Source organism: Strix aluco, chromosome 4 (genome assembly GCF_031877795.1).
Source record: "Strix aluco isolate bStrAlu1 chromosome 4, bStrAlu1.hap1, whole genome shotgun sequence".
Lineage (NCBI taxonomy): Eukaryota > Metazoa > Chordata > Aves > Strigiformes > Strigidae > Strix > Strix aluco.
Genome location: NC_133934.1, coordinates 91655719 through 91933060, shown reverse-complemented (window position 1 = coordinate 91933060; position 277342 = coordinate 91655719). Strand labels below are relative to the sequence as shown.

General features: G+C 41.2%; 5 protein-coding genes across 24 annotated transcripts; 3 read left to right on the top strand and 2 right to left on the bottom strand.

Annotated features, from left to right (window-relative positions):
* Positions 1-2160: 2160 nt before the first annotated feature.
* ZFYVE1 (zinc finger FYVE-type containing 1) lies at positions 2161-29825 on the bottom strand. 2 transcript variants are annotated; one of them, XM_074824279.1, is made up of 12 exons: positions 29388-29825; positions 27867-28756; positions 13693-14197; positions 11627-11841; positions 9449-9555; positions 8367-8475; positions 7699-7796; positions 7476-7593; positions 6927-7097; positions 5967-6147; positions 5338-5451; positions 2161-4276 (listed from the first exon to the last, which is right to left on the bottom strand). In XM_074824279.1, exons 2-12 carry the CDS (start codon positions 28362-28364, stop codon positions 4044-4046), a joined length of 2349 nt encoding a protein of 782 aa, XP_074680380.1. In that variant the 5' UTR covers positions 28365-28756; positions 29388-29825; the 3' UTR covers positions 2161-4043. The 2 variants fall into 2 exon arrangements, with proteins under 2 accessions (XP_074680380.1, XP_074680381.1); XM_074824280.1 differs by having other exon boundaries at positions 27867-28404.
* Positions 29826-34826: 5001 nt separating this feature from the next.
* On the top strand, positions 34827-69162 carry RBM25 (RNA binding motif protein 25). Of its 2 annotated transcripts, XM_074824277.1 has the most exons (19): positions 34827-35017; positions 42258-42378; positions 46137-46186; positions 47642-47812; positions 48115-48172; positions 49375-49535; positions 51987-52169; positions 54388-54441; positions 54701-54784; positions 58364-58644; positions 59525-59741; positions 60074-60163; positions 61722-61795; positions 62523-62673; positions 63028-63352; positions 64385-64659; positions 65100-65198; positions 66471-66518; positions 67615-69162. In XM_074824277.1, exons 2-19 carry the CDS (start codon positions 42273-42275, stop codon positions 67705-67707), a joined length of 2520 nt encoding a protein of 839 aa, XP_074680378.1. In that variant the 5' UTR covers positions 34827-35017; positions 42258-42272; the 3' UTR covers positions 67708-69162. The 2 variants fall into 2 exon arrangements, with proteins under 2 accessions (XP_074680378.1, XP_074680379.1); XM_074824278.1 differs by lacking the exon at positions 54388-54441.
* Positions 69163-72344: 3182 nt separating this feature from the next.
* Positions 72345-100193, top strand: PSEN1 (presenilin 1). Of its 6 annotated transcripts, XR_012623257.1 has the most exons (12): positions 72345-72441; positions 75282-75425; positions 81265-81521; positions 82797-82938; positions 86694-86761; positions 88501-88721; positions 91028-91126; positions 92410-92496; positions 93350-93523; positions 95594-95712; positions 96019-96456; positions 96537-100193. XR_012623257.1 is itself a non-coding variant. In XM_074824271.1 (11 exons), the coding sequence occupies exons 2-11, from the start codon at positions 75342-75344 to the stop codon at positions 96172-96174; spliced, it is 1407 nt and encodes a 468-aa protein (XP_074680372.1). In that variant the 5' UTR covers positions 72345-72441; positions 75282-75341; the 3' UTR covers positions 96175-100193. The 6 variants fall into 6 exon arrangements, 5 of the variants coding, with proteins under 5 accessions (XP_074680372.1, XP_074680373.1, XP_074680375.1 ...); XM_074824271.1 differs by having other exon boundaries at positions 96019-100193; XM_074824272.1 differs by lacking the exon at positions 72345-72441 and adding an exon at positions 73171-73270 and having other exon boundaries at positions 96019-100193.
* Positions 100194-118676: 18483 nt separating this feature from the next.
* PAPLN (papilin, proteoglycan like sulfated glycoprotein) lies at positions 118677-171407 on the top strand. The gene is made up of 28 exons (XM_074824255.1): positions 118677-118763; positions 119785-119889; positions 131334-131396; positions 142497-142612; positions 143902-143962; positions 144226-144328; positions 145815-145945; positions 146290-146413; positions 147179-147259; positions 148485-148657; positions 149268-149391; positions 150500-150626; positions 153398-153605; positions 155354-155530; positions 156831-156987; positions 157588-157674; positions 158215-158503; positions 158634-158751; positions 159449-159578; positions 160815-161466; positions 162233-162370; positions 163229-163353; positions 164295-164433; positions 165857-165994; positions 166651-166778; positions 167332-167440; positions 168761-168936; positions 169495-171407. The coding sequence occupies exons 3-28, from the start codon at positions 131340-131342 to the stop codon at positions 169668-169670; spliced, it is 4044 nt and encodes a 1347-aa protein (XP_074680356.1). The 5' UTR covers positions 118677-118763; positions 119785-119889; positions 131334-131339; the 3' UTR covers positions 169671-171407.
* A 1927-nt stretch (positions 171408-173334) lies between these two features.
* Positions 173335-271195, bottom strand: NUMB (NUMB endocytic adaptor protein). Of its 13 annotated transcripts, none has more exons than XM_074824259.1 (11): positions 271180-271195; positions 209597-209740; positions 197334-197408; positions 192055-192132; positions 186378-186452; positions 184353-184493; positions 182641-182842; positions 179939-180241; positions 177969-178118; positions 176991-177134; positions 173335-175278 (listed from the first exon to the last, which is right to left on the bottom strand). In XM_074824259.1, the coding sequence occupies exons 2-11, from the start codon at positions 209720-209722 to the stop codon at positions 174575-174577; spliced, it is 1998 nt and encodes a 665-aa protein (XP_074680360.1). In that variant the 5' UTR covers positions 209723-209740; positions 271180-271195; the 3' UTR covers positions 173335-174574. The 13 variants fall into 13 exon arrangements, with proteins under 13 accessions (XP_074680360.1, XP_074680357.1, XP_074680361.1 ...); XM_074824256.1 differs by lacking the exon at positions 271180-271195 and adding an exon at positions 270203-270277; XM_074824260.1 differs by lacking the exon at positions 271180-271195 and adding an exon at positions 270203-270277 and having other exon boundaries at positions 179939-180238.
* Between the last annotated feature and the right edge of the window lie 6147 nt (positions 271196-277342).

The window sequence follows — 277342 nt, the reverse complement described above, 5'->3', positions numbered from 1 at the left end:
AAATGCAAGGACAATGCCACAAGATGTGGAGTTACAGTGACTGACATTAGTTGACAATGAAACATGAAAAGGAAAGGCTGCAAAATAGAGTGGGAGAGTAGTACTTAAACTTCATTGGGCTGGTTATGCTGGAAGCAAAAAAGATGAAGAACAGTCTGTATGACCAGGTGGGAAGCCAGATTCCTGCAGTGTTAAAGTTCAGGCTACCCAAAGCAACAGGGGCATTTGTGAATGTCTCAGCACAGCCACAGCAGACAGACACCTAACATAAATGCAAGGCAGATCTAACATGGTGTTTATTTCAACAAATAAACTGTTGACATCAAAAGCTAGCAAGGGTTGTCATGTCTTCTAGAACACAACTAAGGGTCCAATTCACAAGTGGCACAGACAGGAACATACAGGATACCTTGGCCAACTTCAGTGGGTGCAACTTCACCTGTGAGGAACCGGGCAGGGGAATGAACGAGCAGGAAAACCAATGTGGGGGTAGGCAGGTGAAAGACAAAGCAGTTTTTCTTGTGCAAGTAGATACAAGCCTGCTGCTACCCTGACAATAGCGACACATTACAGCCATGCTGTTCTGACATCTGCTTCCCTCACTGTGAGTCTCAGGTGCAATGTACACCTGGTATAGATTTAAGCCAAGCTTGGCCTAAAGGCTTTGGGTAGGGAGTCCTAACTAAGAGTGTGCACACCTATACAAAGCTCACATATATCTGCTTCACAGAAGCAGAGGAAAACCCACATCACCTATTTGAAGATGAATCTTTATGCTGAATTGGCATAGGTACCCACAAATGTAAATAAATCCATCAGAATAGAGCAATTATATCAGATGTTTTTTCCTCTACAAATCTAGGCTTGTTTTGTGGTGCTTTGGGTGAGGAATTAGTTTTTCACTGGGGCACATCTTTGCACATCAGGTAATTCACATGATTCTTCTTTTACTCAATGTTTTTTACAGCATTTCCTAATCAGAGAGGTGCAGACGCTGCTTGATCTGCCAATAATCAATCTGACATCATTTTCCTGGCATCATTTACATCAGTCCACTTCATTCTGTAACTCAGCACATGCTTTTATCGTGCCACGTCTCAGACCAATTGAATTCATTATCTCACCAAGACAGTGTGCTGATTTTAACTACTGAAATATTAACGTTACAGTGAACTTCAGTTGATCCAAAGGACACATTATCATCTTGACCAACTGCAAGCAATTAATTTGTCTTCAGTAAAACAGACATTGTGAACTTCTGGAAATTTCCTGGAAAACAGTCTCCTCCTCTCCCTGCCCTTGTAAATAAAGAAGACTCTTTCAACACAGGAGTTGCATTAGAGTGTCAGACCTGTCTCATACTACCGTTATGAAAGAGTCACAGCTTGGGCTTTTGCAGAGTCCCATGGAGATTGCCATTAACTGCTGACAGGTTTTGCAAAGACTCATTCTGCTTAAATGCTACCAATACCTCTGCACATGGAGCATCTCTCCTAAGAGTTTAGGAATAAAACTCTCACAAGTTTCTACTGCTAGGATTAATCCTTGTCTTCAGGCTGACAGTCCCACCCCAAGCACAAGATGCTCCCATGTTACTTGCTTTAGTGATTTTTTTTCAGGATTTCTATTTCCTTCATTTAAGTTTCCTGTAGAGCTTTCTGTCCACAGACATCATTTAGAGTCCTTTTGTTCATTGAATCCTAATGTGTTAATTCCAAATAGCATTGGGCTCTGTTGAAAGATGCATCTATTGCCTTTCAATAGCTAATCCATTTAATAACCATATTCTATACGCTGCATACTCACAGCACTCAATACTATCAGGAAAAAAAAAAAAAGCTCTTGTGTACAGAAAACAGCAGTGAACTTAAACCTTACAGATATTTTTTCATTTTGGAACACAGAGAACCCAAATAATCCTCTCAACATTGTCCAGAAAGTAACACCAAGCCTGCTGCAGTTTAAGCATCACGTGAGAATTTGCTTTGTTGAGCAACAGCATAAAAGATTCAGCTCCAGGATATCAATCAAGAATGGACTCTGCATATTGACAGGTTGCTACGTTACTAAGATCGCATATATACTAAAAACATTTAGACAATATTTTCTCTTTGAGTAGTAATTCTGTCTGTGACAAGGGAAAAAAAAAAATCAGACAAATTGTTGAAACAGATGCCAAAGATTTTATACAAGGAATGTCATGGCTGCTTTCTCTTTGTGCATTAACATGGTAGTAAAGCTACATGCGTAAACAGCACACAGGGCACAGCCTACAAACCAAGAACACATTGCTCACCCATTAAAAAAATAAAAATACTTTGAAGCACAGATTATGCTGGATGTGCAAAATGTCTTTTAAGAGAGGATTTTTTACCTACTTGTGCCCTCCCTTGGGCAGCTGTCAGTTTATGGCGGACTTGACCTACAAAAACTTTACACAGTCCCCTATAAACTCAGGCAGTACCGATGATGTCCTGGAACGTCTTCCGAGTCTACTCCCGTGTGTAGGCTGGATGTAGTTGCGAAGGGGCAATCACTTTGTATGTTCTTTCAGAGACAAAGTGAGAACCTCTTGTTACAAGGAAAAAGTCACTACGCTTGTTCAGAAGATAGAGTCTTTTATAGCAGTTAATTTAATTATACAGTCCTAAAACAGGGTGTTGGGCACTCATCTACACAAGAGCACATTTAATAAGCTGAGGAAAAAATACCACAGTTCCAGGACATTGCATGAAACTCCAGCCACTCCAAGAGGAGACAGCTCTCACATGGTGGAAGATTCTTGTCTACGTAAGCCGAGAAGGGAGAATTTTAGGCAGTTTAATCCACAATGGTCTCTTACTTCTTATAACTGGAACCACAAATCCACAGTACAAGACAGTATTAGTTAGGTTAAGTGGTGCTTTTGATAATAAAATCAGTTAATTCATTGCAGTCCTTTAATAAAAGGATGAAGTCCAGTGAGTCCCAGCTGCTAGGAGCAAAGAAGAAAGGTTCCCATTTTCCAGGTGAATTTGTAAGTTCATATTATTAGAAAAAAGGTAAGTCAAATCTGTGCAGTTTCTATGCAACCACATCTGAGAACACAGAAGCTCCAGAGACTCCGGGATCACTTGAAAAGTGGGGGAAAAGAAAAGTCATCACAACCCAAACAATTCAAACTTCATATTTCAGAATTGCCTACATAACTTGTTCTCTTGTTCTGTTCTGGACAAAACTTTTAACTGCAACAAGCTGGCAGAGAAACCTGAAGAAAACCTGAGTACATGAGAACATTGTCAGGGAGAGCAAGACCCTGCTACCTTTTGATCTGGTACTGAAGTTGAAATGGCAAAATCAGAATGCTTTGCCTTGTGCCATATGATTTGCTTTACCTTTCAGAGCTCTACTGGTCTCTACCAGGGGGTCTATCTCAATTTGATACCTCTTGCACTGCAAGACCACTGCTCATATCACAGTTCAAACAAACTTGCTACTGAATCTGGGTTTAATCTTCCATGGCCAGAAGTACGGCACCTCCAGATGTAGGGTTGGTTGAATTACCAGGTGTAACTCATGCATCAACACTGGAGATTTCCTGGCGGCACAGAGTCCAAACCTTCCTCGCAGGACATCGCGATCAGCAAGACGTTCCAAAAGAAAAATCAGAAGGCCGTAAGTCTGATCCAATATAGTAAGGAACAACACCATCCATCATTTGAACTAGGAATACTCAAAGCTTCATTAGCCAACCGTATTCTTAATATACTAAATTATACATAGATATATATTTTTTTTTTTCTTTTTAATTGGAATAAAATACACTGGATTTTGGTTTGCTCCAAGGGAGCTCCCTCCCTTCCCCAGTTAATTTGAAATTAAAACCTAGAGGCTGAACATAAGCTCATTCCCAGCGTTCCAAGATGGATATAACACAAGAGGAGGCCAGAAACTGGAAACATGCACTCTGGCTGCAACAGGTTGAGGTGAAAGGGAGACCAGATATTTTCATTCGTAACCCTGAGAACATAAGGAATTGCAAAGATCTGGAGAAGAGCCTGGGGTTAAAGGTCACCAGGCTTTTTATTGCAGTTAAAGCAAACTCGGACTGGGTGATCCCATCCACGAGAGGGAACCGCTCTGCGGTCGTGTGAGCATTCATCACAGAATCCCTGGCCACAGGCCCGACAGTGGTGTTTGGAGAGTTTGATACTGAATTCCTTCCGGCAGTTGTGGCAGTGCAGGATTTCATGGTCTGGTACCCAGTATGCAGGTCGGGCAGCATCTTTTACCAGACCTATGGAGGAAGTGAGGTGCGGGGGATGAGAAAGAGGGAGAAGAAGAAAATCTGTGAACATAACCATGTCAAGAATGTACTCCAGTGGAAGTACTCACACACTCCAAGTCATACCACTGCCATTAAGGGGAAGACCACCTACTGACAGAATACTTCGGCACAACAGGTAGCCATTTAGGCCATAGTGCCATTCTCCCACATTCTGCCTCTCTCCAAAGGGATAGATTGTTTCTCTTTAAATGGTGGCATCTTCCCTTACTCAAACTCTTCCAGAGGTTGAAACACTTGCTTTTTTCCTACCTTCAGTTTCAGCTGTGGCCAAAAAACCACCACAGTCACCAAACTAAACATTCAGAAATGCATGTACTGTCTGAACTGAGAAAGGGATTTATTCTGCCTTTCATCGAGTCGGACAACAAACACCCACAATGGTGATGGCAGGACATGCTGTAGGCAAAGCAGTGGAACGATGATCTGCACAATGAGTAGAATGTCAGGTCCAACAACAGAAGATTCAAATGCAAAGTGAACTGCTACCCAGCACATGAAAGAGCAGCAAGCATTCACTGTACTAAGCTCACATTACTGATTACTTTCCCACCATCACCAACCTGGGCAGCTTCAGATTCTCAGCCCTCCCTTGCAGAAGTACCAAGTGCCAGCAGTATCCATGAACACACTTAAAAGGCACTCAGCATCTCTGGAAGAAAGCCAAACCTGATAAAATGCTTCCTAATTGGCCAGTCTTTAGGGAACTCCAGCTGGCAGGTCACTGCAGTGATGCATCAGAGGAGCATGAATTACTCACAGCTTGGTGCACACAGATTTACATAACAGGGAGAAAAGACAAGGTACGAACTGCAGAAACAGTGTGCTGAAAACCAAGAGGAAACATCAAGCGAGTGAGGTGCAGGGGGCTGTAGCACTCTCAACCAACAGTGGTATCATAGCAGAGGTGCCAGCCTGTCACACAGACTCTTGAAGTTTAATCAGAAGTTCTGCTCTGTGAAAACAAAAATGCCTCTCCACAAAAAAATTCATCAGAAGAGAACAGAGCTCACCTAAGGGAATGTCCATGGCTGTCACCACTGCTCCAAGAGTGTTCTGCACAGCTTCCCCCACCTTCCTGGCAATAAGTGTCCCCCCTTCCTCATCTGAAGGCAGCTCAGCCACATCTGCATGACACAAGAGTAAAGGGCTCAACACCTAAGTCCAGCACAATTTCTGCCAAGCTTCAGTTAATTTACATTAGTAAAAACCAGCAGCAAATCCAAAAGGCAGCTTGGAGACTCTCCTCAGCCTTTATCCCACATCCCCAATCTTGCATTGCAGAGTTTTCACTTTGATTTCAGCAATAATGGACAAACTACATAGTCAGCTAAAACAGCAGCATCCCTGCTCTCATGCTAGCTCCACACCATCAGCAGGTGCCAGAAAAACGAAGTGAAGATCCAATTAAAAGATAATTTCATCAGGGGGGTCAGATATCTGGTAGGTCATTGCAAGGGTCATCTTCCTGCCAAAAGACATTGAGCTCTTGAGCTTCCTGACTAAAAACTCCGTGCCAAAGCCCAGTTTGAACAACACTGTCTACACCCAATGGGAATGATTGTGATCCAGAAGCCAGAGACAAAGACTTCAGACTAACTATTGCACAGGGATAATTCTGTCACAATTAACTCAAAATTACCTAACTGGATGCCTCTGTTTTCATAGCAGTTGTCACACACGCGCACTGGTGCTGGTCCCCAGCCTCGCTCAGGCACTGGACGGGTCTTGGAAGAACAGCCATCACAGAAGCCCTCTCCACAGGCCCGGCAGTGATGTTTAGTGTCGTTATCTTTAAAAGGCGTGTTGCACTTATTACAACTCTAATCAGAACAACATAGAAAGAAAAACTGTTAGTTTGATCTTCCTTAATAGAAAAATAGAGAGCAGAATCCCAGATGGCAAAACTTAGACTGAAATTGTGAAAAATATAGTTACACCCAAGACTTGGGTGCTATTAGCCCCATAACTTTAGCCTAAGGAAGTGATTCAGACAGGTAGATGTACAGTGGTTAAGCCAACAGATTGCTACAATCCCTTCATTCACAATCATAAATAATTACAGCCACGTCATGCAGGGCAGAGTGGTGAGTATTTGATCTTTGTGGGGCATAAGAATTCAGAAGGCAGTTTTCACTGAAGAACTATCTGTTTCCTGCAATACACAGGGAATCCTTTCCTAGTTGAATTGTTGGGGCCGGCTTTTTGGATGTGGTATGAAACCAGAGTTTAAACTCTGCACCTATAAAAATAGTGCTATCAACTGCAGTAGTCAGATTTAAGATGTTGATTCTTTGCTTTGAAGAGCAAGTTCATGCAAGCCAGGATTTTCTGTGAACCTCTCCCAGGAGAGGAGCTCACAAAAAGTAGGGAGAAACAGTCTCTTTAGCAGGGCTGGGCAGAGTCTCTGTTCATACTTTCTCTGGCTAAGTCAAGAATAGGAAGAGCTGAAAGCATTTCAGTTTTCTCAGAATTGTACGAGAAGGGCTTGCTGCAATAGAACAAGCAGCATTTGGAATCTGAAAAATACTGTATTACTTAAGAGATGAGGAAAAGAGGTTTTAGCTATGCAAAGCTTTTCTCTACAGCAGCTGCTATTTACCAGGATCTGAGAGTTGGGTCTCCAGTAAGCTGGGGCAATCTGGTCTGTCAACCAGGAGGTCACAGCTTTTGTGGGTCCCAGGCTAAGTTCAGATACTGATTGTGCCATGAAATTCATCCCATCCAACAAGCGCTGGGCTGCATTGTTGTTGTCTTTCAGAAATCCATCAGTCTGGAATGAAATGGATATTCATTTGAGAATAAAAATGGGGAAACCTCATTTATTTAGATGCAGATGGCTCTGTGAACCAGTGCTCCTGTTAAACTGGAGGACAAAACAGGAGAAAAAATTCACCAGCCCTGCATTGAAACACAGGAGTAGGTTTTAATGGTGTATTGTTCACACAAGTGTTCATAAACTGGCAACTTAGCCATGTCAAGGTAGCCAAAAGATGACTGAAGGCCTTTGCAAAGGTTCTTCTAAACAGCAGAGACAGGGACCAGCTGTAACAAAAGCAAATCCATTTTCTCCATCAACATCCAGAAGAACCAACATAAACATGTACTTGGCTGCACACATACACAAAGACTATCCAGCAACCAGACTTACCCCTGGCCAGACATGCTCAATTTCTGTCCTCACTACAGTGTTCACAGGATCTTGGTTGCCAAACCAGTACTGCCGGCTGCGGTACACCACCCCACAGTTGGGACACTCAATCACATATCTGCAGAAGAGGAAGACAGGTTACCTCAGTGAGATACTGGAAGTCCAGTGCACCAGGCAGCGTAGAGGCAAGAGACAGCAGAGACATCTTAGCTGCAGTACTCACCCTGACCAGGCGTACTTGGCAAGGCCCAGCCAAGGGGAGTCAGTGGAAGCAGAGGTTTTTGGCACCACGCTGACCTCCATCCCTCGTTCGTAACAGGCCTGTAATACAAAGGCTCAATTAAAACTGCATTCTTGGGAATCCCAGACTCCAGGTCTTGCAGCTGTTTAGGCACATAAAGCATATAATTGGCATACAGTGGTCTCCACAGCAAAGGAGAACACTCATCAAAACTGATTTAAAAACAAAACAAAACCCACTATTAATAATGACATCAGGGAAATATTTCTACAACAATAAGAACTGTGACAGTAGCTGAAAGTTTTCCTGTCTCCTGCACACATCCTTCAGAAAAATTGGGTAATACCAAGCAGTGGGCATAAGCAAATAAGAAGAGTAACCACATCAAGTATGTAGAAGGTCAACATCACCCAGGTTGAGAGCAGCTGGGTTCACAAGTTAGCTAGCAATGACACATAGCATGCAGAGGTAATGACCTCTCCAAGCAAAAATACAAGTTCAGCAGGGATCAATTTTCTTGTCAAGGCTATGAGCACCTCTCCCATTTGAAAAAATGCAAGAAAACAGGCATATGCCTGTGATATTCCTCATTCGTTGGGCCATCCTTCCCTTCTTCATTCTTCAGACCTTGAACTTGTGTCGCTACTCACCTTGCAAGTGTAGACTCTGTTATCATACTGGTGAGAATATCTGCATCGACTTTTGGATTCATGAGGGACTCCTTCCTTTGCATGGTTCATGCTCTTCTTACAGCCACATCTGAGTATACAAAAGCAAACCATGAGCTGATATTGTTAGATACAAGATAGACATTATCAAGAGTTCATTTATGTTACTATCTTGCATTTGTATAGACGTTGTAACCCCAAACAATTTTCACAACTGCACATACAACAATGACATCATTTATCATTGAAAGGCAGGCTCTTTGGAAGGAGGTGTAGCAACTGTTTCACAGTACAAAGCAGCACCACACAACAGTTTGGCGCAGGAAATGATCACTGTAGCCAATTTAAATTTCACAGAGAATTTCAGGAAGGACTAACCAAGTTTGGAAATTGATCTGGACAGAGTTAACACTGCAGCCTTTGCAAGGAGCTGCTAGAAATTCTCTGAGCATAAAAGAGCAGGAACATAGCACTATATCACATTTGAAAGGAAATGTTTCCAGAAGCATAACCAGCCATAACATCATGCTGCTGTAGTACCTCACAGACTTGGAACACTGACTGCCATCTATTGCCCTGCCAGGCTCAATCTTTGGTCTCTTCCCAGAGAGCTACAAGCCAAGCTCTAACCAAACCTGGGGCTCCACTTAGATCTAGTCACAGAACACACCCCAGGTCCATGATGTGTGCTTTAGGATTTTTTTTTTTATTGTTTAGGTAATAAAAATGACAGGAAAAATCATCATAGGAGATTTCAGGGGATTTCTTTAGACACTCCTTTCTTCCTGCCCTGTGTGCACTGGGAAAAAGATATGGACAGAAACAGGTTTGTAGCCATACACAAAAATAGAGTAGGCAAAGACCATGCATCCAGCTGGGATGCAGCAATAAGAGCCATCCAATTCACATAAGAGTTGGATTTCAAGCTAATTCTGCCTGGAAGTACTAGCTGATGACAGGTGATGTCAGGTGTCAAGATGTCACAGCAACTTTATGTTCTATGGCTTCAGACCAGGGCAGGACTATCTTCTAGAAGGATGAGGGTGCATTTCTCATCTACTTACCCACAGCTGAGGCACACAGAGGAGCATGTGAAATACTCGTCTGGAAAGAAAGAGCTGTGAGCCATCTGGTCATCGGGGATCTCCCCACTGAACCGGTCACTTAGAGCCTGTCAAACAGAAAAGAATGAAGTGGTAAGGGACTGAGAGCAATGCAGACATTTTATGAAAGCTTTTGCAAGCAGAAGCATGGGTTCCTCTACTGGAGGGAGAGGCAGAGAGAGAGTACACAGCTAACAAATTATGTCTTACTAACCTGGAAACCAAGACCAGAATTAGAAACCAAGCAAGAAGATGACCTTGCACTTGTATGGAAGTGACCTGAATGCTTGTAAGATACTTACTCTTCTCCTCTCCTTCTGCCCCTACTTTGAATTTTATACTAGAAATGGGTGGTAGAAGATCATATCCACCTCTGTGCAAACAACCCATGCCCAAAATAGCAGCATGCTTGCTAAAAGGGCTTTGCATTCTGGAAATCCCCAGAAGGAAACTTGGAGGGTCATTTCTCACATTACATGAGGACACATTTTTTTGCCCCTCAGCTCAGAAAGTGCCACCCTAAACTTTCCTCTGTCCCCTTGAACAATTGCTCTTCTCTGGTGAAACTGCAGGACTGAGACAAAGGGATTTTCTCCCTTTTTTGGGAGCATCTGTTCTCAGATTAAGTCAGTCCTTAGCCTTGGCACACTTAACTTTTTCAGTTCTTTGGGGTGTTATGTTTAAAAAAAAAAAGCAGGCGCTGGAACAAAGCAGATGGTTAGGGTTTTTCTTGATAGAGATCTCTGAAGGCATAAGGTCTAACTGAAACTCTTCCTACAGCTGAGGTTACTATAGTGGCTGTCTGACTTTCTCTTCCTCCCCCACTCCTCCCAGGGAGTGTGTGGGGGGAGCACCTCTGCTCTCTAGCAAGGGTTGACTGCACAGACACGCAGACACGTGTATATCTCTCACTGCAGCTTCTCTCAGATAAGATATCTACATAGACATCTGATTTCACAGAGTTTCAAGGAAATTAGCTTTAAGATCTCTTTAAAGCTTGACTGATACTGGCCAATGGATTCAAGAGCTAGAGGAGGTGAACACAGATCTCTAGCAAGCCTCAGGAAGTGAAGCAATAAAAGTTAATTTGTAGTCAGTAGTGATCGGAACACAGCAACCCCTTTACTGGACATGAATTTAAGTATACTAGCAGCTATATCTGAAACTGGATTACTTCATTATTGCAATAAAGTCCTAGAAATTAAACTGGAATTAACCACTCCAGCTGTTGTGCCCTTGCTGCCTGTCTGCTCCCTAATGCAAGGAACTGTGTTCACGCCACCCTGATACTTCCCTCTGTACTTCAGCTACCCCAAATACAGAGCGGCTGGATTATCTGTTCCAACAGCTGTGACTAACACCAGAAAAGACTGCTAACACTACCTTTTTCTGCCCCAGTTCTGTCCGCCCCTCCCCGATGACAGCTGTGCTCTTCGGGCCAATGAAAATACAATGCTAATCAGGTAGTGGTAGCAATGTGCAGAAACTTGTAGGACAGACTGCAGATTTGAAGACCCAGAAATCCCTCTGACATCCTAGCAAGGTGAACCTTCTAAGAAAATCACTAGCTGCTCTCCCCAATTCCTTTTCATCAGCCTTCTGATTTGATGCTGCGCCTCTGAAATGATACATCATTTGGCTTGATCCCATCTTGTTTCCTAGCTACCAACATATCTCGCTCCCCCTTTTTGCTTCCTAGCCCTCAGTGCTAGGTTTTGTCAACCATTAACTCCCTCCAAGTCTCTTGCATTCCCTCCCCTTGTCCTGAGGCCATCTTTAAGAATTTCACCAATGACTCCTTTTGGGCCTCCTCTTTGTAAATCACTGTCATCAGTTATTGTTTTCTTTCCCATTCAGTTTCTTACCAGTTCAGTTTTCTGATTTTGCTCTCTTTTGCTCTTCAACATCTTGACCTTTCAGGGACTTTGCTAAGGTGTGTGTTTGTTTTAAAGTAAAAAAACTACCCAGCCTACACAGCTGTTACACAAAAATCATCATTTTCATGGAAGACTTGCTTCATCTCCAGACATCTGCAAGTCTGCGTCACTGGTTCATGTGCTCTACCTTTATTAGCTGCAACTGACAGTTACTAGCAACAGCGATACAAATAAAGATTTTGACGAACTCTTCTCCACTTACTTTTAGTGCTTTGTAGATAACCCCAGGCTGTCTAGGTGACCGAGTGGTATTGTTCTCCAGCTGCTGCTCCACAGCTCGCCTAAGTCCAGAGAAATCTGTTGGAGGATTGTAGGTCCTTGTTCCCTTATAGTGTATTGAGCTGAAAGCCTCAGGAAAACAGCTTAGCTTCCGAAACCGATCCTGAATGAGCTTCTCAGGAACCTCAGAAGGATGATCTATATATAAGAATATCAGCGAGTATATAAACAACTGTTTAAAATAATATTTAAATTGCACAGTGCTTTCATATGCAACACAGTGCTAGTTTTCCTAATTAAACTTTCTAATACATCTGGAATGCAGTTATTATATTTTACAAGAAGGAAAGGAAACAAAGTGTTTCCAAAAGCATTCTCCGTTTTTTGATACATAGCTTTAGATTCTAAGACCAAGTTCCACAGGTAAAATCAGAAACATCTAGGTTTGGAAACACAGATATCAGAATAAGAGGCAATTTATGACAAAATACAAGGAAACTCCATGTCAGCACACTTGTTAGCTCTTCTCACCAGACCATAACCTGGTATAGCTAATCCTAGCACCTGGTAAGTGGAGGACATGAACCTCACATGGGCTGCTTATTCTCCACGCCAACTCTGTTGCAAGGAAGACCAAGCCTCTATCAGCCCTTTGTACACGGTGAAGCACTTCAGAACTGGCCACATCAGGTCAGACTCCACAAAACCGACCACATTCTTCTGCCTGCTTCCAAGTACCAGCTGCACATTTCAGAATAAGGCAGACCTCTTCTTCCCTGCCCTAAAACTACATGAACACACTTATCTCAATTATCCATCAAGACAGGTGGTTACAGCTTGCTGCAAATCCACATGGTAAGAGATTTCTTTCCTATCCCTACCATGATCATAAAAATATAATTTTTTTACTACCCTGACTTTGCACACAGGTGCAACTATCATTATGGGTCACTAAATCTGACCTGCTGAAACAGCAAATTTCAACAACTATATGAAATTCTGCATTGTTAATCAGCAAATTGGTATGTAAGAAAAGGAACTGTCTTGGCAGGTAAGTTAAAAGCAATTAAAAAGCCACTCTAATAATAACCAGAAAGAATGTCAAGTTCTTCTACTAGCTCAAGACCTCACTGGTTAGAAAACCCAAAATGAGAATGTGGGCCAGCAGGGAGCTGCTCTGGTACTACACAAGAGAAGACCTCCATCTGTTTACAGACAGCAGGACTGAGCCTCAGCTCCTGCAGACCAATTCATTAGGGCTCTTCCTCATCCAAGCATCAGAAATGGACAGAATGAAGAAAGATTTCATCATTTCTTTTGAAACATGGGAAAAATCAGGCCAGGAGAAGAAATTTAGATCCCTGCATAGTCAAAACCAAAACATGCCATGAATTCCATAGGACAGTGCATTTCACTCAGACATACGAATAAAATACACAATTTAAATATGCATAGTGCAGTATGACACAAGCCAATTTAAAGTGAAGAACACTGAAAGTGATGGGAATAATAGTGTGCCACGCCTGCTGCTTTGGCCGTATCAGGTACTTGCACAGAGAAAAGTGGTGTCAATCAACCAGGTCTGGACCACCACAACCTCAGAATGACGTTGGTCCACAGAATTTAAAAAAGTAAAGTGAGGGTACTGTATGTATTGAAGTTCATCAGTTTCATTATTCTTGTTCATCCTAGTTTCTACACAGAGTTTTATTTTAGTTTTTTTGCAACAGGATACTCCATCTCCCTGCCAAAATCCCAGGGTGTCTCAGTTTCCACCTTGTTGACCACTCCTACAGCTGGCAGAACTCTTATCATGACTAGTCAGTGCTGATGTCCAGCTGGCTAAGAGGATTATTCTAGCTGATCTGGGGCAGTCAGATCGCCGTCAGGGAGTGCTCTGCTATTTCCATAGCCTGGCTCCCAGACTGGAACAAGTGAGAGCAAAACCCAAACCACATCTTTTACATGGAACACTGAATATTCAATGCAACCTGATAATTTATAGATAGTGTTTAGCACATTGCAATTCAGTTTCTACTGCCTACTCACCAGAGCCCAGTAGCTTGGTGTACACAGTCTCGTGAAAGATGATGACACCTGGACCCAAAGTTGACAGAGGAACATCTAGGCCACAGCGGGCTGTGGTAGCTTTTAGCTCCTTGGTAAAATGTTTTAAATAAGCCTCCGAGGCATCACCAAGGAATTTGAAGAGATCATTGTGGAGCCTGTCAGCACGAGTACGGTAGATGACAAGGTCAGAGATGGCCAGGACCTTCAGCAGCAGCCGTGTTCTCTGGCTCAGGTTCACAGTGGCCCCCAGAAGGCCCTCTGTATCAATTACCACCACTTTGCGGACAGGGTCATAGGCTGCCCAGACTCCAACTGTGCAAGACTCTTGGGCTGGAGACGTCTTGAAGACTTCCCGGCCATAGAAGAAAGTGTGGTTAAGGGTGTGAGACTTGCCATCCCCCGTGTTCCCAAAGATGGACACTACCTTTAGATGCTGGTCAGGACTGCAGTCCAGTTTCTTAATAAAGTCTTCTTCGTTCCTTACCTTAAAAAAAAAAAAAAAAAAGAAAAATATTATATCTATGCAATTGGAGTAGACAACACTGAAAACACAGCTGGTTTCAGGTTTCATAAGATCAACGAGTATAATTACTTTCTGTTCAGAATTCATCATAAGTTTCTGAAGCACCAAGAAGTCCAAAACAAAATACTAGAAAGCAGTTTTGTAACACGTGCACATCAATGGGATTTAGGTTGTTCCATCATGTATTTGTTTTGGAAGCAAGGCCTCACTGTGATTACCTGTCTAGTGAAACCTCTTGTACCTTGCCCCATTCCCTGAGGCAGTCCTTTCAGAGAAGGGAGCACTACCTTACTTCCATGTCTGCCAGAACAGCTGCTTGGAGCGTGGCAGACACTCTCAGCAGCATGGGTCTCCTGGCAAGCATCCAAATTCAGGTGCAAAACAGAGCTCTGCTTTTGTCACCTTAACATGCCACATCCACAGAGGTTGAGCACCCATTTAGGGAGAAAAAGCTCCTCTGTGCAGCATCTGTCCTCAGCTAGAGGCTCTCAGACACAGCCTGTCCCGCTCCCAGGGCTCTCCGGCTGATAGATCCTTCAGCTAGAAGGAGAAGCAGAGAAGAAGAAAGCGAAGTGCACTGGAATCAGGTGGTCGAAGCAGGTCAAACTGGCTTCTACAGAAGTGCCACAACTACCTCAATGATCCATTTCATAATTTGCTGTATGCTGCTTTCATTTAAAAAACAAAACAAAACACACACACAAAACCAAAAGAGAGTAGACAGCCTTCAGCAGGTAACTTCTCTTTGGCTTCACATAGATTAAGTGACAAGCATCATGCTATTTAGGTTAGAGAATAGGGCATTTTCTGCACAGATACTAGAGTCACAGGGGACAGATAAACAAGCCAATGAAACAGGTTAGGAGTCTGTACGAGAGCCTGCCTTGGTTTTGTTGCAGAATATGGCCTTGGCTTTCAAAGGTTTCATGCTTCTGGCTATGGTTGTTTATCACTTGTGGGGTTTTTTTTCTTCTAACAGGTTTTAACCACAGGGAAGAATATGACAGAGGCACTTTTTGAGAAGGATTAAATTCACCTCCTCTGTCACAGGAATCCCTGTTAGCTGAAAGGAGCAGGGCTTCCATCCCCTGTCACCTGCCTCTGAAGTTCTGGAAGCTCCTTGGCTATGTCCCCCCTGCAAGTACAGTTCAAAGGTCTCATGATACACGATACAGAGGCCATGAGGTAATAAATGCTTTCTTTGAACAAGTTTATTCTTAGATCAGCAAATTAGTTTAAGGCTCAGCCAGCCCCATTTGCTCTGGTCAAATCTATCAGCATCATCTAGACTTTGAAGGAAAAGAAAAAGCAGCCAGTGTGCTAAAAAATAAAAAATAACCGGTGTGCCAGATTGTGGTTGGGAACAGCGTTCAGAAAGAAAAACTGTGGACTGTGGGACTGCAGTAGCTTCTCACAGACTCAAAGGATTCAAGGCAGCCTCACAGTGTGGAAGAAAACAGGAAATGGAGAAATCAAAATGCTTTCAACAGAATCTTTTTTGGTGTCTGTGGAAGACCATCGAGATACATTCAAGTTACAGGTGCACAAGAAAGTGTCTGCTTTTTTGGTAGCTGTGATTATTAGCCTGTCATCAGGAAGGTAGTTTAGATGACAAATGCAGTTTCTCTTAGTGTCTCTGGAGATCTCTCTGGATGAAAGGAAGTTCTTGGTTCATGGGATAGCTCCTAAAAACATTCACAGATTTGATAATATAATAATGTTATGTGTATGTAAGCAAAAAGGAATATGATAATTTCTTCTCCAGATTGTTTTGTTTAACTCCTGCTCTCCCAAACTTCTTACCACAAGGGTGGCTGACCCTCTTTTTGCCAGTCAGTAGTTACGCACTCCCTGGACAGCACAAAGAAATATCAGTCTTCAAACAGCTGCTTAAGTATTGGCAGGACAACTAATAACTAAGGACTTTTAGGCAGCACTGGTTATTATTCCGGTATCAGTTTGGGAGAGTTTGTGGTAAGGCCTGAGTCAGTAATGTCAGAAGACACAAAGGACAATAGGGACCACAGGGATAAGGGTAGCTCTGCAATGCATTCCCACCAGTAAGAAACAGGAGTCAACTCACACAAACTCTGCTGCAGCTGAAATTGTCCCAAGCTGAGCTAATGCAAAGGTCCACACCAACAGCCTTCTTTCTATTTCAATGTACTTTAACAACTGCTGATAACAGGACAACTTACTGTGGGAAGCAGAGCTGGATTGCCGAGTCAGACAGAAGAAAAATTAGTTCTAGATCAATAATCCAGATCACTCTAGTAGAAAAGTTATGCTGAATATCAAATCAGCTACCCAAAGCACTGAGCTGTTACCCCCTTCTAAGGCTCTATGCTCTTTCAGACTTCCTTGCAGAACAGAACTCAGAAGTGATTTGGACAAGCAAGTCATCCAGGAGCACAAGAGTGCACTGAAGTCCAGCTGGTCCGATGTTGTGTCTCACAGGACTCGGTAATGGGTGAGAAAGAACTTAGACATGGAAAGAGTAAATGTTTCCTATCATGCTTTACCAGCTCTCAGTAGTCAGATGTCAAAGGACTTCCTGAGCAGTGGTTGCATCTAGACACTCATGTTTGGTAGAGAACCAGTGGACCTATCCTCTAGGAGGTTGTCTAATCCCACTGTGAACCTAGTCACAGTTTTGGATCCTGCAACATCCTGTTATAATAAATTCCATGTGGGGGAGGGAAGAAACAAAACCAACCCCCCCCTTCCTTTTGTTGAATATGCTTGTATGTCATTGGGTGTTCCTTGCTCTTGTGCACTTGTCTTCTTTAACCACTGCTGAGCACAAGGATGATACTCTCAAAGAACCATCCACAACAATCCCCTTATCAGTAGTCAAATTTACTTCCCTTGAGCAAGTTCCTTTAAGACATTTAAAGTCAGACTGGGTGTAATAAGTGTGGAAGTACTAATCCCCATTGGGCTCAGGTCCCACTTCTCCGTTTTGCTTCTCATCTCTAGAGAAATTTGCATGGTACAACCTTCTGCTGCATATGCAAAGGACTCAGGTTTCCATAGCTGTGTCCACTCCCACGTTGCCCAAGAGCTCCACATCCCTGACATGAACAGCAGATGGTAAACATGAAACCTTCCTTAAATTGCACAGCAATGTCAACTAAGAATGAAAACTTTGTATGTTGAACCTAAGAGATGTAACTCTCCAGCTCCCTCTCTATTTTGCCATTTCTAGTATCAGAGACTCATTTACATTTTTGTTATGCTTTGAAGAAGAGCTATAGAGCTCTTAGAAAAGCTATTTATTCTAGAACTATAACTCCATCATGGGTTAGAATCCTGGTTAGCCTTCTTTTACAGTTTTAACTACATTTCTGTTAGCAACTGTCATCCAGCCTCCCATGCAAGTCATTCCACCCAAGTTGAACTGAAGGTGAAGGTCTTCATCAGGAAAACCAGAGAACTTTACATCTAAAGTCCTCTTTAAGGAGAACACAAAACCTCATACCACTCTTCCATGGAACACATTTAGATCTGAAGCCTCCTTGACACCCATACTTGGAAATCTATTATATCTAACATAACAAGTTTCCTAGATCTGAGCCATAATAAAAGTAGAACTGTTTAGGGAGAGACAAGAAAAAAGAACTGCTAAAATGACATTCCTGCCTATGAATTTCTTGGAAACAGTGTTATTAAAACAATAACACGTTAAAAGCTTAGGAACAAAATCCATAAAATAGAACAGAGTTTCCAATGACCTGTACTCATACAGCTTTAAATCTGTCTCCAGGCAAAACAAACACATTGAGAGAATCAGACATTTTTACCACAGTTTTCTCCTTTTAAAACTCTTTATGAACCCTTTAAGGCTTGCTAATACTCATGGAACTGGTGCACAAAGCCAGAGCTGTGCTAACGATACAATAGCTCAAAACAAAAATCAAGAGTGCTTGGCATAGCATTCATCAGAGCGCCTTCATTTGCTAGTCTTACACTGTCATTTTGACTTACATTGGTACTTTTGTTGTTGCGTTTTGAAATCTTACTCTTTGCTTGAGCTGATTTTAACAGATTATTCTTAATAACTAAAACACATTTTCTGCAATCAAGATACCATCGTACAAATAATTAAATTTATGAGTCATTAGATTTGTCTGACAACCAGCACACAACAATATCTTCCGATACACAACCACTAAATCAATAAAGAGGATACAAATTTAACACACTTTTCAATGAATGGAAAAATAAGCTACAAGATTTGTAACAGCACATCCAACTATATACCAGCATAAAATTGCAAACATCTGAAACAAATCAGTCTTCAAGTACAAGTGGTCAAAACAATCAAGCGGGAAAAAAAAACCCAAAACAGTATTTCCCTTAAAGCATTTCTTAACACTGGCAATACAAGCAATTCTGCTCACAGTTAAGAAGAAAAATTTAAAAGCTAAGGCTTACAAGAATTCAAACTAAAATCTCAAATCAGAGGGACAAACTGCAAAGCAAGCTAAAACAAGTTCTGCAACCTTTTAAGCAGCACTGAACTTCTAAAACACAAAACGGAGACAATCTTGGGTAATTGATCTTAAGGACAGAGTATCATATCAATCACTATACCTGGAAACAGAACAGATCTGTCAGATCTGCTCACCTCAACATAGACCACTTCTTTATGACACAGCTTCTAAGTTTTGTCAGTTGTGTTTTAACTCTAAAAATCTGAGCTCCTATCCAGAGGCAGATTAACACAAGACTTACGGGTGCATGCCTAAAGCCCCAGGTCCTACCATTAAGTCATTATATCAGAATTTCAGTGTACACTGAAAACAAACAGGAGAGAAACCTATAAAGCAGATTTCTTCCTTTAACTACAGCCTTTAAGACATATCTGAGACTAACCTGCACCACAGTAGAGTGCTGCCACCTAAATTCACATCTCTCCAGAGCTCCTCACAATCACTCCCAGAGAAGTAGTGCATGAATGCAAAGAAGTGCACCCCAGCAACTCAAGCGCAACAGGCTATTAAAAAAGCAGCTGGAAACTCCCTGCTTTTGTCCCAGGAGAAACTTTTGTTGATATTCCCAAATGTTTCCTGCTACCAAGTGAGAAAAAGGATTGGGTAGATCCCTGTGAGGAGGATAAACTCTCTGCGATGAAACTCCTGCCATCAGTAGAGCTGTGAGAGGGGCCCTAGACTATCATAATTCAAACTCTGTTTCTGCTAAGATCATAGGTTAATTCAGGCTGAAAGGGACCTCAGAAGGTCATTACGCCCTCCCAGCTTTTAGAGGCCTCCAAACAAGAGAGAAGATTTTGATCATAAGCAGGTGCTCAAGAACAATCAGGGCTGACTCATAAGTCCAAGCAGCTCTAGTTTCCTACCTTAGTTTGTCTCCTATACCTTTTCTTCTGCATGACTTCCCATGAAGAATGTCATTTATGCCATTACTCGTCTTCCACATATAACTTAAAATCCATAATCCAATTACATAGACATATTTGATAGAGGAGTAAGTGTCTCTAAGATATAAATTTCCTAAAAGTTTGATGAAAATAAACAGCAGAGTAGAAAAGAAATACTCTAATAACGTTTCTGAGGAAAAAGCCTGTCTCTTGTCCATTCCACACAGCCACCAAGATACAGTAGTAAGCTGAGGAGTCATGCCCATACTTTCTAGCTGGTAAGTGTGCTGGTTGGTACATGATAGCACACATACTGCCTCTTACCCAAAAGACAGATGTGAACAAGCATTGCATAAGGGAGGGCAGACATCTCAGAAAGTAGACTTCATTAATTCTACTGCTCAAAGAGTTATTTGTTACGATGTAAACATTTTATGGTAGCTTGGGAGAGTTTTCCCAAAAGGGCTGTGACAGTGGACTAGTTTATAAAATTGTGTATGTCATAAAAGCAGATACAAACTGGTATTCAGGAGTAAGTTATTAACCATTGACTCAGCAAATACTTAAATATATTTATCATTATTGTCCTCAGTAATCTTCTAGACTTCAGCCAAGCTGACAGTGGACATCAGCATTTTCAGGATCAGAGTCCTACAGAGCCTCAAGCCCAAACTGAGTGACCTGACACCAGATGTGGGGAGGGCAAAATAAAGGAGGGGACAGATACACCCTGAGGATTTGAGATTAGATTCCAACACTCCTCCTCAACTTCAGCTAGTTTTGATCTTATTCCCCATGCCGGGTGCAGGTCTGGCTCGACCAAAGGAAAGCATTTGTATTAGGAGTGTTTTCTAAGCTTTCTAAGTTTTCTGTACCTGCCTTCACTGCAGTACCACCTATGGGTTCTGTTGAGATTTGTTCTATTAGGCTCTGTACACACCCTTGAAAATAGTGTCCCTGAACTGAGTATCTTTTTCAGATCAAAGTTATCCTGTTCCTTCCCCACAGCCCTTGCAAAGGAATTCAGGGACAGTATTTTCATGGGTTTGTACAGAGCTTAACAGAATGAGTCTCAAGAGGACCTACAGGTCCCTGTAATGAAGGTTGGAGGCTGCCCATGTCTGAGGCCCATGTCTACCTATTACAGGACTCTTTCCTGAAAGGGACAAAGAGATAAGAGTTAAATCCAGTTTAACAACCCTACCCAAAGAGAGAGACCCTATTTCAAAGGTTTTAAGACAGTGGTGGAAAAAACATAAGGGGATGGGAGGTAATCTAATCTGATTGGACTCCTCCCTAATGCAAGAGGCAATATTGACTGAAATATTGATATTATGTGAGAAGTTACCCTTGCAGATGACAGCTGAGTTATATGAAACTTCTGAAAGTAGAAGGAAGACTAGACAGTCCACTAACCTGTTTGCTAGCTGAAAAACTATTTTTCAAGAACTCAAACAAATAGACTTCAACATAAATGCAACTGCTGCAGAAATAACACTAATTTAAGAGTGTCATCTAACTCTTAAAGAGAACAGTAAACAATGAAGCAGAAATCATTATTTTGTATTCTAAGTACCTTTCAAGTTTGCCCCCATGTTACTTTGGCCACACATCTACCAATTACCACCCCAATGTCACAGCCATGGCAGCAGAGACCACATCCAGGTGAAGAGACTTGCCCAGAAGACAGCAAGTCAGTGAGTGAGTTCATGCTGTAACTATTAGTCTTCCTCAATACTAAGGGTAACTAGATTACCTGTGTGGACACTACTTTATACCACTGTCCTTGTTAAGAGGGGCATTTACAAACTTACTTGTATTACAGTTCCACTCTTCCTAGAAAATAGTTACTCTATTCTCCCAATTGCAGGGTGTTTTGACAGGCAAGCCAAAGGGCTGTGAAACTTCTGCCTTTATGCGATCCTACAGCAAGGCATTAACAACCCAGGTAAAAAAGTTAACAGGTATACTGCACCAACATCTGCCTCCCCGTTACCCCCGCAGAAGACAGAAAGTGGAGGAGATGGAAAGGACAGAAGGGCTGGAGGGCAGCAAGCTGCCAGTTCCCTTTTCTTTCTTGAACGCACCTCAAAGCACTCACACCCTGCTCCTGCTGGCAGCACCCAGCAGCGCAAAAGGATTCACTGGATACATGCAAGGAGGGGTACAGTAGATGAAGCACTAGAACACACCTTCATCCACGAACCCTATTTAGTTCAGAAAGTTAATTTAAGTTTAGGAACACCTCGAATGAAGCAGTGGATAATTCCAGAGTGGCTTGCTACCAGCTTCTCTCACCTGTGACATGCTCTCCTTAGCTTTCACACCTGCACTCATTTCAGCATATGGACAAGAGACAGGAAACAAGCAAGAGACTTGACTTTAATTATGGCCCAGGAGAACTACATCATGAGGAAGGTGGAAGAGCAGTTCCAGGGAAAAGCAATATTTGTAAGTGGCAATGTTCAAATCAGCTAGGAGTTGGCATGAGATTGTTAAAGGAGCTGTGCATTTGTTGAATGGATGGATCCTCTCCCACCTTCTAAAAATACTCGTCAAAATACTGGTATATATCCAGTGGAAGAAAGAACACTCCTGACCAGCAATTGCTAACTAGTTTTTCTACTAGTTTATTCCAAGGACAGAGAAACAGATCGCTTCAGTGTAGGAGAGGGAACTGCAAAACTGGTAACAGACTGGGATGGGAGGAATACTGAAAAATAAAGAAGTAATAAGAAAATTTCAGAGAGTATAGGACAGCAAACTCCCAAAAATACTTTGGCAAGAAAACCTCTCTGAAGCACAAACAGGAGGAAAACTCATCAATAGTACAGAAACAGCAATGAGGGACAGAAATTACATATTGTGATCCGACAGATCACACTGACCTACAAAACTTGGATCTTTCTACATTTCTTCCTCCTTTACATCCATGGCAAATATACCAGCTCTGACTCTTCAGTTTACAGGATACGGACTAAAATTCCCAGAAACTTACAGCTGACTGTGCTACCCTAAAGCACCAAAAAAACCCCAAAACAAAAACCCAACAAAAAAAACCCAACCCACACATTCCCCCAATAGCAAATCAAACAAAATGTCATAGGAACTAGCACCATTTGCTAGACAAATGCTTTTCTACTACAGAGACAAGTAATAAGACTTTAAAGATTACGATCTTCTCTTAGGAGAGAAGATACACATTAACTTCCATTGACTGACAAAGAATACTTGACTAGTAAAAGCATTCCTAGTGTCTCTCCATTTTCTCATCCCTAGACTTTGGCCAGGCTCAAATCAGCAGGTAGTAAGGAAAAATCACAGTTACTTTCATCAGGCTTACAGTGGGAGTGGGAAAAACAAAGCAGCTAGCATCCCTAAAGAGTTATCACTCTGGATGTGTAACTTTTTAACAAGAGGGGACAGAGGAGGACACATGGACTGTTACCCTGTTAGAGGCTGGCTATTTAATGATTGTATAAATTGGTCTGCATTTAAATAAGGGCTATGGGTCATTCTGCGTCATCTAAACTGACTTCCAAGCATTATATAGATCCTGCTCAGTATTTGCTGAGGGAAAGAGCTTAATCCTTTAGGTGTCTAACTCTGCTAGCAGGAATAAAAGGAACCCAAGGAATGGGGCTGGATTTAGGAAATTGAGACATCTACTGGCAAAACAAGACGACCCTGCTAACTGAAGAAAGGGAGCTCACAGTGGCTATCTCAGGGGAGACCCAGTAATAAGTGTATGCTCCTTTCTCCCACATAAAATTATGCTGCTGGACACATTATTTTTGTGACTGGCTAGAGGAAAAACTTTCTTCCTGTCTCTGTAGTAAGACAGGCTACAAAGTCAGTACCTTTTATTTTTCATTGCAACCCAGAGATTGGGTAATTTCTTGTGACAGAGCTAGTTTCTGGTCAAAGATCAGTGAACTCTTTAAGGCAGACTAATAGTGATCAAGCATGTCCCCTATCTTTGGGGGTCAATGAAAGACTTTCTCTACTTCTGTAAAGTATATGTGCTGAGTCCTTAATTAGGGCTTTGGACAAAGTGTTATCACAGAAGCCACTAGTGACACTACAACCAAGTTCTGATCCTGTGGCAAGAACTCTCAACATCTGTTCCCCAAGATAAAAATACCGAATTCCTGTTATGCGTTGTTAAGCATTTCTTCTCCCCTACCTCAGAAGTAGTAATAGAGTTCACTGTACAACTGATACATAACTCTCTGCTTTATGTTAAAGAGCTCTATTGCAAAGATGCTGTATAAAGACAAAGCAAAAAATGGGTACTCTTCCAAAAACTGCATAAACATAAGCACAAGAGACAAACAAGTGGAAAAGTTCAAGAGACAGTGAGACAGTATCAGGACTTGAAACAACTATTCTAACCCAAGTCATGTTTTTATTGTTGTGTTTTTCCTAATAGATCCACGAGTATAGGAGAGTTTTAAAAAAGATCAATTAATTGACTCTGTAAATTAAGGGCAGTCAGTCCCTCTGGGGTGCAAGGGGCAGCACTAGTGACAGCACAATGAGCTTGTCTGTAAATTCAGAGCAGATCCGGAGATCCAGTTAGGGGATTTACACACAAAAAGGAAGGCACGCAGTTTGAGTCTAACATGGCAAAGAGGATATGTGGAAGATGTAATGAGAGCAGTGACAAGACCAAAGCAACTGACTGAGGAAGTAATCCCCACAGTATCATTCTGAGTGGAGATGAGCAAGGAAGATAGACTATGTCAGAGCCAATAAACAAACAGATGCTGCAGTTATCAAGAACAATTTGATTGAAGTCTCAGCTTTAGATATGCGATAGATAAGGCCAAAGGTTTAATACTGCAGAAAGAGAAACAGCCTGAGAAAAAGGACCTAGAATGGGGTCTAAACTGGAGGTGATGTCAATTTGTAAAATATGGATAAGATTTGTTTTCTGATAGAAGTTGTCAGTAAGGTCTTACGAGGGGCAATAAGTCCTGGAAGAAGGAAAGAAAAATTTATGGTGTAGGTCAAGATGGCTAGGGACAAGAGTCACAAAGCAGCATGCTGTGTGGTGAGAGAGACAGCTGGAGTTGGACTCCATGAGAAACAATCTCTCTCTGGTTCTTCCACAGACTTGCAGAGGGAGCTTGGATTTAACCTTTAATGGCATTTTCTTAAGATGAGATAACCAACCTGCTTCTGAGGCGCTCAGATATAGTGCTGCTATGATGAACATCACAGAGAAGTTTGCATTTCACAGATATGAACTTAAGCTACCATTAGTTTTCTACAAGCAACTGCTTCAAAGCAGTGGTTTAAAATGGGGCCTTTCCTGACTAAGTGGATTTGAAACAAGCACAAGAAGTCCTCAACTTTCTGAGCTTATGGTTATGTCTGCAAAGCGCAAAAAGCTCCAAACTAGCTTTGAGGAGGCCAGCACATCTGTGCAACATGGCACAAAGACAATTATGCAGATCTCAGAATTATCATAGCTGTGTCAGTGCAGCGCTGAGCCCAAGCTGAGAATCTCCACCTCTCAGCTAAACTAATTTGCTCAGGCACACATCCTTACGGATTAATCTGCATTGCTTCTGGATCTGGAACTAGCTCAGTCATTGCTTACATGCTATGAAGGTCCTTCAGTTTCAGAGCTGCCACCTCCAAGAAGCCAACAGGAACAATGAGATGAAATACAACCACTTGAGCTTAACAACTCCAAGTTCCAAAGGAAACTAAAAAAAGAAACTTCTTTACCTTGTGCTCCCATCTCATTGAGTCACTTTCAAGTTAGAGGTTTGTAAACATGTATACATCAGCAAGTATCTTGATCCATCGTGTTTGCTCAGCAGCATAACTAGTTCTGCCTAATTTTGTAGGACTAGCATTTAACATTGCTATGGCAGAATCTACCACTGCTAGCACATCAGTAGTTTCCTCTCTTATTTCCTAACTAATGCAGCAATCTTCAAGTTTCAAAGGTCAGAAAACAGACAGTTAAAGATAGCTAGACTCCGTAATTTTGATAAATCCTTCTCCTGTCTGCTCAAGCATAAAAAGCCATACACTCTCAAACCCTGAATCTCCACATTTCAAGTTATTGCTATTTTGGCATTTTTGGACAAAAAGTTGGTTTAAATAAAAAGCATTCTAAGGATTTCTCCCCAAGTAATCAGCAATAATCTTGCTAAGGACAAGCACAAAAGAAAATACTGAGGATCACTTTCCTATAGATAAATTGGCTGTTCAGTATTATCAAGAGCAAAAGATGCTACAGAAGATGTCTACAGAGCTAGCTAGTCATCTGACAGCCCTCTCTAAATAAAGGTCCTCATGTTCACTAGCAGAAACAGGACTATAATAGCAAGCACTCTAAGTTCCAGCTGCCAGAAAATATTTTAGTTGAAAACTCCCAAACTGCTTTGACACTGGCTGTGAGATGTCACACAAGTATTCAGCTATGAGGAAGAGAGGATCACTCCAGATGGAAGAGCTCTGATTCAACATCTTGATAGTGAAGCAAGATCATTTTTGGAGAGCTCTTTCAACCCTGTTCTGATCAAATTGCTATGATCTGATAAAGGACCATTGCTGTCCCAATAAGGAAGTTGGCTTTACGGCCCATGACATTTAAACAGTAATGCAGTTGCTTGCAAGAGGCAGCGAAAAGTCTACCTCAGTAAGGCTTACAGATTCACAAGTATAAAGATAACTTAAACTGGTATAGCCGCACACAGCCACAGCTTGTGAGCAGCTTTCCAGAACAGCCCTGTTCTAAGGCATTTCAGAGCTTGCTCTAGTGGCTAGATGAAGATTATTGAAAAGTCTGCATCTTAAAGTAATATTTGCATCTGCCATGCATTACCAGGACATGTGTGTGTGCTTAGGGGAGGCATACAAACTTAGGACTGCTACTACACCTGAAACTCAATCATTCAGTTTACAGTCACTGGTGTCCTGCATAGTGTGTTTTCTATGTCAGTGCCTCATAAGGACTGTCATCCTTTCCTCCCTTTCCCTTCCAAAAGCCACAAAAATTTGTCAATCAGTACACGTGAAGTGACCAAAATGTGACCCAAGTATCTTACATCTATACTACAGTATAATTACAGTGCACATATACACACACTCTTCTATAGTACAGAATCGATCTGAGATACTTAAGTCACATCTCCTTGCAATGCATGGCAGATACGCGTGTTACTATGATGGATACAAATTAACTAATCTACCAACAATCAGAATATCATCACAATTCTTCTTACTGCTCGTATCATGAATATGTTAAATTAGAGCAACCAGATACTGAGTCTTCAGGTGACTGCACATTTTCTTTCAGTGTCTCTTGAACAAGGTTTGACATGAAGGATGCAAAGTGGAAGCCAGCAGATGAAGCTGAATTTTTAGTTGTGTAACTAACCTGCTCTGTGACTTTCACATACTGCTGTTTTTACATTTGTAAAGTATTTTTACACTGTAAGGTGCTTACACTCACCAAGTGTAAGGGCCAACAGAAGAGTTCATTAACTGCGTATATTGAATGCTAGACTCTTTAAAACAATACCTCCCAAGAGGCTGTTCCTAGTCAACTAGTATTTCTATCGTTATTACCAGCAGGCCTACCACAAACTGGTGGCCAATTTCCTCCTCTTTCAGCAAGAGGCTAACATGGAATAATATTTGTGACAAGCAATACAGCTTTACCATAATGGCACACTTTGGACCCATATTTCTACTTTATCTGTTCCTAAGAATCAGATGGATGTACTGGTGCTAAAGGTGGCTAGCTGGGGGCTGTAGTCTTGCACTAGCACTGCTTGGTAGAGTGCCCACTCCTAGTCATATGGTAGGAGATTGGCTGCCAGCACTCCCATTTGCAGGATATCTACTGCAATACTCTCAGCTCAATTTTGTTCAGGAATGATCAGCATTCTGCACAGAGAGCTCTTATCTTAGTTGTGTGTGTCTCAGTACAGAGTCAATTCTCTCACCAGCTTCGCTTACCAAACCTCTTCGAGGAGGCTCTTGTCACACATAAGGTTTTAACGAACTTGACCTTTTGAAGAACCCGAGCAAGGCCACTCCAAGGCACTGTGTCTTTGTGGCCCTAGATACTCACTGGGCGCCACTTAACTGGCTGTCCTCATTTTGTTACCATTGCTGCCAGTTACACTTCAAGTATTCATCATGCATCAACAGCAGCCTGTCAGACTAAGACAGAAACTAAAGGATCTCACCCGTTCAAAAAACCACAGCAGTTCTTACCTGAATCTCCTCAGTTTCATCCACCAAGAGAAAACTCACAACTTTCTCTGTCATCTTCCTTCTCCTGGTCTCTTCATCCATCCCCTCATTCTCTTCCGGCTCCTGGGCTTTGCCAGCATGGTACACGGTGACGGGGTGCTTCCGTCTGTTCCCCCCAGCATGTGTTCTCTTCTGACACTCCACGCAGAGGTTGATTTTGCACACCTGGCACCTCACTGCTGCTATCTGCCTCAAGCCCGTCATACTGGCATGCATTATGTTCCCATTGGCACCTTTGCAGGAGTCACAGTACGGGACATGGCCGGGTCTTATACGGGTCCGTTCATGGTTCCGTAACCTTTCCGGCTGATGCAGCTCTTCTTCACAACGCTGGCACTGTAGGCTCCTGCACTCGTCACACTCAAAGATTGCTTCATCTGTCCCACTGCAAACATAGCTTTCCTGGCACAGGAGCGTCGTGTTCTGTCCTTTCTCTGCAGTTTGTGTGTGGGCGCTCATCTTCAGGTTCCTTTAAAGCAATGTTTTTCCCTCCTGTTCTCTTTTGAACAACAGTATGTGTAAAAGTCAGTTGCAAAATTAGTATTTTCACAGGGGAAAAGAAACTCAACAGGAATGCTGTCCGTACTTAATTTCAAATAACTAACAGATGCTTCCGTAAGATTCATATAGTGACCTGCCTCTCAGGAAGAGCCTTGCTAAGCACAGATGAAGTTTTCTTTCTTCAAAATAAATTTAAACAATGTGGCTGGTTTCACGTGTTGTTATACCCAAATGCTGGTATACATTTTTTCTCTGCTTAGTATTTTCAGAGATGAGAAAAAAAACCCAGTCTGGTGTGCTTCAGCAGATAGGGCAAGTATTTTGCTGAAGCAGAGATCGGAGGGAGGCAGCTGGTGACAGAGAGGCAAGAAAGGCGTTAGAAACGCACAAGTGCACATACATGTACACACAACCGAGAGGACTGTGTCAATACTAGAAAATTCTCTGCTTTCACTTCCCAGCTAAGCTCCTCCTTCAGAGTTCACAGTATTTATTTGCTAGGAATTTCCTGATGTGCTTCGCCGGATAAACAAAAATCCGCTCTCTTTGTGCACTCCTTCTAGTAACGCTGGGTAACGACGACCGCTACCGCTGCCAGACGGCGGATCTCGCCCCTGTCCCCCCCCAGCTGCCACAGCAGGCCCCCGCACCCACCGCCCGCTCAGGGCAGGCTGCGCACCCACCCGCCTTTGTCTCGACCTGCTGCCGCCCGGCCGCGGGGCCCCGGGCCCTGCCTCCCCGCACCGGCCCCGGCCCGCCTGCCCCCCCCCTCTCCCCGAGCCGCTGACCCCCGCCGCACCCCCTCTTCCCGGCTCGTTTCGCAAACCCGGCGGGGAGGGAGGGAGCGAGCGGCCGGGCAGCCCCCGGGAGCGGCGCCCCGCGGCGGGCGGCACTTGTGGCTCGGCCGCTCCCGGGCCGGGCGGGCGGGGGCGGCCCCCCGGCCTTACGTAACGCCGGTGCCGGCCGGCGCCCCGCACCTACCTGGGGCTGCGCCCAGCGCGGCGCCGCCTCGTCCTCAGCGGCGGCCGGGGAGGGAGGAAGGGGAGAAGCCCCCCGGTGTCCTCCCGCCGAGCGGCGGCAGCGGGCGGGGAACTGCGGCGGGGGCTGGGAACAAAGGCAGCGCGGCACGGGGCGCTGCGAGCCGGGCTATTGTTTACGAGCCGGCGGCCACCTTTCTTCCCCTTCCTCCCGCCGGCACCCGGTGACTAAGGAGTCGGGTCCCGGCCGCGGCTTCCTCCTTCCCTCCGCGCCCGGGGGGGGAGGGGGGGGTGTCCCGGTTCTCCTCCCCCAGGGGCCGGGGCGGCGACCCGACCATGCAGGCGAGGCGCCCGGGAGGGGAGGGCAGGACCCGCACCCCCTCCGCCCGCTCCCCTCGTTGTCAGCCGGGATCAGCTGATCGCGGGGAACTTCAGGGTTATTTTCTCACCGCGGAGACGGGAAGGCGGCGGGCGGGCGGGAGGCGGGGCGGCGCTGGCACGCCGGGAGCTGTAGTCCGGGGGCCCGGCGCTGCCTCACGGAGAGCTGCCGGCAGAGCGCACGGCGCCGCGGGGCCCCGCCGTGGCGCCCGCTGGGAGGTGTAGTTCCCGGGGCGGCGAGGCCTGACGTGCGGCTCCTGGGACGGAGCAGGGAGATTACCGGGGTGGGGGGGGCGGCGGAGGGCGCTGTCCCGGTGGCCGTGCCGTGAGGCGGCGCTCCCGCCCCTGAGGGCGGCCCTGGGGAGCCGCAGCGCTCCCGGCCCTTCCACTGTCCCCTCAGGTTTTTCTTTTCTCTTTGCTTTATTTCTGCCCCGCGGGCCCGCGCCGGGGGAGCGTAAATAGCCGCCAGCAGGTGTTTGGGGCATGAAATTCGCAGCGAAGCTCTGCCCTTTCACCACCTGGAGAGCGACCAAGCGGCTGCTCCCGGCCTGGCGAGCAAGTGGGTCACGGTGCCCGCCCGAGAGAGAGCTGGGTGCCCAGCTCCCTTCGAAACCCAGCCTCGACAAGGAGTGCCATGGGTCACTGCTACTGCCGCCCTTTTTTCCTTTTAGCGACGGTAGCTCTAGGCAATGGGTGTACTGCTGCCCTTTATTTAGTCCTTCAGAGACTGCAGATCTGAAATAGAGGCCCACACCTGCCAAAAAATGGCAGGTCTGCAGTCAGAAGCTGGAGCTGTGGGAACAGGTAGGGGATGCAGAGAGAGGCGGTCAAAGAATCTGCACGGTGAGGAACCAACCTTGGCCAGCAACAGCTCCAAGGACATTTTGGCTTGTGGTACTGGCTGGAAAGGGCAGGGTACTACAAGGAAAGGACAAGTTATTTTTCATTGGCTGTATGTGTTTCCAAAAGTATGTGATTTAGGTAATGTGCAAAAATATTTTTGTTGTAGTGTAGCCAGTGCACAAGCAATTTTTCTTCTAAAGTAACCAGAGTTTTGGGCTGGATGCTTGGATCAAATGCTAATGGTTACCTCGTTGGAGGAAGGAGATGCACTGGTTCGCTTGAGTGGACTTTGCATGTTGATGACCATAGACAGGCAGCTATAACGTGTCCTGTTGTTTGGTCCCCTGGTTTGGTTGTATACAAAGAATTTTGAGAGGGAGCCAAATTACATAGCTGGATATCCATGTAGACAGCAGTGATCATCAAGTATCATCGTCTCACAAAACTGAGTCAGCAGGACCAATTACCACAGAAATAAGGCATCAGGGAAGTTCCTAACACTAGGAGTGACCGAGGCCCTGTCTGAAATCAGGTGTATTGCTGAAGGACTTTTGTTCTACCATATCTATTTGTGTATATTTTTTGTGTATTTGTGTATGTTTATCTATTTCTCTTCCATGTAGTTTAGTGATGATGAATGACTGAAGATTGGCACAGTAACTGCCTTCCCTGTTCTCTTTCATACTATTACAATAATGTATTTTCATTCAGTATTTTGCAGGAAAGATTAACTAAGTAGACTGACATCTATAGGAATAAACTTTTGCTGAACCAAATACCTTCACAGTGAGAAAAATCCTGGATAGCATATATGTTTAATACATATGAGGTAGAAACTTTTAAATATCACAGTGCTATTCATGGGGAGCCAAGGAATAAATCAATGAGAGTTTGGCATCCAAGGGATCTGCCTCTAAGTGGCTGTATTTAGGCTGGTAATGTGATAGAGGAAGCGATTAAAGGGTATGAGGAAGAAAAGACAAGATGTAATTATTCATTCTGTGGTGTTAAAAAAAAATATACCTGAAGGCTACTTTTATTTAAAATATTACAAAACATACAAAGTTGTGCTAGTTACTACTTTCTGCATAAAGCCTAAACTTTCATCCCCGTTTCCTACTTCTCTTAGAAAAAGTGCAGCACTGTGCTCCTGGAATAGGAAGTGTAAATTTAATTTCTCTTTTAAATGCCCTACTTATAACCATAAATTTGGTTTTATGTAAAAAATCAATTCCAGCTGCTCCTTGAAAACAAGTTTTACTGTTGTCCACGGGAGTAACATAGCATATACTGAAGAGAGAGAGGAACTTGCACTGGTTGGAGCAGATGAGCGATAAGGATCCAGGATCCCAGTGATTAGTCACATTTTTATAAAGACCATACTCTTTCACCACTGTAGTAGATCGTTTTTAGCAAGTGATTCTGGAGCTGTGGACTAGAACTCTGTTCCACCCATAAAACATGTAAAATGTTGCACAGCCTAGAAACAATCTGACCCCCTGTACCCTGAGATGCTGCCTAGCATGTTTGGAAGGATCTCTCACGCTTGAAATGCAAAACTGCAGACATAAAAACCACCTCTTTTAATTTTGGCCTTAATACTAAAATCCATCTTTTGCACTCTTTTTGATTAGCTTGAGCATGAAACTCTGGAGTCTGCAGCAAGGAACTGAATAAAGTGAACTGTGATCAGTATCTGGAAAGTGGGATCTCAGTTTCACAACTGAAGGGTAAAAAGATAACATGGATAGGTTTAGGTGTAGGTAATGCTAAAATTCAATAGCAGAAAGAGTAGAGATGTGAAAGTAGCTATTTTTAATGGATGCTTCTGATGCAATTCTTCCTTGACTAGGAAGGATACTGGAGGCTGAAGTTCATGATTTGTACAAGGAGAGTAAATGCAAAATGGTCTATTTCTTTGGCTAAACAAAACAGATGAACATCTAAATTAGGAAAGCCTTTGCAATGTTTCCTGTAAATAAAACCTTGTTACAGCAGTACAAGTGAGTTTGGATTTCACATTTCTTTTTCAAGCAGGTAACAGTTTCGATCTGAGACAAGAGCATAGAAACAGGAAACTTAGAAGATTCTTTTTACGTCCTTTCTCTTTTCCTTGGTTTTCCTGCAAGCTGTAAAATGAGTACTATTTTTACTTACCTAGTATGTTTATAAATTATTTGAAATATTAACAGTAGTCAGTACTGCAGTTACTAAACTTTTATTAGTTGAAGGGAGATATGCAGGCTGCATGGAATGAGTTGTAATTAACAGAAAGTAAAAATGCTGTTTCTGATGGGGGAAGGAATTGCATTCAATCTCGAACTATTTCCTAAATCTGTTACTGCTAAAATATTTACCCTTGCACATCATCATGTAAAGCAAGGTGATGAACATGACCTTAGTTCCAGCTCAGTTGTTGACTGTTCAGTAGCACATGTGACATCAGCCAGATAGATTTAATCTGCTTTGTACTGAAGAAGTCAACAGTTCCAATGCTTTTCTTGCCATTACAGGTGGAGGGGAGTGTCATTAGACTCTTGTCTTTTGAGCACTTTTCCTTAAACAGTGTATGTGAACTGTGGAAAATGTAATATAAAAACAGTGAGATTTTTTTTCCCTAGCCGATCCAAAATGGTTTAAACAGCTTTGTGCACATATGCTCATGTTGTGGTCTACCTCAGTATTGTCTGTAAGACCACCTTCTTTCCATTCACAGTCACTTCCTCTTTCCATTTGCAATTGCTTGCCATCATTGTGGTAACTACAGCAACTATGGTCTCACATGTAATGTTGGGGGGAACTGTACATTTTAAATTGTCTTTTAAGGTAATCTAAATGCTGGAAGTAGGTCAGGGAAACTACCGGTTGTAGACCGTAGCTAGGCCCAGCTGCTTTATATAGCACAGTGACATCTTTTTGCTGAACATATGGCTGCCTAAGATACTGGTGCCTGCTCTTTTTACTTACAGAGTAAGTCTTTAGTTTTTCCAGCAGAGATACTGCCTTCCATGAAAGCCAACCATATCCTGAGCACCAAAAGCAGCATGGCCAGCAGGTCAAGGGAGGTGGTTCTGCCCCTCTACTCCATGCTGGTGAGACCCCCCCTGCAGTGCTGTGTCCAGCTCTCTGGGGCCCCCAACAGAAGAAGGACATGGACCTCTGGATCAGGTCCAGAGGAGGCCACAAAGATGATCGGGGGGCTGGAGCACCTTCCCTGCAAGCACAGGCTGAGAGAGTTGGGGGTGTTCAGCCTGGAGAAGAGAAGGCTCCGGGGAGAACTTACAGTGGCCTTCCAGTACTTAAAGGGGGCTACAGGAAAGATGAGGAGGGACTTTTGATCAGGGAGTGTAGGGATAGGACGAGGGGTAGTGGTTTTAAACTGAAAGAGGTAGATTCAGATTAGATATAAGGAAGAAATTCTTTACTGTGAGGGTGGTGAGGCACTGGAACAGGTTCCCCAGAGAGGTTGTGGCTGCCCCCTCCCTGGCAGTGTTCAAGGCCAGGTTGGACGGGGCTTTGAGCAACCTGGTCTAGTGGAAGGTGTCCCTGCCCATGGCACGGGGGTTGGAACTAGACGACCTTTAAAGGTCTCTTCCAACCCAAACCATTCTATGATTCTGTATCTTTACACACAATGACCATAAGACTGCTTTTCGTTTTAGCTTTCTAGGCCCTTAGAAATTTGCTAAACACAGCTAAAACACGTGTTCCCTCCTTACTAATAGCCTGTTAAGAGCAATAGGCGCATCTCCCACGCGGCTGTGGCTGCGGGTACAGCCTGCACCTACCCCTGTCACGGCTGGGTCGCAGCTAAGCCTGGCCCGAGAGCGCGGCAGCCGGAAATGGCACCCCGCACTAACCGAGCCGGTGCGGGAGGGTGAGGGGTGCACGCCAGCAGCCGGTGCTAACCCACAGCGGGAAGCTTTCCAGGGCCTCCAACCCCCCCTACGCCGCAGCCGCCGGGAGCCCCGAGCGACGGTGTTTGACCTCAAGATGGCGACGCTCCGAGCAGGGTCAAGGCGCCGCATCACCTGCCCCCAGCAAAGATGGCGGCAGCCCGCACGCCTTTCTTCTCCCTCTGTGCCCTTCTAGCCGCCGCTGCTCTATGGTTGGGAGCCTTATTGTCTGGGTGCGGCGCGGGAGGGCGCTCTGGCACGGCCGCCTCTATGGTCGCGTGGCGCGGTGCAGGTCGGGCCGCCGACGGAAGGGGCGGGTCACATGACCCCACGCAGCGCGGCGGCGGCGGCTCGGCGCGGTGTGTTCGCGGCCTAGTGGCGCCCCGGGGCTTCCCAGCCGGGCCTCAGGCGGCCCAGCGGCGTCCCCCGACCCCATCCCCGGCCCCATCCCCGACTCGCGCGGCGCGGAGGGGCCGCGGCGACGCTCCGGACGCGGCTCCTGCTCCGCAGCGAAGGGGTGAGAAGCGAGGGGCGGCGGGGGACGGGAGGGGGAGGGAAGGCGGAGGCGGCGGCGGCGCTTCGGCCGCCTGCTGAGAGGAGGCGCGGCCGGGGCCGGGCCGAGGCCGCTCTGCCGCGCCCCCGCACCCTGGGCTGTGGCAGACGCCTCGCGGCGGGGAGGCGGCCCGGGCCTAGTGGCGAGGCGGAACGGGCGAGCGGCCTCGGGGAGGTGCTGGCGGGAGGGTGGCGGCGGGCGGCGGGGGCCTTTGGCTTCCTCTCCCGCCCAGGAGGCGGGGGAGTCCCTTCCGCCTCCCGGAGGCGCGGCGGGGAGCCGGCCCCGGCGGGCGGGGCGGCGGGCGGTGCCGCGGAAGGCGAGAGGAGCCCATCGCACGCCCGGGACGAGGCCCAGCGTCTGTCGGGTGCAAGCGGACGAGCCCGTGGCGGAGCTGTGCCGGCGCCCGAAACTGCTCCCTGGCCTGGGCCGGGCCGCCTCCGACTATCGGTGGGGTTTTACTTGTCGATGTCGGGGAAGCGGGTCATGCGAGGAAACGTTTTTCCAGGGGATCGCGGCGGGGAAGTGAATGTCGTTAGTGCGGAGTGGGGTGGTCATCCTAAAACACGTGTTAGTAGCTCGTGCGTGAAAGAATCCGAGTGAATCATCCGTGTCGGTAGCAGTTGTGATGTGTATATTGGCATGTTATTCACATGATGTCTTTCTCCATTATAGAAAAAAGACCTTTGCCTGAAAGAAAAGAAGGGGTTTTGTTTAAATACAGGGAACATCCCGAACACAACTAACTTTTTTTGGTAGTAGGTCTTACATGGGCTTACAGGAAGTGAAATCTTAAAGTTGTAGAGTTCTCAGTCTATTCAGATTAAAAATGCATGCACACGGATTTTTAGTAATTTTTTGTGGGGTGGGAAAGCATTGCTTCAGGTATTGCATCAGCATTTATGGAAGGTGGTCCAGAACAAATTCAAAGAAGGAAGAACAGGACAGTTTCTTAGTTTCCCGGTAAAAGAGTGGCATCGTACACAACGCTTCACGTTTCTTTGCTTCTGTCTTTCGAGTGCCCATAAATGCTGTAATGCCACAGCCACGTTTGTGTTTTGGGAAGAGTTAATAGCAAAGTTAGGGTGAAGAGTCATTTATTTGACTGACTTGGGCTTCATATGGGTGCAGAGGCACAGAATTAGGAACTAAACCAAAGATCTTAAAGTTCTGGTGACATGCTTAATGGAGCCCTAGTTAAAGGGCTTTCGGACTGAGACTTTTGTTTGGATGAGTGTGTTGCTTCTTGGTTGCTTCATAGTAATAGTTTGGGATACAACTTATTCCGTGGTGGCTAGTGAACACTTTCTAGATCACCTCTGAAAAACGGACTTGAGCAAATACTAGTTTTGCTTGTTCAGAAATAAATATACTTAGAAAATCCTAATCTGTTTTATCTCTTCCCGTGTCTGTTTGACATTGATGCCTTGCTTAGCTTGCAGGCAATTTTGGAGAAAACTGCAGGGCTATATAAGAAAGTGGACATTTCACTGAGTTGGCTTGAAATAAAAGATTTTTCTTACACAGAGGGGTTGTTTTTTTTTTTTCTTTGGTGTGAAGCAATAATATAAACAGTATCTCCAATGACTGACAAACTATGAGGTTATTTATTTTTGTCATGGAATGGCTTAAAAATCCTGTAAAAATCATGTAGAGACTGATGTAAAAGCCTATGTGACAGTACTAATTTGAATAGGTTGGTTTACTGCATATGTTTTCTCCAGTTGGTTCTGAAAATGCTTTTGTTGCTCAGCTGCACCCATCATATGACACAAAATGTATACAACACTTTGTCATAAATGAGAGGAAATTATTATTCACTCTCTGTTGCTGCTTAGGTATTGACATTAGAATTAAATGCCAAAACATCGTACCATTCTTATTAGGAATTAGTCTAATTCTTAAAAAACATTAAAAATATTTTTATGTGTGAAAGCTTTTCTATAGGGACATTTCAGTGAAACATAGTAACATGGATATACAAATCAAATGTCTTGGTATAACATCTGTTTAACCAGGGTGTTACTGAATATCATAGTGATACACACTTACCATGCGTGTGGATTTTGTCAGGTGCTCTTGTAGTACTCTAAACCTTAAGATTATAATCAAAGCTGGATTGTAGTTCATTTTAAAAAAAAAAAATTCCAAACAAGTTTTGCGCTTACTGCTCCCTTATTTTGGGGCCTAGCTTGCCAAGCTATTTCGTGCAACTTACTTATTCTAGACTTAAGTGTTCAGATTTTTTGTGGTGCAGAAGGATTGTATTGGGAAAATGTTGAAGAGAAGTTAAAATCAGACAAAATGAAATCAAGCTAGATCAGCCATACTGTCACTGCTGTTATGACACTACATGTACATATTCTGAAAACATTAAGTTTGTTTATGCATTAAGACTTCAGGATTTTTACAGTTAACTTTGTTTAGTATAACAGCAGCTCAACAGTAAGTGTTGTAGCTGTTTCATGGGGAACTTAACTGTTTTGAAAATGGTTAAAATGTTTTGCAGGTTTTTAAATAAAAGTGTGAACACAGAGATACTAAAGAGATTAAATCCTGTGACACTGGTAGAATTATGGTGCTGCCCTGAGTAGGTGATAAAATTGTCAGTTTAAACTATGTTGGATACCATTGATTTTTATGAAACTTACATTCTGTTTATGACATATCTCCTCACCCCTTTATTAAAAAACTCAAGTAAATAAAAAAAGTTTAAAGAATACTATGATTTAAAAAAAATACCATACAGCCAGACCAATACAATCTACTCATACAGTCAGTCTGCTCTTGTGGGGACTTCTGGGATTTGAAGATAATAAAGAAGCATAGGGCAGCAATGTCTGAATGATGGTGACCCTTGTTTCGTAGTAATTCTGCGTGGTCTCAGACACTTGAGTCCAGCATGCCCTCAGGCCAGCCCTGTGCAGTTGCCAGCGTGCTTCTAATGGACAGGGCTGTGTCCCAGCAGGGATAGCACTGAGTCAGAATTAACAAGTCTCAGTGGATTTTGGCAAACCTTAGAGCCGTACGGGTATCCCTGTACCCTCTCAAAGTTTCAGAAGATTGGTGCAGCTGGCTCTGCATGGCATTTGGTTCCACCAGGACTTATTAACTCAGAAGAGCAGCATATGAAAGCAACTGAACTCCTTCTAGGCCAAAGTTGAACCTGGAATGTTATAGCTGTGTTTGTGCAGCACTGGTTTTCGTTAATAGCTCGGGCTGGATTTGAGCTGGGTCTGCTTAGAGTAAGCTTAGACGTATTGCCACCCATGACATCATTAATCTGCAGCTTACGAAAATTGCCTAAGGCCAGTAAAGTGTGCACCTACATTCCTGTGTTAACTTGGATCAGGAGTGTGCTTTTGAAGGAAGCCTCGCAGTTATCCTCACTTGGGAAACTTTTTTTTCATACTGGTTTGCACTATTCCAGTGGAGGAACTGGATTCCTTTTGGATGAAAATATATTGAAAAATGCACTCCTACCTGCAAACAGGCATTCGTTCCAGTGGGGTGGGCCTCCCCAAAATGTGTAGTGTGGACATTAGGGTCTCAGCTCCATCTGTTCTGTTTAACAGACCTGCTCCTGTTGTACTGCCCTGCTTGCTGGCATGGACATGGCCTAAATTGACCACACTTTGAGTCAGAGACCAGACATAAATCCATCATTTTGGGGGCTGAAGATGTCATTATCTCAGTATTTTGAATGGCATCAGGCGAGATGCTCACTGCCTTTCTTACCCCTGTATCTTTGTGATCTCTGTAACATTCACAAAATTAATCTCTCGCTTAAAGAGCTGCTAGTTGAAATGCAGCTATCAAAAATGCTGCTTACATCCAATTTCACTTGAGGTAATGCTTTAATAAGTCAACTGAGGTTTTAAAAACATCTCAGGACTCTTTAGTTCCTTACTTACACATTTGAATATATTGGGGAAATTTGAAGATCACCGTATACAATACAGAGACCACAGCAAATAGTGATCACTGAACTGTACTGGCAGGGTAGTAGGACAGTCTGCAGAGAAGTTCAAGATGCTGTTCCTGAGACTTCTACAAGTGTATTCTACCTAGACCCAGCTTAGCATCTTGTAACTTTCCATACCTAACCCTTGGTTTGTAGTTTCTTATAAATTTGATGTCAGAGGCCCCTGTTGACTGTTGGAAAAGTATGTATGTTTCTTGTGTGTTCTCTAGCTGCTGACAGAAAAAGTGTGCTACGCAGTTCCCTTCACTATAGCATCCTGTCTGCAGCAACGAACTGGATGCATCTTCCTCTCTTGTCCAGATCTCTCACTTCTCCAGCGAGCAGTTTCAATCTTGGTATCTGTTGATCCTCACAGTTTTCATAACAGAAACAGAACTAAGCTGTTCTCTCTGCCAGTTTCACACTGATAGTTACATATAGTAGCAAGAAAGAGACAAATGCTTTCTTTAATTCTAGTGTTGCTCTTCAGTGGCACAGGCAGCAGAGGTGCTAGGATCAGTCCGTGCAAGAATTAAGTCAGTAACAGAGCAGCTTTCTAGCTGCTGTGAAAATAACTGTACAAATATGAAAAAAAATAAGACCAGAGTGCTTCAAGTAAAACGGTTTGTTGAAGCCTTACAGATAACGGTGTGTTTCACATCATCTGACTAGAAGATTGAAAGACTAAATTTGATCCATTCTTACTTAACTGCCTTGTTCCTTTTATGCAGTGACAATTACTTCATTGTCTGCTAAATCTTTGCTTTTTTTATTTAAATGTAAAAAACCCCCAGATTTGCCTGTGTGCATATGTAACATCCATTGAGTACAGCAAGTTTCAGCATCTTTTAATTCAAACAACTGTTTCACCTCTTAGTCCCTAGGTCTTTTTTTTAGCTTCTCCAAAATAGTGTCTCAGATAAAGTGCTTATCAGAGCAAGAGAAGGGACTGCACCTGCAGGCAGCCTGGAAAGTTACTTCCCCAGTTGTTCTTTTTTGTTTAACAGACCATTCCTTAATGTCTTCTGGACCTCATATGGTGTAACACTGTTGTAGCCTGTTTAGAACCATCGCAGACCCCATAGCTTATTGCTCTACCATCCTGCCACAAAACAGCTTTAAATTTTGTCCAGTTGTCTATCAGCTTGCAATATAGATAAGGACTGAGAGCCTCAAAGATCTTAGTTTTCTGACTTTCCTGGGACTGTTGGCTGATTTTTTTGGTGGAGAAAGTTTCAAATAGTGATGCCAAGGCGGATAAGGGAGTTCTGTTCCCTTCCACACCATTTAAGTTTCGCATTCTAGAGGGATGTCAGCTGGTGTGCATGTAGTCTGAAGAGACAATAAACCATGTTCTTCCACCTAAAATGTTTTATCAGTACACTTTTGCTGCTTTTCTTTGCCCGTTCCATTTTAAAAATTGAAGAATGACAGAGAGGAAGTGTGTCTTTAGGCATATGGATTCTAAGGGGGAAGAAAAAAAGGGTTTATGTTTCTTATATTTCATAAAGTAATCTTTATTGAACTGTTGAATGAATGCTTGCATTTGCTTTCTTGTTTCTTCTACCATCTTAGACCTTGTGTCACAGGAGCGTTTTATCTTTTTTCCTGGTGAGATGTTGATGAATGCCCTTTGGGGCCAATTAATGAATGTCATTATCACGAACCTCTTGTAATTGATGTAGCTGTAAATGTGACTTTGAGTGAATTATGCTATAGGGTCATATAAGTGTTCTTAACCAGAATAAATAAGTTCTGATGTTCAAAGGTATTACCAAATACATTTGGGTTTCCCTTTTATCCTCTCCAGTCCACTGTCTATCTCTCATAGTTGTTTCCAGTCTTTGTGGGAATAAAGTTTTGCTACATGATTCTCTTATTATAATTTTTTAGCTCTTCCAAATGTATTATGGGAGAGTATTGATATTAGCTCTTACTTCTAGATTTTCAGACTGTCATTAACTGCCTGCTCTTGTATGGGAGGCACATCTGTCTCCAGCAAAGCTCCTTTCCTCTTTCTTGAGTGTTCAATGCCAGGAAGCTGGGGAAAGCATTTTATAATCTACAGGTCTGTTGTACATATCAGAATTTTGCTTACCAGAACTCTTTTTTTCTCAAGGCTGCCTGCTTCAGTTTTGACTGGTGGTTGCCTGTTTGGAAAACAATTGCAGTGAAGATATGGTACTGTAGGTTGTAAAGCAGGTTGTACGGTCCATTGAGAAACACAGATGTTTGCACAGACAGCTACCTGGGCTCCTGTCGCTTGTGACATTGTGTCTTTGTGATGCCTATCCACACGATCCAGTGTGTTTTAAGTTCCTCTAGCGCTTCCCCACTGCAGTGTGAATGTACCTATATGTTCAGCAGTGATATTGGTGACCAGTTTTGTTTTTACAGGAACTGAGGGCCAACTTTTTTTGAAGACTTGACCGTGTAAGGTTGCTGAGATAACATTGGAAGCAAGAATACATGCCTTGTTAGTTGTGTTAAGAGTGATCTTGAGTTTTTTTATTATTGGGTGGTGTCTGTTACAGGGTCAATAATACACACATAATAATCTGAATAGCACATGATGTTAAAACAATCTTTACTCTTCACGGTAACATACTGACTCTCAGCTTATGGGCTATCGTCCAAGTTGAGCTCTAGAAGATATGTGAACTGGGAAGTTAAAAATAGTTCAGAGAACCCTCTTCCAAGCTTTTAACTGTCTCTGGTGGAATTTGGGGATCTCCCCAGTGTCATCTTAAATACAATTCCAGTTAATGCTGAGCATTGGGATGTTCCAGTTCTTTCTCTCATCTTGTTCCACAGTTGTATTGTGTGTGATCATTTCTTGTACAAGAGAACTATTTGCCTTATAGAAAATATATTACAAGATTACTTCTGTTTTCAGATGCTGCAAAGATAAGTTTATTTTAAAGAAACCGGACAAACTGTTAAATGCTGTTTAAGTCACACTGCTTGTAAACCATTGGTACGAGGAGCCAGATATAGTTTTGTTTTTCACTTCATTCTGAAACACTTTCCCGGAAGAGCGGTTTTTCATTGTGAAAGAAGACTTCTTCTACATTTGTAACTTAATGAGTACCTGCGGAAAAAGAGTTAAAAATAGTTTTAATTTGTAGTTAAATGTCCATATAAAGATCTAAAATCATTTTGGACGCTTATTATTTGCATTGCCTTTGTAATTCATGTTTGAGAACTGATTAGTACAAGCTTCCTTTTCTATCTTTTTGACAGATTGTGACTGGAAGAATGTCTTTTCCACCTCATTTGAATCGCCCTCCTATGGGAATCCCAACGCTTCCCCCTGGGATCCCACCTCCACAGTTTCCTGGCTTTCCTCCACCTGTACCTCCTGGTAAGTTATGCTAGTATATGAAAGTGTTGTAGAAGTAAATTTCGATTTATTGTTCTGAATTGTGTTATTTACAAAAGTTACTGGCTCTTATTTCAGTAACTGATCCATGTACATTGCAGTTGAGTGTCTAGTTTACCCACAGATCATGTCATGTGAGCAAGCTCCTTTTGGTCTTCTGAAAGCTTCTTACTTCTGACCAGAAATCAAACCATTAGAGACAATACCAGACTTTGTCTTGGACCTTTTTTCCAATACTGAAGCTAGGTGGTGATTTTTTTTAATGTTAGGTATTCGAAGAGCCACTGTTTTGACAGCAGACTTATGATTTTCAATTCCTTTCAAATAAGCCATTGTAATAGCCTTTGGATACAGTTGGGTTCACTGAGTACGTGTGGTGTGAAAATATAGGAGTAATTTTCAGAGAAGGTCCAACAGTTTGCATTGTTTTTCTCCACTTTTTTATTAGTCCCACTTTTATTCTGCTTCCTACTTACTTTCCTCCACACATCTTGCAAACTTACTGTTATGTTCCTCTTTCCTTCTGATCTTCCCCAAATGAATCCCATCTTTCTTCCCTTAGTTCATCTGTAAGATCAACCTCTGTTTTTTGAGTTGAGACTTTAATTCATTGGTCTGGAACCACCTTCTTTCTGTACCTTCTTCCTGTACGTTCCCAGCATAGATAACAGTGACTGAAGGCAGGAGACCACAGAGCAAGTGGGAGTGAGAAATACATCAGAGAATTACCCCTCTGAAATTCATGACAAGGGCTGCAGAAAATAACTCCTGTCTATATGGTCTTAAGCTGTGTTGTGCCCAAGTGTTTTGTAGACAATAAAGGTATTCAGAAACCAGATGGCTGAACTTGGGAATGGTTTGTACACATCCATTCATCAGGCTAATCCTTATTTGCATTAATTTTTCTGAACTTTTTTCCTGAGATCCATGAGATGTTACCTATTTTCTGCTAAAGGCAGAGTTCTTGATTAGGTAGCATTCTGCCATCAAAAATTTCAGATTAAATTTTAAAACCATACCTCTTTATCATTACTGACTCCAGTTTATATACACTGGTATGAAAAACACCAGATACTTTTAAAAATAACTTTCTGAAGAATGTTTTAAAATGTCTGGTACAAGTTTCTGCTCTAAACATTTGCTTCTTAACATGTGCGACAAAGACTTTTTTGTTCTCTTGCGTGTTTGACTTTTTATATAACTAGTTTTGTTTCAGTATTAGTAATCCAAACAGTATGTAGAGTGGAGGAGCCTGGTATTAGGCAAGATTTAAATTTTCCTCTGCACACTAGAAACACAATTTGCTTACCTGTGCAGATAACATATTTCGACATGTAGAGGATATGGATCTCTCATTTCTTAGCACAAGTGTATCAGTAGAGTTGAAAGTGCCACAGTGACTTTATGAAAGTCTACTCTGAAGTTACTCCATATGTAAGATAACAATTTTAGTGGCTTATAATAATAATATCTTTAGCTGTTTGGCCAAAATTTCATGTTCTAGTTATCTTACTCAGCCTATAATTTTTTGAAAAGTTTCAGCTAGAGCAGTTTGCGTGTGTAAGAATGAAGTTAGGAAAAGTGTTTTGCTTTGCTTAAAAATATGGCTGTTAAAAAAAAGAAGTTCTAGCATTTCCTTCTCTTAAGTGTGGAAGATTTGATAAGGAGGTGATTCTGATATCTTTTGTCATCTCTGAAGATTATTGGATGCCATTAAGATGTAAAAAATTATGGTTCATGTGTAAGAAATGGTGTAGTGGATCAGACCAGCAGTCCATATAGCTTGATGCGTTGTCTGGGCAGTGGGAATACAAGATGGTATTTAGGGTGGACATGTACACCTATCTGCTTTCTGAGTCTGTTCCTCATGCAGCTGTAGTGTTAGGGATGTTAAGAGTATGATTTTTCATTTTTCCTTTATCTTTTTCTGGACCTGTCATTCATGAACATTTTGATATTTTTTGAACCTGCCGATACTGTCCATCTCCACTGTCACCTCTTGCGCCAAATTTAAGAAGTTCATAAACTACTATGTAAAATGCTACTTTCTTATGTCTGTCTTTAAACTCATTGCCTACTTAGCATTTCCCTACTGCCCTGGTTCTGATGTGGGTGTTGGGCGAGTTGTGTCTTGTGGTTTTATATACCTCAGTCGTGTTCCATGCCTTGCAAACCTCCACACTTGAAGAGTCTCAGAGTGTAGAGTCTTTCCTAGTAAAGCAGCTGCTTCAACACTTAAGTCATGTAGTTGTTCTTCTCCAAGGCTGCGTGTTCTTGGCTTGCAGAGATCAGGTCTGTAGGCAGTAGCCAAGCCACCAGGTTTTTGTACAGCAGCTGAATGATGCCTGTGGTCTTGATCATCAGTATGTTTGCTGATGATGCCCAACGTTTTAGTGGATGGGGTTTTTTTTGGCTTCTGAGCATTGGGCTGGTAGTTTCAGAGAACTGTCAGTGATAACACAAGTATCTTTACTGAGTTGTAACTTTAAAATCCAATTTCAGCATCATGGTAATTACAGTTACAATAGTTATAGGGCTGCACAACCAAAGTCTTGTCTTGGAGTAGTTCCTTCAGTCTGTGAGTTGCCATGGTGTATTAAAACTGAGAGCATGGGTGAGCAATACACCTTCTGATTCTCTGAATGATTTGGAAGGATAGGAGGTAATATGACTTTAATATGAAGGGACTGAGGAAGAGGATTGAGTGTTCGAGAAAATAAATGATGGAATCAAAGCAAAACCAGAGTGGGTGAAGAGAAGGCTGGAGAGGGTGCCTAAGGAGTAGTGTTGTTTCAGGACTAAGCACTGGAGAAAGTGGGAGAACAAGTCCAGGAACAGTAGGTTGCAGAAGCTTGGTAAGGATTTTATGAATACAGCAGAAAGAGAGATGGAGAAGGGAAGGATCAAAAGGGAAGGATTGAGAGTGAAAGATGAAGAAAGTTTTTTGTAGAATGAAAAAAAGAGATCTATAATCCCTAGAGGATATTTCTCTGAAGAATATGAGATTAACTTCATTGTTCTTGAGTCTCAATGTCGTTACTTAATATCTTTAACTTCCTTGAGCAGCTGGCATGGAAAGACAAACAGCTTTTATTATGATCAGATATTTGGTTCACATGATAGTACTTAAAGCTGTCAGTGAATTTGGTAGTGGGAAAGAGGGTATTGCATGGTTTCACCTGATTAAATATTGTAAGTTAAGTTTTAGAGACTGCCAAGTCAAGTATTCAGCAGGTAGGGAGCTTCCGGGTTGAGGTTTTCTATGCCACCTTTATTATGCTATTCCATAAATAGTAGCATGAGGCCTGGTGGCATCCTCCATAGAACCTCATCCCTAATCTGTATGCAGAATCGATTGTGCTATGAGAACTGAGCAAGTCAGGAATTAGATTATCATCAGTAGGACTTCATCTGCTTTTGCTCTGTTTGTGGAATTCCCTGCCTCAATCATCATGCAGCTATCTTCTAGAACAGTGGTTTGAATGTGCTTTGAAAATAGACTTGTTTGTGATGAACAAAGTTGAAATGGTAGTGTGTTAAAAGTGACCAGGATGCACACGGTATATTAGTGTACTTGGGCTGTGCTTGAATGATTAAGAGATTACTGGGAATCAGTACTGTGAAATTCTTATTTGACCAAAATTGCTGTTTGGTTTGGAAGTCGTGTCTGTGATTGGTTCATTTGTATTCATCAGTAATCTCAACAGGGCAGACTAATATTAATGTCTTGTCTGTCTTAGGGACCCCTATGATTCCTGTACCAATGGGCATTATGGCTCCTGCTCCGACCGTAAGTATTACAGTGGGGATCAGATGATAGCAAAATAAAATGGAGAGTAAAATTTAGTAGATGTCAACAGTATTTTTGTTTTGCTCTATTCCATCAGAGTTCATACTATGAAAGGAAATGCTTCACTTTGAATGCAACTGTTAAGCAAATATTATGCTAATTTCTGACCTAGACAAAATTTGAAGTAATGTCTGGAGCTGCTAGCTGCAAAGATGAAGCAATTACTGTTCTTGCAAGAAGATGTACTTCTCTCAAATACAATGATTTAGGCTTTGCCTTTGGGTCACACATGGTCTTCCTATGCAGTACAGTTAGATCAGTTAGGTTCCAGGTCTCTTGCTTTTGAGTTTGGTGACCTAACAAGAGTGCTCTGGAGGCATCACCTCATCCAGGTTTATAAGGCTGTCATGCAGCACTGCTGAGTTAGCCAGAAAGATGTGTGTTGACAAGCTTACAAACGAGCTTTCTTTCCCTGTGTTGCAGGGGAAGGAATAGTTGCATCTAAGATGCATCTGTGGAAGAGCATATGAGAGAAAGGTCTCTTTGTTTGTCTTACTAGTTTCTAGTTGGAAGGAAGGTTTATGATTTATGGGGCAGAAGAAAGTGCTCTTTAAAATATAAAGGTTACTTCTTGGTGTCAAGGTGAATTACGATTCTACAATTTTGCATAAGTGAAATCTCCCCAAAATACTGAATTTCTTGACAGCTTGTGTTATCTGTTACAGAAAGATATGGTCATGGTAACCAGTGTATTTAAGACAAAGATACTTGAACAAATGCATTATTCGGTTCTCTGATTAAAATAATTTTTATTAAGTGACACTTTTAGAAGGGTGTTTTGAGAAGAGGGACTCAGTGCATATATACCATTAAATCTTATGTGGAAGGAGAGGGGTGCAGCAAAATGGAACAGGGGATAGTGCCTATCTCTCTACAGTTTATTTTACAAATGTTTGCTCCTTAACCCAAAGAGGCTTTGGGCTGTGTGTTAATTAAATAAAGCAGTAGTGTTCACTCTGTGAAAGCTCCAAGACCTGCCATGTGTCCATTGAAGCCTTTTGAGTCAGAGTTACTCTTCTATTTGCAGCTTCCTTTTTACACTGTTAGGTAAGGTACTTCAAGTTCCAGTGACTCAAATGTTGCAAATTAGTTATTTGTAGAAGAAATAATACGTAATGTTACTGTGCTCACCTTGAGATCTTCCAGTAGCCATGTTCAGGTACACCTTTTTTTTCTGTCTGTCTTTGCCAGCAAATGGCAGTCTTTTCTGTGTTGTATAAAGTGTTAAAGCCTGAACCCCATATTGGTTTCTTGCTCCATAAGCCTAACTAAGGTTCATATGAAAATTTAATTTTTAAATACATGTGCATCCCCAACTCTTTCATCTTACGGATTTACATTAAAAAAACAAACAACCCAACACCCTTATTTTACACCCTCTCCTCCTCTTTCTAGGTATTAGTTCCTACCACAGTGTCTATGGTTGGAAAACATTTAGGAGCCAGAAAAGAACATCCTGGCTTAAAGAACAAAGAAAATGATGAAAACAGTGGTCCCACTACCACCGTCTTTGTAGGCAACATTTCTGAGAAGGCCTCGGACATGCTCATACGGCAGCTTCTAGCGGTAAGTACAGTGGACTCCTTGTTAAATTTCATCCCTAGCTGATGAATGAAGTTATGACCCACAAGCAGTGGACTGATACCAAAAGCAGAGTTAGTCCCACTCCCTGGAATAGCATTACACTTGAGTTTAAAGTCAGTAAGTGAAGAGTACAGCTTTTTTAAGCTGTAGATGTCAGTGAACATAGATGTATTTTATTTTTAGTAGTGTTTACCTTTCTTACTTGTTATCTTTTGCAAAAAGTGGTTAAGTTTTTGTAATGTTTTGAAATAATATTTAGTTATTAATATTTCTCTTTAATGCAGAAATGTGGCTTGGTTTTGAGTTGGAAGAGAGTACAAGGGGCATCTGGAAAACTTCAAGGTAATTGTTCATACTTTTCAAAATCTGTAGTCAGACTCTTGTATTTGCTACCTGGCAGTTTTTAAAATGTCTGATGCGTTGTTATTCTTGATACTTTCACTTTTTAAGATACTGTATATGATACTTAACTGCTAAATACTTCCTAGTAAATGACTAGTGTTTTCTGTCCTTGGAATCAAGACAGAATGGAAAAAAAAATAAAGTTGAGAAAGGTTAAATGGGAAGATGTCTTGGAGGCCTAATTTTGCTCACTTTTCTGTTCTGAGACTGAATCAGGTGTTTATAGACCATCCTGAGAAAGGTTTGCCAGTTTGGACTTAGCCTCCAAAGGAGCATATTTGCAACACTGTTAATAGTCTCTGCCATTACTGTGTATTATCCTTCTCTCTTAAGGAGGTTTTCCTGATGTAAAATTTATCTTCCTTCCCTATTGTCAAATTGAACTGATTTATTTTTTCTTGTGACCCTTCTCCAGTGGATGCAGGAAACAGTTTTGGTTACTATTTTTTGCTGTTAGTATTTTCATATCTTCCCTGGTTTGGTTTTTTTTTATTATTATTTTTTAAGGTGTAACTCAGTTTCTTCAGCTTTCTTATAGATCAAACTTTGTTTATTTTGCTCTCATAACATGTTTTTCTCATGTACAGCTTTCTGTAACTGTTGTGCAGAACCTAGTTTGAAATACCCCTCCCTTCAGGTTAACAATGAGCTGACGATTGATGTTGATGGTTTTCAGACAATTGCAAATCCACCTGAGATGTGTCTTCATATAGACTGTATTCGGTAGTTAAGACAGACATGTCAAAAGCTTTACAAACACAGTCATAGAATCACGGAACAGTTTGGGTTGGAAGGGACCTTTAAAGGTCATCTAGTCCAACTCCCTGGCAGCGAGCAGGGACATCTTCAATTAGATCAGGTTGCTCAGAGCCCTGTCCAGCCCAACCTTGAATGTTTGCAGGGGTGGGGCATCTACATCAGCGTATGTATTGCTTTCACCTTATTCACTGTGCCATTAGTGATATCAAAGACTAATGCAGTGAGTGATCTTTCTGACTTGTTATGATGTGTACTCCTAGTTTAAAAAAGAATTAAGTGTCTGTGTTCCAAGTTTATTGATTCAAAACACTTTTTTTTTATACAAAGGAAATTACCTGAAGAGCTTTAACACTTTTGCTTTTCATTTCAATTATCCATTTCAGCCTTTGGATTTTGTGAGTACAAAGAACCAGAATCCACACTACGAGCACTGAGACTACTCCATGACCTCCAGATTGGAGAGAAGAAGCTGCTAGTCAAAGTTGATGCAAAGACAAAGGCTCAGCTAGATGAATGGAAAGCAAAGAAAAAGGCTTCTAATGGGGTACGTATATAATGTGCGACTTGTGTTACTTTGGCAGGAGGGCAACGTAATGTACTTGCTAGATCAAATTGTGAGTGTGTCTCTTAGTTTCTATTCTTGGCTCTGCCCTTAATTCAGTTTAGGGTTTTCCAGAATCACATTAACAGTGTGAAGATACGTTGAAAGGCAGTGAAGTGTAAGCTCTGAATTCACCAGCAATCAAACTTAGGTGTCAGCTACAACTGAATCTCTAGAATTTTGTAATTCATTCTAAAGTATAGGAATACGTGCTATACCTTATGATTCTGTTGCTTCGTTTTGTTCAGAAACTCTTGAAAGTATATAAACTCTAGAAGTAATTGTTACTCTGTTGGAATCTGTAAATCATCTGTCTCCGGAGAATTGGAGTTTCTTTCCCCTCCACTGATGATCTTCTAGAACAAACTAATGAAAAGGAAAGAAGTAGATTATTCAATAGATGATGCAGTTATCAGGCAGTGGGTAGCTTACAGACGTTTAGTAGATGGCAAAATTGGTTTTGTACCATTCCTTTCTAGAGCTAAGGATCTGTTCTGTAATAATTGCAGGTATTTGGTATGTTGAATTCTTGTGAGATACAAAGGTACTTCACTTACAAACTTGCGTTAAAGTGAATTTTATCTATTTCTTTGCTAAAATAGTATATTTCACATCACAATCAAGTTGTTGGGCTTGGTCTCTAACTATTTTAAAGTTCTGCATATGCCTTAAGATAGTACTTCAAACTATTTTCTTTTCAATGAAAGAGAAGAGGCTCTTGTTCAGAAAACTAAAAACACTAGTCACACTGTAGCAGGTAAATTTTTAAAATTCCAATTTGGAATTGTTCTTATGGGTATGTAAAATACAGTGGGAACACACGTACTTTTATTTCATGTTATTTAATGAGAACTAGAGGCATAATGATGACTTGACACATTTTTGACTGCGTACCCAGTGTATGGAATTAAATACAATGGCTCAGTAAAGCAGAGTAACTTCATGGGTTTTGAATGGAGTAATGTACTAGCTGTTAACCAAGGCATGGGTTTGATTTGATTGCCCCTTCCAAGCCAACAGGAAACAAGGAAGTATGGAATCACCTGTAATACTGTGGTTCACAGCTGATATTATAAAGAAGCTTAAAATATCAGTGGGGTTCTTGTACCTCTCTCATGAATTTTATTTACTGTGAGCTCCTGTGGGTTACAATCAGTCCTGGGGGATTGATTGTAATAAAGCAGAGGGTACTGTTTGTGACTTTGGCAAAGACAACAGTATGTGCCGATTCCATTGAACTGTAGAGTGTATTGTAATCATACTGCTTGCGAGTCCTTTCATACCATCATTGGAGTGGTGCCACTCAGATCCAAAAGTTGCAACTTTTTTCTTTAATCTGTTTTAATTAAGAAATCAGACATGTACACTACAACACAATTGCTTATAGAGACACACCAAGCAAAGCTTTATCTAATTAGCTCCTCTCCCTGATCACGTCTTCTCCCTGGACCTCTTCAATTCCACTCCCTGTCACTGCCTTCTAGCTCTTTTCAGCCTGCTCCTCCTTGGCCTGGCAGCCTCTTCAGCTCCAACTGAATCCTCCCTTCCCCCTCATTCTTAGCTGCTGCTCCATCAGACCCTTCCCTCCCCCTCACTCCACCCACCACCTATCGCTGGACGGGATACCCAGCTGGATTCTCAGGTGAGATTCCATTTTTCTAAGAGATTCAGGGGATCAAGAGGTGGGCTGCCTTGCTCAGTATGCAGATCTTTGTTCTACCCTTTCATATAACGTTTAGTGAGATGCACTTCTTTGTCTGTGTTCCCTTTCCTCCCTGTAAGGTGGAAGGGGGCAGAAAGGTGAGGAACTACAAAGTAATTGGTCAACAGTAATAAGAAAATGTTTGCTGTGCAAGGAATGTTTTCCCTAACAATGTTTCTTTAATATAGTTGTCCCATTATAAGTTGCAGCTTGAAAGTTGTAGGTAGACATTTGTATTGCATGGCACTTAAGTAGAAGGCTTTGAGGAACTGTTGTTGAAATTACTTGAAGTTCTGGAGGATACAAGGCAGAAACTTTTGACCAAGAGCTGGACTATAGTGATTGCCTTTCTGTGAGCGTGCACGTGCTTTCTCTTTTCCTGTCTACCACCTTAATCTCCATTTATCTGTTCTATTTTATTATGCAATCCCACACTTGCTTTCTGCAGCCATTCCACATGTAAAACTATGTGGTCCCTACGGTATTGCCGGTGTGAAAAGATCTGACTAAAATAATGCAGTTGATAACTACTTGTAGGTGGTTTGGTTTCTGTGTTTTTTGGGTTTGGGCTTTTTCTTGTTTTTAGTAAATGCTGTAGGGGCATGAATGTGATGATCAAAGGTGAACTTCTGAAATAAAACCAATATTATTCTCCATTTGTTGATTCCTGTTACTTTGCCATTTTTCCTTAGAACTCCAGACCAGAGACGACAAATGATGACGATGAAGCACTGGATGAGGAAACGAAGAGAAGAGATCAGATAATTAAAGGGGCCATTGAAGTCTTAATACGAGAATATTCCAGCGAGCTCAATGCCCCCTCCCAGGAATCTGACTCTCACCCCAGGAAGAAGAAAAAGGAAAAGAAGGAGGACGTATGTGTTTTGATTTTGGACAAAACAGATTTTTCTTCAACTCACCTTTATATAATGGCCAAACCTTGTGCAAATACTTTAAACCTAAACTTCTGATGAGAAAACAAATCAACAAGCATTGATGTCAGCAGCAGTTTCATTTTTTTTTTAAGCTGAAAGCTAGTCAGTTACAGACACCATCATTTCAGGATGGTTTAGGCATCTAAGCACCTAGACTTCTTGGCACAACAGGTTTGAATCTGGGCAGGATTGAACCGACCTTTCATCCCTCTGAAGGTGGAAATACTGAATTTAGTGCAGTTTAATCTGTATGTGCATGTAGAGTTTGTCAGATGAGAACTTAAAAAACAACTGTAAAGAGTTCCTGCGTACTGTCTATTTCCATTGAAAGATGCCAGGGCGCTTTTGTAATGGCAGGAATTTGCTCTGGTAGTTTTTGACAAAATTATTCTTCTCTGCTTAAAGTATGCATTCTTGTAGTGCACCTTGATCCAACTGGTTGCAGCTGTCTCCCCAGATGTGGAAGCGCTTCATTAATTGTGTATATGTATACCTCTCAAACCTTGGAGGGATCCTTCAGGGATGAAAGGCATATAGTAATCTTCCTGCCTTACAAAATCACTTTTACACGCATGTGTCAATTTGGCTGGATTTGATCAGCTGTTTTTCATATATTGTGTAATGCAAAAAACCCTGTTAAGCAGGAATGAATGTTCTGGTTTAGGCCTGCTTCTGTGGATGACCTTTTTATGGATTAAAAGAAACTGGAGAAGGGGGAATAAGAATGAGCAAACTCAGACTTGGCTATTCCAGCCAAGTTTCTAACCATGGGAAAACGGGCTTTCACACCTACCATTCTGCACCTAATATGAAAGAGATTGGAAAATTGTTTGACCAAGATTTTTGCCCACTTAAGTCTTCTGCAAAGTACCTATTCCAAGGCAATAATGCAGTTTCAAATGCTTATGGAGTTTAAGTGTGGTGCAAGAAGCAACATCTCCCTCAGGGAGTGAGTATATCTTCCCCGCAACATTGTTAGCCACGGCTGACCTGAGGTATAAGAGTGCTGAGCTGAGAATTTGTTTTTCTTTCCTCTCCCTCCCTTTGGGAGAAGATGCTGTCTTGGATGAGAATTTACAATTGAGTCACTGTCTAATGCTGTCAGCTGTATTTTTTTTGTTACAAGCGTTGTTACAATGTGTATTGTCCTGTGGGTACATACATATATATATATATATATATGGCCGTGAATAATGCCAGGTAGTTAAACATTGTGAGAGACCATTGCAGTCTTGGAAGAGCTGGATGCTGAATATGTCCCTGGGACAGAGGGATATTCTGCTAGCTCTGTATGATGTAGAATTTGACTAATCTGAGCTAGTCAAGTAGACAAATAAGCTCTTTAAATACATAGCACTTGTGGGTTGAAATTAACACCCCATCGTCCCTCCCATAATGGGAAGGAGGAAAAGAAGCTTGAAAGTTGCCATTTTTGGCCTGTGTGAATAGAGGTGGGAGTGAAGAGATGGTCCTAGCTCATTGCTCTCTTGTCCTTAAAGGAGAGGGGAGAGAAGGACTGTGGAGGGTGGGGGGAAAGGGAAGATGAATGCAGATATATGGTTGGCGGGGGGGATGGGTGGGGTGGACTCACTAGCTTTGGGGCTGTTGTCCCCTGAAGAGCTTGGTGTGAAGAAGACTCCCGCTGGTTTTAGCAGCAGAATCTGTTAGTTCTGGATGAAGCATGATTGATGTGGGGGAGTTGAAAATGTGTGCGGGGAACTGAGAGTGAGTGGAATCTGGTTTTCAATTTCAAGCACGGGGGAACCTCGCTAATTCGCACTAACTATTAGTAGGTGCAATCTCCCAAATTTTGCGAATTAGCGAGTAAATAAAATCAAGACATACCCACCGCAAATATACTGATCGTTTATATTGGCAAGCGTAGCTTAGTCTTGTTTATGATGCTACCATAGCATACTAATATCCTGTAGTACACTTGTAATGCAGTGAAGTCTTACTAATATGAGACCTCACTATGTATTTTAAGTAGTTCAGAGAAGGGAGAATTAGCGAGGTTCTTCTGTAATTTTGTTGAATCAAAGAAATGAGATCACAGCAATACAATATTGCTTTATAGTGCAAACATACAAAACATTGTTTTTCAGAGTAGTGTGCAATCTATTTTTAAAAAAAAAAATCTCCGTGGATTTTTCCGCAGATTTTCCGCAGATTTCCAGTGGCCCCACTGATACCTTATCCACTCATCACCAAGGTTCGTTTACATTGTAGGCTTTGACAATGACTATGTTTACTGCTAGTTGCCAGATTTGTGACTCTTGTCCATCTGATTTTTTTTTTTTTTTTTTTTTTCACTCATTAACATCAGACTGTCAGGTTTGGTACTGCAGAAGGACTTTATTTATCTCTTGCAAGACTGGTTGAAAACTTCTAACCTTCAGCTTTTCTCTTGTTCTCCTATGTCTGTACAGATGGCTCTTAATGCTTTTCCTCCTGTCCCCCTTGTTTTTTAGGAGGATATAAATGCTATAGAAATGGAGGAAGACAAAAGAGACCTGATATCAAGAGAGATCAGTAAATTCAGAGACACACACAAGGTAGTATTCTTGTTTTTGCACTTGATACAAATTAGGCTTTTTCAAAATCCAAAAAAAACCACTATTATAAAATTTAGCAGTACATTGCAATATCACTTAAAATGATGTTTATATGAGGTTTAATATACATATAGTTCTTTACAAGTCAAAAAAAGACAACTACCACGTTAAAGTGGCCCTTGACATCTTTATGCTAAGACTTTGATTGCTACTGAGTATTTTGCAGTCTTCTCACTTTAACATGAATAAAGACAACTTAAGTTTCTACACATACATTAAGTCAAGATATTGATAACTAAAGGCTAAACGGGGCTGCAGTATAAGACATACACTTGAGTGTGTTTCTGTAGGTAGATTTGTAACATAATCCAAGATTTTATGAAGAGTTGAAACTTGAATTAAATTTAAGTCTTTTATTTTAATAGTTCTAAGTTAAGAGTGGGGGAAGATTAAAACTAGGTCAGTGGTTACCAGACTTACCAAACTTTAGATGCATGGAAGAACTGTAAATTCCCATAAAGCTAATCTATTCATTGACCCCCACCATTATGATAGAGATCATATGGTGACTAATGCAAGATGAAACTCACAGCTTGGAAAGTAACATGGAATAGGATGTAAGTATGAGCTTCTGTTTTTTATTATACTTATGGATGCCCCCTCAGAAAAATATGCAAAGGGGTAACTGGCTTGGAAATGTTTGTGCACAGTAAGTCCCACCTCAGGGTTCCCACTTACAGAAGTTTCCACTAATGCTAGTGCATCTGTGAATGTCTCTGCTTTGGAAGGTGATACTTGCGGATAGTAAAGCACAGCTATGCATGTGATGTTCTTATTTTAATGTTTAGCTTAAAGTTGGTATTTTTTTCCCCAATAAGACTGGATTGGTCCTTGGCCTAGGGAAGCATCAGCAAGCTCCTCTTTTGAGCACACACTTTTATTTCAAAATACCCCCAAATCAAAGTTAAAGAAAACGTTGAAGATACAGCAAGGTGAAGTATGCCCGTGTTATTCAGCTTTGCCACGTGCAGTCACTGGGGATGGTACCATGTTTTCACGCAACTGTATCAGTGTAAACACAAGTGACTACACATTGTTGTATGTACACATATTTAGTTTTTCTCTTGACTGAAGTTGTTGGAGATAAAAACCTGGGGAAAAATTCTAGAAGAAATCATCTGGAGCAGCTCAGCAATTGAACGTGAAACTGGTCAGTGGTGAAACTTCGGTAGAATTGTGTGTAATTCCAAGCCCCAAGTCGTCACTGGTACTAAGATGCAAACAAGTAATAAGTTTTTTTAAAAAACAACCAACAAAACAACCAAACAAAAAACATGCTTCATTGTTTCAGAAGCTGTTGGGCATTTTACTGCCTTTAATCTGTATTATTGGGGGGGGCTACTTTGGGTTTCGTAACATTAAAAATCAACTGAAAGTACTCATTGTGTATATTGGATATGTTTAAAAGGGGCTGTTGAATCTTTAGCAGCTGGCTAGTGAGCACAGTGAACCTTTGCATGTTTTTGGTATGAGTTTATAAAAAAATAACCACAGACTGTCAGGGTATCAGCATTGCAGGGGGCGTCCATTTACAGCACGGACGAGTCTGAAGAGAGCTCAAGGTAAGATTTATAATTATTCTACCTGTTCATTTCTGTTCATTACTTCAATTTATCTGATAGCGTTCCCATCCCATTACCCTTTCAGATCCTCTTATTTAGGCTGATAGAAGTTGATGAGGTCAGATCTTGATTACAAAATAGACCAATTTATTTTTTCAATTGGATTTTAAGAAATCGGACCTACAAAATGGATTCTAATACACCAAGACTTGTGTGTATGTATATTTACATTTATATGAATATATTAAAAAAAACCCAAACAAACCCACTCTTGAGAAATCTCACCACAAGCAAAATTTTTGAGAGTGGCAAAAAAGCAGGAGTTCAACCAAAGAAATTTCTATTGGAACATCTAAGATAACCTGTAAGTATCAACCACTTCAGTATGTAAACTTTTCTTTAAAAGTATATGAAATTTGAGGTAAGTTGGATTTTTGAAAGTTGACAACCTAGTTTAACATCTGACCGTACTGAGGTTTAACACTGTAAAGCTCCTGTGAAATACAGTCCTTTAGAAATTGGTTTCCAGCCCAGTGTATATTGTAGAATCTAAGTTTTGTTTTTTCATATCAGTTTTCTACCAATTCCTACCATTTTTAGTCCCTTTTTCCTTTTGTGATTTCAATGTATCCAACATTGGTTTGCCTGTATTGTGCTATCAATGCAGCGTAGTTTCACTGGATACATTAATCACTAGTGAATTAGCTTTATTTCTGTAATCCTTTGTCGGTTCTCTGGTCCCTGTGCCTGTGGCAGAACAACATTTATCAGGTAAGATTGCTTTTTACAGTTGTCTTAAATGCTTTGTTTAAAAGAAAAGAAAAAAAAAAAGCAAACCAGAGAAAATGCTGTTTCATTGTTCCAGTTTTTAATTTCATTTCAGTGATGGTAAACATGGAGCCAAAGGGGATAAATCTGTTTATTCTGCTCAATATTTGTTCAAAAAAGTGGTATTTTGGCATCCATCAGGTTGAAATTTGGTGTATTTGGTTGTTATTTGGTATATTTGTGAACCGTGTACTTGCTCTTCCTCCCAGAAACATAGCTTATAGGCAAGGTTAATCCAGTGTTGGCGGTCCATGTCCTAGCACAGCATCTGTAAGTTAACACATAACAATTGCTTCCAAGGATGGATTTATCTATCATTCTGTTGATGTATTTTCTATTGTCTTATAGGAATTCTGGTCATAGGAACTGTTTCTAATTGAAAAAAAAGTGGCAATTTTGTACAATTTTTAGTAAAACTGTAGCAGGTAACCCTTTAGTTTCTGTGTTTCAAAAGAGCTATTTCCAACCTTTTTTTAACTCTCTCCATCTTGCAGTGGTGGAAATTAAGGATTCCATTCTGCAGAGTCCTGTTCTTGCCAATGAATTGTTAGAACTTTTTTAGGGAGGGAAAAGGGGAAAGGGTGCAGCTCTCTTCACTGTTTAACCACATGCACCACGTGTAAGTGGATAAATTTCTTTACCCAAGCTTTCATATAGGACGGTTTTGGTCTGCCAAGACTTTTTGGGAAACAACTCACTGTCCCAGTAAGCATTCCCTTGAAATATATTTTCCTAGTTGAACAGAATTCTATCAGCTAGAAGTTCACTTTGCTTGTACTCAAGCGGTTTAGAGGGTCAATAGAATTTGTGGCCCACCTGAATCATGACTGGCAGTGCACTGTGTATGTGCAGTTTAGTCAGCTTACAATACGAGGCCAGCCCTACTCTGCTAAGGTTGGAGATTGCTGGTCTCTGTAGATCTATGCTTTTGCACGAAACTTAGTCTTGTGATTGCTGCATTTTGATTTCATACTTATGAGTTCCAAAAAATACCCACCAAACCCTATTTAATATTTTAAAATCAGTGGCGGTTTTGGTATTTCCATTACCAGCCTTGTGTGTTGCGCCGGGAATATCCAGTTCCTATAACTACAGAATTAACTATGAAAGTTCTCTTGTTGGTTTTTAGAAACTGGAGGAGGAAAAAGGCAAAAAGGAGAAAGAAAGACAGGAAATTGAAAAAGAACGCAGAGAAAGAGAAAGGGAACGGGAGCGTGAACGAGAAAGGAGGGAGCGTGAAAGAGAGAGGGAGCGTGAACGAGAGAAGGAGAAGGAACGGGAGCGTGAACGAGAGCGAGATAGGGATCGGGACCGAACTAAGGACCGAGACAGAGACCGCGAACGAGACCGAGATCGTGACAGAGATCGTGAAAGGAGTTCAGATCGCAACAAGGATCGGAGCAGATCAAGGTAAATGCACTTGAGTTGCTATTTATTTCATTTTTTCCTAGTGCTGTTTACTAAGTGTGTATAGTTCAGCAGATCAGCTGCCATTCGAAAGAGAATGGTCCTTTTGGAAGATCAGAGTAAAAAGGAAATCAAAATTTTAGAAAATGTTGTATTTGCACAAATTGGAAGAATACTTGATTCCTTCCATAGCACAGGAATATAAGGACTGCAATATGCAGTAAGCAGCCACCCACCCATGACTTAAGAATACTGGTTTTATCTCAGATCTCTCTTACTTTTTCATGGGTAGCTTTATTCCTACTTGAGGTTCTCTTATGTCTATGGTATCCTTTTTGTTGTGGGGTTTTTTTTGTTTGTTTGGGGTTTATGTAAGGAAAAGCAAGGGGATTCCTCTTTCAGTCTTAAACTGTGGCTAACCGTGTCAGGCTCTAGATGCTGCTTTTTCTGTCTTTGCCATAGAAAAAAATAGCTGTTTCACTTTAAATCATCTTGTCAGTAGAGTTCAAGCTGTCTGTAAGCCATGTAAACTTGAAGGATTTATTAAGTATACCCTTTACTTGTGGGCTTTTTAGCTTTCATTTATATATGGAGAGCTCCTAACACAGCCTGATAAGAATTGCCATGTGCTCATGCTTCGTTTCTGTAGATACCACTATATAATGGTTAGTGCTCAAACAACTACTTTTAGGTAAATGGGTTTTTGAATATATTAGATGTATTGATTTATGTCCATTGCTATATCAGCTAATGATCTTGTACCATTGCAGAAGAATAACTTGCAAGATGCTATAAATAGTGCATTATGCATTTGAAGTTAAATCATTTGATTGAGTGGAGAGGAAGGCTCTGTAATTAACTTTGGACTTTTTCCTTCCTTCAGAGAAAAAAGCAGAGACAGGGAACGCGAGCGGGAGAGGGAAAGAGAACGCGAGCGGGAGAGGGAAAGAGAACGCGAGCGGGAGAGGGAAAGAGAACGCGAGCGGGAACGGGAACGGGAGAAGGATAAGAAGAGAGACCGAGAAGAAGATGAAGAAGAAGCCTATGAACGCCGAAAACTAGAGAGGAAACTGCGGGAAAAAGAAGCTGCATATCAAGAGGTGGGTTGGGATTTCTAGTGTTCCTTAAGGAGGAAATTGTTTCTGAGGGGTGATAATAAGTCTTCTACTATAAAATACATCATTCCTTCTCCCTCTCCTTTTTTTAAATACACTTTTAATCCTTTCCCTACATCAGTTGGAGCAGAATATGTAAGTCACTGTCAGAACAACTTTGGACTTCTTATTCCGGTGTTTTAAATTATAAACAAATAATTTTCTTAATTTTAATGCAGTTGATTTTAAACAATAATCCAAACTAACTTCAGAGTAGTACCACTGTCCTTAACGTTCCTGAGATTGGAGTGTGTGTTTTTTTTTTTCTTCTGTTGTAGCGTCTTAAGAACTGGGAAATCAGAGAACGGAAAAAGAGTCGAGAATATGAAAAAGAGGCTGAAAGGGAAGAAGAAAGGAGGAGGGAAATGGTAAGGCTTGTAATTTTTCCTGCTTGTTCTTTGGTTCCCGTTTAGAATGGAACATTCTACTGCTCTCTTTATGGATAGTGGTAGAGCTCTCATTTTGTATAAACACCATGTATGTTTTTATTTAAAAAAAAAAAAAAAAAGATTTAATAGACTTGAAATAAATGATGTCTAATAAGTGGGACTACTATTGAGAGTCTGGAAAACAAAGCCTAGTGTCTTGGTCTTGTGAAGGCAAAAGAGGGAGAAGTAGGCAGTTGCAAAATACTGTGGTTTGGTCATCATGCACTATTATATTTGTTACCTTTATTTGTGTCAGATTTGTAGCAAAACCTATGATGTGTTCCATGTCATGCAGGTGGAACTAGACCAGTCTTTTTACTTCTAACCTGCTCGTGTCTGAACCTCCTATAATATGTAATACAATATTCTATAATATATCTAGCACTTCATAAGTGTGTGTATTTAGTTCATTAGTTGTGAAATTATCACAGTTGTCAATGTAACACTTGGAAGTTTTGTCTGAAAAGACACCTTTGAAAGATAGATTCTTCTGTAATGTCATATTTTTGTGCTGAAGATGGATTAGGAATTGCTTCAAAGCAAAATATGCAAAGAGACACAGGAAAGAAAAAAAATAAATAGAAAATTAGAAAATACATTGTTTTACGTGAAATCTAATTTTCCCCCTAAATGCTTGAGAGGGGAAAAAGATGTTTAACTCAAGGATATTTTCTATTCATGCTCCTGGATGCTGGCTGTGGATGGCAGTTGTAGAGAGCAGTGTTGTTTCATGGTGCATTTACAACCATAATCGTAATTTGTTTCTTGTCATTAGCATAGAAGTATCTTACTGTTGGTTTAAAGATACTGCTTTGATACAGGTTAGAATGTCCTAATTTATATTCTCCTTAAAGAACTGCTTTCTCTTTTTCTTTTTCATTTTATCAGAGGGGGGAAAAAGTATCTCCTCTCTATCACCCTCACCCCCTTCAGTTTTAGACCTGTGCATTAATACGGTGCCACATGGTTTGGATTAGTAACACAGCAGGAGAGTGCTTATCCTGGAAGTATCCAGTAAATTTGTTTCTGTGCATAACTAAATCTTTTTTAAAAAGCACAGCTCTTGAAACAAAACAGTACTGATAAAATACACTTAAGCTGCCGTGTTAAAATATCCAATACCAGACTTATAGATTTGAAGAACAGGAACTTTGGTCCTCTTTTGTGATGTAAGGAAAAAAAAAAAGGCTGTGTGTAACATTTAAAAACACTTTGAAATGCTAATAATGGAACAGTAGGCTGCAAATCAGAGACATGATCCCAGTGGACCTAATGGATGTAGTATCCGGTGTTGAACATGTGATAGCACGTTGACGGATCCCTGGAAGTTGATACAATTCCAAAACTTTCCTACTTTCTGTCTAGAAAACTCCGTATTTTCAGTTTGAAGCATAGTAGATCCGAAATTAACTTACTGATAATATTACTAAATTTTAAACTATTGGAAAGAAAACCAGAAATCATTTTATAACATCACTTATATTTCAATTTCTTGCAGGCAAAAGAAGCCAAACGGTTAAAAGAATTCTTAGAAGATTATGATGATGACAGAGATGATCCAAAATACTATAGGTATGTCTTTGTATTGATTCCTAACAATAAAATCTTCATTGTTCATTCTAACACAATTGTGGGGTTTGTTGGCAGAGGCTTATGGAGTTTATTTGACTGATTATGTATCGATGTGAGGGTTATATAATTATCTAAATTATTTTGGTGTCACTTGATAAGTGCAAGAGGGAAAAGGGAAACTCCTTACTGCTACTTGGTTAATGCTTGGGAGTAGCGGTTCCTTCCTATCACTTATCTTGTGGGTGAGGAGGAGCAGAGGTCAGTGTAATGCCAAAATAAGGTGGTGAGGGCAGGGAGAAGGGATCAAGCATGCCTCTAAACAATTCACTACAAGGAAGCTGTAAATTGTATGAACAACAAGCTTGTTAACTCTGTAAAGGATGGGGAAGATCCTTCAGCATGAGACTAATTAAAATTTGCATCAAACTAGTTTAGCAAAACTGGTTCTTGTCAAGTAAAAATCTCTGAAATAATTTGATTCTTTTTATAAGAAGATTGGCAGTCACGTTGTCTACGTTTTTTTTAATGTCATGGGGAAAATTCTGTATAGTAATGTTGGGAACTGGTATCTTAGATTCTTCTGTTACAAAACTAGAGGACATCAGATGCTCTTACAAATCTTATTTTCATTTAGTGGAAGATACATCTGTATCGGGTATCTCTTGTATTGTGGTACAAGGTTCTCATTGGAACATTCTTTGAAGTACAAAATCCGTATGTTTTATAGGGGTAGTGCTCTTCAGAAGAGGCTACGAGACAGGGAGAAAGAGATGGAAGCAGATGAACGGGATAGGAAAAGGGAGAAGGAAGAATTAGAAGAAATTAGGCAGCGCCTTCTGGCAGAAGGACACCCAGATCCAGACGCAGAACTCCAGAGGGTAAGTAGCTCTTGGTCTGACAGGAAAAAGAGCCTTTGGTATTCTGGTGGTACTGAGCAAAACTGTGTAAGAGATTTGATAGTTAATATTTACTCTGTTGACTTTTTCTTAAAAAGAAGTCCAGATACGCAGTAAGAACACTGGAAACAAAAAGTAACTTTCCAGATCTATGTTTGGATGGAGTTTGAAAATTAATTTGAATTAATCGGTATTTCTGATTATAATGGCAGTAGTTTCATGTATTTATTCTTGACTAACAGAGACTTCTTTAGGAAACAGATGATCTTTATATTCTTTTCAAACAGTGCTGGTTCTGAAAAAGCTTCTTTTTTCCTAATTGCATCTTTCATGTAGATGGAGCAGGAGGCTGAGCGGCGTAGGCAGCCACAAATAAAACAAGAGCCAGAGTCTGAGGAGGAAGAGGAAGAAAAGGCAGAAAAAGAGGAAAAAAGAGAAGAGCCGGAGGAAGAGGAGGAGGAGCCTGAACAGAAGCCCTGCCTTAAACCAACTTTACGACCCATCAGTTCTGCCCCATCTGTTTCTTCTGCTAGTGGAAATGCAACTCCTAACACACCCGGTGATGAATCTCCCTGTGGCATTATTATCCCTCATGAAAATTCACCTGATCAACAGCAGCCGGAGGAGCATCGGCCCAAAATAGGACTTAGCCTCAAATTGGGCAAGTTTACATTTTATTTTAATGTTGCGTATGGGATGAGATAGAAAAATGCCAAGCTGAGTAGCCACGCAGTTTACCAAATATATTGTATGTTTTGACATACTTATGTCAAGCGCTTGTTATCCAGATGCTGTGCTTGATTTCTCCTATCCAGAAGATAAATTTTTTTTGTAGATCTCTATTCTTCCAAAATCTGGAGGGGAGAAAGGGACACAAGGTTTGGCATCCTCAAGGCTTAATTTTTTTAGGAATGCTCTGAGCTGGAATTAGTTATTTCCACATGATTTTTCACCTTAATAGATCTCTAAATATCCCTTTTAAAGCTCATTGCTACTTTTCATTGATGTAAGTATATGTTAGGTTTAAGCCCTAGATAGTTCTTAGATTTATTTACAAAGACTCTTTTAAAAGAGGAACACTGAAAATTAGGTTATTTTTTTCTTCCTCTTAGAATAACACAATGAATTGATGACAATTGTGAATGGAACGTGAGTGTAGAGATCCTTAGTACTTATTTCTTGGTGTTTTTAAAAAAATGTTTTTCTGAGCAGCAGCACTAAGGATATTTGTATTCCAGGAGGTTTGTGTATTTGTTATTTACTATTTTGATTAAATTATACTGGGGCTGCAGTTTGAACTCACACTGTGTTAGATCTTGAATGAAGAGAGGCTGTATGGTGTTAGACTAACTGATTAACGCTTTTTCTACAACTAGATTCATTGCAGCCTTTCACTCCTGTTCTCTGCCTCTGCTAAGGTTTGAACTCATGCTATAGTCCTCCCTCAGCAAGGGTGCTAACTGGTTTCAGGGCAGAGAAAGACGAGCCTATTTTTCAAAAATCTTGAACAAGCTCTGAGATCTTCACCTCTTTAGCCATTTTTATAACAGAGTTTGAGAGACTAAAACACTGATGCTAGGCATTCACAGACACTTATGTAACATACAGACTGGTACTCCTCAAGAAACATGTGAAGAGCAAACTAGTTTCAGTTGCTGTTTATGAATATGTTATTCTGCCTTTTGGGTTGTAGGTGCCTGCAATAGTCCTAATCAGCCCAATGCTGTAAAAAGGAAGAAGCTTGCTGTGGATAGTGTTTTCAATAAATTTGATGACGAAGACAGTGATGATGTGCCCCGGAAAAGGAAACTTGTTCCCCTGGATTATGGAGAAGAAGATAAAAGCAATATCAAAGGCAGTGTCAATACAGAAGAGAAACGTAAACATATTAAGAGCCTCATTGAGAAGATTCCCACAGCAAAACCAGAGCTCTTTGCTTATCCTCTTGATTGGTCAATTGTGGATTCAGTAAGTTGATTTCTTTTAACCATTCACAGAAAAGCATGATTTTTCCAGACAAACCTTGGAATTGAATAGAAAAACAATGTTCCTGGAACCCCAGTGAATTGGAGCATCATCATCAAATGGAATCAAACCTGAGTACTGTATTCCTTGTCCATATATAATGCTTATTCTGAAGTATGCGTGCTTATTTTTGCTCGGTCTCTCCTGAATGTTGCTACAAATTGTTGAGCAGTTCTATGGAAGGGGGAAAAAAGATCCTGTAGAAACACATTTGAATGGCTGTCAGAAATACTTGGGAGTTGGCAAATCGCTAAGGGTTATCTCATTGATAGCAAAATGTATCTTCTGCTAAATAGTCTGGGTCTTCTAGCTGCTTATCTGGCAGTATTGTTTCAAGACAGTAAAATTTATGGAAATTATGGTGGGTTTTTTTCTTTTTCTAGACACTAATGGAACGTCGAATTAGACCATGGATCAACAAGAAAATAATAGAATATATTGGTGAAGAAGAAGCCACGCTAGTTGACTTTGTTTGTTCTAAGGTTAATATCTTCCACTTCCTTTGTGAAGTCTGGGTTTTGCTCCCTATCTAAGCTGCAGCAATGACTACAGTATCTGTATTTGAAGGCAGACTGTTCTTAGCTTCTCTGTAATCTGTTATATTGATCATCAGAGACAGTTGGTGTACTTGGAATCAATATGTATTCTAATGTTTTACAAGTTACCTCCTTTCATGCTTATGCACAATATGTGCATGGTAGATGCTCTCTGTTATCTGTTAGATAAACATGCGGAACTGGATAAAGAAATGAGCAGTTGGCAAGAGCAGCTGTTTTAACTGATAGTTTTATCATTAGATTTCAGAGTTAATATCTCATTGGCCATTAACAATTTTAATTTAAAAATAGGATTTGTGTGAATTCAGGAAAAAAAGCCAGTAGCTTGACTTTTACGTACATCTTTGGATTAACTAGATTAACTTCTTAAGCTTTTTAGATGCTGTTGTTGCTTTAGTGGTAAGCAAATACTAAGGTTTTTAGAGTTTAGCTTTAGAAGTCATTCTGTTCTACCTTTTAGCTGTTGCATGACTTGTTTAAACTAAACTCTGTGTAGCTTCTTCCATCAGATTACAAACTAAATTCTAATAACTTGCCTTTTTAAATCTGTCATGACAACTCTATGGCTTTTCATCACTAGGGAATTTCAAAAACTTTTCAGCTTTTGTGGTACTCGCATTCATAATGGCTGTTGTGGTTTATTTTTTAGGGCTACTGTGGGAGAGGCAAAGCAAGTGATAGTTTTGTGGCACAGGTGGTTAGTAGAAAGTGAAAAACAAAAGTTGAATATTTGTTTAAATTATATATATTTTTTTAAAATATCATTTTCTGGTCCTGAAAAGAATTGGAAACTTAACAGGCACAAAGAAAATTCAGTTATGAAGAGTGATACAGGGAAAATTTTGACTTTGCCTTCCATTAGGAATTCATTGTTGAAGGAAGGGGACCTTATTCCTTAAATTAGGAGAGCTTAATAGGAGATACAAAAATAACCAGCAAATACAGGACCTGTTGAATCTCTGGAGCTTCCTGGAATTTGTTCCTCAGTAACTAGCTGTAAACCAGTGCTCACTATGATGGAATCTCATGTAGTTTAATACTAATTTTTGCCCTGGTTAATACTGGGAACTAATGAACTGCAAATATTTTTTGCATGTGCAAAGCATTCCAAATCCTTGAGAAGTAACTGGTTTTTGTCCAAAGATGTTTATATGGTTTACTTCAAGTTTTCAGTCTAAAAACATTTGTTTCTTTCAGGTTATGGCTCACAGCTCACCACAGAGCATACTGGATGATGTTGCCATGGTAAGCAGAAATTGTGTAACTGATACACCTTCTACGTTATACTCAAGCTAATAATCAATTCTGAGAAATAGTAGGAGTCCATAACAGAAATATTTGGCATTCATAGAACATACGTAGAAAACATGCATTAGGTATGAAAGCTGTTTTGATTAAACAGATCATGCTAGCACAGGCATGATGTTGCAGTTACAGCATCTAGGTAGAAATTACTGATCCCTGTTCAGAATTTCTCAGTATTCAGAAATATGGAACAAAGATTCTGTCCCTCACAGTAGAGGTAAGAATCAACAATAACAGAACTTCATCAGAAATATAAACTTTTATCCCTTCTTATTCTTGTAACTAGATTTTTATAATTAGTGGTTTAGTGGGTCTATTTAATTAATGAGCAAAACATAATTTTCTCTAGAAGAGTAAAAGCTCTTTTTTGCCTGGTGTTGGAAGAGAGAAATTTTATGAAATAATGTTTCACTATGTTTTCATACACTGAAAGGTGAATAAAAACTGATTGTTGACTCTCTTCTAATAAGGAAACTTGGAGGCAAAGTTGAGAGGAGCCAGATTTGTAGCGGAAGTTAGTAGGTTGTTCTTGGTGTGACTCATAGGTGACCTGGGGAACTTCCTAAGAGATGTTGTGCATGCTAAAAGTTTACATGGATTCAATAAAAGCCTGGATAATAAATTCAAGGAAGAGAAATGCACTGAGAGATTATTTAGTAAATATCCAAGGAAGTTCCAAGCTGAAAATGAGCAGAGACTAGGAGAGAACTAAGGGAAAATACCACATGTGTATGTTCTTACATTCTTCCCAAGCCTGCCATTTCTCTGCCTCTTCCCGAGCCACTTTTGGAGACTAGGGTATTGATACCCTTAGTGCTCAACAGCTGCATTATACAAGTATATAATCAGAGCCTAGTCAAGTCAGGTGATAAATGCAGAATGGACAAATTCACTGAAGTTTTATCCAGTGCCTCCCTCAAAGGCTTAACTTGGATTACACTACCTCCACTTTGTGGTTCTGATGTGTCTAGAATTAGTCTTTATAACTGAAATGCCTAACCTAAAAAATAATCTATAAAATGTGTATTTCCTACAGGTACTAGATGAAGAAGCTGAAGTTTTCATAGTCAAAATGTGGAGGTTGTTGATATACGAGACAGAAGCGAAGAAGATTGGTCTAGTGAAATAAAGCACTCTCCTTGCTTCTAGGGTTCCATTTCAATTTTGGGCTTTTTTTTTCCCCATCATTCAAAGACTTCGAATTTTCTCTGTTCTCAGAGACTTGAGACCTGTATTTTTTTATGTAGAAAATGTGAATTTTTTTGTCCTCTGCTCTGAGGCCCCCTTTACCCTTCTCAGTTAGTTATCTGAATCCTGCATTGGTTCTCTTTATAATTCACAAGGTACAACTACCGGTATGTTTTATAAGCTGCAGCTACTGTACACACTCTCTGGTAACTTTGTTATGTTACTCTGATTCTTGTAAATACTAAGGAAAAAAAAAAAAGCCCCTGTTTTGCAAAACATTTGCACTTAATGTGGAACTATATCAATTACAGATGAAGACTAATTGTTTTACTGCAGATTTATCAGCGCTTTTTGTTTTTTGCATACTCTCCCTCCTTTTTATTTAAGGAATGATCAGAATACAATTTAAAAACAAGTGGCTTGAGCTGCTTTCATAGAACAGCTTTGTGTTATTTCGTGCCCTCATCTGACTCTGGAAAGGGAGTTCCCTCAGACTTTCCATTCTGATGTGAACCAGCAGTAGTCTTGGTACTTTGTTGCCCATTTAGAATTACTAATGAAGCTGGGAACTTCTCTTGCAGATGCTCTGCTTCTTTCCTAGAAAGTGCAGATTGCAGGAAGTTTTTTATTCTTTGCTCAGTTAAAACAAGAGCAGGACTTCAATTCAGTAATTTTTTTTTTTTTTTTAAAACCTAGGGTATCTTCTGCTCAATTTCATTTTAGCCCTTCCCTATTATCCCTTCTGTCTTCAAAATAATCAGATGCATTTTTTTTAAAAGAAATTATTTTTAAAAACATTTTTTTAGTATTTAGAAAAAAAATACCTGTTTGGATGTAACTGACCATAGCAGTTGACAAAAACTAAACTGTAAGTTTTCAAACAAAGCAGAAGTCTTGTTTTTATCCATATTGTTAAACTAGCCCCTACTTTTGTTTTCTACTGTAAGCAGTTTATTGTCCACAAAAAGAGGGTGATATTTTCCTGCCTTGTTTGTATGGGTTTTTATAAATAGGCTGATATGGTATAAATGATGAGATGTACTGTAAACTGCATTTTTTATCTCATACCTGGGTAAGAAGACAAATCGATAATGTGCTATGAACTGTTTTGACTGCAGGAGGACTGTGTTCCAGGGAGCAAACTGTCTCAAAAACATTTTTAATTTTTAAACACAATTCTTAATAGCAAACAATTTAAGTAAAGGTGTTCCAGTATCTCTATATTATATTTAACTGAAGGATACAGGTTGACCTGTTCAGAAAACATAACTGTGACCTTGAGTTACTAGTTCTTTGTATCTGGAGAGGACACTTGAAAACACTGTTCTTAACAAACGGGATCGTGTAAAGGTTCCACCATGTAAATATTTCAGATATTAAAAATGTATATATTTGATTTAAGGGCTGACATTCTTTTGGAGTCTTGTGCAGCATGCTAATTAACACTGCTTTCTGAATCAACAAGTGTTCCCAAATTAGGGATTGTTTTTTTAAAACTACCTCCTGCTTTGTCAGGTGACTAGAAGCCTGCAAATGCAGATGTGATCCCAGTATGTTCTTTCTCATCCCTGTAATACTACACACCACAAAACATTATTTTTCTAACTTGAAGTGTAACGCTCAGATGTTATTTTTGTTATGCTTGAGTTGCATGACAGTGTTTTGTTTTACATACTTCTATGCTACAACCTTCCTCTTTCTTCTGCAACTTGATGTTACCCTAAGAAATTACTTCCCCATTCTTCCCCTACGATTTTGCATCAGCATTTACCAAAAATTCTCCAAATCCTAAATAAATCCACAACTTGCTGTGTTTGTAGTAAATACAGAGAAGAGGGAGAGTGAACTTTGAGTGCTTTTTGTCCTGCTAATATGGCATTCTCTTTCTGTCAGTAGTAGTAGTAGTAATGCAACAAATGCATTGTAATGCCACTATGTGACAGATTGCCTAACGTCCTTGTTGAGATTCTTCAGTGAAAGCTCAAGTTGTGAAACTTCATGTTATTTTCTTCTGCCTTAAACTAAAGCTGTACGTTCATTTATTTTATTATTTATACATTGGACATAAGCTTGTACTCCTCCTTTACTAAGGAGACTGAAGGCATCTGGGTGAGGAAGACAATTAAAATTTAAGCTGGAGTGTTAAATATCCAGGTAAATAAGTATTTAGAAGCAGCTGTGACATATTAAAAAAAAGAATTTTGTGGAAATTGACGTTTTCTTCAGTAGTGGAAGGAGGAAGGAATGTTCATTGTAGCATCTCTGGCTTGGCTTATGCAAGTTCTTCAGCAATTTTTCCTCTTTCGGAATGCAAAACGTTGCTTCATAAAGTCACTTCTAGTGTTTACCTCTTGCTCAGATTAGTGTTACTAATTCTCAGTGATAACAATATGTTTTGTGTCTGTGATGCTGGGGGGTAGAACACAAATTACGTGCTGCTGAGGGGTTCTTAATATAAAAAGTAACTTTCCTTCGTTAACTTTTTCTTTCAACATGCAGAACGATTTCAAGATAAACTTGGAAAATCTGGGGCAGAAAAAGCCTTTTTTTGCCAACGTTACAACACTTTACTGTCTGAATATGCGATTTAATACACACTGTGAGTTACATTAGTGAACGCACAGATTCAGAGTATACTGAGGAGATCCATTAGCAAAGTATGTACGTTGCCACTGGGTATTCAGTGCAGCATACCATAGTATGATCCATTCTGTGATGGAAAGGTACTTCAAAAGTTACACATAGTGCATAGAGGGGAAAAAATACTAATATTTATACAACAGAACTGGATATACTAGTCAGTGATCTGGACTTTACTGTGTCATGAGGCTTTACACATTAACCTAACTCGCCCTTAGTCTCCTGGTAATCATTCTGTGTAACTGCCATTCAGTGTTATTTGGAATATGTGAGTACAAAATACATAGTATTGTTTTCATTAGTATGCACTGAAAAGAAATGGGAAACCATGTACAAGTAAGATCCATTACCAAGAATGATATATTTTCTTCTATTCCCATTAGTTTGATAAAAGACTTTTTTTGTTCTTAGAATATTTAACCTGTTCACATACTGATTTGATCTTTCTAATTCTGGGTGTTTTCTTCCTCCCTTCTCTTTAAGCAGGAGCCTGCACTAAAAATAACCATCTAGCTAGATCACTGTGGCCCTAAATGTGGGCAGGGGGAAGGCCCCAAACAGTAAGTTTAGTTTCTTACTGAATTCCTATTTCTTACTAGTAATGCTTTCCTATTACTGAGAGGGAAGTATTAGACCTTTCATGCTTTTACTAAATGGAGTTGCTAGATAGCTGCCTGCAGGAGTGGTAGTTTAGAAAGTGGATACGCTGAAAACTGGAAGCTGTTGGCTTTTATATGACAAGAGGGTCACACTTTTTCATGTTCTGTACATTTTCCTGTGTAGTAGCATTGGATGTGGTACATGCAGACTTGTAAATTAGTACATAGCCATGCAGTGTGAGCAGTGTAAGCTATTGTTAATAGGCATTTCATAATAGATCAACCTGACATCAGTAATATAAATAGAGAATAGTCTGCTACAGCTGTATGTCCATGTTTGGTTTTTTTGGTTTGGGTTTTTTTTTTCCCCTCTTAAAATAACAAATAGTTTTATTTGGTTAATGGTTAGGCATCACTTTCAGTCTAAAAATGGCTTCTTTTAAAATGCACTTCATATGCATACGACCTACTGAAACTCAGTATTTGTGTCAAAATGCTTATGTAAAACCTAACTTCTACGTGCGATACTTTTGTGCTGCTTCATTTTCCCATAGATCTTCCTGTAGTGTAGTTGAATAGTGAAATACAACATCTGTTTTAAACATATAGAATGACATGGTCCCTCAGATTATACTGTCTTAATACTTAGAATGATTACATGTATCATCATTTCCTATACATTAGTAGCCCAGTTAGGTTATGCACTTTTAAAAAGGCATTGTGGATTATTCTTCAAATATCATGGATAGCAAGGTAAGTTTCAAGTTTGAAATTGCTGTTGTTTCTTCTGCAAATGAGCTGCAGATCCACTTGAAGCTTCTTGAAAAGATGCCACTTAAGTTTTAATATTTTTATTTTTAAATGCAAAGATCCCTTCAAGTTGTCTTCATAACGCTTTTTTGTGGGGCCATTTTAAAACAGGGTTGCTAGTTTATATGTAATTTGAATTCAAAACAACCACGAAGTGTATTTTCTCCTACTCCCCCTCTTTACTTGGTAACACCCCTTGCCAGGTTCAGCTTTCCCTTGCAAGACTAGTCCTTGCTGATGTTTCAGGGAGACCCAGCCCCCCTGGCCCTAACCTGGCACTTCTTGTCCTTAACTTGGCGCTTTCGTTAAGGGCCGCCTCTCGGCCTGCTCCTCCAGAAGCTCCTCGGGCCTGGCGCCGGGGCCTGGGCTGGCCCCAGGGCCCTCCCTGAGCCGAGGGGCCCCACAGCCGCCGCTGTGGCCGTTTGTTCGGGGGCCCGAGGAGGCCGGCGGCCCGCCGGTCACCCCGCTGCCCCTCGGCCTGCTGCCCCTCGGGCTGGCGGCTCGCGGCCGCCGCCGTCGGAAGTGAGGTCGCGGCGGCAGGCGGGGCCCGGGCCGGAAGCGAGCGGGGCCGGGCTGCGGGGCGGCGAGGAGCCGGGGCCGGAGCCCGCGGGAGGGGCGCCGTGCAGGTCCGTTTGTCAGCGGCCGCGCCTGGGGGGTCGGGGCAGCCCCGGGCACGCCGCCGCCGCCATTTTGGGGCGAGCGCGGGGGCCCGCCGGGCCGGGCAGCGTGTGGGGGGCGGTAGGGCGGGTGCGCTGCGCCACCCGGAGCCGGGCCGGGGGCGCCCCGCAGGCGGGTGGCGGGGCCGCCAGGAGCCGGCCGGGCCGGCGGCTTCGGGGCCGGCCGGGGGCCGCGTTTGTGCGAGCCCTGCGCCGCGGGCCGGGGCGGGGTCCCGGGCTGCGGCCAGTTGGGCTGCGCTGGGCCCGGGGAGCTGGGGACGCCGAGCGGGCTGGGGCTGCGGAGGGGGCCCGACCCTCACCCCTACCCTGCCGCCGCGGCGGCCCCCTCGTCCTCGCGGCCTTTGGGGGAGCCGCTCGGCTCGCCGGGGACCCCGTGCGGGCTGGCCGGCGGCCGAGGGAGCCGGGGCCCCGGGCTGCGGCGAGCTGCTGCGGCCGGGGCAGGGCTGAGGGCGAGCTCCGGCGGGCGTTTGGTGCTCCCCAGGGGGGCAGGGGCTGCTGCTTGTGGCTTGTTTGAGAGAAAACACAGGTTAACCGGGCCGCCCCGCGTCTGCTGCGGCTGGGCGGTACTCGCTTTACTTTCTCATCCGAGTAGAGAGGACACTATAGAGCTTACCTGCGTGGTACCTCTACTTACAGGCTAAATGTAAGTGCATGAACGCTACAGTTGTAACTCCCGTCGTTCTGGCGAAGGAAAGCCAAAGGAAGCAAGGAAGAACTGTTTCAAACAGGCTATTTTAATATTAACAGTTTCATTAGAAAAAAATCAGTCCCTTTTCAGGTAAAACAAGTAAAAACTAAGTTTGTGTGTGTTTATGCACCGTTCATTTCTAGATTTCATTCATTCATAGCTAAATTTCAAACTTGGGAGTGTTCTTTTATTTAAAAATAGAAAATAAAGTTGTTTGGGAAGATGTCCTGAGTGCATTTTCTGAGCTCTTGAGTTTTCAAAAGGGGTTGTTTTAAAAGACCGTAAGTTTTGAGGCCTTTTTAAGACACTGTCATTCAAGCTTTGGTGCAACTCTTCTTTCAGTTACTCCTCCCTGTCTTCCGTTTCTCTCTGCTCCTCAGTAGCTGTTTTTTTGTTTGGTGAGTTTGTGGTCGTTTTCTTTACCAGTCTTTAAATAGGATTTTGTGGGTTGATGTTTTGGTTTTGTGGGGTTTTTTTTCCCTTCTGTATTTTAATTACAATTTTGATATGCTGCTATGTGAAAAATCTCATTCTGATACTCCACATTTGGATAAAAATACTCCTCCTTTTTCCTTTGTGGTGGCCCTGTCACTGGAAATTTTTATCAATAGCAGCCTTAAAACAACATTGTTTATATTCTCTAGCCCAACGAAAAATTAGAGCAAAAGCTTTAAAGCTAAAAGCAATGTAATGCCTATTTATTTTCATCTAATCTTACATCTCATTATATTTTAAATTAGACACGCTTTATTTTTAATTACAAACATAGAAGAGAGCCATTCTAGTGAATACTACGTTGCCTTTCTTTTTCCAAACAGTTTGCATGCTCCCACTAGACGTGTTAAGTAGGTTCCTAATGGCTCTTTAGTGTAAGCTACATCCGTGCTGAAGTTCATAAGCACTATGTACTAGTCTTGTAAGATGTGTATTTATTTATAAGTAAAAAACCGGCTTCTGTACCTTAGCATGTATGAAAACAGGCTTAGTTATCTAAGTAAGATGCTGTCTTTCAGCACTTGTGGCTTGCTGCTGCCAGAAGTGAGAGGCCTTGCTTTGTGATGTCCTCCCTTGTATGAGTTTTTTGAGATCCCTCCGTACATTAGCTGAGTATATAAACCAGCAGAAAAATATTATTGCTTTCTTTTCCTGGATTTGTTTTCTTCCATTTTAGTGAGTAAGATCCACTGTAAAGAGGGCTGATGAGTGCTGGAGTTGGCACAAGGTAGGAGCAGGAGCCACTTGGGATGGAAGTGGGGACTGGCACTCCACCCTTGAGGCAGTGGTTTATTCACTTCCCTGTGTTTTGTGTAAGCAAGCCAGTGATTCATTTAGGCTTACTCATTGTTTTGTAAAATTATATTTTTTCTGAAACTTACGTAGTTACGTCACCCTTCTTCCTCTTTCCCCTATATCGCTTTATTCTTCTTTGTTATGGAGCACATGTTTTATTCATGTTTGCATAGGAAAATGTTAGCATGTAACTTTTCTATGGAAGAATGTATAAAGCTGTTACAAGCACGTGGCATGTTTATGTACATTTAGCTGATACAGAAAACCTACCACTAGGGGAAAGGAATACACATTAGTTCTTGAGGCTCGGCTGAAATACCATTTTGTGTAGCTCTAGGTCTCTCTTAGGGCATTACGGTGTTAAAGATATAGCCACATTTTAAATGATCAAGTGTAACTCAGTCATCCTTGCTTGAAGATTCCCCTTGGGCTTATCAGCAATCCAAAACCGAACAACTTGGAGCAATTGTACTCTGCTGATATAAAAATATACAAGTTGTGCTCTGAGCAAGCGTGCAGTGCTTCTCATCTGTTGCACAAGAGAGAATGGAGAACTGTTTTAAATGATTAGTTTGTTGCTGGCTTACTTCCGTGGCTGATGAACTAATTTGATAACGCCTAGACGTTCTTATTTTTATGCTGGAAAATCCCTATTATGATCTCTTAGTAGATGTGGTACAGTTGGGTATCATAGAGTAGAGAGAAAATGGTTGTCTTTGGTCTGTGTGAACTCTAAAAAGTGGGGTAGGGAGGGGATGGAGAACCTGGTCATGTAAGAACAAAAGCTTTTTACACGTGTTTTTCCTTTCAGCATCTCAGGAGGAAAGATCCGTTTTGTGTAGAAATAAGTGATTTCCAGAGGACAGCCCCAATGACAGAACTGTCTGCACATTTACCCCAGTTTCAGCATGGGCAGCTGACAGAAAACTTCCCTGATAACCACCTCAGCAACACCGTATGTAACAAACGATTTTATTACCTGGTAGCAGTTAAATCAGGATGAATAATGAGTGTGGATGAAAATACAGTTCAGAACTCTAGAAATCTATTTGTTGGGAGTAATTTTCTTTATCTGGACTGTGATAAGCAGTGCTGAAAGAAATATTCTGTAAAATATCTGATGTTCTAAACACATTTTTACATGCAAATAAGAGTTCCCCCAGTATAAAGTGGTGTTGGAGTGACCAAGCCCTCCAGAAAAATAAGAAAATGGGAAGGGACGCTCCTGTGTCAAACACTGACCTTTAGAGGATTAAGTGAGCTCTCTTTATCTAGCCTGGCTGTGGTCTGCTTGATTCACACGTGTCTCAGTCATAGAGTTAATTTTAGTCTAGGTAGAGCTTGAAGCCTGGGTTTTGTTGTTGCTGTTGCTGGAGGACTATTCCTATGCAGAAAGAGCAACACTGCCTTGTCTTACTTGTGAATAATTGATAGGGTGCTCTCAGAGTCCTTGAAGTTTTGGGGGGGTGGGGTGGAGGGGGAACTCAAACCATAAAGTTTTATATGATTGCTTTGAAAAACCTCAGCACATAGTTGTTACAAAAACTGTACTCATACTGCATATGCTTGGGTAAAACCGAGTTTAGGTGATCTGCTTGGGTGTGGTGCTCATGCTCTTGGGTTTGTCATGCTCAGTTCTTTGTTCCTGCTATAGCTCTTGAATATCAGGTTTCAATGTGACACAGAAATACTCTTGTGAGCTGGGCTACTTGTAGCGATGTTTATGGCAGTGATTCAAGAGAATATGTTGATCCCTGCTCTAGCTCTTCTATACAATCCAGTTTAAGTAGAATTTTGAAAAATCCTTGTCTTTATCTCAGATCAGCATCCTGCTGTAGCAGTAAAAATATAAACCATGAAAATTTATTTTTAAATTAAGAAGTCAGTCGGACTTAAAACCTTACTGATTATGGAAGCTGTTAATAAAAATAGGAAAGTGGAACCTTTCCTACTGTATCCTTTGTGCTTTTTCAGCGGGTGTGAAAAAGGTTGTTTTCATCTTGGACAGGTGAGAGATTAACTTTTATTGAACACTTCTGGCACATTAAAAAGGCAGAGCTCAGCAATAAACTTGTGGGCTCACCATCCTTACAGAAAGCTTGGTGATGTTCCTGTGGAATAATTACTGGAGGTGACTTAGAAATCAAACCTGTATTAAAGGCATGGCATTGTTCACACATTGAGGAAAGATATGACATCGAAGAAGCTTCCAGGGTGGAGCACAACTGGTATGCGAGGAATCTGTTCCACGGTGGTTCCCTGGACAACGCTGCCAGCAAAATAGTATGAAGGGTGAAGCAGACTGAAGGCTCCGTGGCCAGGCTCTGTGAATCACAGCAGAGATGGGAACTTCACTGTACTGTGGTACTGATAAGCTGCATATTTGCCACCCCAGGCCAGTAGTCTGTCATATTCTGACAAAATGCCGTCCTTTGTGTGAACTTTGTTCATTATAATCTCATTATAATACCAAAACACACCTCCATCCCAAAGGCTACCTGCCTCCAAAGTGTGACCACCCCTCACGGAGCTTGCGCCCTGAATTTTTGTTAATCTATACCTTTAAAAACGAAGCAAGAGAATCTTACACCAATCATATTAAAGGTATGTATGACTAGAATCACTTAAGCTTCACCTTGAAGATAAAAAATTGCATTAAAATAGCCTGAGAAAGGGGGAATGTTGGGGGAAGATATCATCGTGAACAAGTCAGGAAGGATACTGCCTCTGACTCCTGGGGTCAGTCGACGGGCTGAACCTCTCTTTCTCCCCCCCATAGGGACGTCTTTGGGTAAGATCTGGACTATCCCGAGTGCTTGCTCAGAAAACTTGGAAATCTCTATATATAGAGTCATTTTTTAATTTCACATATTGTATTATTTATAATCTCAATATTTGCACGTGCTTTTGCAGACAGTATATTTATCACTGGCAATCCATAAGAACCTGTACTTTTGTTGCTTTAATAAACTGCACTGTTTGTTAAGCTAGCTGTAAAAGTTTCTCATTGACTGCTGCCAAACTCTCTGTCTGGCCGTGTGAGTCCATGGAGCGTGACGGAGGTGAAAGTGGAGTGCGCTGTTAGTGCATCCCTAGTCGTGATAGTTCGATAAGTTGAACGTGACCGGACTAATAGTGACAAACTGGATATTGCTCAGAATCTAAACCTAGCTGCCCCCAGCCCCTCTGACATCTGAGGATAAGCTGGGATGCAAGGGGGTTTATTTTCTGCCAAATTACCCTTTAACACAACAGCTCTTTCCCAGCAATTGGAGACGGATGGTTCTATTTACTTCTCTCTAACAAACTGTACTGATGAATAACTACTATTTGCGCTTTTTTCTTTCCATGTTTAAGTGTGACTCTAGGTGTAGTTTCAGCAGTTGCAACGATTCTTCTCCCCTACACATCCGCTTTGGTTTTGTACATACGTACAAAAATCCTTTCCTGCTTCAGCATATCTAGCTTCTGTGGCTAACAGTCAGCATGTGAAATCACTAAGTGCTAAATTTGCCGTCTCTTCTTCCAGTCACTCACCATGAGTTCAGCCCAGTCTTCAATATCTGTCACTGTATAATGACCTTTAAACATAAATGATGGATGTGAGAACTAGTAAAGCCTGTGCCCACCATCAGGCATGGCGTTCTGCTCCTGATGTATAAATCTGGATCTAATAAATAAAAACTTTTTATCAAATATGCTAATTTTTTTATCTCTTGGTTCCGGGACATTGCTCTGGGTTTGCTATTAACTATTTTCCTGATAGGAAAAAAAAATACCTATCATTTGCTTTTGATACTGTTTATTCACCTGAAAGCGCGTAGTTCATAACTTACGTTTGCTTATGGTGTCACAACAGGTATTACTGACTTTTTAGCTTCAGAATTTTCACTTTTAACTATGTCTGAGGAAAGTGAAGAGTCTGTTCCTTTGCTTCCACTTCATCAAGAGTCCCTGGCCTCTGCTCTGTTTAATACTGATCAGGTAGGATATGAGTGCACTTTGTTCTTTTAATCAGTGGGACACGTGCATGTCACATTTAGCAGCACACTTGCCTGAAAAGACAACTTTTTTCTAGTTTTGACAGTGAATGAGAGAATAGCTCTTATAACTCTGGTTATCTGATTATAAGTCTTAAAACTGCTGGTCTGGTTTTCATGCACTGTGTTTTAGTATGTAAAGGGATTTTGTGATTGTGTCTTTGTTCCTAGCTAATGAAGGGAATAAAATGGCACAGATTGGTCTAATTTCTTCATTTTTTCTCTTTATGTTTGATTTTGCATTTTTCTGTAGTGATGTGCTAGTTATTCAGGCTTTTCCTTTGACTGTTTTTATGTTTGCTTTGCAAAGCTGTGGATTTTATTTTCTTTTTTTATACTTCTGTGCCTAAGATAGGGGTAAGTGCTCCCACATGCAAGACTGCTACTACAGCAGAGAATGAGCAACGTATTCTGCAAGTGTGCACAAACCTAGGTCTGCTTTACTTGTGAAGTGTTCCAGGGCTCTGATCTTCTCCAATGTAGTGTTACTTATGATCGTCTTAGGCAGTTTTAGACAGGTGAGCTTATTGTTGTCTTGTGGTAGACTGAGAGAAATGAAATATTTTAGTATCAAAGTGAAAAATAATTACATTTGAACTATAATCTGCACAGGAAGAGGTTCAGTTGCAGCCAGCATTTCAGAATAATTAAACATGATCTCTTTATTGGCATTCTCCCATATTCCTTTTCTATCTGACTTTCAATAATTGTATGTGAGAACTTTATGCAAAATGCCAAGTGATTTATAATGCATCTTTCATTTAGTAAGAAATAATATTGAACCCATAATCTTTTTCAGGACATACCTTAATATACTAAATTCAAATTAAGGTTAAAACTTTAATTTTAAAAGTCTGGTTGCCTGCTAGTTTTAATTGTTTAATTAAGACAATTTTTTTTTCTTCCCTTATATTGTTTCCTTTTTGAAAAATAAAGCCATTTTTCTTAGAGGACAGTTCTTGAAACCCTGCTGAGCTTGATCCTGAGGATACTACAAAAAAGGAGTAAATAGGCAAAGTGTTTGGTGTGTATTGTGACTTTGTAATGTTTTGTAAAAGCAAATTTTTCATGAGTTGGGGAAGTTGTAAAGTTTCAACCAAGGTTTTAGCAATGTCAGTGTTTGCAGTTCAAAGTCCAGGGAGTTGTGCTCCTTAATCACTTAAGTGCTTTTAAAAACCCCACTATGAGTTCCTGAGTGTATACTTAACATCTTACCTTTTCTGAGGGTGAGGCTGGGAAAATTCTGTATAAAGAATCTGCAAAATTACTATTGATTTATCGAAAAACTCCAGTGACTTAATGAGATAAAAGTCAGCAGTTATGTTTGGAAACACTATTAAGAACAGGTAATGAGACTTTAACATTGCATGATGAAGGAAGAAATTACCTGCACAAGAGTACTTAAGCAGAAATTCATTAGGTTATTTTCAATGCCCTATCTTATGTCTAAAGCAATTTTACTAAAACTGAGTGATATTTTAAAGGTATTGCAAAAGGTATCTTCCTTCAGTCTATTGTATGTTTTAATCTGAGGCTGTCTTAGTGCACTTACTCAAACTGAACTGTGTAAATGAAGTAGTTCTGAAGAAATTAAATTAATTTTGCAAGGAATCAAAAATCTTTGTGTTACATCTTTTATGTTAAACCTCTTGAGAGGGGAGAATGGGAACAGTACAGCATTGACTTTGGACATGGTAATACAGAAAAAAAAAAAAAGTAGTCTGTGTAAACTGTTGCATTTTAGGGCTTGTTTAGAGTGGCTGGTAAACATAAATGGTTTTGTTTCTTTATAGTCCAGAACAGGTGAAACATAGCTCACTCTCCTCATGTGTTCTCTGTATGTGCACACAACATATAGAAGGCTGAATGCCCCCTGCTGACAGGGCTTCTTGGAGAGGGACCAAAGTCTGTGACACCAGGAGTGCAGGCCTGATCATTTACTTGTGGGTGGTGTTCCCAGTTTGTGTTTTTGCTTGTGGTTAATCTTAATTCCGTTGAAAATTTACCTCTGTCCCTGTGTTTGAATTACACCCTTGGTGTTTCATGTAGCAGTATCAGGAAGGATAAGAGGCTCTTTCATATTTGTTGACTAGAGTGGTGGAATTTCTTCAATGTCAGTGAAAGGATGTGGAGTAGTAGCTCATCATGCTAAAACTTTGGGATCAGACCTCACTATGAAGACTGAGAATTACCAGAGTCTGATCTGTGTCATTTTTCTCACTAAAAATGTGGAAACACAATACCTCATGAAACTCCAGTTTAATATATATTCTAATTAGTGCACTGTAGTAAGAGTAACATGGTAAGGAAAGTAGACATTTTCTTGGGATTTTCATGGAGTTAGGGTCATAAATGTCTGTTTGGCATTACTTCTAGGAACAGATATAGTTAATTCTTGTCAAGCTATGAGCAATCTACTGTCATGCCTCCTTGTGTCAGATGTAGCTTGAACCAAGGGTAAAAGCTGTCTTAATTCAGCTTTTTTAATTCTGTTTAAAGGAAGGGTGACATAGGCTGTTAGATACAACCAGTCTACTTTCAGCTGCTGCTGTTTTTAATATAAATGCTTCTAACATAATCCTGTGCTCCTATTCTTTTGATAACTACATGATGCAATTAATTACTACTGTTTAAGTCCTTGCTGCAGCAAGTGTTTTTGACAGTAAATATTACCTTACATGTTTCCCTTTAGCTTAGTGTACGAGAATATGATTGTGGATGGTTGCTGAGGAAACTGGTTTTTGTGTTTTGCAGAATGACAACAGTGAAAGACGTCGCCATGATAATAGTGAGCGCAGAAGAAATGACAATCCTGAGTCTGAGACCAATGGGCAGCCACAAAACAACGTTCAGCAAGTGGTGGAACAAGACGAAGAAGAAGATGAGGAGCTGACACTGAAATATGGAGCAAAACATGTGATTATGTTGTTTGTACCTGTCACACTTTGCATGGTGGTCGTTGTTGCAACCATCAAGTCTGTCAGCTTTTATACACGCAAGGATGGACAGCTGTATGTATCAATTTTTTTCCCTTATCTTTTCGGTGGACTTACTTAGATAGTTTCCTTTAATCTCCATTTCTTCAGGAGTCTAATTCAAGCAGTGAACGCTCTCTTGCCTCCCTTCTCCCTGCCATCAACCCGCAGATAGTTTTGTTTTATTCCTTTCAGAAACCAGACTCTATATTCGTGATACTATTGACATTTGTTGCCTGTCTGGTGACCAGTTGGGATAACATCTTGGCTGTTACTGTTTGGTTCAGATCCTAGTCCTCATTTTAATACTTCATTGTGCTCTGTGGTATTTATAAAATAAACTCAATCCTGAGCCAAAGCCATTTCAATTGTACTCTGCTAGAATACAGAGATTTTGGAAAATGAAAAAAGCTACTCATTTAAATGAAGCAGCATATATGCCAAGTTCTGGTTTGCCTGTGCTGTTTCATGAAGAAATTCAAGTGCAAGAGAAAGGTAGCTTTATGAGGTTCACCTCTGTTGCAGTTACAGAAACTTTCCAGGCAGGTTTCCTGTATGGATATTATTTTCTTTATTTTTTGCAAAATATTAATATTGCCCAAAAAAGCAATTTCAGTGAAAGCTGATTTGAGAGAAAGGAGACAAAGGAAGAACACTGAGCCAGTCAGAACCTGCAGCAAATCAGTCTAAATGTTCCACTGTGAAAACGTTTAGACAAAATGACTCAAAGTGTGTTTGGCTTTGGAATGTTTGTATAATATAAGAATGTCAAAATTATTTTTCACTGTCAAAGTTGTTGATCAAAACATTATTTTTCTTGAGATTTTATTTATGGTGAGTGTTTTCTCCCCCACCACTCCCCCCCCACCCCCACCCCAAATTAAGCATTTTTTTCCCCAGGATGAGCCCATCATTGTTTTTTTGAAATCACTGGGGAACCTTTCATTGTATATCCACTAGATGGTGTGCTTAGAGAGGTCTAGCTGCAGTAGTAGTCTAACAATTCATAGCGTGTCAGTAATCGTATGAAACAGTGTGAAGTTCAGTTTTTTGTTTTTGTTTGACAAAGTAGAAAATAGTAATAATCCAAGAACGTAGGAAAGGCAAGTCTTCTAATGAACTTATTTTTTTAAGTTAAAGTTTGCCTAATATGATACTATGCCACCTTTCAAATTTTGCCTAAGTAGAAAACAGCTGTTGCTTTTACAGCTCTGAATTGAAAGATTACTGCAATTTCATTTGATGTTGGCTTCACATGTCACTGAATGCACAGATGTTTCTGATATTTCAGTTGACTCTTTGTTGTTGTAGCATCTACACTCCTTTCACAGAAGAGACAGAGACAGTAGGACAGAGAGCCCTGAATTCAATTCTCAACGCAGCTATCATGATCAGCGTTATCATTGTCATGACCATACTCCTGGTTGTGCTTTACAAATACAGGTGCTACAAGGTGAGTATAAATATAATTGACTTGAGTAATTGTTCTAGTTTTATTTATTAGTACAGATTATAGAGGATGGAACAAAATGAAGGGTTATCAAGGATGAATGAGCAAAAGTAGCAGAATTGGTGATTCAATTCACTGTTTCAATTTTGAGGCAGAGGCCCAGTGCTGACACTGCTGGCTGTGTTGTCAGTCAGAATTAGGGTGGCATTGCTTCCTGTTCTGTGAAATGTATCATGTACTGAAGTCTTCCAGTGGTCAAGAACTACAGAGTACAGACCTGGTCCTACAATTTGAAATCTATTCAGGACTTCAGGGGCTTTTCAAGGGCTCCCCTCTCCCCACGCTGCCCCCAGTATAAAAGTCTTCCAACAGTGTGATGTGTGTGTGGCTGTACATGCCAGGCAATATCCTTATAGCAAACACAGAGACTCTAAGGCTCTTTTGTGAAAGACTTCAGTTGTATAATGATGTAATCTAGGCAAGTCCAGGCTTAGCATAAATAATTGCAATGTCACCTGTCTGGGAGGAGTTATTCATGAAAATTCCTGGTTGTCTTTTGGTCTTAATGACCCATTTAGCAAGGCTTGACCTAATAAAACTTCCCAGTGTGCAGCCAGAACCTTGAATCTGTTTCATAGTTGTAGAACAGGCAGAAGGATCCATGCACTGGCACAAAGCTTTGCTCTACTTTATTTTGTTTTTAAGAGGGAAAAATGGTTTTGGTCTTCACGGCTGTGGGTGAAACCCCTTTACAAAAGTATCTGTGGAGCGACTGGGGAGATGATTTTTTGCTTGGATCTGCATACAGCTTGGAATACTGTTTTATAAAGTATGGACCTTCTCTTTTATCACAGTGTGGTGTTAAATCTGAACCGCCGAAGTTATCTTTTTAAGCTGTCAATTCTGTTTATTCTAATGAAGTCAAATAACTGATGTACTTCAGCTAGGTTCCTTGGCAGCCAATAGGTTCTCCTCAGGTGCTGAAGGCACCAACTAGTTTTTACTAAGCTTTTCACATTTTTGGCTTCCCTGTTGACCTTACAAAGCACTGCACACTCTTCTTACAAAAATAATTGTTATACTGAAAAATTAGAATGATTAGACCTGTCGTTACATTTTATGCTAATTAAAAGAAATACCTTTTTTTAGATTTATTAAGAGAGTATTTCTGTGCCGCTATACCAGAATGCTGTACTTACCTGTCCACTGAATTCTATTTTATATGCAGTTCTATATGTAGAATGTACATGTAGATTATAAGGGATGGAACTTAGAATGAAAGAATGTTAGGCCTCCAGCTGGTAGTGATAATTTGCTTATCTTCACAAGATTTTTATCTGAAAACTCTTTTGAAGAAAGGAAACACTATTTCAGCTTAACTGCTATTAGTTTCATGTGTTTCTCCCATATGTGGTAAGTTAAGCATGGTCCTGATTCTAGCTCCTAAATCTAAACAGAAACAGCATCTTTGAGGGTGATTGTATTTGACTATCTTTTATTTTTAACGTATTTCATTATTCTTTATCTTCTTTATTGTTTTAGTCTGCCAACCCAAAATCTGGCTGATGTAGCGCATTTTAATTCTCTGTGTTCTGCAATCCTTAGTTTTTGTTCAAGTTGTAGCAGGCAAAGCCAACTCTGTACCGCAATCAATTAGCGTTGAAGCTGTTGTCAAATGAAGAATGAAAATTCTTTAATTAGAAGGCAACAAACCTGTCATGGTATTCTGCTAGGAAAACACTAGCCAGAATTTACAAGAAATACTTTGGAAAAATTACTTGTGTGAAAAGAGGCTGGTGATTTGGAAAATGCTATAGCAAATGAGATACATACTGAGAATAAAACAAACATCTGTGTGTAAAATGCCTATTTATGTCAACTCTTGAAACTACCTCCTTTAGTACTGTTGACGGTAGTTATGCAGAGTGTGTGTAAACATTTACTGGACTGTGGCCTTGGTGTTTGACATTGTTAGCATTTTACTCTTTACTGGAAGGAAACATTACTATTCTCATTATTTTCTTAAGTGGTAAGAAAGTTTAAGAACTTATACTGCAAATAGAAGAACTAGAGATAGAAGTCATGTTATTACTAAAAGAAATGACACCGCTTTCTTTGCCATTTTCTTAAAATGGTTTCAAATAGTTTTACAGAGAAATAAAATTACTCTTGTTAGGTCACTACTTATAAAACTACTTGTATATCTAAGTTGTTTGAAATTTGGTTTCTGTTTCAGGTACCTATCAGTCTTCAGCTTTAGTATATTTTTTTTTTTTTTCCCCACTTGCAGTGAGTGGTGACAGTTTGATGGGCTGAGACACATACTTTGGCAGTTTTCCTGCAGCATCTTTACAGGCACCATGCTTATTACATGTGGGAAATTCTTACGTCTTTTTGAGACTACACTAACGAATATGGAAAGCCAATCTGTTAGATTAGCAAGTTAAATGACAGGTTTTATTAGGTTGAAGGTTAAATTTGAACCTGTTTTGAAAGACAGGGAGTGTGAATGAGAAAAAAGAATGTTTCAAAAATTGCTGAGCATTCTAAAAATGCTTATGAACAATTTAGTATTAGACTAAATGCACTAAATTACTAATTGTAATAGCTAGATTCTTAATTTGCTGTGAAGTCCTGTTTGCTTCACATAAATGTTGATTCCTTTAGTCTGTGTGCATATGGGCTTTACTTTTAAATTAACTTTTGCAAAATATTTCAAAAACTATAACATAAGATGCATTCTACTATACATCTTTCAGAAGAAGAGAAATAGATAACACAATTTCTAAACAGTTTCTGAATACTTTGGTGTACATATATAGCTAATTTAACCAGTTGATTTTCCACTGAGCATGTCTGTTTGAAGCAGGATTTCTTATGCAGCTTGAATTTCTAGATTATTGCTTCTGACTGGTTACCTGCTTGCAATGTTGGGTCTGGTTTTATGTAAAAGATTCTGTGCTGGGAATCTGACAAATGACAAATATGTTTCATTCTCAGTTATGGGGCTCTTCAATCTTAATTTTTAATTTTTCACAGTAATATACAAGAATGGTATGCACTTTCGTCAGTGCAAAGTCTGAGCACCTGTCATTTCCAAGTTTAAATCTATGCGTGTCTCTGCTGAGTACAACCCTGAACTGTTTTTTGTTAAATTGTTGGGCATGTGTATCTGCTCTCTTATCAAAATGAGGGATTACATCTATAGATGATTGATACAGAATACGGGAATCCTTATATAGCCATTCACTGATGACATGCTAATTCTGAATTTCAACAGATAAGCTCTGAAGGTTTTTCAGTGTTCCGGCATTTAATTCTGTAACTGTATTACAAAAAAGATCTGGAATCAGAGCAGGCTTCTTAATTGCGCAAAAATGAATCATGTTTTCCATCTGTGTTAATGCTGGATACTTCTGCTATGTTATAATGCCACTGTTATCAAAATGGTCTAAAAATATATAAACAGTAGTTTTCATTGTAGAGAACCTCTCTTGAAAGACCACAAAACACTTAAAATTCCTAAGTGTAAATTGAAATTCAATAATGTCTATAGCCTAAATATGAATTTAGCAACAACCAAGAGAGAGATATCTGAATATAATTTTCTTTGCACAAAAGGGGAAATAACCTTAAAATCATTTTTAAGTAGATATTAACTTTATATATATATATCTATATATATATATCTATATATATATTTATATATATAAAAACAACAAATCTTAAAAAAATCTGTATTATCTTTTTTTTTCTAGGTGATCCATGGCTGGCTTATCATTTCTTCTCTTTTGCTGCTTTTCTTTTTCTCATTCATCTACCTGGGGTAAGTGAACTAAAGCATGAATATGCTATTTTTCATGTATATATTTATTTTGAAACTAGCTCTCGAATCTTGAGAAGAATGGTAGTGAATAAGCTATTGCAATAAAATTTTTAGGTTCATGTAGGTTCATAGAGTACACATAAAAGAGATATTTATGGGTTTATAGCGCATCGCATATTGTACAGAAGCTGTCCATCACATGCATCACCATAATAAGCTATCTTTCACAGGGTAGCTTATTCTGATAGCATACCTTCTATAACTGAATTTTTCATAGCTATATGACTCAAGGGAAGTTGTTTACATCATGGCTTTGGTGGTGGGATGTATATGCAAAAGCTGTTTGCATGGTAGTGGCAGAAAAAAATCAGCTGAAAAGAATCTACTCTCTCACCAGAATATATTCAATGTTTTTCTTTTCGAATTTGGAAACATGCCTTTATCCAGACATCAAGAAAAGTTGTACATAATACTCGGTATTCTCGACAATGAGTGACCTGATCAGAGTTTGTAATTAGAGTTATACCATGAAATTACTATACTGTGTATATTTTTGTACCGCTTAATGACAGATAACTTCTATTTGAAGAAGCTTACTTAATTTGGTCTCTAGGGGAAGAAAATAGTGTTCCTTCACTGTTTTTGCCAAAAGTGATCTGTGATGCCTTTTTTGGTCAGTATTTTCTCTAACTTTAATAACGATTTTTGAAATACAGGGCAATGTGTGCTGCACAAGTGCCATGCAGGCTGTGTGGAGACAATTTGCCAGGCTCACTTCTCTGGGTTTGGGTTGAAGCTGGCAATCTTCCATGAGCATGTGTGGGTAGAAAGACTGAAGGCTTTCCTGACACTCTGCTTTCCTTCAGCTGGCCCTGCTGCCTCACGCAGTGCTGGTTTCCTTTTGTGGAGGTCCAATGAGTGAGGAGGGAGTTTGTAGACCAATTATACACAATGGTGGTAAGGGGCATCCTGTTAACACTGTACATCTCAGGCCAGATAGCAACTATGGAAGACAAATTTCCTGGAGGAACATATCATGCAGATTATAACGTTCTTAGTGGCTTGATGAGTTGGTAGCAGCAGAATCTGCAAAAAGCCATCATAACCGTATCTCCCCTGGGTCAGTGGAAATCATCTGTGACTTGGTGACAATGTATTTGTCTATTTTGGTTTTACTTATTGAGGGTCTTAATTAGTTTATAGTATTTGGTGTGACAGAGTAACACTGTACATCCAAAAAGAAAGCTTTTTACTTTAGTGTTTGTGGTGAAGAATGAAATAGAATAGCCATGTATATCTTTCTTTGGAGTTAGTAAAGTGTTTCCGTTCCACAGGTGACAGGTAAGTAGGAGGAGATCCGTTTGCCTGCCTTTAGAGATCCATTATAACCTCACAAGTTCTTACTCTTCTGATTTTTAAAAATCATGAACATAATCAAAATGACTGTTTTGCAGTAATGTCCTTTTCTGTCAACTTCTGCTTTGATTGAGAAAGAAATAGAAAATTAAGGAAAATTTTCAGAAAAGTGACAGAGTTGGTGTGAAGAAAACAGTGGTAAAATTATCCCTTTTGTGAAGAATAGTTTAATACTAATTGGAGATAGAATTTTACATTTGTGCCACTACATTGAATAAGAATTTTTTTTAAAAAAATAATATTCTGAAGCTTGCATCTGTAACTTGTTTCCATTGTTTTAAGTAAATGCAGTCTATATTCTCTCTTTTTTTTTTTTTTTTTAGTGAGGTTTTTAAGACGTATAACGTTGCCATGGACTACATTACGGTGGCACTCATGATCTGGAACTTCGGTGTTGTGGGAATGATTTGTATTCATTGGAAGGGTCCGCTTCGGCTCCAGCAGGCATATCTCATTATGATAAGTGCTCTCATGGCCTTGGTGTTCATTAAGTACCTTCCTGAATGGACTGCGTGGCTTATCCTGGCTGTCATTTCAGTGTATGGTAAGGTCTGGGGCAAGGCATAGTAACAGGTATTATGGTGGCAATTTCTTCTATTCCCTGACTCTTCCGTGTGTCTGACTAGACCTTAAAAAAAGAAAAAGTGTGAGTGTGGCTGGGTATCATCCAAAGGTGATTACAGACTTCAGAAATAAGATCATGATCTAAACTGAGATTGGTCCCCTGCAGCTAAGGGCTTTGTGTGACTCTGTGATGCCATCTTCCTTTGTGTTTTCTGGACTTTCTAAGTCTTTGGGGAGGAGAATTGAAGTAATTCAAGAGAGGAGGAGATAAGAGATCTATGTTGCCATTTTGATCTCATCTATGGAGGTGGAGGCTTCTCATTTTCCCCAAGAACTCTTGGAAAACTATTGTGTGTTCAGAATTTAGGAGCTTATTGTTTGGGTACAGTCCCATAAAGGTATAGATCTGCCCAACCTATGAATTGCTCAGATTTGTGGACATAGAAACAACACCCTAATCCATGCTTAATATAATGAGAAAGAAGCAAGGAAGGATTAAAGGCAGTTTTCATTGCTCAAAGTCATTTTATATTTAGAAGGATATACTTGTGAGGTCTGTTTCCTTGATTTTTTTTTTTTTTAAATAAAAAGAAAATTCATTTGAATTATCACATATTATGCTTTTTCAGAATGATGACTGAGAGATACCCAGATGTAGTTTTTTCATAAGGCTTTAGAGGGCACTGGACACTTGGTAAGAAGATCACTGTATATCTCAGATACTATGGTAGGCAAGACTAAAATCCTGTTACTTAGACATAATTAAAACATTACAGCTAAGTGTATCCATGAAGATGTGCTCATAACTTGAATTTTTTTGGAGGCATGTAAGTGTGATGGATGTGTACTCTGAAAGTCACTGATAATGATCAAGAGTGAGAATCTGTCCAGTTATAGAAGTGCAAGGGTTAATAAGATTTGATTAGCTCTGGTAGGTCAGTGTACTCCTTAGGTGTCCTCTTTCTTCAGCGGGAGGAAAAATGTCCTTTGTGTGTACGCTCATGGATCATAAAGCACATTAAGAAAACCTTCCCATCCCGCCTCCCCACTGCCACCCTTCGTATGACTGGAACAAATCTGAGTATTCCAAGCATTCAGCCTTCATTCAGTGATTGCAAAATGAAATTACTCTTCAGATCACATTCCAAGACCATAACGTGGTGGTTTTGAGTAAAGGGGAGGTAAGTTTCAAAGCCTGTGACAGCATACTAAGAGTTCTTCACTTGAGCGGGACCAGCAGTGGTGCTAGGGCAGTTAGCTCAGGTGCAGAAGGCCTGCTCTGTGCAGCATACAGCTCCTGACAAGGAAGCTGTTCCTTTTGGTGTCAAATTTTTTCAAATGAATTGAAAGACATACAGTGAGTGGACAACTGCAAAAGGTAGTAGCAAGGTTAATATGTAAATATTACAGCTTTCTGTCCAAATACGCAAGACAAGGGAAAAGTAGCTGAGGTCTTGTCTGTGAAGTAGCAGATTTCATTAACAAACCATCAACATTCAGGTGAGAAAGCAGATGGAGCATCTGATAGAACAGATTTCCTTAATACTCTTCTTCGATCTGTGAGTAACTTGTGCAGTCATCCTATTTTGTAAATGATGGCTTTTCCGTTAATTTTTACCTGTTCACCAGGTTTCATACAGTGTCCCATGAACAAGAATTGAGAGAAGCAACTTAAAGCTGTTGTTACTTTCTTCTGCTAAATATGCTTTGAACACCTCTCAAATCTATGCAAACACAGCATTTTTCCACAATGTTTAGTAAATCTGTTTCTTTTTACATCTTTACATGCACATTCACTTTTTTCCTCTTTAAGTGGGAATAAATTGGCAGTCATGCCTACTTCATAGAACTTACATAAGCCTCACCTGTTGTCTTAAAAATTTGTTTCAGCATTAAACTTTGGTTAAGAAAAACTTTGATAATAGAAAGCAAGATTGGGTATTTCCAAGATGCTAGTTCAGTAGTAGCTTTTGTGAATTAATGTGCTTTCAACTTGTAAGTCAACATACAGACACAGGTGCATTTGCAGTTGCATAATATCTTAAGTGAGGAACATCACATTTTTTTAATTTGTATACATTATTACAGTAATATGTAAAATAGGTTGTATAACTGAGAAATTAAAAAGTGTTCCTGTAGGATACTGACTTGTGGCCAATGGCGCTTTTATAAGTCTTTGTTCAGGGTAGCTTTTTATCTCGTTACCAGTCTCTGCAGGTGTTACAGAAAAACCTTCTTGTAAGTATGTCTGCAGTGATAATAAGATCTGTTCGCTCTTCCTTTCAGATTTGGTTGCTGTCCTATGTCCTAAAGGTCCTCTTCGTATGCTGGTTGAAACGGCTCAAGAGAGAAATGAAACTCTCTTCCCAGCACTTATTTACTCCTGTAAGTAAATTCCATTAAATATTTTAAACTTACAATCATTCACTCAGCTGCAGTGATTTTCTCATTTTTCTGTGTTTTAACACGTCAGCGGGAATTCTTAGTCTGTTCACTTGGGCCTCAGTTTTCCTTTCACTGTTGACTCAAAAATGTGGACATCTTCTGGCCAAGATCTTTCAAGATAAAAACCAGCATGTTTCAATACGAACAGGAAAAATGGTAATACACTTTGGTTTGGCCAGAGTAGTATGTCATTAGGCTGTGAATTAAGCCTATTCAAAGGGAGTACTTGTTTTCAGAAAATATTTATCAGCTTTCAGTGCTTAAATAACCTGTGTGTTACTGGAAGGAAAGGGAGAAATTGCCAGGAAGAGATTCGTTTACAGAACTATTTTCTCCAGGGCTTGTCTTTTTTGATGCGTTGTTTCTCCCTGCAGCTGCAAATTGCTGTTATGACCTGTGTGTCAATTAGTACATAGTTCCACTGTTTCTGAAGTTCGTGTTGCTAGTCATAATCATATGGCTAAACAGTAAAATAGGTTAATCATAAATCATTATGCTACTGGTGCTCAGGAAAGGCCTGTGTTTGGAAGCTGGAAGTGTGCTGTAGACAGACTGGCTACTTCAGGGGCAAGTTTACAGTGGAGAAGGAGGAGGGGGTTTTTTTAGCTGTCACTCTTGCTGTGTTTTACTGACACTACTCATAGCTGACCCTTGTTCTGTTTTGTGGGAGGAGAGGTTAACACTGAGAAACCACAAACTTGAATTAAAATACACCATTTTAAGTGTGACAATATTTCATTACCTCCAGATTGGAGAATTCTTTGTGATGGTGGGGCCAGAGAACAATGAACTTTGATGCAGATACTGCCTCTGAATTGAGGTACCTCAGTACCAGTCTTAATAGACCTTTATACTTGCAGATAAAAGAACTGATTAATGGAAAAAAGTAAAGAATTCATTGATTCAGATTTTCAAAGTGTGCCCCATCTATAGAAGTAATTTCTGTGGCAACAGCTGTTGCCATTTTTTTCAACATCTAGTAAGAATAAAACTTTTATTCACCAATTCTGTAAATGCATGTTGTAGCTGGTACTGGCTGTGTTCCAGCTATTACTGTGCTTTAATGAGAGTAAAATTGCCTGTTGCAAAAGATACTTGTATCCAAAAAAAAAAAAAAAAGGAAAAAGAAGGATTGATGCCAATGCTATCTCAGAATTGCATGCATCTGAAGATATGATTAGCTATGTGGAGGGGTTTTTGTTGTGGTTTTTTTTTTTTAATAGCGACAATGATATGGCTAGTGAACATGGCTGAGGAAGATCCAGAAGCCCAACGGAAAGCTTCCAAAAACTCCTCTTACGATAAACAAGGTGAGTTTTTCTTTGACAAGCCTTTATAGTTGTCATTTTATTGGAATACATGTTTATGGGGACTTGTTTTTCAGCTTTTTAAGTGGCCTGGTTGCTGTAGAAGAGTGAAAGCATGGAGGCCTTATTAGGAATCATGAATCTGTCAAGACTTCAGAAATTGTTTACTTATTTTGCAGTTAATGTTCTTGCATTTATTTTTCTGGGATCGAGAATGTTGGTGGTGAAATGACTCTCAATAGACAGCTATTGACTGAGCTCAATTGCTCGTCAAATTGGGATGATACAGTATAATGCTAACTCATTTATATTTGTATTAAACAGAAGTGTGTCTAGACCTCTTGGCTATACAGCTAGTGTTTAAAAACATGGGGTTTGTTTGTTTACACGTGTTACTAAAGCAGAGCAGAGTTTCTGAATTTAACATGCTTAAAGGGGTGTACGTATATGTAACTTTCAGTTAAGTTTTCTAATTTACTGGAAAATTAAGCTGTCAGTGTTGACTAAAGAAGCTAATGAAATATTAGATGAGAGTTTATTCCTTAAAATGTGATCTTTAAATTAAGTCACCTCAGAAATTCCCCTCTGTTATGTTGAAGTACTCCCGAATACTAGGACTTGAGTGCGACATGTAGATGCTGTGACTGCAGTGCACCTTGACTCCTAATTGTTTAAATAAGTATTAAAATTCTAAGTGAGAATGTCTTGTAATGGTGTGTGCCAGTGTTAAATGTTACTAAATATTATGGAATACCTCCTTTTTTCCTCATTTTTCTATGATCTTACATGTGGGGAGATTGTCGTGTTTTAGAAGGCACATTTTTGAAGGAGATCTAAATGCCTTTCTTCCTTTGAGCTCCGGCAAACCAGACTCAGAATGAAGATGCTGAAGCAGATGATGGTGGCTTTAGTCAGGAATGGCAGCAACAAAGGGACAATAGAATAGGACCCATTGAATCAACGCCTGAATCGCGTGCTGCTGTTCAGGCTCTACCCAGTAACTCTCAAACAAGCGAAGACCCCGAAGAACGTGAGTATGGTGTACTGTGTCTGAAAGACTTAGTAAATCTGAAGCTAGTTACTCTCAGTCATCCTGACTGCACAGATACAGTATGCTGTGAGCTAACAGCAAGCTGAAGAGCTGCTCTTGCTCATGATCAATACTGACATGCCTCATAGAAATAGATGGAGTTGCTTTTTGGTGGCTTTTGGTTTTGCTGCACAAGTGAGTAATACTGGCCAAATTGGTCTTCAGTTTGATAAACAGAATCAAAACTTCAATAGCACAAGCTGCTTTCAGACCATTATACAGTCAGTTGCATTAACTTCTGTCTTTTTCACACAGTGTTTTGCTGTGTATCACCTCTTTCAGATTTTAGGCCCAGTAAATGCAGTCATTAATGTTTTTTTGCCTCAAGATTAAACTACTGTAGTCCACTCTGTAGAAAGCAGTGTTTAAAACCTAATTGGAGACTGAAATGAATGCAGAATGCCATGGGCTTGCATGCTCTCCAGCATCTTGCTGAGGTGCAGTAGCTTTGGAGAGCATATGACATCAATATTCAGGTATCTGTTTTAACAGACTCATGATTTCCAGTCAGAGTTTAAGCTGCTATTAGATTTGCAAAGCTCTAAATAAATTAGGGTCTGCCTGTCTAATAAACTGCTCTCCCCATGTGATGCTGTCATATTTAGCAGGTGCAGCTGCTTCCTCTGATTCTCAGGTGCTCCTCTGTTTAAAAATACAGAGAATTCTACTTTAAGAACAATTTTAGAGTTTACTTTGTCCCAAAACCTCCAAATTCAGAGTGTGTTGCAAATCCATTTTCATTTATAGAGCTTAGAAAAATAACATTAAGATGCAAAAATTTTCGCAATTGGGCTATTTTGGTTAGTTAACTGTAAAACAGACTATTAAATTTCTCCTTCCTGTATTCCTGTAACAAATAGCAATGACAGGTATGCAGTGATCCAGTCAGACTTGTCAGCCAGCATTAGTTTACTAGAAGTTTGGAGTGGCTTATTAGAAATTTGGAGAGTTTGCTTGTGTGGAAGGAGTTATCTAGCAGTTGCCTTTGCTTATTGTCTTGTCGTGCTGAAAACAAGCATACAAGCATCCAACTTTGAGCAGTTAAAGGGTGTGTTTTAGTGCTCAGGAGCTTTTCATTAATGCACTGTTCTAGACCATATATTGGAGGCCTGCTGAAAGAGGCCTCTTTTTTTTTTCTTTTTTCCTTTATTTTTTTCCCCAGTGATCAACCAGGCATACACCTCTGTTTTGATGCTCTGAGTTCCTCTGAGAACTCTAAAGTGGGTTTTGGGCCAGACTATAATCAGGTGACAAAGGAAACAGTAGGCCAGATGAAAACAGCTGGTGACCTGATGTTGGCTCTCTTGACTTAGTATCTTGGACTAAAAGCTCAGAAAGTGAACTGGCTTTCAGGAAATCTTAATTATTTTGTTTGCAGAAGTAATTGAGTATTGTGCTCCCAGAGTTATTGCTAAGGTGGTAATTACTATTTAAAAGAATAAGACATTAACTCATGAGTTTTCCTAAACTTCACGTCTTGGACTAAGTATGTTGGGTTTTTGCCTCTGTAATATGCTCTGTGATTACATGCAAGTGCTTTTTAGAACTACCTCAGTAAGAATTCTGTAGGAAAATTGGAAGTGCAGTGGAATATTTTGCTGGGTATAGGTTTCTAACTGGCAAATAAAATATCATCTGCAAGGGACTTACTTGTTTTCCCCCTCCCTCAGCTATCTTAAAGGAATTGTACTTCAGTATTCTGTTGAATATGACATGAGAACCAAAAGTGGACACCCCCAACAAATACAATTACAAGTATCTGAGTTTGTATATATTGCATTTGTATGTACAGGAGGCTAGGAATATAGAAAAAATCTAATTTTAGGATGAATGAATCGAGTGGTATAATGTTCCTAAGCCATCTTGTTTCACAAGAGTTTATCACTTGATTTGAGATTGGTACTAGTCTTGTTGATACTTAATGTAAATCTGTATTATTCTCTGACAATTATATATGTAATATTAGTAGACGGTCTGATACTTAATGCTGCCATATATTCACTTTTGCAGGAGGAGTGAAGCTAGGTTTAGGAGACTTCATTTTCTACAGTGTCCTTGTTGGCAAAGCCTCTGCAACAGCAAGCGGGGACTGGAATACAACTTTAGCATGTTTTGTAGCCATATTAATTGTGAGTATAATGTAATATTGTAACAGGGATATTTTCTATTGTTCATCAGGAACAAAGTCATAACTGCTACATTTTTTTCTTTGGAATTTGTTTACTTGGTGGCCAGACTGAAAACTGATGAGGGCTTTAGCTGTGCTCTTCATTGGCTGTACATCTGTCACTTAAGCCTTTCGTTTAGGAAGGCATGAACTGTATCTTGTATTTTTGTGGAATCTTTTTTTTTTAATATATATATAAAAAAATCTTTTCCTTGTCAGAGTTCCCTAATTTCTCCCTATGTTTGTTTGTTTGTTTTCTTCCCCTTAGGGTCTGTGCCTTACACTTCTGCTTCTTGCCATCTTTAAGAAGGCCTTACCAGCTCTTCCAATCTCCATAACCTTTGGGCTAGTTTTTTACTTTGCTACAGATAACTTGGTGCAACCCTTTATGGACCAGCTAGCGTTCCATCAGTTTTATATCTAGCACACTTGATGCTGATACTCTATGGATATTTGTAGCAAATCTGGGAGGAGGAAAAATGTTTTCCCCTCAGTTCTCAAGTGAGACTGAAGTTTAATACTCAAGATTCCAAGCCTGAATCATTACAACTTCCTCCGATGGTGGTTTGTTTTGTTTTGTTTTTTCCTGAGACAACTGCTGCACTGGGCACCATATGAATTTTCCTGTGTGAAAGTGACTTCTTCCTGATGGCCGGTCTAAACCGGGTGCTATTATATCAGAGGTAATCTGATATACATATCTCTGGTAAGGACCACCTTGTGTGAAAATTGCTAATGCTTCCACCAGCAATGTGATCTCTTACCACAGGTTGATTATTTTCACAGCATTAAGGGTGCTCAGGACTTCCTTGATGTTAACAGAGGAAGCTGACAAATCACACGGAACTTGTCCCTGTAACCGCTTGAAGAGAGAACCCAATTCGGACTTCTTCAGCAGTGATTTTTTGACAGTGGAGTCCTGACTCTACTTTGTGTAATGAGAAAGGACTTTGTAGCAATTCAACAAAGGGAGAAAGTACTGTCACTCTAAGAGTGCTCCACCACTTCATAGCCTCTGTGCCTGAGCGTGCTTGGTTTAGTAAATTTAAAAGCTTTTTTTTTTCCACACTGGAACTAGAGTCTCTTCTCAGTTTTAATACTTTGTATCCTCAAGCATGGAGTGCACCTTCTGTACACGTGCTCCGGTTTATGTAGCTGTTTAGACTTGAACTGAATTATTTGGCATTAGTGGATCATCATAAGGTCCTAATTTGGATCTTAGATTCTGAAAGGTTAATAAACTACATTAAAAAGCTATTTCAGGACTTACTCTTTGTGCTCTTGCAAACCATTTTGCTAGAACACCATTTCAAACCCTGTGTTTGAGAATAGTCACTGACAGCACGGACTGCATTGCTGGTGTATGTTCCTTCTATTGAAATTCTTACGAAATAAGTAGACATTTGCAGCAATCCCAGATGGAGTTTAGTTTGCCAGATCTAGAGGCCAAAGTGCTATTAGTAGCACTTCTAATGCATCACTAAAATTTTTCCTCTTCAGAAATGTGGTTTACAGTTCTGTTAACCTGAAGAATTGGTCATTCAACCATCCAACGCCTCAGATTGGGCCAGGATTTTTTTTTTTGTAAAGTATCTTTACTGGTGAGGATACTTATGTTAGGTGAGACATACTTATTGCTACCAAGGAGCAAAATTTGTGGGCCTCTTCACTTTAATTACCTCTCCCATGACGAACCGAAGACTGGAGAAATGAAACTCAAAATCACTGAAAAGAAGATACGAGATTTTGAACTTCTTACAAGAAAAAGATTCGATTCAAACCTTAAAACTGCTAAACTCTGCTTTCTTCATTTGAAAGAACTCGTTTATGAATAATTGCTTGGAAATGAGACTTGTGTGAGATGAAGTCGTTTTTGCCGTAGGCTCTTACTCTGTACAAGTAATTTTTTTCTGAGGGAAGTGTAGGGAGTGGAACTATTGATGGGCATTCCTTTTTACTTGCATCTTGATACTGAAGTCCTTGCCAAGTAGAACAACTGTCAAAATTCTGACGCAAGCTCCTTTTACCTTTTTTCTGGGGCTTTGTTTCAGTGCCTATAGATTCAGAGGACTGAGACATCACAGATGCTCACCAACCATTGCCCAAATAAGGGAAAGAACGGCTGTGATGTATAAATCTGCTTTAAAACCAAGAAAGGCTTACTTTGATTGTCCTTGGAAATGTCTGTCTTTTTTCGAGTATGACTTGCTAACTGCAGTGTTAGCATTTACATTTTCATAAAATATATTGTCTTGTCTCCTCTAAAATACTTTTAGTCATCTCATTTGTGTGCTGATTCGTCGTGGATAGCATTAATAAACTAACCATATCAAAATTGCTTACACTGACTTTTCAAGTCAAACTTGCTTGTGTTTTCTAGCTTAAATCACTATTCCATATTTTGCTGCAATGACGCCTGACTTAAAACAGGTTTTTTTGGGGCTTTTTTGTTTGTTTGGAGTTTTTTTTTTATACTATTGTAACTTGTCCCTTTCCTGAGCATTGTATCTAAGAAAATTCCCTTGTGTGTTTTATTGGGCATCCTAACTATTGTTTCGTTGTGTAGAACAGGTTTGCTAAGAGTTGGCATTACTAGCGTCTCTTTGCATATCTGAGCTGACTCTTGGTTAAGAATTGTTACTTAAATGCAGCAGTCATCTTTATTGTTTGTTTTTTGGCTTAAATATGCACCATGGGAGCACTAGCTCCATTAAGAGTTGCTTTAGAATCTATAGAAATGCACAAAAGCCTTTCCACATACTTGAATGGGTGTTAGATGTGCAACCCAAGGAAGAGCTCAGAATTTTCAAACACTAAATTGCCAGTCTTCCACTCCCCAGAGCTGCTTCTGCTATCCTGAAGTTTTAATTTGTAAGCTAGTGTGGAGTACAGTGGTGGAGACTATAAAATTTATATTCACAGAAACTGTTCAAGTTTGTGTATTTGAATGTCAAAATAAATTTGGAGGGGAAATTACTTTTCAAGTCCAGACCAATATATGTTAAAGTACAGTGCTTATTACCAAGTCTTACCTACACCTTCAAAAACCAGATTAAATTTTCTAGATTTGCCCTCTTGTGCCAAGTCATGGTAGCTTATGTTCCAAACGAGATCTTACAACTAAAGATCATCTCAGTACTTGGGTCCATAAGGTTCAGTTCACAATAGTTTTTGTTTGCATCTGGGTTGTTACTGCATAAGCGTGAAGGTTGTGTCAATTTTCTCTCCTTTGTCTTGAAACACCAATCTAATTTGAGATCGTGAACCATTTCAACTTGGTTAGCTTGGTATAACTGAAAGACTTCTGGTATGTAGTCTGCATTTTTGAGAGAGTTTTTGTTATCATTATATTAATACGTTAATGACGGCATATTAGACTGTAGCTCTGAAAGAACTATTTTGTAACCCTAGTAGCTAGATTAATCTCTTTTGTGCCCCGGCAGACTGACTGGTAACTGTTGTGTGACTGTTTCGGTGTTCATACTTTGAAACTGGGTGTTAGGAGATGTTCTCTCCCCTTTCAGCTTACATCAATGATTAGTTTCCTTGTTTGGCTAAGCTTCACATAAATAAATGAGAAAACATAATTCCGAGTTACAGATTTGCCTAAAAACCAGTCACTTTCATTTCTCTTTTTTTATTTTTTCTTTTTTTCTGTTGGGGGATTTAATCCAGAGCAAAAAAGAGAGGCCTGGAAGCCGGTCTTATAGCAGAGGTGTATGATGCTGTCATATCTATGTATGGCTGTTATGGTGGCACTCAAATTCAAATGTCATCTTTGTGAGGTGAGTCTTGAAGGTACACATGTGATATTGCAACACATTCAGAACAGTTCTGACTGGGCAGATGATGACTTCTTTGAGCCAAATAATCAAGGGCTGTGCTCCACTAAAAATGGCTAATCTCCTCAATGTACAAAGCAGAACCCGACTATTTCAGGCATAGAAGACTGGTGTTTCTTGGATTTCTAGATATATATCTGTACCTATAGAGATGTAGATATATATTATATGTACTCTGGGCCTGTAGATGACAACTGTTCTGCCACTAGTGCAGACAAGAATTAAATATGCAGAAGTACATTTTCGGTGGACGGTACTGTATGAGGAAACTTCTCAAAATGCTTTATAAAAAAAAATTACTTTTGGCAATGATGCTGTTGAAACGAGTTTAATAGACTGTGGAACATGTCTGCACTGTGATTGCATCTCAGTGGTAACTTGGTCATTGGGAACACCTAAACATGAAGTAGAACAGAATTCTTTTACACTCAAAGCATTTGCTGTTTTCTTTTTTACAAACACTGGTTTGTACATAACCTGAATTGAATGTGAATGTTTTTTAAACACCTTTCTGGTTCTTGATAAGATACGTTTTTGATAGATTATTGCAAATTTTCCTGTATTTGTCTAATTATTAAAATAAAAGTTGCATGGATCCTGACTTATCTTGCCTTTACTATGTTATTTTATACTTAAAGCTGTTGGAGGCCTAAACACTGTAGCTATTTTTATTCAACATTTAATGGGTAAGATTCTTGTCTTAAGTAGCTGCTTTATTTCCCAGCATAAGAGCTTCAGACTGATTTCTGTAGAAGTACTTTCTTCTAAAAGGTACTTTCTGTGCTCATTTTAAAGAGTTGGTCAAAGCCTGTTGCAAAAGCACACGTAAAGTATAATTAACACATGAAAAAATGATATGAGATTGTATTGAAACACCAGCTGGCACAACAAAGATCACTGTTACCCAGGAAAAATACACAGATGCTCAGAAAGAAAACACTTCATGAACAGCACTGTATATTGTTATGTTGGTGTTGATTTCGTATCGGTATGATTGCAAAAGAGCTTTTCCCTGGCAGCATTTTTTTTTGTTGTTTTGGAGTATTTACTGCAAAGTTCAAATTTGTCTGAGTTGACTGACTGCTATTGAAGATGTTTCTTTGGGGCATTGCCTTGTCTCTGCATGGAAGACCTGAAGAAAGGTCCGTCCTGACAAGCAGAAAGTGAAGCACAGGTGGTAAGAGGCCTGCATGGATGGGCAAGGAGCTCCTGGCTGAACCCAGACAGGAAGTGTAGGAGAGGTGGAAGCGGGGGCAAATGACCCAAAAGGAGCTCAGTTGCTTTCTGAACTTTCAGGGATAGAGTTAGGAAAGCCAAGGCAAGGGATTTCAAGGGCAAGAAGAAAGGATTCTGCAACTATGTAAGAGCAAAAGGAAGACAGGGAAAAAAGGTGTGCCTGCCAGTGCTGAATGGAGCAGGGGAACTTGTCACAAGTGGTGTGGAGAAGGCTGAGATACTTGTTGCCTTTCTTGTCTCAGTCTTTATTGGTAAGACTAGCCTTAAGGAATCCCATACCCACAAGACCAGAGGGAAAGTCTGAAACAAGGTAGGCTTTACCTGTGGAAGAAGCCAGGTTAGGGAGCATGGAAACAAACTGAATGTGCTTAAGTCTCTGAGGCCTGACAAGTTGCACCCATGAGTGCTGAAGGAGCTGGCTCATGTCATTGTCTTTGAATGGTCGTAGCAGTTGGGAGAGGTTCCTGCAGACTGGAAGAGAGCAAATTTCACTCTTATCTTCAAAAAGAGCAGGAAAGAAGAATTGGGGAGCTACAGGCCAGTCAGCCACACCTCAGTCCCTGGGAAGTCGACAAAGAGAATCATCCTAGAAAGCACTTCCAAATACATAAAGCTCAAGAGGATGACTGGGAGTAATTACCATGGATTTATGAAGGGGAAATCATGCTTGACCAATCTCATTGCCTTCTACAATGAGGTGACTGGCTTGCTGGATGAGGGGAGAGCAGTCGGTATTGTTTACTTTGACTTTTGTAAAGCTTTTCACACTGTCTCCCGTAACATCGTCATAGACAAGCAGACAAAGTACGGGTTAGACAAGTGGATAGTGAGATGGACTGGAAACTGCCACAGTGCTTGGGACCAGCAGCACAAAGTCCAGCTGGAGGCAAGTCACTAGTGGTTTACCACTGGGGTCAGCACTGTGCTACTTCTTCATTAATGATCTGGATGATGGAGTGCAGTGGACTCTCAGCAACTTTGCAGATGACACAAAAATGGAAGGAGTGGCTGATAGAGCAGATGGCTATGCAGCCATTTAGAGGAACCTCGGCAGGCTGGAGAACTGGGCAGAAAGGAATCTCATGAAATTTAACAAGGGAAAACACAAAGCCCTGTGCCAGGGTAGGAGTAACCTCAGGTACCAGTACATGCTGGGGTCTGACCAGCTGGAAAGCAGCTCTGCAGAGAAGGACCTTGGGGTCCTGATGGACACCAACCTGACCATAAGCCAGCAGTGCAACCTTACAGCAAAGAAGGTCAGCAGCATCCTGGGCTGCATCAGGAGGAGTGTTGCCAGCAGGCCAAGGGAGCTGATCATTCCTCTGCTCAGCACCAGTTTAGGCCACATCTGGAGTGTTGTCTCCAATTCTGGGCTCCCCAGTACAAGGAAGATGGAACTTAGTGGAGCAAGTCCAGTGCAGGGCCATAAAACTGTGCCAGAATATGTGGATTTCTTAATTTTGATCTAGTTCTGAGGTGTGATATGATGAAGTGTTTTAGAAATAGAAATAGTTTTTGGAACTAGGAGCTAATACCTCCTCTAAAATTGAGACTTGTGACCTAATGAGACATCGATCTTAGTAGTATTTTAACCTCCTGAGGTTAAATACTGAACATGGAGATAGGATTCTAATATGCTAATTTAATTACATGTTTGTTTTCTTACTTCATTCTGGTTTTATTGTCATCATTTGGGGGTAGGTAAATGTTGCTTTTATTGACAGCATCAGCTCTCGTGGAGAATTCAGCGTGGTCTGTATTAAATTACCGAGAAATCTCAATTAAAGGTATGTTTAAGGCAAAATTCTGGTCTGTAAATGTCAGGAATATGTGAACTATAGAGAAAAGAACCAGCCTTCACTAATGGGAGCTAGCAGAACTGGGGTTTGGATAAGGAAACAATCGCTTCCTGAGTTTTACAACCTGAATTTGGTTCTCTTCTCTTTAAAGACTGATTTGCTGCATGAAGGTGATTTCAGCTTGGCATCAAGAGATGCTGATGGGTAGTACCAATGTAATTGGATTAGATTTGGTTTTTCTTTGTTTTGAAATATGCTTTTAATCTAAACCGACTGGAGTAATGAATAGATTTCTGTGTTCATAATTTTCTGATTTCAGTAGTTTTAGATAAGGATTACCCACTTTGATCTGGGTAGTGCTGTGTCAGAATCAGGCATTGTACTTCTTACTGGTTTTGTTGTATAAGTCAGCATGAACGGACTTGGAGAATGCCTCAGAGCACAGCTGGATGTTCATCAAATGTGTTGGCTGCATATTCGATTGAATCAATGGTTTATTTAGCCATCCTCAACACTAAAATCCTAATCACTGATAGAATAGCATACTCAAATGAAGAATGTCATGCTACCATTTAGTTATTGGCAGACTTAGCCCTGGGCACAAACCTAACTGATACTATTTGGTATCAACTGTTTGGTAATGAACTGTGTGACAAATTCTACTTCCAGTTGTTACCTATGAGGAAGGAATTAATTCAGCAACAGAATACCTGTGGGTGTCAAGGGGGAGACTTGTAAGAAGATCAAAAATGGCTGGTGTCTGGCAGCACGGAGCATCTAGAGGGCTGGTTATTCCCTGGCGTGCTCCGTTTCAGCAAGGGGGCTGGTTTCTGTCTGGGGAAACAAGTGCTGCCTTGGAGCAGAAGTGAGAGAGCAGTGCCTGTCCTGGTGTCTGCAGCCAGCTCCCAGCAATAATCACTTCTAAAGCTGTAATCACAGCCACGTGGCAGCACTGTGCCTTTTCTACTGCTTTCTATTCTTAGTGCTTGTAACAAGGGATTAAAGAGCACGATAAAAATATAGGCTTAAAAAAAGTAGACTGTTACAAAATATGATTTCCTTTTGAAGGACTGTATTTAGTACATGATGAATCCTGTAGGGGAGGCATGTATGCATTTCCAGTCACTGCTAAGGTTTCAAAACTATTTTAAGAACAGCAGAACCTGGCTGTTGTCATAGTAGCAATAAACCTTTTAATCCCACTTCCTGTGAGGATGAAGCTGTTGTGTACTTAATCTGTTTAAAGATTGTCAAGGCTGTTTATGTTACAGGGAACTAGGGATACAGCACCAAGAAGGTGCTACTTGTTGCCCTGGGCAAGTTTAGTGCTCTTGTCTATTTTGATGGTGTTTGATTAGGATTGGCTGGGGGACAGATCTCATGACAAGCTAGTAGGAGGATAGTCACCTGGGAAGCTGGTCTTCATTTATACCATGATTTGTTGTCACAGTTAAATGAAACTGTTTTAGATAGTTCTGGGCAGGAGCTTGCCACTGTTGTGAATCTCCCATAGTTTAAAAGCATCCTTTTTGAGGAAGTCCTTTCATCCTCAGTGCTTCCATTCCTTAGAGTCTCTGAGGCTTCCCAAACAGCATTGGGTCATATTTATATATTGCTGTAAAGTCTGTAGTCCCTGAAAAAGTTAACACAATGAACAATTCCAAATTCCTTGGAGTATTTGGATAATGCAGGGTGACTTATTCTTAAATGTACAATAGGTGGTCAAGAGAAATCCGCAGAAAACTGACAGATTCTTCAACTTTTTTTCGGAGATCAGTTTAGCTAGATAGGGAGAATTTTAAATGTCATGTCAAAATAATCATTATAATAGAATTTGACATCCTGAACCAAAAATAAGGTGAACATTTGTTCATGTGTATCTAGAACTAAGAGTGACCTTCCTTCTCACCAGATCAAATTTCTCAGTACTTGCTGACATCTGTGCCATTGCCAGTTGATTTGTTGTAGACTGGTTACTGTGCTGGATTACATAACCTCACGTCCTGCAAATAAGCAATATGCATCTTTTGTTTGAACCAATTTTTTGATTGATATGTACTGAATAACAGCAACAGTTTGGGCATTTTTATTTGTTTTCCTGAAGCCTGCATGTTCTGGCTGGATGGACACTCAGTCTTTAGGACAAATCACATGACAGTAAATGAAAGAATGTTTCAAAGGTTAGCTATTATTTGCCCCTCTGAGAAGTTTTGATCATGGGTAATTGATTTTTGCTCCTTCCCCTCCTTTCCAGCAGCCCTTAGTTCAACATGACATGGAAAGATGCGTCAGACAAACCATTGACTATTATTCCCATCCCTCTGTCTGTGGATGAGTTCCTGGTATTAGAGGGAAGATACTGCAAAAGTTCTTCAACACTCTCTTGACTGAAATGTCATAGCAGTTTTAGCAGTTTTGAATAACTGCCTACCTCTGTGGTGACTTTGTTTGATGTCTGGTGCTACCACTACACCTTTTCATCAGATCTAATTATACCTCAGGGTGCCTTGCGCACTGACTTACCGGCACCATCATTTGACTCCTGTGCATTTGATCTGCCCTTGCAGGCTTTGAAGGTGCTGGTTGGCTCCCATCGGCACTAAGGGATGGGGAAGGTGTTTCCTTCCTCTTTCCCCTTCCTCTTCAGAGTGTTGGCTTCAGGCGCCGTGGGGAGAGAGCAGTGAACACCCCCCAGATGGGACACAGGCCAGAGACCCTGGTGTGGGGAGAAAATCCCCTCAGCCTGTCCCATGTGGTCCCCAGGAGGTGTCCTGTATAGTGTCCCTACCAGAAGACTGGTTAGGTGGGGCAGAAGATGTCTTCCCAGCAGAACTGTTTGTGTTACTGTTCGGAGGGGCTTTGGAAACTTTTCAATTTGACACTGTGAACAAAACGGAGTTCTTATTTTAAAACAGCTTCTGTTCTGAAACATTCTTAACATTTAAAAATAGTAATTCAGATCTTTCAGTGTTTTATTTAATCTGAAGGATTCAAAGCTTTGTCCCACTTTGGAATTTTTTTTCACCACAAATATTAAATAATTTTATGGCATGAGGGAACTGTTTCATCCTCTTATTAGATGGTAAAAATGATAGTAGAGGGGTTTTTTTTCAGTTTATATAAGCAACACTGTTTGGTATTTATGCTACCCAGTTGATTTCTTAAGGGAAAATCAATCCAGTTTGGGGATAACTCTGTTAAAGTTATCAATTTTCTTTACTGAGCTGTATTATGCTAAACTAATTCTTAAGTGTTTTGATCTGGCTGGTGAGTAGATGGAGGCAGAATGGAAAAAGGTACCTCTGTATTCATTAATACCTCTGTAGACCCTTAAAATATTGAGGCATATTATTCTAATTTGTGTCAAAGATTTTGATCATAATTTTGGGTGGGTGTCCTTTTGGTGCAGTATTTTAGATCAAAACCTGTAAATCCTGTAGTTTTATGTCCATCTCAACTCAAGTTCTGCCAGATTGCATGAGATATGATTAATACTTACAATAGTAGCTAAAATTAAATCTCATGTTTTAATAAGAAAGCAGATTTTATCAATAGTCTCTAAACTCTGCAGGATGAGATCATCATTATGTCAATGTCTTACACAGTGCTGAGTATTTTGACACACGTAGCAATGGAGTTTGTCTTTTATTAGAAACAAATTGAAAAGCTGGATACAAATGTCTTCCACTCTCTGTTACAGGAATGGTCAGTGCCTCCAGGTGCTGCTTGGTCTTTAGTGTTTTTTTTTCAAATGGTTTTACTGTAATTATAGAGATGAGAGCTCTTTATGCTTAATCTTGTAATGAGTTTGTTTGCGTAATGCATTTACCCAGGTGGACTTTGTAGATGATGAAGCATAGAGCCTGCATGTGCTGCACTGCTGGACATGCCGCTGGGGATAAACCAGGGATAAGTGAAAAGGCTGCAAGAGAAAACAATGTAGAGAGCTCTAACACGATCACTGGAGTTAGTGACACACTGTATGTATTAAAAAAAAAATCAAATGTTAAAACAGTGACCATTGCTAGCTGGGGATGATAACCTTGAACTAGCAACTGTGAGAGAGTGAACTGCTGTCTCCCACTACAGTTCTGTGAATGTTGCCTTGGACATTCACGTCTGTGGCTGATAAAGCTAGAAATAGATACAGCAACATAAGTATGTGCCTGAGAAGATGAGGTATGTGGTTTGTAGCTTTACTTCTTATTCCACAGGGTTTATACCAAGTGGTTTGCTTTGTCAGACTGAGCAGTTATTTAAAAGCAATTCTTGTTGGGGTTCGCAGTTTTTTCTTCCCATTTAAAAATCTAGACCTGTGAATTGTCCCCCTTGTGTTGCTGAGTTAAACCCCAGAGAGAGAGTGAAGAAGCTCACTGATTTATTCCACAAATGTTTCCAGGACCCCTTTGAAATAAGCTAGAAACTGGAATGCCTGTGGTCTGCTTTCAGATGGATATTTAAAGGATATGATTTTTGCATGAGGTACGCACATGATAGGAAACCTGCATTTCTGGCTTGTGTGTGCCTCTGGGTGAGAGGAACGGTTGATTCTCTTTGGCTCGGAGACCTGTGAAGAAGACAGAAGAATGTCTCACATGAACCATCCTCAGCTTGGCAGCTTCGTACTGTCATTTGCTTCTAGTGCTAAAACCAGCATAGCTGAGTACGGTATTGCAGTCAGATGTGGTAGCTCCCAGCCATTATGGAAAAGCACCAGAAGTTTCACTTCCACCTGTGCCACTTTCTACAATTTTCCTGGCATCCACAAAAGCAGGAGTGGGTGTTTCTAGTGGCTGCTCCCCTGTTTTGTTCTCGATTAGCTCTGCCTTTCCTGCTTTCATATATCTGAAATCCATGTGCATGAAGGAAAGGTGGAATAGAGGAAGAACACACAGGAGAAGGCTGATAGATTTAGCAACGGTGTCTCTCGATGTGGTGTATACTGTAGTGAGAGGTTTAACACCAAGTTTTCCTGATTTAATATGGCTATGAAATGACCTGACAGGCACCATTTGCTGAGTGCATAGAAGTCACTGGTGTTTTCAAAATGACGACTGCACAGTCAGGCCCTTAATAGTTAGATAAGATTCTTCCAGCTGAGCTGTTTTCCCAAGAATGTGCAGAGGACCTGGGCATGACTGCAAAACAGTCCTAGAAATATCTTGCCGTGCAGTTTTCAATCTTTCCTAAACCCGGTCCCTAGAATCCGTGTTTTTTGCAAGCATCTTCTCTGGATGCTTGTCTAAGCTTCAAACTTTTTTGACCCCTTTATAACAGGATGTCCAGAACGAAACATTACATTTCCCCTGCAGCGGAGTGAAGGGAGGGAGGGAGAAGCTGAAGGTATTTCATCTGCTATAGTGCAATGCCTCCATGTAATACAGCCTAGCAGCACTTTCTTATTTTCCCCTGCTATGTTGTGTCACAAATTTCTAACATGCTCTTTCCCCAACACCCCTAACTGCTGTTTGCTAGGTGTCCTTGTGCACTGAATTCTTGTGGTTTGAATTGTTTTTCTCAGGTATGCTGTTCTGCATTTTTCCCAGATGAATTCACTGTCAGTGTTTGCCTCTGCCTCAGGTTCTTCTGCAGCAGTAGAATCCAGCATTGACTAAAGGTAAGAAACTATAGTTCGAGTCTCATTGCTGTATTTCTTTACTTCTAGTGATTTTTGCATCATTCTCCCACTGCAGTTTTCATGAGCATGTTTTTAATTCCTACTTCTTACTTCATCAAAGAATATTTTGAATCAAACCAAGCCTAGTAATGATTCCCATCTTTCTTTGTTAGAAACTCCTCTCATGCTACTCTTTGTTTTCATTTTACATTGTTATTTCAGTGGTGTCTCTTACCCAGTTTCTGTTGCCAAGATTCTGTCTGTATCCAAGGCAACTTAAATAATTTTGAGAGTAAGATAGTGAGAGGTGATGTATCAATTACTAATATCCAAGTGAATGACCTCTGTGGTGCTCCCTTTATACATCATTGTAATTCCGCTTGATTTAAAATGTTTGGGTGCAGTGCGTACAGTTGTGGAGACAGGGAAGATTCCTCACTAATGAAGACCTGCTGTTTTGTAATGCTGCAACGTGTTCCAGCCTATTCGAGTGCCATGTACATCACGTGGGATCTGGGCTGACAGCCAGTGCAAATGTTTCTTCAAGGACTTTAGGACATATTCTAATTATGTTTAGATTCTCCCACTCTCTTTTCATCTGAAGGATGTCACTCTTTCTGCTCATTTCAAAGTGCGGTGCAAAGTGCTCCATCTGCCAGCATGAGAGGGGTCCACTGGTGCACTTGTGTGAGAGGCAGTAGGATGGCTGGCTTTGTGAGAGACTCTTTAACCTCCAGCTGTGAGAAGTCCCAGGCCTTTGAACACTGTCAGAACTTGGCCAATGTCCAGCAGTGTTTTCATCCAGTGCTGGAGGAAATGTAAAATTCCCTGGAAGAAAGAGCTTCATTTCTCTGAGCCTAGCAGGGGAAAAGGGGGAATGAGTTGTGGGATGAAGCGTCTGAAACTCTCCATAGCCCAAAAAAGCAGCGTTTTGTGGAGGAAAACAGAGGAAAAATGTATTTGTGGGAGATATACGTGTGAACACGTGTGTTCTCTCCCAACCTGGTATTGAATATGTGTGACAGAACTACAGGATCTTACCTAGGGGTCTTTTTTAAGGGAAATGGAATTGCAAAACAGCATGCAAGAATAAAGGCCATTATGCAATACTGTGCACTGGAATATAATTCTGTGAGGTGAATACAGTGAGGACAGATCCATGTCTGTGTGTTATATGGCAAATGAGACTGTGCATTTCTGTGGGTGTGTACAACAGGCTCAGGGGTTTTGAAAAGGCCAAAACTCAGCCTGGAGGAGATGTTCCTGATGTGAGGAGGAAGGAGAGACACTCTTCTGTCCTTACTTTGCAAGTTATCCAAATGCAAGCCTGTATTCTTGTCTCTGCTGTGGTCTATGCCCTCTGACCAGACAATCAGTGCTAAATTGCATGGGTTCTTTCCTGGAGAGTCATGTGCAGCAGCACCTTCTTTTCAGCCAAATTGATTTCTCAAGGGTCATATTATTACATCAGATCCCTGGCTAATTAATGATTCTTATTGCCTAGGCAAGTGCATTAATTAACTGGATACATAAGAAAGTCTGGGTCAAACTTCAGAAAGTCAGCCAGACTCTCTCAATCCCTTGTGGTTGCTGGGATCATCCTGCTGCCTGGTGTGACCTGAGTAATCAGTGTATTGTCAGACCAGCCTGTCTCAGTCCTGATTCTCACAGGTTCACGCTGGTGTTTAGCAGAAGTTCAAGACTGTTGTGGGTGGCATGTGTGTCCAGGAAGTTTTTGTACAACTTTTGGGGCCAATGTTACTGATAGAGCTGAAGTGACTTCAGGAGGCAAATGGGACCAGGGTTTACAATCTCTAGCCTGCACATTCCTACAGAACAAAAGCCACCTTCAAGTGGTACATGACCCAGTAACTGTGGTTGCTACTGATTGTGATAACCATTGTGAACTCCTTCAACAGAAGATGGGGTGCAGGCTGTTGTGGAGTTAGTAGATGGATAGAACTTCTCCTGAAAAGGAAATTTATGTTTTGTTCCTTTCATCTTGCCCAAACATATGATTTGGAGAGAGGAAGAGAAACTGAGGCTAATTCTCTTCTTTGCCTATACTTGGCTTATGTTGCTGTAAGCTTGCTTATCTCACTATATGTAAGATGAAAGTCAGGCTGTGCTCTTGGGACTGGGTGTGCAAGACTGGAGTAGGCGTCTGGCTTGAAGAGGTTTCTTTGTACTTTAATGGGCACTGCAAGGGGTTCCCAAGAGAATTCTTTGGATGAAAGCTGTTTTTCTATGGGCAGGCTGCATAGAGTCTCATTATTGCTCTGGTTTTTGCTGCACAGCACATATGTTACTGCAGGGTTGTCAGCCCTTCAGTAGATTTCTGCAGCGCAATAAAAATAAGTAGATTAACCAAGCAAAGAAGATTAGAGACACTTTGGGGAAGGAAAGGGAAGGGAGGAGGATGAGCAGGAGGGAGTATAAAAAGAGACCACAAGACTGTGAATGCCAGGCTTCCTGGTGCATGTTACACAGGGTGGCTTTCTTTGTCCCTTTCTGGTTTGGGTTAGGCAGGCTGAATAGAACCAATCCTGACGCTATGTCCAGAGAGAAACTGGAGTCACTGGTCAAGAACATGGAGATCATGCTCTCTGAGGTAGAGCAGCTGAAGATCCACTGTACCAAGCAGACGGAGGAGGTAAACCAGGTGGTACAGGAACTGCGCCGAGAGAACAGGGAGCTGACAGAGAAGTACGAGCACATCTGTCAGGACCTGAAGGAGGCCAAGGAGGCCATTGCCCAGCTGCAGGACACCAAGTTTGCCTTTGAGGCAAAGGAGCGGCAAGCACAGAAGCTCAACCGGCAGCTCTGAAGTGGCAAGAAAGACAAGCAAGAGATTTCTTAACCTGATCTAAGAGTAAACAGAAACCTTCAACCGCTGCAACTGAAAATCCCTGGATCGGTATTTTAAAGCAACCCTTTCCCTTCTTCCTCAGACTAAACCTCTGTTCTGGAAAAAAACATGTCTTTTTGGAGGCAAGATCTCAGGTGCAGCTGGAATTCTGCCCCAGAAGGCTCCTTTGTTAATGACTAAATACCTCATTATGCTGGAAGGGAAGTCTCATTCTAGAATCCCCTGTCAGATCTGAGCCATAGGCTTGCAGCAACTGCTGCCAGGATCTAGGCACCTTCTCATGCCCCGTGGGGGTTGCACAAGGACAGAGCCTGGGGAAAGAGCTGTCTCTGCCTTGAGCCACTGGAGAGAGCTGTGCTGCGAGAGTCTGCTGAGATGGAGAAGAAGGATCATCGTTTTGACAGCCCCTGTTCCTCTGTTTCGTTGCTGACTTTTCTCTGTTGCACAGCAGGGCTGTGATGCTGTCCTTAGTAGGGTGTCAGCTTCCTTGTTACCTGAAGCTGGAAGACATCAGGAAGAGCTTACATTGTGCCTCATGCTTCCAAGTACTTACTGTCAAGGGCATGTTGGTCCAGAGGATCTTTTAATGCCATTACAGTTGGTGTTTTCCAATTCTAAAGTGAAGTATGAGAACTGGAAAGGTTTCTGTCTCAATTTCCATTTCAATAGTGTTAAATCCTAATGACTGCATGTTTAGTATGTTAGAGTTAAACCTCTGCTGAATATAACACTTTTTTTAAAAAAAAACGCTATGTTTTGGCACTGGATTTACTTTTCTTAAGGAGAAGTAATGTGTATAAATGGGCAGGGAATTAGGAGAGATAAATGTATGTGGGGCGTGGGGGTGAGAATTGCTTGTCAGAAGTTTTGCTTTCAACTTTCTTCTCTTCTCCTGTCTCTCCTAATCAGCATTTGGGGTAGTCAGTGCCAAGCCCAGCTAAGAGCAGGTGACTTCTGACTCCACAGTGAATAGCGGGAGATCTCTGGGGGGAGTGTGGAGAGAGTACTGAGAGAAAAATCCTGAATGTTTAAACAGAGAAAAAGCCTGAATGTTTAAATGGAGAATAGCTGGAATAGTTCCAGGCGGATCTTTCTTCATGTTGGCTGTGATGTAGCCAGCTTACTTCTTCTCTCTGAAGCTTTGCTGTATTGTTATCTCTGCCCAGTGAGCTCCCCCTTCCCAGTGAGGGCTGATGTTTGGGAGAAGCAGAGAAGCTCTTTCCATCCCTGAGGGGCTCAGGGTCTGTGTGGCATCAGGAGCCCAGGCGCACTGTGCTGGGGGAAGGGGACTAGCCACACAGAGAGCAGGGAATCAGCCCAGGGGGAAAGGGAGGCCTGGCTGCTTTGGTTTCCCCATAGAGTTTCAGGCAGGGGCAGAACTTTCTCTTAGAACTCAGTCCAGCACTGATGAAAATTATTGTAGTTTTGTCATTGATTATAAAAACACTGAGATCAAGACTAGAATTAGCTAGTTATTGTTCCTTCTCTGCCCTCCCCTCTGCCACATCAGTCTAGGTCTGATCCAAAGCCTTTGGAAATGAAAGCACTGGGCCACACCTTCTGAGCAGAGGGCTGCTGTTTGCCTGTCAAACAAAGCAGTGGGACATCCATAGGGAACAGCTTTCTCTGTGAATCGCTGTAAGTGGGAGCCATGACAACATGTTTTGTTAAATTTGTGTGATCTAGACTTTTATTTTTTGCTATTTTGAGTGGAGCAGATTGGAATATCTGGAAAACATTTGGGAGATCAGAGACCATCCTTTATGTTTTCAAATGTAATCTGAATACAAATGACCAGCCTTGACCCTTTGCTCCTTGCTCACCAGTGACAGCTTGGGGAGCACAAGAGATCAACATTAATCACTATATTTGTTTGTATAAGAACTAAAAATATTTTCTGTTGAAATTAATTCTCTAGCTCAAATCTGCTTACCACCTGTGACTTCTTCTACTTTTTATATATCATTAAAATGTAAAACCAACAATAAAAGGAAAACAAACAGCTGAGGGAGCGTCTGTTCTGGATAAGGCATTGCCTCGTTTAATGCATGTATATGTTATTTTTTGAGTGAGTGTGTGTGTGTATGCTTGCTGAATAAAATTATTCCTGTTTAAATCCTGGACTAATGGAGACCCTCCAGATCTCTCTGTGTTCCCAGGTTAATCTCTCTAAATGAGATTCTCCATGTGGTTGCCAAGTTCACCCTACGCAATATTTAAATCCATGATACAGAAAAAGAAAATTGGATTGCAGTGTCCTTATGATCAATTTCTTAATAATTAGCAGGATTCAAAATTTCTAATTTTAAGGAAAGCTGTGAGAATGATTTCATGTAAATACCCCAAGAATTGGGGTAGGACATTCAAAAAACTGGATGCGTTATCCAATGCTAGAAAATATTAATATAACAACCCTTCCCTTCCAGTAGACTCAGTTGTGTCCTGGTTTTGCTTACACAGGTTAAACTTGGGAATAGTTGGGCTGGTTTAAAATTGGTGTATGTTCCATTACATGTAGGTCCTCTGGTTTTTATATGCAAATCTTCGTGTATCCAAGTATAGGTTTAGCAATGGATTAGTACCTTCACTTGGATCCTGAGGTGCAGTGTATTGGAGTGCCTTTCACAACAAAGTTTGCATGGAATTAGTCACAGCACTTTGAAGTTGTTTTTGCTTTTTGAACACCACCATTATCAGTGCGTGCTCTTTTCTTCTTTAAATGGCCTAAGGATGAAGAGATGAAACTTGTGTAGTATCATCAGCTTGTTCAGAAAGTTGGCCTGAATAAAAGTCTTGCCTGATTTGCTTGAGAATCAAAATAAATATGAAGTGACAGGCTTACCACTTCCCTCATCTTAGAAAGGGATGAAGAGAGGCAGAGGTATCTAATTCTCTGAATACAGAAAGCCAATTTATTTGAAGGTTCTCTTGGAGAGCACAGCACAGGAATTGGCTCAGTTGTCAAGGGACTAAGAGAAGAGGACCCAGTCAGACCAAGTGCCTGTGAATTGTCTGTTCCTGGAGCAGATTATAGCAAAATACTGATGATTGCATTGGTTTTCACTGTTGCATTTCACTGATTGCACTGGTTTTCGCTGCATTATTTGGAAGTGTGCAAGAAGGGAGACTGGATAGGAATGAAGCTGATACCTCTCTTTCTCTGACATTCAGTCAGAATGTGCTTGGGTGATGGGGAGGGAGTTTGATGATGCACATGGGCGTATGAGCTGATGGATGGGAACCCTGGGCTAGTAGCTCGCAGTGGACAAGAAACCATATTGGTGAATCAAAAGTAAAAGCTAGAGTTGTCTTGGGATTTGTAAGGAGTGTAAGTGAAGAGAACCACAAATTTGCTGGGGTGTACTCACTTATTGAACAAGCAGAAGTGGGCTGCTTCTGTGCAGCCAGGAAAACATGAGGAAAACCTCCCAAAAGTGGACTAAAAGTCCCCAAAACTTCATGAAAGCACAGCTCTAAGGACCCTGTATGAAAGAGGGGTATGAAAGAGCCCTATGTGATACTTATTACCTATCACTGCTCATGCGAATCTGCCTTTGGAAAGATCTCCAGATTTTAGAAATACGATGTCTCTGGGAGAACTTATGAAAGTCAGCAGATGGAGTTTGATCCTCTAGACTAAAAATCATGTGGAAATGTGAATACAGTGTAGAAGGTGATTGTTTCAGAAGTCCATTTGGTCTAGGTCTCTATGTGTCTAGTTCTCTGTGGTGGTAGTTCTGCAGTCCTCAAAGCCCTGGCTTAGGGCATCTTGAGTTAGGTACTGGTAACCCTATCAGTACTGGAGTCTATTCTCCATATATCTTACTCCAGTTTCTGATTTCAGTGGTTGCATGCTGGCAAACACAATACAATTGTCTCTGCTAGTAGCAGGATCTGTACAAAAGTTGTACAGGGTCAAGTCCTCTGCAACAGTCCTCAGCACTTGAAAGAGTTCATGGGTGTCCAGGTCTCTGGAGCAGATATAGACCAGTGCAAGAGTTACTGCATGAGGATAACAGGCTTTGATACAGTTAGGTTGTACAGCAGAGCTCATTGGTGTGTAATATGGTTTCCCCCTTTCCTCTAAGGACTTTGCAGTGTCTCCTGGACATGAAATTGAGCTGGTTTTCCTGAAGGATTGGCAAGGGTTCATTCTATATACTGAGAGGCTGTGATTCAGAGGGCTAAACAACATGCCTACCCTGCAGTAGTGAGTGGGAGTGTGGGAAGAATGGCGTTATTGGTATGCTATTCAAGTCTGAAAAAAGCTCAGTTCAGATTGAATCAAATTTTACTTTTCTGCCTTTTCTTTAAAAAATAATAAGTAAAAATTCAGTATGTCAAAAGATGCATTCTTTTCAGAGTGAGCTGAAGCCTCCTGTTTTCCAGACCCTTGTACAGCTTATGGAAGGATTGATATGCTGTAGTGTCCCCAGTAGCAATGGACTTGGTTTGACATCCCAGAGACCCGTATTTCTTTACCTTGTCATTCAGTCATCAGCACACTTACCTGGCATGTCAGATTACTGTTCAGTGTTATCCCATGCTCAGAAGAATTTGAGCTTATCCCCTGAATAAAACACCCCACGTAGTAGGCTAAAGTATGTGAATGGCTGTCCATTTCCCTTGATTAGGCTACTGCACTTATCTAAGAAACTGGATATTAATCTGAAAGCAAAGCAAGGCAAATATCCCATTTTTAAGCATGTGATCCAACCATAATATCACAGATCCTTGCTCTTTTGCTAAATGACTACGGGAGTGATCAAGAACACCAATTTGTAATGTGTCTCTATACCATGGTTTCCTGGTCACAATAGTCTCCTGGGAGGTTCAGATCTCCTAAACAGACTGAACACAGATCCTTCACTTCCTTGGGTGAATGCTCAAGCCACTGAGACCAGCTTCTCTTCTGGAGGCTTTGTGACTCTTACCTGAATTTCTTGGAGGCTGCTTGGGGGTGGGGAGAGGAGGTAGTAGAGTTAGGATGAAGGTCCCCCCTGGGAAGAAGGAGGGGTGGGGAGAAGGTGGTTTTAGTTTTGTTCTTATTTCTCACTAATTAATTTCTGTGAAGCCAAGTCTGTTTTGCACGTGACAGTAACTGATGAGTGATCTCCCTGTCTTTATCATGATTGATGAGCTTTTCCATCATATTTTCTTCCCCTGTCCTGTTGAGGATGAGGAGTGATAGAGCAGCTTGGTGTGCATCTGGCAACCAGCCAAGGTCAACCCACCACACTGTTTGTGTTTTAGCCAGCCATAACTAGTTAGGCTGGAGCTGTGTCCAGTAAAGCATGCTGTCCTGGTTTAGCCAGGATAGGGTTAAGTTTCCCCAGCAGTTGTGGGGGAGCTCTAGCCGGGTTATTCAGATACCATGCGGACGTCACATCCTGGCACGGAAGCCAGATGGCCAGTTAACACGTGTGTTATGCCATCGCTCGGTTCTCACTGCTGTATTGGTAGATATCTTGCTCTGTCCATTGTTATTACTGTTACTGTTATTGTTGTTGTTTGTTGTGTTGCTGTCGCACTGTTGTATTAAACCTTTCCTTATTTCAGTCTTGGGGCTTTGTATTTCACTCCCTTTGTGGGGGAGGGGCAGCGGCCGCGTGGTCTCAGACCCTGGCAGCGACTAAACCACCACACATGCAAATCTTTAGTCTTTGAAAATAGCCTCTGACAGTAAGAAATCCTGATGGTTTGTTTCCACGAAAGGTACTTCTGGGGTATAAAAAAAAAGAAAGCAGAAGTCTTACTACTGATCTCTGGCCATGTAACTGTTGAAGTCCCCATATCACAGCTCCTGTAGGGGTTGCTTCTTCCTAAAAGCACTTCACTGATGGGATTAGAAGGGTTATCTTCTTCAGCAGTATCCATTTACTAGGCATTCACCTCAACTCTTTCTTCTTGGTGATCACATCTGTGACACCCAGATGCTGTTGCATCCAGGTTAGCCACTGGATAGAGCTAGTGGCAAGAGGCAGATGTCTGTGGTCCTGACTGTATTCACTCCATAGTGAACTGTGAGTATCTTACGAAGAAATGAGAATGGTCTTGAGGCAGTGGATTATCTTACTTTCACTAAATGATAGGTGTCGAAAACAATTTCGACACAGGGATTATGTCCTTTCTCCCAGAAAAAAGGTACACATGCAAAACTTTCTGTGGAACTACAGGGCAAAGGTTCACTTCATATTTGCATTGTCTTCCTGGTAAGGACTGGTCTCAAGTTTAAATCCCACAGTAATAGCTTCTGATTTTGTCGTGTCTCAACTGGAACCAGGAAGTATGAGCAGATTTTTCTTTCCTTTTGTTAATAAAGGAGTTTCATCGATGTTTCATGTTGCTTAGTTGTGGTAAAAGTCTGGTCACTTCTTGCTTTATTTCATCATCTCAGGAGGTTATCTATTAAGTCTTTATGGGGTTAAAAATGAATCCAGATGTGTTTATGCAGTATCTGCTTTAATGCAGTAGAGACAGCTGTTTTTTGGATGTATCCTGGCTAGATTCCAACATGAGCAGTCACATTTTCCTCATCTCTGAACTTCCTTGTAGTTTTAACTATCAACAAGAACACAAGAACAACAAGAACATTACAAAGCTTGGTATTTCCAGAAAACATTCATTGAGAGTCCCACTGCTGTGAGAAGAAATTTTAAGAATCAGGCATTATAAATTCATCTGGAGTTGTGGGTTTTTTCCCTACTAGCTTTTGAACCTTTGGGATTGGGTTTCGAGCCTTTTCTTGCCAATGATACAGGCTAAAAACTTTAAACTGATCTGAAAGCGTGCCTTATTCATATAAGGCCGAGGGTTCAGGTTTTGGTTTCATCAAATATCATGAAGCTTAGGATATAACTGTGACAGCTGGCAGGATGGCAGTAGCCAATGGCCAGTTGAGAATATGGGTGGATAAAAAAAAAGCACGCACTGATGTAACTTCTTTCTGATGGAAAAGGAGGGCTCACAGCTTGGCCCAAGGCCTAAATTTATTTTCTTAAAGGAAAATTTGAATCTAAAGGGCCAAGACAATAATTTCTATATTCTTAATTAGGCATTAGCAATGTCTAATTGTCTCTCCTGGCAAGGGGAACATAGGTAGCCATGTGTCGGGACCACCATTAGGCATTCTTCTGGGGTGTGTTGTGTCTTTCAACCTTTTGCGGTTTCCCTGCTTCTTGGTGGAGGTGTGGCCATTTTGTGTTGGTTTTCCTGTTAGGGTTTATGCTTGTTTACTGTGACAGAGTTAGTTTGGATGGAAAAGTACAGGATTGCATTTGCATGTGGAAAAGATGTGACTTTTATTTGAACTCTGTCCCTGTGGGATGTGTAATGGTAGAATTTGAGTGCTGTGTACCTTTTGTGGCTGGTTGCCAGACAAGGATTGACCAGCAAGGATGAAAAGAGCTGTAGCCCTAGTGTAAAATTGTTTCAGTGTCACCTGGTGCATTTATGAGGCTGCTAGAAACTTTCTTTTCTGTTTGGAGCTGTGTGTGTCTGGGCTTGTCAACAGTTTCCAAGGATATTGTCTCTTTCTATCATCTAAAACAGTAGTGTGGCCAAGAAGAGAGTTGCGATACCAGTTCTGGAGATTTCATTGCACATCTTGATGTCTTCCTTGGAAGATCCAGCACGTGGAATTACCTGAAGGTAGACGCTTCATGTTTCCTTTTGAAAGCAAGGTTCTGTTTCTCATGTTTTCAGATGAACTACTGGTGAAAAAGGACTCTGAAACTGGAAGGCAAACAAAAAGACCAACCCAAACTTAAGACTTTAAAGCTATTCTCATAATGTTGGATACCTCAGTCATAATATTAAGTAGGGTTGAAATGCTGGTAGCTGTTGGATCAGAATCTATTTTTATAGATCAGTGGTCTCTCTGTTTCAATATTTATTTGTTTTATACTAAGCAGAGAACAAAATCAATGGGGGGAGGGGGAATTATCTGTTTTCAAGATAAAACAATAATAGCAACATGTAGGTTGTTATGCAATGATTTCTCTAGTGATCCACATGATTAACAGCACAAGTTTTTCCTTGTAATGCATCCAACTAGATTCCTTTTCCCTTAACAGTTTTTCTATTGCTAAATTGTTCCTTCATGGGATTTTTCAGAGCGTTTCTGAATTGTATGACATTTGTTAGAGGGAAAAAAGAGAAACCTGAGCTGCCATTGTCTTTGGTTAAATTCAGATCTGTGTCCAAAGTGCTGGTATTTTCAGACCTTAGGGATCTGCTTAACTCTACCTAGAGCCAGATCTGGCTGTAAATTGTATTTAAGTTCAGACTTTCTTTAGTCAAAAGCATGTCTGTGAACTGTGATTCAGGCTTTAGTTTTAAAGTAAATGTTAAGTTAAATAATTTTTTTTTTTAGAGTTAGGAACTTTTTGAAGATGAATACTGAAGGGATCTGCGGATAACTCTCTCTTTTGATACGCTGCCTACAGCTAAAACTAGTTACAAAGGGCTCCACCCCTGCAATAACTTAAGGCATGGTTTAGAGCTAATGTGTGTAACACGCAGACTACAGGAGCTAGAAACAATTCCAAAGCATGCGTGTGTGCATGCATGCTTACGACTCTGGCTTTCTCAAGCAAAAGCAAAAACTCCTGTGAAGAAACTTAGAGGTTGAAGGGGTTAAATGAAATACAACTCTCCTTTTCCTGTGCAGTAAGGATTAGTAACCAAACAGAAGCTGGAGAGAAGAGCACTTAAGAGCCACTGTTTGAACCAGAACTATAGGAAACTGATTTTTGGAGTTTGGCTGCAGAGTGGTGTAAGTGTCTCCAACTTTTATACTCACCTTTCACAGGTACATGCAGAAGGTAAGAGTTGATTTTGTGTTCTGAGCTGTCTCCTGATCCCTCTACCTGGATATCTGTTTTCTATTAGTCTTTTCAGTGCTGTTTGTGCTTTTAAAACTATTTTTTATTTCCCACCATTTTTTTCTTCCAGTTAAAAGAGGACAGGGGAGAGGAGAGACCAGAGTCATTAATACTGCAAAATTTTATTTCCTAGAAGGGAGGGAAGAAGACCTATGTATGTGGTGAACATTAATCCCTTTCACTTGTTGTTTACACTGCGATTTAATATAATCAGAACTGCTGTTCCTGACATTGTGGTTGGGGGGAGCAGGGGAGTGGGAGAGGAAGGTACCAGTTTGATAGGATGTTGGATGAGCCCTCTGGGGTCAGGCATAAGAACTCTACCAGAAAGAATGCAGAAAGCAAGACAAATGTAGCAGGGGTATTGACTGGAGAAATGTAATTTTTGCTGGTAGGAATAAAAGCCTGCCTAGGTTCTCTTATATCCCCTAACTATCACCCCTGGAGTGTTCAAATGCTTCTGTTCATGTGCTAGCAGGTGCTGAGGGGAGGGAGTGTCTCCTAATCAGTCCTGCATTGCTTTCAGCTGTGAGAGACAGGAGCCATTTGGGAGGCCCAGCCAAATGATGCTGTCAGAGTCAACAGACCTGTTTGTGAAAGGGGAGGTTTGCAGGACTGGATCTCTTACCCTGAGGAAGTCTGATGTGTGAGGCAGGCCAAGAAGGCAGCTTCAGGGACCTGTCCTGGCACGGAGATGGTAATGGACCAGTAGCAATGTGGAAGGGTGGTAGATTTGTGTGAGGCCCTGGTGTTCCTTATGGGTGGTCAGGTGGAGGTAGAGGAGCTGTTGATTTAAAAACTGAGTTTCAAAGCTTTGATGAAGGTAATGTTAGTTTTGAATGAAGTTTCTAGGACTAGGAATATAACTGGTGTCAGTACAGGAGCTTAGGGACATGGTACGTTTCTTTAGGTCTGTCTGTAGAAATCCTAAAGAGCAGTTGTAAATACCTTTGATTATGTCAAAAATGTGTTGGAGTTTGTTTTATCCCTTCTGCACTGTACTTATGAGGGCCCTTCACCAGCTTCTCTGTAAGCTGGTTTGCAGCTTATATGTTTTTTTTCCTGGCTTCTTAGAGATGTACCACCCTCTGTAATGCCAGAGCATTTCCTAGTGTCTGTGGATAGAGTAACCATGAAAAACCATTCTTTCTGAGGTGCAGTGTTGATGAGCCAACGTGCTACACAGCCACGTGTGTGTTGGACAACCTCATCTGGACTTTCAGGACAATGTTCTGCTATTACAGGGAGCAAAGGGAGGTGTTTGTGATAAGCAACAAAGGTAGATAGGACCATGTATCTTTGGCATGGCACTAGCTTAAACTAATATTTGTTCACATTAGTAAATGGAATTATTTATATAATGAAAAAAAAAAAAACTGAACAAATTTGCTGTCTCTGCAAGTTACGCTTTTAGCATGCTTTCCTGTCCAGTGTGAGATAGTTGAGACTTCTTTTTCAAGCATATTCTCAGGTTCTCACACACTGTGGAGCATCCTGACATCTCAGAGGTGTTTGTTTTTAAAATATTTTGCTTCATGAATGTAAATGCTTGATGGCTTCACAGAAATGCTGGGGTTGGGATAGTTTCTTTGTAGCTTTTGCATATTCCAAATCTGTTTGCTAGTGAACAGTCCACTCTGTAGCATTTGAGAAAAGGTGTGTGATGAATGATTTGGGGTGATTTTCAAGCAAGGATGTAGGTTTTTGTTTGCTGGTGTCTCTATATTAAAAAGAATATTAAGTATAAAACTAAATTGTCTTAATTTTAAGGGAAAATAGCAATCATTATGCTATAGAGCAGTTAGGGCATGGATGATCTCAAATGTTGCTGTTCAATATGTGTACTAACTTCTGATGCAGCTAATATATCTTTGGTTTTGGGCTGGGCCCTCTCAGACCCAGCTACTTACCAACTTGGTAACAGGGAATGCTGGTAGAGTTCATCTAATCTAGTTGTCTCTCAAATTAGGCACCAAGATTCAGTTGGAGCCTGTGTGAATGGCTGTGCCCTGACTTGCTGAAAGGATTTAGGAAACAAGAAAGGAGTTATATTGTTGCCACTGGTTTTCTTGGTAGTACTTCAGCTAAAAGAGCAAATTTTTTTCTAAAGTAACATGGGTGCTCTGTTAAAATAGGGAAACTGGGGAAAAAACCCTCTGATCTTGATTGAGGGCCCCTTCTTCTGAATGCAGTGTAAATAAGGTAAAATATTGTTCTGTGCCTCAGAACAGGTAGGGCTTAGGCTGCCAGAAAGCTTTCTCTTTGTTCAGAGGGGGGCTTTAAATGTTAACCATTTTATTAGTTCATGTATGTACCTTATGACTCATCAATAAACAGCAACCATGGCTCTCATCCTCTTATGAAAAAGCTTCTGTTTTGCATAAGAACAGCACCTAGAATGCATAGGATGCAGTTACAATAGTTGCTTTGCTCTTATGTCTGTGGGAAGGATTATACAAAACTGATGATAAACCCCTCACTGTACCTAGCATAGCTACTGAGCCTAGACAGTGGTGGATGATTGCTCTGATCCAGTATAGTCATTTGCAGTTATGCCCATGGTATGATGGGCTTGTCAAAATAACTTATTTTGCTGGAAATGATACTCTGCTGCATACAGCTTCCCTGTCTCACTTTTTAACACTCTTGTATCTGATATGTGATTTGTTGTGGTCCAGTCTTGTCTTGGATAATGAATAATAATGGTTACTAGATGTTTGAGAAGGGACTTTAATATAAAGGGATTTGAGTGGATACTTACTCATATGCATAGTCTGTGTACAAACCGCTTGTTTATGCTTTCTCACACGGTAACAAGCTCGCCTTCTCGACATGCAGACATGATGTATAGGAAACAAGTAACATCCACGGATTATTTCTCTGCCTAGCCCTTAAAGCAGTAATTGGAGGCTCTGGTTGGGGCATCTGTGGGAGAAACCAGCTTCAGAGCAAAAAACCAATTTATTTTTAGATTTCACTGTTGTCGTTTTGCTGTGATCACACAGTCGAGCATGTGCTTCCTTTGAGATCTCTCCTGGCACTGCAGTGCGATCGCACCCTCCTAAGATCATTTTTTATGAAGTTAATTTTTAGTGACAGATGAAAGATGGTAGGGCCGGTATCCTTAGAGACTGCAGCCCTAATTCCGCTAGCACACGTTCTGCCTCCTAAGTTTGTTATTCAAAACTTCTGGGTTTTTTTTTTTCTTTTTCATTTCTTTTAGTTCTCTTCATGATAGTCATCTCTCCCTTGCAGAGTAATGTAGGTAAGCCCACTGACTTCTCTGGGGGAATTCCTGCTTCATACCACTGAAGGTATGTCTGCATCACAGTCAGTAAGGGTGATTCCTTAGGGAAGAGATGTACCCATACAAGTGTGGCATGCTTTGGCTTTAGAAAAAATAAAAAGTAACTTAGGTTCCAGAAACAATGTAGAGGCAGCAGCAATCAAAACCCACATGAGGTTCAGGGTAAATATTCTCATGTTTTCCTGTCTATGTTATTAGTCCCCAAGCAAATTTATTTTATATTTATTTTATATAAAGGTAACACAGGTGTTCCCTATGTATACTACAAACACACTGTTGAATGTAGTGCCAACATCCTCTCAGTGAACAGAGATGTAGATCTTGCAGAGAGGCAGAAAACAATTTGCATTGTTTTAAAGTTTCCTTTTGAGATAACACTCATTTTTATTTTTTTAACCCCTTGCACAGCACAGAAGATTGCCATATTTGTATTTAGATGGAATTAAATAAAATTGGAAATAATTTTCCAGCATTGAAATCCTTTGTTTGCCTAAAGAATTCTCCAAAATTTGCATTGGAAGGGATTGGTCTCAGCTGGCTAACGTGTTTGTAAACAGCAGCAGTGCTTAGCATTGAGTAATACTTCAGATCAGGCTAAATAACTCATGTAAGTGAAGCTTAAGCTGTGACAGAACAGTACCAAATGTAAAAGGCTCTTAGCCATTGCTCTTCAATCATGTTAGTGTTTGGGATATTTTATCCTTGTCATGTATTTTCCGTAGGCAGTGTGTGGCTTCTTGTTGCAATATTAACTGTCTAAATTAGACTGGGTGCACTTGTCTTTATCCCGATGTGCTCCCAGATTTAATTAACAGCTAAGCACAGTGAGACTACCAAAATAGAAGGCAGAATCCTATCTTTACTCCTTCTAATAAATCTCTAGCTGCAAACCTAATAGTGGAAGGCTAGTTGCAGAAGATTGAATCTCAGCTGATATTAGTAGGTAGACAGAAAATTGTCCTCATGAAATACTGTATTAGCTCCTGTAAAGGGCTGGGCCTAGTGACCACGTGTACTTGGAAGATGCTGCTTCACCAACCTAAACCTTAGATACTTCATTGTGGGTTTTGGAGAGTAGGGAAGAAGCAGGTCTGCCTCTTCCCCACCCCTGATAGGGTATGGCATGAGGCCTTACTAGAACTTCTGTGTGTTTCACAGTCTGAGCTTGCTCTTGCACCTGATGATTTTTCAGCTACAGTTTTGTGTGATTTTGGTATTCAGATTAAAGCTGTATGACAGAGCCTGCTGTAGCTTCCCCAGGTGTTGCTGAGCTTGGCATTGCTGTAGAAGTCCTCTGTAAAAACATTGTCAGTCTGAGTCAGCTACATTAAGCAATGGCCTGGTACAGATTTATGTGCCTGTTATGAATCAAGCTGAAGGCTGAGATGAAAACCTATTGACAGAGCAGTCTAGAACAGGGGTTCTCAACCTATCCTTCACCATGGACCCCCTTTAAATACCTGTTGTGGCTGCAAACCACCAAGACTTAATTCAAGATTTAAAGCACTAGACTGCATCAAATATTTATTTCAATTTTCTCATGAAGGGTGTTAAAATTTGGAGAGAAGAGGAAATAAATTAATCTGTTAATGCACACACACCTATTATAATATCTTTATTGCAGTGATTCCATATGAATTTAAAATAATAGCATCAACACTCTTCTTGCTCAAATGGACAATTTTATGGTCTTTTAATGGGCTAATTCCGAATTTGATGCCCATTTTTACATTAAAATTTGATGATAAGTTTTTACAATTCTTCTCACTTCCCCCCTTGTTTGCCTGTGTTCAGTCACCATATATTTTGGTTTGTGAGTCCAAGGTCACCACTTGAAGGAACAGACTTCAGTCCTGTCATGGCCCTAAAGAGGACCGTTGGGTTAAGAAAATGTCTTTAAGAGAAAAACTGCCTAGTTAAAGTGGGTCCCACCAACCATACTAGCACCAAATATAGTAGTACATCAGAGCAGGCGTGGGGGGGCAGAGAGGGGCGTGAGTATGAGAGGAGCATTGAGGGGAGGGGGCTGTGGGAAAAAGAGGTGCAGCGCTTGCTGCAGGCCAGACCAAATGTTTCTGGGCTGGATGTTCCCCACCCCTGCTTTAAGCCTTCGCGAACCTCATGTGACAACATTGTGGCCCCCCCAGGGTTCCACAGGCCACAGGTTGAGAACCACTGGTCTAGAGGATGCTTGTATGTTATCACTACTCAGTTCTCCAGCCAGCTGGTGCTCTGCTGCTGTGTTCATTAGTAAGTTCTTGTAATTTTTTTTCTCATTTACCAAGGTGAATTTTAAAGTAATTCTAGCTGAAATTTTATCTTTCATAATATGGCTGAAAGTATATCTCCGCAGGATTACTTTCTTGATAAGGATCCTTCAACTCCTAGCATGTATTTAGAGTGAATTAATAAATCTGGATACCAATGGTAAAGATATCTCTGTAAAACTTTTACTCAGACAACTTGTGTCTGTTTTTCTTTATTCTCTCCTTTCCCACTAAGCCCTTTCAACCAGTCTTGTATTTAAGCACATGTTTATAAACATTTCTCTTGCTTTGTATATAAACAGCTCTTTATGAATGTGGTTCGTCATGTGGTCAAGGCAAAGGAAATTCAGCATCCTCCCACTGTAACGGCCACATGCACACTAATTGGCTTATCCAATTTAGCCCAAAGGACATCAGTCCCAGGATTTTCTTTGGAAAATGTCAAACAAAAGATGGTTTACTATAGTCAGGGAAGAAAACAGACATATTAAGAAGTATCTTGAATGTGATATCCTCTGCCTAAAACTGTGGTTGGTTTCTTGGTTCCTCTGTGCTGTGTGATGTGGTCTTCATGCTCTACCAACTTGGCTCACAGCCTAAATAAACGGAGGTTTTTCACTACCCTTGATCCCTGCTCCATGACGCCCCTTTCTCTCCCTGTCTTCGTTGCATCTTTTTGCTGTATGTATATATATTCCCTTTCTGACTCTTCCACCAAAAACTTAAGAGGCACTTCTTAGTAGGCAAGGCAAAAAAAAAAAGCAAGCTGGAACCAAGATATGCTGGATGTTTCGAGGGCAAAACAAAAATCATCATGTCTTTAGAAAATGTAATGAGTCTAAAAGCTAAAGACTTTGCTCTGAGTCAATAGCTAAAAAAAAAATTATGTCAGTGGATTATCGGGAACCATGTCATCATTCTTTCTGACTTCCCACCTCATTCAACCAAACTTCTAAAAATACAACAACTGAGTGAGATATGATGTGTTAAAGGGGGATGGAGTTGGGAGTGGAGGAAAGGAAATGAAATTCTGAAAAGGTGTGAGTAGTGGGATCACCGTGGCAACTTCTGCTTTAGTGCTGGATGTGCTAAACTTCACAAGAAGCAATTTCCATCTATATTGCAAGAGGCAAAAGTTTATTGCTGGCGTGGCCAACCCTGTGGCTCGCAAGCCCTGCAAAGGCAGCTTCTGTGTCAGGGCTGCCTCAGGTGGGGATAACAGAGCCATACTGGGTAATTCAAATCCCCAGCTGGGAGACAAAGCAAGCTGTAAAGACCTGCTGAAGCTAGTATTGCTGGGTGGCTTTGCCCCTTACCTGCGTGCCCAGGCAAATCTTGTCTGGCAATAGAAAAGTGGGAACCCTGAAGGGGTCTTTTTATCTTCTGCCTATGAACCACTCCCAGAACAGTCCCTGACCCACATATGTGGTACGTGTATTTGGCCAAAGGATCATTTAGAAATATGGCTCACAGCCAAAAGACTGATCTGTCTTACATGCTAAACAGAGAAGAACCATGTAACACTGGCAGTCCAATTATTTTCAAAAAGAACAGAGAAAAACCCAGACGAATATATCTGTGAGCAATGGAACTCATGAAACCTCTTTTATTCTGACTTTGTGATCTGATTCTGTAGTGTCTAAACAGCTTAAGCTCTTGTTTAAGCTTGTAACATCTCTCTCAAGTTTGGATTCCCTCCTGTTTCATCATCTAAATGGGTTATAAGTCCAATATGTCTCTTGATCCTGGTCCAGCCTATTTTCCCTCAAATAAAAGTGAACCTTGTGCTTTTGAAACCCCGAAATTAGCCAGCTGATTCAAAATTGGTTTTAGTCATATATACAGGTGATGTAGGTCTTGTTTCCCTAGGAACACGGATGTTGAGAGGTTATTTGGAAAAGAGGCCAAGTTTAAGTAAGCAATCTTGAACTTTGTGTGTTGGAAGGCAGGATTTGCACATATAAAGTAAATATAGGAGTCATTAAAACTGTCCTTGATTCTGAAACATACTTCTGGTCTTAACGAGGATTTGACTGATCTTGCTAAGCCTGCCTGGCCTTGGATAAGAGTTTGTAACTAAATAAAATATTTTTACAGCAGTTCACTGCTGGCTCCACTGTAGAGAAATCTCTTAAGACTGCCCATCTCTCTTTTCTAGACCTTCTATTTTTTAAGGCAAAAGCTTCTTTCCTGAGTGGGTTCAGTGTTAAGCCCTGAAATAAGGGTGCTTATCCTAGTTTCCAGTTGTACTGGAGTTGTGTTCTGTCTAGAGTTACAAAATTCCAGCCATCTCCTTTGTGGCCCTCTCACCCTCTTGTCCACAGTGCCAGGGAGAAGTAGGTGCTGTGGAGGCAGTTCAGAAAGGGTGCCAGAACATCCTTACAGAAGTTTCTGAATTTTCCACAAAGTATGATTTGAACCATGCTGTTCTGGGATAGGGGTCCTGGGCTGCTAAAGTCAGATTCAAGTTTGAACTTCTCCAGTGTTCAGAGGAGCTTGAGTCAGTGTCTCTTAGAGAAAACAGGTTCATATTTCAGTTCTGGACTGACTCTTTTTGACCAAGCTTACAAATGGCTGGGACCAGTTACCACTTCAACCCTTTCATTCATCTAACCTGAGCAGTTAATGCCATATGTGGTTGCCTAGACAATTTGAATCTCTTCTGGTGTATGGAATGGAGGTTTCAGCTGGGCACACCTCAAGTTCTGCTTGAAGATTCTGGTTGTTCCTTACTTATTGTGAACTAATTCTCATAATCTCTTTTGCTGAGAACTTCACATTATAGCACTATGGCAGGAATTCCTCCATGTGAGCTTTCCAGCAGCTGTTCCATATCTTGAGCATAAAGTCACCATTTCCCCTCAGGCCCTGCTGCTGTTTCTGGGTGGAGGGGGTGGAGATGCTGTTCTAGCACACAGTGGGAAAAGGGAGCTGGGGAGCTCTGAAGAGAATTGAAGAAGGGCAGGAGGCACAGGGATCAGCAGCTGCTGTTGTTGCAAATGAAAGCACTGCAAAACACTGTCCTTTTCATTCCTTCCCCCGCATACCCAGCCTTCAGTGAGAAGAATGGCAAACAAGCAGAATAAACATATGCTGCCGTATCCCAGGTCCTGCAAGGAGTGAAAGAGCCGTTAAATCCGGAAACAGAACTTGACGTTTTTTCAAAGGTTTCAGTCAGATTCCACAGTCCCATCTGTGTTGTTTGAGGTTGAAAGTAAGGCAAAAGGGATCAATGCTGAATACTACATCTGAGGAAGCTTTTAAAACAACAAGTTTGTTGAAGCTCGGAGAATCAGACACAGGATTTGTTTTGCAGTGGGGAATTTAATAGGATACAGAAGGCCCTGTTCTTTCTTCTGACCATCCTTCTTGGAATCTGTTGACTAGTTTAATAGGGCTGGATGGTCTAAACTTCTTAATGCTAAATTTGGGACATATGACAGCAATTCCCATGCAAGTGCAATGGCACAAAAATACAAGAAAGCACCAGAGCTGTAACCTCTTGCTGCTTTGATGCAGGGGATTGTCCCAAACATTGAGTGCTGTCTTTAGTTGTCTCCTCAGAGAATCTTTTTATCTTCTCTGGCTAAAAACCTCTAAGTTACTAACTACTTCGAGAGTAGGAGCACTGCTAGCCCTGGTGAGCTTCTTCTCTAGCTTCTTCTCCAGGAGCCTCACATGGTTTGGGCCCAGCTTCCTGTCTTCCTCTTGGCTCAGATGCCAGAAGGAGCTGAGGGGGCAGTCCATTAGCAGCAGAGCTAGGGATGCAATTTCCACAGCCATCTCCATGAACCTGAGAGGTGCCTGGAATGGAAGATGTGAGAGAGGAATTCTGGGAAAGAGCTATTATTTCCTCTGAGCAGTAGGAAGAGCTCATCAATCTCAAAGATTTACCTCTATTTAACACCAGCACCATTCAAGGAAAATGCTGTTCTCACAGTGCCCTTTGCTAGTGGTGTGTGGATATTATAAGCTGCTTCAGGAAAGCTTTGCTGTTTGCGTGCATGGAACTTGTAGGAAAAGGGTCTCTCCTGGGTGTCCTTCCCCCCTGAAAGGATTTAGCAGTTGGATAGGGTTGTGACACAGATCTAGCCTATGTTTTGGCTATTGGCCTCTACAGTGTAGAAAGTGTACTTGACCTCTTGTGGAGGGCATCTCCAGGTTGTTTCTTCCTTGACTTGAATGGGAAGAGAAGTAGTAGCATGTGTGGGTGATAAAGGGTACATAGTCTTCCCTCAGTTTCTTAAGGACTAATCCAAAATTAATGAAAGTCTATTCATATACAAAGCTCCTATAGTTTCATTTTCTCATGAATCATATGATTGGCATTCAGTATATAGGGAGGGAGGCTTATCAGTGCTTGTTTTCCCAGTTACATTTTCCCTGTTCATTGCTATTTTGCACACAGAATTTGGTGCAACTGGATTTTCAGCACTTACTAGTTTTTACATCCAAAAGGAAAAACATTAAAGAACAAACTTTTTATCCCCAGCACTGTGAATGTTGAGAGGGTCAAAATCCATGGTACATATGGACTTTGTAAAGAGCTGTGATTCAGTGAGGCCTAGCACTATGAGAAAAATTGTTGCCCATCATGAAGTAACGTGAAATATGCAAATGCTAGATCAAGCAGGTTTCATTTTGGGAATGTTTTGGTTTTGATTTGATATTCTCATATAACAATAATTTTATATCAATATTATCATGGTTAATGGTGATATACATTCTGTATTTTATCTGGACTTAATAGGCCAGGCTGAAGAAGCTATGTATGAAATTTTAATATTAAAACAGATGTTGTTACAATGACTGATGAGATAAACATTTCTTCCTTGATGCTTTTACACACTGTGAAAGAAAGATTTCTCCATCTTTCCTTTTCTATTTCCCAAGTTAGAAAGAAGCTTAGACTAGATAAAACTATGCTAGGAATATCTAGTCCATCTCTTCTGTCTGGGCTCGATCAACTGGTCATGAGAAAATGATCATGAGATATAGGCAGTCTCTAGTGGCTGAAGTGTTCGTGATCACAGCTGTAAACATTGGTGAGTGGTGATTGGTGTGGACTTGGTTGCTGCAACTCAAAAGAGGAAGGATAAAGTAGCAACAGGCAATGCACCAATGAAGTATTGTGGTCCCAAATGTGCATAATGCCCTGATTTTTAGGAACTGTTGTATCTTCCTGTATGCTGCCATACCAGTCTGTGTGGTCTGATCTCCTTTCTAGCTCTGCAAAAGTGATATAACTACTGATGGTTGCATCTAGCTATAGCTGTCCACGATGAACTGTAGAATTTTAAACAAGCAAGATCACACCAAGACAAACATGAAGCTTCACCAAGCCACACAGAATGAATATAGGGTACAGAAATGTTAACTGTAGAATTTCTTAACACTGGGTTGGTTCAAGTCATTGCAATCTTCAAGTACTTTATCATGTGTATATGTAAAGGGGTGGGAGGGCAGACATGCAACAGCATGCATCTTCCGCTGTGCCCGGGGATGGTGTTCTCATAATACCAGAGGAAAGTTCAGGGAAATATTTGCACTCCGTAATTATATTCTGGCATCCTGTGCAGGGTAATTTCAGTCTTTGCTGTTGCCTTCATCTCTCCAGGGAGTGGAGTGATAAAACTGTTTTTCTTCTATCACCTTGATTTTAGTTTCACCTCCATTTTTACTGTATGGTATCTTAGCTTTCCCACCATACAAGCAGCAAAGAAGCAAGAAATTCTGATCAATAATCTTTTTGTTCCCACAGGCAGACATGAAGAACTTGTTCCTTCTGCTCATACTAGCAATGATGCCACCTTCTACGTTTTCAGTAAGTAAAAGCTCTTCTGAATATTGTTACGAGAAATGAAAGATACTTCTGTTAAGGACTGTCAACATCTGTAACTCAAGTATTTTGTAGAAGGTATTCCTGAAAGTCCTAATGGGTTCAGGTCATCAGGCCTACTGTGGTACATGTTATGAAACATGGCAATTAAGTAACAAAATTCTTGTAGTGCCTTTGGCTCCAGGGGTGTTATCTGCAAAGCAGTAATTGTTGTCTCCTGCTTCAAAGCTACAGAGATTTGTCTCTTGAAGTAAAAAGGATGAATCTTTCCTTTTTTCTCTTTTCTTTGGTCTTGGTGGTCTAAGCCATATGGTTTAGCTTTACCAGGGGAGGTAATCTTTATGTTAAGCCAACCTGATATTGTCAGAAAAGTACAGCTGTTGGGAACTGAAATTCCTCTTCCTTTTTGAGAGGAAAGTAGGATCTTTCTGAAGTAAATGCAGCTTGAGAACAGTTTCTCTGAATTTAACTTCAATTTTATTAATGAGTTGGACATCTGAGGTAAAAGGTGACCTGCTGAGTAGAGTGGAAGTGTTAGCAAAGGAAGATGTGATATGTTTGTTAGGTGTAAAGGAACAGAAAGGGGGGGGGGGGGGGAAAGCAAGTAATTATCACCTGGAGTAAGTGTTTTATGGGAGTAGTGAGGAATTGTAAATATGCCATTAAAATTAATGAGTCCATAACTTTTAATCTCTAGTAAGATTATGAATTTCTGTTCCCAGATTCAGCATTTGCAAATGCTTTCTAGGCCTTCTTTGAAGATCACGGATGAGAGGCAAGAAATCAAGCAGAGTTTGTTAGTTGTCATAGATTTCCTACCTTACAGATAGAAATATGCTTAAATGAGATCTTGCTATCTCACACCTAATAGAAGATGGTACTGTATGTTAAAAGAACCAGAAACAGAATATACTAAATTCAGTTCATGTGTTCACCTGCCTATCTCCAACCTGGTGATTTTTTGGAAAGGAAATGACTGAAACATCCTGCAACTGTGAAGGCTGACATTTTTCTGTAGCATTAGACTCCCCTGCGTGCAATCAGTAGCTCCTCTTGAAGCCACACTGAATCAAGGGAGAAGGTTTTGCCTGGCCACCACTTAATTTCAGTTTCCCTGACATGCTGGATCTGTCCAAGCCATGAAGAACTAGGAAGATCCAGCAGCACTGAGGCACACAATCTGTTGTGGTAATTCTCCATTTTTTTTTTTCTGGGAAGGAAGAGAGGAATGGTGTTGGTTTCATATGAGCTATTTCTCACCAGATGCTAATGCAAGTAGGCTGAACCGTAGTGAGAGACAGTCAGCTTGTGGGAGCTGGAGGGACTGATTGTAGCAATGGCAACTCAAGTCTGTGCTAGATCAGGCTATGCACCAAAAGGGTAGTGAAGCTGCCTGAACTCCCACAGGTGGGACAGCTCTGGAAAAGCAGTGCCTGCATACCTCTGTTTCACTGTCGCAGAAGAGGAGCGGTAGCTCTCCTGCTATAAATGCAAATTTTGTACTTATGTCATGAGAGAAAGGAAGGGAAGGAGAGGGTGAGAGTGAAAACTGAGGCAGGGAATACTGCAACTGTGGGAAAATAAGTTGGAGAATTGCTTACTGTGCTACACCATTGTCCACTCCTTTAGGGCTTCACCTGTGATGGCAGGCTTATTGAAAAATAACTTTAGTCCATGTCACATAGAATTGAAAAGATCCCTTCCCTGTGCTGTTCTTTTGTAATTCCCAGTGTCAGAGGTACAAGAGATTGTCAGGTGGCATGGTGCATTTCCCCACACTGACAGAGAAACACTTCCTTTAATGTAGAGTAGCATATCTCTAAGAAGTTGTGGCTCTGTCACTTTAACTGTGCTAAATATTAAATCCAGAGCAGCCTTGCAGCTGAGACAGCAGCAATTGTTTCAATTTTGGTATCAAATGAGCTGCCAGCGTAGCAGCACATGGGTAGAAAGGTGGGTCACCTCCAGCTGTACAGTGAATAGTGTACACCCCAGGAAGAAGAGGGTGGTGGTGACAGAACTGAAAAAAAGCAGAAAAGGCACGGACTAGCATGCGTAGGTTTTATTCCAGAATGAACTGCTTACCTCTTAGATCCATCCTGTCTACTGATGCAAACAATGATTTCTTCTTGGACACCTTTTGTCCCAGAATCAGGAAAGCATGAACTTGCAAACACACAGACTGGTAGTGCTAATGGGAGTACAGCTATAAATGTGTGAACTGCAGGCTTACACAAGGATGGAGAAGATGGATCTGCAGGGATTCATGTCTGCTTGAGATTAAAGGGTGTAGATTGATGCCTGCCATTTTTCATCTCTCCTACTTTTGCAGTGGAGTAGCTAAACTTGTTTTTACTTCATTGCTTGTTAGGCTAGGGAAAGCAGTGAGCAGAATAAGGGCAGAAATGTCGACAGGGCTGAGACTTTAAGAGCAGCTGAGGCTATTGCCTACATCTTCTCTCTGCTTGCAGTCTGAGAGTGGCTGGTTTATCTGCCAGACATGGCAGGCAGCATTAAGGAGCAAGAAGGACTCCTGCTTGTCAAAACCACTGGCTACTGAGAATTTGCTGCCCAGTGCTCCATCCTTGGTGGGACCTGCTAACTCTTCTTCCCTTCTTTCCTGCTAGAATATGCAGGGGGTATTACCATACAGCACCTGTGGTGTCTATCCATTTTCATCAGGTTTTGAAGGATTTGGAAAAGGAAGTCACCCATTACTTGGATCTCCTTTATTCTTTGCACTGTGGTAGAACTGGAAACGACAGCTGGGATGGGCAGGAGGAGTTGTGTTTAGGGGCTATATAAACTGAAAACAAAGATGTCTCTCCATCTTATATAAGGATGTCTCTCCATCTTATACCCTAGCTATTAACGCAGAACTGAAACAGAAGAGTCTAGTGAAATTTCAGGCCATCCTATCATTGCTTCTAGGAAGGCTGTGAACAGTGGCAATAATGGAAAATGCCAGGTTCAAGTGTTTTTGTTGTGATTTCTCCTGTGCTTTCAGGGAAGGATGAGATGATGTAAAACTGCCTGAGCTCTGCCCATTAGTGCTACTGCTGATAAAACGGTGCTTCTGGTGATTTAGAGAAAATCAATTCTGAAAGTTTTTCATGTGAATATTATTGTTGCATGCATGTATCTGGCATGATTATGTGTGTGTATTGTATGCTTTGGGGTTTCTTTATGTTTAGTAAACATGATATTCATCAGATTTCTGTCTGCCTCAATTTCTTTTTTACAAGTGTGATTCCATGTTGGCAAGTTTTTGCATCTGGAATTCCTTCTTTCCACATTGGAAATGTCTTATCTGCCCATACCATGAGACTATTTCAAGAAAAAGGTGCTCATCAGGGAGTTTTATTTAATTTTTTATGATCTATAGGCATTATCTGATAGTTAGATCAGGTCCAATACTTATATTTTTTCCTAGGTTGTACTGCAAATGTACTTAAAGTGAAGGCTGGTCTGAGGCTTGGCTGAAAATAATATTCAAACACATTTCATCTGGATATATTGCTTTCCATGGGTCCGCATTTCTAGGCTAAAATAATGGTTTTAATTTCTTCTAAAGAAATGAACATTGTTATTGTTCAAACACTGTTAATCTATTGACTAAACTTCTAAACCCCTTAATCAGATCTGACAGAAAGGGCAGAAGGTGCAGAAGGACCTCAAAGTTAAGGTCATACAGAAACAATGAATTTTACTGGGAGGACGGAGATAGGAACATTAACAAAATCTCCTTCTCTGTTGAGGGAAAGGTAGAAAAAGTGCACAAGAATAATTGGCTGGGTAGGACCAGTTCATTTCTCCCTATATCCTATCTCCAGCTATGTCACAAACACATGTCTAGAAAAAACTGTAAAAAGATTGGTAAGTACAACTTCCCCCCAATATGTTTCCAGTCTCCAGTTATTTGTAGTTTATGAACGCTCTGAGCTGGAGATGTCTCTATTTCTTTTCTCTGAATTTGGTCAGCATCTTCTTGAAGCCATATAGACTTCTAGCATCACATAATTTCTATCGTAACACCAAGATCCTGCTCTTGAGTGGTAAAGATCAGCTCATATGTAGTAATTCTATTTGTTAGGATAGGATTTGTGTTTTCTCCTGCGCATCACGTAAGTTACCTGCATGAAATCTCAACTGTCATTTTAGTGACAAGTCACTTATAATGTTCTTCCATGGTTCTTTGCAGTCTGTCTCTGGTTCTCTATTGTCCTTTATTACCCTGAATTACCCTTATCAGATGCCTTCATTACTTCTGTGGTTTTGGCGTGACATAAATGTGTTGAACAGTTCAGGTTCCTTGTGGAATTCTGCTGCTAATGTCAGTTCTTGAAGTGGGTGGGGATTTCACTCCTACCTTTGTTTTTGTCTTTGAGCCACCTGCTCATCATCCATGCAAGAACTTTCCTTCTGGCTGCTTAACTTCCTTCAAAGCTTTAGGTGAAGGATTTTTTTGAAAGCTTTTTGGAAATCTGAGTGTATCTGACAGGTTACCCTTGTTGACATGTTTGTGAATCTCTCAGAGAACTGCAATAGACTTAGAAGAATTTGCCTGTAAAAAAGCCTTATTGACTTTTTCCCAAATATACTGTATTTATGCAGGTGCCTGCTAATTCTGTTCTTTGTTATCATTTCTGTTAATTTATCAATAGACGTCAGTTTTACGCTACGTGGGTGTACAGTTCCTTGGGCTCCCTGGGATCCTTTTGTAAACTGGTGTCAGATTTTCCACTTTCCACTAATCAGATGCCAAAGTGGTTTTAGCTGAGAGGGTTATCTGCTAGTATGTAACAGATCATCCATTTCAAACTTGAGTTCCTGTTAGGCCCCTTGGATAAACAACTTCTGGTGACTTCATACTGTGGGTTTTGTCCACTTTTCCAAATAAGTTTGGGGTCATAAAGTTTTCTCACAATCCCCCTCTTTGTGGAATTTTCTGAATGTCACCAGTTCCTTCCACGAGGATTCCAAGAATTAATTTGACTTCTCTGCAATGGCTGTATCTTTTTAGAGAGCTCTTTTTATACCCTAGTCAGCTCCAGGCCACCCAGAGTTTCCGCAAGGCTTTCCATTTCTGAAAAGCAACTATTATCTGCTCTGCCTGCTAGCCAGCAAGCCGGCACAGTCCCATGGGGCAGCGCGTACCCAGTTCTGCAGTGGGTGAGGCATGCACCGCATCCTGCCCGGCTGACAGGAAAGCAGGGGACATGGAAAGAGCTAGGTGTATGGTGGGACAGGCCATAAAGAGGTAGAAGAGTGAGGAGTGTTGGGGAGGTGAACACAGGGAACATGGAAGAGAGTTGAGAACAGTGAAAGAGCGGGTTAAATGATGTAGGGAGAACCTGAAGTGTTTTGAGGAGATGATGGTGTAGGGGAACTGAAGGATTTTAGTGGATTTGTTAGAGAGGATATGCTAACAAGTCATGACTAGGGTGGTAGAAGGGGATGAAAGGAGATACACACACTGAGTGTAAACCACAAACTAACGAAGCCTTGGATTTTTTTCTCCTCTTTGTGAAGCAGTTTGTCTTATTAAGATACTCTCCTGTACCGTTTTGTATTTCGCTTCCTGCTGTCACCATCTTGTTCACTTTCATTGTTGTTTTTCTAGTAGTGCTCAAATGCAATTCTTTGCTTATTCATTATTCATAAAAATGGTATTTGGCATTCTTCACCTTCAAAGCTCTTTGCAAGCCTGCTGTGTCTGAGCCAAGATCAATGGTTAAGACAGAATCATAAAAAATGGTTTGCGGATGTGGTTCTAATTAATTCACTTATTTTTTTGTTGCATTTTTGGCTAATAGCATAGCCAGTCACAGATGGATTTATCTTAAAAATGCATCTATTGGAATAGTAGCATGTATCTACATTATAAACATGTGAGATGTACTGAATGTTTTCAGCTCCCTTTCAATTAGGTGTGAGTGTTGAACACCACATATCTCACAGGGCTTAGCTACATGGAAACATTGTAGGTGGTCATCACTGTAGTACTGGTTAGGTCTTCTAGATATAGAAAGGAGAAGGAGATGGTTCACATCCTGAAAAGCAGATGGTCTAAGGATACACTCTATGTGGGTTGTTTTTGTCAGGACCCTGAGGGCACTACTAGGCTTTATTGGCCCTAACTGAGCTCCCCCCACCCTGCCTGCAGCCCAGGACCCCACTGCAGCCTCCCAGGGACATCAGCTCCTGCCCCAGTGATGCTGCAGCGAGGCTCTGCACAGCCCTGCCCTTCCTGACCGTGGGCCCTGACAACCCAGCCCACCTGCAGTCCTACATCCCAGCCTGGCTTTGGATGGAGGTGCCCAGTTCTGAGGGCTGGGGCTCTGTCTGGCTTGTGCTGCTCCCTGGCTTGCCCTGCCACCCTGGGAGAGCCCCCTGCTACTGGTCCCCAACCCTTGGGCACCTCAACAGTTTTCTTTTTTTTCTCCCCTTCCCTTATTAACTTTTCTCTAAACAATTATTGTTCAAACTTAGCAAAGCTGCATTTTTCACTGGAGACTTCTTATTTGCCAAGACTTTGGCAATGAAACCATTATGGAATAAATGACTGTGGTGATAACATTCTTTTGTAAAGTGTTTGGTTTTCACCCTTCTTTCATACATGTTTCGGCAATGGGGCTATAGTTCAGGGGTGTGTCTAAATAAACATTAGCCTTATTTCAGAAACTATAAACCCCAGAAAGTAGATATTTATCAAATAAAAGGATGTAGTGTTATTTCAGAAATACTAAGAAAGGTTAAAGAGAAAGAATCTGATTTTGACTGTAGTTTTAAGGCATGGAAACACTGCATAAAATGAGAGTAACACCACATCACTCATTTTATCATTGATAGCAATATCTGTTTTCAGTGGGTAACAATAGTACAGGACCTTGTAGTCGACTTCTAATGTCAAGGATTTCCCACCATGTTTTCAGTGTTGGCACTGAGATTTATATCAGATCTGAATGGAGTCTAGTAACTGTGATGCAGCTCAAGAAGTCACAGTAACAATTTTTCAGTGTCCAAAAAGATTATTCTGTCTCAGCTCAGTGGACCAAAGCTATGTGACCTGCTGGGCTAAAAGCAACCACTAGCCTTGTTCAAAACCTCTCAGGTATAGCATGGATATCGGTAATCATGTGCTTTGAGCAGTGACCATTGGAGTGGTGTAATGTGATGTTTTGTTGCTGCTTGTCAGTCTGGAAAGACAGCACAAAGAATCACAGAATAATTCAAGTTGACTTGAATCTCTAGGTCCTCAAAGGTGCCCAAGGACTAAGGGAAACACTAGGGGTAAGAACTTTGCTGGGATTTAGGTTGTTTGGACCTGTGACTGAAGACCTTCAATGATCACTTTGGACTGTAAATTGATGTTTGCTTTGATAGCTTGCTAGTATTTGAGTTGCAACAAGGCCCAAGGAAATTATTCATGCTGAATCACTAGTCCACATCTGGTTATATGAACTCTGTGGCTCGCTGCATGCCTGCAGTGCAGCTGTCTGGGAAGCACAGTCCTCTTCCCATGCACAGTGTGCTATCCATCTCATCAGACTGGATGAGAAGTCTTTCAAGGTACTTTTTTAAAGTGTTCCTACATACTGCCAACATTTTCTATCGTTCTGAGTTGAGTCCCGTTCATAACTTCTCTTCCCGTGCATGTTTCATCTATAAAAATAAATATTACATGGTATATATTATGCTGTCTAGGACCCTTTTCCAGAATTCTTTTGTTTGTGTCTGATACATATTGGAATTGTCTTTAAAGACAAAGTCTGGAGCTTTAGTGACTCAGAGGCATAACTTTTTTTACTTGCTGGTTATATCAGATACAGTTGGCCTGATAACAACAGATGCTGCAACTACGACAGCAATGCATCTATCTAGGAACTCAGGAAAGCAATGCAGTGTTCATAGAAATGAAACTACTGGCCTTCTAAACTTATATACCCCAGCAGTAAAAGTATGAGAGTATGTGATGCCAGGGTCGTGTGCATCAGCAGTATCCCCAGCAGGTATGCATTTCTGTTGTCTTAACAGGCAATAAAACTAGACAGAGAGATTGGGCGTTAACTGACTGTCCTTTCTGGATTTGTTAGAAGGTGGTTGTATGCTTTCTCTCACTTTTCCTGAAATGTTAAAATATATACTTAATGAAGATAGAGGAACTGCATTCTTGTGTGTGTGTTAGACTGAAGCAAGACGGGAGTGAGACCAAATGAATTTGTAACAGTTATGAAGTTTGTAGATTTTTAGTTCTGGGGTCCAGAAGGGGACTGGGTTTTCATTGTCCTGGCTGACAACAGATAAAAGCATTCCAGAGTCTGAAGAGAGCAGGAAGAGGCTTTTGGAACAGAAACTGACAGCTGACAGCATATGAAAACATCTTGTTTTCAGATTATGTAATAATAGATTTCTTCTGTATTATAAATATGCAGGTTTATATTTGCCTGTAAACATGTACATGCAGTTACTGAAGTAATGAGCACCGTCCATAGATTTCTGAATGTGGGAGCTGGGCCCCTATTAAAATGTTTCTCTAACACTATACAGCTTTGGGAGGATTCTTCTGGCTGATGGCCCTTAAATGGTACATAAATGGAGTGATACTGAGAAAATTATTGTTCCTGTATTCTGCAGACGCATAAGCTTTACAGCAAAGAGTCCCTGCAGATTTTACTCTCTATAGATGGAATAAAAAATGCTCCTACTTCTGTAGGAGGGATATTGGAATATTTATCAGGTTGGTGTGTGTGTCAGGGAAGGGCTTTCTATCCTAATTGCCTTCCACTAATCTGACTTTCAAATGCTCTTCCTTTGGATTTTTATCTACACGTTTTCTTCTCCCTTATGCTGACTGTGAAAGGTCCCTTGTTTCCAGGGTGAGCTAATACTGCTCCTAAATCAGTCAGTTTATATAGAGGAATAAGACTACAGAGAAACAGAGTGGTAGTATGTTTCATTCTTTTGAGAATAAGGGAGGAGGGATTACAGGGGGAGGAATTAGGTATCTGAAAGAAAAACTTGGGAAAATAAGATGCCTTGCTGAAAGCTAAAACTCTGTTGGTGGGATTACTCCCAGAAAGGCAAATGAGAATGCAGAAGAAAAACACTGAGCTCAGTATCTGAAATGGAAGAATGGGAGAAGGGTTTGGCAAGGTGTCAGGGAGATGTTGACTTGGTAGAGAGAAGGTATGTAGAAGTGGCTGTAACCTGGGTAGTGCCATTGAGTGAGCAGGGCGAAGGCAAACAGAGTTAGTCTGAACCAGGAAACTTGTCCTGAAGGATTTTGATTGCAGAGGTATTTACAAGAATTGCACAAAACTTGTGTGAGGAAATCAAATAGCATGGGCTAGGAAGAAGGTATTTCATATTAGAGCAATATAAGTAATAGGCATGAAGAATTTGGGGTGACTCTGCGGCTAGTGGGATGATTTGATAGCAAGTGCATAAATATGATCAGCTAATATGTCTGACTGTTGCTTTACCAGCACCAGGGAATTATTCCTTGAAAGATGGTGAAAGAGAGAAACAAGACTAACTCAGGGACATATGGTCAGGCAGGGAGTATGTGTAGAAAATTACAAAAACTGTTTAAATTATAAGGGAGGATTAACCCATGCATCTTGCCTGAGTTGGATTCACTGGGTATTTTATTAGGCTAGCTCCTATTTCTAGCAGAGACCTGGATGTCTTATGTAAAAGCAGTTATCCATTAACTGAAGTGAAAACTGTGCTCTTAAAGTGAGGAGCTTGTGCCTTCTCTGTAGGCCTTAGAAAGCCACCTGGATGAGTGGAAAGTGTTTGCTGAATAGAGTTAATATAGAATGTTCCTCCACTCCAGCAGAAAACCCTTACAATGGCACTTACTGGCTGGGTGATCATCAGGGAGTAGCTTACCTGAGGATGCAGGAGGGACAACAGAAAGAAATGGAAACAGAGCACGAGCAGGAAAGAGGATGGGAACGTGGGATGCTGTGGGAAAGCAGAGGATGGATTGGGACCCAGACCTAGGGGTTATGTAGATCTGGTGGGGTACTCTGTGTGTGGAAGGAAATTAGACTACAGGTCATTAATTTTTTACCTTTTGTTTCCCTGCCTGCCCACTCTTCACTACACCAAATGTCTAAGTGCCCAAACGGTATGCATTACCTTCTTTCTCAGTTGTATAATAGATACATAAACTGCCCTACAGGTGCAGCTGCACAGCAAACCCTGTTTTTACAGAATCACTCCCTGTGTAACCCTGCATTTACCTTGTTTTCCCAAGTGGAATTAATCCTGTTGCAGCTTGCAATTATTCTTTTTTCTCAGGATATTGCTATTCATCCCACTAACCCCCAATGTCCTGCTGTATGTGGATCCCATCAGCTGCAGTAGGCCCTTTTTTCCTGAAAATAAGATATTTCATGTGCTTCTAAGACAACGTATTTCGGTTGATTCCATTGCACTTGTAACTTCTTGTCTATCTTATCATGCTTATTTCTCTTAATGTCAGTATCCATTCAGACTTTCTAAACACAAAATTAATTAAGGCTATAGCTAACAATGGCCCAGATGTTGACCTCATCATTGGACATAGTTGGGTGGAAGGACAAAAGGTCCATGCATGGAATTTTGTTGCGGTAAAACTGGGGGTTTCCGTACTGCTGCTTTTATTTCTCTTAAGTATCTGGCTTGGAGCCAAGGATTTGGGATTAAGCGTCTCTGTTGATCTGGTGTTGGAGTGACAGTGCTCATAGTCCCCAAAGTAATGATTTGCCTTTGCTGCCTTGCTGAGAGGGAGATGTTATCCTCTTTCAGATGGTTATTCAAAAGTGCTGAGATTCTATGAATAGACAAACAGTAACAGTTTAAGGGAGATTATAAAACTGGATGTGCTATGTGGCTTCAGGAAGCTAATGTGCCTAGATATTAGAGGCTTGACATTTCTGATGTATTATTCTCTGCTGCTTTCATACTAGGAATACAGCCCAGCAAGACAGTCTCTTTTGCAAGAGAACACATAGGAGCTCTGCTTCATATTCATTGGTTTTTTCCTGTGTTGCCATGTCTGTTTGATATGTCCATGGGTTTTTTTATTTACAGGGCCACCGGATGAAACGGCAGATTGATGTCTGGGGGAGCTGGGGTGAATGGGGCAAGTGCAGTCGGAGCTGTGGCGGTGGAGTCAGCTTTCGGCAACGGCGCTGCTATTCCCAAAGGTGAGGGCTAAACCTCCTTTTTCTTTCTTTAAATGTGTTTTTCTGTTACTGAGCTCCTGCACTTATGTTCCAATATACATCCAGAATAAAAGTGACAGGTTTTGATACCAGAGGGATAAGTCACCTGAGCCCACTTTGAGATGATCCTCAGCTTCAGTCTTGTCACTGCTGTTTTGAATACTGCTCTCTTCAAAACATCCTTGCTTTGGCTCCTTCACTAGACCACAGTGGTTTCTCTGTGAGATCTGAGGCTGTGCAATCAGGCAATTGGTGTGGCAGCAGCTGTTCAATTGGGTCTAGTGTGGCAAGCCTGGGGGAGAGGGAGAACAGTCCAAAGCAGTAGCTTTCTCTCCCAAGAGCTGGTGACTGTGCCAAGATTTTCTCAGGCTTATGATTCCCAGGAAGGTAAATTGCCCCAGAAGAAATGAAAGAGTGTGAGTTGACTCAAGCAGCGTTAATGCTGTGCCATCTCATTTGCAGCTGGGTTAGATGCAGTGAGGATGATGATGGGACTGCACCTGTTGGGAATGATGGATCTGAGAGATCCTGTTGTGGATAAACACAAAGAAAAGGGGGAAAAAAAATCCAGACTCTCAATAATATCCTGGCAAAAAAACCAGCCTCTTTATGTTTAGAGAAATGAGAGGAGTTTTTTTTTTAATAGAAGAATCCAGAGTTATAGAGCACTGCTTCTTCCCACCCAGAGTAAAGAAGGGTCTCTTTTGAGCCCATTATGGTATACACCTGCCAGAATCCCTGGAGGCTTGTCTCTCTGTTTTAGGAATGCTGAAATATTAGACATTGTTTGGCTTTTCAGATCAATTTCCTTCATAACTGTTACTCTCTGTAATTCTCAGCTGGAGTCATTTGCCTGGAATGAGGGTCTTCCATAGGCATGTTTAGCTCTTGCTACTAATGGGTCTAGTGTGCACATAAACAGCATGATAGATACGCTGCTCATAACATGTTTCTGGTTCAGGTATGGACACCTCGACTATTTGCTGGTGGACAGAGGACTAGAAGTTCTACTTCTGTTATTTAGTTGAAACATGGCCCTGCAGAGCTATAGTGCAGTTGTTCATGGTGTGTGTCTCGTCCATGCCAGAATACAAACCATCTCAGAAAATGGCACTAGAAGATGCCAGTTCACTTTAGTGGAAAAGTGCTGTTTCAGGAAACTGTGAGGGTGATATGCTCAATGTGAAGGTGATTTTTAATGTCTGCCGTGAGGCGATTTTTTCTGTGTGTGTATTCTTCAGAGAACTTCATGTTGTTTTTCTGGTTTTCAGGACAGAAAGTGCTTCCAGTTGTGTTGGACCAACTCGAAGCTATCGGTCATGCAATGTTCAGGTACAGTGCTCTGTTTTTTGTTTTTGCTTGCCTGTTGCTCCTTTTCCCCAGACAAACATCATTCTTGTTCAGAAGTAATATGTCATCATTAGTTTCTCTGGCATCACTGATGAATGTGGTTCATCAATACTATCCCTTCAAAAACATGTGAAATTTATGACCCTGATTTAGAGCAATAACAAATAAAAAACAATTTTTTGTTGTGCACTTAATTTTCCTCCTTTTTACAAAGGCCCAAAACAAACATTTTCTCTTCTAAACAGAGTTGCCCGGAAGGCTCCCAGGATTTCCGGGCAGAGCAATGTGCAGAGTTTGATGGGACAGAATTCCAAGGAAAGAAATACAAGTGGCTTCCATACTATGGAGGTAATGACAAGTTGGGTGGGACTGTTGATCTGCTTGAGGGTAGGGAGGCTCTGCAGAGGGATCTGGACATGCTGGAGCGATGGGCTAAGGCCAACTGTAGGAGTTTCAATAAGGCCAAATGCCGGGTGCTGCACTTGGGCCACAACAACCCCCAGCAGCGCTACAGGCTTGGGGAGGAGTGGCTGGAGAGCTGCCAGTCAGAGAGGGACCTGGGGGGGTTGATTGACAGCCGGCTGAACATGAGCCAGCAGTGTGCCCAGGTGGCCAAGAAGGCCAATGGCATCCTGGCTTGTATCAGAAATAGTGTGGCCAGCAGGGACAGGGAAGGGATCTTACCCCTGTACTCGGCACTGGTGAGGCTGCACCTTGATTACTGTGTTCAGTTTTGGGCCCCTCACTACAAAAAGGACATTGAATGACTCGAGCGTGTCCAGAGAAGGGCAACGAAGCTGGTGAAGGGTCTGGAGCACAGGTCGTACGAGGAGCGGCTGAGGGAACTGGGGATGTTTAGTCTGGAGAAGAGGAGGCTGAGGGGAGACCTCATCGCCCTCTACAACTACCCGAAAGGAGGTTGCAGAGAGCTGGGGATGAGCCTCTTTAACCAAGTAACAAGTGATAAGACAAGAGGGAATGGCCTCAAGTTGCGCCAGGGAAGGTTTAGACTGGATATTAGGAAGCATTTCTTTACAGAACGGGTTGTTGGGCTTTGGAATGGGCTGCCCAAGGAGGTGGTGGAGTCCCCATCCCTGGAGGTGTTTAAGAGTAGGGTTGACATAGTGCTTAGGGATATGGTGTAGTTGGGAACTGTCAGTGTTAGGTCAACGGTTGGACTGGATGATCTTCAAGGTCTTTTCCAACCTAGATGATTCTGTGCTAAACATGTAGGGTTACACTTCATCCCTAACTGTTTTGAAGTGACTGTAATATTTTTGACTCTAGTATCCTCTTAGGGTACCTGCTTAGTTGGAGTGGGGGGGACAGGGGGTGGCATGGAAAAAATCTTTTTGCCAGCAGCAAAGCATTGCTCTCATGAAGATAGTGGATGCACGGTCCAAGAGGCAGCAATACATAGTTATCCCTTGTAACAGCCATTCCTTCAGAAACATTGCTTAAGAAAGCTGGAACTGGTTGCAGATAGGTCCTTAAGTATTAAAGAAGCAAAAGCTCTGCTGTATTTTTCAATATTGGCAAAAGAATACTAGCAGGGCACAGGAGAAACAAATGCGTATAATTAATGAGATCTTCACCTGGCACAACGTTCCCCCCTCCACCACTGGCCAGCGAAGGTTCCATGGTTCCATACAGTGAGTCTTTATCAGGATATTTTTCCAGATCCCAGCAGTTTGACCCATAAATTTGTTCAATATCTGCCACTTAATATCAGTTCACCCCTCTGTTTCTGCTCCTGTGATCTAAAGCCAGGTTCCTGATGCATTATCAAGCTATTAGCCATACTATATAATGTTTGTTTTTTCTCTCCTACCAGCGCCTAATAAGTGTGAGTTAAACTGTATTCCCAAGGGAGAAAACTTCTACTACAGGCACAAGGAAGCAGTGGTAGATGGGACTACCTGTGAACCTGGCAAGCGGGACATCTGTGTAGAGGGAGTTTGTCAGGTTAGTCATCTTTCTGCTTCCTTCCTTTACCATTGGGTCTGTCAGTCTTTCTGTCGCTTCCCTTTGTTCTGTTTGGCTATCTTTTATTAATAGCATCAGAAAAGGAGAATCATTCCATTTCCAAGGTGTTGAGGAGGATGTGGACAGCATTTATCTATCTCTGAATGTGAAATAGAAGATGCCAACTCTGTCCTTTCTCTGACAAATCCTTCCTTGCCCTATCCTGCTTCCCAGACTCCCTAGATTCAGGCTTTCTCATTAGATCAGTCCAGCATCTGGCCATTTTTTCTTTCTTTCCTCTGTCATTATGGTTTATTCATATCAATGCTCCTGTGCTCTGACAGGCCGTTGGCTGTGATAACATGCTGGAATCTGCCAAGAAGGAGGACAAGTGCCTGAAGTGTGGAGGAGATGGCAGCACCTGCTATGGTGTGAAGGGTACTTTTGATGTGCCCAGCCTCCCTAAAGGTACAGATGATCTAGGTAGTTTGAACAGATGAGAAGGAGAGAGTTACACCTAAAGTCAAGCTGCTACAAGGGCTGGTGGGGGCACCTGCTCACGTGATCGTGATCATTGTAGGAAGGCTTGGATGTTCAGCGGAAATGTCTGTATGGCGTGTGGCTCTTCAGCATCTTTATCATCAAAAAATGTGTTGATGGCCTTATCCTGGGAATAACTTCCTTAGTCTCTGTACAGAGTAAAGGACTTGCCATGCTCAGTCTCCAGCAGGTGCTATAAATGTACCATATGAACATAGCTATATACCTCCTTCATCAGACTGTCCCCCTTTCCAGTGTCCCGGTAGCCTCACCAGGATTAGTGCAAGGCTGCAAATGGGATTGCAGCTTCTGCATTTAGCCAGTTTTGAAAAATTTCAAGATAACTACTCTTGTGGTCAAATCCCTCTGTGTTGATCTCCAATATGATGCTTACTGAAATTCTGAAGATTATCTAAATCTAAAAAATGGACTTTGCACTGACCGCTGTGCTTACTTTTCTGAGGCGTAATTGGAACTTTTTACACATGGACTGACCTGTGGATAGCGCAGGGTGAAGCTATTCAGAATGCAGATATAGTGACAGCTGAAATACTCCAAGGCACCGTCATAAAGCTCATACGGTTGTTCAGGCACCAATGAAACCATGAGCATCTTTGGCACAGAAGAGTGACTGTGTGGCATCCATGAACAGATACTGAATAATCCCCCCCCCCCTTTTTTTTTTTTTTTAAGGTTACAATCAAATCTTCATCATTCCTGTGGGAGCCACAAGCATTCAAATTAAGGAGGTTATGCCCAGCAGGAACTTCCTGGGTAAGACTGGGTCAGAACCTGTGTTTCAGTCCATTTGGATTCCAGCCATTGCATTAAAATTTGGTTTTCAGGTATACTGGGCTTTGGAATGTTTACCTTGAGGCCTTGATATGGCAGAGGGAAAAACTCTCTGAAAATCAGGATCTGATTTTCATTGCGTATCCTTGCAGTGTTAGTGATGCTCAACTCTGGGCTTCAGGTTTACCTCATTTTCTGTCCTGTGGTGATCTTGTTCTTGGATGGGGAATAAAAGTACCCACGCCACATTCAGACTCTGGGCCTGGAACTTACAAGTAGTCTAGTTGATAGAGCAAAATTTGGCTATGAGTTCTGCTGTTTGTTTGGTGAATGTAAATCCTAACTACTCTTGCCATGGAAAAGTTTGGGATGGGCTTCTTTTCCTGAGATATCTTTTGGGTATTTCTCTGTACCACTTCAAATTCTGGTCATGCTGTAGAGGGCAAAAAGGAGGGAGAAATGTCCTCACCTAGCTTTCTGGGCAGGGCTGAGGAAATTCCAGCGGAGAAAGCACTGCTTTCTGACACTTCCATCACACTGTACTTTGGACAAATCTGTCAGGTGATGTTTTGCTTTGTAGAAAACGGGATGCAGCACCAAAGTTTTTGTTTTCTGCATAGAATGTCTGATGAACAGGACAACGGTGTAGAGGCAGTGGGGGGTGAATCCCACATCTTAACAGCAAGTGGGACAAAGTCTGACTTAGGCTGTGCCTCAGTGAGTACCTGTGGGGAATGCAGAGACTGGAATATGCTGGAGGCATTTAGCTGTGCAGCTAAGAAGTACTTGGTCTGCAGCAAAGCTGGCAAGAACCACTGTCTGAATGTGGAGCAGCTTCTGGAAAGAGTGCCTTATGGGGGGACAGCATTGTTGGACAGTGATGGTCACCTTTATTTGCCACACCTGTGATACAGTGTTGAGTGGAAATGGAAGCATCCCTGTGGAGTTCTTATGGTCCTCTCTTGACGTGTGAATTTTTGATGTGTTGGAAGATGCTGCCTTATTAGATAGTTGCCACACTTAAAGGGTTGTGGTAATGATGTAAAGGAGCTGGGGTTCAAATGGCAGAGCTGAGAGCTCTGTGGATTGATTGCCAGTACCCTGAAAGTCTAGAGCAGACTCTGTCTTGTGCTATCTGGAGCCAATTGTCAGGTTATAGGTATGTTAACTTGCTGCCTTTTCTTCTCTGGCTTCTGGGTTTGTCCAGCTGTCAAGAACGTGCGAGGGGAATATTATCTGAACGGACATTGGACAATCGACTTCAGCCGAGCGCTGCAGGTAGCTAGCACGGTTATGCACTATGACCGTGGCTCGGAGGGTGATCTGGCTCCAGAGCTCCTCCATGCTCAGGGTCCCACCACAGAACCCCTCGTCATTGAGGTAAGCAGCTGTGCCTGTCTCTGGCTGATACCCCTGCTCCCTTGCTTTGAGTAGCAGCCCCTGCTTTGTGCCATGGGAGTGCGTTGGTGGGGACCACATGGGAAAGACTGGCGGGGCCCCCAGGAATCTTATGAGGCTGTAGGCCCCCAGGCTAGACCAAGGTGGTCTTGCAGAAATCGGAAATAGCACTACTTTCTGCTCTGGTTCTGTTGCCCAGAAAGGAGCAGGGCAAGGCTTGATGTTGGCTTCCTGCCTATTCCCTTGGGCTCTGACTTTGAGGTAGGGGGGAGTCAGCACCAAATGGTGCTGGGGCAGAGATGGGCTCTAGGGCACTGCCTGTTATAGTGTGCTGTAGGCCAGGAGAGGTACTTACTGTTACAGGAGCACCTGAATCTGCTGATGCTGAGGAGGATGAATGCACCCTTCTCTGAAAGCTAATGCTCTCTAGAGTGTTGTAGAAGGCAAGGAGATAACACAGCATAGAGAATAAGTGCTCCTCGAACAGCAAAGGCCCAAGGCAGCTCGAACGCTCAAACATGGTGGGGAAATGCTGTGAAGAGGAAAAGTGCTGCTGCTGTGATTTCCCTGACTTTCTCCCATGCTTTCACAGCTCATCAGCCAGGAACCAAACCCAGGGGTACAGTATGAGTACTACCTGCCCGTGCAGGGACAGGCCTCGGGTTACAGCTGGAGCTATGGTTCCTGGAGTGAGTGCAGCTCCGAATGCGGAGGAGGTAAGGGAACAGGACCTGGTCTCTGGCCGTTGGTGTGGGGTTTATATCCACACCCTGAAGACTCTGTGACTGTGTGCTGCCCTCTGCAGCTGCTTCCCAGCAGTCTCTGGATGGAAGACAGAACAGGTATCTGCAAGGTGCACCTAAGGTTTTGTCAAGGGAGAGTCACAGATGGAGTCACAAAAGGACTTTGCCCTGTGCCTTGTCCTATCTTATTTTCCATGCCCTAGTCCTCAGACTTGTTAGTAGGATCTGTTAAGAATCTTCATAGATAGCCATTGTTTTGTTTTGCTCCAGTTCTTTATGGCCTTTTCAGGCCTCTTCAACCACTTGAGAGGTCCTCTTCAAACTGACGTAGCCTACATAACTGAATCACATCATTCCTCTCTACCATAGCCTGAAAGATTCCCTCTTTCCAGGGGGGCTGTTAGATCTCCTGGGGTGTCATGTCATGTTCAGTTTACAGATTCTTCCATGAGCAAAGTTAGGGAATTTAAGCTTAAAAAAACAAACCAAAACAAAACACTCCAATCAAACAAATAAACTCTCCAGCTGATTGATTGGTATAGAGAGTTCCTATCAGCCTCTTCTGGTGGTCTGTGCTGATGGCCATCTTGATAGCTTTTGCCATGTTGTGGTTGTAGGTGCTGATATTGTCTTTGCCTGGGCACTCTTATCCTGTAGGAAGCATAAAGAGTTGCAAGTTTTCCTCCCATATCCAGTCTTCACAAGACTGACCTGAGTCTAACAGGAGGCCCCCAGCTCTGCTGCTGTATACTACACACATCGTGCAACATTCCTTGATGAACGATATATAGATATGGCACTTCCCTTATGAGTCTCAATCCATAAAATAATAGGAAAATGCCCCTCAACTACACAGAACTTCTGCCTCTCTTGCCCTTCCAGTGGACTCCTATACTGTGGGGAGGCATCATTTGTATGTTTAGTGACAGACCAAGAACTGCATCTGACTTTTTTCCAGATTGGCTGGGACGGGTGTTGATTCTGCACTAATTTAGAAACTTGTCTTGTCACCACTAGCACATTGCAAAGCTAGTCCTGGGTGGTTTGTACTGATCAGGATACTCTCTTGCTTCTCCTTTAGGTTTCCAAACCCGCTTGGTGTTTTGTACCATAGACAATGAAATTTATCCAGACTATATGTGCAGGAATAAACCACAGCCAGACAATAACCGGACATGTGGCCGTCAAACTTGTCCTCAGACAAAACGGTAAGATTTCCTTCCTTCTTCTGGACTCTGACATCTTTCTGAGGTGCTTTTTGAACCAAGAAAAGGAATGACCCTCTCACTTCTCCTGCCCTCCAGCATGTTTCCCTCCAGGGAAGTATTTCACTTCTTAGAGAAAGCCCGAGACAAGGAAAGGGCTTAATACATCCTATGTTTATTTTATAGACCAATTAAATTCACTTTCCAGAGTGTGATTGTGGAGGATAGTCTTCTAGCCCATCTAGGAGATAGGAAACAGATTCTCTGGTTTTTGTTCTCTTCAACTGGAGCCTGCAAAAACAGCATAGGAGGTCAGAGCTGGTGTGGTTTCTGCGTTCCCTGTGTCCTCGCTCTTCGAAATGGATGAGTCCTGGAATCTTTTCATTCTCCGTCATTTTCAAACTGCTTTACCCAGCCATTTCCACCTTGTCCCTTGCTGGCATAGACTTACAGTTGGCTTCACTTGGCTGTTACATGAGCATCCAGAGCTGTAACCAGAGCCTTAACTGTGTGTCTCACTGTGTGTCTGAGTGCAGTGAAGGCCTGTGAGGGTGCTTTTGGGGGTGAGAGGACACTTGGAAACCTGGAAGCATTTCTGAATACACGGTAGCCTGTAGCTACTTGTTTTAAGTTCCTTAAATCCTTTGTTCTGTGTATAAAGGACTTCCTACATCTATCTGCCGCAAGCCTGGAGTCACAGTGGAGCATGGAGCTCTCAAATGAAGAGGTAACAAGGAGAAGGAGGTTACAAAAAGCACAGGAAGACAGCTGCTTTCTTCTGCTCTTCACCTTGTTGCCCACTGAAGTCTGTGGGGGCTTTGCTCTTTGGCACTGGTGGTAGCAGTGGTGCTTTGCTTTTGATTCTTGTCAATGAAAATGATGGTGGAGGGTGCAGCTTTGCTTAGGTGGTTGTGCGTGCCCCTGGTAACTTGATTCTTAGGGGACTGAGAAGGGGACAGTTTCTTCATAGCTTTTGGCTGCTTATCCTGATAACTGTTGCTTTTTCTCTGGAATCAGGGTAAAGAGGTGAAGGGATGTTCTGGAAGATTTTTGTTTGATTTATCAAGATAGAGAAGAGAACAGAAAGGAGAAGAGAGCATGATGGATTGGGCAATTGAAACATTGGCCAGGATGCCAGCATGTCATAGCAAAAGCCTGTTTCTTAAAAGTGCTTCTTTCTTTGGTGTGGGCCTTATAGCAGGCAGAAAAGTGCTTATAAACTGTGATGAGTACAAGGATGTGACACACATGATTCTTCTAATGTACACTGAGGTATGAGAAATAAAAAAGATCAAAAGCAAAACAGTTGTCCCCCATCAAGCTGCTAATAGCTTAGGACTTGCAATTCTTTGTCCTCTGATGAGGGATCCTCATATAGGTCTTGTGGTTGACCTCGTCTTACAGAGGAAATGAAACAAGTGTCAGAGAAGATGTCTTGACTCACAATTGAAGGAAGCTGTAGGTGAGCCCATCCAGTTGATATAGCCCTTCTAAAACTGTACATTTGCTTTACAGGAGGAAGAATACTGTTTGGGGAGGGGTTATCCCCACTGGAGCTTCCGAAAAATCTTGATCAATGAATTTGTTTTGAGCCCTGCAACCACAGCACTCTAAGTGGCTTCTATTTGCTGCAGTTGTTCCCTTTGAAAAGGGAACATCATATTTTATAGCAAAGGCCATCCTGTTTCAGACTGATACTTGCATCTTTAGCAATAAAGAAGGGTATCTTAAGATGAACATGACCGAGTCTGCTGTGGAGTTTCTGGTAGGGCGTGAGTGCAAATTGGCTGGCTGAAACTCTGTTTAGGTGTCATGAGGGCAGACCAGGGAAGCAGTTGGAAGACTAGGGGAGAAAACATGAACTGCCTTTACTCCCTGGCTGCAGCTTACCTGGCTGCAAGTGGAGGCAGCAGCTGACAAGCACATTACTGTGATGCTCCCCCTCCACCACCAGTGTCTTTTGACTGTGCAGCACACTGGAGTTGGGAATGAAATGTTATGTTGTCTCTGAAGCCAGGCCATGTAAGCTGTGGTCCCAGCTACCTGGGCAGCTCTGAGATGCAGGAATAGACAAGGGCCAGGATTTTAGCATCCAAACAGTCAGATTGTTTTGTGGTCATTCCCCCTCCTGTTAGCAAGGGTGTATCATTTCTGTAACAGCTTCAGCAACCAAACACAGGACAAAATCTATTTAAAGTTTCTGAGGCTTTTTTGTGTGTGCTGCTGTTAGAGAATTTGACCAATGGGAGGAATAAACCAGCTTTCTACTGGCTGTCAGTGAGAAAGAAGTTCACAAACACTTCTGAGAGTGTCTGGCATGGTTTGCAGGCAGAGTGAGATCTTGGCTTGGTTTTACTGTTTCTGATAATGGCTGGAGTGTAATGGGTGGTTAGGCTGGTCTGGGTTGCTTTTCTTTTAAATGATCTGGCTTGTTTTCTTTGGTTTTTTTCTTTCTTTTTCTTTGATGTTCCATTCCAGACATGACATTTTTGCAGACACCAGGAGACCAAAACCTTCCCCTTCTGGGAGAGCTCTGCACTTCCAGAGAAACAAGTGTTTTGTAGCTGGGGATTTGTCTCTGGAGTGGGACTCATGCTCTGCATTGCCAATTAAGCTGGGCAGCGCTTGGTCAAATGGGAACTTGCCTCTGACTCTCTTCTGCAAAGGGATGTTTTCCCTGTCTGATTACAACAGGGGCGTGGCACTGACCTCCCCTGTGCCTCTGGGCGGTTTAGCTGGGCTTACATTTGTTTCCTTGATTCTGTGACCTGCAGGTGGAAAACAGGGGAGTGGGGATCCTGCTCAGCTACCTGTGGTGGGGGCACCCAGACTCGCTCCGTTTACTGTGTGGCATTTGATGGTCAGAGCTCGCAAGGGGTGGTGGATAATGCTGAGTGCATGGCCTTCGCACAGCAGCCTCGCAGCAGTCAGCCCTGCAACATGAGACAGTGTGCGACCTGGAGCACGGGGCCCTGGTCTGAGGTGAGTTTGTGCATGGGAAGTAACTGCCTCTTGGCTCCTACTGAAGGAGGATCTGCCAAAGCTTGGGGATTAAGAGCCAGGCTCCTTTTCTGGGACTGTAAAAAGTGTGTGTCCCTGGATAGGTGGTGTGCAGAGGTGAAGGACTTGTCCCTGTAGCCCTCCAAACAAGTTCTCCACCTACCTAGCAGCTATGCCCTCCTATAAACACATCCCTGTTCCTCAAAACTCTGCATGCCCCTGCACCTCTGCTGCTCTCATTGCATGTTCTCTCTCTTCTCTGGTCTGCCAGTCCTTTCTCTGCTCCTGTATTTTTATCAGATCCACCAGACATGGCCCTGGCTGAGTTTCTGAGTCTGGTGAAGGCAGAGCGTGGGCATGAGAGCTGCTGTCCATCAGCTGATGATGTGGACTAACACTCCCTCCTCTGTAAAACAGGAGTTCATGGCTCCTGCCTGTGCTGTTTACTTCCATGCATATTGCTGCCTCAGCATTGCTAGCCCTGGACAGCAGTACTACCACTACAACAGCCAGTAAGAAAGATACTCTTGAACCACTGGTGACCTGTTTGCTGTGTGTCAGTGCAGGACTTCTCCAAACACAGCTGCGTGGTGCATTTTTTATGCCTGTGCGCATTTATATCTCCAGGAGAGGAAACCATTCAAACTGTATGTGCTCAGTCCTGCCAGCCAGGCATTTAGAGGGCATTTTACATTCCAAGGGCTTAGAAAGTAAAGGTAGTGTCTACTCAGTCCCTAAAGCGCAAGTGAATTTTCCTCTTTTAAAAGTACATGCATGCTTACAACATTTGACTTGCGGTCTTGTGGTGGTACTTTGTCTGAGTGGTGCAGCAGCATAAAATGTTACTTTGAGGCATGATAACCTAGACTATAAAGTCTTTTTTTTTTTTTTTTTATGTGAGATGTGAATACTGCGATAACTTCAGGGTTGCGGAGTAAGAGCTCTATTTGGGGAAGGCACCAAGTGTCATGTTCTTACAAACTCATTCCTAAATGATTCATTCCAGGGTTGTCAAAAGTGACTGTGTTTCATGTACTTTCAGAGATAAAAGGTCACTCTAGTAAATGAGTGGCTGAAACTCAGCTGGGAAGCTCATCTAAAGTAATTCAGACTGTCCCCAAGTTAATACTCTTTGTAAGAGACCTTGGTGACTCATGGAGAAGTAGGATGGATTCCAGGAAACACCACTGTGAATTTCAGGGCATTGAGAATGTCACAAACCAGTTACTAGTATAGAAGTTTTCACAGCTCCATACCATACAAATGGAGCATAAGGTTCTTCAGGCAGAAGACATGAGTAATACAAGAACCTAATCTTTTCACCTTCCCTTGACTTCTTTACCTTGAACTGATTTTAATCTGGAGTAAGTAACATGAGTTTCCAGGTATTTCCTGCCATTTATTGTTCTCAATGTATTCTGCAGTATGGATATTTTTTCAAAACCATTCTCCATGTCTTCTTCGATAGAGATCAAGAGAAATTATATGACTAGGCCAAAATCATCCAGTGAGCTCCAGATCTCCCAGACTCTATCCACCATGCTTTATTGTCCCTTTTACAGCATAAACAACCTCTTCTAACTCCCATCCCAGAAGATGATTTTAATGATGGTTGATTGTTTTAGGTGATCTCAAAATGGTGCTCTGCCCTAATGTTAGGGATCACAGCCTGGAAATGCAAGTGGAAACCAGATACTTCCTTGTAATTGCAATTGGGCCCCTTTCTGCAGTGCTCGGCCAGCTGTGGGGAAGGGGTCCAGACCCGGACTGTCACCTGCAGAACGCAGCAGGGCTCTCAGGCTCAGGACTTCGCTTGCCTAATGGAGCCAAAGCCATCGGCCACCCAACCCTGCCTTAAGGAGAACTGCGTCCAGGAAATTGGCTGGCACGTTGGAGACTGGGGCCTGGTGAGCATTGCACTTTCATGGTTCGGAAATAACTGATTATATTGCTGTGCTCCTCACAAACAAGCTTTGATCCGTGCAGTCTGCACGTTGGCTGGGGCTGGGAGCATGTACTGCTTCATTACCGGTCTCTTGGCTCACAGTTGCATTGTAACTGGCACTAGTAATGCTCCAGTTAATCTGCTGCCTGCTTTGTATGCAGCTGCTACAAAAATAAATCCTTCTGAGGGAGGGATTATAGTTTCAGTGACAGTGGCAAAATGCAGCCAATAAAGTGAAACAATCTACTCTTGCTGCTTATTCCCAGTTCTTCACTCCATTGCTGTGAATAGCAGAACAGCTCTCTGGCTGAGTATGGCCTAGAGTTCCAGGCTTCAGGACTGGTCATTGTGTTTGGTGATACAGTTTAAAGTACACTTTTGTAATTGTTCAGATGAATTGTGCTTCAGCTGGATTAGTCTTGTGTTTGTAGAGAGAGCCAGACTGTGTTCAACCTGGAAAAAGTGCTGGGGGGGAGGAAATAGGGGTAGATCCAATGCATCAGGTGACTTCCAAGCACACTTTTTCCCTCCCGTGCTAACCAGACCAGCTTGTTCTGAGTTAAAACATGTTAATTCTGGTTCTTCATGAGATGTGGGCCAAGTTTTAATAACAGCTAAAGAAGTTGCATACCTTAACCTGATCTTTCCTGGCCCCTGGATTTCCAATATCAGAAGGGTTCCCACCTGCATCTGCGTAAGAGAGGAATACTCTACCAGTGTTTGTAGACCTTACCATGAGTAGGTGGGTTACACAGATACCTCATTCTCTCCCCTCCCCTGAGCTCATTGCTCCCTCTTCATCCACAGCTTCCAGTGAGAACTCCAGTCAGCTGCTTACAAGAAAGCCACCAGTTTGCTTTCCTGTTGTAAACCCTTGTTCTTGAATGCATAGTTCAAAACTGACCCTCTCACAGCTGGTGGATCCCCATAGTACTGAGATGCCTTCAGGCCCAGCTGAAACAATTCGTTCTAGCTCCCTGCTGCATTCACTCTGAGTACCAGCAGCTCATCTGGATATTACAGGCTGAGCTTGGCTCAGAGCCTAATGCTTCAGGGCTGGGTGAAACGTTTGGTAAAATGGTTTAAAGTATGGTTTTCTAATTGTTCAGATGAATCCAGCTGAAATATTGTTTGCTTTGTCTTGGTGGAGGAAGCTGTGCTAAGCCTGCAGCTAATCATGCAGCTGTTCCACACTTCTGGTCCATGGGGTTTCTGTATTCGGCCTCTGCTGCCTGCTCACTTGCCTTGTCTCTGTCATCAAGTGTTCGAAGAGCTGCAGTTCAGGCATCCGGACACGCCAGGTCATCTGCGCTGACGGCGACTCCAAATTCTACAGTCCTGAGACATGCAAAGCCATCCAGCCACAGAAACCAGCCACCCTGGGCAGCTGCAACACGCAGCCCTGCTACCTGCCACAGCGTGAGTGGTATTGCTGCACACCTAGCTTTTCCTAAGAAGCTTTTGTTTAGGAGTAGAAGTTTCCAGCTCTCTGTCTCCATTCTGTGAGTTTGTTTTATGCATGTAACTGTGGCATCTTCAGAGTCCCGGTACCTGTGCTGTTTGAAATGTGTGTAACAGGCTTGGGAACAACATCGGTATGTGCTATTTTGAATTCAGTATTCTGTGATGGCTCTGTCCCACTGTGTGCTGCAGACTGACCCCAGGACTCCCACTCAAGAAAGATGGCAACCTGGGCAGGCTCAGCAGCTAAAAGCTATAGCCAACTGTCATCCATCTGTGCACCAGCTATAAAAGAGGCACAACTGCTCAGAAGATTTTGCTTGCTGTCTGTGCCTAGTCTTCGTGCCAGAGCTGAAATGCTGACTTGTGTCTGCCTGCCCATTGCAGGTTGCTGTCCCGAGAATCCAGATGAATCCAATTGCTGCTCAGCAGCTGTTCCAGGAGAAAAGAAACATCTTCATCAACTTTAGTTTCCTGTTGACTCCTGGATGCATTTGCAATTATTAGAACATAGGTCTGGACTAACTGCACTCATTTTGTGTATGTCTCTCCTTGCAGAGGTCCCCAGTATGCAGGACACTATGGGATACGATGTCACTCGCCAGTCCTTGCTGACACGTTACAACCCAAACAGCCCTGCCACAGGTTTGGAAGAATTTTATTAGTTTGGGTTTTTGATGATCGTGGACTTGAAATAGGGTGTGGTAGAGGGAAGGTTCCTCCTTTTTGTCATTTCTCTCATTCTTTTGATGGGCTCCTAGACATTCATGGAGCTAGGGACAAAGTGTAGATTCTTTTACACCAATAGTGAGCGGTAATTGAATCTGTCCATGTAGAAGACTCTGTAGCAGTATATAGATCCCAGGTTCTGACAGAATGACTTAAGTGCTGGCTGAGAGAAGTGCTACTCAAAGCAGATCATAAGAAGAAGGGATGATGCGAGGGGACCACAGTAATGTGGCAGGTGGTTTCTCATGGGACAGTAGAAAGAATGGTCAGGGCAGTGAGCAAAGAACCTTAGGACAGCCAAATCCAGAAGGGTGGGCCAGAAGACACACATTCAGGTGAAACCCCAATGCAGAAAAGCCTGCCCTGTAGCCTTGGGCAGGTAAAAGAGAGCAGAGATGAGGAAAACTGACCAGATTTTGATGCTCACTGGCATGCTTTAAGGAGTTCTCTCCCCAGATTCTGGTGATGAACGGATGCTCTCTGGGAGCTCCACGATCCGTAGTACCTCTGGGAATCACCACATCCCATCCACCAAAGACCATGGCATCAACTTGTTGCCTGTTCGCTGGGAATCTCGGTCACGCTCATCGGGTTCCCATCAGCTCAGCTTCTCTCAGGACCCCACTGCAGGGACTGACTCTCAGGACTGTCACCGGAGCCCACACGGCTGCTGTCCAGATGGGCACACTCCGGCTTCAGGCCCTTTGGGGAAAGGTTGCCCCTTCAGCACCTGTCACCGAAACAGGTAGCTGGAAGTAGATAGGCCTGAGCAGGGAGGCATTGCCTTTCCTGGGGGCTTACTGAAATTTACAGCCTGTGCCTGTTGAGCTGGGCAGGTCAGGTATTGCTGCAGCCCCTCTGCCTTCTGCCCGTAGGTATGGATGCTGTCCTGATGGAGTATCAGCTGCCCAGGGTCCAAACAACATGGGATGCCCACGATATTACCGTGATGTTCAAGTGAGCAGAAATCAACCCACTGCGGCCACTCCAACAGTGAGTACAAAAACCTCTTCCATTTTAGGAGTCCATCAGGTATGAAGATTCAGATTTGACCCCAGTGACTCACATGGTGGGTTTCTGTTGTGATTCATCTCTGCCAGTAATGCTGGGGAACCAATACTCCAGGCATGGCATCAAGCCCTTTCGCCCACTCCGCTCCAGTTCAGTCTATCCGCCTGTGATCCACTGTAAGCAGGGGACAGAGTGGGTGGTTGGGAGATGTCTGAGAAGTAGAAGACCATCCTGTGTAGAACTGATTGAATAATTCTGAGTAATCAAATTTCTGTCAGTCAGAAACTTGCCATCCAATTTCTAGGAGGAAAAAGATGGGAAAAACATGGCCACTATTAATTGTCTTTGTTTGTCAACTCTTCAGATTAATTGAGGCCAAAATAGCCAGGGAGGTAATTCCTCTCATAGCTTGGGGTGCTTGGTGGGGCCAGCTGAAAAAACTGGCCTGCTGCTGGGCTGGTTAGGTCTGTCTTGCAGAGAAGTGCAGCCCTGGCTCCGTGGCTGACAACCAAGTTTTCCCACTCCTTCCCAGCATGAAAGACTCTAGGAGGCAAATGAACAATAGTGGTTCCTCTAACAGCTGGCCTTCTGCAGCCGACAGCTTGGACATGGTGCCTTGCATGTGCTACTGTCCTCATGCATGCATGATAACTTTTGGCTTTCCATTCCTGTCTCTAAGGCAAGCCAAGCCTTGTCCCAGCAGCACCCCTCGGGCGAGTGCCGCAGTTCTGTGTACGGCTGCTGTTTTGACAATGTCGCTTCAGCTTCAGGCCCTCAAGGGGAAGGATGTCTCAATAGGCCCAACTACCGTAAGTGATGCTTTGGCTTCTTGGTTTAGAAACGTAGGAAGAGTTCTGCAGAATCCAGTAGCATATGGAAGCTTCCTGTGTAGAGGCTCTGCTCTCTGTAAAATGTAGTAAATTAACTCTTTGAAAAGAAATTCCGCCTGGTGGCTGGGGCAGGGGAAGCTTGGAGGGAGTGTAGAAAAACAGCCAGATGGTTCAGTTCTGTCAGCTACGGCAGAAATTGTTGTCTTCTGCCGATAGTTGGACAGAAGTGTGTGTGTGTGATCTCTGTCAGTCTGTAGGACTTCTGGGGAGCTGTTTGCCCCTGAGAAGACACCCTGATGCAGTCTGGAGTGCTCCACATTACTTACCTGGGTTTAGGAGATGTAGGGCCTCTCTGAGGAATCAGGGCTGTGCTCAGCCTTCAGACAGCCCATGCACAGGGGTGGAATGAGAGCTACAGCAAAGGATGGAGGTGTTGCTCAGGGCTACATGGATGCTTTCAGTCAGCAGAGTTCAATACAGTGCCTGCTCTGCGATGAGGGCACTAGAGCTGCTGGGCAGAAGCATCTCTGCTCCTGTAGTTTCCAGCTGTATCCTCTGCAGGCACATTGCTGCTGCATTGCCTTGCCCTTTTGCCACAGCACAGAGATTACTTGGTGACCAGCCCTGGGGGGCTGCCTTGGGGAAGGGGAAAGCTCTCTGGGTCCTCTCTGCTCAACCACAGCTTGGCAAAGGACCCCTCCCTCAGGCAGAGCCCTGTATCCAGTGTGTTTCAGCATGTGGCTGTGACACCTATGACTCGGAGCACAGGGCTCGGTTTGTAGACACATTGGGCTGCTCTTTATATCAACATGTGGAGGGGTATTTTGTAGTGCACGAAGCTTCACAACTGGGTCTAATCCACTTGCTTTGTGGGCTGGAAATTTGCAAATGGCAGCCACGTGCCCCTTGCAGGAGAGGAAGCCCGGGAGCCAAACCTGTAACTGCACAGTTCCCCGAGAAAGACCATAAAGCATCTGTCTAGTATCTAGATTCAGAAAAGTCTCTGAGGTTGGTTTTCCTTTCACCAGTGGCAAACTGGGGCAGAAAGAAACATGTGAGCAGCTGCCCAATTTCAAAGCAGAGCTGGGTGCAAAACTCAAGTGTCCTGTGCCCACAAGGCCCACCAGATCATCTAGGCAGGTGGCTTGAAGCACCTGGACCTTTGTGCTTCGTGACCCTCACATCTTCCTTCCTCTGTTCTGCTGTTTTTGGTAGCGTATCCTGTCGTATGCCTGCTGCCCAGTGCCCACGGCCCCTGCACAAACTGGACCACTCGCTGGTACTTTGTGACTGTCGTTGGCAAGTGCAACCGGTTTTGGTACGGTGGCTGTCACGGCAATAAAAACAGCTTTGCCTCGGAGGAAGAGTGCATGAGAGTGTGCCGCAATTCTGTGGGGGTCAGTCCTCTGGAGCACCAGCCCTCTTCTAGCACAGGAGCCCTGCAACGCCAGCACACTGGCTCCCACTCTCGTACAGGGGATGCTCGGGGTCAGCAGCAGCCACCCCCAAGAGAGTCTGCAAGTCACAGCCAAGAAGGAGGAGTCTATGGGGCTTCACACCCCACGCAAGACAGCCACAGACAGGACAGCTGGAGAGGCAAGGTGCTGCCAGAGTCTTTGCCAAGGACTGGTGTGCTGGAGAGCCAGCGCTGGGGCACCCAGCAAAGTGGATTGCACAGCCCGAGCCAGCTGCGCCTGTGGGACACGGCAGTGCCTGGGCCTGCGGAGAGGCAGCGCAGCAGTGCCCAGCAGGCACGACCCCAGGAAGGCGAGCAGTGGCATAAGGCTTCTGGAGCAGATGTTTCCATGACAGAGGGATTTGGGCACCAGGCTCCTGCAGACTTGTTCCCAATGTGGGCTCTGCACAGGTGACGATTCCACCCCCACCCCCACCCCCCCCACCCCCCCGTTCTGCCAGCTCATTGTGAAGCATCAGTGCAGCTTCCTCTGCAGTGAAAGTGTTACCCCAGCTGGGACCAGCTGACTGGGAATACCATGCAATGGATTGGCTATACATATGACCCTTTGGTAAATCAAGTTATTCGGGCCCTGGAGTTATCTGCTGTCTCTTTTTCCTTGCGCTCTTCCTGCTCTCTGACAGCACTGGAAGTATGGTGTGTGAAAAGACTACAAGATCCTGGGGTCTCTGTCAGGGAGGCATTCTTACACTGTAAATGAAAATCCATAGGTGTTTTTCGTGTTCTGACCAACAAATTTAGCTGGCTCTCTGACTTCAGAGTGTGCAGTGGGTTGTTCTAGGGAAGACTTTTAAGATGCAGAGCTTGGTTCAGAATCCAGACAGCATTGCCCTGAAAATCAGGAGTTCGTAGAGCTAGATCTAAATGTGTCTGCACTGGATCTCTGTCTGTCTGCTGAGCTGAACCTAGTTTCTTCAGAGGAGAGGGGTTGTAGGACTCTTTCTCTTCCTGGAGATACTGTAGCATTCAGTCTGTCCAGAGCAACCCTTGCCATGTAGGAGAGGGCTCCCCACATGTTGCCTGGTGCATCTGCTCAGAGCCAAATGGGCAGCTGGTCCTGCTTTGCCCTGTGGTTGTGACTCATCCAGAGTCACATTAGAGGACCCAGAGGAGAGGAGGGCAGCAGAGGTGCCAATGGAATCGCCTTCTCTTTCAGAGCCATCCTGGAGGAAGCCAAGCCTTCTCTTGTGACAGCAGTGGTGGGACAAAACATCCAGCTGGTCTGCAAGACAGGCATGTCCCCCTTCTCCAGAGTGGAGTGGATGAAGGATGGCAGACCAGTCTCCTCTGACAGGTGAGCTCACCTACCTTCATTTTTAGAGCAGATGGGCTCCTTGCTGGGCAGAGTGCCAACTGTGCTCACCTGCTCTCTTTATAATCTTACTGTTAACAATCTTAAAAGATAAAAATTAAAAATAAACAAGTCCTGTGTTGACCTAAGAGCATGAACTGTCCACCTGCTCTGCGCACAGCAGAAACAGATACAGTCTGCAGTAGTATTGAGGCACTGGCTAGTGTTATGGGGCAGAACAGGTGCTGTCCCATAACAAGGCACTGGTGGAAGCTGACATGTGGATAGTGATACAAAAAAAATATTGTTTCTCTTGGATTCATCTTGGAGAAGCACTGAGTCAGTAGTCCAGGGTGAAGCTTGTAGCCAAATAACTCGGAGTTCCTCTGGCTGGAAGTTTCTGGCACTCTCATCTAAGATATAATTTTTGTTTAAAAACTGCTTTTAAAGACTTTTTTCCTGATAAGTCTGTTTTCAGCAACAGTTTGGAGCTGGACAGTCACTTTGTGTTATGAAAATCACAGTTAAGAAAAGCCCAGTTATGCTTTTCTGTTTGCAGATAACTGCTGGGGCTCAAGCTCCTGCCTGGAAGGGCAGTTTGCCTCCTCATGGGAGAGGGTTGCTGAAAGCAGTTGCCTGTTTTCCCATCTCAGTTTCCTCTCTGTTCCTGACCTCCTTTCTGCTGCAGTTATTTCCCCTGCCTGTGACCTCTCTGTCGTCAACAGGGTTTTGTTTTCTTCTAAGCCGGGGAGGGCACTACATGGTGATGGTTTATGTAACAACAGCACGAAGGGCTGGTCTGCCTTGGCCAGTTGCTGTCCGTGGGCAGGCAGAGGCAGTTAATCCTTGCTCCTGTTGCAGGCACACCTACCAGTCCGACAGCTCCTTAGTGATCAGCCACGTCAAGCTGGAGGACACCGGGACTTACACATGCCTCATTTCTGATGGGAGGACGGAGAGCCGACAGATTCAATTACAGATCATAGGTGACTTATCTTCCTCTTAAGACCAAAGAGATACCTCGGGGATCCTTGTTAACAGTTTTTGACCAGAGGAGCAATAAAGCCAGCTGCAGGAGCAAACTTCCTCTGCTGCCACACTGTGCTAACAGCGTTGCCTTCACTCCGTGGCAGTGGTGTCCCAAGTGCTAGTCAAAGCAGTCTGTCTCCTCTGCTGTAAGGGTGCTAAGGGGGGAGTGTGGAGGCAGCAGGGCTTCTTTTGGTGTTGCCTCATGATAAAGCCTTATCCCTAAAGCACTTCCTCCCCTGCAAGTGCCACCTCAGAGCCGGAGTTGTGGCTTGCCTGTAACCTGCCCTGTTTCCAGCACAGCGAACATGTCTTCCTCCCTGAGAGCTGTCAGCTGCCTCCTGATCACAGAAAGGAGACTTCAGAAGAAGGGTTTTCTGCAGTTTCCTGGGTTTCCATCTCACACTATAATGTGACCAGTCTGCCATAGCTGTCTATGCTGGTGCGTTTGTGTTTTGTGTTTTGCCCAAACAGGTCCTGCTGGGTAACAAACAATTCTCTATTCTGAAAAACGTGCTTTATTTAAGAAAAAAACCCCAAACAAACAAAAAGAAAGACTAGTCTCAAAAGATGGGCCAGCAAGGCACCCTGTAGCCTTCAATCTCTGAAGTCTGCTTTGTCACAGCAATGGCACATGGGGCAGAAGGCATTGTGGCCTAAGGGAGGCTGCAACATGTTCACTGACAGAGGAGAGAAAGGAGGCTAAAATTGCTTGCCTGCAGGTCTGTGACTCTCATTAGTAGACAGCGCAGGCTTACTGCACTAGTCAGCCAGAAAACAGATGGCTGAAGGGCTCTTTGGCTCCAGTTCAGCGAGCTCTCCCAAGCTCATAGAAACCCTACGCAAGAGGTCACAGTAAGAAGTGTCCTTTTATTCACATATGGCATTTTATTTTGAATAGAGTACCAGAGCGCTGTTCTGGCAGAGGGTGAGAGAGGTCGGGTCCTTCACAAGGAAAATCAGCAGCATCGAGAGCTATCCAGAGGCAGGAAGGTTGTACAGGCAGCCGGTTCCTCTGTGCATCAGCGATTCACATACAGGTAGGTTCACATACAGCAACAGTTTGTCCACCGTGCCCAGCTGATGAACCATATGGCATCTCTTCATGTAGAAAAGCTGAAGATTGGAAAGGTCCTGGGTCAGCTGTTCTGGGGCACGGTTGGGAAACAAGCAGTACTGAACGGCTGACAACAGGAATGGGAGAAGATCCCAGTCACAAGCTGTCTTCTGTCCTCCCCGAGGGTCTCTTGAAAGAAGCCTATTCTGAGCAAAGATGTGCAGGGAGGCTGACAGCAAAGGAGCTAGGTTCAAATGAAAGTAGAAATATCAAGGGGCACAGTCATTAGCTGTTCAAATTAGAGTAGGCAGAAAGAGAAACCTGTCCTGGAAAAAAGCAAAGCAAATAGGAACTGCTTAACTAGCACAAAATAGACATAGGTATATTTAAAAAAGCTCTGGTTACTTTAGTCTCCACCCATCTATTTTAAATATTTTGTGAACAAACCAGTTTGACTCAAAACTATCTCCTCACGTACTGGGTGGCATATTTCGTAGCTGCTTGCATGGTTTTTTGGTGCTTCTAGGCTCCACAGAAATAAAAGGGTACAAATTATTTTTGCCTTAAATGCAGCATGTTGGGGCTCCAGGTTAAATGGGACCATGATCTGATCCCTCCCTTCTTTTGAGTTTACAACCTTAGACCCAGCCAATTTGCTGAACTCCCCAGCAACCTCCTTAGCTGCTTCTGCCTAAAAGCAGAAAGAAGTGATTCATTGAATTAAGAGCATTGAATTAAGGCTCTTTGGTTTTGTTTTTTGAGATCAAGAATTCAGGTCGGAGAGTGGGGGTGGGGAAGATGATGTTTTATCTGACTCTGGGAACATCATGGTTTACCTCCCTTCTAAAATGGTGTTTAGCTGTAGTTATGAGTGCAAAGAGCATGAGGAGATGGGTGGTATGAGCGCCTGACCCCAACCTTTCTGCTGCATGGAGTGAATGGCCAGCTCCTGGGCCTTGCACGCAGTCAGGTGATTGCAATGGGCTCTTCACACCCCAAAAAAGTTATCTGCTCTTTTTTGTGTGCCAGATAAGCAGCTTGGGGGAAGGTTTCTTGGTGGCCCATTCAGGACTTTGTACCATTTGCCATGTGCTCATGCTGTTAACACTTCCGAGGCTGTTATCCAGAGGGATGCTGTAAGAAACAGGGTTGCTGTCTCTAAAGGGTTAAGCTGGCTGGCAGGAGTGCAGCACCAAGCTGTGCTGAACTGGAGCATGATTTGATGCAGACTGCTCTTTTCCGAACGTTGGTAGTGGCAAGTATCGGAACTCTAACGGGAGTGCAGAGACCGCCCTTTCCCGTTGGAGGAAAAAAGTAAGGCTTGTGATTAAGAGAGCCTTGTGCTGAAGGTCAGATGCTGAATGAGGACTTTTCTGTATCTTTTGCTGTGCTTGTGGACTTTGCAGATTGAGAATGGATAAGAGCGAGCCCTCAGTGGTGGAGGCCAACGTCGGAGAGAGAGTCAGACTGCCCTGCACAGTGGAAGCATCGCCGGCTCTCACCATCAAGTGGCAGAAAGACGGGCAGCCCCTCTCCTCTCCCAGGTGAGCTCCCAGGCGGCTCCACCGTACCCATAGGCAGGTTCATGTGGAGGAGAGCCAAGCCTTGCCTTGCCTTCCCTGTCCCCTCGCTGAGAGAAGGGAGCTGCTGGCCGTGCAGCCAGGGCCCGTCCTGCTTTGTGCTGACCAGCTTCCTCTGTTGGGGCCAGACTGTACTGCTTGTCTGCCCTGGCCTCACTCACCTGTCAAAGTCTGAACATTGAACTCCCGAGAGAACAGCTGTGACACAGGGTCTGCCAGTGAGCCAAAGCTGAAATTTGTTCATCTGCAAGATTAGCAGGAAGAGAACACATGGCAAGCAAATTTGCCAAAAAACAGCTGCTCTGTGAGCCAGAACAGAGGGTCACAGCAAAGAGAGAGGTCAGGGTGCCTGCAGTGAACTTCCACAGATACTGGTGCTGCTTTCCCCTCACTCTCTGCTCCCAGAAACCTGCCCTAGCAGCAAGCTTTTCCAGAGTCTACAGCACTAGTGCTGGGATTTGAGGACTAGGGGTTGCATTACAGGTTAAACTGAGCTGCTGCTAAACCTTTGCTCAGTGCTACTACAAAGTTGTGCAGGAGGCTCGGCTTCAGCTCTGGTGGCTGGAGTCCCATCCTGAGCCAAGCCCAGGCTGAGGGGCTTTCTGTTTTTTTTTCCCCAGGCACAGGCAGCAGTCAGATGGGGCACTGGTGATCAGCCGGGTCAGCTCTGAAGACGTTGGCTTCTTTACCTGCATTGCCTCAAATGGACGTGACCAGGACCAGCGCCAGGTCCTGTTCCGACCTCTGGGTACTGGATGGGTGGAGGCACGCATGGCACAAGCGGGAAATGGGGAGGGCTGGGCAGTCTCTGGGTTTCTTGTCTGGCCATGCCTCTCGGCTTCACACCTGATGTTTAACAGGCAGCTTGAGGGCAAGGGAAGAGTGAATTGTTTTACCCAGTGTGTGTCTAGTAGATCGTGGTGCTCCAGGCAGCTGGGAAGAGGGACCAGTAGCGCAGTAAGAGTGACTCTTAGGATCTTGTTTCTGGAACACTGGTGTGGAATGGGCATAGGAGCAAGAGGAACTAAGGAGGTGGTTCTGTGCATATGATGTGCTTGTGTCCAGCTGGAGGAAAAAGCTCTTTGAGGCCTCTGCTACTTGCCCTTGCTTGGGCCGAAGCCCTTAGAAAATCTGCATTCCCCATAGCAACAGCATCATAGCTCCAAACATGCTGTTTCAAGGCCTAGGGGCTCATAGCTCATCATAGCATATGTTGGACTTTTCCCATGAGGGAGTGTTCCTACTACAGTGGGCAGCATGGCATTGTCTTCCTGCTAGTGATGATTTCTATTCTGGTCTAGGAGAGCTGAGGATCACTGGTCTCCTGCCAAGCATCACAGTACCAGAGGGAGGGACTGCTCAGCTTCACTGTACAGTGACTGGCAACAACGTGAACATAAGGTGGTCAAGGTGAGCAAAAATGAGACAGAACTTGCCTTCTCTTCTCAAACCGCATCACTTACCCTCCAAATAATTATGCAGGAAGCCTCCCAGGTAAGGAAGAGACCCATGGTTCTCAGCCCCAGCTAGCACCACCTACCCTTTCCTAAACAACTTGGCTGTTACCCAGATATCCTGGGCAAGATCCCTGTGGGGTGTAGGGATCAGTAAGTTCATGTTCCAGCCAAATAAGGAGGAAAGCAGATGTTAAGCCAAGATTTCATGGAGTTCAAAAGGGCTCCATGCTGGACAGCTAGTGACATTACAATAGCAAAACCTAAAATGAGTAATCAGAAGACCTTTAGTTGGTCTTTATAAAACTCTCTACCTAAACTTTGCAAATATTTTAGCCCCTACAATAACAGTGACTCTTCTCCCGGCTTCCTGCTGCAATAGTTCTCTCTCTCTACTGTCAAGCTGGGAGCAAAGGAGATTATAAAGTGTTATAATAAGGTAAAGGAAAAGCTGTGTCCTCTTCTCTTGATGGTTTATGGGGAAACTCTGCATTTGTGCAAGTGTTTGGTGTGGGTTTTGTTCCCTATTTGAAAATAATCAGTTCTGTTTTGGAGCCTTGCAAAGGATACAAAGATGGATTGGTAATTGTTTAAATTCCTCTACTCCAAGGGGTAGGACTGAAGTGGACCATCTCACAGAGAGCTTTTCTTCCATACCTAAGTTTGGTATTTGAGTTAACAAAATGATGTAAGTTTCAGAGTCTGAATGAAACCCTTTTCAGTGAAACAAATTGCATTTCCTTGGTAATTCATAATTCAGGCAGTTTTCCTGCTGGGCACAGAGTATTCCAGGAGGAAAAGAACAGACACAATCTTGCTGGTATTTTAAACATTTTTTTTTAAACAAACTTTTAAGAGAGAGGAAAGAGGGCGCATTGCTCACTACCCCATATGTTCCTCAAGCAATATGCGCTGCTATCGGTGCCAGCCAAACAAGCACTGCCAGACCACAACCTGGAGAGAGGGAAAGGCACCCTGGATTTTCTCTTAGTTCCTCAAACCTCAAAAATGTGTAATAGCGGAAAGGACAATGTCTTTATAGAGAGCACACAGCTAGCTACCTCCCACGCAGACAGTGGGCTAACGGATGCAGACTCGCTCAGGCTCGTGTTACTAGCCAGTTGTAGAGCCAGGCTGTGGTAAAAGATTTCTTCTTCCTTCCTGCTGAATTTGTAAAAATTCACCCCTTTCACAGAGCATCAGTTTCCAAAGAGCACAGAGAGCTCCTTTAGCCCCCATGGGTGGGAATAGTGATACAAAATGGTTTTTGCCACAGGAATGGAGTCCCCATGCGGGCAGATGGCCACCACATCCACCTGTCCCAGGATGGAAGCCTGGTCATAAGCAACGTTCAAGAGGCTGACGAGGGATCCTACACATGCAGTGCCTACAGCAGCAGCAACTCTGTCAGTGCCAGCACGGAGGTGAAAGTGCTGAGGAGCAGGCCTAGCAGTGAGTACAACCTGGCCTCCCTGCTTCTCCTGGCACAGGGCCTGCCTCTTGGTCACTATTATAGCCCTGCCCATTGCATGTGGCCATCCACTGCCAACCTCGGGCTTTGGGGAGCAGCAGGAGTCCCTGGGTTGCGCTACCCAAGGAGCCCAGCTTTCCCTGGGCAGAGAAGCAGGATGGTGGAAACACACGCACCCACCACCCAAGACACTGGGAGTCTAATTAACTTCCTGAGGCCAAAATGCCATAGTTGGTTGACCAAATAGTTGGCTGCAAGATTTGTATTTGGACTCTGGGCACCATCCAACTGGCTTTACACAGGGTGTAGAGTGGTCTTTCCTCAGAAGATTGGCCCCAGAAACCATGTTCTCCTCCTGTTGCACCAGAGGTATCACTTTCCCTCTCATCCTTGATGTTGGACTAAATTTAAAACAATCCCCTTAGAACTGGCAGGGTGGAGAAAGCAGGAACATGCTGTGTCTTTTGGGAGGGAAAGGAAACCTGAGGATAAGCCCTGGCAGTGTACTTACAGCTGCTTCACCTTTTGCTTGGCTGCAGCTACTGTGAATCATGTTGTGGACCTGAGCAGAGAGTGCGTGGACCAGCCACACCTCGCCAACTGTGACCTGATCCTGCAGGCCCAGCTCTGCAGTAACGAATACTACTCCAGCTTCTGCTGCGCCAGCTGCTCTCGCTACCAACCCCAGGCCAGCCCTCCCCGGCACCGCGGCTGACAGACACCTCCACGGCCACGTGAAACTACAGGTGACCCATTACAAGACTGGAAGTCTGAACTCTGTCCTTTTACTGCATGAAACTGTTCTGGGAGCTGTGCCCTGCTGGAAAGCTCGAGAGGGTGAATTGAACACAGTGTGGTGGGTGTAACTGTTCAAAGGTGGGAGACTCACCACCCTCAGGTTTATTGCAAACTCTGTTTTTCCCTCCTGTATGCCCTGCTATAGCTAATCCATCTCTTCACATAAGGGTAGTTGCTGTTATTCACAGACCAAGATGATACTGGGAATGTAACATGCTGTGACTTTACAGAAGGCAGATAACCAGCATGAAAGAGGGAGAGACCAGTTCTTCATACAAGCAAGAGAGAGAAGTGCTCTTAAAAAAAATGGTCCTCCGAAGTGTTTGAAGATGGGCCCGAATTGTCTTAACTAAAGCACTAATGAGCAATGAACATTTGTAATCCTGGGGAGCACTTTCCATCTAAATGCAAAAGACTCTGGCCATGAGAAAGAGTTTGATGCACATAAAGTTACTGCTCAGGTCCTATGAGACTACTAGCTCTAGGGATGCAGCTGTAATGCCACGTTACTGTAGCTGTTTTATTCCAGTAGACCTTAGAGAAATTTCTAGTTGGGTCAGTTTGGTTTCTACTTGACTATAATCAGCTTTGGATTAAAATGCAGAAGCAATGCTTCACAGAACACTTAAAATAGAAGAATACTTTTAGCCCTTTCTGAATGTTAGGGATAATTTAGATAAACATACCAATACTGTTACCTGTTCTGAGCTGCAGTTTAAATATCACTTGCTCTAGAAAGGCTCAGCAGATAATATTTTTTTTCTTCTGAGCCAGAACTGTGCTGTTGGATTTATTGCAAAGCTGGGCTCAGTGGTAACAGTGTGCTGAGTTTCAGCTTGGGGAGGTGAATAATATACACATAGAAATACATGTTGGGGCATTTGACTTGCCAGAATAAACCTCCCAATGATATGCTTAGTCTCAGTTAAGTCCAGGAAAGCCTGGCTCTGCATGTGGCCTGGGCTGATTCCTGCTGCTGTGAGCTAACAAGCAAGGACTTCCAGATGCAGAGCAGCTAGAGCTGACAAGCATCCTTCATTTCAAGACTAACTCGGAGTGGCAGCCAGCATGCATATGGGGCTCTGAAAGAGAAAGTCTCAGGCAATAAGGGGGGGGTGTGGAGATGTGAGGTGATATCATGATCTGTTAAACCAGGAAAGGCTCTTGGGTGTCTTCAGTATCTCAAAATGGCATTATTTCTCAGCAAAAGCATTTTTATACAGCCTCCATGGTATTGTTTTACCCTCGAATCAGCCCTACCAGTCCCCCTCTTCCTCATTCCAGACTCCCTGCTGAGACTTGGATGGGTTAATCATATTAATCAGCACCATCAGCCATTTATTATTTGCATAGATGTAGCCATAAACTAGTAGACTGGTGTGTAGTGTTGATCTTGATGTTTTGGTTGGAGGGAGTGGAGGATTTTTATTTTTTTTTCCTTCTCCTACTTCTGTTACTTTAATTTAAGGCAGGCAGCTAATTCAGGACTGACTCTGCTCACACCACTCTCCTTCAGCCCAGACTCAGTAGTCAAGGCAGCAGTAACACATAGGTGTAAATCTCCAGGCTTGACAGCCTAAAGCTGGTTTGGACTCTAAATCCAGTAAATCATCAGTTCAGATGCGCCACCTAAAAATAAAAGTTATTAACCTAATGATTGCACTCTCTTCAGCACAGGTATGGCTTCAGGATTGGACACACTGCTTTAAGATGTGAACAAACTGAAAAGTCTAGAAGCAATCCAGTAAAGGAGTGAGAGGTCACAGTCACGCAGCTATATGTGGGGGTGGGTCTTTCTGGGGTCTGATAGATTCTGCTTGCTAAAAAACATAGAAACACTTATTTTTGCGGTTAAGACCCTTCAATTTGATTAGGGAGAATGTCCTCTGCTGTGTAATTCATGGTAGGTGTTACAGTGTGAGGTTTGAAGTTGACATCATTGGATATTTAAGAACAATGAGATGGTTCTGAGAACTTCTAATTGTGTTTGTATATAATTTTGCATTTAACACCTCAGACCAGCACCTAGTATAGGATATTTTAGTATGACTTTGCCTTTTGAGACCAGGGACTAGTCCCAGACTGTGTAAATTCCAGCCCTAGTGAAGCCCTCCTGGTTCACAGGTGGCAGGCAGAGAGGGGAGTCAAGGCCTGTGGAGCACACTTAGAAGTCGACTGTGGTTATATCAGACCCTTTTGTCCCAGAATAAGCCGTCAGTTCCATAATATCCCTTGCTACTCTGTCAGAGGCTCTATGGTTAGAATATTTAAATATTCTGTGTAGTCAGCTTTCATTTAAGCTGTATGGTTGGTTATAGAAGCTGTGGCCAGGGAGTGCCTTCTCCAAACTCGTGAGGGCTGTAACAGGCACCTGTATTCTGAGGGGCAGGATGTTACTGAAGGTGCTTCGGGTGGGTGTTTATTCTGACCTCCTTTCAGCTGTGTGACTGTGGTAGTAAGGATGGCAGTGGAAGACATGCAGTTCACTGCTTTAAACACATGTCCTCACTGTAATAGTACCTGAAGCGTCTTTTTATATTTCTGCTCTTATTTGATAAGCTGAGCTTTTCCCTCTTTGTAGTACCACTTAACTGCCTAACTGAATGTTTACTTCTTTGATTTGAGAATCAAGATGTTTGTTTTCCTCCTTAAACAATGGATTGTAGGAAGGTCATAGCTCCTTTACTGTTCTCTCCAGGGCAGGGGAAGGGTGTAGCTATACTGGGTTATTTTCAGCTGATCTTGGGGCACTACTGTCAAAGATATGGAACTGATAGAGTAAGCAATACGTGCTTTCCTTCCTATTATAAATGTCTACAAATATTTGCTTGCTTTGTGAAAGCTGAAAAAAACATTGGTACCAACTCAACTACCATAGAGAGTGTTGGTCATTACTATTCATATCATACTGAAAACAGGTAAGAATCTGTAAGGAAAAGTTTCCCCAGTTTTCTAGACCATGTCACTGAGACTCACTGTACTTGCCTGAAAATGGAAACTGCTGGCAAGCTCAAATGCTAGGGCCAAACAAAGGGAGCATTTCTTCCCCTTCAGGTTACAAAGTCTGACTTTTCCTTGTGTCTAAACTGACATAGTGCACATAAGAATGCAGTAAGAGCCAGTCGTACTAACAGGGCAGATAGATGTCAGCTCACCGGACAAACAGGAAAGGAGTGAAAATACACTCTCAGATGGCTCCTAGGATCTTCTCTCCTTTTAGTAGTACAGGAAAGACAAACCAAAATGAGTTTTCCTTTTTTCCCTTTTTGAATGCTAGTGTCTTCATATCTGTCTCCATAAATATTCACTGTTAGAAAACAGCCATGCAAACCCACAATCTGATGGTTTTTGTAAAGCCCTCTCTTTCAGAGCTTTAAATAGTTATGGGTCACAGGGCTATCTGCACATTTGGTCTTAAAGTTCAAGGTAACCTAACATGGTGTACAAAATGAGAGGTGTTAAGATACCGTTATTAAACTTCTAGGGCTCATCTACACTCACCTGATAACACAGAAGATACCCAGAAGGGCAAATGCTGAAAACTGAATGGGGGTGGGAAATAAAGCTTTCACAGACAGCACTTCTACCACCAACATTTATTTCTGTTAAAGCAGATTATAAATCATCAGTACAAATATATATAACTTACATTTGCTTGTAAGGCCAAAGTTTAAAAGTAAAGTTAAAATGAGATGGTTTTCACAAGTCACCAGAGGCAGAACCTGGACCAGCTGCAGCCTTAACCACAAGGTTTCACAAATCAGTGGAAAAAAAACCAAAAACAAAAACAAAAAACAGAACTTAAAAAACCTCTAAGATCTATTGACAGACAAACATAAAATGGCTTCCCAGGTAGCCCCAGGATGTAGATATGATTACAGTAAGTTGTCACAGTAGTGTTAGAACCAATAGATTAAGACAAAGAAACTGCAGCAATACATGAAAGGAAAAAACCATACTATATATAATATGTAGTTTGATTCCAATAAAAAACAGTAAATTTTCCCCATGGTTTTCAAACCATGACAATACTGTTCGTTCTTTAAAACTACAATATAATGACTTATTGGTTGTGATTGTTGTTGCAATATGCTACTTACAATGAACAGATACAAGAACAAGCTAGAGCCCCTTTTTCCACCCCCCAATATTACTTACAGTAAGAATCAGAGATAAATCAATCTTATGTACAATTTCTTACATCCAACCCCCTTTTTTTTAACCTTTGGCAAGATTACTTACAACTCATACAGCTTTTAATATCCAACTATTTAAAATATTCTAAATGCATAAAAATAAAGATTTTGGCTTTACTTTATTCTTTACATATAATATTCACTTTGTTACTCAAAATGGAAGCTCAACTTTTCCCACAAACCTAGCTTTTGCTAAGCAGGTGACAATCTCCCACCCATATCCACCCCCCCCACCCCACCCCATTTTTCCCTGAGGGGGAACGTCCAGGACTCGCAGGGCATCAGAAGGACACAAGTACAAAATCTGCCTTCCTCTCTGTGAGATAAGTGATGTTTCTGCAGAACAGGCTTTGGGACTGGGTGCCTGCCTTTGCTCTGTTTGACTTCCAGCTTTCCAAAGTGAGGCAGGAATGTAGAGTGGGGGTGGCTCCAAGATTCCTTTTAAGAACTGCACATTAAATTCTCTGTATGTTTATATCCTCCCCATAATTGCTCCCTCTTTCTGACCCATTTTTGTTTGAAGGGACCTTTGGGATTATCAAAGCAAACTGATCAGAAACAGTTCCCTCTGCTCCCTTTATCCCTCTATCCTAACATACAATTTATCCGCCCCCCACAGGACTGCTTAAAGTTCGATCTCAAATGTCTTCTGTAAATCACTTGAGAAGGGGTTAGTTGGAGAGGGATTAGTGCGCTGCTTTGCCTTGCTCTCTAGTGCTGCCCACTGTGCTTCAAATGGGTCTACCTGCGGAGCAGCCGCAGGAGGCTGCGAGTGCTTGTCCTCTGTAGCCCATTTGCCACCATCGACCCCGTTGAAAGCCGCAGAGCCGTTGTGCTGCGCAGGCGGGCTGAAGAAGGGGCTGGTCGTAGCGCTGTTGCTTTCATACTGAGGGAACGTCTGCTGTTTGACAAGACTGGGTGACTGATGGGGATGGGCTGCTGGAGTGTGGCTTGCAGTACCAAAGACGTTGGCTACCATCTGGGAAGGCGTGATTCCAACCACAGGTACGCTCGGGGCTGCATAGGTCATCCCATTTGCTACAGCATAGGGCTGAGCCGGCAGAAATGCTGGCTGCATGGGTGGCACCACACCCACCGGCACAGGCTGCGGCGCAATGAAGGTGCTGACGGGGAAGGCTGCTGCGGGCTGGGAAGCGGCTGGAGGAGGCTGGAGCAGCGGCTGTGGGGCTGGGGCTGGCTGCTGCTGGGCTCTGACAGTCTTTGAGACCTCTTCCAACCAGCGGTCCGCCTCTGAGGGGGTGCGTCTGTGATTTCCTTGGAAGAGACTTGGTGAGGCTGCACCTGAGGAGGTGCTGCTCCATTCAGCACCTGGGAAGGAAAGCACGGGGAAGTCACTAGGATTTCCACACCTCACCCTTTTATCAGTTAGAGAGGCTGGAGGAAGTACACATGGACAGACAGGCCTCCTCCCTCCGGGGCTGAAAAACTGCTACCACCAGGGGAAGCATCTTTATGCATCCACTGTACGGTTCTGTTACAGGAAGACATTGGTCAAGAGGGGGTAGAGAAGAGCCTCTTCACTAAAATACAGGCGTGCTTTTTTTTTTTTTTTTCTTCAGGGCAGACATCTGAGATTTAGGGCATGCAGGAAAGCTGCCACCTACACTCATAACTTAGTGGCAGTGATCTAGTTCATAACCACTAACCCCACTAGCTGCAGTTAGTATCACTTTCTGAATGTACAGCTCAGGACTGATGGATTGTTAGTACACAAAGCTGTAAGAAACAGGTTTTAAGACTCTTGCTCTGTTTCCTAAATTAAGGCTTTACCCTCTAAGGGATAGTAGTGTAATGGTACTGGGAGTTCAAGACAACATTTGTTTTTCTCTCTCATACACATTGAAGTGAAGTGTGAGCACTCACTACAATATAAATGAACATTTAAGGCAATACATCTAATCAAATTACTATATTATATGTAAACTGTACTTACTATGACTCCTCTGTCTCCACTCACTCTTCTCTTATATATGAAAAGAGTAATTCAGGCTGTTAACCTCTCCAACTCTTTTGCAATGTTCAACACAGCATTTTAGACTTCTATAAAACCAGCTGATTTTAATTAACTCATCTATTTTCAATGATTAAAAAAAAAAAAATCACCATCATTTCCATTCCTCCCAGTTTCAAAACTATCTCCCACCAGCTGAATTCTGGTTTTCCTTCTCTCTTCAGTTTCAAATTCTCTTTCTCTCCCACAGGGCCTTGCCAGGTTTCCAACATGATGAGAAAAGCAACCACGAATGCTAGAGATGGCTCTGCAATTCATGTGTTATTTGGTGTTTTGGAGAAGTGGAAACCATTACTGCTCAGTAGTCCTTAGTGAGCCTGATCCAGTTAAACACCACCTAAAGATCAGTTTACTGTTGTTTTTATGGTGGGAGCTGTTGGCAGCAGAGCTTAGGGCCTCTCTCTTATGGGGGAATGGGTCTGGTACTCTTACAAGGCCAAGCAGAAGCTACTCTTTCACTAGCAAAGTTTCTCTTTTTGAGTTGAGTTTACACCAGGAAACAATGTTAGTTTGACTGTAGCCTTCTAGCACATGTGCCTATGTGGGTACCAGCCATTTAAAGTACCACCTTACATTGTATATAACTGCAGACGAGGACTAGAGGGACAGAGTAAACTTGCTAAACAGAAGAAATGAGCCTCTAAAGCCTTTAAGCGACCAACTTAATCTCTCCTTACACACATTAGTGGAAAGAATGCACAAAAGTTATTTTGGGTACGCACAGATTCTTTTCCCTTCATCCCCAAACATACACTATTTCATTACTTCCTTTTTAAGGACTGGATTTTTCTAAAATGCTGCCAAAATAAGAATCAGTCCAGCTTATAGACCCCGAACCAGTGAGTTCATCGCTTCCCTCCATCCACTCGTGCAAAAGGCTACTACTTCCGGCTTTTGTTCCTGTTCCTTCCACTTGCCATTAAGTGGCACTGACAATCGTCTCGGGGGCTCAATCATGCTTTTGATCCAAGTTCTCATAGCAATGCACCGGATCTACTTCCAGTCTTACCAGCGACCACGGCTGCAGCTCCAGTACTAGCAGCAGGAGCATGAGCCCAAGGATTGGTTTCACGAACTGGCATAGCTGTGGACAGTACAGCAGCCTGGGATGGTTTAGCAGCAAGCACACAGAAGGCAGAGGCAGTGCCATTAACTAAAATGGGAGCAGACAACATCAGTGCAATTAATTCATGCAAGGCATGCACATGACTGGAATATTAGTGGGCCATGTCATACCTATCAACATACAACAATTTTAGACACTTCCACATGACAGCAGTTTGTGTAAATTAGCCAAACTAGACTGACAGTCAATAAAGCTAGTAAATTCCATTTCACCAAGCCAATGCTTGTTAAAAGAATTGTGGGATGGTGGATTTTTATGTATTTGATGAGACCTCGAGTTCTGATGACTGAAGTTAAGATAGAGAAGAGATATGGCTCACCAGAAGTTACTGTATGATTAATTTTAGATTCAAAAGAAGAACAGATTTTACATGCAAAGTAACAATAACTACATTTAACAAGGAGAGGTTCTTTTTTCACACAACTTGTATAAAAGCATATCAGTGAAATGAAGATTAGAGGCTGCTATGAGTTCTATAGTTGGCATCTCTCCACCACTTATCTAAGAGTTTGTGTGAAAAGCAGTAATCATGTGGCAGCACAAAAATCTCTTCCCTTGTGGGATATGGTTCCTGTGACACACAGTTGGTAAGGTTTTTGCAGTTCAGGAGGCAGAATGTTAAAATAGTCAAGGCCAGTCCCTTTTAGAGGTAACTATCATGTGGTAGGTACACAAACTTTTTGTTAAAAACAAAACCACAGAAAAACTAAACAGACAAGATGAATAAAGCAGGCTGCATTCCCCCAAAATATGATAACAGGACTTGCACAAAGAAATTAAGACCATGTGTTACTGGAAAGCAACATTATGTGCATTCAAGCCTCAACCAGCATGACCACGGCACGCAAAGAACTCACAAACCTTGAAAGGCAGGAGACTGTGGTGCGACTACTGTCACTGGTTTTGTCATGGGGGCCGAAGAGAAAGGATCTTCTGATGGTGTGCTGAAAGCACTGGTGATCTGAGAGCACAGAGCACTAATGCTGTCCGTTTCCCCTTCTACCTCGGGGACTAAAATGTAAATAAAATTCATTAAATTGGAAGTTTAAAGGATAAAGAAACAATTTACAAATACCAATGTGAAACTGAAATATAATTAGTTCCTCTCTTATGTCCTAGATGTTCCTGCTACTGATTTGCATGACAGCTTTTTTTTTTTAAATTACTGTTGAAGACCTGACCTGAAGTAGAACACCACACTAGTGTATTTTGTGACCAAGTCAAGAGGGTAAGGAGATCAGCGATCCAGATTTCAAGTCGGTTATTACTGCTTCTCTGTGTTAATGCAAGAGGATGTTCACTTCAGAAAATAAAAGGGATTTCTATAGCTTTAGCAGAGATCTAAATCTTTCAGTATTAAAGTGCTAAACATATCAAGGATTTGGCACTAAGATTTGGCACTCTACAAAACGAACATACTTATGATAGATTTAAGTGTTCCAACAACATGCTTCCACAGTAAGTAAGTAGATGATGAAGTTTAAACGTGCTGACAGCAATGCACAGTGGCAAGTTAAGTCTAGAGTTAGAACGTTGATTGCTCCAGTTCAGTGGGAGCTGAAATCCTTCGCTCCTGTGGTGGAATTATCAGAAGCAAAAGCTGAATGCTCAAATAAAATGGACACTCAGTTTTAAACCAGGTATCAGCATAACACGGATAAAGTAACATCTGGTGTAAAACTGCCGACTTACCAGATGTTCTCATTATTACTAACTGCACTGCTTTCCAAAAGTACTGATCATCAGTTCTTTATTGCACAGAACTGACGTGAGCAGGCATAATTAAGCACAAGTAGTATAAAAACCAGAAGATATCTGGACACAACATGCACCATACCTAAAATTCAGGGGGAGGCATGCCCTAAAATTGATTCTTTGAGGGATATTCCAATACAGCGCATGTGGCGTGACAGTAAGCAGCACTGGCAGCGGCATAAACGGGAACATGCATCAGAAATGTTCTGAATCATTAAAAACTCAGCTTGCAGTGTGCTCAGGGAGTATCACTAGTGAGCAATGCACTATTACAGTAAAACTGACAAACTCAGTGCTGGTCTTAAAGCACAGGTCACCAAACAAGGATTATAAATCAGACTAAGTATTTCTGTTGGTTTTTGCCTTTGCCACAGTAATTTTTACTTTAAAGCTTAGAACCCTAAAACCAGCTCTGTTGCCAAGTACAGCTGGCCTGCAGGATAACCTAGCTAAGGGGATTCTAGGACATTATGCAAGTACTGAGCACCCCAGGTTTTTATGTTGGGATGACTCTAGAAAACCCCACTACCATCCTGTGAAAACTGTACCACACATTACTGATTCAGCCGGCTGTACCACCTAAACAGTAAAGTTTCTTTTAATGCAAGGTGAAAAGCCATTTCATTGCTCTCAGAAAAGAGGAATTCAGATAGGTGGAAAGACAGACTGTGGAAAAGCATCACATCATCCCATGACAAGTGGTTAAGGCCTTGAAGGGATGTGTCTCTCCAGATGCCCTGGCATTAAGTGGAGGAACTGGTTCAGTGACTCAGAGGGAAGAGCCAGCATCTACTAATTCACCAACACCCATTCCTGGAGCACTTTAAGCTGTGCTCCAATATTTCAGATAGTGATTAGAACTGTTTGTCTTCTGCATGTGAATACTGCATTTGAAATTCTTGCCTATTTCCCAAAGCAGAAGTTCTCTAACGTGGTGGTTTTTGTTCATGAGAAATGATCCACATGAGGCAGGAAGAAAGATTTACTAGAAAATAAGGAGTTATTTGAAGCCACAGAGAAGGAAAGGAGGAAGAGACAATTTAAGGTAATGTTTCACTGAAACCATTTGGTTTTACCTGAGTTTTTCATGGGGAAATCGGTCTTCCTTTGCACTGTTGAAGGCAGCTCATTTATTCGCAAAGACAACTGGCGTTTAAAAGGAGACATCTTTTGGCTAAGGGCAGGGAAGCCCCTGAAAGACCCTTGCCTGGCAAGCTGTTCTATAGGGGCATGCCTCCGTGGAATAGCATGGGGATTGCTCATTTCTTTATCCAGAGAGGCAGCAACTTCAGCAGTAGGAGAGGTTGGTGAGCCAGAAGAGGGGGCAGTATTGTTTGGTGCAGCACTTGGTGCTACTGTTTTCACTTCTGTTTCAACTGCTGGAGGAAATAGGGTGAGGTTAGAAGAGTAAAGCAAAGTAGTGTTCAACTGCCTGCCCCTACTCCCATTTGTTTTGAAAAGAGAAACTGCAGGAATTTCCATCACTAGTACTCTTCCAAACGAGTTTCTAATACCACAGCAGAAAAATCATTTCTGTATACTTTCGTCTTCACCATGTCACTTCACATGCATCCAGTCTCCAAAGCAAAGCTTACTAAGGCTAGCCACTTCATAGAAATGATGGCCTCATGTATGTACTCTAGCTATTCCTGAGACTCCAGCTCTAGAAATACCTGCAATTCCTTTATAGTTAAGACTGAAAAGTGCATTGCATGTTTGAGACCTTTACTTTGCCTCACACAGAACTATGGCCAAAATATTACTTACAAACTGTATGAAGAGACTTAGGGTGGCATAGCTCAGAAGCAGCAGGGAACAGAACCCAGCTCTAGGACCTTCTTTTAAAAGCCACCCTCCTAGCTCTGCAGAATCAGCAGCAGCAGCCAAACACACTGCACAAGCTTCAGCAGGCCGAAGGCAGCAGCAGCACTTCCCAGGTCAGGCCGCATTCAGTGCTCGAGATGCAGCTCCCCAGCTCCTCCAGGAAATACAGACAGATGGAACCGTGCTGCAAGGTAGATCCAGCCTCCGAGCTGACAGGCCTTGCTAACACCAGGCACATTTACAGGGCATTCCTGTGTTACTTCTTTAATTGAATTTAGCTGTAATGTTACCACCCAATCACTAGTTAGCTGCACTGGAAGCTCCTCCAACTTAAAGTCAGGTGCTTCATTCTGCAGAGTTTTGCATAGCACCACAATGTAGGATTAAGCCTAGTTTAAATGATGACACTTATGATTAGAATAGCACAGGGATTTTTCCATCTCCAGGAAAACTTGCTCTCAGTCATGTCCTAATTGGCTTTGGGGGCAATAAACAAAAAAAGTTTCCTTACAAGTGGCAAATGTTTCACTATGAGAACAATGAGCCACTGGAATAATCTCCCCAGGGAAGTGGTGCATTCCCAACACTGGACACTTCTAAGACTCAGCTGGACAGGGTGCTGGGCCATCTTGTCTAGACCATGCTTTTGCCAAGAAAGGTTGGACCACATGATCCTTGAGGTCCCTTCCAAGCTGGTATTCCATGATTCTATGAAACACAGCTCATCAACGCAGCAGAAGGGGAAATCTCATGATTCTGGTGTGAACTCTTATTTTACCTATATTGCTTTTCAAACGTTTTAGGAAAAACAGTGACTTTTTTTGTTGACACATCAACAGAATAACTAAAAGTCTGGTAAAGAGAGGAGTCACACTAGAGATTTCTGAGGAGCTGGAATGGTAGGAGGAACTAATTATGTTGTCTTGCAAGCTTCAGTACCCATGAGTTGCAGCTGCTCGTTCAAGTGAAACTTTTCCAATCAGTCTTTCTTGGAAAGTATTTCACACACCTTCATTGAGTCAAGACTTTGACTCATGCCCTCAAGTAACAAAGGCCTTGTGTTTAAGCTTCATTTAGCACATTCTAAAACTAAACGTATGGGAACAAGCAGATGGATGATGAAAACGAAGATTAAAGTTTTGCAATCGAGTGGCAGCATACAACTTGCTGTGGAACCCTCTGAAACAAAAGTTCAACTCCACTCTAAAGAGGGCTATGAACAATATTTATAATACTTATTTTTTGTTAGCTGTAGAACTCTACTACTTGTAATAAAACTTGGAGTAAGAAGTTCCACTTTCACTTGCATTTCAGAACATTTTGAAATGGTGTTTTAAATGGTTAAGAAGTAAAAAACTAAATCAGTTACTAGTTTTGAATGTAATTAACAGCACAACAGTTATGTGTTTTATGGGGAGGGGGTGGTTGGTTTGGGTTTTTTTTGGAAAGCACACCGTGATTGATCTGTTCTTTCCTCATGCAATATAACTCTACATGTACACTTTGTAACCTGACTTAAAAATCAAAATAAAAATGAATTATTTCCTAAGAAAAATGCATATCATTTTCTGTTCATTTACCATAAGCTTTAGACTACTAAAAGGATTACTTCATGTCTGGCAAACTTGTTATATTTTTATAATATTTCTAATAAGGCCTTTTAGTATGGTACCTACGGTGTTCTCTGTCACAAAGCAGGCTGCCAAAACAAAGCAGGAGCAGGTTTCACATATGAAGCCACTTGTACTTTTTCTAGAGATGTGGGAAAACATGCTACGAGTGAATCTGGGAGCGTTTTTCATCTTGTGAAGCGACGAGCGTCTGGGAGTAGGATTTGTACATAATGAGGGTTCAAGAGAGGGAATGCTGCAAGGACATTAAGCCTCAGCCCTTGCACAGGCCCCAATTCACCTCAGTGCTCGCTATGGATGATTGTTTAAGTCGCACCCCGTACCTTTAGCATCCGGCATCTGTCTCATAATTTCCTCTCTCTCTGCTTGTTCAGTAGCTGTAGTGACCCTGAATGACCCCTCTCTAGTGAATGTGGTTCTGCTGGCATCAAAGGTGGCAGTCACTCCACACTCCTTCTCTCGCTTCTGCTTTCGCTCCAGGCATGCTGCAAATGCACAGCCCACGGCATGACTCAACCTTTCCCCCTGTACAAGACAACATTGCATCATACAGTGGCTGGAACAGAAACATACGTGTGCTTCAAGCATTGCGAAGTGATAACCTGCCTTTACAAGAGGAATCTAATTAAGGCATTAAAGAGAACAACTGTAATTGGCCACCTTTTGTACGGCTCTAAAATTAAACCTGGTATATAAAGACTCCCAACTACTAATGCTCAAGCAGTGTTCAAGAAGGCCACCCAGAAATGAAAGAGATTGTCGGATAATCTGTTTAGTTCAACTGCTACTGAGATGCTAGTGCGATAACGTGTCTGCACTGATCCCTTGCCTCTGGATACATTTGTGCACAAAGAAACTCTTGTGAAGCCATCTTAAGCAGGTGTAAGACCTGAAGGACAGATAAGTGCTATTTTCAGATGGAGAAAGTTTACAGAGGGTTCAGAGAGAAGCTACCCTTGTGTGCAAGTGTGAAAATTAAAAGTACAATGGTGACTACTTACACCTCTTAACAGCCCTGACCAAATGCAGGAGTTAGCATGAAGAGTGCCTTCTGAAAAGCACTTCCATTATTAACCAGTGAGGTCAAAAGGACCCACTATCCAATAACTGCACTAAGAAAAGGAAGTTCAAGTTGGAGGAAGCCCAGCAATCCAGCTGATACAGTGGCTACAGCTGAGTCAGAGGCACTATTACTACCAGTAGCTCATCTCATCTTATGATCAGTAAGTGAATTGACCTGTTATTCACAGAGGAAAATAGAAATGCTCCAGCTCTAACATAAGTTTATCTGGGAATTTCTAACTTCATTGTTTCACTTTAAAGAAAAATGACAAATTGTCAAGTACAATTGCTCTGAACATGCAGCTATGTGGAGTTCACACAATGAATTTGCATGAGATTTCAAGCACTTTGTATAATATAAGCCGGATTCAACAAAAAGCAGAAAGAAGAAAAGGCCAGATCAGGGAGTTAAATACCTAAGTCTAAACAGCAAGAGACTGATAGAGGTAACTTACTTTCAAACCTTCTACTAGGAAAATCTCTATCACTTTGAAGCAAACAGGATGCTAATTTAATTCAGTTTAGCTCCATCCCTTAACATTCAGATGACTTTTCATTCAAGATAACATTCGCATACAAGAGGCTGCATTCATAACCAGTTTGTATTTACTCACTATGACTGCAACCTGGAAAAAACTGTCATTGCTGTTTCAGTTTTTGGCTGTATACATTTTCAGATGAGAATATCTTCTGTCTATTTTTAGAAGAGTAGCTCCCTTCTGCTAGAGATATCTGAGGCTGACTGCATTCCTTTTATACACATGCTGGGCACCGTTTCTCTCCACAAGACAACATCACAGAGGGATGGCAAATAATTCAGATAAAAAGATTTAGAACTGAAATAGTTTTCAAGGACTAAGTAATATTTTAGCTGAAGTCAAAACATAGTGCAGTATTCTAGGTAGCTAATTTTTCAAAGCATAACTTCCAGCTAGGAGCCAGAAGAGTTGGACACACACCATATTAAACTTACCGTGTCCTTTACAGCCATAAAGCAGTGGCATATCCAGCGTCTCGTTGTGCCATCTCGACAGATGTATGAGAATGCCCGGTCAAAGTTCCTGTCTGGTGCGCAGAAAGAAACCTTCTCTATTGTCTGATCAACTATAAGATCCTAGAAGGAAAAAATCCCCCCCCACAAGACAAGAAATGTGAGGAAATATGGCGAAACACTTGAACAAGCCATTTTCAGTGTTAACTGCAAGCAGACAGTTATACTAAAAAGAGGATAACCCGATGCGGCTATAATTACCTGTCAATGAATTCACCATTCGGAATCTCTTCCCAATGTGAAACAAGAAGGACAGATGACATTTTCCACCAGCCACCTTTGGTAGAATTGTGCTAAGGCACCACTCAAGAATTTAGGCACCCAAACAATTCCTGAGATCTCTCCTTTAGACCATGGAGCCCACATTTTTGTTTTATTTTATTTTTATAGCAGCTCCAGTAGTCTTGCGATCAAAAAAAAAAATCTTTACTGGGGTTAAAATGGAATGCTGAATCTTATGGGAGAGGTCTGCAAGTGTGAAGAGGTCTAGCAGCTGCTACACAAAAAGCAAAAGCTGATCTGCCAATTAGCTAAGCAGGGATGCAGTGGAAAAGCACCAGCAGCACTGGTAGTGTCAAACACCCCTGATTTGTTCCCATAGACTGGTGGGAGAAGTGTTTCTAAAAAGGAGATAGTATAGTTTAAGAACTATGCCACCTTCATTTCCACACACACACCCCCCCCCCAACTTTTTTTTCAAAATGGTGTCTTTTGGTTGGTGGTTAGTACTTGGCACCTGTGCTAATATATTCAGCCACCAGGAGGCAATAGTATATTCTCTTTTTAAGTCTCATACTTTTAATTACCTCCAGGGTCTGCACAACTTGTTAAAATTCAATTTTGAAAGATTAGATATATGCAGTAACATTTCTAAAAATAATACACGTATTGTTTTTAAATGAGGCAATCAGTAGACTGAATTCACCTACGTCAGTATGTATTAGAAACCGAATTCTTAAGACACAGTAACTTTAGCACTGATGAACCATACCCTAACAGCAGCCCTGGAGAAGTCTAGACACAGAGCAGGTATTTGACAGTCATACTGCAGAGGGAATTATCTCTACCTGCCTCACAGTGTTGGCTTGCAGAAATCTTTTAGGTTGACAAAGTAAGGGTTAAATGACATGAATACAAACCAAATTAATTTCAGACTAATGAGAGTAAAAATTGTTCTGACAGTCATGCCATCTTTTAAAATACTAGTATGCTTATAGAGGCAAGCCTAAAGCTCTTATTTCTAATTGCTTACATCTAGATCAAAACCAAGAATCATTTGCACACAGGCGCCTTGGTGGTACATACTGTGCTATTTTTCACAATAAAAAATTTGTTTGACAATCTAGAACGATGCCACGAATACATTAGTCTTCTACTTCAGACCACCAGCTTAGGTATTTGAATTAATTAGGTAATCGAATTTGATACTCAGTAACTATTTAGCTTGAGTCTGAAGGTACAAACCCCCTATTTCATTTATTCTCTTCATCACATTTTTTGGAAGCTAACTCCTGTTCATTCAGGCCCATTCTAGGATTTGGATGCACTGAAAATTATTTTGATTAACATGAGTTTGCTCATGTATTACTACTGCAGCCTTCTGCAGTGGTGCAGAACAAAGTCAAGGGACTCTCCAACTTCAATGTCAACAAAACTTATCAGGAAAAAAATGGTGCTTCCAGTAAATGCAACAAAAAATATTCCAAGCTTGTGCTATCTACCACGTTTTATGAAAGGTGTCTTGAGAGTAGTGTGGAATTAATTGGGAAAAAAAAATAGCAGGCATACATATGTTTATAAAGCAAGAAATGAATAAACTAATTACACACTTCAGTTTTCCTTTCAAATTCCAACATTTGCATTAACATAAAGAGTGGCATCCATTTAAAGTTATAGCACATACATTATTATAGAGAGATTTAAAACTTTTGTCCATGGAAATCTAACCTTTGTTTTCTCATCTACAACTCTGAGTCCATCCGCCGAAACCCACAGGACTGCTTTAACGGCTTTCTTCCCAGACTTTCAAAAAAATAAAAGAAAGAAAGAAAAAAACCAAACAGTTTTACACCAACAGCATCCGACAGCCACCCGCTTCCCCTTTCCAAGAACCATAACATTAAGTGTAGATGAAGTCCATGGTCAGTAGGGTGCCCAAAGCCAGATACTCAATCCAAGTTGCAAAACAGTCAGAGAACCAAGCCAAAGCCAGTATTTCAGAAACAGCACGTCGTGGGGAGGGGAGAAGGCACAGGACAGGTGGAGGCAAAAATAAGGTGTACATCCACTGACAGTAAAGAATTCAAGACTGACCAAGTGGGTGAAGAATTCCACTAAAGAGTCAGAAGACACTAATTCATAAGGAGTTACACCACAGGTAGCTTCTTTAGCATCAGTTAAACATGGGAAAATTCTTACCTGATATTTCCACCAGCCCTACCCTCTGCCCCAATAGTTGCATGGCAGAATCATGGCATCACCTTAAACCAGTGTTAAAAGCACCCAAAAATCATCAGTGTTATGAGCTTAATACTAAGATCAATCATCCAAACATTTCACTAATTTATTAAGAGATAAATGTCACATCTTGGAAGAGAGGTAGAAAAATTATGATTTCTTAACCATTTGGTGCGTATCTTGAAAAAGCAATGGTGTGTGGCAGGCTGACACAGCAGAGGAGCTGTCTGGCTTTTATCCAAGATCTGACTGTGGGAAACTTTCAGCTGCCGAGAGCTGAGGGTAAGTAAAAGTGGGAAACACAGGAAGGCTTCAGGAGCCATTTAAACTACAGATTCTTTCTACTGTTTACTTTTTAAGGGAAAGTTACAGAAAACAGTATAAACACTTGACACAATATTCTTCTGAACCTAATGCATCGAACAGAAAATAGGTACAAGATGTCAACATAATTTTACTGGTTGTTACAAAGAACTACTACAAAAAAAATCATCTTTTTTTTTTTAACCTGTTAGTTTAATTCACAGGCCCTATACTTTAAGCCAGCTAATAAAATATTCTCCCCATAATGTTTTTTGAAGCACTGGGTATACACAGTTTGTGGCTGCTAATGGCACCCACCACAGACCACTGCAGGGAGTGAAGAGAGCAACAACGACAAAAAAAAAGATGACGGGGTATCAGCTAGTGGCTTCGTGCAAGAACTGCAATTAATTTTTTTTTAATGGGTCATTGCATATGTATGTAATTTATATTCATACAGCAAGTAATGGAGCAAGGACACATTCTGGCATAAGCTACCAGAAGCTCCAGGTTTGTAACACTGATTTTAACACTGTAGGGATGAAATATCTTGGGGTGAAAAGTCTCTTGTTGTATTACATTGGTTTCATTTTCAGAGAAAGCAGCAAGTATGAAGAAAATGGGCCTGGCAGAATTTGGGGAGGAACTATCTGTCCCAATTTTGTAAGCAGCAATGACACTCTGAGCATTTTCAAAAAGCTTGGTGAGAACAGAGAATGGCACTGACTTGTATGGAAGAGTGATTAAAAGAGAAAAGAGAGAAAATAAGCACAGCATGAAAGAAAGCTATGGAGAAGTGCTTGCAGAATCAAGTTTCTAAACGTTCATCCAGCCTCTGGATACCCCAGAGAAGGTTTAAAGTAAAACTGTCAGATTCTCGAATGCCTAATGGAAAGAGTATAATTCACAAAGGAAGATGTACTTAAATTTACCATCATATGTGTTAAAAAAATATTTCAGCATTTAGAAGTAATTTCTCATTTTTGGTTTTAAAAGGCAGTAAATATCAATAGCCACAAAATATGGTCTATATTTTCCACTCTCAGCAGCTGATTAATGGTCCCTATTAATCCCCAAAACAAATGGTTTGTAGATGTCTGTCTCTGTGAACTGTTCTAAAAAGGAGTACCAGTTTCTTATAAGCCATTAATAGTCTTAAAATTTTTGTTTCAAGCAATTACAAACAATCCAGAGGAGACAATGCCTGCAGGTAACTGTTTGGTTTAAATTACAGTCATTAGAAACAGAGATACATGTCTTTCTCCAGCAAACAATAAAAACCTTGTTTCTGCAGAAATAGTAAACAGTTCCTGAAGTTTGTATTGAAGTCAAGTTTAACTGAGCTGGTTACTTCATAAAGCAGCACTGATCTTCAGCAGAGCTACTTCTCACCTGCTATTTTACCAAATGAAGATTTAAAAATAGCTAAGGTATGAACTTCATGTTTCTCAGAATAAAATTAAAAGGCTAAATGGCTGTCTAAATCCTCCTCTCCAACTGGAAACATAAGGTTCCTCATGCAAGATAGCATAACAAACCCATGTTTGGTTAAGAGAAAAACAAAACACACTTATCTCCCAATTCCTTCTTCTAGATTTATGGTGGATTCAGCACTTAGAAGGGGTAAATCCTTACAGTCTATATCCCAAACCCACAGCTACTACTGTTGGGCAACATATGATTTTCCCATCTACTGAATCCTCAGCTGATCTGCGCCTACAATTGAGGTATAAAGGAACATACTTCTCTAAATTGGTTTATACTAGATATACAAATCAAAGTACTACTCCATTATGGGTGGGATATTGTCAAGTATGTCATGATTACAAAGACGATATAAGCATTTGCACTCCTGGCAAACGCTGGACAAAGATCAGACCGGATGCAAGATACTGCATGGGAAATGAACTCCAACGCAGGGTTGCAGCTTGTGTAATAAACACTGGAAGGTATAGGTGACTCCAAACAAAAGTATTTAAAGCAAACAGCCAATATCCACTGGAACAGTGTGATCTTAAATGTTGCTACCAAGGGACTCATCTAGACATCCATATCAGTATCTTGCCTTCATGTTCAAGAGCTTTTGGATGACAGCGCTGCTGGAGGAGAGCCACATGTGGCACCGACTCCCGGAAGCCTGATCTGTCAGTGCTGAATCAGCCCTGATAGAAACCTTGCTGCTCAGCACTTCCTAGGAGGTCAGCAATCTGCTCCAGTGTGAGGTTCATTATCTGGACTAATTTCGGAGTCCTCAGAGGTCTCCAGGAGGGCGGGTGAGGCACCCATACTAACAGACAGTGAGGCCCCCACACAAAGCAGGACCACTGCGGGCTGGGCAGGAGGGAAACCTCTCCGATGAGCTAGCAACGCCCTAGAGATGGGCATCCACCAAGAACAGGGAAAAAAAAAAAAAAAAGAATTGGACTAAATCTGAAATGTACATTTCCTAATCAACAGTGCGGTTCATGACAATTTAACTGTTAGAAGTGATAGGAATGTGGAGATAAGTAGCAGCTATATCGTAAGGTGGAAAATAAAGTTTTAAGGATGCCAGAGCAGAATTAAGTTGCCCAATAATACATTTTCTAATACTTCTAAATTGTTTCTAGTCTTTCTGCCTATTTTATTCTGGACTTACAAACAGTTGTAAAATGTTATCTAGAGTCTGAGGTATATATAAAGAAAATTTTTCATTTCAGACTCTGTATAAAATACTGTGTGATGAGAAATACTCAATGGAAGTAAAACATGAGGAAGATCACCAAGTCTGTACTACTATTCATTACAACAGAAAAGCTTTAGTTTTCAAAATATGAAGAGCTGTCTAAAAAGGCAGTTGATTTGGTTACATTGCATATGCTACACAAAATAAAACTGCAGAAACCTAACCTGGAGCTATCAACAGACATCTCATTTTTATTTAAAGTTGAAAAGAAAGTATTTTCAATACTTCAACACTTGAACATTTATAGACAAAAATCTGTCAGATTTACCTTTTGGGGGAGAAAATTATGGACAGGGAAAGCAGAAAACGTGCCTAGACTGACTTTCTGAAAGCTGCTAGCATGTTTTAAGCAGATCTGCAATTTGGAGTATTATATTAATCCCAATGCAAGGCATCTGTGGAGAAATTATAGATGAGACAGCCAAAAGATTTGGAGCTATTAGTATTTCTCAATTATTAATAATGAGAACAGCTGTCGCTTTTCTTGCGGTTTCCCCGTAGATTTGGGCTACCATTGTAGGCCAAAGCTGTAATAATGGCACTGCCATACTGATGCTGTGGGGATATCTATAAACACTATGGATTTAAGTGGTTTCAGTGCTAGTTAATGAAACTTCACGTGCTGAAGTAGAAGTAGGTCCCTCTTCGGCAAAGTATTATAATAAAAGACAAGGCAAATCTACAAGGCTGCGGTAAAGTACCAGACTTCATAAAAAAGCAACTAAGATGTAATGGGGAAGCTGGCATATTTACTAGATAAAAAACTGTCTTTGACTTTAATTAATTGCTATGCAAATATCTGTCTTCTACATCTTTGCTTTCTTATGTACCTTAACATAAGTTAATAGCAACAAGCAACTAACATATCTGATCAGGTTGAAGCGGGGGTTTTTCTGTTTGTTTTAAACAAATTGTAAGTACTATTTAGCATTTTCAGTTGTAAAGCAAACAGCATGTTTTGACTCCAGTCTTTGTAGATTCCACCTCTTAAATTTCATTTGCACATAGGAATGATCTGATTAATCTGACATATCTCCCACCTATGGTATTTTGTCCCTAAAAAAATTAAAAAATAAAGCGCCTCTTACTTCACCATCACTACATTTTAGATGTGTGCTTTCCCAGATCATAGGAAGAAACCTGAATTGGGGAAACAGCTGGCCCTGTGTGACATGCATCACTATCTGAGTGAAAGGTCAAAAAGGAGCAGCTGAAAAAACTTTATTTACTCCCCAAGCAAAGCTAAAACAAATTTGTGACCAGAGAATAATCTGCTCCAAAAGACTTTTGTATGTATGGAAGTTATAAACTTGTTAGTTTCTACTTAAGCCAAGATTCATTTTATAACAAGATACTTCAGAAACCATATCTTAGATTAACTCCATGTGAAAAGTAAGTTAAGATGTTTTACAGGAATTTTAAATGCAGAGGTAGGGAACAGATGAGAGGTAAAAGAGCGAGCTCTTTCAGAGGTCTACATGCACTGCCTTGTGGAGGTGTAGACAGCAGGAACAAAACCACCCAGCTGTCAGTACAGAACATTCTTAATAAGGACAAAGAATTGCTTCCCTTCACAGCTAAGACACTGTCCTCATGAATACAAGAGCAACAATAAAAACAGTAAATTTTTCAGTTATACCACTGAGTTACAATTAGAAAAACATAGCAGGTAAACACTGGGTTTCATCTTGTCTTTGAACTAGGACTGTGCTCAGAAAAAGAAAGGTTTAAGAGACAGTATGTATAGGCACACTGCTTTCTCCCAACACCAACACTTGGGGGGGTCAACTCATGGTGCCAGGCAGCTGATCATGAAGCACTTAGAAGGCACAGACCCCAACTGCTCTGTAGATATTTCCCTAGGTGATGTAGGCTGACACAAGTTTAAGGGTTTACAAGGAAAATTCACATTTTTTTCAGGAAGACCAAATCACTTCAGAACACTGGATTTCCGATACAGTCCATACAGATTTATGTTTCTGTTTCAGGTTGCTTTTTTAACAATATTCTTTGATCAACATTTTTAAAAGCAAATATTCTGAAATGGATTAGGGACTCTCAACACCCTGATTTTATGGCAGTGCTATACCAGGGATGTAACTCCTTATAGTGCAAGCACAAACGAGGCGTTAAACTTACTTTTCCAAAGAAGCCTTTGAAGAACTTCCTTTCCTGGAGGAACAGGGGGGACAAGTCGAGCGCTATTACTGTAGGTAGCTAAAATGTCCCAGGGTTTCAAACCAACAAGCACACACAAGAATAGGGTTTGGAGGGAAAGGAAGGGGTTTTTAGAGTTATCCATGAGAAGGTGCGACAGGCAAATGTGAAAATAAACCCATGAAAATGCAGATCAAAGGGCACGCACACAATTCTAACAAGCTACTGCCCTGAAATTGGTGGAAAGAAGAGAACCTCAGCCCCAATTTCATGCAAAGTGGTTACTTTATTTTCACTCCCCCTTGTTTAGTCCCTTTTAGTTAGGTTATAAACCAAACTTGGCAGCAGACATGATGGTTAAACAATTAAAATACTGTATGGGCTCTTGTGAAATGCAAAGTTCTAGCTCCAGAATTACAGTCAAGTTTGCTCTGTATTGATCACTCTTTCCCAAAGCAAACGCTTTGTAAGCTGGAGAAGCACATATGGCTGGTATAAAGCAGGGTTAAACACTGCTTCATTTTATTTTGTTTATTTGTTGCTTTGGTTTACATGCTACTCTTATACTTCACACCTTATGCAGTCTTCTCTGAGCAGTGAGGAATTTCATCTTACCTTGTGGTATAACCAAAACACAAGTGAGATCCCTTCTTCTTTCACTCTCTCTAAAGCCTTCCAGTATTTATACAAATACTAGATATTCATTCTACAGCTCTGAATTGATAGGCTGAACAAAACCCCTTTAAAGTCATCTTTTGCAAGTGCAAAGATACCAAGAGCTGAACTACAAGTTCCTAAATTTCTTCAGTCTGGAAGTGATTATACCAATTGCCCAATTCACATTAAGAAAAAGACAGAGCACAGTTTTAAGCGTATTTGCACGCAGCTTAGTTTACTGGCTTTATTTTGTTACCAGACTGTGAAAAGAAAACTGCAAGATCTGAACCAATCTCCTCAGAGAACACTTCAGCAGGCCTGGTGCTCTGCAAGCAGAGCCACAGACTGCTCTGCATTTGAGGGAAGCTGGCATGAAGCATATCGCTGTTCATGCTGTCCTTCCAAATTGTTTCACTTCCAAGCTATGATATAGGAGTAACAGGGAGGAGGTGGAGAATTGCAGATGAGACAGAGAGTGTCTTTGTGACAGCCCCTGACCCCAAATTAACACTGTGCAATTCCAACCTGTTGATCACTGACAACAATACTACATTAAAAATATTATTACAAATATCCTGAGGCAGTGTCTCGAGAATTGATTGATAAACAAGGTTATATTTAAAACAAAGCTATGGTTCTGACGCATGCCAACAAAAGCCAGGAAACACAAAGTTAAGAAGGGAGGGTCGATCTTGGCTTTGCATTTCCTGACTTCTGTTGCTGTATGCCCCTCTGCCCCACGTGCTTCCACAGAGCTTTTTACTGAGTATCTGTAACATTTATGTCAACTCAGACACCGTATAAAGAACATCTCTAAGTTCAGTCAGCTGAAAAGCTTAACAATTTTTAGAGGCAGGAAGGGTTATGTATTTGGACAGGATATGCTGAATACTAGGAGGGGAACTAATGGATTAATCACCATGTTGTGTACATAATGAGAAGGAGTTGGATGCTGCTGCCAAGTTGAGCAATGACTATTGCATTACACTAAATAACAGCTTTTTAAAGATAGCAAAAGCTAAAGATATTCACCAGAAGCTACCTCATTTTTAGGCAATGGTTAATTTTGCTCTCAGCAAAATGCTTGTTAAACAAGATTTTTTTTTTAATAAACTAGGCAAGGTTAATGGAAAAGGCATCATGCAAAATGGGTTTTAAACAACACTGAGTTAATGTAGTTTAGAGATAACTAATGCATGTTTTAAAATATTAAATTATGTCTCTTTACCTGCTAAAACAAGAACATATATTAAAACAAATGCATCATTTAAAACAAAAAGTGGCAAGTTAGAAACCAATACTACACGCTAAAGCTGATTTAAATCAAAACATGACATGAGAGAGTATACTTTTGTCTTTATACGCTGTTCCCGTACTTGAGTCAAAGACACTTACAGGGCCCTTACAAAGTTATTCTCCAGTTTTGTGCTAAATACTTTAAATTCAGTAAAATGGTTCTGAAGAAACCATTCAGAGCTTAATGTCCAAACACAAGGATCCTACCAGATATGAAATGTATACACAGTTAGTAATATATCCCTACACTAAGGGAAAATTGCAAGGTCCATTGGTAATATAAATCCATGTTAATAATAGAATGATAGCTGAATACATGGGTTTCTGATCTATTAATGAGACTGTGGTGCCATTTCATCAGACAGGAAGTAGGGACATAACTCAAGTTTGTCTTCATTTTAAACAATATTATAAACTGCACATTAGAGTATTGTTGGTGTGCAATTTCAGAGCTATAAAACTATATCAACAGAATACAGTATGGATGAGGGATTATCTAGCTAGAAGTGGCTGTTTCTACTCAGTTGTCAATTAAATAATGCCCGAATAAAATGCTCACCATCATCTGGATAAAGTTCTGCAAGATGCAATACTCAAAAACAATTACATCACATTAAACAAGCTGGTAATAAAAAAACCCTGAAAGGTTATTTCCCGCAATAAAGAGACAGAAAGATTTGTTTGCATCTTTTCTTTCAGAAAGCAGAGAAGAAATTAAGCTATTCCTGAAATGAAGATTAACACTGTTCTATATGCTTCTTGACAGATCCCATGAAATGTTTTAAAATGCATTAGTCAATCCTAAAAAAGAACAGACTTCACTGCCCCAAATGAATTGCCAACTGTTGGGAGAACAAGAATTAAGAGGGAAAAAAAAATCTATTAAAAAAATTAAAGACAGAACTTCACTTTCAGAAGTTACAAGATACACATATTTCAACAATTATGTTTAATTTTTATTGCCTGGATTTATAAAACCTACATGCTACCTGCAGAGAAAACAATAAAGATTAAAACAGGCCACGTACATTTTGATGCAGTTTAGCCATATGAAAAGTGAAATCCAATTTCCCTAAAGCTTGCCCTTCAGTTTTAGCACTGCACCTGTAATTCTTTCAAGACCAAGAGAAAGCCCATCAAAATAACCAAGTACTGTAAAAGCAAGAGACCACCAAATGAACAAACTGTTTTCTTATCACATTCCTTGCTTGCTGAAACATCATCCAGTAGTTTGACTTTTGCTAATTAAGAGAGCATATTGTACAGAAAAGGCCCTTTAGTAACAGTAGAGCCCTAAAGAAATGCCCCCAGTTTAAAACCTACATATACTGGGGGTTGGGGGCAGGGGTTGATTTGCAGCGAGCAGCTCCAAATGAACCTTGGATCTGATAGAGTCTAGCAACTAAAGCGCACAAAGTAGTTTCAGTAATCTGAATCTTCCTCTTGGGGCCCAAGGAGAATTTCACCTCTGCTTCTCAACTTGCAACACTGACAAAGGAGACAATGCAAAGTGCAATCATAAGAGATGTGCACTTGTGTCCAGTTTATATATAGACATCAAAAACTTCAAACAATAGAAGAAATCAAAATTATCTGAAGAAAAACGTTGAATATATGAGAATGGGTAAATTGATGCCATCCACAATTCGGAATAATGACATAGCACAGAATAGGGAAATGAAATTGTTTACTTCCAGAGAACGCACTGTAAAAGATGGATATCCAAGTCTGACATCTGAATCAATAATTCAGGTGATCAAGAATCACAATCCTGGAATTATCTGGATTCCAGAAGAAACTGGGCACTATGCTTTTACTGTGTCTCATTATTTATAATCGTAACTACACTTAACTGGCCTGCGAGCTTAAAAGTTTATAAAAAAATCCTTCACACCATAGCTCCCCAGGGAAAAGAAAGAGAGAAGTTGCATAAAGTAGATACTGCAGTGTTACTGGGTGTGCTAACAGAAAGTATTCTGATAGAACAAAAACCAGAAAGGGGCAAAAACGGATGAAGCTCATTATGTGGTCAGTCCTTGCACTTTTAGCTACATAAACTAAATCCATAGAATAAAGAAACTCGGTTATATTTTGTGTGGTCCTTTTTAATAAAAATCAATCACCAACCACTGTTGGACTGAATGGGAACAGATGGGATGCGGCTTTAACAGGTTGCTATACATTAGCTGAGAAAGAGAAGAATGAAAAGACTTGATTTTAATCAGAGCACTAAACCAATTCAGAAAACTTTACAGCACAACAGAAGGAAGAAAAGATAACCTATAATCCTCTGTTGTGTGTTAGAAAGAAGGGAGAACAGGTTTAGTTGGAAGCCATTTGAGCTTTCACATTTGGTGATGATACAAAGTGATGTCCAGTAGCAGATATCTCAAGTTAACAAAGGTGCAGTAGAAGTGTTTGATGTACCTTCAGTAATTTTGTTGAGCTGCAAAGACTTTCTTCCACTAAAGGCATTACTGAAGAATGTATATAGCTAACAACATAAGAGAAGTGATGAAAAGGATTGCAGTTCTCTATCCCCTTTCAAACTTCAAATTTTAATGTCCTTTCTCCTTCTATACTCTTCAATGCTGTTTTAGCCTCTGTTCCTCGATAGACTGATCACTGCCTTTCTGGAGTTTGCTAATTCCACAGGATTTTGTGATATTACTACCACAGGAAAGAGATGACAAGACCTATTCAAATGAGCCAGAGACATACAAAGAGCTTTGAACGAGTGCCATTTACAGGAGCAAACGTTCACAGAAGCCAAACTAAGAGCAGCCCACTTCATGACACATCAGAATTAGGCAGCCTTCAGGCCACTTAGAGCAGATGCAAGCCAGATTATTTCATGCATGACTACAATGTTGCAGTGCATTAGAAAAAAGCAGCCTAAATCGAGTAAGATTTTGTATAATAACGGTGAATTAAGTCGCTATCAAAGTGGCAGGCAACAGAGGGAGAGAGAGCAGGAGAGGAAGAGAGAGAGAGGGAGAAAGAACTGTTAAAAAACAATGGTTGAAGTCCCATGTGGGTACCAACTTAGTCTGAAAGGTCACAGAGGATTTTTACACATTTGTTTTACAAATAGTTTCTGCAAGCAGAAAGAACAGTTGTAACTCTCTCCCTCTCATCATCAGATTAGCACGTCCCCCTAACTGCAGCAGTGCTCTCAAACCGGCCAACTGTTCTCCTAACATGGGTCAAAAGTTCACTCTTTAGCTGGGGCACTGCTGCTGAATGGACCTTTACCAGTAACGCTCACAGCCCCAAAGCCAACTTTTTCATGAAACAAATATACATACAGATTTCAGTCTCTTCACAGCATCTTCACAGATATGCATTCCTCTGGATTCATCCACTTCAACATGTCCCAGGTACTGCAGGAGAGAGAGTAGAGAGAAAAAAAAGCTTAATAGTAGCTCCTTAAACTCCCTGGGTTTAAAAATCCAAACTCCGAATTCATCTCAGTACAGCTGAATTGACAGACATTAATAGCACTTTGCTAGCCTTCTTTGGAGACCTGTATTTGGAGGTTTGACTTGTATTTATACAGGGCACCAGCATCAGTAAAAAAGCAAAATACATGTAGAAATTTTGAGGGAAAGACAGATTTTCCTTAATCAGGGGAAAAAAATAAATTGAAAAGTAGAACTGTGGTTTCCTGTTTATTCAGCATGAGTTTTAATTACTTTTTTTACTAGCACAGCATGAAAACCTTAAGTCTATATAGAGGTTACTGTAAATAAATTATTTTTGAATAATGATAAATATATTTAGTATTGAAAACTGAATTATACTACATAGTAAGATAATAAAATATATTTGAATGTTCATGTCCAAATACAAGAAACTTCAGTGTTGCAAACTGAAAACATCCTTCTTTTTTTCCTCCCCTTTTTTAATAATTGCAAACCAAAATTGTTTATCTTCATTACAATACCAGGCTCTTATGTGGACACTGAAACATTCATCATTCTCACAAAGTTTTTAAAAATATCCATTTTCTGTACATTCATCTAATCAAGCACTACTTAAAAAAAGCCCAGCAAAACAACAGTGAATAGAAACTGCAAGTTTCAAAGCTTTTAAATTAATAACCCATAATAATAATAGCCTATAGAAAAAGCAATTTCAAGAAACGCATCGGAGTGTAGTGCTCAGGGTACTGTGGATGGTTTCATTTTGCATTCTGAGGTGGGAAAAAAAAGTTCCAAATTTTCCAATTTCTCCCTACCTTTTCCAATTGTAGTTCTTTTCGATAGGGGAAGGAAATGTTCTCTCAGAAACATTCATATCCTTATTCAAAGTACTCAACTCTTGAAGAAAACCATAGAAACTATTAAATAAAAGCTTTTTGAAGTTTCATAGTAAGAGAAATAGGTCAAAGAAACTTACCCCAATTTACATGGCATTGTAAGAATTCAGCAATTCAGCATTTATATTCTAGACTAGCTTAGAGAGTGCAGAAATGGTTTTAAAATATCAGAATCAATACTCATGTCACTTAATACAGTGGTAAACCTAGGTTTAATAATCTATGGAGAAGTCCCACTCCATCACAGAATATTCTGTCATGAGTTCCCTGAAATCTCCCAGGTTTTGTTTCATTAATTAGGATACCATACTTAACTAGATGGACAAAGAAGATTTCACTCTTTAGCACCATATTGAAGCACTCTCTCAGAATAACATAATAGATTCAACTAAATGGACAAACTCAGACTGTTTTAAAGATTTAACAGAAATCTGAAAGTTGAGGTTTTTTTCATGCAAGGCAAGATGCTCCAAAAGAGGAAACTCTACACATCACCCTTCATATCATTAAACTGCTGAAAGATTTAAAAGATCTTAAGTGACAGAGGGCTTTAACATTAAATCTCACTATGTGGCATTTTTAAAATGGAATAAATCTGGATGGAACAATTCTGCAAGAATTTCATTTAAACCAGCCCTCACAGCTGGAGAACAGCTTAAAAAATAAGTTGCATAGAAACTACAAGGTAAATAAAAGAGATCTGACACTTAGAGCTTTTTCAAAACAAGTTCTGTGAGGCTGAAGCCTTATAATTGAATGCTGGAGCTGCCAAAACAGCAACTGTACTCCCTCAGCTGAGCTTGCTTAACACTTGCACAAGATCTTCATTTCTCCAGAACACACACTAACTAGAAAATTTTAATCCTAAAAATAGACCAATAGTAACAACTAAAGATGCATTTCCTATGTGTCTGGAAGTACATATTTATATCAACAGCTATCACAGATGGATCTTCAGTTCTGCCATGATTCTTCTGGAAGTTCCAGAGAGGCAGAAATTCCGTGGTTGTACATATTTGTCATGGAAAAGTTTTGGGTTTAGTAACTTAAGAAAGTTTGTCAACTTCTCTTTTAAAAAGGGAGTGATATAGACAGGAACAACGCTGAGGTTTATAGAGGACAGGGAAAAAAAAAATATATGCATGAGATGAGCCATCCAGTTTGCATTAACTATCATACAAAGAGAGGACAACTTTTGGATTTCCTGAGCTATCTGCACATCTCATTTACCCCAGCGTAGGCAAAATGTTTCCAACGGAAGATCCAAGTCCCTGTACTTGGCAACCTGCCTTTTGCTTGGAAAAGGGAGAAATAGAGCCGGGTAAATATTGCCTCATGTCACACTTCAAAACAGACAACCGTTTTCCCCTGTGTTGCCAAACCTCTATTCAAGTCCCATGCTCCAACTTTCAGCAATCAGTCATGCCACCGCTGCTAGAGACAGCAAGTTTAGCTGCAGTTTTCAATACTGCTTCCACTCCAGTGAATGGGGACATTATTGCACATATCAAGTGCATCTACCCACACCAAAAGGGTACAATCCACAGACCTCATTGAGCATCAATCAATTCGGAATTATAAAAGAAATTACACTGCCACACAATACTTCTTTATGATATAGAGGACAAAAGGTGCTTTGTTTGCACTTACACTTTACACTTTAAGCCCTTCATCAAAAAAACTTGTTCTTCCCATTGCACCATTTTTGCAGAAGCCAGAAGCTCATCGCTACCAGTATCAGTGGCCTTGTACATTTTACAGGCAGTTTCAAAATTCTTCCCATTTTTTTTTTCCCCTGGGATTGGGTGGTAGTATGTTAATTCCTTATAGATACCAATATATTTTTAAGTTTCTTTCTTGTAAAATTAACTTTCAACTGTATAATCAGAATGCTGTGGTCCTCCTCTTGTCTTAGTCAAGTGTCCCTTAAGCAGCAGGTCCTCTTCCAAGTCTTCAGGCCTATTTCTTAAAAGTTTTTTCCCCCACTAGGCTGAGAGCTCTGGATATACATTGTTCCTGTATTTAACCAGTGCTACAATAGTTATCTGATTTTTAATGGGCAGTAATCAAAGACATATGTATTTCTTCAAGAAACATGGCAAACAGTTCTGCTACAGACTGAGACCTTTTCTAGTACCCCTACATTTTAATCAGAAGTGTTAAATTGCAATTATATCACAACCTAACCTTAAATTTGAAATATTAGCTCAACTTATTAGTGCAACAGCACTTTATGAATGACACTTCAAAATTTAATAAAGAAAATACAGCTGCTAGTTAGATTAAGACAGAAGTGGAAGTTAAACACCAGAATTCAGGGCTTAAAAATAAACCATCACCAAACTCTGTTGCCCCACCACAGGAAAGAGATTGCACAGAAACCACTTTAAAAAGCAGATACACAAATCCCACACTTCTATACACAACCTTTTAGGATCTCTGAAAGGAACTTTCCTTTCAAACTAAAGGAGAAGGAACATACTGTGAAGTGCCTGGGCAGCATCTTGTCTATATAAGTAAAGTCTCATACAAATCCATCACACCACATTATCACAAACACACTCAAGGACTGGGACATGTAATTACTGGGTGCACAAAATCGATGTGAAGTGCATAAGCCATACCGTGGTGACTGATGACTCTGGAGAACAGTAAGGAAGGGGTACCCCAAACATATTTGCAAAGAAGCACTCCTTGTAACAAGGATCACCGCAGCTAGTATTCATGAAGAAGGCAAGTACTTTTCCATCACGAAAGTGCACATAGTAGGAATGCAGTATTAATATTGAATGCATTCCTACTTAATTTCCATAGCAACCAATGAATGATAATCATGCCATCAGCAATTCTCAGCCATAAGATGTTCTGTAAGAGATCTAATCGTTATACCAGAAATTAACCACCAATGCTTTTACAGAAAGCTAAAATCCTTGTGGGCAGAGTCCACATACAAAGTAACGTAAAATAAAAACTCTAATCCAAATATACGACTTTCAGGGGCTGCTGGAGAACCCCTTAACACAAACATTTTTAAATATAAGTATTGCTTATATTAACATTTTCAGAAAAAAAAAAAAGATGAGATGATGGTACAGCAAATAATAAAAAACTCCACTTTCCCTCTTCACCTCTGGGCTTTATGTTCACTTTCACTGATGGTTTTCAGCATCAGTCTCGAGTCAAACAGAAAGCAATCAACACAGAAACAAGTTAAACTGGCACACAGCAAAACGCCATGAGAACTTGAAAAGTGCTTGAGAAACTTTATTTTTTCAACATTTTAAACTTTTTTCAACTTCATCTAAAAATGAACAACTTAAGTTACCATATCAAGTGGTTTTGGTGAAGCCGTCTTACTCTCCTTCCCCAAATATACACTGTTGAAATTGGTCCTAAGAAAACATCAAGTGCTGATGTATCAGGTCAGAAACAAAACAGATCTACCATCCATGTTCTAGTACAAGAAATACTGCCCTGATCATTTCTTTCTTTCTTTTCATTTCTTTCACAGACACTTGGCTGACTCAGTTTTCAAAATTTCAAAGTTCAACAATAGTAGCTGGCAAAAAGAAAGATCTTTCACCAGAACAACTCACTCAAGCCAGGTTTCTTTGTTCAAACCTGGTAATATGCTATTACAGTCTCTCTTCCAAACAGATGACGCTACACAAATCACTGAAGTACCCTCTGTATCAGCAGATGTTCACATTCGCTGTTTTATTTGCAATAACAGATTAGGTTCCTCAGGTTACACTTGAAACTAAATGGACACAGGAAATGAGTTTACTGTAAGTCTTGGCCAAGGTGTCCCATGCTAGGGAACTAGCTGCCATAGAGAGAGAAACACACCATGATTTCCTTAGTATTTTTCCTAGAGGCAGTGACATTCCTCTTTCTTCCTCTGTGTAAGTACCATTCTCTCTACAACTGGGGTATTACATGTAACAGTAGGACTGACTGCTTGGCATGCATGTGCAGATATGCTTCTGGAATTGGTATTGCTCAAGAATTAAAGCTTGAGCTCCACAGTCTCACAGTGAAATGCTGTCTTGCAACTAGACATAAGCTTAAATCCAGAAAGCCTAGATACATCCTAAAGCTGAGCTACTTTTCCACTAACTTCTGTAAGCTTTACATTCCAATGTTCAATACTGCTCTCATACCCATGCTCCTGCTTTTTTCAGTTTGAAACAGGTGTTTGCTGAGACAGAGCTGTAGAAGTACAGACAACAGAAACTCCGTGATTAAGCATCAACAAACAAAGCTTAATTTCTGCTTAGTCAAATCTACAGTTTAGTTACAATGCTACACATGTCCTTAGGGTCCAACTTTCTCCACTTGCCTAAGTCACCAGAAATGAAAATGACTCATCAACCTGTTAAATCCCCCCAAACAGGAGCTTTAACACCCTGACTTCTAAATGTCTCTGAATAGTGTGCGTCAAAAGAATCTAACTCTAAAAAAACAGTATCTATACCAGTAGCTCTCCATGTCTCTTTACATCACACCCACCTGAGAGCCACGCTGTGCATTTCACTTATTGGTTCTCATATCATATTTATCAGTGTGAACGGAAACAACACTGTGAGGAAATAACACACATTTCCAGTTAGGACTATTGAAGTAGCAAAGCTCAACAGGGTACAAAAATACTATGTTCTTCATATTCTCACAAATCCCTAAAACAAGGCAGAGAAGGAGCTCAGGAGGTTATGTAGGACAGCACTTGCCTGAAGGCAGGATCCACTTCCACATCTACATCAGAGAAGCCAGCCTTGAAGTACTATGACATTTCTGTAACTGGAGATCAATAGGGTAGACCTTCTACACTGTAACTCACATACCTCACTGTCAGAAAGGGAGGTCGGTTTGCTGAGTTGTTGTTGTTAATGCCTATCCTAAATTTCCCTTAGTAAGGCTTAAACCCACTGTTCCCCTAGCCCCATTACAGCTTCACATATGTACTGTTAGACTTAGATTTTCGACTGTTTGCTCTGATGTGTCATTCCTACTTTTCCAGGAGTTCAGCATGAGTAAATAAATACAAAATTTTCTTTAAAAAAAAATAAGAAAATCAAGTGTTGATGGCACAAAGTTTTATAAACACACTGCGCAGGTGCACATTGTACCTTTTCTTCAAGTCCTGCAAAAAATTCAGTTCCCATTTATGACACTGGAAATCCCCTAATTTTAAAAACCAACACACCCAGAATTAAAAAGTATAACCCAATGAAAACTTTTTGATTTCCAACACCTAAATTGCATTTAAAAAAAAAATATTTCTGCAAGGACATCCAAATCATTTTTATGGCTCTAAACATTAATAGTGACATCTTTAAAACAATTTGAAGTTTACTAAACAATTTAAGAATTTGACCTTGGCCAAAGACAGGAGGGTTTTAAAACTGAGTAAGAAGCTTCATTTAAAACTTCTTGTTTGCAAGGCTATTCAAACAAAACTAAGGGTTGGACACAAACATGAGAAGTTTAAAGATTAGGGATTGCATTACACTCCTTTTAATCATGACAAAAATGCACAGGAATATATTAGAGGCAAGTCTCATACCTTCTTTTATAATCACCATTCATTTAAAATTAGCTGTCTTCAAGCTTTCTTCCTGTGATGTTAAATGCTGCAGGATTTTAAAAATGTACCTTTGCTTGCTGCTGGGTTAGCATTCAATAGAAATAGTTATTGTTCATTGCTTACACCAGTTCATGCCTTAAGAGGTAGGGATTTGTAGCATTTAACGTGTAGGGCTGTGCAACATTTCAGAAATCAGCAGATTTGTCACATTAACTTCTTAAAAATACTTAACATAGTTTCCAAAGACTATTCAAGCATCTCAAGTTTTCAGTCAAAAATATCACATGCCTAACTTAAAGGCACTTAGCATCAACATGCTAGTAAACTCTAACACAGCTACTATTATTTCAATCTAGAAGTACATTTAAGACATAAAATAAAAGCCATCATTACCTGTGCTCAGTACCAGTCTTTCTGATCTGGAGGGACAGAATGGCATGCAAGCTGTATTTATAAACTGATTAAAAATAGGAAGTTATTTTAAATATGAGATTTATAAATTTGACATTAAGCAATAAAGCTCAATATATAAATTCCAAAACTAAAGAGGACAACTGGACAGCTACAAGTGGTGCAAGAGCACACAGCAAAGTGACAGAAATGGCCTACATCCTACTGATAGTAGTTTCAGCAGGGCCACGTATGGCCTAATGGCATAACATGCTGCTGGGTCACAGGGACCCCAGGGATAAGAACTAACACTCACAGGTCCCAGTGAGGATATTCTACAGGGCTCAGTGGACATTGTTCCCTTTTTTTCTGTCTCTGCTTGAATACAGAGCACTACACTGTACTCCAAACATCTCCCAAAGCAAGGGCTAGACAGGAAACAGTTGAAGAGTATTTACTCTGAAAAGTCAATTCTCGTATGTGTGAATGTACAACTGTATCCATACAATTTTTATTTGTCAACACTAACACAGAAATCAAGATTCAGTGGAAAGGCTAACTCACATGATACCAGGCATTCAGCAGCAAATCTTGGACTTCAAATTCAAAAATGCAAATGTGGTTTGTTACTCTTCCACATGGACTTTTTTCACTAATATCTTTAGTCTTCCAGTTGGAATAAATGGAATAAAAAAAAAATGCAAGTAAACTTGCAGGCTACAGGCAAGAGTAGCCTTAGATGCATTAAGCTCAAGAGACTGACCACCAAAAACATGAAAGTGGCAGAATAAAACTAATTGAATTAATCCAAGATATATGTGACTGTTGTGTCTTCTAGAACCACAGGTAGAAATCAGCTGTTAATATTCTGTTTAACATGTCCAGTTGGTCAGAACCACCAAAAACTTACAAATGTTTGGTTTGCTTAGTTCTGTTAAGTAGAGGGAAATGACCTAATTTTTCTGATATAAATTTCACAGGCCAGTTACTCTAAAGTGCATTTGTATGAATAAAAACTTCTTACCCAGAGGGACATTCGAAAAGGCATTTCAGACAAAAGAAGCCCTAGTGTCAAATATTTTAGTCATTAAAACATAGAACAGCTGCATGTTCTCAGTGAGGTAGCGTCTGGAGCAAGAAAGCAAGTTTGAAAATGTGTATGACAATTAATTTCATTTTTTGCAATTATGATGTATAAAGATTGTAAAAAATATAGCACTGATAAACACAGCTGTAATGTATGTTAGAATAAACTACTTCTGAATACAATGCTCCATCTGAGTCCCTTATATATTACATATATCTGGCACAGTTTTTCCTCTCAGAGGGAAGATTCACTACTGAAACATGGTAGTTACTTCTTAGTTTGTTAGGACAGTGGAAGAGGAATCGCCCCTGAAAATATATTTCTGCACAGATTTTCCAGCAGCTTTAACAGTGCCACATTTGATAACGGGGCAGCTCTGAGTACATCTATAAAACCTGCAATGTATCATGCCTCCACACCACAGAAGTTAGGAGAGCAATACCTTTACCTTCCCAATGGAACAGCAAAAGTGTGCAAGTCACACTTGCCTAAACACAAATTTAACATTCTTTTCATACCTTTGCTGACACACAGGCACCAGCCTCTCAGCTGATGCAGTAGAGTGCAAAAAACCCATTCAGTCATATGCTCTAGCATCCTGGCTCTTCAACATAACTTTCGTGGATTCAAAGCTGTTTATACACAGAAGAACACTACAGGAAAGCCAGTAGCCATTCCAAGACCCTATTCTGAATGTGTCAGATTACCACCTCAAGTGTGGTTAGATTTCCAATGCAGCAAAGAGCAATCTGTAAATACATCCTACACACAAAGATGACTGAGAAAATATAAGTAGCTGGTTACATACAAACACAGCCACTCCAACTAGTGGAAAAACACACACTGTTAAACAAAACAAAGTGTTATTGCCCAGGATTATCACAACCTTCAAGTTTATGAGCACAGCACTGGAGAGAAACAACTGTGCATCAACTCCAATTCCCTGAATTTTAAACCAATCATGTAATAGGAATTTTGCCAATACTTTCCACAGAGCATCTTCCCTACCAAAATGAAGATGATCCATAGATCAATCAGATTTGCTCAAAATTCAACAGCACACTTATGGACTTTAAGTAACAATAAGGATCAGCTGGGGATGTAGCACAGGAAGAGCTTCAAGAACTGTGCCAACGTCAAAAACCTTTCAATAACATTAAATCTGTTTGCAGTACAGCATCCTCAAAGCACAATGAATGAGAAGCTACTAAAGTCCCTGTCCAACACTAACAGATGAAGCCTGGAGGCAGGATGAAATCCTATTAGCAACATGACTTTCAAAGTGCTTCCGCATGTTCTGTAATATCTAAAAAAGAATAAATCTGTACTAGCACTCTACAAACACCCCAACTCTGGGCAAGATATAAATGCCCAAAGGCAAGAAGTTAAAAAACAAACCAACTTAACACTACTTTAAGAGAGTGACATATCTTTCACCCATCAAACTTTCATGATCTTTCTCCTTGACAAGAGAAATCGAGAGCAAACGCTCCCTATTCTGCATTTGCACTTTTCTCTTCTCTCCAAAAAAATAATGTTAGTCTCATCTAAATAAAATAGCAAGCATTAGAAGAAACAAAGCCCTCAACATGGCTGCTACTACATTAGTTCCATGATTTCATTTTCATACAGAAAAACTTAAAGACAGCTGTAGAGACATTTGTTAACAATTCTCAGGTCTTCACCAGCTAAAATCTTCCTCACCCCTGCAAAAGCCAGACTCTAGTCTTGCCACTCAGCTATGCTCTGAGCTACAAAGAACTAAAGTTGATGGTTTTTAGAGAGCGGGCAAGGCAAACCATAAAGAATAAGGACAGACTAACTGCCCCAGAAGCATATTAAACTGTGGTTGAGCAGCTATACTACAGGCAACAGACCACTCTGGAACTCCTATTTAGGAACTTTGAGAAAATGAAGATATTTTCACCACGTTTCAGATTTGAACGCATTCCTACTCATTAACCATTTTTCCCAAAATATCTCAGTTTATTCTGCTCCATTGAGGAGCATCAGGAAGAGAAGTCACTCGTCAGATATTTAAGGACATAGGAGACAGCAAACTTTTCCTGGAATGTATGAGTTTCCAAATAATACCCTAGAACAGGGTGACAGGATACTCTCCTTCAATAGCACAAAGTCCTATTCTTTTTGCAAGCAAAATATAGTACCACCCACTAAAACGATGACTCTACATCTGGTTTAATCTTATTCACTCACAATGGCATACTTCCTGTCTGTATCTATTAAACACCAGTTAACACCCACTTTACATCCCAAGCCTAACAAAAATTTCCACTACTGCCTATCTCAAGGCACAGTATTTTGGAAGATAAATTCTAATCGGGTAAGCTAAAACGCCTCTGATTGTTCTGATTTTAAGTTTCCATCTAACTGCAAATTCTTTAAATATTGTCTAACATTCTGACCAAACCAAGAAACATATGCAAAGATGCGTTTACTTCAGAGTATTTTTTTCCAAAGAACAAATTAAATTAATTCAGTGAGTTCCAATATAAAGTAGGCAAATAAGGGTAAATAAGTCCCATTGTGATGACAGGATGATGCAAAGACTCATCCATTTCTAATGCCTCTTCAGCACAGAATAGCCCAAAACCTTTTTTGACTTTGGATACATGTGCCTAGAATAGATGAATGCTTCATTTAAATACAGGAAGCATTTGTCATTATAAGTGCAAGTCCTGGCTGAGAGTTAAAAAAAAAAGTCAGTCTTTAAACAGCACAAAGTGGTTCACACCCCTTGTGTTCAGTAAAGGACTGAAAAAGTTTTACTCAAACTAAATGGCTAGAAATTCAACATTTTGCTTTTCAACCTGAATAACGGGTAAATTATCAAAAAATAATGATCCTCAAGATAACAGCTGTGTTCTCTCCTAGACAGTGTTAAATCTTAATCAAAGTTCGAGCTTCCACAGAGCAGCCACTCACTTTCAAAGCTCTGGCAAAACACCATCTCTGTTTAATACTGGATTACAGTTCTTTGCTTCTAGCAAAAAACTAACATAAAACAAAGACAAATAAGCAAGCAACCATAACAAACTAGAAATGTTATATACACTTAGATATATGTAAAAGCACACATAAACAACTATAGTAGGGTAAAGTAGGACATGAACCTAGTCTGAAAGTTCTCAGATTTACTGTATATCTGCACATACCCACAGCTTTACAAAAATACATTACAGCCAGTTTCAAGAGTTCCACCTAGCAACATCACCTGTTTAACTAACAGACAGAATTACTTTAAGCACAATACAGACAAAAACTAATAAAAGCTCTTCAGTACCAGAACCATAGACTGTTTTCCTTGTGCACAGATACTTAATCTGTTAGCCTTCCGTAACTGTCATCTGCTGACAAGCTATTGTAGTTAGCACTAGTGTGCCCTGAGGAAGAAAGCTTTTGATTACAAGGGGAGCATATGCAACAAGACATCTTAAATTTCATATTTATTTTTATTATTGCATTTCTTAAGTATTAATATTATTCTAAAATTTTTAAAATATTGTTTCTTTAAAAAAGGGGACGTAGAAACGGTGACAAAAGAAAATACCTACGTATAATACTCTGATAATCTAGAATGAGTTCTCAGAATTCAAAAAGTAATTTCAGTTTGACATGCATTAATAGTCTGTAATATGCACACACACAAAATTATAGCACAGAAGACACTCAGAAATTAGCAAGTGCTTATAACCTCAAGCACTGGAAGGAAACCCAGGTATTACTTGGCAATGTGTTGAATTTTCAAAAGGGAGGAAGGATTCCTTTCCAAGCACAACCCACGCTTACCTTACAAGTCAACTTTAACCAAGGCAGACTTTTAACAGAGAACTGAGTATCTTTCCATGCAATCCAAGAGGTCTATCATTTCTGCTCTTCCAGAAAAATGAAGACAAATTTTATATTACTCCTCTGCCTAGCTACATGATTTATTTCAACTAGATAATAATGTAGGATATCTCAGACAGCGATTTTCCAAGGCATTCGTTACATGAGTCATCTGGCTTTAAAAAAAGCGCCACATCCCTTGCAATGAGAGCTGACTGTAAAATAGGTCAGTGTGTAATGAAGCATGCCACTGACTTATGCTTGCCAAAACACCCCAAATAATAATTCATGGCAAGAGTACCTCATGGATGTCCGAGAGAAAGGCAGAAACTCTTACCTTAACAGGAAAGCTACACTTGCCAGTACGAACGCCTTCTTCATCAGTCTGCCACTGATGAGGCCTACTGGCCTCTGGGACATAGACATCTTTCTTTCTCCTAAAGCTTTGCCGTAATTTGTTCATTTCTCAGATTTTCACGTCCTAGAAGAAGAAAAAAAGAATACTGCCAATAGGCACCAAAACACACGTTTAGCCACTTTGGGTCAACCACTATCATGACAAACGTCCCTGTGAAAAATCTGAGCTTCTGCAAATATGAATGAGGGTACCTGTGAAAGGAAGATATTTTGGGCATAGATCCAGAAAGAGATAGATACTCACTTCAAAGTGGAAAACACAAATCCACATTACTTAGTATCTTTCCACAGGAACTGAAGCATTAGACCCAGGGATAACTATTACTCTGAGCATAAGGTTACCTAAAATAGCTGACAGAGCAGCTCTGAAGAGTGATGCACATGAAATTCTGCCTCCCCGAATTTAAACACCTACCTACAGCAACCAAGCAGGACACCAGCAGCACAAGCTTCCAAGGCACCCATGCAAGGCAAGGATTCACAGCCCTAAGATTGATCCTAAAATCAGGTGCTTGTGCTGTTCTTTAAGTTAAAGTGGTAGGTTCATGCTTTTACTGAGGGGCACAGCCCTGCCTTTGCTTAGTCTACCAGTAAAAGTTCTTATGTTTAAATGACAAATGCACTTAATTGACTACCACATCCTGGGTAAATCTCTAAACAATTACATAGTCTTATCTCTTCAAAGGGAGAAGACCATTCTGTAATTACACTTCCAAAGCCCAGAATTAGATGCTTTTTTATACACTATTCTCTTACGTATCAGTTTCTATATATGCAAGCCAACCTATACTTTAGACATGTGCACCTTTACTAGATTCAAACTACAACTAGCCAAGAAGTTATTAGAGAAAGTGCTACTAATGAAAAGACTCAATATTCAGCTACAGAACTAAAATCATATGGGATCAATACAGGGAATATAGAAAACATGCTGAAAGGCTTCTTGAGATATTGCTCTTCTATCCTGGAAAAGACGCCATCTTAAAACCATGACATATCATTTGGATAGGAAAAATGCAGAATGCAAGGCAACAAAATCTAACTGGATTATATATACTTATTTCCCATTAGATTAACTAAACTACAGAATATAGATGTTTATGGGTGTCAATAGGTAGCCTTTGAATGAAAGCAGCTTTAAACGCAGTTTGAACACTATTTTAAACTCTGAAAAGAACTAGTGTCTTCCAGTTAAAACTATTCAACATAGGTGAGAAAAATCAACACATTCATGTTTGTGGTATCTGACATTTAAGAAGCTTAAATTCAAATGCAACATTTTCAAAGCTTAACAAAAGTCAGAAATTAAAAGCATAACAAAATCCCTGCCCACCACTACTAATTCTGATCAGCAAAATTAAAAATATTAAATTGTTTTATATCTCATGACATACCTTTTTGTTATTTGGAATGGCTAAAGTGTGAGTTATGTCACTGACTCCCCAAATCCTCCTTCAGCAACTGTTACTTTCCTCGTCAAGCTCGAAGTCATTAAGCAAGTCAGTTCTCACTGTATCTTACGGGCATGGCATTGGCTCATTTCTCTAGAATCTTATGTCTTTCCCTAAGCCATTTAAAAGCAATATTGTAAAATAAGTAATAATTTAAAGATATACCCACGGACAAAGAAAACACCACTATATCACTAAAGCTGGGAAGTTTACATGTGGTGATGTTAATACCTGAAGTGCAAATAATCATGCTACTCACATGCACAAATTCAGTGATGAATGCAATGCTGCCTGGTCTTGTAGCATTGCGGGGCATTCTTTCAGAATAAAGGATAATTCCTGAAGTATTTTTACATTAGCAGAAAGCCAGACCAAACTCTGCTTTTGCAGCAAACACCTGCACTCAAAGCTGCTTGATGAGCACTCCTAGCAATTCAAATCTCTCTTGCAAATGAAGCGAAGGGTTGAGATGTATGGCAAAGGCTAGACGACTGTCCCTGGAAGGAGCATGTACCTAGAATAGCCATGAACTCTAACAAACAGTGTAAAAGCAGGGATAGGAAGTTGCTCAGGGACTCTCAGTCACAATTATCTAGTTATACAGCAGTGTTAGCTTCAATCCTCCATAGCTGCAAAATGCCTGACATAACTAGCAACATAAAATATTTTCTCGAATTTACTTGGTAGGATTTATAGATTAGAATGTGTGTAAAATAAAAAACATACACATTTCTTACTGCCATTTAAAAAAAAAAATCTTTGAATGAGCAAAGGCAATTTTGGAAGTCTTAAGAGGAGGTGCAAGGCTTCTATTCTCCATTAAGGCTTAGAGAGGCATTAGGGCAGTATTAGTTATGTATTTTGCTTTACAAACTGCAGACAGAGAAGTCTACGCATCACTCAGTCTGAAGTGAGCAGAATTTCGAGGGGGGGCATTCAATCACCTGGAACAGGTGGCACGTACTACGGCAAATCACCACACAGCACCTCAGCTCACAAGGACAGACACCCATTCTTGTCCTCGCTGAAGGCTGGCAGTGCCACAGCACGATGAGCAAAACCACGGCTCCAGCTGCTTCGGTGCAAAGCTCATCGCATTCAGCACATAGCTTAAAGCCCAGCTGCCCAACCTTGCACTCCAGTGACTGAGAAACAGGCATAGATACTCCGTTCTGCCAAAAGGGCAGCAGACTCTTTAAACTGATACAAATAGATGCAATAAGGCTCATCTACCAGTATTCTGAGTATGATCAACTAAAAAGTGCTTCGTAGAAATTTCAAAACCTACAAACGTGAAAAACAACCTGCAGAAAAGTTTTCAAGGTAACTCTGAATCTCAAAAGCTTCAGTGAGTAACAAAACAAGGACAGAGAGCAGCACACAGCCACTGTACCACTTGTGAAATGGCAGCCTAATTGCCTTACCATAGCATTTACTTATGTGAGCATTTCCTTGGACCCCTCCCAGGAATCATTGTTTTTGCCCATGAAACTGGTTACCTTATTGGAGATTTATTCTGACCAGGAATCTCAATCCACAGGGGAGGATGAGAATAAGAGTTCCTCAACTACACTTCCTATGAGAAACTGAAGTGGCATTTTGCCCAAAAGTATTTCCTTCTCACTGAAAACCAAACCCATTTTCCTACATGTTCTAATTTTGAGGTCATGTTGGCAACAAATGGTTTAAAAATAGCTTATTCTATTTAATAGAAATGCTGACAAATAGCAAAATTAATTTCTGGTCAGACAACCAGGGTGCTTTCTCCAAATGCCACACTCGGATGTTCTGAGATGTCAGACTATTTCAAGTAGGTTGCAAAACAGTTTGCCCTATAAACACCTAATTTGCTCGTAAAGTGCCTGTCAGCCCAATATAACTAGAAATGCCATCTGATGGGAAAGCATTAAGTAAAACAGTTCACACAGGCTGCATATTTGAGGATTCAGGAGAGAAGCACATGAACTGCTACAGAATCACAGAATCATCTAGGTTGGAAAAGACCTTGAAGATCATCCAGTCCAACCATTGACCTAACACTGACAGTTCCCAACTACATCATATCCCTAAGCACTATGTCAACCCTACTCTTAAATACCTCCAGGGATTGGGACCCCACCACCTCCCTGGGCAGCCCATTCCAACGCCTAACCACCCGTTCCGTAAAGAAACACTTCCTAATATCCAGTCTAAACCTTCCCTGGCGAAACTTGAGGACATTACCTCTTGTCCTATCACTTATTACTTGGTTAAAGAGGCTCATCCCCAGCTCTCTGCAACCTCCTTTCAGGTAGCTGTAGAGGGCGATGAGGTCTCCCCTCAGCCTCCTCTTCTCCAGACTAAACATCCCCAGTTCCCTCAGCCGCTCCTCATACGACATGTGCTCCAGACCCTGCACCAGCTTCGTTGCCCTTCTCTGGACACGCTCGAGTCATTCAATGTCCTTTTTGTAGTGAGGGGCCCAAAACTGAACACAGTAATCGAGGTGCGGCCTCACCAGTGCCGAGTACAAGGGCAAGATCACTTCCCTGTCCCTGCTGGCCACGCTATTTCTGATACAGGCCAGGATGCCATTGGCCTTCTTGGCCACCTGGGCACACTGCTGGCTCATGTTCAGCTGGCTGTCAATCAACCCCCCCAGGTCCCTCTCTGACTGGCAGCTCTCCAGCCACTCCTCCCCAAGCCTGTAGCGCTGATGGGGGTTGTTGTGGCCCAAGTGCTGGAACAATTAAGTGCTGAAATTTCTACTAATTTTGTCTGGAGCTCAAAATCCCTGCACAGGAGTTCTAGAGAAAAATGAGCAAGCATTTGCTGCTTGAATTCTTTGCAGTGCACTTCGCATTCCCATACAAGCATAGCATACATGCCGACTCAACAAGAGACATCAACCCAGGCTGTAACAAGCTAGCAGGGTATTTTCTACTAAATTGGCAGCATCACCGATACTGTAAAAAGTTTTATACTCCCGTTTTGGGATTATGTAGGCTGAAAGTTATCCATCCCTGATTTTTTTATATCTAGCAAATGATTTTTGTCCTGTAATTAAAAGTATTTCAAAAACCCCTAAGAACAAACCAAACCACCAAAGACACTATTTCCTTTTCACTTTTACAACCCTAAATCCAGCTTGGGTGCAGAGAGAGGACAATCAAGAAACAGTATTTGAAGATAAACATGGTGAAAAGTCAAGATGGGAAAGTCAAAATCTAGTTAAATTGCAAAACATAGCATTATATCAGAGAAACTGGTGACAAAGGCTGAAAGCACCGAGATCTGGAGAAAAAAGGAAACAGAGCCACTTTGGGTTGTTACATTTCAAGGTTATTTCTACCAGGCCACTAACTGCAGACAGATCAACATCTGAATGGTCATGCTGGTTGGAAGCAAAATGAAAATACAAACCAAACCAAAAAAAAAAAATCACCCACCAAAAAACCCCACAAAACAAGAAAACCTCCACCATTTTTGCAGTCCAAGAGATTAAATGAGACTAAACATTAGACCAGTTCCCAAAGCACCATACAAGCATCTACAAAAGACAGAAGTTATTCACATAGTGATTTTATAAATTTATGTTGCCATTTATTTTTATGCAACTTGAAACATTTTGGATACTTTGAAAACACAGCTCTAAAGCCAATTTAAGGAGAGCTTTGGCACTGTTATTTTTCTGACCACCTGAAATGGTATCATTTTAACCCATATCAGTTCACTGACAACTCAGAGGCAGCACAAAGACAGAAACAACACTGGATAAAAGTGGATGGTTGAAGCACTCTTGACTTCATTGCTTTGTGCATCATCAGGTTATGGCTGCAGAACAAATTACTGCAAGATAAACTAGCATGCTAATTCATGTCTTGTTAGCTGCTCTGCTGTATGAATGTGTTCACTTCTACCCTTCAGTGAGCACAAGCCAGCAATTTACCCTTCAGAGAGAGATGGGTAAGCTTTCACATTAACTGAAGTTAGATCAGGTGGGAGCTCCAGGTGATGCAAATTTGGAGCTTAGCTTGCCTTGCAGGAGTTTACATACATACATTTTGAATAAATGTTTCTTGCGTACCAGTTGCTGCTACAGGGTGATCCAAATTAAAGAACCTGCGGGGCAGAAGGACAGTATTGGTACCTGAAGTGCTTTCACAAATTTAAGTGGTTAGATTTTAGGCTGGGGTACTACAAATTTCACACTAAACAACCACTTAAAGTTTCAACACTAGACAAAAAAACAGCACAAACATTTTTATCTTTCTTCTGAACTCTAGCCTTCACAATGGTTATTTAATCTGCATTCAATTATGTGGTATCTTTTTTGCTTGCAATGGAAAAGGATAAAAGCTGATTTTAAGTCTTTGGTTCAGCTACTTTTTCAGTATACACACACATACCCCCCACTCCCATCCCCCCCCCCCCCCCCTCCTCCTGCTTTACAGTACAAGAGTCCTCCTGCAAGCCTGAACCACCAGGAGTAGACCAAATTGACACATCAATAAAATTCCTAGAAGTATGCATTTCAAACAGCAGGGAAATCCAGGTTTAAGAACAGTGTATTATAGGGATCATTCTAAAATTTACAAGCCTCCACATAAAACTAATTCAATTAACATGTTACAATCAGACTAAGTCATTTTAAAAAAAAGTCTCATTCATACCTCTACTGCCTGCTGGCCACACACAGGTGAGGTAAGAACAGCTGCACAACTATCAGCTCCTACATGCTCTCTCCCAGTGAAATGAATCTAATATTGCTAACAAAAATTGGACCAAGCCAAACAGACTGAAACCCAGAGCAACAAGTTCATCCATCGCCAATGTGTTTTTCGCCTAAGAAACACCACGCATTTCTTGACATCAAAGCTTTCTCAATAAGGATACGTTTTTCCTGCCAAAGTTACCTGATACTTCAGGCCTAAGAGGACATGCAAATTATCTAAATCTCATTGAAAAAAATGTGTTTCCCTAGCCTACTTAGAAAAACACTCCAGAAGCATTCCCCAGCATGGCTGTGAAGATCTGTATCCTCAGAAAACTCTGTGGCTTTGAGTTCTTGTGCAAGTACAACCTGGCCACATCCATCCAAAGACTCAAGTCTAACAGCTTTTTAGCATTATCAAAATTTGAATTTTATTACAAAATCCACAAGGTTCCGCACCAGGAAACACAAACAGCCTGCACTTCCATATTTCAGAAGAGTATTCCACATTGCTTTTTCCTTTAAAACTCAATTCAGTGTTGACACTTCAACATTATTGTAAATCTTGGCTATAACCAGGACACTAGGACATCAGAGAGGAAATAGGCTTGTTTTGAGCCATTTTCTTGGGAAAAGATTTGGTTTTGTCTGGCTTACCTGCAGTACAAGCACACATATAAAGAAGTGGTTCAAACCATTTAGATCTATTTTCCTTTCTAATGCACAGTTTGAATATCTAAATTTAAGACAACAAGGTAAGAATGTTTCATTTATAGGAAAGAGGCAAGCTAGGAAAGCAAGTTGATTGCCACCAAGGTAAATACTCTGCCCCTGTCTGTTAGGAAGCTGCCAGAATGGAGTTTTGCTTCTCTGAAAAATCCTTATTAAGCATTGCTGCTAAACAAACGGTCTCCCCTCCTCTCCCACTTACACAGTACAAAAACATGTAATGCCCTATCTCTCCAGTCCTACTGTAAAGGTTAGCCAAAACTTGCTGCAGTTGCCCTGCAACAGCTTCTCTGCAATTATTCACCAGCACAAGAACACAGAGTACTCTTATCTTCTAAGGAAGAAAAGGTCATCCCACGTGTCAGATTTTGACTGCAGAACTTTGAGCCTTTTTGTAAGTTTAGATCCCATAAAATCTAATTAAATCCAGCACTGTCACACTGAAGCAAAGGAAGGCACATAACCATATGAGCATGCTCACTAAAACATTAACAGTCCCGCTTGCGCAATCCGATGACTAACCACATTATTCACCACACGGCTTTCCAACCCATTTACCCTTTCATTACCCAATTAAGAACTAGTAATACAATACTACAAGTAAGCATTCTAAGACGTCAAAATACACATAAAGGTGAAGCATGAGCTCGTTTGTTGAGCCAGTAAATGAATTTTGTTGTTGTTATTGTTATTTAGAATTCAATTAAGGGGATTTTCCTTGTCGCAGAAAAATAAGTGTTGGATACATAATAAAAAGACTACTGAAACAAGCATATCAGCTGTAGAAAACTCACCTTCCAGTGGTAAAAGTAATATGTTGCAGAAACAGCAACATTAAACTCTTTATATAAGACCAAAGAGGTCAGGCCTGTAACGATAATATAAATATCTCTGCCAATGTTCTTGGAAATTGTGATGCACTATCATCATAAAATGTGAGGTACTAGCCATCCTCTCAAATCCATCAGATTTCTTGCTGTCTTGTACCTGAGCTAAGATATCATGTGAGCACTCCACAGCTGTTTCCAGAGCACTTGACAACTCTTTGCACCACAGATGATGGTGGAAGAAGGGGAAAAAAATTGTCATGACAGCAATATTGTAGTGGCAAAAACAAGAGTTAAACAAAAATTGCAGATAGCTTGTGAAATATCAGGAAATGAAATCCATGAACTGTACTCCAATACACAGTTAACAACTGCATGGCTAAAACATTCAGCTACCAGAAGCCCTGTCCTAAAGCTTAGAATTTTGTAAAATAAGCCAGACTCTTCAAACAAATATCCCCAGACTGCAGCAATTAAATACTGTATTCAGTATTCCACAACAGTGTGTAACAGAAGTACTAGCACAGCAGCCACAGTCAGACTCTCAAACTGTCAGAAAGATACAAGTTTGATTATTGCAAGGCAGCAGTTATACCTAAAGATAGTCAATGCTCTTTCTAACAGTCATAAGAGAAATCACTTGTCTCTCCCAAACCTGTGAAGTTCTGCAAATAAAAGAAAGCAAGTCTTGTTTTCTCCATCAACAACTATTCTAAAGGAAATGTCCCAATTCAGACTCCACAGTGACTGCAAACTCTGACTACAGTCCTATACAATACGCTAAAATGTTGAAGTGCAGAGATACGAGGCAGTAATCCCCTTGTTTCATAGGCTCACTCTAAAAATACTCTGCAACGATTGTCAGTCACTAGTGAAAAGCAGGTTTTTATGCGATGAGTTGAATTATACTAACTATAATAACTGAAAACAAGCAAAAGTTTTCTAAAGAAACACGAGCTGTGCCTTGTGGAAAGCAGTTCAAGCAATTCTGCTTTGCAGCTCATCTGCACGCATGTGAAGAATTTTAACTAACCAAGTCACACCATTTCCAAATGAATCATTTACATTTAGGGCAGTTAAATCTGAGACAATGAAACCGTTTTCAAACATGAACATCTCGGGTTTAAAAGGTATCTTTACAAATACATGCTGAATTTAGAAAAGAAATTAAAGTACAAAAAGGGTTGAAAGAGTGGAAATAGATTTCCTTTAATCACCCAAATCCAAGAACCCAAGCTTAACTTAAATATATCACATCTCATAAAAAGAAATGCATTTTCAAAATCAAAATAGAGTAACTTTTACAAGTAAAATAAGCATATTTTATTGGTAAACCAGTCACAAATCTGATGTATTTACACTGGAGTCACTTCAGTACGATCTATGAGTGTTTTATAACCAAATTTTTGAATATGTTTGAGTAGACACGGAATTGTATCCAGTACAGCAAACACCTGCTGCTTAGGAGTACAAAAGGTCAAATATAAACCAAGCAATCATACCTTTGTGCTACTGACCTGATCATTACCTACTTACTGTGAGTTCAGAAACATATGAATACACCCTGTATTTTTAGTTCTAGATCTTAAGTACTTGAGAGCAGAAACAGCAGACAAACAAGCTACAGATCCAGAGCATGTGTTTCAGGAACCAACATGCAGTCTAAACAAGATTACCCGGAGGATCCATTTTAGCAAGATTAAAAAAATGTATTCATACTGAAGCTTTATGCAGTGTTTCCTATACAATGATCATGCTCAAGACAAAAGGGAAAGCCACAGCATTTTGGACAACTGATCCAGCAGCAGTGCTCTGCACTGGCACACAGCAGCCTTGAAGTCCAGTCCATATCATCCACATACCAGAAGCATTTAGAACAACAAACTATATATTTGTATTTGTAGGTTCATGAAAAGTCTTCATTGGGAATGGATAGTAGTGCTGCCAAGTCTGTCAGCAAGTAGAGAAACTAGGTAAACCACACTAGGTAAATCCACAAGAATAATACATGCTCAGACACAGAATGGGGAGTTACACAGGGCTCTCCACTGGAAACAGTAATTTTTATTTTATTTATATAGGATCTCAAATGCAAATAGTTAAGTGACTGTTTACAGCTAATGCAAAGTGTTCTGGACTGGATTAAACTGATTTTAGAGATACAAGAGGATCTCACAAGAAGAAACTATTCTGTAATAAAAACAGCAGAGAAAAGCACATGGAAGAAGGGTAAGAGAATGACTAAACTATAAATAATGATGAACATGAATACAGCTATTATCTAGGAAAGACCATAAAGCACATATTTAGTCCTCTAAAAATGTAACTGTTGAATAAGCAAACTAGTAAAAATTATTATGAAAGGAGCAGAGCAAAACCAGTAAGATGCCACAGCATAAGACCAGACTGCACTCAGCTTCAATACCACATAGTTCTTGTAGTTAATATACCCTTTCTGAAATAAAATGAAAAGGTGCAGGAAGGTAACAAAGATAATTAGGACTACATGAACAGCTTCTGTTCAAGGACAGATTAGATACATCAAAGGTCTTCACCTCAGAAAAGCAATTTGCTGGTGGCGAGAGCTACAAAAACAGTATCTCAAGCGTTAGAAAATGCACAGCGAATGATGATTTTCCAGTTCTTACTGTAGAAATTGTGTAGAAGCAATGGAATTCTCTAGCAGTCCAGGTTTCAAAATAAAATATTTCTCTCCTGATACAGAATTAACTTGCACAGTTCCTTGCCCTGGGATGTTTTACAAATTTAAAATCTAAAAGGATAAAAAAAAGTTTAATTATTTGATCAAAACTTCCAAAGGCTATTAGAAACTAGTGGAGGTGCAGCCTCCCTCTCAGGAGATTACCCAGTCCAATCTGACCAGCTGGGAAGGCTTATTTAATCTCTGCTTTAACCTTCTATTCTTCCTCACGATCCAACACTGACTGTATCAGAGAGAATTACTGTGCTATGGAGCCCTTGTTGTGAACCAGCATAACTCACAAGCTGGTCTCCCTTCACCACCAGTTCAGCTGGCCAAACACCTGTGTTAACAGCTGTCACAGCATCACAGCAGAGTTGTCAGCACCCAGCTACACCAGGACCACCAAGAGCTGGCTCACTACATGTAGTGAGGATCTCCTTCTCCCAAACCCACAGAAGCAGAAGTTTCTATAGCTCAAGACATTTAAATTGAAACCAGCGCATGAATTTGTATGTTCCAGATAGCTCACAAAATTTGAATTACTGTGGCAACAAGCCATGTATGCACTAGTCAATCTCAATTAGAAAATGAAAGTTAGCTTAAACTGCCATGAAGTATGTGAAATTAGCTCATACATTCACAGAACGACAGATGATTCCTTGTTACACCATTACTGCAGTGGGCCCAAGCACTTCAGTCAGTCACTGCTTGACAGCTGTTATATGGCAATTCAAGACATTTTACTCGCTCCCATCCTCCAACAGTTAGATAAATATTATTAAGATCCTTTTATCTGTGCATTTTCTTGACCTTGTTCATAGTAAATCAGCCACACTTTTGACTGCAGCCAATGCAGGAGGAGGAGGGTGAGTGCCACAAAAGGCATTTTTAATATTAATTTATAACTCATGAAGTGAAATTGTGAAGGCTTTGCCTCAAGCTTTTGTGAAAATGGCAGGTTCTGATAATAAAAATGAGCCTAGAGAAAAGATACAGTAACTATTTCTGGCTGTCAGAATATCGGAAAATCATTTGATCATCCCTCAATAAGTCTAGCAACATAGAAAAGTTCACTTCCACATAAAGGATGTGCAGAATCTTAAAGAACTCGCTCTGGTGTCCAGCATAGCCACTGTGGTTGACTTGGAAGAACAAATTTTTCTTCACAGAAATTTTCTTATCATTATATTAGGAATTAATATTAACATTTGTACACCTGTCTAGTGCAAGTTTTGAGTTCCATAACTCTCTTCTCCTAATAGCTCTTTGCAAAACATTACCGGGAACTAACAGGATTATTTCCCGAATCTGTTTGCTTTACACAAATATAATCAAATCAGAAGCTAGCTTAAAGTCAGATACAAGCTATAAATTCTTTTAAGCACACAGGATGCAATGTTTTCTGAATTCCCCCATCAGTTAAATACCTTTAAAAATATTTTGCATCTTCCCTAGAGTCTAATACAAGCCCCATGTTTCATCACCCACAGAAGAATTCACAACATGTTTAGGGAATCTGTCACCATAGTCCCTACGAGAAGTGTCTAAACAGGGTACCCCAACAGAATTCCAGCTTTCTGGTACAATTTTGTACATACACAACTTGTATTCCTTATGATCAAACAGCATGCAAAACTTCATTTTGTGCCTAACATTTCCCATATCTGCTTACTATGAAGCCTTAAGAAGATCCAAGCAAAACTTCAGTGGCACGCTTACTCAGTGATTTTGAAAATTACATATAGCAATATAACTAAAGAGGTATCTTTTAAAAGTATTTAACTTCATAAAATCCTGATCTACGTAATTTGCAGCAAAAAATTCCCAACACCAAGTGTCATAGAATCAGTTACCAGAACATAACGTTCACACGATAGTAACAAGAATATGTTGATTTGGTGACTGACTTACCTTTTTTTTCTCAGGTTCTGCAATAGTACTTTTCTTAAAAATCCCTCTCAAAAATCCCTCTCTCTTGAATCTATAACCTTGACTACATGGTTATATAAAAAAATATGAACCCATGGGCTGAAACAAAAAAAAAAAAAGAGATGATAAAGTCAAGTCCAATTTGGACTAAAAAAGGTTTTAACTGAGAACTTATGTCCTTTCCTCCCTGCACCTCAAAAGCCCATCGATTTTTTGATTATTTCAAGTGCTTCTTTTAAAGAACCACCCCACAATGTGAAATTGTTACACTATTAGATCAACTAGCCGCAACTCCAGCCAAGGCTAGATTTTCCCTTGTTCGTGGCAACAGACCTGAAGCTTTTCAGACCTATGTGCAAACCTTTTACCTTCTAATTTCAGTGTTTGCATATTATCGGGGTGTGTGTGTGCGTGTGTCTAAATGGAATTGGGGAGGATTTGGGTGGAGGATTTTTCTGTTCCAAAAAAATGAAGGGATAAAAAGACTAATCAATCAGACTGCATTTTAAGGTTTGGGTTTTTTTCGGAAGAACTCCAAGCCAAGTTTTTTAGATTGGCTCTTATAAACAGATGCATACTTCCCTCCCTACACCCTCTTCCTATCGCTTGGCATTTAAAGTCTTTGCTTATATGGATAGTAACATTTGTCTTTATGGAGGCAGTAGATAGGAATTTAACTGCTATTGCTACAAAATCTCACAGGAACTATTTTTTTGAAATTGCCTTTCACAGAAGTTACCAGGTTTCATTATGATCATTAAAATTAGTAACACATTATTGCTGATTAGCAGTAATATATTATGAATCCACATACTCAGTGAGAGTTATCACATACAGCTTGAGATGTCTGTAAATCCAGGGGTCCACATTCAGACTGATTATTTACACTCCCATTAGACCCAGCTGAGAGAAAAAACAGTTCAGTTACACAAACCTACTTTAAGTATACCTGACAATGAAAACATATTTCTCTAAATAACTCAGTAGACATCCAAACAGATGGTTTCCACCCTTTTTGCCTAATATCAAATTAATAATTAGAAAATTCTCCATGATAATGAAGATTTTAAGAAAACATTAAATGGAAGCAATATGTTCAATTCTGTAACAACCTAGTCAAAATACTTGGTCTTTCCAGCACCACAGTGAGATCTTAATTTCAGCCTGTAGACAATATTTAAACCAGTTAGTCCAATATAACATCCTCTAGTACAGAGGGAAAAAAAAAAGTCTCATTTCATCATCTGAGACAGACTGTTCCAAACTATTAAGACTGCTTTACCTACTAACTGCACTGCAAGCATTCACATCAGCATTTCAGCTTCTAGTCAAAATTAAATCTATGGTAATTTAGCACACAAGCCAAGTCTCTGGCTTAGAATATAATGGATTCAGCCTTACTGTACCACACCTTGCTGGTCACAAAATATTGGGATCTTAATTCAGCTTTTTTCTGTTAGCTTTCTCTTCCCTATATTAATTCCAGCTGTTAGCATACAGGTTTTATTATCTCTTTCAAGATCAGCAAGGACTTTCTGTTACAATACAGACAAGAACTACAAACAAACATGGAATAAAAGCCAGAACAAGCCTTTGCATGTATGTTTTCCTTACAAGCTGTACTCACATCTCAAAATGGATTTTAAGAAAAGACCACAATGTGCATCCTAATACCAACAGTTTAAAATAACCTTCACATCATAATAAACAACCTCCACTGAAATTGTCTGTAGGATCTAGAAATTAAGAACAAAGAAGTATTCCCATACTCTTAATGCAGGAAGATACAGAACACTTATTAGTGAGACAAAGTTTAACCAACAGTACTTTAACAGTTAACAGTGCTGCCTTTCAGGGTCCCAGTTTATCTATACAAGGAGCTAAGACTATCGCCTTCTTTCACAAATACCAAAATCCCGTAAAAAGTCACAAAACTCCTGTTTTGCCATTAGCCATGAACAGTTCTCCCACCTAAGAGATTCTAAACTACTGTGTTTATTTTAGCCCTGATCTGCAAATAAATGGTCAGTTTAAGAAAAACAGCAGAAGAGCATGAAGAAGTGCCTTTTATTTCAGCAAAAGCTTCAAATGAAAGGATAGTTACAAGCAATATCTGCTGAATTAAGTCAGAAATGTCTCAAGCCACCAGTAAAGAAAATTTTGTCAGCTAGGGCCAGGTAAGAGTTATAGAAAGACTGCATATTGTACTGCAACTGAGCACCTATTAACCTTATTTAAAATAAGCTGCCAGCTGAGATATGGACAAAAACACAAAGATGTTAATTATTCGAACAAATTGAGCTCTTGGCTTTCTTGTTTCTGTTGTTCAAATCCATGAAGAAAGTCCAATATTAACATTGCATTGAACTACAGAAGTACAGAGAATACAGATCCCTGAAGCTGTCCTCACATTAGTTACGTTACTGGTATAGAAATTACCTCTCTCCTGCCATGATCTTAAGTAAGACAGGATCCTGTTTATCACACACAGGATCACACTTCCATCTCTTTCAGATGGTTAAACATGTCCCACAGCCACGTAGCAGGTCATGTTCTCCCAGGGGGAATGAGTCTGCCCATGAGTCAGTACTGGAGCGCAGGCAAGGCTGCCGAGAAGTAGCAATTCAGCAGCTCTGCTGATGCCAACAGTCCTCAGCAAGCACACCAGGCTGTCCAGGCTGGAACTGTGAAATCCACAGATGTCTCACCTTTTTAAATCAGCTGTTGTTCACCACAGTAAAGCAGCTACAACCATCTACTGCAACACACAGAGTTTGGCAGCAGAAAGAGAGAGTGCCAAGAAGTGCACTGCCCAGAAGTAATGTGTGCTGGAGAACCACATGGCTGCAGTAGCCTCCTGAATCATACACTAGCTGTCATCTTCCCAACTTTAAACTGCCTGGCAAAGGAACAGAAAAGTCAAACCGGAAACAACCAGAAAAATTGTCTTCATTCTCACTGAGCCTCGTGTTCATCAGAGCAATCAATGAAGCTTCAAGTTCAGCACAGACAGAAATACCACCCGATGACCCTGAAATCCTGCACCCATCAGCAGCCTTTCACATCTGCAGCACTGCACGCTGCTACCAGTCACTCCTCAAAACCAGACACAGCACAGGGCAAGCGGCAGATCAAAGGAACCAAGTCCTCACCAGCAGGAGCTTCCTCTGAATAACATATTCAGATTCTACCATTGCCATACTGTGCATTGCCTGCCGATGGATGGACGGATGGATGACTGCAGTGGCAAGAAACAAGTTTCACTCCTGGTATGAATGGGGTTGACATAGAAGCAGTATGAGCTCTACAGCCTGGGCAAGTAGAAAATCATGCTGCTGCTGCCCAGGCTGGTAGATGAAATGATGCGCCTTGTTCTCCATACCAAGATGGCAACACATCACTTTACTTTCACAAAAGACAGCTGCTTCCTGGGATGCCAACTGAGCTTGGAAGCAAAAGACAGGATGAAGAGGAAAGCAGTCTAAAAATGCCTGCAATGTAACAGCTGACACCCAGCAGCAGGGCAGGCATGATAAGGACTCGGTGCAAAGGACACTGGATATTGTGCTGCCAGATTCACACAACCATAAAAAAGTCACAACTGTGTTATCTTCACCAGTGACTAGTCACAGGGTCCACTGATTTGAGAAGCACCTTGAATAAACTCTATTATTCTGGCAGGTGACTGTAGCATAACTACTCCATTCATAGATCACCACTCTTAACAGTGCCCTCTGCCTTCCCTTCCTAAGTCCAGAAACCACTAAAAAAAGTATATTCCTTACAGAACGTGCAGTTGTCCCTTATACAATAGGGAGCATATAGGACACTGATAATATGGATCCCCATTTAGAATGTCACTGAAATTATGTGGGAGACATCACCTACCTTCACAGGGCATCAATTATACGTTCCTCAATCATCCTACAATTCCTCTATGTACATTAAACTTCACCTTACTTACTACATTCACAGGAAAAGAACTTATGAGTAGGGGATGCAAATAGCAAGCTGGTGACATAGGTAGTGAATAAAGATAGAAAGTCAGCTTATTCCACTCTAGGAAAATCAGATCTCCTAAGAAGCTGGCATAATCCCTTCTTGCTGGGAAGCTCGCCAAGAATGGATCTTTACCACAACCCCTGGGGGACCAAGCATCATCTTATGTCCCTTTGAGATTACCAAAGCCACGTGTTTCACTTGGCCAGAAAACATTAGGGCAGCACATGGCAGAACTTAGAAAGTCCACTCAAACTGCACTGTTGTTCCAGCAGCTTTAGGAATCTTCACCCCTGGTTAACAGACGGCAACTACTGTCTTGCAAACATACATCAACAAAGCACTAACAAACCAAAGGCTGTCTACATCAGAATGGGTAGGGTCTCCCTATGTGTATTTTCTAGCACTTGCTGGGTGCAAATACCTCACTTCTTAATGAACACATTTCATTTCAAAGCCTGATTGTCCATCAGGTGCCACTTATCTATAATACAGTGCCATCCTTCTACTCTGCTTATGGTTTGTTCTGTACCTTCCCAGCTCAAACTTCACCTTCTGAGATAATCTACACAACAGTATCTTGCCAGCAGCTTTCTGGAGCTGCACACATCGCAACAAATAAACAGCTACCTCTATTAAAGGCAGCGGTCTCCTCCACTAGTATTATTATCTGGAAAGGGACAGGGTTCTCAGACAAGAACTGCAGAACTCCTCACCTCTCTAAAAGGTATCTTTTGCCATTTGTAGCAGCCTAGCTTACCACTGTAGATAGAGATGATGAAAGAATTTATATAAAGCTTTCCCTTCTAAACACAAACATTTTATCACACAGTTTTCCCAGCACTGAGACTCAAGAAGCTGGATTCCTACTCAGAAAGAACAGCATCGCAGAACTCTTATAAATACAGAGGAGAAAAAGCCAAGTACTTATTACATATGTTTCTCTGGCCAATTTAGCCTCATGACAGTAAAATTATGCAAGTGTCTACAGGCATTTTAATTGCATGCCTCAAAAAGTACGCAAAGCCACAAACCACCTTTCCTCAAATTTCACACCAAGTGTATTTGAGTTATGCCAAATTGATTTTTTCCAGTGGTTACACAAAGTTGATAAACTTACAAATATTACCGGAAAAGATCAATCATCCATGCAATAACATATTCTTCACTTATTTACACTCAATATTTTACATAAATAAGGTTTCTTCAATGAAATTTATCAAGCTGCAAAAGCAGTAGCATAAGAATTTGCAAGGGCAGCCTAGTTTAGACATTCCATCTTTCCTGTTAAGGACAGGTTTAGTATCTGAACAAGTTCAGAGTTCTTAATGAGTTCTATATCCTTATCATTCCCTCACTGCCTATGAGAAAAATACTCCATAAAGAAAGAGGCCACATTTGCAAAAATCAGGTTATCCTTTTCCACCTCTCTCTATTGTGAAATACAGTTTGACCTCCAGCACTGTTTATACTGGGATTATATAGAAACATTTCCATAAAGTACACAGTCTCTGACTGTACAAACCAACAGAACTTTTAGCCTTTCCAAGCCTTGAGTCTGAGCGACACCAACACTATTAAGTGACAACAGTTTCCAGTACACTGATATTCACGTTGCCTGTTGAGAATTCCTTGTCACAAGAATGGGTTGCAGTCCATGCATCATGTCTTGACAGCTACTGTGGCTTTTCTTTTTCCGTGCTCAGTCCTTCTACATTCAACCTTAATTCATGGCCGAGTCCTGTCTTGGTCAGTCAACTTGCATTTTTAGAAGCTTCTCAAGATTAAACATTACAGTCATGCTAGTGTTAGAAGATGAAACCTCCTTAACCCTGAATCTACAGCAGAAAGAATAGGATGAAATTCAGCATACCCAGGATTCCAAACCCCAAAGATGAAAAGCAAACACAACTACGGAAATTTTTATTCCCATGACTCACAATATTTTTAAAATATATTGAGTTTGTGAAGTACACCAGGCCTTTCTTACTACTCATGTAACCTCTCTCTCCCTCAAATCTTACAAAAAAAGAACTAAAGATGAAGATGACAAAATAATTTCAATCTGGAATGAAATGCTTTTCATAGCCTCTAACGTGAACCTCCAAACTGCGACAGGCTGCTGTAACAAAGCCAAGATAACCGAGGCTATGTTGGATTGTCCTACAACCACACCCAGGAATGCAACTTGTGCCAAAACTCAACAGTTGGTCACTGACGTAGCCGCAGGAGGAATCACAATGCACACTGAATCAGTTTCTCATCACTGCAATAATAAATTTAGGGGGGTTTGCTATAAATATCTAGTTCTGTAGATATAGGAGGAGATTGGACCCATATGTAGGAGACCCAAATAGTAATTACACACTGAGTAAAGTTTCAGCACTACAAAATTAAGGAAGAGGAGGAGATTCAGGAACTGGCCTACTTTAAGGCATGCTGCCTGTGCACTCTGAACTCTCATGAAAATAGAGCAACCAAGAGACAAGACTGCAGAAGAAATCAGGGGTTTGGGCTACAGACAAATTCCCCCATACATTGCATACTGATGCATACAACTCTGTTACTGATTTTTATCTTTTCTAGATAAAACAAGTAAGATTTGTGTGAAAAAATACATTAACTGGTAGCAGACTGGCCCGTAACACAAGACATGAGGATGAAGAGAAAACACAAGTGTGTTTGACATACAGCTAGGCTAAGGAGCATCAGCAGCCTCCAGTCCAAGTTTTATACTGCAAAACCACCTCTGCAGCAAAGGCATTTCCATGTTTTCTGTCTCAGAGAGAGGCTGTAAGACTTGCAGTTGCTCCGCCTCATTCCTATCCTGCTTCTGCAGTGAAAAATCATAATATAGGTTACTAACTTGACAATGCACTCAGACCAAATACGTTTTATTAAAATCAACTTCTATAATTCCTGATCTAGTGGCAATTTCCAGAATAATTTAGATTGATCTTTAAAAGTTTCAGTATTTCAAACAGCATGGGTTAAGACTTGGACACAAGTGCTGAGCAGATAAGCCAATTGCATCCTTCCTCATTATCTAATAAGGCAAAAGATCCAAAAATATTTGAATGACCAGCTAAATTAACTTCAAAGAACATGCCTAAAATCTGCCATGCTTAAGATCATATTCATAGATGAGCACACATAAGATCTGCTCCAGTTTTTGCAGTTTAACTGTTTTACTCCAGGTTTGGGGGTTTTTTCTTTATTGGTTTTTGGAGAGGATGTTGTTCTACTAAGAATATTTTTACTTTTCAAAATATTCTCCATAATTAAGTGACTTTTCTACTAAGAAGGATTTTTGTAAATTTTGTTACTGTTAAGGCCCTCTTGTGGAAGCCACCCCAGACTTATGAAACAATTAAAATATTAATAGATTAAAAAAAAAAAAAAATCTTACACTTCACAAGAGTCAGACATCTGAAGCAAGCTTGTAAGTTTTTTCCTAAAGTGGTAGGGGGTGGGAATTGTGCAGGACAGGGATATTTGACATACTGATTTCCCTGATGCTGGAAAGAAGGTTAGAAAGCATTCCTAAAATATTGGATAGTCTTGAGGTTCACAGTAGGAGGCTATATTTCCTACTGGATAATAATATTACATTACACAAAAACAGGTTGGTAAAATTAAAATACCTACAAAATGTGAAGCTCTCAGCAGACTCCCCTTCTCTCTGAAGGGGGACTCTGGAAGGGACCAAGGGAACTGCAATACACCAGCAAGGGAGATGACTGAGCACCTCTGTAAAACCTAAGCATCCCAGGTTGACGCACATTATGTAAAGTTAAGCCGTGCTCATCCCAATACAAAATTACAACCAAGTCCTCTGACTCTAATTCTCCTTCATACAATTAGTTTGGTAATGGGAAAGAAAAGAAACAATGTGCTTTTTGAAAATAAAGTTACCCACAGATTTTGGGAGCAGGCAATGTGTGTCAGTATTACTGACTATGCAATAAATCCTAGGTCGGAGGAGGAAAAAATTAAGGAAATAAGGACTAAAACATGAGTAAAAAGAAATTACTTCATCATTAGCACAGCTATTGCTGAGTGGCACCTTATCCAGCTTTTAAGGTGGCTAATTATTGATAGGCATCACAGAAGAAAGATTTTGAGTAGAAATCTGAGTATTACTAGCATTATGGATCAGCTTATCAAGTATGATGTTTAAAAGCAAATCCAATCAAGGCTCAAGTCTTCAAACTAAAGAAACATTCAGATGTATCTACTAAGTACAATGTAAAAAACCCAGTGTTTATTTAATACATTTCAAAGGTTCAAACTGTTTCAACATACCAGTAACAAGTAACTAATTGTCTGAATCTATTTTAAGTGGTTAAAGATGTCCACTATAAGTACAATCATAAACACTATTTAAAGATCTCACTAAATATAAAGGTTTTGGTAGAGATGAGTTCAGAGAACTTGAAAAGCACTTCTACACAATGTTCTCAGCTACATTACAATGCACATTTAAAAAAGGAATAAACTTACCAAAGGTGCCTCGCAATTCGTTTACAATCTTTCATAGAATCTCTCAAGTTTTAAAACTCACAAAATCTTAAGGTAAATAGATGTGGTATTCAGTTTTTAAGAAATGAAGGGGAAGTTCACAAGCTTAGTTCAGGGAATAAACATATTATTCAACCGGTCAAAGAAAGCAAAACTGACTGAGAGTACATTGTTGTACCTAATTCAATCAGAAGTGTTAACAAATACCTCCTTTAATAATTTGAGTCCAGTCCACCCAGGATTTGAAAAGAAAAGCCCCCTATGAAACATTCACTTTTACCTACAGAATTAAGTTGTTGGTTTCCATAGTATTTAACTTACCATTTGAAAAAAAATGTCTGTTGTTTTAAGAAGTCCACCAATTACCACCCACACAGGCTTGGCCAGTTACACTACCACACAAATCCAGATTATATAGTTCTCCAAAATTCAGAGCATGAAAAGGAAAGCCTCTGCAAGAGAGAGCGTGTAAGGTGAGAATGCAGCTGTGACACAGGCTTCATTGGACAGACTGCCCCGAGACACTCCCTGCAAATTCTCTTCCACCACCCACATCTCCTCGCATGAGGTACACAGATGTGACACATAACAGGAAGGGCCTGGACAGCCTTCATTCTGGGTCAGGTACACCGAAATGCTCCTGGAAAACCTAAACAAACTGGACTTGGCCTTGGGTCAAAATAAAGGCTACGTCCGAGGTATACCTAATTCGGATCTGTTAGATACTGCAGTGCACACAAACCAAAGCCATCTTCAGCTGTCTGGTTTTGCACAGGTTTTGGCACCACCTGCATCACTTCTGAGACACTTGACTCCCAAGCAAGCATTTTGTAAGAGACTGTTCCAATCATAATATGTTAGGACATCTATTAGAAGCAGTAGCTATATCCTGCTATAGAAGCTAGCACAGCTTACTGTGACTGCCATTTATTATATTCCACCAAAAGCAGCACAATCTACATAAAATTAAAAATATAACCTACGGAACTCCTTTTTTTTTTTTGTTCTGCAGTTAATCTGCTCAGAGTCCATCCTTCCATGACACAAAACCCAGTGTTTTTTAGCAGGCAATGACAGTCCTCTTCTTGGGTACAACTGAAGCAAGACCTTCAGTGACACCATGCCTTTTCTGCAAAGCCTGAGCAATCACATCAGTGGGACAGGCCACCACAGGTTCCTTGCTCTCTACAGGAGATGCCTCATTTCCTTCTGCATCTTCAAGGCACATGCAAGGCTTAGCCAGCTCCAGCTGTGCTCTCTGATAACCTAAGAAAACTTGCAGAAACAAATGGCAAGGAGTAGGGTAATGTCTAGAGTGAAAGATTTTAAAATCAACTCTTGGGTATGTAAACCACGTAGTATTTTTAGTTCTATAAATTGAATCAAATGTTATTCATGAATTCTGCTTTCACCCATGGTGTCCAAGTTTGTCGTATGACTGATAGAGCTACTTTACTCTTCAGCACGCACCTATAAAAATAACTGTGTAGAAGAAAGGATCTCTAGGTGTACTAATAATACAGTTACAAGCCTAGACAGCAGGAAGTTTCAGCCTATTCCAAAGGAACGTAATACTTAATGGAAGCAGAGAGACCTACAATTACACAGTTAAGTCTCAATATACATTTTTACAAGATTACAGCTGGAAAAATTCACCTGGCCTGAGAAGGAAAGAAGCCAAAAGGCAGAAGACAGATTGAGACTGTCAGGAAGACATTCCCAGAATTTCTCACTTCAGCTTTGAATTACAAAAAGTCACTGGTGGTTTTTATCCCCCTCAACTCCCCACAAATATTCAGTCAACATGGTTTACCTAGACAGTAAAGACTGGAACAAATATCTGGACTAAGTATCTCTGGAAGAGGGCTCTGCAAATACTTACAAATACTGTTTTCTTTTTTAATGTCAGAAAACAAAAACCAATTTGGTTATAACTACCAGCGTTGTTTGGTATTGGTATATGCCAGTCTCTGCATTTTTGTCCAGTTTTCTTTCATAAACTTACTTATTCTATCATGCCAAGTACACTGCAATGCTTGTACACTGGACTAAAAGCACAGGAGTAGAACCCTGTATGACTGTATGAACCCTGTATGAGCTGTTACTTGGTTTATAGAGATCAAGTAATAAGATGCACATGTCCTAGAAGAGTGCAGACTAATGATCCATCTGAAAATTAGAGAGCATCCAGCTGTAAAGAGCCTGCTTCAGCAAAGACAGCAGAAGAGAGAAGATTTCCAGACAGCAGCTCTGTTACTGCAGGAAGTAACATACTCCTGCCATTCACTAAGATGCACCACCGTTACTAAACACATTGTTGCATGACAAAAAAGTTCACTAGAATGTACATACCTCTTTTTCTAGATATTTTCTGTAAAATTTCCCATCCGTTTTCAATTGTACATGCAATTATTTGGTAAGAGCACTTCTCTGGATTAATATTTCTCTTCTCACATTAGGGCATTAAGCAGCCCCAAATCAGCTGAACAGTACAGCTATAACTGGAGAAGTGATTTTGCCTTGTAACTGTATCTGTTACAAGTTACTGCCTGTAACTGTTTGTAAGAAGCTTTAAATTCAATACCTCAACCTTATTTTAAGATAAAGATTCAGGTCCAATCTTAACATCAAACTATGAATTTTTGCCAACATATGCTTTTTTCCCTAAACTAGAAAAGATTTTACAGGTTCCAAATTCTGTCTACCTAACCACAGAAGAGTAACATCATCATGAATTTATACCCACAGTCAAAAAATTGGGAAAGTGCTTTGAAAGAGCATTACGTGAAGTGATAAATTACACCTGGAATTTCAGGCCCTTGAGAGAGTTCTCAATATTGGAAAAACAGCATAGAAAAAATACACAAGCTATACAGTAACAAGATACACTTATTATGTACAAGATCATCAGCAGTGGTTTTGTTTTATTTTTACATAACCAAAGCTATTAAGGTCATTATGCACTATCTACTGTATAGTCCACATCTAGTTTATTTGACCAGTTCAGTTTACTGGCTGGCAGAAAAGGCTTTATCATATCTGCACCCTTTCCTGCAAGGAGGAGGCACATCTTTATCTATACTGAGCTAAGCAGGATGAATGGGATTAAAAAGGAAACATTACTCAGCCTTACTGGTATTTTATCTCTCAAGATCTCTTAAAGAGTGATCTGAAGTTTATCATGGCATCTGCTTAACTATCAAAAGACTGGCAATTCACCTTGAAAAAAGTTTGATGAGCTTCTGTGAAAATCCAATGCATTAAAATGCTTTTTGCTATGGTAGGAAAGAACATAATAGGCAAAACAAGTCCCTCCTTCAGTTTGTATAAAGGTTGTGGAGGGCGGAAGAGAAGAGAATAAACCACCATTTTTCTCTAATATCAGTGCTTTAACTTTCTGTCAGTCACATGGGAATGTCACCACCACACGTCTAGTGGCGTTCTGTTGGTCCGGTCCTGGTGCAGGCGACGAAGATAGAGCTTCGGTGGGCGAGAGCTTCGGCAGGCGATAAAAAGAAGGCAAGCAAAAAACTGCTGCAGGTGAGAAGCTTAGCCAGAGAGAAGCACGCAGCCCCTTTTATCCAGTCCCCACCACTAGTTCACTCCTTGCCGCAGAGCTCCTTTGCATATTCGCCGCCATGTTCCCCCATGTGCTCATGCCCAGACGTCCACAGTGGTCGTACCGAGGGGGGGTCGGCCACTGACGCCTCCAGCTTCTGCACGTCCCCCTCGTCCCCAGCCCTGCGCCCACACACAGCTTTCCTAGCTCTGGGCAGATGTTGTCCTCCTGGCAACTGGACGTGGAGGCCTGGCCTAGGAAATAGCGTGTGCTGAAACAGACAGCTGCCATCTTACACCACCCTGCGGCTTGGGGGGGGGGGCGGGTAATGGCATAACAGCAATGCCAAGACAAAATGTCTGACACAGTCCCTTACAGCTATTATGAACACAATGTCTCTGACAACGTACCACATTCTGATGGACATTGAAATATCTTTTAGATAAGTCAACTCTATCTAATCTGGAGTTGGTATTTCCTGGCCAATTATGACTACATCTTCTAAACCATTATTAAGTATCAGGAAATGCCCACCCCCAACATTAATTACCATTTAAGCATATACCAAAGTGTTATGTTTTGAACACATTCACTCATAGCAAAATATCCTATAGGCAAATGTGAGGGGGGGAAAAAACCCACCAAACTTTCTACGAGACTTCATATAACCAAAGTAATCAAGTCCTAATATTAACAGCAAAACATAAATTAGGGCCAGACATCCAGCTTGCTTAACTTGTAAAGTTTCATTGCAGAGCAACGCTAGGCTCTTAAGTCTTATCTCACTTGTTCATCCACACACCAAAATGCTTCCTGAATTAAATTGATCCAAATCACTACTATGCTTGGGATTATGGGTTAAAGAGCTTGGACTAGTACTGTATGTACTTTGTACAGAGAGGACAAAGGTTTTCAGAGAGCCCAGTGCCGCTCCGCTGTGCCCTTCCATCACAGCTTCCCAGGTGGACTGCCCTGCTGCCCTGACTGATTTCAATCCTCAGCAACCCACGCAAAGGAGACAGACAAAAGTGCCTCTCTGCAAACTCCAGCCTCCAGAAGAATTCATGCCTTTTCATCTCCATTTTCCATTCCATTAAAAACAGCAGAGGAAAGAAAGCACTTCTCAGCTGAAAAAAAAAAAAAAAACCAACAAAAAACCACAAACCAACCCACAGTATCAATCCAGTAAGTGAAAGGCAAGATCACATTTATATTCAGGAAGGCTCGGGAGTGGACAATTGTCCTCTTCATTTCTGTAGAAACCAAAATTAAAGACTCTCAGTAGGAAAGTCACAGCTATAATCCCCTCTTCCCCATCTCCCTGAAGGTACTAATAGAAAGTTTTCATCACAGTAGTCAACACACCACTATGTTGTGAATATTAAATCTAACCCAAATAGCCTACCCACCCTGCCTCCCATGATTTCCTCTCCTTTTCCCATCTTTTTTTTTCCCCTTTGAAGGGAAAAGATTTGCTTTACAGCTGCCACAAGTGCACCAAGATTATGTATAGTTTACTCAGAATTACAAAATAATGTTAATCCCTGATGAAATTGCTAGGTGCTATTAATTACTGTATCATTTTTCTATTAGAATTCTATATATTTAGCTTAAATTGGCACGTGGCTTTCTGCAAGTCAGCCGCTTCCTCATTAAATCCTAAATTCCTAACAAGTATCAGTACTTAAAACTTTTACCTTGAAGCAAGTCTACAGCTTTGTAACAACAATGATTTTGTTTCAAAGGACATTCTGGTCAGTAGAGTCTACTACCTGAATAGAGCAGGGGGGGTTTGTTGTTTTTTGTTGCGGGTTTTTTTTTTTTTTTTAACATGAAAAATCAAACCTCTTATGAAAATTGATATTCATTCCCAACCCTCCTTCCAAAAGAGCTAACCACTCACCAAACGATTGCATTTTATCTTCTGTCAGCTCTTTTAGTTGCAATCAGAGATTAGATTTACATCCAGATCTTAGGGAAAAAAAACAACACAGCACAACACACACACACCCCCCTTTAAAATTTCATTTTAATTTACAAAGACAGCTCCTTTGCACTCATCTGAAAGCACGTTATACATCATCAGTAAAATGGGATTTACCTTTTCTGGAGAACATTTTCAGGACAGATTTTCTAAACCAGCACCCCCATAAACAGAGTGCTACACCTGGGAAAATACATTAAACTGCTGGTTCAGAATTTAGTGTGCAGGCCAGTGAGCAAATAAGCCTGATCTTCATTAGCTGTCATGGTACCTCCTGCATTCCTTGCGTCAAGTAGTTCCTGAAATGTCACATCCATGCCATTGAAATTAAACTAGTGACACTCCTTCAAATTGGGAAACACAATGAAGAGCAGTAATCTAGATAATCCAGGAGCAGCACCCACCTAATACCAACTCACAGCTCCATAAAGACAGAAGGGAGTTACTCCATAGAAGGAAGTTCACAAGGAGACTTCCAGCAGAAGACACAGCTTTAAAAACAAACAAAATCCCCACCAACCCAGCCCTCTAATTCTACTATAAAGTTTTTTATGAGTCAGTCTATAAGGATGTGAAGGATGTAAATTAAAAGTCATGATTGGGGGGAAAAAAAAGGAAAAAAACCCAACGAAACAAAAAACACCCCCAAAATCCCTTTCAACATTTATCTTTCTACACTTGAAACAGCTGTGTCACATGGAGTAAAGCAACCTGTTAAACTATATCCTCAAAGCAGGGGTAGAGTTTTAAACTGATTAGTACAAAGGTCTTCAAGAAACTGAGCTTTCATAAATTACAGCTTTGCACACACTCCAGTTTACAACATGGACTTTGTAAAGATTTGAGACTTCCACAGTGACGTGTTTCGGAGTACACAACAATATGAGGAAGTGTTGTAGCCGATACCCCTCTTCTCTGCAGACAATCACATATCAAAGGTGCATCATTGTTTAAAATGGCTCCAGTTCTTAAGGATGAAGATCTATTCCCTGTCCTGCCTTGACCTCAAGGGAGGGACACACTGTCCTCCAAAACATCCTGTCAGGAAAGCGGTAACAAGCGTGCAAATTTGGAGATCAGAACAATAAATACAGTTTTGCTAGTTACTTATTTCAGCTTCCAAAAAAATTATTGTCTAAGAACATCGAGGCTTTTCTAACCAAGTCTTGTCCACTTCAGAAATCCTGGTGAGCATGTCCACTTCTGCAGCTGCAGGGAACTAGGAATAATATATTTGTTAAGCTCTGTATGTGGTAGTCTTGTGTGAAAGCTTTAATTTGTTACATCCATTCTGTTTTGAAGTTACATGTTTCCTGAAATTGGTTTAGCAGAACAAAATATTTATTTGCTATTTCTTCCAACATAGAGATTTGGAATTTATCTGGTCACTAAGGAAACTGTATTCATCTGTCTAGGAAAGATTGTTTTGGTGTCTTTTTCTGTCCTTCCTTTTTTAGGACTACATCCCCAAACCTGCGGGGAGATGCACATGACATAAGGAACAAGCTCAACAAGTATTTTAGCAGACTCATTTTCCCTGTTCCTTAGTACTGGCACCAAGTCCTTATAGAACGAGCTGTTTAGGTCAATAATAAACTGCAAGGCTCCTAAATGAACGGGTAATATTTTACTGATCTCCCTCCTAAGTAAAATTACTGCCTTATTGGTCAAAAAGTCTTATCTTCTCAAGTACACAATTAACAAAAAGATTGGCCGAGACTACTTGAATGACTACTTCAAATGTGTTTTTACTGTGTTTTTGTTATTAGACCTTTATATTTAGTTACCATTTCTGCCCAAAATGGAGCACTAATCTGCATTTTTCTTGAAGTTTAGGCAAATGGAGAGCATTGAGCAAATAAGCAACATTATTTCAATCTTTTTTAGTAAAATGTCTACTGAAAACTACATAAAAGCTTAATTCAGTGAGATTTGGTGCTATATATATTATGTAGTGCTATAAACCCTTAAAAGTGTTTACTGGAATGAGACAGTTGAATAAGCTTACTCTCATATTTAGTTCAATTACGAAGTGTCAGCAATCATTTTGCATTTCTAGATATTTGCATTTGAAACTGAGATAGGGAATAAAAAAAGATGGCAGGTGAAATCTCAAACAGTTAATACTTTTTCCAGTTCAAGGTCTTAATACACTAGGTAAAATGCATTACCTCAGTTTTTAACATCAGATTAAAATAGCAGCTAAGAATTTTTGAGGGACAGAATATCATTTTATCCAACAGCAGAGAGAACAGCAAAACACAGAGCCAAGTAAGAGTCAAATCTGAGCTTGTGTATATTAAAATCCCAGTTCAAACAGTGAAGCAGATGTACATACAGTACTTTTTACACAATGACAAAGCAAATCACATAATCCAGACTGAATAAACCAGATATCAAGATTTACAGATTCCGGTTACATTCCTTATAACATATACACACCCCTTCCTATAAAGCAAGGCAAGATGTAGATCTCTATTTTTCAGGAACTAAAAGTATTGCTAAATTCACAAATGCTATTCTAAATACTGATAAAATATGTTAGTAAATGGAAAAGATTCATAAACATAAATTTTTAGAAAGCACAGCTGTATTATGAGCTGCTACTTGGGCTTTGTACAAACTTGCAGCAAAACAAAAATTCACTTCAAAGAGCTGTTACAGAACTGTTTTGCTTTCACTGTATTTTTAGGGTTCAGTTTAAACTACACTGAGCAAGATCTAAATGCAAAGGTTAGCTCTTGAGCTCCAGTTTCAGATTGAGCAAAGTTTATCAAAAAACCTCGGCTGAATTTTTATAACCTTCTGGACTGCTTACCTGCTTGTAACACTGTGGTTCACATATTATATTGTCCCATAATTATCCCTATTTAAGATGAGAAACCACCTCTGTTAAAACACTTCTTAGTCATATTGGCATTTCAGATTCTTCAACAATCTACACAGCAGTCACTTTACTGCACATATAATGGACTGACTACCATCTCTTTAAAAAAAAAGATCAACCTCATTTAATTCCTGCTTGGATCTAGACATCTGGAATCAAGTATATAGGTGAGGAAGAACCACCCAGCTGCAACCATATAAATATTTTTCTTATCAATTCCCTGCCAAGAGCATTTCAAAATTCTAAGATCAATTTCATAGACAAGAAATAAAAGTCACACAGGCAAACAGGCTTCTAGAATTTGTGTACCCACATATGGGGTAAGTGTTCCAGGGCCAATATACAGCCTCATCTTGGACCAAATGTTCCAGGTTTTGTTACCTATGAACTTCTGGGGTGGAGCTGGTGTCTCCTTAAATTGGCATAATGATTATCACTGATTTTATCATAAGAATTTCTGGCATCCACTTCAAATAACAATCCAGCAGACAACACACATTCCAGCTTGCATTATTAGGATTAAAACAGGAACCTCTTTCCATTGACATATTCCTTCCAACAAGAATTATCTAAGCAATTGCTGAACTGATTGCAATTGATTGCAGTATGATGATGCATAGGCACTTACATATATTTGTCAACAGAAAATGCTGCAGCAAATTTAAGTCTTCGGAAGTTTGATTTATAAATAAGCTTGAGAATGCCCCTTTAAAAGTGGTTATAAAACAGTACCTTGGAATCCATAGAGCATATGGAACAATATTTCCAGATTTAGTACACTAAGAGAAATTTATTTTTTTTATTAAACCTCCAGCCAACCAGTCTGCCTTCTGCCTTCTCATACAAACTTGTGATACTTGTGCAGCTTCGCTATCTAAATGAATACATGTGGACATCTATCACTGATGCGCTAATAAAATCCACTCTTAGCTGTGCCAAATCTACCAAGCCAACGTAGGCAAAAAGATAACCACAGAAGCCCATGAAGGTGTTGGGTGTATAGATCACCATCTGCGTCAAGTATTAGTGACACCAAGTTAAAATTTTTCTTTGCATAATCACATTAATCAAGCTGTATTTTTTTTTATTTTGGCTTAACTATGCTGAGTTTCTCCATTCTGGAGACTACCTATAATTTAGAAGCTTGCGATGGGTTTTTCAGTCATACACCACCACTTATGAAAGAACAAAGCCACGGAAGGATATCACAGTCTAAGACCATGATAAAGATGTACTACAACAGGCCAGCACAAAACCCTAAATAACAGAAATTTCTGCGAAAAAGCGCAATGTATCAAAAAGCAATGTTTGTAGCATATAGCTATTCCAAGTTTTTCTCCTGCAGCCTGTGAACTATTACTTGCTTCTAAGATCGGATGCAGCACTGCTGCTACAAAACTGTTGCTTTTTGCTCCTTCAAGCAAGTGTAGTCACATTAGAATTTTGCTTTATAAGGTTTATGAAAACCTTCCAGAGTTCACACAACGCCTACTTACTGTGCAAGTTTGGGCGTGACAATCAATCCACGTCACCATCTTCCAAGTCCTTCTTTTGGACTCCAGTTTCTTGTATCAAATGCTTTATATGGCTACATACAAGATGCTCAACATACACCCCAACAGCTCTATTAAAGCTATTTTGGTTACCCATAAACACAGGCAACTTGAGGAGTCTGTTCCTAGCACTCCTCTTAGCCTTCATACTCAAAGGCTTTGTCTCTTCACAATCCACTTTTTGTGCAACCATTAACTCCAGCTAAAACATTTCTAGAGATGAGAATGGCAAATCAGGACTATATGAATATCTGGAATGTTGAAAAAGATGTGCTTAAGCAAACAGTAATATAAAGTGGCAACACTAGTTCTGAAGACTTAAAGACAGCTGGACAAGAGGTTGCATTTTCACGAAAAAATAACTTACAAACCGCATGCAAGCTTGTGGCAGCAGGGTTGACTGTACCAAGCATAACAGACCTTGGGTTCAGCAACACAGGGCTAGACAGTAGTGACCCTGTAAGTTTTCAAGGGGCAAATCATTACATAAGCTGTAATTAAAACCACTTTCACATTCCTTGCTTCATTGAACTCTGACATCAAGTAACATTTAAATAATGGTCCAGAGCTGTGAAAATCGCCTCCTCGACACTTCAAGTACCCTTAAAATAAATGTTTTAGTTTTGTTATCACATTCTTCTCTAGGACTTTGATAGCTCCCTCCAAACAGTTTTGCATATTTTTAGTCTAATCACCACGCTTAAATGGCAGTATGCTGTCCAAGCCCAAGTAATCTGCCAACAGCCGACAACAGTACAAACAGTGAAGTACAGGAATGATGGTGCTGGAATGCAGGCACCCTTCTAGCAGATTTGCTTGTTGAACCTTTTTGAACACATGATTCCTGTCAGTCCATTTCTTCAGCCTGTCAAGGTCCCTCTGAATGGCAGTACAACCGTCGTTGCATCACCTGCTCCTCCCAATTTTGTATCATCTGCAAACTTGCTGAGGGCACACTCTGTCCCATCATTCAGGTCATTAATGACGATGTTAAACAGCACAGGCCCTACTATCAATTCCTAGGATACACCACTAGTAATTGGCCTCCAGCTGGACTTTGAGCCCAGCATTTCAGCCAGTTTGCAATCCACCTCCCCGTCTACTTCTCCAGCGTGTACATCATCAGCTAGATTGTCAGTGAGGATATTGTGAGAAAATGTCAAAAGCACTGTTAAAGTCAAACAATATCAACTGCTCTTCCCTAATCCACCAACCTAGTCGTTTCATCAGAGAAGGCTCACAGATTGGTCAAGCACGATTTCCCCTTCATAAATCCATAATGACTACTGCAAATCACCTTCTTGTCCTTCATATGTTTGGAAATGGCTTCACAGGAGAATTTGCTCCTTCATCTTCCCAGGGATCAAGGTGAGGTTGATCAGTCTGTACATCTCCAGACCCTCTTGCCCTTCTTGGAGGCAAGAGTGACATCTGCTTTCCTACAGTCCTCAGGAATTGTCTTCTATTGTCACAATCTTTCAAAAATAATTGAGAGTAGTTTTGCTGCAACATCAGCTCCCTCAACACTCATAGGTGCATTTTGTCAGGTCCTATGGACTTTCTTACAGCAAATTCATTTAAATGTTCCCTTACTTGGTCCTTCTCTACCAAGGCTAACTCTTCATTGTTCCAGACTTTCCCACTAGTCTGAGGCCTGAGACTCCAGAAGGCAAATCTTACCAATAAAGATCAAGGCAAAAAAGGCATCAAGTACCTCAGCTTTTTCCAGGTTTTCCTTAATCCTCCTTTGGCTGCTGACAGATTTGCAGAAGCCCTTCTTGTTGCCCTTCATGTCCCTGAACACTTACCTGAAAACTGAGGCCCAAAGCCACTCCCAGTCATATCTTTTCTACATTCCATTACTGTCATTCGTCACACACACACAAGCAGGAGGCACAGTTAAGTTCAGACTCAAAAAAGTACAAAATAAGGGAAAAGCCACTTTTGAAAAACTTCTTACTGGGTGTATTCTAACAACCATTTTAACACAATACAAACACACCAAGGAAACCTTAACCAACTGGCTACAATTAGGTCCAAATTGTGTCTCTACCCTGCTTAACCTTATAACGCAAATATTATGTTAATGATGGCTAAGTTTGCTCCTGCAGTCAAAAAAGAGAGCCTGATTGACAGATGTGATATGCACTGGAATGAAGATGATTAGGTAGCGAGACAGCTGTCTCCTCAACAGTAGCACAAGTCCCTGTTTATAGCTACAATGAAAGTGAATTGTTACTTTCAGGAAACTGAAACGATGCATCCCCATGGTTATGTATTCTGGTGGTTTAGAACATACAGCTCTTTCATCTTATGTATCAACCCATACCTTACAGCCTGCTCTGCATTTCTAGGGCACAGCACTGTCATACATATGTCAAGAGGTGAAATGTTAGAACAAATAATTTTAACAACTCACTAGGTCCAGATAGTATGAATTAAAGAGCTCTGGCTGTACACAGCAAATGGTTGAGCTACCAGTGTGCACATACTGAAGCCAGCTTTCATGCCACAGGATAGTAAATGTTGCACTCAAATTTAAAGGGTGCTGGGAGCAGTTCTGAGAATTTGTTACGAACTGTACTTCAGCGTGATAAGCTGATTTAAACAGAGCGTCGCAAACAAACAGCAGCAGTGAAAGCTCCAGAGAAGCATAGAATAGCTGATATTAACAGCTTGACATCTGTCAAGACAGATGAAAATGAGATCATCTTTACACTTATTAAAAACAATGTATTCCCAAACTTTACCCTGTCTCAAAATAATAAATTATTTCAAGCCTCGTAAGTGGGACAAACAAAACCCAATTTTGTAGAAATCCAGATTACTTTAGCTGTCCATCAGAATTCTTGTCAACTATATTTAGCTGAGTTGTTTAAAGATGAAAAACATATTTGGATTTTCAGAAAGCATCTAACAGAGGCTGGTAAGAGATGTCATGTATCAGAAACTAATTCTCAGGGTAACAAAAAGAGGTAACAGGACTCCACACCAGCATCTTCCCTCCCTCAAGCTCACAAGTGATCAGTCTACGAATGTGTACACGTGGCTTTCACCATGGAACTTGAATGTTCCTTTCCTACCACTCCTCTTCCTCCTATACGTAGGTATACATTGTGCCACGCTGTTGCTGTTCTCTCAGACAATCCTCTCCAGCTAGAGGCATCCCAGCCACTCTGCCACTATGTGACATAAGGCAACTGTTAAAGGCACAAAGAGTCTGAACAACTGCAGAAACAGCAACAAGAGAGTATATCCTTAACCAGTTCCCTACAAATCAGTGGCTCATAAACTGATTTAACACATTTACCAAAAAAGCCTTTGAACAAAACTTTAATTAAGTCTGTTCCAAAACAAGCACCCATTTTGGCTCAGTGCTCTAGGTAAAACTCCACTGCATTTACAAGTATAATCAGTTCGGCACAGTCCTCCCTCTTTCCAACGTAAGTACTGCTATTTTTGTTTGACCCCAAACCACACTAAAACTGAAACAGCCAGCATGCAGCTGTTTTATCTACTTCTACTAATTTCCACAACCAGATCAACAAAAGTAGAATGACAGATGAAGAAATGTTGGGAGTGGTACCTTCAGAAACAAGTCGGTGAGGTTTTTTCACGTCTGTTTAAGTGTGGCAGTGAATACAAAGATCTGCCCAAGCAAGTATTTTTTCTAGTGAAAATACATCATACCTGTACAAATCAATATTTTTTTAACCCATCAGATTCAAAACTCCATGGAACAGGTACCAAAACAAATTAGCACAGAAGAAAAATAAGGTTCTATGAAGATTAGTATTGTTTATTTAAACTGTATTCAGGTACCAGTTACCATTAACTTCCACGCATTCAGAAAGCAAAACTGTATTACTTCTCAACACAAGAAGCAAAACCCCACATATTTAGCATGAGATCCATGACATCTCAAGCCTCCCTAAATGCCAGCACAACCAAAGCTGTGTCTGTATCAACACAATTCTGACCAAGTATTTGAAAGCCTGACTTGAAACACCACTATGGGTCACACCACTCAGCATTTATGTCTGAAGTGGCATTTGAGCATGGAAAGCAGAGACTGCTTTGTACCTCTAAGTTCTTTCTCTACACATCCAAGGAAAAAGTGTGACTGACAAGATTATTAAAAGATTTTAAAATAATTTTTTTTTTGTCCAGAAACTGGTAGCATTCAGTAACTAGCAGATACGCAGCTCTATTACAGTTGCAATATTTAGTTTCTTAGCAAAATGTGTGTTCAGAAAAAGCTTCAGCACAGCAAAACAGAAAGTTCTTGCCGGTGATCCACAGGTCAGACATGGCTCAGACAACTCTACCTGGTCCATAGCTACCTTGACTTCCAAAGAAATGGAATTTACTTTACAAAACTGAGAAACTTAGATTAACTAGTATAAATTATCATTTCCATGTTGTGCACCATTTCATAATATTACTTTTCTTTCCCAAAGAAAATTCCTGTGTTTACCATATCTCACCCTATTTGGCCACTGCTAACAATCATCAACAAAAACATAAAATCTGTTGTACAACATAGCTGTTTATGCTACATGAATCTGGAAGAAAAAAAAAATTATGAAAAAACCTAAGTACATTTAGTATGGGGAATGGTTTTCCTGCTACTTTTTTTAATTACAGTATGCCCAAAACCCAAAATTAAACTCAATAGCTGAAGGCCCTAGCAACAGTTTCTTATTCTATCTTATAGATTTCACTATATATAAGGAGAGGAAACATATCCTAGCATGATAGAATTGTTTAGGTTGGAAAAGACCTTTAAGGTCATTGAGTCCATCCGCTAAGCTAACACTGCCTAGTCCACCACTAAACCATGTCCCTAAGCACCACATCTACACATCTTTCAAATACCTCCAGGGATGGTGACTTAACCACTTCCCTGGGCAGCCTGGTCCAATGCCTGACAACCCTTTCAGTGAAGAAATTTTTCCTAATATCCAATTTAAACCTCCCCTCATGCAACTTGAGGCCATTTCCTCTTGTCCTATCACTTGTTACTTGGGAGAAGAGACTGACCCCCTCTCACTACAACCTCCTCTCAGGTAGTTGTAGAGAGTGATAAGGTCTCCCCTGGGCCTCCTTTTCTCCAGGCTAAACATCCCCAGTGCCCTCAGCCACTCCACATAAGACTTGTGCTCCAGACCTTTCACCAGCTTTGTTGCCCTTCTTTGGACACGCTCCAGCACCTCAATGTCTTTCTTGTAGTGAAGGGCCCAAAACTGAACACAGTATTCAAGGTGCAGCCTCACCAGTGCTGAGTAGGGCTACAAAATTGTCCTTAATAATGAGTTTCTCTCCAGGTCTAGAAATATCACAGGTCAGCCTTCAATATGAAAGCAGCAACAAGCTCATCACAGCCTTCCTGAGCACTAACTGGGAGCACTAATAGTGAGCTCTGCTAGGGCAAATTTCTCAAAGGACTTGCTTAAGGACATTCTGTTTTCAGAAACACTGATATGACCAGGACAATGCTACTAAATATTACAATTTAAGTCCCCACCAGTTCACCTGCCTGCATTAAATTGCAAAAAAACAGCAATAGACATTCTTAAAGAGGAAAAACCAAAATAAAAGGTCTTCAGGTGCTGAATAACTGGATTTTCTGCTAGCTTTCCCAAAGCATATTGCTGGTTTCATTACAGTTATACAGTTTGAAATGTCAAGATCAATATAAGCAGCACAGGAAAGCTTAAAACAATCCCCCCAAAATACTAAATTACAAATTAAATGAAGAAATGAAAATCCAAATACATGTATTTTATATTATGCTGGTTACCACTGAACGAGAAAAACTGGTTTGCCCACATGGACAAAAGCATTACTTGCCCAACCAATGTTTCCCTAACTAAAATGAACATGCTATTTAGTCTATTCTTGAGGAAAACCCAATGACTGTACAGATTAAAGTATTTCAAGTGGTCTACAGTTTCCCTTTCTGAATACGCAAAGGGCACTAAGACAACAGATGAGAGAGAAAAGCCATAATGCCAGCATATCACTAAGGATTTGAACTTAATGCTGATGAAAGGTTTGGGCGATAGTTGAATATTTGAAAACCTTTGACCTCACCAACAGTTTTGAAAACAAGAGCCATCAAGATGCAACACTTCACCAGTAAAGCTGAACCCCACCTTCTTAAGCATCTCTGAACTTTCATGACAACCTCCTAGAGAAGATATTTAGATACTTCCCCTCCTCACTTTGTTTCTGGGTTTTTGAGTGGGTTTTTTTTTTTTTACGTAACTATTTGCCATCACTTGAAAAAGCTTTGTCTGGAAGTAGCCAGATGTCTTCCATTATCAAATTATTAGCTATTCTGCTTTTTCAGAAATTTTGTAACTTGGGATAATAGTTATAACAGTAAGGCATTACAGATGAGAAATTCCAATGACTAAGAGCACAGTGACAGCCAGAAACCTTGCTCCAAGAAGATATAAACAATCTAAGGAAATAGAGATCTTTTTAATACATCTTTTTTTAAAAAGTACCACCTAGTTAAATCAGTTTGAAATTGTTTCTAAGATTCAATGCTACTGCATACACACAGACCCAAGACCTGCAGGATACTGTTACAGAACATTCTTCTATCCTCCCTTAAGATCACAGCAACTTATAAAACCTGAGAAACTGCAACATTCAGAAAACAATGGGCCATGTCTCCATGTTCCGTACAGAACATTTTCTGGTTTTTCCTAACAAGGATTAGACCTACTTTTCTGTACTGCATAAAATTTGAAGAGGACCTAAAAAGAAAGCTAGTATTACTATTTATGCCCCATTTTTAGATATCCTTGGCTATGAAAAGTCAGATTTTCCCCCCCTCTCCATTTCTCTCTTCTCATTACAGGGACATAATTCTTCAGTCTTAGATGTAAAACATCATAGGAAAATATCTTTAAAGTAATAAAAAAACTTGCTTGCTTAATTAGTCCTAAACTACTTTAATATCCATTTCAAGGAGAACTTTACTTTTTCCAGCTTTTTTTATTTCAATAAATTAAATAAATAAAAAGCAGCCTGAAGATGAATCAAGCTCTTTAATTCATCTGTGTCTATATATAAACAGAGGTAGAAGGGAAGAGTTACTGTTTGTTTTAGAAACAACCACACATGTAGCATTCCAAGGCTGTTCATAAAAGATCTTCTGTGTGTGTAGAGCCACCTCTGAACTTTGCTTAGCGGGGTTTTGCATATGACAGGCTTAAAAGAATCCTCCAAAGTATCAGCTCATGGCACATAACTATTTTTATCTACATTACATGGGGCATCCAATAGGTTTAACAATGAAAATTTAAGTTCTTACCATACTAACAAACAAATTATAGGTTCTGCTGTTCTTCCACACAAGTGGATCCAATAAAGGCTAGTATTTCTGAGTAAAACCACAGACCAAGTCCATATTTCCTAAAAACAGAGCATGACAGTAGTTTGCATCATACTATCATACACTTCTTGTGTTGATATGACAAGTGTTGGTTTCTTTCTTATATTTAACTCACTGTCATCTTTCATAATAGCCTTCTCTCAACAAAGGAAAGATGATACACAAACACACACGGAGCAGGCACGATTAACTTAGTTGATGCTTCTCAGCTCTGCCAGGTATTAGTTACAAAAGTCTGGGCAGTTAATTTCCTACTGCCTGATTCTACAGTTCAACTATATTTGGGTTTATTTAAATAAGAAAACAGAGCTTTTTAATTTTGCGTATTTCTGCAGACTGAATTTATGGTAACAATTTAGCTTTACGTCAAATCCAAACTCAAGTTACAGTTTCAGAGGTCTTTATGCATACCACATTCTCTCTTCAAAAAGCAGATGGAGAAAGACAAAAGCTCTTGAGTGGGAGGAAGCAACAGAGAAAGGGAGGAATGTACCAGCTTGCCAAAAATGTGCCACAGCCTCTACAATACAATGTTAATAATTCTGCCTAATGCAAATGCAATAAAGGTCAGCATTTTATATCCAGAGTCAATTCCTTTTCCTATTATTGGACAAAAACCTCTATAGACTTTTTTTTTTTCAGAATGACTCATTTTACTATTCCTTTAAATTGAAGGGTGCCATCTGAGGTTTCTAACAACATTTTTCATAAACTGCTTTCAGATGTATGGGACAAAATATTATTTTAAAGACTCTGGTTTGCTGTTTCTGGCTTTATTTCCAAAAGTTTGGACAACAGTTTGCACTGAAGAACAGTGAAGTACAATAAGTTTTTCAACTTCTTTGGAAAAATGAGCATAATGCAATACTAAACTCCATCTTCCTGAGAGCCATTTTAAGAGAAGTTCATCTAAACAACTTAAAAATTGATTAATTTGAAGCATATCCTATGCACTATTTGGAGTACATATAAATTAGTTCCTATCTGGTAGAGAGGAAAGGACAGGTTCTGACTTGCACAATTCAGCCATAACCACACTGCAGAAATATTTGATTTTACATCCTGCTTTTTCTACTCTAAGTCCTATTATGTTCAGAAAATAAAATACTTTTAGAAGGAACACTCCACAGATTCTAATGTTTGTTTCACATCTTGGGAGCTCTTACAATGGACATACTAGCTGTTCAGCAAATAAAGGAAGTGCTTCTAAGCTCATTTGTAATGCATGGTTTCTTACATTACTAATTTGAGAATTAATCAGATCAGATAGTAATATAGTAATGAAATCTTTCTTTTCTCTCCACTCAGAAGTCTTCAGACCTCCCTAATACAAATATTTAACAAATAAAGAAGTACAATCTCACTATTTCTCTCATAAGCTCCAAGCTTCTGTCACAAGAATTGCCATAATCACAAACTAACCTCTATTATCATGACTTCAGAGTTAAACAAAGGCATATAAACCCCATAAAATTTCACTGCATAATCTTAAATTCAAATGGATTAAATGTTTACCTTTGTGATCAATTAATTGGATTAACAGGAGCTAAATAGGAGCCCACCAGGGAAAGGAAAAGAAGGTGCTCCTACTTGTGTCCAGCAGAGATGAGTGTTAGGCTTAATACTGCTTGTACTGTAATTATGCCTGGGAAGAATAATATTTAAAAGTAAAATCTGCCAATATCAGAAACTGACAAATTCAGAGGTAACAACAAATTCCTTCTCACAGTGAATTTATTTTAATATGGATTATGACAAGTCAAGCACAAGATCACATATATACAAAAACAAATATAGACTAAATTTCCATCATAGGGACTCTCCTGGATTCTAGTTATGCCAGTAAGAAAGTTAGGGCTAGGTGAATACTTCACACTGCAAGAGACAGAAGAAATGACCTCAGAACGTGTGGGCAGGAGAACCACCCTCAGCAGTCCACTTACGAGGTCTCCTTCACGTTTATCACTGAAGTATTGCCTATAGTTTGGGTGCCCATATTTTAAGAGAAGCTTTGAAATATCAGGTCCTCAACCCACTCCCACACATACATGAAAACTGAGCTCTTATATTCAGGTTAATCAACTTCTGAAATATATAACAGAAAATTAAGCAACAACTAGATGATAATCTAAATGACAAAGACTTCAAATTTCTTTTCATCTTGTGCTTTATTCCTGCTAGATCAAGTAGCTGGCATGTGATACTAGACTAATATTTGTAGCTTACTTTTAGCCACTGGAATAATTTGTCAAGGCACATGAGGAGAATCCAACATTTGAAGTTTAAAAAAAAAAAAAGGAGAGTGTGATTTACAGCATAAGCTATAGTTCAAACAAAACATGGCTTTGCTGCTTTAGGTCTAGGCTTTTACCACAGATGGTCACCAAAAGAAACTGTGTTGTATCTAACTTCTAACTATAAAATAGGTTGACCTAGTAAAAGATCTGCAATTAGACTACATTGGTTTAGTTCAAAACAGTGCCCCTAGGACAGAAAATAAAATGAGGAAAACAGAGACTCAACATAAGCCTTATCTAAACACTGAGAAATTAAATGTGGAGACAGGAGTGGATGTCTGCATGCCAGAGATGAGATTGGTTGCATTTTAAAGCTGCTACCTCTTTCCCTTAAAAAAAGGAACTGCTGCGGTGGTGAGAGCAAGGGGAGACCCAGGCTGAGACACCAGGTGCCCAGTCCCTAATGCCTCTAGGCCAAATGAGCTGACCATTTGGGTAAGCCTTTATATAAGCTAACACACATTGTCTACTTTTTTTCTCTAAGCACTTCTTAAGCAGCATTCTTCGAGACAAAAATTTCAGTACTACTGCTGGCCAAGTTCATTAATGACATCTGCCCAAACACACGTGGACCTCCTAGATAAGCCCACATACTCGATAAGGTATCACAGTCCTTACCTCAGACAAAGAGGAAACTATGTACCTTATTAGCTTGATAGGGAATTTCATGAAGGCCAACACTTGGGGTGTGCTCAGTACAGGCAAAGGGCAAACGTGCAGCTAGCTCAATACCTGTATCCTAACCTGAATCACAAACTATAAGGGAAGGGATCACTTATATAAAATTTTGACAGAATAGTACTCCACATCCCACAAAACTTTCATTTAAACAGAACTTTGCTTGTGACTCAAACTCTGGACCAAGACACACTTCACTAGAAGTCTAAGCATTTGTCTTTGCTGTTGTTTGGAGTTTTTTAAAGTTTTAGTTACTCAGAGTATACTAGGAGCAGGTCAATTTAATTGGAGATATGCTAAAATACACAGTCCACACCACTGAGCTCTATAGAGCTATGGGAATGAATGCTATGCTCTGCTGTTAAAGTAGTATTAGAGGAGATACCACAAGGCAAAGCTGCTTGGGTTTTTTTCTCCAGAGAGGAAAAAAAAAAGTTACAGCAGCTGCATTATCTAACAGTGGACAACTTCTGCACAGCCCACTGTTTGCAGACCGAATCAATACACAGAGACAGACTCCCACTATCTAGAATAAAGGCAAGCTGAGCTATAGTGTACATATTGTCCCCTGCAACAAAGCCTGGGACCCACCCAAGTAGAGTCAGCCCAAGTCTACTGCTCATAAAGCCAAGGAGCTACAGAGCTACTTCACAACCTCCACCTTTCTCGGGGGAGCCAGCCCAGGTGCAGCACTAGCCCCATGCCAACTCCCCAACACTGGAATCACCCTGGGAAATGCAGGGCCAGCACAGCTCTCCAAGCAGCCCCTCTCACTTCCCCTCACCCCTGCATAAAGCAGATGCAGACTGGGAAGCCCAGTGAAAAGACACAGCCAGAGCAGCTCTACAAAGAGGCAGCATCTCAAAGACAGACCCAGCACTGTGCAGCAGCTACAGAGGACCAGAGCAGTACTGCGGCACAGAGGTCTGCTCAGTACAGAACCAGCTGTTGGTGGAAACTGTAATTCTGCGAGGAGCTTGAGAGCAGCAGCTGTACTGCTCCCTCAGTCCAGCTGGGACCTGACAACACTGCTCGTTTGGGCACATAGTAACAAGCACCAGCCAACAGACCTTGCAGGATCTGACCTGACTTTGCATCTATGCATTTATTACTCAGCAATCCAGAGAAAAATCCCAAAACAAAAACAAGTATTGACTATACTTAGGATCAGAAGCATAACAAAAAATTCTGTCTTAAAGACTCGATTTTGGATCCTTTGCTAACAGCAGGCTATCTCCGATATAACCAGAAGGCTTTAAAGTTCAGCAGCCACTAAAAGTTCACCGTATCAGGATTGAGCTAACAGCAACCTATAGTCGATCTTTTCAGAAAGTACAGAGGATAACCAACAACCTGCAAGTTTGAGCTTTTAATTCCATCTGCATCAACAACTTCCCTGATAGGGTATAAAAAATAAAAATCTGGGTTTTTACAAAATTTCAGTGTTGACAAAATCTGTTCCACTTGGAACTTCACGGTTAACTATAATTCAGGCACTGTAACACAAAGCATTGAGAAGAGGTAAACTGCAATTTTGCCAATGCAAGGAATTGTTTCAGTAGACCTATATAAACTATTGGGAGTCAAATGGTAAACGATAAATTAAGTGACTTGTCTAGTTAATGACTGTACTAACACCAATACTCTTCCCTAATACTAGTAGTTTCTCTACTAGGTAGACTTCACAGACTAAATTTAAAACACATTACACCAATTACTATAAACTGCATTTCACAATTTCTTTTGGACTTTGGCAACATTCTCCCCAGTTATTAGAGCAAACCTTTGAAAGACCTGAACCATTATACTGTGAGTTTCAAAGTAACTGATGTCTGCCTTCATTAAGATAATTAAGGAAGAAAAGCAGAAAAGATTGCTTTAATTGGATTTAAGTAAACACCTGTAACTGGAACTTGGTACCTTTTATTGTGTTATTAACAATTACTAGACCTTATCTTAGTCCTGTTTCATTTGAATACACATTTTCAGGACTGCTCAGCTTAAAGAGAAGGAAACCTGCGAGAAATTCAGCCTTTTTGTCCTTGGCACCTAAACTGCCTTCAAGTTTAAGAGTACAACAGAAGAGAGAATGAATAAACACAACTAATTTCACACCTTAGAGGTGAAGTATGTCTCAGCTACCTTTACAGACTATTGTTCTGTGAAGAACAATCTGTCTTCACAAGTTACTCCAAAAGCAAGGAGATCCTCCATTGCAAGTCTGCATGTTTTAGACTCAAATTCTGATAAATCTACCTTCTGCAGAATTTTTTGCCAACAGTACTAGATGCAAGGACACCAAATACCAAACTGCTTGAGTATCAACTCAGTACCCTGTTTCCAGACATATATATTCTTTTCACTGCTGTTATTATTTCTATTTTAAGTTCTATTTTGTGACTGAAAGCTGTACGAAGAATAGTACAGAAGACTAATACAAAGCTTATCCAGAGATGGAGACTTCATGTTTGTTTGGTAGCAGTATTAGGACAAATTATGACCTCTAAAATAATCTTACTCATTCAAAAAAGCAAGCCTTTTCTTAAAAGTTGATGTTACCAGTTGTTAACAGACTAACTCTTTTCCGGTGATGCTAACACACTTTTTTGGGATTATCAGCTTGCATTCGGCCTCCTATAGTCAGAATTTTAAAATTACCACATACCCTTTGAGCACTGTCGATTGGCACTTGTGGTTAATACCACCATAGTCTCAGTAGAGTTGAGGTTCAGGAGAGAAACTGGAAATGGCCATTTTTCCATGTCTACTGCTACCAACTGACCCAAGATTCTCTTAGCAACCAGGTTAAAAATGCCTTTAGAGGAAAGATTCCTACAGACAAGGCTTCATATTTTAAGTTCTGTTAGTTGAAAAACATTACCCATTTTCAGTCATTGTTATTTTCCAGCTTATCCAGCATCTAAGAATTATGTTGTCTGCTTCAGTGGATATATCTTCACTCCCAGCAAAGTCAGTCACAGGATTTCTGGGTGTTTAAGTCTATGTATTTTAACACAAATTCTAATTGTTAGATTAATCATGAACACTAATAAATTCATGAGCCTGAAAAGCTTCAGTTGGCATGACTGAACTAATTGCAAAATGAAATTACAGACTTGTGACTTATCACAACAGTGAGATCCTTCCCTCACTTTTGTATCCAGAATTGATTTTAAAAGAATCATGGTAGACCTTGTGGCTCCAGCATCCATAAAGAAAAAAACCACACAAGCTTTGCAAGTCACCTCTATTTAAATAGATAGTCCTCACTGTGTACTTACAACCTCCAATTACTTAATTTCTTGTATTATTTTTTTTTCTCCTTGAAGTTTCTTTTGACCACACCCTTTTGTCTTCAGGAACTAATGTATTTTTTAACCCCTGAAAATGAAAAAAAAAAAAAAAAATCAAACTTAAAATAAGACCGTGGGAGGAAGAAAAAGCTTGTCTTACACCTGCCTCTTCCAGGGTCATTGCTTACGTTAACCTAGCATGGGACCTAAGAGCCACAAGGCGGAACATACCTTGAATAGCAAGAGTTTTAAAGCAACACATTCCTTTGTTCGTGTTGCTAGTACTTCTTTGGTGCAGACACCATTATCTCTGTGTTAATAAAACAAACCACTTCACTGGAAAAATCACTGTGTGTCAAGTCCCCCAGCGCTTTTGGAGGAAGATCTTCATTTGCACAATTTAGTCAGAGGCCTCTACAGCCTGTAGGTTAGCAGCTATCACTCTGAAATGAGCACCTGATCTTTGACCTACAGCAGCATCAGGCAACAAGTCCTCCTGAAAGCACTTGGTGGGATTGAGAGGAAGGGTCCTGATGTAAAGGGACAAGAGCTGGAAACCGTATCCAGGTAAAAGCTTCCTCTTAAGCTTTGCCTGTTCTGAGCAAGCATGCCTCACTAAGAAAGAAGCAGGAAATGTTGTTTCATCTACTCAGTATGAAAATATGCCTATCCAGGATAAGATCTGCCCTTTCAAGTTTTCTAAAAGTTTTAAGCTTTTAAGCTTTCCCACTTGAAGAATAATGGGAAACTGGCTTTGACAAGAAGAAAATTAATTTTATTCATGATCAAGAAACAAGTAGAAGAGAAAAAAACTTTCAATATCAACTTTAAAAAGGTGAACTTCATCCAGACTACTTCAGAATCAAACAAAAACTGCTCTCCAAAAGTCTCACCCAATGTTTCCACTAATATGCATTCCCACTTTGAAGACTCTCAGCCTTTTTCCTAGTTCAATTTCTGTTAAACTCTTCACTTTGAAACAAACCTGTTCGCATTCATAGCGAAGAGCTTGTTCTGAGAGAAGTCCATCAGAACAGTTGCAAAGTCAGAATCTGAAGTAACTGCTATCAGAATTAAACAAGTCGGATAAACCTAGATGGACCGAAGGCAACTCACCGAAGGCAATTTATTCTCGCTATAATTTAAGAAAATTAAGTGAGTTACATAGGTAATTATTTCAGAAGGGAGGATGTCACTAAATTTGGATTATCAATCGCTTTCATTACCCTAACACCTCCTTTGTATTAAACAGTGCTCAAAGGCATCCATTATTTAGTTTCCTCAGGCTCAGACTTCTCTGCAGCTATCTTCATAAGGTATATCTGTAGGACTATCTCCATGCCCAAGCACAAGTCTCACTTCCCTTTCAGGCAGCCCACTCCAACACCTATCAGCACAACCCCTGTAGCCATGTACAAGCTATTTCACAAAGATGAAAGCACCAAGGAATTAAATTTTAAAATGTGAATGCCTGTCTATAGATAGAGATTTATAAATTATTAGAACAACTGGTAGAGCTTTTATAGAAACACCAGAACACCCATTTTTAAAGACAGTATTATATAAATAACCCCTTATTACTTCAGGCATAAAAATAAGATTTATCCAACACACGCATACAGCTTATTGGATCACCTTTACAACATTAACATACAGGAGACCTGACAACTCCATTCGGCAAAGAGAGCCAAATCACCCCTGTGCCACAGCAAACAAGCTGTCCATTTGGTGTCACACACCAGAATGACAGGGGTAGGGAGAAAAGTACACACTCTAATTTCTCAAAATTGACCATTCCTACTACAACTCAGGCCCAAATAGCATCCTATCAGTGAATTACTAATACTAACAAATGTAGAGGCTTTTAAAGCAAAGAGTAGGAACAGATTACAGTGTTTAAATGGCAAAAGCACCTGGACTTTATAATGGCACACACAGTTCTGCATCCAAAATAAAACTGAACCTGTAACAGTTATGTTGGGAAGTTTTGGGCAAAACCAGAGTCCTCTTAATAAAATCAAAGCATACATAATCCTATTAAGATTTTTCTAGATGAGCTGTCCTCACCACAGAACTAAACAAACTGGGAAACCACATGTTTCAAATTCTGCTGTTTACTGCCTATTTAAAGTCAGACTTACACACAGCAATGCTCAATCACCACTCTTTAAATAAAAAGAGAGTGCAAACTGTTAACAGAGTCAGAAAATTCCATAGAAATGTTAAGGATAAAGTACTAAGGTCTAGCTGAATAAACACAGCAGGCATCTTTACCAGGAAAACAGATCAAAGTGTACTTAATATTTAGTTTCTTCTCCTAAGTTATATGTAACATGCAAGTTTACTTCAAAATAACTTTTAAAAACAGTGATTACTTGGCATTTAGCATTACAGAGTACTACAGAAAAGTTGGCTGGAGCAGACTGAAATTAAACACTTCCTCTTACCCAAATAAATTTTACTGAGTCTATAATCATACAGCATTTCTTTCATGGCTAAAATTCTTTAGCTCTTCCATAAAGACAAGGTGTTTGCCTCACTAATAACTGGTCCATGTGATGAGTTTTTAAACTTAATTGAGCTCAGCTATACTTTACGCTTCCTTGCAGAAGCTATTTAAAGTTAACAAATTTTTTTCCACAGAAATTCTGTACTCTTGGCAGACCTCATCTGGGGACTAACAGTCCAATAATCAGCGACAACATTACCAGTCCAGGTGTGGGTACCTGGTACTGCTACACCCTTTTGCTAGAAAGGTCATTAACATTAAAGGTACTGACTTGATGCTTCGGTAACACAGAACACAGAGTGACCATGTCACAGCTATAGCCTGTAGCAGGTTAGATGCAGTGAATCAATGGTTCCACATCTTTAACAAGTGAAATACAGACTTTTACAGATTGTACTGAACAGTTAGGGCAAGTGGCTGCACCTGCACTCCCTAGTGCCTCAGGATTTCAAGCACAGAAATACAAATTCTGCTGTTTGATGCAGCCTTTCTGAAAGCAAGAGCTGATTGAATGAAGACATTTCAGAAACTAACATATAAATGCTTATTTTCATTAGAGCATCTGTCTCAAAAAAAAAAAAAAAAAAAAATCAACGCTCAGAGCTCTCTGTAAGAGGCAGCTCCTGAAATAAACAAGGTTTCCTAGGCAGACTACCCAGGCAAGAGGTGCAGGCAAGAGGTTGGTCTTCCTTCCCCTGAGAGGCAGAGGGAAGAGCAGTCAGCAATGGGGTGAGATGAAAACAGACATTAAGGACCCACAAGCAATAACCTCCTTCCTCTCACAGCCTGAAGTTTGCCATTGCTCAAGCTTTGTGTAAGTGAAGTTCTCCAACGCACCCGTTCTCATGCAAGCCCTGCACTTGTCCCCTCTAGTCATGGCTACACACCTCAGGCACCTGACAGATCTCCTCAAAGCCGGCACTTCCCCACCACTACCCACCTAACACCAACTTACCTACCATTTAACCAAGAAGCCCTCCTTCAAAGCAAAACCACACACATATCAGGAGTGTTGCATCTGTACACCAAAGACCAAAAAAAAAAAGTGCTCCACAGTCCCCAAGTCAGCCACCACAACTTCCACCATCCTCTCCTCCTTCAGAAGGGGGCCCTGACAACTGGCTTTGAAGGCCATGCTCGCCCTTGGCCCATCTCTCCAGTCCAGTGCATCTTTTACTATTTCTTTCAGAATGAGGAACATCTTCGAAGTGATGACACTTCCGCCTCATAAAAAGTTGAAACACTGTACTTTTTCAAGGGCAAGGTTTTTTTGTTTATTACTTTGTGCAACTTCCCCCCCAAAACACACAAACAACTGTTTTGCTCTCCTACCATCTCAAAAATCATCAGCATGCCACTTCCACATGGAAATCCAAACTAGGTTTAACTAGCTGCAAATTACCTTCTCTATTCCCTGCACTGGAGAACCTAAACTGATGTAAACTATGATCCCCTCACATTAAGACCAGGTTGCAGTAGGTGGTTGTACCAATCCAACAGCCCGTTGCCCCCCTTAGTTCCCTTTCTCCCTTACACCAGCATTTGCCAGACCACTTGGAGACAATTCAGCTCATCACAGCAGTAGAAAGTACTCAACTTTTTGCTGGTTTCATTGAATGGTTATGGTTTACGAAAGAGTCAAACACAAAAGACACAGGAGAAGCACACAATGTGCAATGAGATCACTTCTTCCAATGGCAGCAGTCAGGTCTGAGATAGGCAGGGCCATCCTCAGACATCCTCAGCAGTGTCATTTCCAGGATCAAAAATACTTGTTAGTGAACAGGACTTGCTTGGGAAATACATTTTTGAGCTTACAGCTCACACCCTCAGCTGTTTCTCTGCATGTCATAACACTGCCTAGAGGCTCATCTACCACCTCCTTCAGTGTATTTTAGAAGGAATGACCAATGAACCACAGAAATGTTTTAAACTTCAGAAGAGGCTTACGACTATAAATCCAAAGGGTTATAACCATCTTGCAGCTTTCAGTGCAGCACCTTAACCCTAGAAAGTAAGAGGGCTCAAGTCTCATCTCTGTTTTATTTGCTACACTGAGCAGTAAATACGCTTTCTTTTCAATGAGATTCTCACATTCCTAACTTTCCACGATGCACCACAGAGGAGAACCAAAACATGATTCACAACCCTGAGTCTGGCACGCCAAGAACCTAAACGTTAATGTTGCAAAATTTAAGTCTTCTGGATTTAACTCCAGATAACCTATTAGCAAATAGATCTGCAGAACAAAATAAAAATTAAGCCAGATCTTATAAGTTTGTCTTTCACTAAAGAACCCGCACCTTTCACCTGGAAGTTTCTACAGGTGAAGGTTAAGGAAAATAACAAGAGGGGGAAAAAAAAAAAAAGGCAAGAGGATCCATGAACCAGTTTCCTCTTCAACAAACCCGTGCCACACCATGGAACATTTTAGTTTGCAAAATAAGCAAAGAATTTGCAATTTTCTTCAACATTCTTTCTGTGTACCATAAGAATTTTATTTTGAATGAGTCCTACACATTGGATTTATTTCACTGATGTAACACAGAATTATACAATCTGCTACTGTCCTGCCTCTCCCCCTTCCTGTTAACCTGAATTTCTGATACTCAGATGTTCCATTAATTACAGTTAAAGAAACATTCTGCTACCTGCTTGAAGATCACTACACAACGATACAGACTTACTACAAAATAAAGAATTCTAAGCACGTTGAAGTATTCTGATCGCCTTTCAGATAAACCATAAGTGGTATTTCTATTCCCAAAAAGATGAGTCATTAAAACCTTAAATGGATGTGAAGAACTTCCCTAATTTTGCTCTGGACAAGACAGAGTAATGAAATATGCTACAGTCTGAACAGTAACCACCTCACACATTTTCCATGCATCTGAACTTAAATGATCCCAACTCCATTAGGAAATCATAACTGTAAGAAAATAACATATATTAATGACAGTTCTCTTGGTTAAGTCCTTTACAAATGTTATTGGGACTAAAGACTTGTGAAAAGGGTATGGGGACATGAACTCCTATCTTCAGGAAAATAAAAACAACTTCTAAATTGCATGAAAGGAAAGAATTAGCATTAAAACCCAGGAACTTCTGTAACCCAGTTTCAAACTTAAAAGAGCAGATAATGAAGTCCCCAAAGTAAATGGAGAATTATGGGTACCTCTAATTTAACACAGCAACACAGCTTGCTTTAGCACCTAAGCATAAATGAGATTAATGTCCATACACTCCATACCAGGATTACTAGGGGAACATTACTTTTCTCATTATTTTTTTAAACAGCCCACTGAAGTTAACTAAGTACTCATTAATGACACCTGACATGGCGACTACTATTTCTTTGTTTTTAAAAGGTGAACACACCTAATGTGGTGCTTCTGAGAAAAAGCTAAACAAAAAACCAAGACCATCCTTGCTACTTCCCTAAACTAATAATTGTCTTCAATCATTCTGATGTGTCTAAAAGAAGCAAGAGCTAAGATTTACCAGAATTCAACAAACTACTTTGCTTGGACCTTAAGAGCTATTAAGTCCTGAGTGGAAGGCCTATTCACAGTTCCATGTAAAGAGCTGTGGAGAGAAGCAATTCCCAGCGTATTTTGTAATTTGCACTGGCACCATTCCCCACGTTCTGAAAACCGAATGGCCCAGAAATTAGGCCTGCAGCTTTAAGCCAGTATTGTTTAGAGCCCTGCCAGCCATACATGCCTTCTAAATGCTGCACCACATGGTAATTCAGCCATTAAATGCTGGTGACATCCACAAATGCCACAAAGTATATCTGAAAGCAAAGTCCTGGAAGATGGAATTAATTCTAACTTGAAATTCAAAATACTACAGCTATGGCCATTTTACACCTACCATAGAACAGAAGCCCTCAGGATTTTGGGGTTATATGATGCAAGACTGATAGATGCCAGTCGCTTCCCACTGAAGAAACTGGGACAGCAATTCACAGTAGATTGATCTAGTATCTCTGCACAGAACTGACCGGAGGTAATGCCATCTCAAATAGATGAGTCAACAAATCATTAGTTATTTCATGAAGATAAAGGCAAACATAGTTGCAACTAATCAGTTTTTATACATGTGATATGTCTCACAGAAGAAAGGTGCACATTAGAAAGCTGAAAGACTGTCTTTGAAAGCGGAAAGGAAGCTCATGCAGAATTTACCTATACCAAACACTGAAGCAGTAAACTGAACAATAAGCAATCATTTACATAAAAGCCACATTAAGAAGACTGGAGTAAGCATGTTTGCACATTTTTAGATGTAACTGGAGCCAGAGAGAATGTGTGAAGGGGAACAAAAAAAAAAAAACACAACAAACAATCCCATAGCCTAGATCCACAAAAGAAATGAAGTTTTCCATCCTTTGTCAAAGATCTGAAGGAAGGATGATTTTGGGACTACTTTTTTTTTCCCTAAAGTAACATTGTCATTAGCAAGATAAACTGTATCTTCACAATCACTTATTAGTCATTTTAGCATTTGCCTACATTTTGCCCACACCAATTGGTTCCATTTCCTGCTCGATCTAATATTGTAAAAAGTAAGACATCCATTCAATTACTACTATTTACTTGTGGTTAGAGGGCTGCATGGCCTTTACTTGCAGAAACCCCTACTTCTAGGGCTATTATGCAAGGGGACAGAACTAAACCTGGCCACTGGATTGTGATACACTATACGGAGAGCAAGAGCTAAGGCAATGAGCAGAACCCAGCTGGTTTAGACAACATCATGCTGTCTACTAGAAGCAGACAGCAAGACACTGTGGTAGTAGTCAGATCATCTACCATCACTGATGGATTTGAGATGTGCTCATCTCTGAAACCTACATCCTATGGCAAGACAATCAGCAGTTGGCTGCTAACATAACCAGAGCTACAGATGCCTCTCTACTAAAGAGGCTTAGAGCCATCATTACCTGTACCACATTATTGGTGGCCTCTCTCCCATGCAGAGATTACTCATGCATCTAGAAGAAACTTCAGAGAAAGAGCTCCTGAATGCATAATCTTCACCTCACCTGGGACCTTTGGAGGGCAAGGGAGGCAGGCAGGACCACTTCCAAAATATACTAACTCATAGTTTCATTAGCTGTATGCACCGGATCCATGTCACTTCCTTTTAGCAACAGCACAGCCCCTCTGCTCTTTCTCCCCCACCCAAAGCTCCAGTGCTAGCGCTTGCAGAAGTGGAAACAGGGAACTGATCCTGTTGAAAACAAACCTGGAAAAAATAAATCATTTTTATCATTTATTCAATTCAAGAAAGGAATGTACAATCAAACACTCCTGGGATGCTAAACTGCGATTCAAAAGTGCAAGAGGCTTAGCTGTCATCAGACAAGACGAGATAAGGCACGATCCAGCATCTCAGACAATTCCAGGACATATCACATTTCCAAAGTTTCTTACCTCTGAATACCTAATTATTTTTTTTTCTGAAATGCAGAAGATGAAAGAGAGTAATAAACTACCGAGTCTACCAGATTCCTGTGGGTGAGACAACATCCAACAGGAGAAGGCAAACCATTATGTAGAAAATGTTTTTTTCCAACCAAGTGACCATACTCATTCACAGCAAAACACTGCAGTACATTATTAAGAAATTAAGACAGGAAATTGAGAAATAAGGAAATTAAGACAGACTCAGATAGATTTTCATCCTGGATTTCCTCAAAAATAATTATTTTGATCAACTTCTCTATCATCCTTAGGATTTTCAAAACAAGAATAACACTTCCACAGTTCACAGGACCTCGCTGTATTTGGTGTATCTGTATTTCTATCTCAGGACTGCCTGTCTTAGAAGAAAGGAAGAACTAAATCTGCAGTACTGGAATAGCAATTTAACAGCTGTTAAATTAGTAAGTGTTAAAGACAAATTCTTTTTTTTTTCACTTGAATGATGAATATTGTTTACTCTAAGATTTGCAGAATTGAGTCCTTAGCTTAAAGCCAACAAATACTGTAGACAGACAAACCATGTTGACTTTTTTTAAGTCCCAGTTATGTTCCTGGTCTGTGCATGGGCAAGATAATAAACACTATATGGATATGACTACCTTGAGAACAAACGCTTGCACACAAAGTAAATTATGTCAAAAGCAAGAGTTAATTACACAGAGAATAACTGATTACAACTGACAATAAAATTGAAGTTACAGTACCATGTCTGAAACGTGAGGTAATGGACAGGAAACTGAGGCACAAATTCTGTACTTTTAAAAATAAGGAAAACTTTCAGATAGTACTACACATACACCTCTTTAAAGGGGTGTACCCTACCTCGCTAGGCAGCAAAGAAATATATATTTTGGCTGTTACAAGCTTTCCTTTAATGCCTTTGAACAATTATGAACATTTGTATTGCGGTATTGAGGAAAAAAATAATAGTGACCTTATTTGGAAGATAACACACACAGACTTAGAGTACTCCTTATGAAAATCCAAGACAAAGTAGTCACGTTGGTAAAAGGCTAAGAGAAAACCTAAAAATTATCTTGATGTACCACTGTGCTATTCCTGGGGGCAGCACAGAAATTACTTAACTTAGTTATCATCCCATTCATTACAGACTGGTGGAGGAGTCTCTAGGCCATCTAAGCTAGCAGGTCAGAATTTGCCCAGACAAAATAAAACCCAAAGGGAAAAAGTACCACATAACACTATTACAGACATTTAAATGAAATTATAAACAATCCACATTCAATATTAGCATGATGCACCTATCCAAGACACACCCAGAGAGTTCAACAAAGCATTCAGTGGCTCTCTTCTATTTGCCAGCTGCATACAGTAAATCCAAGACATAGCTTAAAAAAAAATATATATATATAATCAACAATGAAAAGGCTGTTATAAAAACAACTATTTTATAGAAGCTTTCAGTAAATATCCCGGCAAAGAGATACAGGCTAGCTGAATCACCGTCCTTCATTCCCTCATGCAAGGCTGGCTTTCTGCTACCAAGCTAAGAGAAATACACAGGGCTGCCCAGTTGCTCAAAGAGTGGCTTTTTACAGGCTACTTTACATAGGAAAATCCATGCATGGCACAGTTGAGAGGCGCTTTAAACTAAAAATTGCCTCCGAAAAACAAATTCATGTCATTAAAAAAGAGCAAGCACTCCTAATGTGTAAACAAATACATATAGAAATGTCATGACACTCTTTCAAAGCCACCCTGTGAAAATCCAGTTAAAGAAAAAGCACATTACATAAGAGATGCTTTTCATGTAGACACTGTAACCTATGCAGAAATATCAAAATTTATAGACACAAGCAAAATTAAACACTTAATATTAAATTAACCTCTGATAACTTTCAAGGCCTGTTAACACAAGAGAGTGCACAATTAGTTGTAACTACTAACTAGATTACTGATAATTCACTGGGGAGGGGGGAAGGAAAGAAACCCCCAAAAGCCAGTGTATCAGTAAATATCTGCTAAAATACAAAGGGCAAAACCAATATCACAACCACTGAACCCTATAAAACCTGGTCTACGCAAGACCTTAAACCAGACACTAATTCTCATCCATGGTATCCTCGGGCTGGGTTAGGGAATTTGACACACAGGCGACAGATGTTTCAACCTGAAAGGCCATGACTCGACATAAACGCAGACTCTGCATTGATTGGGACTACAGGGAAGAACCCACACAGGAACCCTGGCCCAGCACAAAGCACTAAACCTTGACTAGTACCACCTTAATGACAGGTAAATGCTTTCTTGGGCTTCTTAGACCAGATTAAGCCTTGCAGGCTTTTTGGAAACAGCATCACATCTCATTCTTGTAAACGAAAAATAGTCAGCAGAAAGATCATATTAAGCAGACTTTAACAATAAAATAGCCAGCCTTAAAAAAATATATATATACTTTACAAAGACATATTAGTAAAGTGGGGGAAAAGGCTGCAAAATTCATCTATCCCACTGCCGAGACACGAGCCAGCCACAACCCCCAGAGCAGCCTATACAGCTCCGTAGCCCTGCAGTTACAGCGACCTGTACGAATCAAATAAGTATCAACTATCTTTATCAGAAGTAGTACTAACTATTTTCCACAGAAATTCGGTTATTACTTTGAGTGAAAAACAAATATTAGAGCAAAAAGCCAAGCCAGCAATTAAGTTTCAAAGAACTACAGTATTTGGCTATTTGCTTCACAAACTGATCTAGTGCTACCAAGTTCCAGAAAAAACATCCAAGAACAAAATCAGAAGATTACTGTTAAACACATTTAGAAGAAAGGAACATACGTGCTTCTCCCTCCTACTATGCATACAAAGCAAAACCACAAATCCAACACTTTTACCATTAGTTACTAAACAAAAGTTATTAGACTTGGCCTAAATAAATTGTGAAGCAAGTTTCTATTTGTGTCATTCCTCCATACAGGGAACAAATTCCCATGTCTCCACAGATTTTTACTTCAGCAGTTGATGAATTAATGCCTTTGAAAGCAGACTATCCTCACTCAGAATCTTAAGTCAACACACAAAGATATCGGCTAACTAAAGACCCAAGCATTTAACAGCCACTAAGCATTCACTTGCAAGGCAAACTGAGTAACTAGGAGTCTGGGCACCACTGAGCATGTAACTGCCATCAGCAAACTGCACAGCCTTGGAAAAAATAAGGTATCCCTAGTCCTGGTGGATTACGGAAATGAGCTTCTTCAACAGCCTAAAATCAGTTCACTGCTGGGAGTGGAGCCTCAACACAGGCCTGAACTGTGTTTATCAAGTTTAAACAACATTAAAAGTAGAAGGAAAGATTGACCCTTGAGGTTTGGGGTTTTTTCCCCAGAAAAATAACCTGATTAGAAGTGGTCACATCCAGATTAAGAACAGTTAGCATACAACAAGAGTGGTTGTGGCCAAGTGCACCAGGTATACGTGTTTTCTTAATAGCCTCAGTAGTACTTGTAGCTCCTGGATCCATGCCTTGTGAAGAAGTCCAGGCCAGTGACCAAGTACATACCTACGTTAATAAACTCTCTGGGTATACCTAAAGACTAAGGAGTACCACTTACAATCCAATTCAGCAGGAAGTTCGAGATTGCTGTTTCCTAGAAAAGGAAAGATAATCAGAAAAAATTCCAAACAGTTTAGTCCAAGTCTTAATACACTGTAATTAAAACCACTATTTCACTTAGAAAGCTAGTAACTTTGGTTCTGGCTTCAGTATCAAAACCCACCAGCAAAATCTCAAAAATCCTACAGATTCAGCACTCAAAGCAGCCAAGAGCTTGTTTCTGACCTCAAACTCTGAAATGAATGGCTTCACAGTTTCCTCAAGAGCACCTTTACATTTTGGCATCCGTACTCCTCTTTCAGACCATTTCTCACACACAAAGCATTTGTCCTGACACACTTTGAGTCACAACTCAGCAGAAACAGAAGATATATAAATTACTATCCAGAAACATCTTTAAGCCATCACATCTGGTAACTACAGAACACCAGGACTCTACAAAGAATTACACTCTGTAAGGACAAATGCTGAACAAAGCAATTCAAGTTTTCAGAGAGGTATCTCCTACAACATACTTAAAAGAATTCTGGATGAATGAGTAACTGCAGTTACACATGACATGATGCCATTTATACTTCTAGACTGATGGCAGCCTATTAATGCTTGCGAGCCTTGGTCAATAAAAATGAAAAGAAAAAAACCCACTGCCTCCTGCACAGCAGAATAATCTTCCTGATCTTGCTTGTTATGAAAGTTTCTTCTTTCTGATGCAACATCTGCTTTAGCTATACGCTGTAAAGAACATCAGTTCAAAAAGGGTATTTGATGGATCCCACAATTAAGGTGAGAAAAAATCCTCTCCCAGACACAGCTGTGTCAGTCTGAGGTTACTGTGCTTAGCCCATCCCTCGCTCCTCATCCTCCACTTGCCGCTGTTACTATCCACACCAACGTGCCAGCTGAGAAAAATGGAAGAACATTCTCCAATTTATTTGAGGTTTTTATCAGCCAAGACAGCTTAGAACAGCTTGCTATAGGACTTCGTTAACCTAGGTCATGTTGATGGAAAGGTACAGTTCCAGAAAAGCTCAAGGAAATTTAAGTCAAAGCTACTATGTCTCCATCTCCCACCCTCAATCTCATTCACTTCAATGGGAAGTCCCATTCCCACCCCCTGACCTGGACAATCAGCCAGTTCAGAAACACAATCCAGCCAAAATCCAACAAAACAAAAAAGCAATTCATTACCAGCCTGATTAACTCCCTGACTTTGCTTAACTCACAGCCACAAAGGCTTCCTTGCCAGCATGGGAAGATGCACAGTCAAGAAGGAGGCAGGACCACCACAGCCCCAGTTTAAGCTGCCAAGTTTCTTGACAAGCTTAGGCAAAACTAAAATAGAGCTGCTTCAGAAAAGAGTGGTCCCAGCCTCCTCCTCCTCCTCTGCGAGCAGTAATATTTGCATAGCCATGAAGTCAGCCAGTTCAGGCAGTTGATCCAACTGAAGCTCAACATTTTTCTGTACCACCGTTTCAGCTGGATCAGCAAAGGACTAACAGGGAAAAATAGCTCCTTTTGGTGAAAGCATCGCCAGAGAAATCAAAGCTGCTCTGATGGTAATGCAATAACATGACTGTAGAGGATGTGTTAAGTCTCAGCTTGATGGAGTTTATGCTTGGTATTCTGTAGAAAAAGAAAGGGCAACACGCTCTGATGTCACTTATTAAAATTGAGATCCCTGGACTGAACAACTAATCTATCATTTTAATATATGTTCACTGATCAACAAACTCCAAAAGCAAGACTAAGGCCATGATCTCACATTAGTCTAAACCAACCTTGCCTGATAAGATGGCAAAATAAATAAGAATATAAACTTTGACCCCCTCACCCCCAAAAAAAGGAACAAGGTCAGCAGAGTGTCAGGTGAGTGCAGTAAGTAGGACAGGACTCCAAAATCAGGAATTACACCAGCTTAGGCTGCCATGAGAATCTCTTACCCAAAAGATTCTGTAAAACATCTTTTCTAGAGTGCAGAAGATTTAATTTCTATAGTATTAGGGCAATTTAAGTTTTTTTCCAATGTCATGCAGCTCCACCTATTACTAGTGGAATAAAAACAGCTATAGGTGGAATTCAAGAATGGTACTGTAACAAGCTCTTACAAACACACAATTAAAAAAATCTACAACAATATGTTTTCCTGATAGCCCCTATTCCTGGGGAGGCAAGCACTTTTGCAAGGATTTTCACTGTCATTTCAGAAACTTTTTATCCCACCATGCTCATTATGGTAGGAAAGAAAAGTACTTACAGATCCTTCTGACACCAAGCAGCTATATCAAGTTTACAATACTTAGAAGTCTTGTGAGTTTTATGAGCCCAGAGTGGCTTGTTGGTTGTTTTTTTTTTTTTCCTTCCTAAATGCATAATGCTGTCAGCTACTAATACAAAATCAGAGGGTTTCACAGCTCCAGGGTGAGAAGATAAACAAACTTGTCTACTCTGTCTAGTTTACATGCACCTTCAGTTTCCACACATTTAAGACAAGTAATAAATGCAGGAAAGTAATTCCCAGGCTGAAAAAAAACATTTTCTGCTAATAAGGATTTAAATGACTGATTTGAATTGCATTTCATATGTATAGTTCAGGAAAATTTCTTTGATGTGTTATGTTTAGAGTTCTCTAAATCAGAGTTTTCACTGAGGCTTAAAACCACCACCTTATTCATTTACAGATTAAAAAGAGTTTACTGTAGGATAACTCAGACTATCAAAAGAGTTTAAGAATCACAGGCAAGGATGAACACATCTCCAATTCATTTTTTTGGACTTTGCTTGCATTATTTTTTTGTTTCTTCCGTAAGATTTTTGCTAAGGGAAAACAAGCAGCATTTCCACAGAGAATTGCCAAGAGATGAAGAAATGGAAAACACACACTGATGAGCAGAAAAACAATACTGTTTCTCTATGGTAACTATTAACTCCTGCATAATCATAAAGACCGTTTCAGCCATAGATCAATAAGTCAAATAGAACTGATGAGTCAGAAATCCATTTAAATATTTACACTTTTTGCTACAAGCCATACCTAGAGTAATATTGTAGCCAAACAGAATGACTGTGCCTTCCATTTTACCCACTCTCCTCATTCGGGAGCCTATCTGGAGAGGCAGGAAGATCAAAAATACAAAACAACAAAGCAAAGCAAAACAAAACCCCTTAAACGGTACAATCAGACATTGTTAACAGTTATAAGTAGCTTCTACTCCGGACAGCTGAATTAAGAAACATTGACAACAACCGTGAAAACTGTAGCACACGGAAAACAACCCAAAAGCTCCCTTATCATTTCATAAACCATTAATGAGTAGGTTACATAAATCTACTGGACCGAAGGAGTTGCAGACCGGAGCTGCTGCAAGACATTAACTCTCCTCTGAGGGATGCATCGGTTCATTCTTGAGGACTGTTCATCTCCATGAGTGCAATAAAAGGAGTTAAGCGCATTCCAAACAGAAGCTGCGTTTTAACCCTTCATTATCTACTGGAAATGGAGGGCAGGGATGCTGGCCCGGGCGCCCAGCAGCCCTCCGCCTCGCACGCTGTTGCTCGTCCATCCCTCCTGCGCGTCGCTGGACGAGCCGAACCCGGCCGGCCGCTCCTTTGTGCGGCCCGCCGGGCTGTGGCACAGGCAGAAAGGAACCGGCGAAGCCACGAACCGGGTGGCAAGAGACGAGTTTCGCTGCTTACGGCGGCCCTTGCCCCTCTAACTCCCGCGGCGAGACCGGGTCGGCAGCGCCGCCGCCTCGGAGCCTCGTCCCGACGCCTCCCAAACTTCCCGGCGCCCCAGCCCCGGCTGAGACGAGGCGGAGGGGCCGGGGAAGCCCCAACTTCCCGGAGCCCCCCGCCCGCTCCCGCGGCCGCACGCAGGAGCGGGAGGCGATACAAAGCGCAGCGCACGGCGACAGCCGGCCCGGGAGCGGCCGCGCCGGGGGGACCCTCTGACGGAAACCTGGCCGGGATTCAAGGCCTAGGAGGGACCGCAGGCACGGGCAGCCCCGGGAGAGGGAGACCAGGAAGCGGCAGCGCCCTGGGGGTCGGTCGCTCTCTCCCCCGGGCCGGCGACTCCATGCTCCCCGCAGGGCCTTCGCCCCCGTGGGCTCCACCTGCGCCGGGCCCCCGCCCCACCCCACCCCGGGGATCGCGCCGGGGCCCACCCCACTGCCCCCCCCGGGGCGGGGACCGGAGGGCGCCCCCTCCTCTCCCCCGGCCCCCGCACGCACTTTCCCGGGGCACCACCACCCACCCCTCACCGCCCCCCTCAGGCTTCCCCCGCCTCCGGCGCGCCCCCCCCCCCTCCCGCGGGGCGCCCAGACCCCCCCGCACCCCGCGGGGCTCGCACGCCCCCGCCACACCCGCCCACGGCTCCGGCCCCGGCCTGCGGCGGCAAAGGCCCTACCCCGCGCCGCGGACCGGCCCAGCCGCGCTCACCTGCTGCCCGCAGCCTCCTCCCTCCGGCGCCTCCTCAGCCACCCGTCGCCACCGAGCAGCACCGCCGCCGCTCCCCCCCGCCACTGCTCCCGCCGCCCGCCACGCCCATCCCGGCCGGCCCATTGGCCACCCGCCCCGTCCTCCGGCCCTTGGATTGCTGCGAGGAGCTGCTCGTCAAAGTCCCGACCACGCCCTCTTCCCCGCTCTCTCCGCCCACGGGTCCCGGGTGTTTTATTCACGCCGGGGCTTTGGCGCCCCCACTCTTTTTCTGCCGCCTCTGATTGGCTGAAGCGGTCGGAGCAGAGTGCCGGGATAGGTTGCCAGAGGTGCCAGCTGCGGCGATGGGCCCGCCTCCCCGCTCGGGGTTAGGCTACGTTGGCGCGGCGAAGGATTGGTTGCGCGGCGGGAGGGCGAGTGGCAGCTGGCACCTGGGCCGCGGCGGCTGGTTCTCCCCGAGGGGGCCGGGACAGGAACCCGCCCGTCGCCCGGAGACCCTCCGCCCCGCTGCTGCGCCGGGGGGGGGATGTGCCTTCCACAGAGCGGCTCGCCGCCTGTCTGCGGTTTGCCTCTGCCGTGGGACGCGTCCCCTCACAGCAGCGAGGCGGCTCCCGGGCAGGCAGGGCCGCCGGGCAGAGCCGCCCCGTGTGGTGGGTTCCCTTCTCCGAAGTGCTGGAGTGCGGGGAGCTGGGTGGCCGGGCGCCTCGAGCGTGACAGCGGGCCCCGCACCACCACCTGCCGTGAGGGAGAGCTCGGGGACAGGCGCCTGCCCCAAACCTGTCACCGGCGCTGCCACTGTGGGGACTCTTCCCCGAGTGGGGAGACCCACTGGCAGCTTCTGGAGAGCCTCGAAGGAGCGGCAGCCGCCCTGGCCTGGGCTGGCGGCAGCGGTGGCACGAGGAGGATGTTGCCCGCAGGCCCAGCCGCGGGGCCCAGTGCCACCTTGGTTTCCCCCCAATAAACCGTGCGTGATAACTGACGCCTTCCCCAGGGGCTGCGGTGAAGCGTGCTGCTAATGCCAGCTCTCCAGAAATCGCACGTCATGTCCTCCATCGGCTACAGGCCAGGTTGCAGGAAAAACGTGAGCAGGCTCATCTTTGCTGCGCGTTAACCTCCATGATGGGGACTTTCTGAGATCCACAATGTTTTCGGGTTTCCTTCCTTCAGCCCAAGAAACACAAGCGTGCTTCCATTTTCAAAGCGGAGGCAGTACCAGGTGCTGAATTCAGCAGGGAAGCTGCGCTTCAAAGGGAAGTTACCCAGGGGAATCCTCTGCGTGTGGCACCCGTGTGACTGTGCATACAGGGCTTGGCCTGAACGCATTATCCAGAATGCGTATTTCCAACAGCTGCCTCCTCTCACCAGACTTTCAAGCAGCTACTTCATCCAAAATGCAAGCCAGAACACTTCCCAGAGCATTGAGCTGAAAAAAAAAAAAAAAAAAACCCTCAGGAAATTGAAATGCAAAGATTACATGAGGTTTCTCTGCATCATTATCTTCTCCCTGCATGCACCATCCCCCTTATTCCTCTTTGTTTCTGAATCAAGCAAAGAAACAGAGCAACAAAGAACATGGGCCTTAATGTAAACTGGCAAAGATCCAGAAAAAAGAGCAACTGAAATCAGTGGGAATTTCAGAACATAGTGTGCAAAAATAATTTACCAAGTTCACATAGGAGATGCTCAGGCAGAAGTATGAGCGTGACACTGACTCTGAATTTCAGACTGAATCTTTGACCCCCAAATCATCCCTTGTTCACAAAATAAACTAAGAAGAAGATACCTTTTTTTTTTTCCTTAAATCTTTTTGCATATCCCTCTGCTTGGAAAGCAAAAACAAAGCAGAGAGCTGCCTTCCCTCTCACAGTTGCTTCTCACTTATTTTCAGACTGCTGCTCTCAGCCAGCAGCACGGCACAGCTATGTTTGAGCCAAACATGTTCCCAAACAACTAGACAGGCAAGGCATTTCTACCAGTCTGAGTTTTCTTCTATTTTATGAAAACATTCCTGACCTGGTGTAGCTTCGGTGTAACTCTTCATCTTATTCACAGTCTCTGGATTTCTGACAAAAATTTTTATAAAACATGGTACCCTAAACTTTAATTTCTAAGGAACAATTCCCATATTATAAAGATGCACTACTTCCAAATGAAAAGTATTTGAGGGCTGGCAAGGAAAAGGCCAGGTCATGCTATTGTAAATAAAGTTCTAATGTATGCTTCAGCTATATATAGCTTTTACAAATATTTATTAGATAGTTAAATTGATTTGTTGCCATTACAGAGCTTCTCTGCTCAGCTGTTTGTATCTCTCCCTAACTTGACCTCCCCATAGAGTCATTGGTGACCGAAGGGAAAGGGGGCTGTGGTGGGAAAGGAAAGGAAGATGACCCTAGAGGTCACCTAGCTGGACAAGCTGAGCATCTAACATAGCAAACTGCACATTCGCAGCACTGCACTGCGGGTCCGAGTCACGTTCTGTGTCATCAGTCTTCCCACAGAGAATTCCCATGCAAGGGGGGAAATTCATTCTCCAAGGCCTGATACTGGAAGCAAGACTTCAAGGTGCTTTAATCGTTATGGCAAACAAAGAGTTGGGAGAGGCTTCATAGCGTTCCCAAGAAGCCCAACCCATTTTCCCCCTTTCCACCTTTTCTTTAAGACTGAGAACAGGGCTCCATGGGTAATATGCAGGATGAGTGGGCTCGGCTGCTTCTGTCATGCCCACTTATCCCTGCCAGCGGTGCCTTTCTAGCTGAGATCCTTCCTGGTCGCAGTGGGACGGCAGGATAGTACGCTATCCCCTAGGGACCTGAGAGTATGTTACACACGCACTCATGATAATGCAAACTCCATATTCTCACTGCAGGTACCCGGAGGCTTAACATCGTTCTCCCCTATTGGCTATCTAAAACAATGTCAGTGATTAAATCTCCCTTCTCTAATCACACCGTAATATTATCCCTTCTAGGAACAAGCCATACCAGTATAAATACTACAACATAAGCATTTTTATGCTGCTATAACTGTGCTCGCCCAAGAGGAATTCCATCTTTTTGACAATACAGGTAAAACAGTGGGAGCTTGTGTGTGTGGATGAGCACTGAAAATGTCCAAAAATACTTCTAGAAGGTGCCATATTGTCTAGCAGCAATACCAATCTACTACAGGAAGCAAATACGCAAGTACCACATGGGCTTTCTCCTATCACACTCTGAGCAGATCTGAACAATATGATTGCTAAACCAAGACATCCTGTTTGCACGATATTTCCATCTCGGTAGTGCTGCGTCAGAGGTGAGCAAGCAATTTCAGAGTACTTCAGAAAAGCTTCAGTACAGGCAGCTTTTAGAGGAAATAAAAGGTAAAGTCTTTTGCAAGGTTTCCAAAAAGGAGAAACTTACAGAAGAAGCAAATGTTGAATGGTGCTGCTATGTTAGCACAGCTATATGTTCATTTTGAAATAGTGGGCATAAATATATTTAATGAGCAAAGCTATGCCGTTGCCATCATTCATACAGAAAGGATGTGAATTGCAAGAATGCTTTAAAACCTTTCTTCCATGGAAAAGCATCACCCAAACAGCTTGTCAAGATCCATGGTTTGTGCATATCAAAAGAATATTCTTTAGCACAAGATACACCATGCATGCAGGAACAACTTGACTATACTTTCTATCTCGATTGTCTAGATGTGATTAATCCTACGGGTTCTCTTTGCTTTCATTTTAGAATGGGGATTTTCCCCTCATGGCCATTTACTTCTCTCCTTCCACTGAAAAGCAACAAGACCACAGTCTCGGATTCTGCAGCTTTGTATTTAGTCATTGCCTACAGAGCTACTGCTGATGGTATCTGCTCGATGCTACCGTATGCTAGATGGCGTCCTATTGAGAAGGCAAATACCCTCATAAAATTGTTTCAAAATGCTTTCAAAGTATGCATGCCCTGTCAAGGGGGTGAGTAAGCTCAGTTGAGGGTCCTACTCAAATATGTTATGCAAATTCAGCTTTAACTTACAAAGTATGTATTTTAGTATCACACAGGACAAGAGAAAATGTCTGTGCTTCCAAATCCCTCCAAAAAGATAATTTCATAGGGAGGACTGGACCTTGTAATTATTCCTTTTATAAATTTGTTTTAATTGGACTGTTCCATGATAGGGAAGATTTCTTTTCTCAGTGGGGCTCTGTGTACAAGATAACCAGGATTAAAGACCACAACCAGTCACTGAATAAGAAAATCCTTGAGAAGAGAGAAACAGCTGGAGAGAGGCCAAAATCTCTGCCAAGAGATGCTTCAGTGAGTGAGTGCATTCACACTGATGAGGGGGGCCAGAGGACAGCTCTTGAGAAACAGTTCCTGAATTAGCTTTCAGTCTTGTTATCTGGCAGTGAACTTTATAGCTTTCATGAGGAGCAGGCTTCACAATCCAGCCCAGTGTCCCTCCAGTGATGACATACTGGATGTCGCTAGGCTGTATGAGAAAGATTGTCAGCTAAGGAAATCCGCTAGTGAAGACTTGAAATGTTCTTTTTCCTTACTGGGTATTGCTTTTGGCATAAGAACAAAACTGACAGTGCAAAAGGAAGGTTGCCAGCAAAGTAATAATGAGAAAAAGGATTAAACTGGGTTTAACTTTCTAAAAGTGACTGGTTTGCATTAATGGTTTGCCAGGAACACAGAGAAAGTAGTGGGCAGTTTGCATGGTGGTGAGCCACTGAGTATCCAATACGCAGAGAATTGCAAAGGGTTTTGCCCTTTCCACTCATTAGCAAAGACTGCTCACAGCTTTGCAGGATCGGGCCTTACCCGAACTGCTCTTTAAACTTGAGATTTCCATTATTTGAGCAGGGAATGGCATAAGGTTAAAATATCAAATGAACCCTACATCTCTTTGAGGTGCCATTTACTTATTTCTTTTGAAGTCACTTGTGGCTCTTTAATAAGTTGTACTCACCACATTTTTTATGTCCTCTTAAATAAAACACGTGTGGCTCTTGGCAATGCAGCTTATAGGCTCATAAAATCTGAGTAACTTTGTGCTAAATTCTAATTAAGAAATTTAATTGAGCCTCCAGTTGCTACTCTGTCTATGTGAGCAGCAGCTGGGGACCACCTAATCATTCAGAGATCTGTGCTACTTTCCTTTTGTTTATTTAAAGAGCTGTATGTGACACTGTTCTTTCTTTACGACAAATTCCCTTGAAATATTGGACAATGAATGAAAACAGCATGTAGACCTTGTGGCTATTCCTAGACAACCATCTGAGTACTCTGTAAGTGATACTGAAGCTCTCTTTTTGCCTTAGGTCAAAACCCTTTCTCGTATTGGGCAGAAAAATAGCAACATTCTTCATTCTTGAAAGCATTTACTATTAGAAAGGCTAAATTGTGAAAAGAAACATGTTATTGTTATAGAGATTTCACCACCATTATTTTCCACTGTGTCCTTCACTCTGAGACTTCGTTATACATCAAAAAAAAATCCAATGTCAATCATCTGTCTCTCAGCAGTAGAAAGTGACATCTGTGTGAAGATCAGAACCCTCAAATGAGACTTTGAACCCCCCGTGCTGATAAACATCCAGAATAGCTTTGCTTGCAGTCATTACAGATGTTACGGTGTGCAGTGCCCAGTTTCTTCTGAGAAGGATCAGTTGCACTCCAGTAAATTAAACAGTAACACAAATAACAACCCAGATGCCCAGATTTTTCAAAGGTCTCCCCCTCCCAAGCCTATTTAACCGTGCTTACATAAAATTAAAGCATACAATAGCCTAACTTCTACCATATTTCCAAGTGCCTGCATCTCCGTTTAGTTAAGGGCCTAGTTCTGTTGAAATGGTTTCAGCTGATAAGATTATTCTGGTAAGCAGGGCTTAACCTTGGGAAAACAAAGAATGGATTGAAATAGAGAGTTCACCCTTCCCTTCTCTTCCAGTCTACACAAGCACACACAGGCTGCTTGCACTTCCCTCTCTTTTTAAACCCCATCCACGCCAGTCGCCTTGCCAGGAAAACGCGATATCCCCTTCCACGCGTGTTTCCCACCGCGGGGGTGCAGAGCGCTGATCGGCCTCTGCCACCTGCTGGCAAAGCCGAGAACGTTCAAGGCGTTAAATCGGAGACTAAAGCGTTGCCAACGCACGTCTGAAATCCGGCTCCTTTAGCTAAAACCATCACGGTACAAACAGGACAATTTTCTACTGCTGTTGCTCTTCCCACAGCTTTGGCTGCAAAGGCTGTCCCGGCAGAACTCTGTCAGAAAAAACCTCCAAAATGAAAATAGTTGTTATTGCATATATACAAAATGGGTCTTGGCTTATAGCCCAGTGACAGGATGTGAGGCTGATTCGTGTTGGTTTTAAGGCAATTCAAAAAAACTTGGGCCTTTAAAATGTCTGCATCTGTTCCAGAATTAAGACTTAACAGCCGAACTCATCCTCATTAGGCCTACCTAATGATTTCTGCTTCTGAATTGTAGTAAAATTGAAATGTAGGTCTGGGTTGAAACCCTGGCAACCGCAAAGTTAAAAGAGGAGAAAATTTGTTTTTCAGCTTTGTATCCTAGGCCGGGTACCCTAAGTGGCCCACGCAACGAATCTGCACACGCCTTGTGAATGTTAACTGCTTGTTTAACATATTGTGTGAAGCTGATATTCATATCTGTGAGAGGCTAATAACACTCTTGTGAGCCAGAGGGTTCCTGGGCACACTTGGGTAAGTGCTCCAGTTAAATGCTTTAGACTCACAGCAGCCTCTGGAGATTAAATTCTCATGCAAAATCCATTCCCATGAACTGTGAGTCCATCAAAGACTCTTCTCACAGAAGGACTGCATAGTGAATTTCTTGTACTGAAGGTTGTTCCCGATCACAGAAGCATCAACAGTCTGACAATACAAACCCCTACAGGTTTTCACATTTGCCACGAGCTGAGTCTTGCTGGTCTGTCCTCCACCCTGAGCAAAGCTTCCGCTGCCGAAGCTGCAGCCCCTGGAAGGGCAGAGCAGCCCTCGGGCTGCCCGGATACCTGCTGTGCCACTGCCACTGTCCTTCTGGGAAGCTTCAGGCCTAGGAGAGAGATGGAGAGAGAACAAAGGTCTGCCGGGGTTATTAGGCAGTTAGCGATTTTGGAGGGAA

Excerpts from the sequence above, each read along its gene's own strand:
- RBM25 (XM_074824277.1), top strand. The coding sequence starts at position 42,273 with ATGTCTTTTCCACCTCATTTGAATCGCCCTCCTATGGGAATCCCAACG. Across the intron at positions 54,785-58,363 it reads AATTCAGAGACACACACAAG|AAACTGGAGGAGGAAAAAGG; the intron begins GTAGTATTCTTG and ends GTTGGTTTTTAG. Across the intron at positions 66,519-67,614 it reads TACTGGATGATGTTGCCATG|GTACTAGATGAAGAAGCTGA; the intron begins GTAAGCAGAAAT and ends TATTTCCTACAG.
- PAPLN (XM_074824255.1), top strand. The coding sequence starts at position 131,340 with ATGAAGAACTTGTTCCTTCTGCTCATACTAGCAATGATGCCACCTTCT. Across the intron at positions 149,392-150,499 it reads CAGCTCCGAATGCGGAGGAG|GTTTCCAAACCCGCTTGGTG; the intron begins GTAAGGGAACAG and ends CTTCTCCTTTAG. Across the intron at positions 153,606-155,353 it reads GCACGGGGCCCTGGTCTGAG|TGCTCGGCCAGCTGTGGGGA; the intron begins GTGAGTTTGTGC and ends CCCTTTCTGCAG.
- PSEN1 (XM_074824271.1), top strand. The coding sequence starts at position 75,342 with ATGACAGAACTGTCTGCACATTTACCCCAGTTTCAGCATGGGCAGCTG. Across the intron at positions 81,522-82,796 it reads ACACGCAAGGATGGACAGCT|CATCTACACTCCTTTCACAG; the intron begins GTATGTATCAAT and ends TTGTTGTTGTAG. Across the intron at positions 82,939-86,693 it reads ACAAATACAGGTGCTACAAG|GTGATCCATGGCTGGCTTAT; the intron begins GTGAGTATAAAT and ends TTTTTTTTCTAG.
- ZFYVE1 (XM_074824279.1), bottom strand. The coding sequence starts at position 28,364 with ATGAGCGCCCACACACAAACTGCAGAGAAAGGACAGAACACGACGCTC. Across the intron at positions 11,842-13,692 it reads CACCAAGCTACTGGGCTCTG|ATCATCCTTCTGAGGTTCCT; the intron begins GTGAGTAGGCAG and ends TCTTATATATAG. Across the intron at positions 4,277-5,337 it reads AGCCATGGACATTCCCTTAG|GTCTGGTAAAAGATGCTGCC; the intron begins GTGAGCTCTGTT and ends CTTCCTCCATAG.
- NUMB (XM_074824259.1), bottom strand. The coding sequence starts at position 209,722 with ATGAACAAATTACGGCAAAGCTTTAGGAGAAAGAAAGATGTCTATGTC. Across the intron at positions 197,409-209,596 it reads AGTGTAGCTTTCCTGTTAAG|TACCTGGGACATGTTGAAGT; the intron begins GTAAGAGTTTCT and ends TCTCTCCTGCAG. Across the intron at positions 180,242-182,640 it reads ACAGATGCCGGATGCTAAAG|CAGTTGAAACAGAAGTGAAA; the intron begins GTACGGGGTGCG and ends TATTTCCTCCAG.